Source organism: Lampris incognitus, chromosome 5 (genome assembly GCF_029633865.1).
Source record: "Lampris incognitus isolate fLamInc1 chromosome 5, fLamInc1.hap2, whole genome shotgun sequence".
Lineage (NCBI taxonomy): Eukaryota > Metazoa > Chordata > Actinopteri > Lampriformes > Lampridae > Lampris > Lampris incognitus.
The window spans coordinates 58974358-59262715 of record NC_079215.1 but is presented as its reverse complement, the minus strand read 5'-3'; the positions used below and the strand labels follow the sequence as shown (position 1 = coordinate 59262715).

The 288358-nt window shown below is 45.3% G+C and overlaps 1 protein-coding gene across 2 annotated transcripts; it reads left to right on the top strand.

Annotated features, from left to right (window-relative positions):
* The first annotated feature begins 67676 nt into the window (after positions 1-67676).
* LOC130112542 (myosin-9-like) lies at positions 67677-272198 on the top strand. Of its 2 annotated transcripts, XM_056279956.1 has the most exons (42): positions 67677-67862; positions 71619-71759; positions 72136-72292; positions 76588-76615; positions 76871-76964; positions 77423-77443; positions 78300-78392; positions 78521-78584; positions 78700-78798; positions 79163-79306; positions 106667-106762; positions 106998-107074; positions 109476-109670; positions 110729-110902; positions 112296-112469; positions 112738-112852; positions 113217-113407; positions 113530-113651; positions 113852-113921; positions 114202-114362; positions 114555-114663; positions 119136-119267; positions 122859-123065; positions 142440-142577; positions 152189-152312; positions 152416-152587; positions 155250-155462; positions 159225-159369; positions 159741-159947; positions 169744-169848; positions 170122-170274; positions 171553-171801; positions 182324-182536; positions 189389-189601; positions 190034-190195; positions 190361-190489; positions 237516-237604; positions 240609-240732; positions 254733-254941; positions 256278-256386; positions 256604-256776; positions 271720-272198. In XM_056279956.1, the coding sequence occupies exons 1-42, from the start codon at positions 67677-67679 to the stop codon at positions 271826-271828; spliced, it is 5886 nt and encodes a 1961-aa protein (XP_056135931.1). In that variant the 3' UTR covers positions 271829-272198. The 2 variants fall into 2 exon arrangements, with proteins under 2 accessions (XP_056135931.1, XP_056135932.1); XM_056279957.1 differs by lacking the exon at positions 77423-77443.
* Positions 272199-288358: the final 16160 nt, after the last annotated feature.

The following is a 288358-nucleotide window of genomic DNA, read 5'->3' as shown; positions in this document are numbered from 1 at the left end:
CTCTTTGGACTAACGTTAGCTTACTGATGCCTGCCTGACTGAGTTTGGTGAGCGTTTCAATATTTTCTGATGTATAACGTTACTCAGGAGCTCTGTTGACATAGCCTAGTCCTATATGATTTCAGGTAGCTAATCTATCACCAGCTAGAGATTTAATAAAGAATCCACGTGTCATCGACGCATACGTTGGCTATATTCCACACAGACAGGTGGAGAGACTTGCGTCTTGTGGAAAATTGTTAGCTAGGTAGCTAGCTAGTTAGTAGGGTAACGTTAGCTAACGTTAGCTTACACTGTATACACAGCAGACTAGGTTGTATAGCTAACGTTATCCCACAAAAAGAAACACGATGAATGTTAACTGTTGGCTGTCAAGTATCTGGAAAGAACCCAAAATCAGACGGGACAACCAGGTAAGGGAAGAAATCAAGTCTTTATTGAAGTGGCCGATCCCAGGGTAGAGCAGGAGTTGGCTCAGTGGCAGGTAGACTGGCAGGCAGAAGTCCATGAATGGCTACGTTCCAGCGAAGACTGGTCCACAGTGGAGGCTTTTTAAGAGTGAGGGCGATTGCTTTGATGGCCAGCTGGTGTGCCGGGGTGAAGGGGGGGTCAGCAGGTGTCAAGGGCGATTGCTTTGATGGCCAGCTGGTGTGAAGGGGGGGGGGTCAGCAGGTGTCAGCTGGTGTGCCAGGGTGAAGGAGGGGTCAGCAGGTGTCAAGGGAGAGAGGGCGATTGCTTTGATGTCAAGGGAGAGAGGGCGATTGCTTTGATGGCCAGCTAGTGTGCAGGGGTGAAGGGGGGGTCAGCAGGTGTCAAGGGAGAGGGGCTGAGACAGTATCCCCCCCTCCGAGGGGCGCCACCGGGCGACCTACCAGGCCCGTCAGGGTGCGTCCTGTGGAAGTCCCGGATGAGGTTCGCGTCCAGGACAAGGCGACGAGGGACCCAACACCTTTCCTCCGGGCCATATCCCTCCCAGTCAACGAGATACTGCAGGCCACGACCGCGGCGACGAGAGTCCAGGAGACGACGAACAGTGTAAGCAGGATGATCGTTGATCATACGATGAGGTGGGGGCGGGGGGCCGGAGGAACTAGAGGGCTGGTAGAGACAGGTTTGAGGCAGGACACATGGAAGGAAGGGTGAACCCGGAGAGTGCGGGGCAGCTTCAGACGGACCACAGAGGGGTTAATGATTTTGACAATGTAAAAGAGACCAATATACCTGGGGGACAGTTTTTTAGCGTCTGATTTCAAGGGTAGGTCCTTGGTAGAGAGCCATACCTGGTCACCGGGGGAGTAGTCCGGAGCAGGGGTGCGATGACGATCTGCCAAGCGCTGGTAACGGCCGGAGGCCCTGAGCAGTGCAGCATGGGCTCGCCGCCAGGTCCGACGGCACCGACGGACATGGGCCTGGACAGACGGAACCGGAATGTCTACCTCTTGAGAAGGAAAAAGGGGGGGCTGATAGCCGTAAAGGCATTGAAAAGGGGACAACCCAGTAGCAGACGATGGCAAAGTGTTATGGGCATATTCTACCCAGAGAAGTTGTGAGGACCAAAAGGATGGGTTGGCAGACACCTGACAGCGGAGAACAGTCTCCAATGCCTGGTTGGTCCTCTCGGCCTGGCCGTTGGTCTGAGGATGGAACCCCGATGACAGGCTGACGGTGGCACCAATGGCAGAGCAGAACGCCTTCCAGACAGCAGAAGTGAACTGGGGGCCACAGTCAGACACTATATCACGGGGAAGACCGTGGACCCGGAAAACCTCCCTGACCAGCAGATCCGCAGTCTCTCGGGCTGAAGGCAGTTTAGACAAGGGCAAAAAATGAACAAATTTACTGAAGCGATCAACAACAGTCAGTACAACGGTGTTACCGTCGGAGGCGGGCAGACCAGAGACGAAATCCAAGGACAGATGCGACCAGGGACGGTGTGGAACAGGCAGGGTGCGCAGCAGACCGGCACTGGCCCGAGTGGAGGGCTTATTCTGGGCACAAACAGGACAGGCAGAAACAAAAGACCCAGTATCCTCCATCATGGAAGGCCACCAGAACCGCCTACGGAGGAAGGCTAGGGTACGGGTTACTCCAGGATGGCAGGTAAGTTTGGAAGAGTGAGCCCACTGCAACACACTAGATTTAAGAGCATCTGGAACAAACAAGCACCCAGGGGGACTGTTACCTGGGTCAGGCTGAGTCTGTTGTGCTGCCATGACCTCCCTTTCAATGTTCCAGGTGACAGCTGCAGCCGCAACCACACAGGTAGAGGGAACGATGGTGTCCGGTTGGAGCTTGGGCTCAGACTCCTTCCCATGCACACGAGACAGAGCATCGGGCTTAGCATTCCCGGAGCCAGGTCTGTACGTCAAAGAAAAATTAAAACGACCAAAAAAGAGCGCCCACCTGGCTTGGCATGCGGTGAGTCGCTTTGCTGACTGGATGTATTCCAGGTTCTTATGGTCAGTCCACACTATAAAAGGAAGCTCATGTCGCCATTCCTCCAGTGCCAATTTCACCGCCAGGAGCTCACGATTCCCCACATCATAGTTCCTTTCAGCTGGGGAGAGACAGCGAGACAGGAAGGCACAGGGGTGTGTCTTGCCATCCTCCCCCTCCCTCGTGAGCCTGCTAGTTTTGACGGACGGTGAGGGCAGGAGGCGAGAAAGTGACCCGGATGACCACAATACAAGCAGCTGTTCTCGGTGAGGCGGTGTTGACGCTCCTCCGGGTTGAGCCGGAAGCAGCCGAGTTGCATCGGCTCCGAAGCTGGGGAAGACTCACGCCTCGGGCTTTCCCGGAGGACGTCAGCCCCAGTCGAGCGAGCTCGGCCCCCAGAGTTTGGAGGCGTGGCCCGTGGAAAGTTGTTGTGACCAGGAAAGCGGCGCGTCCTCTCTATCTTCCGCTCCCGGAGACGGTTGTCCACACGAATGGCCAGGGTAACCAATTCCTCCAACCTTCCAGGCTCGGGGTAGGAAACCAATTCGTCCTTTATGGATTCGCTTAGACCGTTGGAAAACCCGGCCTGGAGGGACTCGTTGTTCCATCCGCTCTCCGCTGATAGCGTACGGAACTCAACTGAGTAGTCAGCGACGCTGCGGGAACCCTGGCGGAGAGAGATCAGTCTTTTTGACGCATCCTTTCCCCGCACGGGATGATCAAAAACCTGGCGAAAAGCAGTGGTGAACTCAACGTAGGATGAGGAAGTGGAGGCCCGCATCTCCCACACTGCTGTAGCCAAATCCAGAGCGCTTCCCCGGAGAAGACCCATGATGTAAGCGACTTTGGCTCCATCCGTGGAATATGACTGGGGCTGCTGGTTAAACACAATCTCACACTGCATTAAAAAAGGGCGACAAAGTCCAAAATCTCCATCATACTTATCGGGCGGGGCAACCCATGGTTCCTTAGCCGAAGTTGATGGCGCTGAGGGTGGCGGAGTTGGAGGGGCGGGTCCCGGGCTAGCGGAGGCACTAAGTTGGGTCTGGATTCCGGTGATCTTTGAGCCGAGCTCACGGAGGGCGTCAGCCATCCCCTGTAGCACCTGGCTGTGCTGGCCGAGGACCGATTCCTGGTTGGCTACAGCCTGGCAGACCGTGGCCAGGTCTGTGGTGGAATGGTCTGCTGGGTCCATATTGGCTGGAACGTACTGTCACGTATCTGGAAAGAACCCAAAAGCAGACAGGACAACCAGGTAAGGGAAGAAATCAAGTCTTTATTGAAGTGGCCGATCCCAGGGTAGAGCAGGAGTTGGCTCAGTGGCAGGTAGACTGGCAGGCAGAAGTCCATGAATGGCTACGTTCCAGCGAAAGCTGGTCCACAGTGGAGGCTTTTTAAGGGTGAGGGCGATTGCTTTGATGGCCAGCTGGTGTGCTGGGCTGAAGGGGGGGGGGGGTCAGCAGGTGTCAAGGGCGATTGCTTTGATGGCCAGCTGGTGTGCCGGGGTGAAGGGGGGGGTCAGCAGGTGTCAGCTGGTGTGTCGGAGTGAAGGAGGGGTCAGCAGGTGTCAAGGGAGAGAGGGCGATTGCTTTGATGTCAAGGGAGAGAGGGCGATTGCTTTGATGGCCAGCTGGTGTGCCGGGGTGAAGGGGGGGTCAGCAGATGTCAAGGGAGAGGGGCTGTGACAGACTGAGGAACTGGTGCGGTGGGAGGCTGAGGTAACGTTAACGCTAGCTAGCTAATGTTAGCTAGCTTTTTGTGTTCTAATTTAGCTATGTGTATGTGTCGCAGGACAGGCTTATATCAAAGAACTGGGCTGTAACCGTCAATTTATGAGTGGCGCAAGCCTGGGGGCTCTAGTGCCTGGCTGTTCCAGATTCACGCTAAAGCGCAGGCGAGCGTAGCGAAATACATCGTGTAAGTTTACAATCACAGAATTATGTTGAGTAATGTTAGTCAGTGGAAGGGACGTAATGTTACTTATTAACCTACTGTATTGTAACTGTAAATACCGGATACCTTTTAATCTGAAATCCAACTATGTATGTAAGCCTAACGTTGTGTGTAAAACAATTTTCAATTTTACTCTGTGGGTTAGGGTAGCGTTAGGCGTATAGTCTAAGTTACTTATCTGAACTTGTGAAACACTCGTTTACACATCTGATTTAAAGTGGACAGATATCTGTATAACATGTAGCGTCAGATCCAAGTGTGAACAACCACCACTTATCAATTAAACTAGAAGTTAACCCTACTAACGTTAACATTGTTTTTCCAGAATGTGTGTGTTAGGAGAGACAGATGCTCTTCTTGTAAAACAAGTGGATGCAGGCATCAAATGCAGCTGGAATTGGTCGTGGCTTAAACTAGAAGGGAAAATAAGAGTGAAAGAACAAGAGCTCTCATTCCATCTGTCAGATGTCTTCCGGAAGATCAATAAACAAGGATTCGCACGGTGCATTCTCTGCCAAAAAGATATAAACTACACCCATACACATGTTGTTAGTATCCCTATCTTGTTTTGCCACGAATACCCTATATTAAAGCTGCGCTCTTGCGCATTTCATGTGAGAAGTTGTCAGTCTCGTTTCTTATATAGCATAATGTGAACATATACGTACATACTGTCTTGTAATTATGCTTGATTTTTCTCTCAAAGTGCACCAGATTGATGCATTTAAATATGAAATGTTTAAAATTTTCTTCCGGGGGATTGTGCCCCCGGACCCCCCTAGAGGGTCGTATCCTTCTCACTTTTTTCACCCCTGACCCGTTTTCATGCTTGCTTAATGAACCAGCTACAGATGTTAACTTCTAGGCACAATTTATCTGAAGAAGTATTAAAAACACTTAAAAGTCTCAGTGAAGAACTTCATAGAATGTATATGAGACTCACCAAGGGTGCCTTCATCAGGTCAAGGGCTAACTGGTTAGAAGAGGGGGGGGGATTCCAGTTACTTTTTTGGTTTAGAAAAAAGAAATGGGGAAAAGAAATAATATTGCATCTCTTAATGTAAATGGTATCATTAGCTCTGACCCCAATAATATTGCAAATTATATTACCTCCTTTTATAGCAAATTATATTTGAGTTTAATCAATCATAATGTGACATTTATGGAACATGTTAAAGAATTTACCCCCCCTGATTTCTGAAAAATTCAAAGAGAGCTGTGAAGGTGAGCTTTTAAGTTCAGAAATCACTGAAGCTGTACACTTAATGAAATTAAGGAAATCACCCGGAAATGATGGTCTCTCAGTTGAATTTTATCTTTGTTTTTGGGATTTAATTAAGGACAATTTATTACTCATGTTCAAAGAATGCATAGCTAGAAAGGAGATGACAACAGCCATGAAACAAGGTCTGATAACCCTAATTCCTAAAACAGATAAATGCTGGTAAATTAGAGTTTACCGCTTTAAGAGCAAGATCTGGGGTCGGACTCTGATTGGTTGGTAGGGAGGGGTGAATGAGGAAGTTGTTGTTGTTGTGTGGCGCGAACGGTATTAGGAGCTCCGCGCAAGTGAAAGGAAATATTACTAAGAACTGTGATATATTGGACCTATGTCAACGTTTTGTGCAGCTGTGAAGAAGGATTAAATGTGTTTCCAAAGAGAGAAGACGGTGTCCTCGCCATTTTCAGAAGAAGTGAACTATTGAACTGCGTTGGGTTGTACTCCGGAGTTTAGCTAGCTAGCACCAGGCAGTGACGGACAGTGCCAGCGAACTTCGGCCCTGGATCCAAAATAAATTCGGTTCCCCTGTATCTTCCGGCGAAGGTAGTCAGAAGACGGAGACAGGAAAAGTAACACTGGGGGCTCTTGTCCGGGATAAATTCGGTCTGCTTCGGTGAGTGAACTCTAAGGAAAATATATACTATTTCTGAAGAAGCAACTGTTATAAAGAAGACAGCTAATCACAAAATGGTGGCAGCCCGCGGGAGCAATGTGACTGAAAGTGAAAGTAATTATCAGGAGACTAACTCGAATCCATTCATGGATCATAATGGTCAGCAGACCAATCCTTTCATGCCAGACTATACACTACCAGTTTCAAGCACAAATCCATTTCTGACATGGGATGGGATGGTCAGGGACAGTGGAACTGACATGCAGGATAGTTATAGCCATATCTATCCAGAAGAAAATGAACTGGTGTCAGGGGGCCAACCCAATGCCTGGGTATATCCCCAAACTGTAGCTTTTGTGGCAACACCCAACAACAACCCGTTTGTGTCTGAACAGCCCGTGGGATATGCTGAAAGCACACCAATGCATCATAATCCATTTACTTAATGTCCTGAGCTCTCTCCCCAGCCATTCACCCCAGGGATGCCCGTTGGGAGTAACCGTCGTGTGAATGTGCAACCGACAGATTTTGACGCAACACCACCGTATGAACATGAGAAATCTCCACCTAGGTATGGCAGGTCCCGCATACGCCGCACAGGCGTGCGCCGTGACCCCTCCCCAGAAAGTGAGGATGACTTGGACAGACGTGAGCGCGTCCCCACACTGCGGCCTGGCCAATATGATGGTACCACCGCATGGAGAGAGTTCATGTACCGTTTTAAGAGCTGTGCTATAGCTAACCATTGGTCAGAAACCACCAAGGCTGTCCAGCTGAAATTCTGTCTAGTAGGTGCTGCTGGTGCTGTGATCCACTGGAATCCCCGGTCTGCTAGATGGGATTACAGCCATACTGTGGAGGAGCTGGAGGCCGTCTATGGTCCCACATCAGAGCATGCTGCTGCAGTGGGCATCGAGTTGAGGCAACGGGTCCGTAAACCAGGTGAGGCCCTACATGCTTTGAGAGATGACATATATGAAAAGGTATCAATCGTGTATGCTAACAGAACGGAGCAAGAACAAGATGCCATTGCGGTAGAAGTGTTCACAAATGCTATGGGGGACGCTGGCATTGTACAAAAGCTGTTAGAAGAGCGGCCCAGTACTCTGGCCCAGGCATATGACATTGCCCATCAGTATGCAACCACGAAAAGAGCAGCAGAGAATGTAACCCAGCTCACGCTAACAGGGGCCCGGAATATGACCGAGCGGAGGCCTAGAACAGCTACAGTGCATGAATATGAGGAGGAAGAGCTTAAGAGCAGAGTGGCCGTCATAGTCGCACCTGATGAGAGGCCTAAACCCTCCAATTCTTGTTCTCAGCCAAACAGACAAAAGGGTGGTCGTAAAAGTATCAACTGGGATGAAATCCGCTGCCATAATTGTTCCGGCATAGGGCATATGAAACGAAGCTGCCCCTCACCAAGACAGCCAAATATGGTTCAAACAGCCCTGGTGCCCCAGGCCACAAGGAACTTACACTCTTCCAATGTGTTGCATCTTAGAGCTCAGGGCCAAGAGATGAGCATTCATGTACTAATCCATAACCTTGAGGTGTTTGCTCTTTTAGATACTGGTGCAAGGAGAAATGTTCTTCCTGAGTGTCATTACAATGCTCTCGACCCAGAGATCCGACCCCCGCTCGAACCGTCGATCGTGCAGTCACTGCAGGGCATTGGACCGGAGAAAGTTCCAGTACTTGGTGAAGCCCACCTGCCCATCCAAGTTGCTAATCGAACAGTGAGCGTCAACTTCATTGTCGCTGATGTAGCTGACACAGAGGCCATCCTCGGTAGCCCATTCCTAGAGCAGGCACGTGCACGTTTGGATTTTGGCCAACGTAAGATTGTGCTGTTCGGCGAGCAGGTAGCCTACTTCGACCCCAACAATCAACCCAGGGTGCATATCGCGAGGATAGCCCGCACTACTGTTTTGGAGCCTGGACAGGAGTACATAGTACCAGGAAACGCACATTTCCGCAGACATGTACAGGGAAGCGTGATGATGAGTCCCACCAAAGGCTTCGTGGAGAAGCCCCACGTGCTGGTGGCACGGGCCCTGGTTGAGGCTGGATCCATGAAGCACATCCCCATCAGAATGTACAACCCTGGGAACACTGCTGTCACCATAAGGAAGGGGGCGGTGGCAGGACTCCTTCAATCGGCCGAGGCAGTACAAATCCCTACCACTGACATCGAGCACGATCCACCCACTATGGAGCTTCCCCAGGATACCTGACCATCTCCAAACCCTGTATGCTCAGAGTTCAAATGAGCTCAACGTTGAGGAGCGATGTCAGCTAGGTCAGCTGTTGCAGTGCTGTGGGGATGTTTTCTCCAGAGGACCCACCGACTTGGGCCGTACCAGTTTGGTCCAACATGACATCGAAACCTGGCCTGGCGCTCCAGTGAAACAACAGCCCCGACAAATGGCCACAGAAAAAAAAAAAGATGCTGACCAGCAGATACAGCAAGGCCTCGAGGCTGGTTCGCCCACGGCAGCTGGGCATCGCCCATTGTCATGGTCCGCAGAAAGGATGGGGCCTTCCGCCTTTGTGTGGATTATCGTGCTCTAAATGACCGCACTGTAAAGGATGCTTACCCGCTGCCGCAGATACAGGACACACTCGACACCCTGTCCGGAGTAAAGTGGTTCAGCACCTTGGATCTTGCCTCGGGCTATTGGCAAGTCAAACTGACTCCTAGAGCACGCAGGGCAGCCACCTTCTGCACCAGGAAGGGTGTTTTCGAATGGAATATGATGCCTTTCGGCCTATGCAACGCGCCGGCAACATTCCAGCGACTAATGGCCCGTGTCCTGGCAGGCATGCAATGGGAGACCTGCCTTGTGTATTTAGATGACATCATAGTCCTTGGCAGGGATGTCCCAGAGATGCTACAACGCCTTGGAGAAGTGTTTGACCAGCTGTGCCAGGCCAACCTGAAGCTGAAGCCTGCCAAGTGTTGCCTCTTCCAGTATCAAGTCGCCTACTTGGGGCACATCGTGTCTGAGAACGACGTTGCCACTGACCCACAAAAAGTCCTGAAAGTGCAGCAATGGCCAACTCCAACCTCTGTCACTGAGGTCCGTCAGTTTGTTGGACTAGCGTCCTACTATAGGCGGTTTGTTAGGGATTTTGCTACAGTGGTGGAGCCATTCCACACCCTAACTAAGAAACACGCCCGTTTTCACTGGTCGGAGCAGTGTGAGGAGGCGTTCAAGGAGCTGAAGCGGTTACTTACCAGTTCTCCCATCCTCAGTTACCCGCTGGATAGCAGTAACCTCATCCTAGATACTGATGCGAGCGATGCAGGGATTGGAGCTGTCCTCTTACAAGTGCAGCATGGCCAGGAGCAGGTGTTGGCCTATGGGAGTCGGAAGCTTTCTAAGACGGAGCAGAACTACTGTACTACCCGGCGGGAGCTTCTGGCAGTGTTGGAGTTCACTCGTCATTTTCGTAAATACCTGCTGGGTCGATGTTTCATTGTGCGCACCAATCACTGCAACCTCCGTTGGTTGACCAGGATGAGAGAACCCAAGGGGCAGTTAGCCAGGTGGCTCAAGAAGCTGGCTGAGTTCAACTTCCAGATAGTTCACCGCCCTGGTCGCCTCCATTGTAATGCTGACAGCATGTCTAGGAGGCCCTGTCGTGAGTCATGCTCTTGTAGGGTTCCTGACAGCCCTCAATCCAGGGGCATCAACCATCAGCAGGTGCAGTGGGATTTGGGCAACACCCAGGTGGTGCCAAGCCCAGTGGGGGTGGTGGAGTCACTCAAAGGAACCGCAGAGTCTCAGACAGAGAGGATCTGCCTTACAGACACTACTCCGAATGCTTTGTTCTCTGGCTGGACCCTCGAACTGCTGCGTGATGCACAAATAGCAGACTCAGACATTGGTCCCATCAGGAGGTGGTTGGAATCAGGTGGGGAGCGGCCTCGCTGGGCGGAGGTTTCACCACACAGCCCAGCCACGAAGACCTACTGGAGCCAGTGGAAACGACTATACTTAAGGGATGGCATCCTGGTGAGACGCTTCTACTTCAACTATGATGGCCTGTTCTACCCACAGATTGTGCTGCCCCGTGCATTTCAGTCAGACGTGCTGAAGCAGATTCACGATGGACCTGTTTGAGGCCATTTTGGGGTTGACCGCACCCTGACCCGCATCCAGAACCAGTACTAGTGGTACCAGATGAGAGAAGATGTTACTCTCTGGTGTCATACCTGTATAAGTTGTGCTGCAAAGGCCAGGCCAGCCAAAACAACTCAAGGCCCCATGGGAACTGTGAGGGTGGGGACACCTATGGAGCGGGTTGCCCTAGACGTCATGGGCCCACTAAATGAGACTGAATGCCACAACCGACACGTGTTAGTAGTGCAAGACTACTTTAGTAAGTGGGTGGAGGCATATCCCTTGCCAGATCAGCAGGCTGTGACACCACACTTCAAAAGATCTTGGCCACCACAGCAGAGCGTTGCCATTGGGACTGGGACCTCATGCTTCCCTATGCGGTCATGGCCTACAGAGTGACACAACACAGCTCGACTGGGTTCACTCCTAACATGATGCTGTGTGGAAAGGAAGTGACGGAACCCATTGACCTCATCGCCGGCCTGCCTCCAGACTCGGACAGTGCAGAGGACGCTCCGCAGTATGTCACTCAGCTTCGCCAGCGACTACCACTCTCTCATCAGATTGCTAGGGAGGCCCTCGGTCAAGCTGTCACACAGGCGAAGAAACAGTACGACAAGGCTATCTGCCGCACCGCATAGTCCAGAGTTGTGACCAAGTCACTGTTATGCAAGTCATAAGTAAGTCTCAAGTCTTAACCTTCGAGTCTCAAGTCAAGTCTCAAGTCACGAAGGGCAAGTCCCAAGTCACCGAGCTCAGGTCAAGTCAAGTCACAAGTCCCTAATTTCAGGTGTCAAGTCTCAAATGTAGGGTGTTTTATACCAATTTAACACATTTTTTTAAATTCAGGTAATATTAAATTGTTTCATTACAATAGTACATAAATAAACCACAGATAATGTTAGAAATAATTGTTATTTTATTGTGTTCAAATTTGGACAACAGTTGGATTTTGTTTTACATTTAAGAAATAATAAAAGGCACACTCTAAATCACAAATGAGCGCACAACTCTTAATAACAATACAAAACATATTGATCATTCCAATACACAATAAACAAACACTCTCTCTGCTTGTCTAGTTCGACCTACAATTCATTGCACTTGCAAAATATCAAGTTGGCTAGGACTTTATCGCCGCCTCCCTCCAAAGCCACTCCACCAAAACACTCAAACAAGCACTGCCTGACTAGCCTACTGCTGGAGGTAGATAGGTGGACAGGCAGGTAGGCCATCCAATCATTTTAATCTGACACCTTAAAATGATTGGATGGGTGTATAATGGTCCTGCGATTTCCACAGATTACTCTTTTTATTTTTTTAATTTAGTGTCAATCGCCTTTCCTACCTTTTAATTATTTGACTCCCTAGATTAGTGGAATCAGGTGTGCTGTTGGTGTAATTCAATAAATACATGGGCTGTGTGACGAAAGGCGCACCCTAATTATGTACGCTTATTAAGTACCGATGTACGTGACGATGTGTACTTAATAAGCGTACATTAAAATATATAGGGGTGCGTTTTTGGTCACAGCCATGGAGGTTTTAGAACCACTGGACTAGACACAAGGGAGTATTTCACAAAGCTGGCTAACTGAGTATGCTTGACATCTGCGCAAAGTAAACCCTGGAAACCTTTCAGATGTGGAACATGGATTGGAGTAAAAAGAGCTGTTCCGGGGTTCACTCTGCGCAGAAGTGAGGCTTACTTAGTTAGCCAGCTTTGTGAAATAACCTACTACGCCATGGCTCTAATCTAAGCCTATGCTTAGTAGGCTATGTTTCATATTGGGTGCAGTGCACTGTGTGTCATGCTCTGAGCATTATTTCAATTGCCATTGTGCCATACAAAAGGTGTTGTAATATAGGAAATTATAGGTATTAATTTTGGTCTCATGAAACAAGTAAATGTATTTATAAATGTTTATAATTCAATGGAGAAAAATCTTTCCAAAGACAGTATATAACTAGATTAATTTGAATCATGGAGATACTTTAATATTTTTTATTTATTTGTTTATTTGACAGGGACAATGCACAATACATATATTGCACCAGAATTAGCTATAAGCTAATTTGCATCTGTAGTCCCTCGGCAGGAGACGTCGGTAGCACATAATTCGGAGCATCAAGTCTAAATGCTCAATTAAAAACAGTGTAAACATAATCACGATTGAATACCACTAGTTAAGTGCCCGTTCGGAATGGGCTGATTTTCTCGAGAACCGAATTATAACACGCATATTTAAAACTATATCATATTATATTATAGTATGATACGTGAAACCATGCACTGAAACAGTGTTTGATTTATCAGGGGGCAACAGGGGGTATGCTAATTCATTCCGGTGACTACTACATCACCCAGGCCTCGTTTGCCCACTGGGCCAACATAATTGAATATTCGCTGTTAGGTGTTCTGAAACAGAACAGTACGTTCAATTGTATTGTTGAGATGAGATTGGGACGATGTTGGGGCGATACAGCCTGGCTGGCGTATTCCAAACGGGCAGATTGGGTCTGTGTGTGTGTCTGACCACTCACACGCTACTGTACCTGTAGCCTAGCTAGCTAGCTAGCAAACTTACCTCTCTTTGTGGCTTTTCAGATGACGCACAAAGTTTGACGTTGTTGAAATCCCATCTGATAATTTTGCTGCACATGTTTTACAAACAGCAGTCCTTTTCTTCCCAGCAACTTCGAAGTTCTTATAGCCGTAAATAATTATTTTTGGAATCGTTCCAGCAGCTGCACTTAGCATGATTGCAAATTCTCCGCGCTCATGTTGAGTAGAGCTGACGTTAGTTTTTGAGTAGCATGATGGTACCTCCAATTAGATTTGAGTATTTTTGTTTTCCCGCACATCTAAACGTTTGATTGGCCCTACGCGATGCGTGTGCGTAGGTAATTGTGTGCGCGCTGGAAATGAAGAATGATTACAAAATAAAATAAATTAAATATGAGAGAGGTGCATCCCGCATAAACATTGAGAAAAAACTCAAACAATTCTCTCGAGTCATTCAGTTAAAGTCCAAGTCCAAGTCATAGATGTCAAGTCTCAAGTAATTTTAATTTTGGCAAGTCAAGTCGCAAGTCATCAAATTTGTGACTCGAGTCCACAACTCTGCCGCATACAGCATAGGTGATGCTGTCTGGTATCTGGTTAAAGGGAAGCAAAAAGTTCAAAACAAAGTGAGAAAGCTCCTGCCTTCATATGATGGGCCATACTTCATTGTGGGACAACTGGATGACCTGGTGTATCGCATTCAGAAAGGGCCCAGGACAAAGGCAATGGTGGTACACCACGACAAGTTGAAACCCTTCAGGACCCGTACTCCGATGGATAGCAGCTGGGCCTTCAAACACGCACAAGTCTGGAACCCAGTTGAGGTCCCACCTCCCGACATGGACACTGACATCGTCGACTCTGACCCAGGGTTGTCCAGCCTGTTCTCTGATGCAGCGGGTGGAGAGCCTGACAGCCAGCCACTAACCGAGCTGGTCGTTGATGATCTTTCGAGTCCGGCCCCTCCTTCACCAGCTTCTCTCCACACGGATGTGCTCCCCCCTAGCAGTGGGGAAGTTCATGCCAGTGGGGGTAGTGCATTGCCGCGGAGTCAAGAAGGGACTGTTTCAAGTTGTGGGTTGAGACAAACACCTACGAGGCCTAACAGGAGTAAGAGCACTCCTAACAAATATGGAGAGTGGGTGGCTCATTGAACTGAATTGTTGACAGGAAGAAGAAAAAAAAGAAACAGAAAAAAAATCAGTGTTGCTTGCACGCACACAAGAAAAAAAATGCTTGCAATGACTTGTCATCATTTTGTTGTGCATGTTTGCACTGCTGTTCAGTTATTATTGACGTTCTATTTAGGAGGAAACGTAAACAGTTGAAGTATTAATACCTGGTGAAAAATGTTGTGAGTTGAAAGGTGAAACAGAAATGTTGGTCAGATATTTGCACATATAATTCCGGTTAGAATTGAGAAGTGTCTTATTTTTTGGGGTTTCTGTTGCATGCCAGGATAGTTGAGTTATATAGTATGCAATGGCCTGTTTGTGATCACATTAGGTGTGATCTGTTTCGTTGGTTGACTAACATGCCTCCCTTACAGAGTACCCAAAGAATCAGTACAGAGGAAGCAAATGCACTACCCACCACCACTAACAGACTTACACCCAAAGGGAGATGCACAGGGATGCAGAACGATTCCTATGGCCTAATGGACTGTTCAAATGGACTGTTACTCCATCTACCTCTCTGCATGGTGCCTTGGAAGAGACAAAAAGGGGAAACAAGGACAATTGAAGTGTATCTATATGGCTCTGTGATCTGTCTAAGAAATGTATGATAGATAACTGTATCTGTGTTGGAGTGGAATTAATGCCATCCATAGTGGGGGTAGTGCTGGTAAATAAGGGTTTACCGCTTTAAGAGCAAGATCTGGGGTCGGACTCTGATTGGTTGGTAGGGAGGGGTGAATGAGGAAGTTGTTGTTGTTGTTTGGCGCGAACAGTATTGGGAGCTCCACGCAAGTGAAAGGAAATATTATTACTAAGAACTGTGATATATTGGACCTATTTCAACATTTTGTGCAGCTGTGAAGAAGGATTAAATGTGTTTCCAAAGAGAGAAGACGGTGTCCTCGCCATTTTCAGACGAAGTGAACGATTGAACTGTGTTGGGTTGTACTCCGGAGTTTAGCTAGCTAGCACCAGGCAGTGACGGACAGCGCCAGCGAACTTCGTCCCTGGATCCGAAATAAATTCGGTTCCCCTGTATCTTCCGGCGAAGGTAGTCCGAAGACGGAGACCGGAAAAGTAACATAAAGATAATTTAGTAATTGAAAATTCGAGGCCCATTTCACTTTTAAACACCGACTATAAAATGTTATCGCAGGTTCATGCTAAACGTTTAAAAAAGAATCTAGAAGAGATAAGTGAAAACCAAAATGGTTTTATGGCCAAGCGTCACATTAGCTCTAACATCAGATTGGTATTAGACTTAATTAACTATTCGAACTACATAAATTCAAATGCATTATTTATATTCCTTCATTTTTATAAGGCATTTGATTCAATTGAACATTCTTTCATTATACAAGCCCTGCAAATTTTTGGTTTTGGAAGTAACTTTATCAATAATATTGTCATGTTCTATAAGGACATAAACAGCTCTGTCATTCTGTAGCCCAACGTTTCAAAAAGGTTTCCCATTTCAAGAGGTGTACGTCAAGGATGTCCTATTTCTCGTTTTTTGTTTTTGATTGTTGCTGAACTTTTGTCTTTAAATATTTCACATAGTCCAGATATACAAGGCTTAACTATTTTTGACAGAGAGATAAAAATTACACAGCTAGCTGATGACACTATTATTTCTTAAGGATAAATTGCAAATACAGAGTACATTACATGTAACTGGTGAATTTTCAGAAGCTTCAGGTCTTAAGCTCAATATAAACAAAAGTGAAATTGTATGTTTATATGAAACTGAAGAGACACTTGTGTTTAATGTCCCTGTTAAACAATGTGTAAAATACCTTGGTATTCACATTTCAAAGGATATGGCTCTCAGACAGCAGCTAAATTTTCTTCTTAAAATTAAGAAAACCAAGTCAATTCTTAATATGTGGCTTCAGAGAGATCTTTCCATTTTTGGAAGAGTGTTATTGACAAAGGCTGAAGAAGTATCGATATTGGTTTATCCTACCTTGTCACTATGTTAATGATGTGCTCTGCAAAGAAGTTAATAATTTATTCATCAAATTTGTATGGAAAAACAGACACCATTGCCTTAAAAAAATAAATACTCAGATTGGAGAGGGTTGAATGAAGATTGGAAATCTTAGATTTTGTCCATCTAAATCGCACCTTCAAGATCAAATGGCTTAATAAATGTCTGGAGCTCCCAGAATCATTATGGAATTTTATATCACACAATATATTTAAAAATTTAGGTGGCTTAAAGTTTCTAATGGAATGTAATTACGCTGTTTCTACATTGCCGATAAAACTCTCAAAGTTCTATCAGCAGGCTTTATTGTCTTGGAAATTATGTTCACAACTTTTCACCACATAAGGATATAATTTGGAACAATTGTAATATTACTGTTAACAAGAAATGTATATATAAAGATAACTGGATTGAAAGGGGTATAATCTTTGTTACAGATTTGTTTGATGATAAAGGCAATCTTTATAGTTATGAAAATTACCTATAAGCCAAATTTTTTCCAGTCAAATATAAAGAATTTACTTCTGTGATAAGGGCTATTCCCACAGGTATAATTGAATTAATGAACTGTCACTTAGGATATCAAAATGTTAATCTTCAAATACCTTGTTTAAAAGTTAATGGAATAAAATTAGCAGACATGAAATGTACCAACAAACATGAAAAGTGCTTTATGACTATGATAAGATTTCACCCAGAGGGAAACCTTTCTGGTGTAAGGCTTGGTTGTGCCCATTTCAATTCTGTATCCAAATAAAACTAGAAAAATGCTTTTCCACAGAAAAAGCGTGTGAATGCTGAGCTGCTGAAAGAAATCGCAAAAGCATTGCTGAAAATGGATAAATAGGAAAAGTCAGAAAGTCACTAGCCTACCGGAAATACCTGGAAACTGAAATGTGAAATGGCTGAATATTTTAAAAGTTTTAAAGGGATAAAAAACTGAACATTTTGCTATAATGTGCTAAATACATAAATAGTTTGATTGTTGAATGGTTTCTGTAGTTTAAAGTATGAAAAAGTGGAAGGGGTGCTACTAATAAAGAACTGCAAAGCAATAGTGTGAATGCCCAGCATTCACACTTATTAGGCTGGCAGTTGAGTTTCAAATTGATATGTGATGTCACAATAGGACTGAACATTCTAACAGGCAAAGTGTATGGCAGAATTGCTAAACTTTAGAGCTGAATTTTTCAAAAACTATAAAATATTTTTAAAATCTGAATATGATTCTGAAAGAGCTGAATGTCCTGAACTGTTTAAGCTTTAAATGGGGTTTCTAGCTCAAAAAATGAAGGAGATGCAGTTCAAAGGTGATGAGGGTTTCAAACCTTTCCCCATAGACTTCTATTGTTTTGAAAAAGTAGAAAAAGCTTAATATGTCTAAAAGTATAAAAGATTTAAAAAAAACGAAATGTGAGCCTTAACGGGCTTAAAGAGATGAACATTTTGATACCTGGATGGTTTCAGTGGCTAAAAGTATGAAGGAGTAAAAGAGGTGGAAAAGTTGCAAAAGTCCCCCATTGACTCCCATTCAAAAAATGGCTGAAAAAAGTTGAATATTTCAAAAGGTATGAAAAAACTGAAAGGGGAGCACTAATGTCCTTAATGAGTTGAACATTTTGATAGTTGAATGGTTTCAGTAGCTAAATGTATGAAGGAGCTACGAAGTGTCAAAAAATGGGTGGAATAAAAATAAATAAATACCTGCAAAGCAATAGTGTCTAATTAGAGAAATCCAATTTAAAATTTTACACAACATCTATCCATCTGACGCATAATTTCCAAATTTACTGACACAGAACTTAATTGTATCTTTTGTGGCGCTGAGCCAGAAACGGTTATGCATTTGTTTTGTCACTACCCCTCCTCATCTGTGTTTTGGAGAGAGACATAGAGAATTTTATACTTAACAAGACTGGACAGTCTATAATAATTATGCCTAAAGACGTTATTATTAAATTTGAATGTGACAATTAAAAAAAAGAAACGTCTGGTGCGGGCGGTCACGTGACTGAGAGGCTAGTAGTAAGCTTTCCCCACCGCTGTCTGCAGATTCTGCACTCGCGCTGAGGGGTTGCGTCTGTGAACTGTGCGCGCCCATTTATGTAGTGAGCAGGTTTTGATATGTAATGAGCGCGCATGCGCGAGTGTTGAGACTTGGAAGATATGCCTAGTAAAAGGTCGACATTATGCCTTGGTCTCCGGTCCATTCTTTACTAATATAAGTACAATAAAGTACAAGACATGGCGTCAGAAGTCGTTGTCCTCGCCTCTGAGATAAATACAATCACCCGACGCAAGTGACCGGAATGATCCGTGCAGTTTGACTACGTGAGAAAAGGAACTTTTGAATTGGCCGAGTGCACTAGCAGAGCTAACGCTAACGTGGAGCTGCGTTGATACAACGTTAGAGAGGAGCATTCGGAAGGTTAAACAGAATGGATTCTCTATTTTCAATAAGTCCGCCTGAAGCATTTGACTTTGGAGACTTTGGTAGTTGGCCTAATTGGATCCGACGTTTTGAAAGATTCTGCATAGCGGCAGCACTAAATGCAAAGAGTCAAGAGTATCAATTTACCTCGCTAGCTTACACTATGGGAGACATGGCGGATGACGTTGTGAACACGTTAGCACTGACGGGTGAGGACAAGAAAAAGTACGACAAAGTAAAGCAAGCGTGATCTACGAAAGAAAGAGCTAAATTCAACAAACGTAGCCAGGAGCCTGGTGAGATGGTTGAAGCGTTTATTACTGCTGTGCATGAACTGGCTGAGCATTGTAAGTATGGAATTCTCCAAGATGAGATGATCAGAGACCGCCTTGTCGTAGGTATCAGAGACCATGGACTTTCAGAGAAGTTACAGCTAGATTCTGAGTTGACTCTCGTGAAAGCTATCACAAAAATCCGCCAAAGTGAGGAAATTAAAAAGCAACAGCCTGCATTGAGACAGAGTAGCACAGATGGCACAGATGCAAACATGGATGCAGTTAGATTCAAGTTCAAACAGAAATACTCTCCACACGGAAAAAGTGGGTTTAAACCAAAAGAAAGAGTGCAAACTAGCGCAAATACTAAATATGGCAGATATGGGTAGGCACATGAAAATTGATTCAATGCATGTCCCGCGCGCACTGCTGAGTGCAAGAAATGTAAGAAAAGGGGGCATTTTGCCGCTGTTTGTAAAACGAAAATGAGAGTGGAAGAAATTAAGGAAAATGACTTGGATGAAAGCGTAGAGACATTGTTCCTGGGCACAGTGAATTGTACAAAATCCAACACATTCTGGCAGAAATCGGTTGCAGTGAATGGTCAGCAGATGACGTTCAAGTTGGACACGGGCGCTGCAGTGACAGCTATCCCGGCACATTTGTATTCACAAAAGCGACATGGAAAGCTGCTACTGACAACCAAAAGACTGTGTGGACCAAGTAACTCTCCCATAGAGGTGAAGGGACATTTTACTGCGGATATTTGTCACAATGGAATTGTAGCGAAGCAGCAGGTGTATGTTGTGCCAGAGTTAGTGACTCCTTTGCTTGGCTTACCAGCGATACAAGACCTCTGCCTGCTCAGCCCTGTGCAAGCTATCACAGCAGCTGAGGTAAGCTACAAAGAACAATTTCCCAGGGTTTTCACAGGCTTAGGTAAGCTAGAGGCAGAATACAAAATTAAATTAAAAGAAAATGCCACTCCCATTGCCCTCGCGGTGCCACGCCGTGTGCCATTGCCCTTAAGAGGAAAAATTCAAGAAGAGTTAAAAAGGATGGAGGAAATGGGCGTTATTTCTCCCATAGAGGAAGCTACAGAGTGGTGCTCAGGAATGGTCGTAGTACCAAAACCTAATGGAAAAATTAGAATATGTGTCGACCTAACCCGCCTGAACGAAAATGTGTGCAGGGAGCGACATATTCTTCCAGCTGTTGATGAGACGCTAGCTAAGCTAGCTGGAGCTAGGATTTTTTCCAAACTGAATGCCACTGCCGGTTTTTGGCAGGTGCCTTTGCACAAAGATTCAGCCCCACTCACCACCTTCATCACCCAATTTGGCCGTTATTGTTTTAATCGGCTTCCCTTTGGAATATCATCCGCGCCAGAACACTTTCAGAAGCGTTTAACGCAGATGCTTGACGGCCTAGAAGGAACTTTGTGTCATGCGGATGACATGCTGTTGTTCGGTGCCACGCCCAAAGAGCACGATGACATGGTGCATCAAGTGTTGCAAAGACTGCAGCAGCGGGGCTGCTGCCAACTCTGGACTACACACCAGAGTTGGCAGGGCAGTCAAGCCTGCTAAAAGACTGAATTTGTAGTTTAGTGTTGTGAGTATACACGGAGCAGAATAACCTCCATACCACAACAGAGAGGATCATGTAGTCTACCCTACCTCTCAGTTAGGTTATGTACTTGTCTTCATATGTTCATAGGTCCAAAAAAAAACGGAAAATGAGTTGTGAAATGTGTGTCTAGATATGAGATGTGAAATGTGAAGTTCATTTAATCAGTTTACATATGCTCACGTTTACAGAGATGTTTAAGGTGCCAGCTGTTCCCCTGCCTTGTTGGTAAAATCAGCATTAGGCTTTATTAACATATGATTTAATTTTTCTGTAAAGATCCTGAAAGTATCCGTTTAAAAGGGGGAGCTGTAGTGAGCAGGTTTTGATATGTAACGAGCGCGCATGCGCGAATGTTGAGCCTTGAAGATATGCCTAGTAAAAGGTCAAAGTTATGCCTTGGTCTCCGGTCCATGCTTTACTAATATAAGTACAATAAAGTACAAGACAGTTGCCTGTGCTGGCGAGTTGGAAGAGGCAGACAAACTAGCAGCGCATTCCAAAGCCGATTCGACCTGAACCGCTAGTTGTAGAGCTGCTGCCAGTGTCAGGTCATCGTTTTCTAGCAACAGTCTTTCCCTAATCGTGTCACAGTTCGTGTGCAGTATGAGGTGGTCTCTGATCATTTCGTCTTGTAACGCCCCAAATTTGCACGAGCTAGCCAAACCTGTTAGATCAGCCATGTAACTGTCACTAACTCACCTGACCGTTGGTGTCGCCGTCTGAATATGACTCGGCGGAGAAGAGCACTTTGTGGAGCGGCAAAATGATTTTTCAGTAAATCCGCAGCCTGTTCGTAGGTATTTGCGGTGCCGAGAGTCCCAAACACGCGTTGTCCCTCTGTTCCTAGACAGTGCAGCAGCAGTGCACGTTTCCTGTCGACCGATACTTCGTCCAAGCCGGCAGCTAGGATATAAGTTTCAAACGAGGATATCCAGCGGGGCCACGCCACCGGTGGCTCGCCCGGCATGGCTAGCAAGGGAGAGGGTGGTGGTAGAGAACAATCAGCCATCTCGTCGCCAATGTTATGTTGAAATAACAGACAAAATCGGAGCTGTCTTTGGAGCTGAACCTACTCCATTTAAATATACCGAACTGACCATCAAGCAAACAGATGATGTAAACACAACACTGAAATTATCGTTAAACAATGCACCGTCGTAACAGTGCCAGATATAACATTGATATGTGCTAAATGCTACTGCATCGCATCTTAGCACGTTTTTTTGTTTTGTTGTTTTTTTTAATTTTTGAACGCCTTCATCATATGAACAAAAAAACAGTCTGGTCATAACTAACAAATTAGCAAATGGTACAAATCAGACTGAGCTATTACAATTGTTTTAGTATTTCACAAAGCAATAAAAAATAAGGAAAAAATAAAGTGAGCACACTGGAAAGCACCGTTAAAAATCTTGCCAACAAAGTGGACGACTTGGAATGCAGAAGTCGGCGAAAGAATGTGAGAATGGTGGGCTTACCGGAGAAGGTAGAGGGTCAGGACGCAGCTGCATGAGGCCTTGGTAATCGAGCGGACTCATAGAATCGGTGGTCCACCAAACAACGACTCGCGCACGACACGTCCAAGGACATTTCTTATGAAGTTCTTAAACTTTAAGGACAAGGAGAGAGTTTTGAAGGCCACCAGAACCAAAGGAAAGGTCCTTTACAATAACAAATGTGATGGGTCCTTAGGTTAGTGAACTCACCGGACAACACAAAATTCTATTTTGGGGTTTTGATTCTGAATGCTGCCTCACTTCAATAGGAGGACAGCGGTCGATAGGAGAATAGAAGGATTCACTTATGCTGTTTGTAACATTCCAAGCCATACAGATATTCACAATGAATTGCATTAGTAATGGCTCTTTCGCTGAGTTACAACACTGTTCAACATTAACTGAAATATCAGTTAAGTTCAAAATAAAATCCCGATCGCATGAAAATAAAATACAAAAATGTACCCAAATGAAAAATATACAAATGAAATACAGTAGTGGGCTTTTGCAGCCACGTTTCAAGATGGCCTCCTCAACGTGGCTAGCCAAGAACAGCTACAGCAAAACTGGCTACCCCGATGCAGACTGCTATGCATCTCTGCCCACCATGCTTCACCCCGTCCTTGCTCTGACTGACACTGGGCGCCGCGCGTGTGACGTTATAACTCTGAGTCGAGCTTAATCTCTCAAAGGGGCAGTACAGAATTACATTTCACTGCAGGAAGAAAGATCGGTTCTTTACCACCCGGCTACACAAGCAAGTTCGTTTTCATCCGGACCTTTCCGCTGGTGTGCACAGGGTGCAGTGCGGCTACAATGAGGTGGGAAACAAGATGCGAGACAAGGGGATTTACAAGCACAGAATCATCTTTCCAGCCCGGCTCCTGGTGACACACGATGAGAGGTCTCACAGCTTCCAAACTCCGGCAGAAGTGGACATGTTTATCCAGTCTCTTTGAATGACCGAGGCAGACCTGACGAGGGAATGTTCCGTCAGGAAAGTGTAACGACAATAGCCCTACTAACTTTAGCTAAACTAGGCCTATAGCCAAGCCTAGGCTAGTCTATTTTATAGCCTATCGTTTCCACAAAAGCAAACATGATTATTCTTTTTATTGATCTTTCTTTGAAACAGGGCTGAGTTTCGTTTCCTTTTTCATTACCATGGCCAACATAAATATTCAACTTTACTACTGTGGACTGTGGACAGGGGGCCTAAACCGGATTAGAAGGAGAAATGGCCTACTGACGTTTGTGTCCAAGCACTGGACAGTTGAAATGTAATTAGGCTAGTTTATATAGGTGCATCCAGGCACTGGACAGAGTTGAAATTAGATTTGCTTAGGCTACTTGGGACATAAGCTACAACCCATCACGGATTTTATGTGGTCAATAGCCGCAGGATATATTTAATTTTTTTATCGATATTTTCTTCAGCCTTCAGCCTGCGTGGGTTCCAGATATGTGAATATTTGTTATGTGCTTAGGCTGTTCAACACAATATGTTGGCTACAGGTTACAAAAGTTGCATAGTTCATAATTACATAGGCTACTTACTGTGATGGGTCCTTAGGGTAATGAACTCACTGGACAACACAAAATTCTATTTTGGGGTTTTATTCTGAATGCTGCCTCACTTCAATAGGAGGACAGCAGTCGATAAGAGAATACAAAGAAACAGATCACGACTGCATGAAAATAAAATATACAAATGAAAATGTACCCAAATGAAATATATACAAATGAAATACAGTAGTGGGCTTCTGTAAATAAAACCACAATACAAAGTAAAACATTCAAGGTTCATTACATTAACATTAAACAACAGTAGCATTAAGGCCTTTATGTGAAATAAAGTGCATACCGCCACTCACTTGCAGCCACGTTTCAAGATGGCCTCTTCCGCGTGGCTGGCCAAGAACAGCTACAGCAAAACTGTCTACCTAGTCAAACATTCACAGTAGTTGATTCAACAACCTCACAGTAACAAAAGGAGAATACCGAATCGCTACAAAATAATACGCACAAAATACCGAAGTACGCACCGCGGGTAACGCACAGTTTTATAAGTACCAGTAAATGCAAATAATAAAATCCGAACACGCGGTTATGCATACTACACAATTCAGAACCATCCATGCCAAATAATACTCCATCTCACTCTAATAACTCGTAAATATACACTTTGAGATCTTAGGTACTGGATATGAACATTATTTCCATAAGCTGAATGTAAATTTTAAAATATTTACCCCGATGCAGACTGCTTGCTATGCATCTCTGTCCACCATGCTTCACCCTGTCCTCGCTCTGACTGACACTAGGCGTCCCGCTTGTGACGTTATAACCCTGCGTCGAGCTTAATCTCTTAAAGGGGCAGTACAGAATTTCATTTCACTGCAGGAAGAAAGATCGGTTCTTTACCACCCGGCTACACTCTCCCCTGCTGAATGTCAACGCCCTCGGTGACTTAGTCTGAGTTCCTCACTTCCTTAACTGCTTCCTGGAAGAATACCTTCCCAAGGCTTGAAATGAGCTGTGTTAACACCTCAGGACTAAGTGACATTGCGTTGCAAGTTGACCTAGGTTCATTAAATAGATTTGAGTGGATACCAGCAGTAGCTCTTTGGCTTCTTCTAGGAGCTGGGACAGGTACCCTAACCTCTGATTCGGGCCCTCTAGGATGTATTCCCACATCCACCATGTCTGGCACACCTTCTGGCTCAGGAGAGTTGAACTCCTTCTGAACAGGCACCAGAACCACTTCTGACTCATTCCCCACGGGGTTATTATTTACCACTTTTACACCTTCAGAAGGCAAGTCTGTGGGCTGTCTCAACTGGGGATAAGTTACCTGCTCAAGTACTACACCCTCTGGTTCAGCAAGCTCGGGATCAACTGGGTCAGAAACCAACTCCTTCACAGATTAAACACCAAGTAGGGAAGTTAGTCGTTTGTCTTCAGACAGAGGACCAGAATTAACACAACGGCGCAAATCAACACGATTAACTCTCTTAGTAGGACCACCCTCTACTGGCTCCACGGTGTACGTAGTCCCGTGTACCTCGATCACTTTATAAACAGAAGGGCCCCAAGAGTCCTGAATTTTGTTCCTCCCTAGAGGTCTGTAGCACAAATAAACCAACTGACCCACATCAATGGACGGACAGTACACTTTTTCATTCAGAGGAGAAATCCTCTCAGCTGCTTTGTGCTCAGTGTATTCTTTGGCTTTCTCATGTGCATCTCTCAAGCGCTCTTGATGCACAACTAACCAATCATGCCTTGAGTTTGCTACAGGCTCCTTACCGAGTAAAGCATCCACGGGAAGGTGAGGATTAACGCCAAACAGTAAATAGTATGGTGAGCACCCAGTGGTAGCATCTGGTGTGACGTTGTAAGCACAGATCAGTTCAGGTAGGTGTTTGGGCCAACGGCGCTTCTGGGCTGGGGTAAGTGTACGCAACAGATCATGAAGCGTTCGGTTAAAACGCTCACACTGTGCGTTTCCCTGAGGGTAATATGGTGTGGTATGCGTTTTCCTCACTCCATATAGTTTGCACAACTCCCCAACCACCTCGCTCTCAAAATTTCTGCCCTGGTCCGAGTGCAACCTTTCAGGTACTCCATATTTCAGAAACCACTCTTTAAGGAGAATCTTGGCAGTGGTATCTGCCTTTTGGTCTTTGGTGGGGAAGGCTTGTGTAAACTTAGTGAAAACGTCAGTAACCACCAAGACGTTCTCACGCCCGTCCGATGCTGGTTCAAGAACCGTAAAGTCTACTGCAACAACTTCCAATGGTCTAGAAGCCATGAACGACTAAACAGGGAGTCGTATCTTAGGCTGTGGCATCTTAAGTCATTATACACCTCTGACACTTCTTGATCCATATCTCAACGTCATTATACATTCTAACCCAGAAACACCTTTGTCTCAACAGGTTTATAGTGCGCTCTATGCCCTGATGACCCATATGATCATGGACACTCTCTAGCACTGGTTGTTTCAGACAGGAGTGCAAGAGCAACTGTTGACATTCACCTTGGTGAGGGACATTGACAACACGATACAATAACCCACTTATCTCTTGGATATACTTCCTCTGTTTTAAAAGTGCCTTAACTGGTTTAGACAGAGCAGACCTCTCATGGCCATTTGGCTCTCTCTCTCTATCCCAAAACTTCCTGAACTCACTGATTGTAGGGTCATTGGCTTGAAAGTTACAAAGTTCAACTTTTGTGTAACCAGGAAGAGTAGGCGTGTTTCCTTGAAATGTATTGGCCTCCCTAGCGACACCGGCTTCCATGACACGATCTGCCTTACATTACAACAATTGACACCGGCCGTCACTAATTCCAGGCCTAGAGCAGTTCCCTTGTGAACGAGGTTACAAATGGTCACACAGTTGTCAAACTCTTCATCCTCTAACTGATTAATAGGCTCCCCTGCTAACGGCTGTCGTGAGAGGGCATCGGCCGCTGCATTCAGTCGCCCTGGGCGATACCTCACTTCAAAATCAAAAACCGCCAACTGAGCTACCCATCTCTGCTCAATTGCTCCAAGCTTAGCCGTTTTTAGGTGGCACAACGGATTATTATCCGTGAAAGCTATAAACTTCGACCCCAGGAGACAGCCCCGAAAATTTCCCCTACAGCCCATTTGAGGGCAAGTAGTTCTAACTTCACGCTACTATAATTTCTGTCATTCCGTTAAGCATGGCGCAACCTCCTACTGGCATATGCTATGACCCTCTTATGTTCACCTTGCTGCTGGTAAAGGACCGCACCCAATCCCAAACTACTCGCATCTGTCTCCAAGATGAATGGAAGAGTAAAATCTGCGTAGCCTAGGATAGGAGCTGAAGTAATTTTCTCCTTAAGGGACTCAAAAGACAATTGACACTCAGCTGACCATAATGACTCAAATTCCCGGTTGTTTCTAGCAGGGCTACCATCGTGAAGACACTGATTGACCAGATCATGCAAAGGACCAGCAATCTTTGAGAACCCCTCCATGAACCTTCTGTAATAACTGCAGAAGCCCAGAAAGGATCTCAATTCTTTCACTGTACTGGGGACCTTCCAATTCCTTACAGCTTCAACTTTACGAGGGTCAGTACCAATTCCCTGTGCAGATATCTGATGACCTAGGGAACAGACCTCATCCTGCAGGAAATGACACTTTTCAAGTTTTACTTTGAGACCGGTCTCTTTCAACCTTCGCAGGACAACTTCAAGTCTCTGTAGATGTTCCTCATAAGTTGGTGAGTACACCAAAATATCATCTAGATATACTAACATAATCTGGAAAATCAAATCATTCATGGTCGCCTGCATACAGCGTTGGAAGGTGGATGGCCCATTACAAACACCAAAAGGCATGCATGTGTATTGGTAAATTCCAAATGGAGTCGTAAACGCAGTTTTGTGTCGGTCGCTCTCCCGTACTGCCACCTGGTGATACCCACTGGCTAAATCAATAGATGAGAAGTACTTAGCCCCCTGGAGCGCATCAAAGCTCTCATCTATTCTTGGCAATGGGAAAGCGTCACGGTTAGTCTTGGCATTTAGCCTTCTGTAGTCAACACATAGCCTGAGGCTGTTGTCAGATTTCCTGACTACAACAATAGGTGAGGCGTAAGCAGACGTGCTTTCTTCTATCACACCCTTCTGTAGTAGTTTAGTGATGTGCTCTCTAACCTCATTGTACTGAGTTGGGGGAATGCGTCTGTATGGCTGGGTCACCGGGATGTCATCTACTACGTTAATCTGGTGTTCAACTGTATCAGTGTAACCAAGGTCATCATCACTCATAGCAAAGATGTCTGAAAACCTCATCAGCAAATCACACAATGGTGCTTTCTGCTCAGGAGTACCACCTATGTCTAATTTATCCAGGATCTGCTGTGACCTGTCCTGAGTTGGCGGACCACTTTTCTCATCAACAGTGATACGTTCAATGCTAGCAGAGATCCGCTGAAACTTGACCTCACAAGCCTGGTTAGTATGGACACACTCTACCTCTGACAAAGAACCTAGCCGGGTTCTTGGTTGTAACCAGATATCTTCTGGTGAGAGATTCACCACCTGCACTGGGAAGGACTGGCCCTGTGACGACACAAGAGCAGGAACAACTATCATCCCATGAGGTAGCGGTGCGTTCATGGGTTCTAACAGCATGCTGCGGGCACCTTTCTCTGATCTAGGTGCTAACCCTTTTGCCATTATTGTAGCTACTGATGAGGCAGGTATGTGTACAGTGTCCTTTCCAGCTACTCTAGCGACGGTCATTTTGCCCATGATGGTAGCCCTTTGCATCTGCTGGAATGCCTCTCTCCAATCTGACTGTAACTCTCCACCTAAAGTAGTTTCCAACTCACCCTGTACTAGCTGCCGACATCGACTAATAATATTCATTCCTATGAGGCCTGGCATATTTGGAGAATTCGGAGGTCTCTTTATCACCAAAAAAACACATTCCGGGAGCATCACTCCCAGGGTTTCAACATCTAACTCCAGGTACCTTAGATATGGTATATCTAAACCATTAGCTGCCGTGATTTTAAGCCAACCGGAAGTAGAGAGCATATCCCCATCCTCCCGACACAGGTGTTCTCTAAAGAAACTTTCAGAAATAGTGCTCACTTGGCTTCCTGTATCTAATAAGCATGAGGCCACAACACCTCCGATCTTTAGTTGAACGACAGGGCATTTACCGACTGCGCGTTCAAGTAGTCTGGTGCGTGTAGGGTCATTGATTGAGCCTCTGGGCTGCCCCCGCATTGCCTGGCTCACGGCAACCGAGGGCTGGGGTTTCCCTGAATAGCAGGCGTTGTAGGATGATTCAGCAGGATGCGCTTTATGGCTCTGCACACACTTTCTAGCAATGTACCCCACCCCATTGCACTTAAAACAAATTGGCTGGCCATCTTCCGTAAACCTAGGCTGTGTTCTAGGTCTAACAGCTGGTTGCTCGGTTTTACATCTGTCACCAGTGAGTTCCTTCACAGCCTTGGTCAACTCACCTATGGCCTTTCCCTGCTCAGCCACTACTTGAAGCACATCTTCTAAAGTAACAGTGCGCCTGGTTGGAACATTAACAGCAGAGCACTGGGTATCAGCTACAGCTTCCGATGTTACATGTCTATTCTTGACTAGCTTTACCACACCAGTTTTTGGATCCTCCACTGACCAGTTAATAGCTTCATCTCTCACCTCGACGAGAGTTGACTGGGGCTTTTCTCTCACAAGTTTACGAAGTTCCCTTCTAAGACTTACGTCTCGAACACCTTCAATGAACTGATCTCTGATGACAACCTGTTCATTAGGAATTGCATTTGGTGAAAACTTCCTTATACAACTCAGTATCTGTGACAGAGCATGTGAGTAGGTACGAAGGTCTTCACCTTCAGCTTGCTTACGGCCATAGAATGTATGTAATAACTGGGCAGTACTTCGCTATTCTCTAAATGCTTCTCTCAAGTACGTGAATAAGTCTGCTGGTTGCCTGGGCTCAACCCCCATCCGAAACCTCACCTCTTCCAAGGCTGGCCCTCTTAAAAGAGATATTACATAGTCCAACTGTTCCGCTGGGGTTTGATTTCTAGCCCTTATCACCCTCTCTACCTCCTCCATGAACTCATCAACTTCTTTCCCATCTGTACTCACATCGCCACTAAATGGGTTAATGTGGCGTTCCCTGGGTACATACACATACGATCTAGTTGAATGACTACTCAGATCCGATATGGCTGCCATAGCCTCACTATGCTTCCTACCGAGGTCTTGTAGTTGCTGCTGAATCTCCTCCATCCTATCGTCAGCATCACCCTCTCCCATTACAGAAACAAAAATGTCATCACCATCAACAGACATTGTGAATGTTCACAGTAGGCACAGTTCAAACAGTTCAAAGAGTTCAGTCTTTTATCAGTGCGCTATTCGTGCAGGAGGAAGGATACACTGTGGTTCAGCTGGAAACAGTCTCTGGACGACAATAACTCAGCACGTGGTTGACACTGGATGCCGCTGGGCTTGTGACTCTCCAAACCTCCCCAAAATGCTGCTGTAGTGTGGTCCTCTGGTCCAGCAGACTGATCACCAACACTTCTCAACAGTCTATCCAATGAACCTCCACGAAGCCAGGTAAACTCTCTGCAGAACCTGTCTTCACCACTACTGTATTTCATTCAAAATAAAAATAAAACCAAACTCCTAACATTCAGACAACCCACTCCTGGTACCAAAATGTGATGGGTCCTTAGGGTAATGAACTCACCGGACAACACAAAATTCTACTTTGGGGTTTTATTCTGAATGCTGCCTCACTTCAATAGGAGGACAGCGGTCGATAGGAGAATACAAAGAAACAGATCACGACTGCATGAAAATAAAATATACAAATGAAAATGTACCCAAATGAAATATATACAAATGAAATACAGTAGTGGGCTTCTGTAAATAAAACCACAATACAAAGTAAAACATTCAAGGTTCATTACATTAACATTAAACAACAGTAGCATTAAGGCCTTTATGTGAAATAAAGGGCATACCGCCACTCACTTGCAGCCACGTTTCAAGATGGCCTCTTCCGCGTGGCCGGCCGAGAACAGCTGCAGCAAAACTGTCTACCTAGTCAAACATTCACAGTAGTTGATTCAACAACCTCACAGTAACAAAAGGAGAATACCGAAATAAAATACCGAATCGCTACAAAATAATATGCACGAAATACCGAAGTACGCACCGCGGGTAACGCACAGTTTTATAAGTACCAGTAAATGCAAATAATAAAATCCGAACACGCGGTTATGCATACTACACAATTCAGAACCATCCATGCCAAATAATACTCCATCTCACTCTAATAACTCGTAAATATACACTTTGAGATCTTAGGTACTGGATATGAACATTATTTCCATAAGCTGAATGTAAATTTTAAAATATTTACCCCGATGCAGACTACTTGCTATGCATCTCTGTCCACCATGCTTCACCCTGTCCTCGCTCTGACTGACACTAGGCGTCCCGCTTGTGACGTTATAACCCTGCGTCGAGCTTAATCTCTTAAAGGGGCAGTACAGAATTTCATTTCACTGCAGGAAGAAAGATCGGTTCTTTACCACCCGGCTACATTACGTTTAAGTGGTTAGTATTCGATAAAAAGAAAAGCTAGTTAAGAGCTAAAAGGAAAAGAATAACTAAAAGCTAGAGAGACCTGTTTCCGTAAGCGATAGTTATAGAGTGGTGTAACAGAGTTGAAAATGACCTTGTAATGAATGAAAGGTCACGGGTTTAACTTGACCTAATCACGGGTGTACGTGCAGTGCGTGTGACGTATACAGGAAGAGAAGCGCATGTTATGAAGGTTGTATGTCGGATGAACGCTAGTAAAAGCTACACAGTTAAGAACCTACGAAGTCGGCTCGTTCTTGAATTATTCTTATGTCAGTAAGACAAGGCGTCTACGGACATTACATGGTGTCAGAATAGTCTGTGTATCTGAACACGAGCGGTCATGCCGAAGTTTAATCCGCCGAGTGAATTCAAGTTTGACTGCCCCGTTGAATGGCCGGAGTGGAGACAACGGTTTTCGCGCTTCAGGCTCGCGACAAAGCTGGATAAAGACGACGGGGAGATTCAAGTGAGTTCGCTGATTTATGCAATGGGCAGCGAGGCTGAAAAGATATTCAGCTCGTTTGACTTCGCGGCGGAGGGTGATAAAGTGGACTATGATATCGTACTGAAAAAGTTCGACGGCTACTTTATTCCCCGCCGTAACATCATACATGAGAGGGCGTGCTTCTACCAACGTAGCCAGCAGCCAGGAGAGACACCGGAGATGTACATCCGGACATTGTATGAGTTGTCTGAACACTGTGAGTTTGGGGACAAGAGGGATGAACATATCAGAGATCGTCTGGTAGTGGGTATAAAAGATAAGGTGCTCTCCCGTCAGTTCCAGCTCACAGCGGATCTTACTCTGGTGAAAGTCATTGAACAAGTGCGCCAGGCGGAGGCAATAACAAAGCAGCTCAGCCTCCAAGCTAACCAACCAGAGGCCCTGCTGGCTAACGTCAATGTTGTCCGATGGCGGGACGAACGCCAAAACAAAAAGGGCGGACAGCGTCATGGTGGCGGCAGTCCGGCAACCAACAAAGTAGACGAATGCGGGAGGTGCGGCAAGACGCAGCACACCGATGAGCGGAAGTGTCCTGCAACGAACAGTAAGTGCAACAAGTGTCATAAAAAGGGACATTGGGAGCGTGTATGTCACTCTAAAGCGGTGAGAGAAGTCACTGAAGAGGTTAAACAGCTGTACTTTCTGGGAGAAGTTGGCAAAGAGAGCAGTCAGGAAGATTGGACTGTTAGTTTAACAATAAGTGATGTACCAATAACCTTTAAAATTGACACGGGGGCTGACGCTACTGTTATCAACCAAGGGACATTTAAAAAGCTGAAGCCAAACATAAAACTGGGACCTCCTGACACATGCTTCATAAGCCCAGGTGGAAACATCAGCTGCATAGGACAGTTTCAAGCCACAACCAAATACAAGGAGAAACAATACTCCTTTCCAGTGTATGTGATCAAGGGGAGAGGCAGCTGTCTGCTGAGTCGTCCAGAGGCAGTGGAGATGGGTCTAGTGAAGCGGATGAATGAGGTCAGTGGAGTTTTCGGTTCAAGTGGACTGCTGAAAACAGACCCAGTGAAAATAGCTCTGGTGGAGGGTGCCCAGCCATACGCGGTGCATACAGCCAGACGGATACCGCTGCCACTTGTACCACTGGTTAAGAAAGAACTGCAGCGCATGGAAAATGAGGGCATTATTGAAAAAGTGACTCAGCCCACAGAATGGTGCGCCGCTATGGTGCCGGTGCTGAAACCGAACAAGAAAGAGGTTCGCTGCTGCGCTGACCTCAGGAGGCTGAATCGAGCGGTGAAACGTGAGAAATACGTGCTGCCCACTATGGAGGAAATAATGCCAAGGCTCGCAGGGTCAAAGTTCTTCACAACGTTGGATGCAGCAAGTGGGTTTTACCAGATCCCCTTGCATGAAGACAGCAGGGGGCTCACCACTTTCATCACCCCATTTGGGAGGTATGCTTTCTGCCGCCTTCCATTTGGTATAACGAGTGCTCCAGAGATTTTCCAGAGAAAGATGGCGGAAACTCTGACCGGGCTAGAGGGCACAGAGGTGTACATGGATGACATCCTTATACATGGAGAGACTGAGGAAATCCATGACCGGCGCCTAGCAGAGGCGCTGGGGGTCATTGAAACAGCAGGTCTCAAACTGAACCAAGCAAAATGCAAGTTCAAACAGAAACAAGTCCGCTTCCTTGGTCATATCATCAACGAGGCAGGCATCAGACCTGACCCGGACAAAGTGGCCGGAATAGAGAACTTTCCTCAGCCCCAGAACGTGACGGAACTCAAGAGGTTCCTCGGGATGGTGAACTATTTGGCAAAATACGTCCCAGAGCTGTCCACTGTAGGTCAGCCGCTTTATGGACTGCTTAAAGCAACGACAGAGTGGCTGTGGGGACCTGCACAGAACACAGCATTCCAAGACCTTAAAGCAGCACTCGCCACCGCCCCGGTACTCACCTTTTACGACGTCACTAAGGCTACGGTGGTGTCAGCAGATGCCAGCAGCTACGGGCTGGGAGGCGTTCTGCTCCAGCAGCACGGGGAACACTGGAAGCCCGTGGCCTACTGCTCCCGACGGCTGAGTGACGCAGAGACAAGGTACGCACAGATCGAGAAAGAGTGCTTAGCCAGCGTCTGGGCATGTGAAAGGTTCGAGAAGTACTTGTTTGGGCTTGACAGTTTCAGACTTGTCACCGATCATAAACCACTAGTGCCTCTCATGAACAGCAAAGACTTGGATAATGTGCCCATTAGGTGCCAGAGACTGTTAATGAGGCTGATGCGTTTCAATGCAGTGGCTGAATACGCACCAGGCAAAACTTTAGCTGTGGCTGATGCACTCTCCAGAGGCCCAGAGCAGTGCTACGGAGATGGTGCTTCTCATGATGATGTTGCAGCGCACATTGATGCCATCGTGTGCCAGGTGCCTGCCACACCTCAAAGGATGCAGGAGATAAAACAGAGCACGGATGGGGATCTGCAGCTCCAGACAGTGTTGGGCTTCATCAGACACGGCTGGCCTGAGTATGTCGATAAAGTGCCGGAGACAGTCAGAGACTTTTATCAGGTGAGAGGGGAGTTATCTGCGGTAGATGGTTTAGTCATCAGAGGCAGTCGTATCGTCATTCCCACAGAGATGAGGGAGGTGATCTTAGACAGAATACACGACGGGCACCAGGGGATAGTTAAGTGCAGAGAGAGAGCTAGCCAGTCAGTGTGGTGGCCCAAAATGACAGAGCACATTACAACAAAGATACAGCAATGTCAATTCTGCAGAGAACACAAGAACACACAGAGAAAAGAGCCTTTAATGTCAAGTGAGATCCCATCCAGACCATGGCAGAAAGTTGGCATAGACCTGTGTGAGTACAAAAAGCAAAACTACTTGATAGTGTCTGACTATTATTCCAGGTTTTTGGAGATCCTAAATCTACCAACAACTACTAGCAGTCAGGTTGTAGCTAGGCTGAAGGCTACATTTGCACGTTTTGGTATCCCTGAAATTGTAGTTAGTGATAATGGGCCACAGCTAGTTTCAGAAGAGATGAGGAGGTTCAGTGAGGATTATGATTTCATCCATGTGACTTCAAGCCCACACTACCCCCAGAGTAATGGACAGGCAGAGAGGGCTGTTCAGATAGCCAAAAGCATATTAAGGCAGGAAGACCCTCTCCTCGCCCTGTTGACATACAGAGCTACACCCTCTTCTTCCACTGGAGCCAGTCCAGCGGAATTGCTCATGGGTAGGAGACTCAGAACCACCTTACCCACATTGCAGCATAACCTGAAACCGGCCTGGCCTAAAGAGGAACTGATCAAAACCGCTGACGCCGCAGCCAAATCGAGGCAGGCTTTCTACTACAACCGCAGGAACGGCGTGCGGACACTGCGCCCACTGAACTCGGGTGACGCAGTACTCACCAAACTTGATGGACAGAAAACATGGACAATGCCAGCAGTTGTTCACAGTCAGAGCTCCACTCCCAGATCCTACATAGTGGAGACAGCTCAAGGTGAACATTACAGAAGGAACAGGCGCCACCTGTTGGCCACACCTAAAACACTCACCTTTGTCAGCAGGGATCCTGACCATGTCACTCCAGGGGAGAGTGGAAACACGGATGAGTCCCGAGCAGCAGAAATGCCAACTTCCACACCATATGTTACTCGCTCTGGCAGGGTGAGCAAGCCAGCAATCCGGCTGGATTTGTGAGGCGTATGGACTTGTGTACTGTGGGAGATTTTTTATTTTTTGTGAAAAGGGGGGTGATATACAGGTTAAAATTGTTGGCAGTAAATGTTCAGAGAAATGTTTAGAAAATAATATTAGAGGGGGAGATGTAATGAATGAAAGGTCACGGGTTTAACTTGACCTAATCACGGGTGTACGTGCAGTGCGTGTGACGTATACAGGAAGAGAAGCGCATGTTATGAAGGTTGTATGTCGGATGAACGCTAGTAAAAGCTACACAGTTAAGAACCTACGAAGTCGGCTCGTTCTTGAATTATTCTTATGTCAGTAAGACAAGGCGTCTACGGACATTACAGACCTGACTCAGATAAAGTGAATTCTCCCAAAATTTGTATTTTAACATGTAATTTTAATCCAATGCTTTTTGATAGTTTGTGTAAACCCCAGATGTTGTACCGCATTCACTAAGGTTAAATATGAGGCTGCGCGACTGTTTGTCTATTTACTCTCACTTTGACACATTTTGGGCATTTGCGCGATCCGTTCCTGAGAGCTAGACCATATCCGCTGCAGACTTGTATGCAGTCGCGTTGCAGCAGAAATCTCATGGATTGTTGTTTTATTTGTGAATGCAGGCAATAAAAGCCACTGTTAGGAACCCCTGGTCTGAATCTCTATCACGAACATCTGCACAAGTGAGGGTCGTTACACTGGTGCCGTGACTTCTTCTGGATCATTTGGATCAGCTCCGCAAGCAGATCGCCGAAGGTACTGCGCTGTCTTCCTGGAATGTGCAGCGTGATTTTTCTGGTGATTCCGTATATGACCGCTAGGGGACACTCTAACACTGCATTTAAAATATATCCATGGTTTAGTGTTGTTTAGTGTTCAGTATTTTTCAGGTGGTGTGACAGAAATTTTCTGCATTTGTCATTTCTATTTTTATTATTATTTCTATTTCTAATTTTATGTTTCTAAAGGTATCATGGCTGAGGGAAATAACAGTCAGGTCAATGGGTTTAAAGCAGGGGTCGGGAACCTTTTTGACTGGGAGAGCCATAAAAGCCAAATATTTCTAAATATATTTCATTGAGAGCCATATAGTATTTTTAACGTATAATAAATTAAATATGTCTTACTTTTAATGCGACTTCTGGTGCTGCATGGTTTTGCTGATGGCCTTGTAGTCTGGTTCATACGTGGTGAGGTTGAGCTTCATGCAGGCGTTGAGGCTTCCATCAGTTAAACGTGAGCGTAGGTTGGTCTTAATGTTCCTCATATGCGAGAAAGACTGTTCACATGCATATGTAGAGCCAAACATGGTCAATACGGCAATACTCACACGCTGCATTGTGTGGTATGTCACAGGAAGCTCGTTCCAAGTTTTAAGAATCAGCTGGTCTTCAGGTTGAAGATTTTTAATTTCTGTCCACTTGTGTTCCCTCGCCAGCTCTGCTCGCTGTCGCGCAAGACTTTCCAACTCTCCATTAAGTGACTTGAACTTACTCATCCACATGTCTGATGCCTTCAGGTCAGCAACTTCCAGCTCAAAGTCTCCGATAGAGACCCCGGGGATGCATGTCAGGTCGATTTTGTCCACTGCACACTCATGTGGATGAGTGATGAACTTGAAAAGACCAGTGCGCGCACGAAATTCTCCAAAACGTGCTTTGAATGACTGCAGGAGATTGAACGTAAAGCCAGCTAGCTGCTGGAGATCCAGATGTTGAGTGGAGTCACTTGCTAAGCATGCATCTCTAAATTGTTGCAGTCTTTCAAAGTGCAGAAGACGACCTGTTTCAATGTCCCTGAGAAAGACTTCCAGCTTGCTTTCAAATGCAAACACTGCTTGTTGAAGGGATGAGATTGTATTTCCAATACCTTGCATTTTCACATTGAGCTGGTTCAGATGGCCAGTTATGTCCACGAGATAGTGAAACTGCAGGAGCCAGTGAGTGTTGTCTAGCTCAGGATGCTTGACGCCTTTCATTTCAAGAAAAGTCCGGATTTCACTCAGGCAAGCTGCAAAACGGCTGAGCACCTTCCCCCTTGACAACCAACGCACGTTGCTGTGTAAAAGCAGACCGGGATAATGATTCCCAACGTCTTCTAACAGAGCTTTAAACTGGCGATCATTTAAAGCTCGGGCAACAATAAAGTTGACCACTCGAATGACCAGCGACATCACCTCGCCAAGCTCCTGGCCACACGTCTGAGCGCAAAGCGCCTCCTGGTGCAGGATGCAATGAAAACTTAGGATGGCTCTCTTTTCATGTTCACGGAGAAGCGCTACAAATCCTTTGTTCTTCCCCAACATACAGGGTGCACCGTCAGTACAGACAGAAATAAGTTTATCCATCGGTAGTTTTTTTTCTTTAGCAAACTCCATGAAAGACATGAATAAATCCTCTCCTCTTGTTGTCCCTTTCATTGGCAAAACAGCCAAGCTTTCCTCACGCAGTGTGTCACCTGCAGCATACCTGGCAATGATACTGCACTGAGATAGATGGCTAACGTCTGTTGACTCATCTAACGCGAGAGAAAAGTATGTCCCGGCGTTTATGTCCTTAATTTGTGTTTCCTCGACTTGATTTGCCATCATGATGCTACGATCGTGCACAGTTCTTGCTGACAGGGGCATGTCTTTTATTCGTTTGATTATCTTGTCTTTATTTGGGAAGTCATCAAACAGTTCATTGGCCACATCAAGCATGAATGTTTTGGCATACTCGCCATCTGTGAATGACTTTCCATTCCTTACTATTGCCAAAGCCCCCGCAAAGCTAGCGGAATTCCCGTCCCCTTGCTTGGTCCACACACGTAGTTGCTGCTGACTCATCTGCACTCTCCGCTGTAGCTCCTCGCGTGCCCTTTTCCTGCTGTCCCCCGCTGGATATTTCGATGCAAATGAAGCATGGTGCGTATCGAAGTGCCGCTTTATATTTGACCGTTTCATCGATGCAATTTTATCATTGCATATTAGACATACCGCAGATCCTGCTCTCTCCACAAATGCAAATTCCTCTGTCCACGCAGCCTGGAATGCACGGTAATCACCGTCTTTTTTTCTTTTCGCCATCTTTTCCGTTACAAGGGTTGAAGCGGATAAACTAGTTGGCTATCTGATAAAATTGATTTCTTCACCTTTACAATGACCCGGACATGCTCGCGAGCCATTGGTTCCCGACCCGACTCACGGGTGACCCGTGACCCGTGAAATTTATCTTCAAAACTAATTTCTGTTTACTTTAAAATGACACAGTATTATTAAGAAATAAAACAAGTATTTTAAAATCAGTTCCAAACTGATTTTTTTGAAAAAAAATAATTTTCAACTCAAAATTGTCTGGGAGCCATATGCCGTCACCGGAAGAGCCATATATGGCTCGCGAGCCATAGGTTCCCGACCGCTGGTTTAAAGGCTTCTCCGTAAATAGGGGCGGGGTGCTCATTTTAATGGTCTGAATGCTAACACATTGTCTAGTGGGTATGGAAGTGAGAGTGCAGGTGGTCTTCAAGAACATGTTAGTGATGTTTGGGACAGGGGGCATAGTGTGAGCCCGGGCTGGTCTCCTAGTGAAAAGTTTTTGAGGGTGGATGCACAGACTTCTACTCCGGTGAATGATAGCATTGCCATGCAACACCTGACTGATATGGTAGGCCAACTGGGAGAGCAAATAGGTAACTCCATTGCAGCTAGACTTTTCTCTTCTGGACTTACTGATCGTACTAATACACATGATACACCTTTGACTGACAAACCAGCGACTGTTCTGACTTCAGGCCCTACACAACAAAACACAACACCAGTAGTAGTTCATGTCAAGACTGAACGTGAACCTGTGACTTTTAGGGGAAATAGTTCTGACAAGTACTCTGTTCAGGAATGGACAGCCATGACAAAAGCTCACCTTAGGAAACAGTCTTACACAACAGCTGAACAGGCAGATGAGATACAAGGAACGCTTTTAGGAAAGGCAAGAGACGTGGTCAAAGTAGCTCTGAGGAATGATGACACACTTGATGTGAAGCAGAACCCAGATCTCATGTATGACATTCTAAAGCGATATTTCAGTCAGTCTTCATCATCACTTCCGTTGCAAGATTTTTACACCACACTGCCCAATCCAAAAGAAAATCCAGTCGACTACTGGATCAGACTAAACAACGCAGCAGACACAGCTGATGCGGGACTGCACCGTCAGGGTAGGAGAATGGAGAACATAAGTGGAGAGGTGGCACAAATGTTTGCGAAGCACTGTCCTGATTCGCAGCTTTCCCCAATTTTGAAATGCAAGCCTGTCAGTGAGTGGACCTCTAAAGACATCCAGCTCAGGATAGATGAATATCAAAGGGAATGGGGTGTGTCTGCAACATCTTACAGTGTCCCACAGCTGAAAAGTCACCCTGCAGCTGTGTTCGACAATGATTCAAACACCTGCGCTCACTCTGATTCTCATCGGATGGACCCCCAGTCAACTTGTCCACCATGTTCTCATGCCACGTCTTTGTTTCAGACTCCCAGCTCATGCTCAGACTCTGCATGTGTCCAGCAGAACGTCCAGCGACCACAGCGCATCCCGCCGCCACAGCATGTCCAGCCGCAACTGCATGTCCAGCGCCCACAGCACGTCCCGCCGCCACAGAATGCTCAGCAGCCTGATGATGGAGTCCTTGGCCGCATGATGAGCATGCTTGAGAGAGTCTTGGCCAGGGTGGAGCCGCGCAATCCTGAGCGTAGTCAGAAATGCCCCAGCCCTTTCAGCTCACCACCATGTAGAGTTTGTGGAGATGTTAATCACTCCAACTTGTTTCACTGCAAATCTGACCATCTCTGTTTCAAGTGTCTGGCCCCTGGTCACTCAAGGCAGCACTGTCCAAACAATGGGCCCGCCCCAACTCAGCCCAGCTTCGGGAAACTAGCTGACCTGTATTCAGAGGGAGGCAATACCGGTCATAAAGAATCCTCCCACTCGCTAGACACTGATATTTTTGATTCAGCTTTTAATTTTGTCAATTTTTCTTAATTTCGGTCAACAAACATTGTGTATCAAAACACTCAGACTGTGGGTGGCAGTGACAGCTTATTTTACGTACCAGTGAAGGTGGGCAGCAAAGTGACTCTTGGGGGTATGCTAGATAGTGGCTCAGTGGCATGTACAGTCAGTGATACTGCTATGCGTAACCTGCTCTCTGTTGGGGCAGTGTGTGAAGCATAGAGATTCTCCACCGATGTGACTCTCATTGGTGTCGGAGGTCGACGAGTGCACCCGAAGTCAGCCTTTTACATTAACATGGAAGGTAATGACTGCAAAATGATTGTGCCGACAATTGTAGTTGAAGGACAACATGATGACCTAATTATTGGAACCAATGTGATCAAACACATACTGTGTGAGTCAAAAAAGCGTAGTACGTACCGGACAGCAGTTTCTGCACCGTCCTCTACCGACACTGAAACTGAACATTTTCTCTCCATGCTAGCTGGCTTGCATAGATGGGGCGCTGGTGAAATGCCTGACAAGATAGGCACAGTACGTTGCAACTCGGCCACTTGCCTTCAACCCGGCTGTGAATACCTTCTATGGGGAAAGTTGCCAAAACCTACACATGTGTCTCCTGGTAGTGTGGTGATGACAGAGCCTACATCAGCACGGTCTGCACCCAAAGGACTGATGGTCGCCAGAGTTGTCACACCCCTGTGGGCAGATGGATGGGTTCCCTTGAAAGTGATGAATGTCTCTGAAAAGCCTTTGTTTTTGAGACGTAACGCTAAGCTTGCTGACCTGGTGCCCTGTGTCGCTTTGGACGATTTAGACCTAGTTAGTGGTCATCAGAGCGCTTCCACCGTCCCTTCTACTCCTGTCTGTCCTGATGCAAGATGTTCTGGGGAGAATCTAGAGTCCATTGGCCTGAGTGAGCTGGACATCAGCCTGTGTGATGCGTCATTGGACTGTAAAGACAAGTTGTCCAAACTTATTGTTCGCTACCAGGATGTCTTCTCACGCAACCACCTTGACTGTGGCAAAGCAGAAGAGTTTGTCCACAGAATCCACTTGATTGACCAAAAGCCATTCAGACTTCCTTTCAGACGTGTGCCACCGAGCCAGTATCAAAAACTACGTCAGGTCTTAAGTGAAATGGAAGAAAAAGAGATCATTCGAAAGTCAACAAGCGAGTACGCCTCACCATTAGTCCTTATCTGGAAGAAGAATGGTGATTTGCATGTGTGTACTGACTTCAGGTGGCTGAACAAGAGGACTTTGAAGGACGCTCACCCTCTGCCACATCAAGCCGATTGCTTGGCAGCACTTGGTGGCAATTCACTGTTCAGCACAATGGACTTGACTTCAGGATTTTATAACATGCCCTTACATGAGGATGACAGGAAGTATTCAGCGTTCACTACACCTATGGGGCTTTACGAATACAACAGGCTGCCACAGGGGCTCTGTAACAGTCCAGGGAGTTTCATGAGAATGATGACTTCCATTTTTGGTGATCAAAATTATCTAAGTCTGTTATGCTATTTAGATGATAGTTTGATCTTTGCTCCCGATGAAAGTTCTGCCCTTGCACGTCTTGTAATGGTGTTCAAAAGACTCCGTGCCCACAACTTGAAATTGGCACCTAAGAAATGCTACTTTTTGAGGAAGTCTGTCAAATTCCTTGGCCATATTGTTGATGAGCATGGAGTTTCGACTGACCCAGGCAAACTTGAAAGCATAAGCAGTATGACTGTGACTGACTTGATGGAAGGGGATGGAGTGACACCATCTGAGAAACGTGTGCGATCTTTTCTTGGCATGCTAAATTTTTATCAGCACTTCATCCCAGGATACTCAGCCCTTGCGAAGCCCCTGTTCTCACTGCTGGCTGGTCAGAAACAGAAGAAAGGCCGAAAACCTAGGTGTGCTGTAGTGAGCCACAAACTAAAGTCAACCGACTGGACTACTGACCATGATAGGGCATTTGCTGAACTCAAACAGGCCCTCATAGATTCCGTTGTTTTGGCCCACCCAGACTTTAGTCAACCGTTTTTGCTGTCTACAGACGCCTCGTTGGATGGCCTTGGGGCCGTTTTATCTCAAGTGCGTGAAGGTGACTCAGTGGCTAGACCAATTGCATTTGCTAGCAAGTCCTTAACTCGGTCACAGAAGAACTATCCAGCCCATCGATTAGAGTTTCTTGCACTGAAGTGGTCAGTCTGTGACAAGTTTAGCCACTGGTTGAAAGGCCACGACTTTACTGTGTGGACTGACAATAATCCATTGACTCATATTATGACTAAACCTAAACTTGACTGTTGTGAGCAGCGATGGGTGTCAAAATTAGCCAGTTACAATTTTGACATCAAATATGTGCCAGGCCCAAGAAATATTGTTGCTGACGCTCTCAGCCGTGTCCCTTTTTGCAAAAGTGTCGGTCGCAGACTGGTCAGTGAACCACTTCATGACCTCGCCAGAGAAGCTGCTGTTTTGTCTGACACAGCTATTCAACAGACCTTCAGAAAGTCAACCAACCAGTCTGTAATGGCAGAGAAGCAAACACGTCTTGTAGCCACAAATACCCAGTCCCTTCCTATGTCAGCTCAGTCTTTATCCACACAAGAAGTCTCTGCTGTTATCCAGTCACACACTGAATGGGCTTCTGGAGCAAGGACGCGTGCGACAGCCCTTGTGCGTCACCTACCCCAGCTCATTCCTGACGGTTTGCCCAGCCTGTCTGCCTTTACTGCCGGAGATCTCCGTGATGCACAATCTAGAGATAGTACGTTGCCTCGCATTCGTTTTTTTGTGGAGAGGTCTCGGAGACCATCCAGACGGAAAAGAGCACAGGAGTCGAGTCAAGTCCTGAGGCTGCTGAAACACTGGGAAAAGGTTGTTCTGAGTGATAACGTCTTGTACAGAGTGTCACGTGATCAATTTTCAAAGACAAGACGCCATCAGTTTGTTGTTCCTGATTGTCTGAAGACTAAAGTCTTGAAAGGAGTGCATGACAGTGCAGGTCATCAAGGTCAGTCAAGAACCCTGAGCATTGCCAGACAGAGATTTTTTTGGCTGCACATGGACAGAGATGTGAGAGAATACGTTCGTCATTGTCAGCGTTGTATAGTGAGCAAAATGGCCGAGCCTGTAGGAAGAGCTCCTCTTGAAAGTATTGTCACCTCCAGACCACTGCAACTTGTATGCATTGATTTCTGGTCAGCTGAAGATTCGCACAACAAATCTGTGGATGTTTTAGTAATGACCGACCATTTTACCAGACTGGCTCAGGCCTTTGCCTGCAGGGATCAATCAGCCAAACAAGTAGCGAAAGTCCTCTGGGAGAAGTATTCCTGCGTCTATGGATTCTCTGAGAGGATCCACAGTGACCAGGGTCCAAGCTTTGAAAGCAAGTTGATCGCTGAACTTCTACAGCTTTCTGGTGTGTGAAAGTCCCATACTACTCCATACCACCCGATGGGAAATGGCAGCGTCGAACGTTTTAATCGAACGCTGGGCGATATGATCAGAGCTCTTCCCTCAGAATCAAAGCAAGACTGGCCCAGACGTTTACAAACTCTCACATTCATGTACAATTGCACTGCCCATGAGACAACAGGATATGCACCATTTTACCTGATGTTTGGAAGGGTGTCCCGTCTTCCAGTAGATATCCTGTTTGGAAACATCTTGACTGACCCTGATGTGACCAACTTTGGCAGATATGTCACGAAGCTGTCTGAGGACCATAAGGAAGCCATGCTAATTGCTCAAGAGCATGTGACAAAGGAACAGAACAGACAGGCAAGACTGTATAACAGGAAAGCGAAAGGACCGACAATTGAAATTGGAGACCGAGTGCTTGTGGCTAATAAGAAAGAGAGAGGAAAGAGAAAAGTTGCTCACCGATGGGAGTCTATTGTTTACACTGTGATTGAGCTGAATCCCCAAACGCACACATATAAGATAAAGGACACTGTCACAGGGCGTGAGCGGACTGTCCATCGTAATCTACTTATGCAGGTGAATTTTCTTCCTATTCAAGATATGCCACAGTCTTCTCAGCCTGGTCTCTCGATGTCCTCCATCCAGTCCTCCGTCTCTGTCCATTCCATGGCCTCAGGTCAAGCTACATCAGAGCACACTCAGACTTAAGTGTCCATTCAGCAGGATGAGACTCAATGTGGAGTTGATGATGTGCACAGTCTTGTGAGCGTCCCTGAACCTGAAAATTACTCAGATATCCTGCCTGCGTCTGAGGAGAGAACCAGAGAATGGGTCAGTCACCTGAACAACACCCCAAGTCAACAGTCTCCTGAAGGAGGTGCTAGGGAGCCTTCTGCTGACTTTACTAACGATGTGTTGACTGACAAGGTCCCAGACTCACACTCTGAACTCTCTCACGCCTCACTCACTGATGACACTGTTGATAGGGATGACACCTCGACTGTTAGTGGCCATCGCACAGTTTTGTCTACAGTTAGTTCTGACTCTGTAAGTGACGCTGCACATACTGTTGCACCCACTGAACTGCCTGAGTCTGCACCACACCGCACTACACGTCTGGGTCGTGTCGTTCGACCAGTTAACAGGCTCCTTTACACTATAGCTGGACAAGATGTCACTGGACGACTGCGGCAGAATGTTCAGACTGTATGCAGCGCTGTAGTTCAAGCTCTTAGGGCATGAGTCTCTTTGCTTTTTTCTTTTTTTGCAGATCTTTCTGATGTCTTTAGAAGTGCGGTACTAGGTGAACATTTATACCTACTTCTATGTGTATTGCTATGATGTCTGCTCTTCTGCTGGTCTCTGCCATGATTCCGGCTCCTTTGCTGGTCTGTGCTATGATACCTGCTCCTCTGCTTGTCCCTGCCATGCTGCCTGAAGTGCCACCGCTTCCTGATCTTCTGTCATATCTCTTACCCTTAACTGCACTCTTTTTGTTTGTTCTGCTGCTCTTTGCCTCAGTGTTTGCAATACTGGTACTACTACAACTGCCAGAGTTGGATGCCTGCACCCTTAATCACACATCCTTTGGTTAGTAAACCTCAATGTTAAGTGCTTTCCCTGGTTCTCAAAGTCCCCCAGAACTTGTTTCATGATTAGATTTTTTTTTTCAAAATTAAACAAGCTGTTTGGGGGGGACTTGATTTGAACATGAAACTATGTTATTGTTGGGCAAAAGAGAAGGAGAGTGGGAAGGCATGTCCACATTCAGCGGGAGAGGAGAAAGGGTAGGAGTGTGGAGGTGAATCAGAACTTGGAATGTTTGCACTATGACTGGTAAATGGAGAGAGCTGGCTAATATGATGGTTAGAAGGAAGGTAGATATACTGTGTGTAGGAGACCAGGTGGAAGAGGAATAAGGCCAGGAACATGGGATGTGCGTTCAAATTCTTCTACCATGGTGTGGATGGAAGGAGAAATGAGGTAGGGGTAATTCTGAAGGAAGAGTGTGTCAAGAGAGTGTTGAAGATGAAGAGAGTGTTGGGCAGAGTGATGATTATGAGGCTGTAAATAAAAAATGTGACGATGAATGTTATCAGCGCATATGTCCCACAAGTTGGTTGTGAGATGGAAGAGAAAAAAGAATTCTGATGTGTGTTGGATGAAGTGATGGAGAGTGTACCTAAGGAGGAGAGAGTGGTGACTGGAGTGGACTGTTGGTGAAGGGAACAGAGGTGATGAGGAGGTGATGGGTAGGTAAGGTGTCAAGGAGAAGAATGTGGAAGGACAGATGGTGGTGGATTTTGTGAAAAGGATGGAAATGGCTGTGGTGAATATACACTCACTGGCCACTTTATTAGGTACACCTTGCTAGTACCGGGTTGGACCCCCTTTTGCCTTCAGAACTGCCTTAATCCTTTGTGGCATAGATTCAACAAGGTACTGGAAACATTCCTCAGAGAGTTTGGTCCATATTGACATGATAGCATCACGCAGTTGCTGCAGATTTGTCGGCTGCACATCCATGATGCGAATCTCCCGGTCCACCACATCCCAAAGGTGCTCTATTGGATTGAGATCTGGTGACTGTGGAGGCCATTTGAGTACAGTGAACTCATTGTCATGTTCAAGAAACCAGTCTGAGATGATTCGAGCTTTATGACATGGCGCGTTATCCTGCTGGAAGTAGCCATCAGAAGATGGAAACACTGTGGTCATAAAGGGATGGACATGGTCAGCAACAATACGCAGGTAGGCTGTGGCGTTGACACGATGCTCAAGTTGGTACTAAGGGGCCCAAAGTGTGCCAAGAAAATATCCCCCACACCATTACACCACCACCAGCAGCCTGAACCGTTGATACAAGGCAGGATGGATCCATGCTTTCATGTTGTTGACGCCAAATTCTGACCCTACCATCCGAATGTCGCAGCAGAAATCGAGACTCATCAGACCAGGCAACGTTTTTCCAATCTTCTATTGTCCAATTTTGGTAAGCCTGTGCGAATTGTAGCCTCAGTTTCCTGTTCTTAGCTGACAGGAGTGGCACCCGGTGTGGTCTTCTGCTGCTGTAGCCCATCTGCCTCAAGGTTCGACGTGTTGTGCGTTCAGAGATGCTCTTCTGCACACCTCGGTTGTAATGAGTGGTTATTTGAGTTACTGTTGCCTTTCTATCAGCTGGAACCAGTCTGGCCATTCTCCTCTGACCTCTGGCATCAACAAGGGATTTTCGCCCACAGAACTGCCGCTCACTGGATATTTTCTCTTTTTCGGACCATTCTCTGTAAACCCTAGAGATGGTTGTGCGTGAAAATCCCAGTAGATCAGCAGTTTCTGAAATACTCAGACCAGCCCGTCTGGCACAGACAACCATGCCACGTTCAAAGTCACTTAAATCACCTTTCTTCCCCATTCTGATGCTCGGTTTGAACTGCAGCAGATCGTCTTGACCATGTATACATGCCTAAATGCATTGAGTTGCTGCCATGTGATTGGCTGATTAGAAATTTGCGTGAACGAGCAGTTGGACAGGTGTGCCTAATAAAGTGGCTGGTGAGTGTATGTTGCAAGAAGAGGGAGGAACACTGGGTGATGGATAAGATTGGAGGAAAGTGCACAGGTGGACCATACCTTATGCAAGGGGCATGATCTGAAAGGGATTGGAGACTGCAAGGTGATGACAGGGGAGAAGAAAGCTGGCAGCATCGGCTGGTTGTCTGTAGGATGACCTTGGAGATCAAGAAGAGAAAGACAGTGAAGGCAGAGCCACAGATCAAATGGTGGAAGTTGAAGGAGTAAGACTGTTGTGTGGAGTTCAGGGAGGCATTAAGGCAGGTACTGGGTGGTGGTGAAGAGTTGCTGAATGGCTGAGCAACTACTGCAGAAATAGTGAGGGAGACAGCTAGGAAGGTACTTGGGGTGTGTCATCTGGACAGAGGTAAGTATGCAAGGGGACTTGGGTGTAGCAAGAGGATGTACAGAAAAGTGTACAGAGGAACAGGTTAGCAAAGAAAGTGGATGGGAGTACAAGGAGATGCGGTGTAAAACGAATAGAGAGTTGGCGAAGGCAAAGGAAAAGGAATATGGTGAGTTTTATGAGAGATTGGACACTAAGGAAAGCGAAAAGGGTAGCCAGAAGGACACAGCTGGGAAGGATGTGTAACAGGTTAGGGTGATGGAGGATAGAGATGGAAATGTGCTGACAAGTGAGGAGAGTGTGTTGAGAAGGTTAAAGGTGTACTTTAAGGGGCTAATGAATATAGAAAATGAGAGGGAAGGTTGGATGATGTGGGGATAGTGAATCAGGAAGTGCAGTGAATTAGCAAGGAGGAAGTGAGGGCACCTATGATGAGGATGAAGAGTGGTAAGGCGGTTGGTCCAAATGACACATTTGTGGAGGCATGGAAGTGTTTAAGAGAGATGGCAGTGGAGTTTTTAACGGGATTGTTTAAGACAATCTTGGAAAGTGAGAGGATGCCTGAGGAGTGGAGAAGAAGCATACTGGTACCACTTTTCAAGAATAATGGTGATTTGGACAAATGGTGGGGGGGGGGGACTTGCAGTTTAGGACAGAGGAGGGAATGCAGTTTCCCCCTTATTTGGTGTTGGTTGTGTGGCGACCTGAGCTTGCGGGGGTCTGCGACCTGGCACTGTTCAGTTTGGTTCACATGTGGGATCCACCTGTGGACGCTGAGGATAGAGTTTATTTTGCATTAGGGTTTATTTCTGACTTTCTGCATTCCCTCATCATTTTGATCTTTTTTTTCTTGCTGTCTTTCATAATTTTTCTGTATATTTCTAATCTTTTTAATCTCTTCCTGTGCTGCCATTTTTACCATTAGATGAAAAACTCTCCAACCACATTTTCCGCCTCTATCAGTTTCCTTTACCAACCTTTGTCTTATTTGTTCTAATTGTCTCTTGCTGGACTGCCATTCTGGAGAAATCCAAGTTTGTACCGAAAAGGAAAATATGTCACCGCTTCTTCTCCGTACGCCTCATACATTTTATGTGCGCATCCTTCATACGACGGTATTTCATTGAACTTATTTGTACAGTTACCCATTTTGTCTCGATCCACACACCAGTCCTTTTCTTCTCTTAGGCCTTTCTCAGTTCCTGATTTATATGCCCTGCAAGATAACATGTTTTTTCAAATGCAGGAACATTTTTTCGACACAACTGCTATCTCACCATCTCTCGGCACTCTGTCATATGCTTTCTCTAATTCCACAATGACACCGTGTAACTCCTTCTCGCCTTCTCAAAATTCTCAAAGCAAAATGCATCTGTGGTGCTCTTTCATTGCATGAATGTTGCATATCTCGAATGAAGACCAGAGGCCAGTGTAGCGAGACCCAAAAGGACAGACAGACAACAGAGCACCGGGATAACCTGAAGGGCGATTTAATGCAGGGAAGGAAAACAACCAACACTGCCACAGGGGATAATAATAGGTGAGTCGCAGGTGTGCGTTGTTGAGATGATGTGCGCCTGGCTACCAAAGTCAGAATCCGTAGAGCGAGGGGTTGTCCGAGAAAGTCAGGGTCCGAGATCCAGGAAGTCAAGTCCGAATAGGAGGGGTCCAGGTAGAGAGACACGGAGGGAGATCGCTGGAGAGGTCCGGGGGAAAACCGTGAAGGTCGCTGGGGGCGAGGGAGACGCAGAAGGAGAGTCCTGGGAGGGAAAAAAGAGAGACACGAATATAGACACTGGGAATAAACGGAATAGCAAGAGGGCAAGGAGCACTGGAGGGCTTGTCAGAGCTTTACCGCAGGGTTCAGTACGTCGAAGCACGGAGAGACGTTCTGGGAGGCTTCTCGTAAAGGGCTGCCTGATTGCCATCATCTATCAGGCACACCTGCGGCAAAAATCTGGTGCAGCGCAGCGCTCATCTCTTCAGAGCGGGAGCCGAGCGCTCTGATGTTTCCGGCACGTCCGAGCTGGGGGAGTGGCTTGAACATGCCGGGGAGGCAGCTCGGGGCGGTGTAACCACAACAGGACCCCCCTTCCTACGGGAGACACCGGGCGACCGTCCGATGGCGTTGGGGTGGGCCTGATAGAACTCCTCCAGGAATGCGGGGTTGGCCAGGTAGGACCGGGGAACCCATCTGCGGTCCTTGGGCCCATAGCCAACCCAGTTTACCAGGTATTGGTACCCACTCCCCCGGCGGCATACGGCGAGCAGCCGGTCGACATCCCAGACCATGTCACCACTGTCGAGGACCCTGGCGGGTGGAGGAGCTTGGACAGAGTGAGACGGGGCTGGTGGCTACCGGTTTGAGGTGAGACATGGAACACGGGATGGATTTTGAGTGAGGTAGAAGATGGAGACGTACCGCCGAAGCGCTGACGATGCAGTTGATGATGTAGGGGCTGACATAGTGGGGAACCAGCTTCCGGTTGAGGGTAGGGAGGGGCAGGTCCTGGGCCAGGAGCCATACCCTCTGGCCAGACGCGCCGACACCAGTGGAGATGGGCCCTCGTGGACGGGACCGCCACCTCCAACTCCTGACTGGGGAACAGAGGGGGTTGATAACCAAGGGAACACTCATACGGGGACAAACCCGTAGCCGAACTCTCCATGGAGTTGAGCGAGTACTCCACCCAGGGCAGGTACTTGCTCCAGGAGGCGGGGTTGCTGGTGGTAACGCAACGCAAAGCCACCTCCAGGGCTTGATTGGCCCACTCTGCCTGCCCATTGGTCTGGGGGTGATACCCGGAGGACAGGCTGACCGTGGCCCCAATTCCCTTACAGAAGGCTTGCCATACCTTAGCAGTGAACTGGAGACCACGGTCAGAGAAAATGTGCAGGGGGATCCCATGGAGGCGGACGACATGGGAGACGAGAAGGCCCGCCGTCTCGGCTGCAGAGAGGAGTTTGGTGAGGGCGACAAAGTGGACGGCCTTGGAAAACCGGAAGAAAATGGTCAGAATAGTGTCATTGCCTTGGGACACGGGGAGGCCAATCACAAAATCCAAGGCAATGTGGGACCAAGATCGGCCGGGGACAGGAAGGGGGCGCAGGAGACCTGCTGGATGGCGATGTAGAGCCTTGCTGTGGGCGCAGGTGGTGCAGGCAGCCACAAACTCCCTGGTGTCTGCCTCCATGGTGGGCCACCAGAAGCGCCTGCGGATGAAGGCCACCATCCGGTGGGCACCGAGGTGGCAGGCAAAACGGCTGGAGTGGCCCCACTCCAGCACCTGGGGCCGGACAGAGGGAGGCACAAATAGGCGGTTCCGGGGTCCATTGCCTGGGCACTTCTCACCACCGATTTGATGGCCCAGGTGACGACACCCACCACCCGGGCCGGGGGAAGGATGGTGTCTGGGGCGTCTGCCCTGACATTCTTGGTTCCCGGGCGGTAGGTGAGGGTGAAGTCGAACCGGCCCTAGAAGAGCCTAGCGCGCCTGCCTGGGGTTGAGCCTCTTAGCCATCTGCACGTAGGTCAGGTTCTTGTGATTGGACCATACGATGAACGGCTGCCCTGCTCCCTCTAGCCAGTGTCTCCACGCCTCTAGGGTGGCGTGGACAGCCAGCAACTCCCTTTTGCCGATATCGTAGTTCCTCTCCACAGAACTGAAACGCCGGGAGAAGAAGGCGCATGGGTGGATCATCTGGTCCTCCTCCGACCGCCGGGAGAGGACGGCTCTGATGCCCGTGTCCGACGTGTCCACCTCCACGATGAACTGCCTGGACGGGCGAGCACTGGAGCCATTGTAAATAGTCTCTTCAGGGCCGAGAAGGCGGCCTCTGCCTCCGGGGTCCAGGCGAAGGGGCAGAGGGTGGAGGTGAGTGCAGTGAAGGGGGCGGCCACACGGCTGAACCCACTGATGAAGCGCCGGTAAAAATTAGCGAACCCAGGAAGTGCGGGAGTTGCCTCCTGTTGGTGGGCCGTGCCCACTCCTCCACTGCTCGGGTCTTCCTGGGGTCGGTGCGGACGAGCCCCTTCTTCACGATGTGGCCAAAGAACTCCACGGAGGCGGAGTGGAACACACTTCTCGGACTTCACGAACAGCCTGTTCTCCAGCAGCCGTTGGAGGACCAGGCGGACATGCTGGTGGTGTTCCTCCTCTGTCCTGGAGAACACAAGGATGTCATCCAGGTACACAACCACAAACGTGTTCAACATGTCGCGGAGCACATCGTTGACCAACGCCTGGAAGACGGCCGGGGCGTTGGTGAGGCCGAAGGGCATAACGAGGTACTCGAAATGCCCTAGGTGGGTGTTGAAGGCCGTCTTCCATTCATCTCCTTCCCGGATGTGCACCAGGTGGTACGCGCTGCGCACGTCCAGCTTGGTGAACACCGTGGCGGGAGTGAGTGGCTCGAATGTGGAACTCATAAGCGGGAGTGGATATTTATTTTTAACCGTGATGTCATTTAACTGACGATATCTATGCAAGGTTTCAGGCTGCCCTCCTTCTTTGCCACAAAAAAGAAGCCCGCTACCACCGTGGACGACGAGGGCCTTATGATTCCTGAGGCCAGGGACTCTGATATACGGAGAGGTTAAACAACCGACCAGTGGGAAGGGCGGCCCCGGGAAGGAGATCTATGGTGCAATCATAGGGACGGTGAGGGGGAAGTGAAAGTGCAATGTCCTTACTAAATACAGGCACTAAATCGTGATAAATGGGAGGAACACCAGTGAGATCCGTGGGAGGGGGCACAGGTCTGAGGCCGCTGGACGGAGAGTGGGCGGAGCAAAGGCAGTTGGCATGACACGCAACGCTGCAACCCAAAATCCGCCCAGTTGACGAAGAGATGTGGGGATCGTGCCGTTCCAATCATGGTCTTCTTAACACCAGGGGTGCGTAAAACCAAAAAACGCATAGTTTCTACATGATTACCTGAAAGAGTGAGAGTGACAGAAGCAGTGCTGTGCGTGATCCTACCGAGTGAACGACCATCTAGGGCTTGGGCTGTAAGGGGTGTGTCTAGGGGGACGAGTGAAATGCCGGCCTGCCGGGCCAGCGAGATGTCCATCAAACACTCGTCCACCCCTGAATCCAGGAGTGCACCAACAGAGAGTGAGTTGTTACCCCAGGTGAGAGTGATAGGAAACAGCTGGTTGTGCTCTTTCTTGCGCTGGGGCTGAGGAAGGGTCGTTAGGCTCACTAGGACACCCCTTGCTAGTGAGCGGGGTCTTTTTGGGCGAGTCGGGAAGGCCTTGATGTAGTGGCTCGACCTCCCTCAGTAGAAGCAGAGGTAGTCACGCATCTTCTGCTCCCTAACCTCTAGCGGGAGCCGTGACCAACCCAACTACATGGGCTCCTCCAAAAGACACCCAGGGTTGCAAGGGGAAGTGTGAGGGCGGAGAGAGCCCGCGGGACGCTGACCCGGTCCATTCGACCGGTGGGTCGAACGGACAGGGGTAGGTCTCTGGGAGGCCCCAGTGTGTGGGGCGCGTTCCTGGCGCCGCTCCCGCAGCCGTTCGTCCATCTGGAGGGCAAGGGTGACGAGCTCGTTGAGGTAGCAGGGCAGTCTCGAACGATGAGATCCTTGACGGAATCGCTGAGCCCCCTCCTGTACGCGCTCTTAAGCGCTCTGTCATTCCACCCACTGTTAGCTGCCAGTATCCTAATCTCCAGGGTGTAGTCTGCCACTGACCTAGCTCCCTTCTGGATAGAATAGAGGCGGCCAGCTGCGTCCTCCCCGTCCACTGGGTGGTTGAACACTAAACGAAATTCGCGGCGGAAGGCATCATAGTTGGTGGAGAGCGGTTCGTGATGGCCAACCGCCGCCGTTGCCCAACTGAGGGCTCTGCCAGTCAACAGGGATATCACCAGGGCTACCTTAGCCTCCCCTGTCCTATACCTGGCTGGCTGGTGTTTGAACAGGAGCTCACACTGACGGAGAAATCCTCTGCACTGCTCGAACTCCCCACCGAAGGCTTTAGGACAGGGGAGATTAGGCTCCACACGGGGATCATGATGCAGTTGACCGGCAGAAGGCTCAGAGGGACAGGGAGCTGGAGCTGGGCTGGGGCCAGGGCAGGATGATCGCTGATCTTGGACACTGCCACTGTCAGAGCAACGATCTGTGCAGAGAGTGAAGCAAGGGTGCTCGCCGAGGAACGCGAGTTAGCCTGGAGCCCACTGATTTCTCCAGTGATGTGGGAGAAGGCAGTGCTAAGCTCAGAATGGAGTTGGGTGAGTTGAGTGATGTGGTCCTTTACCACTGCCCCGAGAGATATAGGGTTCTGGGGCCTAGGGGCTATAGCTGCCTGAGCGACTGCCTGCCCCTTGGGTTTGCTTTGGCTCATTCTGGCTTCGACGTTCTGTTACGTATCTTGAATGAAGACCAGAGCCCAGTGTAGCGAAACCCAAATGGACAGACAGACAACAGAGCACCGGGATAACCCGAAGGGCGATTTAATGCAGGGAAGAAAAACAAACAACACTGACACAGGGGATAAGAACAGGTGAGTCGCAGGTGGGCGTTGTTGAGACGATGTACACCTGGCTACCAAAGTCCGAATCCGAAGAGCGAGGGGTTGTCCGAGGAAGTCCGGGTCCGAGATCCAGGAAGTCAAGTCCGAATAGGAGGGGTCCAGGTAGAGAGACACGGAGGAAGATTGCTGGAGAGGTCCGGGGGAAAACGTGAAGGTCGCTGGGGGTGAGGGAGACGCGGGGAGCCGTGGAAGTCGCGGAGGGAGAGTGCTGGGAGGGAAAAAAGAGAAACACGAATATAGACACTGGGAATAAACGGAATAGCAAGAGGGCAAGGAACGCTGGAGGGCTGTCAGAGCTTTACCGCAGGGTTCAGTTCGTCGAAGCATGGAGAGACGTTCTGGGAGGCTTCTTGTAGATGGCTGCCTGATTGCCGCAGGTGTGCCTGATAGATGATGGCAAATACCTGCGCTACCAGGTATTTGAGCGCTCAGATGTTTCCGGCACGTCCGAACTGGGGGAGTGGCTTGAACGTGCCGGGGAGGCAGCTCGGGGCAGTGTAACCACAACAATGAAACCATACTGCTGCTCGCTAATCATCACATCTCCTCTTAACCTAGCTTCTACTACTCTTTCCCATATCTTCATGTTGTGGCTGATTAACTTTACATCTCTGTAGTTGCTACAGTTCTGGATATCAACCTTATTCTTGAAAATTGGTACCAGTATACTTCTTCTCCACTCCTTAGGCATCCTCTCACTTTCCAAGATTGGATTAAACAATCTAGTTAAAAAAAATCCACTGCCATCACTCCTAAACATCTCCATGCCTCCACAGGTATGTCATCAGGACCAACTGCCTTTCCACTCTTCATCCTCTTCATAGCCGCCCTCACTTCCTCCTTGCTAATCCACCGCACTTCCTGATTCACCATCCCCACATCATCCAGTCTTCTCTCTCTCTCATTTTCTTCAATCATCAGCCCCTCAAAGTACTCTTTCCACCTTCTCAACACTCCCGTCACTTGTCAGCACATTTCCATCACTATCCTTCATTGCCGTAACCTGCTGCACATTCTTTCCAGCTCAGTCCCACTGTCTTGCCAGTTGGTACAAGTCCATTTCTTCTTCCTTAATGTCTAACGTTTTATACAACTCACTATATGCCCTTTCCCTTGCCACCTCTCCCTTTGCTCTACACTGCATCTCCTTCTACTCCTGTCTGCTTTCTTCATCTCTCTGACTATCCCACTTCTTTTGCCAACCTCTTCCTCTGTATACTTTGCTGTACTTCCTCATTCCACCACCAAGTATCCTTGTCTTCCTTCCTCTGTCCTGATGACACACCAAGTACCTTCCTAGCTGTGTCCCTTACCATTTCTGCAGTTGTTGCTCAGCCATCCGGCAACTCTTCTCTACTACCCAGTGCCTGTCTTAACTCCTCCCTGAACTTCACACAACAGTCTTCCTTCTTAAATTTCCACCATTTGATCCTTGGCTGTGCCTTCACTTTCTTCCTCTTCTTGGTCTCCAGTCATCCTACTGACCACCATCTGATGCTGCCTTTCTACATTCTCCCCTGTCACCACGTTGCAGTCTCCAATCCCTTTCAGGTCACACCTTCTACATAAGATATAGTCCACCTGTTTGAACTTTCCTTCACTCTTATACATCACCCTGTGTTCCTCCCTCTACTTGAAATATGTATTCGCCACAGCCATTTCCACCCTTTTCACAAAATCAATCACCATTTTTCCTTCCACATTTCTCTTCTTGACACTATACTTATCCACCACCTCCTCATCAACTCTGTTCCCTTCACCAATATGCCCATTGAAGTTTGCTCCAATCACCACTCTCGCCTCCTTGGGTACAATCTCCACCACTTCATCCAACTCACTCCAGAATTTTTTTCTCTTCCATCTCACACCCAACCTTCAGGGGATATGCACTGATAATTTTCATCAATACACCTTCGATTTCAAGCTTCATACTCATCACTCTGTCTGACACTCTCTTCACCTCCAGCACACTCTTGACATGCTCTTCCTTCAAAATTACCCCTACCCTATTTCTCCTCCCATTCGCACCATGGTATAATATTTTGAACCCACCTCTGATGCTCCTGGCCTTACTCCCCTTCCACCTGGTCTCTTGCACACGCAGTATACCTACCTTTCTTCTGTCCATCATATCAGCCAGCTCTCTCTCTTTACCAGTCATAGTGCCAACATTCAAAGTTCTGACCCTCACCTCCACAGTCCTACCCTTCCTCCTCTCCTGCTGCCTCTGGACATGCCTTGGAGAAGGAAAGGGTCCTTCTCCTTTGCCCAACTGTAGCATAGTTTCCACCGGCACCCTACTGGCCAACAGTTCTGGTGGCGATCATTGTTAACCCGGGCCTCAACTGATCCAGTATGTAAATCGGATTTATGATCCGCATATTTGATTTGGCAAACATTTAACCCCACAGTTTCAAGGGTGGGCTAAATAAGTTAAGCAGCTCCAAGCTAACCTTGGTAATGAGCTCAGTAATAATAATTTTAGTTGTTGAATTCTTGTTGAATTGATCAGAAAACTGGTCAATGCGGGTGCTGTATTGCTTCGTGTGTGTGTGTGGGGGGGGGGTCGTGTGTTTGTGTATGATCTCCCTCACTCTGTTGGCCTGCTCCTGCTCCAACACGCTGTGTCTGCATTTCTGTCAAGTCATGTTTGATGCAAGACAGAGAGGAGACAAGCGCAAGAGCAGAGCTCAGGAAAATGTCACGGTTAGAAAGGGAATTTTACACCAGACCACACTTAATGATAGACCACACCAGACCACACCCCCACTGCGCCGCCTCTATCCCTGTCTTTCCATATATGGTGGGAAATTCATAAAAAAAATCTCATTGGTGGATCTGAAAAAAGTGGACAAACCTCCTAGACAAAGCGTAAACAAAAGCCCTTTCATCTCAACCCATTTGAAGTAAGAATGAAGTATGTATGGTGAGTATTTTTTCTTCTGTCAGTGTACCCAAAGGACAAGTACTCTTTCCTACCATCACACACCTAAATTTGAGTAATCTCCTTTTTACACAAGTTATTCTACAGTATTTTCGTGTTCATGGTTAATTATTTTACATGTTGATACTGAGCTCACCCTGATACTTATCTGAATATTTTTTAGCTATTAAAACATTTACAGTTTGCAAAAGCCAGTGTATAAAGCAACAATATATATCCCCATAGCAAAATTCACGTTTATTTATCCTGTCCTATCTGCCTGGTCTTGCTCTAGGCTTTTCCACATTTCCCTTCTTGTTTCAGTAATGGCCGATCAATGTTTCCTTTCAGCCCTTCTGTCTAGAGTCTTACAGGTTTGGACAAGGCTCCAGATTCCTATAACCCCATATCTCCCTCGCTCTCTCTCTCTCGCCACCCCCCCCCCCCCATGACAAATATAGCAAACCTTTTGTTGGGTTTATCAAAGATATGAATAGTGGAAAATAAATTCAACCTCAGAGTGTTACATATACTCAATAAAACATCAAGCCCATAATCATGCACAATCACAGTGAGGGGAACAGTGTCACCTATCCAATCCACGGGGGCGGGGAATGTAGCTCACCTGTGACTGGTAAAGTTAGGAGCAGTCCATCCTCCTCGCCTCAGCTGGACCGCATGACAGAGTAGGTGTTGGAAAAGCACAGAGGGAGGTGAAGAAAAGAGGAAGACTGGAAAAAAAGATCTGGTTGCACTATTGTTGTCCCACAGGACTTATTGGTACAAAAGAAGAAAGGTGCACTGTGGCTACAGCTGAAATACAGGTATTTTCTATTTCTTTTCTAGCACGTGATGTGTTAATCTGACTCTTGATAAATAATCATTAGGAACAGTGGAAACAAAGGGCAGTGAGCTTAGATTCTACAAAAAACATGTGTGTATTTGTCGTTTCGTATTTTTGTAGGCCTAAATTGACATGTGGCACACCTTGTCAGGTGTTCATTCATCAGACGGCGAAGGGTAGTCCTTTAAATGTGTGCATAGCCACTTCATTAGTATTGTGGTGGTGGAGGAGGTGGGCATGCTGCCACCTAGATAGGTAGCTCACTAAGGAGAAGGTGGGTATACTCTCATATTTCAATGGCTTTTTGACTGATAGGTGATTATACTGTAAATGGACAGAAAAACTGCATATACCCTCCATTACAACACTGATCCACTTACTGTATCATCTCCAGCCACACAATGTTTTATGCACCTGAATAGGTTTAGGACCCCATTAAGTTAAAACTTCTGACAGCTGGGAAGCTTTATGACCAAAGCTTTAGTTTGACCTCATTTGGTGTAAAAAGGTATAAAAAAAGGGCATGTTTACAATATTTCACTCTGTTTTTACAGGATTTTTTTTTCAAATTTTAACCATTTGCAGGATTTTGAATGATTCAATCAAAGTGCTTTTGCTAATTTGATACCCCCAGACTGGTTTCAAGCCTATGATGTAGTCCACAGTACTGGCATCTTTTTGTTTGTCAGATGATACGCTTGAAATTTGACTCAGAATTACTGCATCCAAACTGCACACACCCTGTTATGTGCCTACCCTCAGGATATAAAATTGGCTTGCACCAATCTTCAGTTCGCTACTAGCAGACTCAGTGTTTTGGTTTTGGTTTTTAATTTTGGGAGATCAGATGTTCTGGTTACAAATAACCTTTCATGTTGCTTTAATCTCCAAAATATAACTGAATTAAATCTAGTTCTCCTAGTTTGACACTAGAAAGTAAACTGCACTTCATCATCTTCACTTATACAGACTTCCCCAAGGTGCAATCATGGTGAAAGCCTGAATAAAAAAACAACAAAAAAACTCTTCAGCCCCTCTGATTCATTTGCCATGGTCTGTTTTATACAGTCCATACAGGAATAAAAGACAGATGTCCTTCTCTCCCGTCAGGGTTTTAGCTAAATTTTTCGATTTTCTCTGTACATTTTACATCTTCACTGAGGATAATGCATGTCCATTGTTTACTCATTTACTGTTTCCCCCCACCGCAACTCACAGGCTAAACATTCACACAAATAACGCTTTGTAGGTTCCCCTCTAATGTAATTTTGATCACAGCCAATATTGCTAATACCCAGCACCTGTCCTTTTCAGTTGCTCAACCTGCCAAACCTCTATCACTGACCAAGCTGCAGATTCAATTCAATTCAATTCAATTTATTGTCATTAAAAACAATGTGCAGGCACATGTTGAAAAATAAAATGAGGGCTGTGGCTTCACCGAACAGTGCAAGACAGGCAAAGACAGACAAAGACAAACACAGCAAACACTATAAGATATGCACACATGAAGACTAAAAGCTAAAAATAAGTTAAAAAAAGAGCAAGAGTACAAAATATTTAAAAATATCTACAGAAATTCAGTGGGTGGCCAGGTTCAGGTGGGCAACAGCTTGTGGAAAGAAGCTGTTTTTGAGCCTGGTAGTGTGAGCTTTGAGGCTCCTGTAGCGCCTCCCAGAGTGCAGGGGGGAGAACAGTCCATGGTTGAGGTGGGTGGGATCTCTGCTGATACTCAGACCCCTTTGAAGGCAGCGTTTGTGATAAATGTCTTTTATGGCTGGGAGCTGGGTACCGGTGATATGCTGGGCTTCCTTGACGACCTGCTGCAGAGCTTTCTGGTCTTCTGAGGTGCAGTTGCCGTACCACACTGAGATGCAGCTGGTCAGAATGCTCTTTATGGCGCAGTGGTAGAAGTTGATGAGGATTTTGGGGGATAGACGGGTGCTCCTCAGCCTCCTCAGGAAATGCAGGCATTGTTGGGCCTTTTTCACAAGGGCCTGGGAGTTTAATGTCCAGGAAAGTTCCTCGCTGATGTGGACTCCAAGGAATTTAAAGCTGGAAACACGCTCCACTTCCACTCCATTGATGCAGGGTTTTGTAAAGGCCACGCACTCCATGTTTGTGTAAAAGCCTCAGAAGCCGAGGTAAAGCAGGGATTGACCGGCAACCAAGAATGAATGAGCAGCATGTGGGGAAAATGCACGGGAAAGGAAATGATGCCCCCAGGCAACACAGGAACAAGTTCAATTACTTGGCCCTATTGGCATGACTGGTATCTATCTAAAACATAATGCTACCTGACCTGGCTAGGTAAACTTAACGGAGTGAGAACAACTAGTCTGGTCAGTCAGTTGCTGGTTGAAATGATAACCGGTCTTCTCAGCCACCTCGACTTGATAGTTGGTGTGATTCAGCTGGAAGTCAATTTAGACAGGGATGTTTATTCTATCCTTTTTCTCCATGATTTTACTTGTTGGATTTGTGAATCATGCTGGACAAGAATTAATAAGGAATTGTTTATCCTTACGACTATAGTAGTAGAAGTAACATTCAACTGTGCTAGCTGTGCAACCTCCTGAGGAAGGTACAATGTCCACCGTGATGCCAGAAGTTATCTCGATAATAATAATAAAATAATCTGTAGAAGTTCAACCTCTCCTCCACGTTGCATGGACCGGGCAACGCAAGCCAGCAATATGAGCAGCCAAAGGTGCTCTGACAAAAAGAAAAGCCCTGAGGCTCTAAAGTACCGGGTTGGCATCCGGCGGGGGTTAGCCTGCCTCATGGGCAGGAGAGGCTCTTTAACCTCGGTCGGTAACTCTCCTAGAATAGGTATCTCGAAAAAATACTGATAGTTGAGCAACCTAAAATTCACTAAAACTTTTATTATGGAAATTCGTATTACCAGATATTCATATCGCATCGGTCATTGCGCAGGTTACCAAGGACCGCGATCTTAAGTGAGGAACCAGGCTGAGATCAAAAACTGTGCTACTGGAACAAACTCTACTCAAAATGCACCTGAGGATCATCACACTGAGGACATTCCTCAAAGAGGCCCTCATGTTGCACCATCGCAAAATCCCACTAAAGCCAGTAGACAGAAATGGTCTAGGGAAGAGTACAAAGAAGTCATGGAAGCCTTCTACACTGCTTCCTTCAACCCAAAAACATCAGTAATTCAAAGCACCTATGACATCTGGCATGCCAATAACCCCACAAACAGGCTAAATCTAGACGCCGACAAACTTGCAAATGTCCGCCATGTTATTGTCAATAAGAAAAGACTAACCAAAATGGAGCTGCAAGCCATCCAAGCAGGAGCAAAGCAGAGAGATGAGAATGTAAAACCTGATGAGAGGGATACAAACACAGATCCAGAGGAGCAAAATGAAGATAAGAATCACAAAAATGAGAGAACTGATAAGCCAGGTGACCAAAAACCACCGACCATAGATGAGAAAGTGAGCGCAATGAAAGAAAGCATCTTTTAGAAAATACGAAATAGCCAAAGAAACCCCAATAGGCCGGAGAGCACCAATTCCAAAGATAAAGTGATCAGCATTCAAAATCAGCCATAGAAACGGCAAACAAAGTCATCAACCAGATAAAAGACCAACTCCCAAAAGTGCTGTCCCTCACAGACATTAACCACCTTGTCTATGCAACTGCCTCTGCCATCACTGAATCACTGGACATCAAACAAAAGAGGAAGAACAGACCAAGAAAAAGGTAACCAACCAAAATGGAAAAAGAAAATTGAAAGTGAAATACGTAAAATTAGGGTAGACATGTCTACACTAAATGAGATTAAAAACGAGAAACCAGTCAAAGAAAAACGAAAAAGAGCACTAATCAGGAAACACAACATTAAACAGAAAGAGCAAATACTAACAGCCATTGAAAAATGAAACAACTACAAGCCAATGCCAGAGTGAAAAGGTTTGATAAGAGACAAAAGTTCTTCCACCAGAACAAAACTTACAAAGAAAACGCAAATTCTATAGAGAACTAGGGAAAAGGTCTGTTGAGGTCAAAGAACCCCCTAAAATTGATGAAGTAGAAAACTTCTGGAGCAACATCTGGGAAAAACAAAAGAATTACAAAAAAAAAACAAAAAACGCTGAATGGATCGGCCAAATAGAAACAGAGAACATCCAAACCAACCAACAAGAATGGCCACAAATAACCCTAGAAGAAACAAAAACAGCAATACAGAAGTCCAGTAACTGGAAAGCCCCTGGTAATGATGGGATAGCGAACTTCTGGATCAAGAACTTACCATCTTTACACCAAGATCTGACAAACACCTACAATGGATGCATCAGCAACCCAGAAACCTGCCCTGAATGGCTCACAACTGGTACCACCTACCTACTTTCCAAAACAGCAGACACCAAAAACCCTAAAAACTATCGTCTACAAGATCTTAACATCCATCATCACCGGGAGAGTTAACAAACACCTGGAAGAAAACAACCTACTTCCCATAGAACAAAAAGGGTGTCGAAAAGGGAGCTATGGCTGCAAAGACCAGCTTTTCATAAACAAGGCCATCATTAAGGAAGTAAAAATGAGGAAGAAAAATCTGACAACAGCCTGGATAAACTATAAGAGGGCGTTCGACTCTGTACCCCATGACTGGATACTAAAACGTCCTGACATCTACAAAATATCACCAATCCATATCCAGTTCCTAACAGCATATATGGACCAATGGAAAACAATCCTTGTTCTAAAATACACAGACGGGACGCTACATTCAAGGCAGATCAACATCAACAGCGGCATATTTCAAGGCGACTCTCTTTCTCCTCTCCTCTTTTGCATAGCTTTTACTCCACTATCCTCCCTCCTGAACAACACCAGCTATGGTTATACTACAGGTTCATGCGCTATTAACCATCTAGTCTACATGGATGACCTGAAAACCTTTACCAAGAACAAACTGGCCTTTTGACCATCGTAAAAGGCTTCAGTGACGACATCAAAATGGAGTTCAGACTAGACAAATGTGCCAAAGCTACATTCAAAAAAGGAAAACTTACCACCGCCGAAAACATCCAAAGTGACCTAGACACCACCATCCAAGACCTAGAACAAGAAGGCACATACAAATACCTGGGAGTGACTGAAAGAACATGCCAAAATGAAAGAAAAGATCAGAAAGGAGTACTACCGAAGAATACGAATGGTAACAAAATCCCAACTCAAGGCATCCAACTGAATGGAAGCCATCAACGGCCTGGCTTCACCAGTCGTAACTTACAGCTTCAACATTGTGGACTGGAAACTAGAAGAGATTAGGAAACTAGATAGAAAAACAGGAAAAATACTCACCTTAGAGAGGATGCACCACCCAAAATCAGATGTGAATAGATTGTACCTCCCCAGAAACGAGGGGGGCAGGGGTCTAATCCAACTGGAAACTGCCTACAAAACAACAACAATAGGCCTAGATACTTACCTTAACACAAAAAGCGAAGAGTCACGCCCAAGAACAAATGAAACAAAAATGGGAAGGGAAACAAATGCACGGGCAATACCCAAAAAGAGTAGATGAGAAAGATGTAGACCAACATATGACCAACCAATGACTCAAAACAGCTGGGCTGAAATTCGAAACAGAGGGCTTTATCATCGCTGCCCAAGACCAGGCCATTAAGACCAATTACTACCAGAGCAAATTCCTCAAAGATGGCACAGTCCCAGCATGCAGGATATGTGGTCAAATCCAGGAAACCATTGACCATATTGTAGCAGGGTGCTCTGATCTGGCCAAAACTGAATACCTACAAAGACACAACAAGGCCGCCACATACCTGCACTGGAATGTCTGCAAAGAATTCAACATCAACACAAAAGAAAAATGGTACGAGCACGAGTCCCAAACAGTAACAGAAAAAGACGACATCACAATCTTATGGGACATGCCAATACAGACAGATCGTGAGATAAAGGCCAACAGACCAGACATCGTCATCAAGAACAAAAAAGAAAAAAGCTGCCTACTCATCAACATGTCCATCCCGACTGAAAGGAACACCTCAGTAAAAGTAATTGAAAAACTGTCGAAATATAAAGACTTTGAAATCGAGATTGAACGAATGTAGGGAATAAAAACCACAACTATACCAGTAGTGATAGGAGCCCTGGGACTTGTAAAAAAAGGGATGGAGAAATACACCCAACGGATCCCGGGTAACATCAGAATACAAGAACTACAGAAGATTGCACTACTTGGAACAGCTCATATCCTAAGAAAAGCACTATCCATCAAATAGACTTCTACCTCATTCTAACCTTAGGCCCAAGGAATGGGCCCAGTTATTATGTTGTATTATAGCATGAAGTTAAAGGAAATTTGTATAATAACAATAATAATATTAAATCAATCTTATATAGCACTTTTCTAACACTCACAGTCGCATTACAATAAACAGCAGTGAAACAAGACAACAGATAAACATAATACAGACCTACAGGGGTGGATGGGAAGGGGGGGCTACGAGAGGGACAAATTTACATGTCGCAGGATTTGTATTTTATGGTTTGCCATTACCTAATCATAGTAATTTATCCCATTGTACAGATATTTTGATTTTGTGAAGGCACTGCTGTATCTTGTGATTTATTGCAATTGAAATATGACCAACACTTTCTTTAAGTGTGTGTGTACGCGCGCGCATGCACACTGTTCTTTGAGTGAGTACATAATGTGTTTAGAGAGAGCCATAGCTAAAACCTCATCCACTGAGTGCCTTTATCCCACGCTATAAAGTCTGTGTGTCGTGCTTTCTACCAGTCATTGTATCGACTTCCCTGTCTGAAAGGAGGATGATGGTCTTACATGTCATGCACACAAGTATCCACATCATATAAACGTTTCTCTCTCTTTTGAACTCAGCTTGGTGTCACATAAAAGTGGCAGATTGACAAATTTATGTCGTTTGTCCCTGTTAATAGTTTTGCAATAAAAGCTGAAATAATTCAGAAGGTTTCACACTTTGGAGATGAATCTAACACCAGCAGATTGCTTACAGAACTCCATAAAAGTTGACATTTTACAAGACGAGGTAAACTTGCCTCAAAGCAGGTGAAAGTGGAAAGGATAGGAAGAAGTTTTATATAATAGGTTCTGTTTTCCCCCCCCAAATAAGGTATGGAGGTTATGGAGGGTGTGGTCCAGGATGATACCACTTCTCTCTCTGCCCCAACATGCTCCAAACATTCCATCCTTCCTCTGGGTGTCCCATTCGGAAACAATGAAGCCCCTCGTCGGCCTCTGTTGGCTCCACCTGACCGCAAGTCAAATTGACGCTTTAATGTTTGAAACCCGTTTCACTGTCCATCTGCAGAGTGATTTTAGGGAGTTTTTCATTAGACATGGAGTTAATGTCAGAAATTGAGGCTTTGGAAAAGATTTGGGGAATTTGCAGAATTCCCTTCCTGAGAATGCAACATATAGCCGGCTTATTAAGGAGGAGGAGGGCCTATGGTGATGTGAAAGATGATTCTAGAGACCTGTGTTGTCTGATAGGGGTGTACCTCAGAAAGTGTCACAGAAATATAGAAATGTTTTGCTCAGAGTAAAAACAGGACGTTTTTAATAATGCTCCTGCAGTTAGTTGTTACCAAACAATTCCACTCCATTTGTAACTGCTCAAACGAACGCTTCCAGCTTGCTCTCCACTTGAGTTTTTAAATATTTTTTTAAATGATGAATAACAGAGGACAAGTTCTGGTGTAACTATTCAGTCAAATTGCCCCTATGCTGTGTATGGGATGCTGCCTTTGCACATCTCTAGTTCTGTTTGAAAAGAGAACATATTCTATTTCTATTCTATTTGTTTATCGTTTCACTGCCAAGTTGAAATGTTCCACAGAGACACTTCGAGTACACCTTTACACTTAAATTACTTAGTTATGGGGTGGGAAAAAAAGGAATGCAGCTTTTATGGATTTGTTTTAAGGTTTTGATGGATTGGAAGAGTTTCAGTGGAAGTTCCTCAGCTACCCTAGCTGGTATTTGTAGGTATTTATAAAGGCTAAACTGAACACGTACCAGTTTTGTAGTCTGCAGTAGCCTAAAGTGTCTTTTTGTTTTTTTTAGGGCAATCTCCTCTGAGAGATCTTAGTAGGTAAATGGCCTAAAAGACTTGATGCTGTTAAAAGGCAACTTGTAACCCCATCATGGATTTCTGTACGGTTTTTAAGGCCTTGTGTCAGGCCTACTGAATCCCTGTGACTTTCAGTGAGAACTTTTCTCCAGCAGAAAAGGGCTTATAAAGCTGTGTGTGTGTGTGTGTGTGTGTGTGTGTGTGTGTGTGTGTGTGTGTGTGTGTGTGTGTGTGTGTGTGTGTGTGTGAGTGTGTGTGTGTGTGTGTGTGTGTGTGTGTGCGCGTGTGTGTGTGTGTGTGTGTGTACACGTGTGTCTTATTTACTTATTCAGTTCTGTATGTGCATTTTTTTCTTCCCTGTTTTCTTTAAGAATTTGGGATGGGTGGGGGGTTGGAACAAGGTGTTGTTGTAATTCTCTGTTCTAACACACCAAAAAAAAAAAGGGAAAACGTTATGAAACACTGATCTGTTCTGTTTCCAATAACAAATTTAAAAAATGACGGTCGGTTTTTAAACTCAATATTATGTCAAGATAAATACCCAATTGATATATTAATGCATTGCATATGTTAGTATGTCTGTTAGGAAACGACTGACACCAAAATTAACATTTTAACAACTATTATACATTTTTTAAATAATTTAAACTTCAGAGCGACATGGTCGAACTTCAATAGCAAAATTAAAAAGGGAAAATATTGCCTGAAAACTGAAATAACACAGAGGGAGACCAAGTGCAGGCAGGGTGGAGTGGGTTTAGAAGAGTGTCATGAGTGATTTGCGACAGAAGGGTACCAGCAAGAGTTAAAGGGAAGGTTTACAACATGGTTGTGAAGCTAGCTTTGTTATATGGTTTGGAGACAGTGGCACTGACAAAAAGACAGGAGGCGGAGTGCGAGGTGGCAGAGTTGAAGATGCTAAGATTTTCATTGGGAGTGACGAAGAAGGACAGGATTAGGAACGAGTATATTAGAGGGACCGCTCAGGTTGGACTGTTTGGAGACAAAGCAAGAGAGACAAGATTGAGATGGCTTGGACTTGTGTGGAGGAGAGATGCTGGATATATTGGGAGAAGGATGCTGAATATGGAGCTGCCAGGGAAGAGAAAAAGAGGAAGGCCAAAGAGGAGGTTTATGGATGTGGTGAGGGAGGACATGCAGGTGGCTGGTGTGACAGAGGAAGATGCAGAGGACAGGAAGAAATGGAAACCGATGATCCGCTGTGGCGACCCCTAATGGGAGCGGCCGAAAGTAGTAGTAGTAGTAGCAGGAGTAGTAGTGGTTTTATAAATCCGATTATTTTTGAACATGTTGAACATGTGCAGTTTTCTTGTTTTGTGCATATACATGTTTTTAGTGTAGGTCCTCTGCAGAGTTTTATAAATAAGGCCCTGGTCTCTAAAATAAAGTTGCACAAGCCCTCATTTTATTAATCCCTCATTCTATCACTCAACAAGTAATGGTTACTGCTTAACAGCAACTCTCGAGGTTTCAGTGTAATATCTTATATTTTTGATCATTTGATTTGTCTTCACATTTTTTTTTTCTCCACTCTGTCAGAGCTACCATGACTGACGCAGACAAGTTCCTGTATGGGGAGGGCAGCACGATGAAAAACCCCCTTGCTCAGGCTGACTGGGCCACCAAGAAGCTGGTGTGGGTCCCCTCTGAAAAGCTGGGTTTTGAAGCAGGCTCCCTCAAGGAGGAATGTGGGGAGGAGTGTGTGGTGGAGCTGGTCGACTCCAGCAAGAAGGTGAAGAGTATATATTTTGTTGAGGGGTCGGAAAGGTGTGTTCATTTTTCCATCATTCATACATACACCGATCAGCCAAAACACTAAAACTATCTGCCTAATATTGTATAAGTCCCCCTCGTGCCACCAAAATAATTCTGATCCGTCGAGGCATGGACTCCAAAAGACCTCTGACGGTGTCCTCTGTTATTTGACACCAAGATGTTAGCAGCAGGTCCTTTAAGTTTGTAAGTTGTGTGGTTGGGCCTCCATGGATCAGACTTGTTATTCCAGCATATCCCACAGATGCTCAATCGGATTGAGATCTGGGGAATTTGGCAGCCAATGCAAAACCTTTCAACTCTTTCTCATGTTCCTTAAACCATTTCTGAACAATATTTGCAGTACGGCAGGGTACATTATCCAGCTGAAAGAAGCCACTACCTTTGCTATGAAAGGGTGTACCTGGTCTGCAATGATGTTCAGGTAGGTGGCCGCGTCAATGTAACATCCACATGAAAGCCAGGACACAAGGTTGCCCAGAGCATCACACTGCCTCACTAGCTTGTCTTCTTCCCATAGTGCATCCTGATGCCATATCTTCCCCAGGTAAAATATGCACATGCATCCGGCTGTCCACATGATGTAAAAGACAACATGATTCATCAGACCAGGCCACCTTCTTCCACTGCTCCATGGTCTATTCTGATGCTCACATGCCCATTGTAGGCACTTTCGGCGGTGGACAAGGGTCACTGTAGGCCCTCTGACTGGTCTCCGGCTATGCAGCAAGCTGCGATGCATTGTGTGTTCTGATACCTGTATTATAGCCAGCATTAACTTTTTCAGCAATTTGAGCTACAGTAGCTCTTCAATGGGATCAGACCAGATGGACTAGCCTTCTCTCCCCACGCACATCAATTATCTTTAGGTGCTCATGACCCTGTTGCCAGTTCACTGGTTGCCCTTCCTCGGACTAATGTTTAGTAGGTACTGACCACTGCATACCAGGAACGCCCCACAAGACCTGCTGTTTTGGAGATACTCTGACCCAGTTCTCTAGCCATCACAATTTGGCCCTTGTCAAAGTCACTCAGATGCTTATGCTTGCCCATTTTTCCTGCTTCCAACACATCAACTTCAGGAAATGACTATTCCCTTGCTGCCTAATATATCCCACCACTTGACAGGTGCCATTGTAATGACAATGCAATGTTATTCACTTACCTGTCAGTGGTTTTAATGTTTTGGCTGATTGATCGGTATGTGTGTGTGTGTGTGTGTGTGTGTGTTTAAATATATATATATATATATATATATATATATATATATATATATATATATATATATATATATATATATTCTGTCACAATTACAAATTACCTGATGAAAAATGTATTCAGTAACTTACTCTAGGTATCAAATATTAAAGTAATGTAATCTGGTTACTTTCAGTTTTGGATTACCTCAGTGCCAAATATGAAAAGAAGACAAAAGATATCAGTAACATGACTTTTACTTAAGTGCATTTTGTAAGACAACAAAACAATGTAACCTTTGAAAGCACAATGGGGACACCAAGCTTTTAAGCATCAAAACAGGTAGTCAAAAAGCAAACAGAAAATGCTGTTTTAGTTTAATGCATAGATTAAAGGCACCGCCGCACCCATCCTCCCTTTTAGACCTGCTACATAAACGAGTATCAACAGTGTTTTTTTAATCAACAAAACTATATGTGTTTTGTTGTTAATCAACAAAACTATACGTGTCCCACACAAACACACTATTTGTCCCACATTTGGTTTGTTGCTGATCGCCCTACATGCAAGCCAGAGTAAAAGAAGGTGCCACAGAGACAAATTTGGGCAGCCCATCAGTTGGGACACAGCCCTATCCCATTTTGGCTCCCACGACCCAGGCCATGATCCCCACCTCAATGGAAAATTTTGCTTTTTTTTTTTTAAATAAATAACTATTTCCCTGAATATATGGATGCAAAAATGTTTATTTAAAGAGAAATAAACAGTAGGCTAGAAAACTGCCTACATTAAGTAGACCTAGTCAGAGTAATGTCTCCAGAAAACAGACATGTAATCTACATAATGTTTAGTTAAGTGCTTTATTGGCGAACAAAAGCAACACACTAAATTCAGCAAACACAGCAAAGTACTGTTGTACAAATGTACTCTTTTTTATTTCTTAACAAAATTAGATTATTTGATTTAATAATAAATATACAATTTTAGGACTTAGGTACACCCGGGGAAGCTGCTCTGGTAAACCACAATTCCTGTATATTTTATTTTCTCTGGTTGTGAGAATATGGAACAAATCACACCCTGTATCGGTTCAGCAAGGAATGCATCATTTCCTTCTAAAACACAGGATGATTCTGTATTTTAAGGGACGGGTGGCAATATGAACAAGCATGAAACAGTCCAGACCCATGGCGCGTCTGCCAAGTGTGAAATTGATCAGATGAACAGTTGCCAAGAAAATCAAAGGAAAGACAGGGACTCCTTCCATTTTAGCTAGATTAGTGATATGAGGAATTTTTAAATGTATATAGTGAATATGTCAAAGACTAATGAGCACACATCCTACTTGGCATCCCTCTCCGGTCATCCATGAGTGAGTGAGTGACCACAGTTTACGACATATATATATACACTACCGTTCAAAAGTTTGGGATCACCCAAACAATTTCGTGTTTTCCATGAAAAGTCACACTTATTCACCACCATATGTTGTGAAATGAATAGAAAATAGAGTCAAGACATTGACAAGGTTAGAAATAATGATTTGTATTTGAAATAAGATTTTTTTTACATCAAACTTTGCTTTCGTCAAAGAATCCTCCATTTGCAGCAATTACAGCATTGCAGACCTTTGGCATTCTAGCTGTTAATTTGTTGAGGTAATCTGGAGAAATTGCACCCCACGCTTCCAGAAGCAGCTCCCACAAGTTGGATTGGTTGGATGGGCACTTCTTTGAGCAGATTGAGTTTCTGGAGCATCACATTTGTGGGGTCAATTAAACGCTCAAAATGGCCAGAAAAAGAGAACTTTCATCTGAAACTCGACAGTCTATTCTTGTTCTTAGAAATGAAGGCTATTCCATGCGAGAAATTGCTAAGAAATTGAAGATTTCCTACACCGGTGTGTACTACTCCCTTCAGAGGACAGCACAAACAGGCTCTAACAGGTACTATTTAATGAAGATGCCAGTTGGGGACCTGTGAGGCGTCTGTTTCTCAAACTAGAGACTCTAATGTACTTATCTTCTTGCTCAGTTGTGCAACGCGGCCTCCCACTTCTTTTTCTACTCTGGTTAGAGCCTGTTTGTGCTGTCCTCTGAAGGGACGGTAGTTTCACAACATATGGTGGTGAATAAGTGTGACTTTTCATGGAAAACACAAAATTGTTTGGGTGATCCCAAACTTTTGAACGGTAGTGTATATATATATATATATATATATATATATATATATATATATATATATATATATAGCCCACAGCGGCAGTTGATTTGCTCCATGAGGGAAAAAAATATTTTGTGTTATCTAAAAAATATTCTGTTTTTAAAAATTGTATCGATAACCTATTTTTTTCTGTAACTTTATTGGAAATACAGTTACATCATTTGGTATACTGATTAAGTCCTCAAGCCCCTGACCCATTAGTCCTTAAGCCTTAGGTCAGTCCAGTCACATTCCTGAAAGTCCTATTTGACTATTTTTCATTGCTATTTATTTATGTATTTGTGTACATCTCAAGGTGAGAGTGAACAAGGATGACATCCAGAAGATGAACCCGCCGAAGTTCAACAAGGTGGAGGACATGGCAGAGCTCACCTGCCTGAATGAGGCTTCTGTACTGCACAACCTCAAGGAGAGATATTATTCTGGACTCATATATGTGAGTTTCAAATTGGCACTATATTTCACCAGTTTCTAGTGTTGTACAGAAAAATTGGTTTTTTTCTAAATTCCAATACAGATACATTAAGAGGTACATTTTGGTCTACATGACATCTGATTTTCTCTCTTCATACATACACCCATCCAGAAACACACTAAATTGACAAATGCATGTATTTAATCACACCAACAGGTAAATGCATGTAGCTGTGTGTACAGCTCACCCCTTTTTCTCCTTTCATAGCCATTTGTGTACTTTTTTGTATATCTCTTTTTATTCTTATCTTTACAAATGCTTTAACACACTATGCCAATATTGTGTTAATGCTTGTAGCACTGACAATACTATTACAATATTCATATGTATACCCTAGACATACTCTGGCCTCTTCTGTGTGGTGATCAATCCATACAAGTACCTGCCCATCTACACAGATGACATAGTGGATATGTACAAGGGCAAGAAGAGGCATGAGATGCCCCCCCACATCTATGCCATCACAGACACGTCCTACAGGAGCATGATGCAGGGTAGGACACACACACACACACACACACACACACACACACACACACACACACACACACACACACACACACACACACACACACACACACACACACTTGCTTGCTGGTAGTCCATCGAGTCCGATGATCACATCCCTCCTCATTGACAGTTTGTTCTTTGATTACTGTAGAGTCCAATTCTTGATCCACAAGTTTTACTGCATGTAAGGCAGATGGTTAGATCTCTGTGGTAGATCTCCCGCCATTTGGAACGGTTGATGGCAGCTTGCTCCTGTCTCATGGGAATAATACAACACTTCTTCAGTGATGTTTTTAGCTGGTCTTTGTATCGCTTCTTCTGACCACTTGCGGACCTGGTAGCCTAGATGAAGCTGTCCATACAGGACTTGACGTGGCAGCCATTCTTGAGGCATCCTGATGACATGCACAAGCCAGTGCAGTTGGTGTTCAGCAACCGTGGCTTCTATGCTCTTGCAATTTGTTCTAGCAAGAATCTCAGCATGAGGGACATGGTCATGCCACATGATCCCCATGATTCACTGCAGACACCTTATGTGTAACCGCTCCACCAACCTTAGGTGGTGGCTGTATGTGACCCAGGCTTCACAGCTGTATAGGAGAGTTGTGATGTAGACAGCTTTGCAAACGGCAATTTTGGTGTGAAGGTGTCTGTTATGGAAGACCTTACGTCGGTGTTTGCCAAAGGCTACAGAGGCTTGTTTGATTCTATTATGAATTTCGTGATCAGTGTTGCAGCCCTCAGAAAGGATGCTGCCCAAGATAGTGGGTGGTAGGCTGGACCTCTATTGGCATAACACCTTAGTCTTGGTGGTGTTGACTGATAGACCCAGCCTGCTGTAGGTATTCACCACTGCAGCAAGGATAGTTTGCAGGTCTTCTGGTGTGTGTGCCACAAGACCACAGTCATCAGCATACTGCAGCTCAAGGGCCTGCACTGCAGACTTGATGGTTGCCTGGAACCTTCGGATGTTGAAGAGGTTTCTATCTAGCCTAAAGTCTATTGTGATTCCACTACTGTCTTCCGGATCTTTACGAAAAAGTTTCGTGGCACATAGGAGGTAAATATTGAAGAGTACCGGTGCCAGCACAAACCCTGCCTCACTCCAGTGCATACATTAAAGGGTGCTGATTCCTGCCATCCTATGGCCACCCGTGCCACCATTCCATCATAGAACTGTGATAGAATGTTCACAAATTTGCTTGGACAGCCAAACTTTCTCAGGATTTTCCAAAGTAGCTCTCGTTTCACAGTGTCAAAAGCTTTGGAGAGGTCGACAAAAATCATGAAAAGGTCCTAATGTTATTCACTATACTTTTCTTGTAGCTATCTTACTGTGAAAATCATATCCACAGTACTTCTGTTCTTCTTGAAACCGCACTGTGATTCTGGCAGCAGATGTTGTGTCAAGTACATCACCATCCTGCATAGTATGACCTTTGCTAGGACCTTGCCTGCAACAGCTAGTAGGGATATGCCATGACTGTTACTGCAGATGGACTGAAAAAAAACCCTGTTTTTGTACAGGGTGACAATTTTAGCATACCTTCATTGTTGAGGGACACTGTCCTGGTCCCAGACCTGCAGAATGTACTGATAGATCATTCTGATGCACAAGTTATCCGCCTTGTTTAGGAGCTCTGCTGAGATACCATCACTGCCAGGGGACTTATTGTTCTTGACGGAGTTGGTGGCTACAAGTACTTCTTGAAAAGTTGGTGAGTGGTCAGGGTCTGGGATGGGCAGAGGAATTGGCAGCTCTTCCAGGACGGATTGGTCGGTTAGTGAGTGCTGGTTAATTAGGGCTTGAAAATGTTCAGCCCACCTTGCCAGGATCCGCTATTGGGGTGTGATAGAACAGTTCATAGGGCCATATGTACTCTTTATGGAATTTTAGAAGTTGTGCATATCATTTCTAACAGCATATGATTGAATCTAGTGAGCTTTGTTCTTCCACCATGTATTTTGCCGAGTGTGCAAGGTTATTTGTACCTCCTTACGTGCTATTTGCCACTCCTGCCGAAAGTTGGTGGATTCAGGGCAGTTGAGAGTATAGCCCTGGTAATTAGATAATACACCTTATTATACACTCACCGGCCACTTCATTAGGCACACCTGTCCAACTGCTCGTTAACGCAAATTTCTAATCAGCCAATCACATGGCAGCAACTCAATGCATTTAGGCATGTAGACATGGTCAAGACGATCTGCTGCAGTTCAAACCGAGCATCAGAATGGGGAAGAAAGGCGATTTAAGTGACTTTGAACGTGGCATGGTTGTTGGTGCCAGACGGGCTGGTCTGAGTATTTCAGAAACTGCTGATCTACTGGGATTTTCACGCACAATCATCTCTAGGGTTTACAGAGAATGGTCCGAAAAAGAGAAAATATCCAGTGAGCGGCAGTTCTGTGGGCGAAAATGCCTTGTTGATGCCAGAGGTCAGAGGAGAATGGCCAGACTGGTTCGAGTTGATAGAAAGGCAACAGTAACTCAAATAACCACTCATTACAACCGAGGTATGCAGAAGAGCATCTCTGAACGCACAACACGTCGAACCTTGAGGCAGATGGGCTACAGCAGCAGAAGACCACACCCGGGTGCCACTCCTGTCAGCTAAGAACAGGAAACTGAGGCTACAATTCGCACAGGCTCACCAAAACTGGACAATAGAAGATTGGAAAAACGTTGCCTGGTCTGATGAGTCTCGATTTCTGCTGCGACATTCGGATGGTAGGGTCAGAATTTGGCGTCAACAACATGAAAGCATGGATCCATCCTGCCTTGTATCAACGGTTCAGGCTGGTGGTGGTGGTGTAATGGTGTGGGGGATATTTTCTTGGCACACTTTGGGCCCCTTAGTACCAATTGAGCATCGTGTCAACGCCACAGCCTACCTGAGTATTGTTGCTGACCATGTCCATCCCTTTATGACCACAGTGTTCCCATCTTCTGATGGCTACTTCCAGCAGGATAACGCGCCATGTCATAAAGCTCGAATCATCTCAGACTGGTTTCTTGAACATGACAATGAGTTCACTGTACTCAAATGGCCTCCACATTCAACAGATCTCAATCCAATAGTGCACCTTTGGGATGTGGTGGACCGGGAGATTCGCATCATGGATGTGCAGCCGACAAATCTGCAGCAACTGCGTGCTGCTATCATGTCAATATGGACCAAACTCTCTGAGGAATGTTGCCAGTACCTTGTTGAATCTATGCCACGAAGGATTAAGGCAGTTCTGAAGGCAAAAGGGGGTCCAACCCGGTACTAGCAAGGTGTACCTAATAAAGTGGCCAGTGAGTGTAAGTGCCCAGTAAAAATAATGCCACGAGTGAGAAAATGTTCTATCAAGGGAATAACATTGATGTAAGCCCTTGTACAAAAAGAAAAGAAAAAACCTGTACATTAACAACATTGTGTACAAGTTGCAAGTACCTCTGTTACTTTAAAATGACAATGTTGTTAAAGAAGAGATACCTCTAGTTTAACTAGTACCCAATAACCTGACAGAAGGAATTGCTGATTTGTTTACTGACAAGGTAAGCATGCTTCCCTTTGCCAGTTTTCACAAGGGGTCCATAAAAGAATTTAACGTCATTGTAGAACACCTGCACATGATGGACAGATGAATCCACTTGTGTTGCTTTGAGGAGAAAGCTGATTAAACTGACGGTAGCCAGATGGTATTGGATTTCCATTCTTAAATCTGGCAGAGCCAGGCAGTGCTTTCTACGTGGAGCCATTGCAGCTTTTAATTACTGGCTGAGATAACTGACCTCTAGTTATTTAAAGATACACTTGCTGTTATGCTATGGGAATTTGGTATTTGTATTGTGTAATTTGATTTTTTTTTTAATTTTACTTTCTGTTCGTTATGTGTCGTGTTTTTTTTTTTGTCTCTGCTGCACAAAAAAATGCCCCTGGGGATATTTAAGATCTACAAGTACTACTACTACTACTACTACTGCTGCTGCTGCTGCTGCTGCTGCTACTGCTACTACTGCTTTATAAGAAAACCTAGACTTAAATATTTCCATGCTCCTTTACTTCTCTTTCATTAGATTGGCAGTGCTTGCATTGCTTATATGAATAACGTGCCCATGGTACATTCTCATGTGTCCTGTGTAACTTTTTCAAAACTCTTCCTTAGTTAACAGATGGGAAACCAAATCGTTTGTTCCCAAATCACTGAACTGTTCCTCAGTTGCATTTTTTCAGAGAGGCTTTATTTGGCCTAATGTTACTCATTTCCTTTTGATTTTCCCGTTTAACAGATCGTGAGGATCAGTCCATCCTTTGCACGTAGGTCCCTTTTTTCTTGTTTCCTATAGTTTGATCTGTGACCTCATGTAGTTGTTTTTCTATATTTATCACAGACAGTGTTCACCATTTCTAGTGGCCATTTTGACTTCACCCACATCTATTTAACCTGCTTTCATCATATTGCAATCACTCACATATAGTGTCTTTCATATTTTTTTGTTTTAATGGCAGTAGTCTCAATTCAAACTCAAAACTTTAGAAACGTTTTCATCCTCCCTTATTTCGCTCTTTCAGAGGCGAGTCAGGAGCAGGCAAGACGGAGAACACAAAGAAAGTCATACAATATTTGGCTCATGTAGCTTCCTCCTTCAGGTCCAAGAAAGATCAGGTCAGTCAAGTTTCCCACTTTCCCATCTTTTTATCCTCCTCATATTCCCCACTTCTTCCTGTTCTCGCTGCTGTAATTTTCCACATGCAGCACATAGCATCCATGTTGAGTGTATTCACCTCCTTGTGATGTGTAGTTGTAAGACAGAAGCAGCTGTGTAGCAAATACCAAACATTCTCTTCAGGTCTGCACATGCCTGCATCACTGCTCTGCAATGACCAGAAAGTGAGGTGTGTGTGTGTGTGTGTGTGTGTGTGTGTGTGTGTGTGTGTGTGTGTGTGTGTGTGTGTGTGTGTGTGTGTGTGTGTGTGTGTGTGTGTGTGTGTGTGTGTGTGTTTGTGTTCATATTCACATTGAGCTGGCATGTATGAGCTAGAGATACCACGTGATGATGCCTGTGTACCTCAGTGGTGCCACATCTGATAAACTTGTGTTTTTGTGTCTCATCTGATTTGCAGGGTGGTGCAGTACTGTCACATGTGAGTTCATCTCTCTGACTCCTTATCACAGACTCATAATCTGCCTTACTAACAACAAAACATCTTCCCTTGTCTGGGTAATAAAGGAATTACACCGGGATTGTTTATAGAATGGGCCATGGTAATTACAATGGAGGATAAAATGTATGATTATGAATTGATGAGGAAGATTCCTCAGCAAATTAACTTTTGTTGTATGCCAAGTCAATTTAATAAAATCATTAGCTCTGTCCCTTTGTAAAGGTCACAGATGGTAATTTTACCCTTGTGGTAATGAACTGATTCGCAGAACACCCATGTTGACTCTGTCAAGTTTGCCTGATACACTGGGTTTCCTTTCTATCTGGTTTAAGACTGTACTTGCAAGTATTCCTCTCCACCCACAAGCTATTGTTGCTATCTCATCTGGTTGGCCTTGAATGACTCTAGTGCACTCTAGTTAATTTCCTTTTGAAATACCTGTTTGATTTTGCATACATCTGCATGGACAGGGAATGGTCTTGTTGGGTTTCATGCTGGACTGCACTCGCTGTGGCTGAGAAATATACGTATATCGGAAGGAGCACCATTTAACGTGTGTGTGTGTGTGTGTGTCTGTGTGCTCGCCTTGTTGGTTAAGGAAATGACATCTCCTGAGGTTGTTCTTTTCCAACCTGATTTTTTTTACCTAGTTTATTGGGTCTAGTCAGAACAGGTGTATATTCATCAGTGAATCTACAACTAAGCTATGCATGGTTTAAACTCATGCAAAACATCTGTGTTGCTGTTGTTCAAGGAAAAGGATGTCCTTAAGTTAAACTAATGATCAAATATAATTGGAATCATAAGCAAGTTCAACCACTAATGTTTGTGCCAGGGGGAACTGGAGAAACAGCTGCTGCAGGCTAACCCCATCCTGGAGGCCTTTGGCAATGCTAAGACTGTCAAGAACGACAACTCTTCAAGATTTGTAAGAACAGTTTTAAACCATTTTGCAGACCAAAAAAAAAAGAAAGAAAGAAAAGAAAATGTTAATGCTGCTTAACACTTACAAATAGTGCAATTTTCTAAGGTCATTTAAATATGTTTCTCTCATAGGGAAAATTCATAAGGATCAACTTTGATGTCAATGGATACATTGTGGGAGCAAACATTGAAACTTGTATCCTTTTCAAATTCAGCCATTTATTATTTAGCATATGGCATTGTCAGAGCATTTTACACGTGCAATTTTCTTGTTTTTTTGCTGTTGTCTAACTTGACGGGAGTACCGACAGATCTGCTGGAGAAATCTCGAGCCGTCAGACAAGCTAAAGAGGAGAGGGCCTTTCATATCTTCTACTACATGCTGACGGGTGCAGGAGACAAGATACGCTGTGAGCATTCAGTACACGACAACAAACATTAATCCCTGTTATATTCCATATTTGCATGAAGGTGGGCAGTGATTTTTTTTCATTAAGATATCAGTCAAGATTAGACATTTCATAAATTATCTTAAAAGTCCTTATGAAGACTTAGAAATATATCAGTAAAACTTTAGCTTCCTGTTTTCCAGTCATTTTGAGATATGAAATCAGATTTCACCCTTTGCTACTAAGAGCTGTTAATGTTTCATGCAAGCCAGGTAGTTGATTGTTCCTATGTGAATAAAAAGGTTGAAATAATAAAAAGAAAAAAATCCCGAGATGGTTTACTAATATGTATTTTTATTTGATAATATTCTCTCCCCCTCTCCAGCTGATTTATGTCTGGAGGACTATAGTAAGTACCGTTTCCTATCCAATGGGAACATGACCATCCCAGGCCAGCAGGACAAGGATTTGTTCACTGAGACCATGGATGCCTTCAAGATAATGAGCATTCCAGAAGAAGAAAGAACTGGTTCGTAGCTGTGTCTCGACTGGCAATTTTCTGTGGCTTATTCTTGGTCAATGTAAGAGAGAATTAAGCAACCACTTTGTGTCAAAATGTGATTTTGGCTTTGACCCCCCCCCCCTCCGGAATATGTCAGGACATGCCCAATCCAGATTTCACGAAACATGCCCAGTCGAGAGTGTTTGAACATGTTTTTGTTTTGACCAAATTTTAAATTTCTCTTTGGAGGCAATGACCTTTTTTTTCTTTAATAAATTTACTTCTAATTTTTCCCCCAATTTAGTGGCCAATCGATCCCTATTTTAGTTCAAACACCCACCCTCGTACTGTATGCATTCGCCAGCTTCATCTCTCCGGCCGGCAGTCTCGAATGGGACGCCTCGCCACTTTCGTGACAAGGTGAATCCAGGCCGAACCACTGCTTTTTCCGACACACACAGAGACGCATTCATGTGACGAATACAAGCCGACTCCGCCCCCCTCCCGAAGACAGCGCTGCCGATTACTGCTGCTTCATCGAACCCCGGTTCCCAGTGGGCAACTGTATCGACAAAAAAAGCGAATGCTTAGACCGCTACACCACCGCGGACCCTGAAACCAATGATCTTAATCGATTTTGTACAGAGGGAGCTTTTTTTTTTTTGAAAACGAGGAAAGCACAAGTCAGAGTAACCCCATACTTCTCAGTAAAAAAAAAATGGCTGACACTGAACATGATCTGCAATTGAAAACCCCACACTAATTTTAAGATTTTCACCAAACCAGGTTCTATGGAGATTTATGATGACAAAGCCTAATTCACTCTCTTTGAATGTAGAGACAAGTGTGTGAAGTTGGTTAAATTTTTCTGTTGGTTTGTTGAATTGGGATGGTGATTAGTCCCATAAATATCAGCGCAAGGGATTTAACATCAGATCCTGTGTATTAATTTTACTTTACATTGTGAATATGAATGTTGACATGCTACAATCTAATGTTGTTTGTGGTGGATTTCTAGAGACTTAAGTGCTGTAGCGGTTTGAGTAAGAGATGGGGTGACAGTCAGAGTGCAAATCTGACAAAAAATGTTTTTTGTTATGCACAAGTCAACAGTACCAAGGACCAATGTCTTACAGTACATGACCCCTTAAAAATCACTAATGCTGGGATCAGACTACACGATATTTTTGTCTTTCACGATGGTCAACTGTAATGTCCGTAGACGCCTTGTCTTACTGACATAAAAATAATTCAAGAATGAGCCGACTTCGTAGGTTCTTAACTGTGTAGCTTCTACTAGCGTTCATCCAACATACAACCTTCATAACATGCGCGTCTAACTTCCTGTATACGTCACACACACTGCACGTACACCCGTGAGTAGGTCAAGTTAAACACATGACAGGACCTTCAAAATAATAACGTCTTTCATTCATTATATCTCCCCCTCTAAGATGATTTTCTAACCTGTATATCACCCCCCTTTTCACAAAAAAAATTAAAAAAAATCCCCCACAGTACACAAGTCCATACGCCTCACAAATCCAGCCGGATTGCTGGCTTGCTCACCCTGCCAGAGCGAGTAACATATGGTGTGGAAGTTGGCATTTCTGCTGCTCGGGACTCATCCGTGTTTCCATTCTCCCCTGGAGTGACATGGTCAGGATCCCTGCTGACAAAGGTGAGTGTTTTGGGTGTGGCCAACAGGTGGCGCCTGTTCCTTCTGTAATGTTCACCTTGAGCTGTCTCTACTATGTAGGATCTGGGAGTGGAGCTCTGACTATCAACAACTGCTGGCATTGTCCATGTTTTCTGTCCATCAAGTTTGGTGAGTACTGTGTCACCCGAGTTCAGTGGGCGCAGTGTCCGCACGCCGTTCCTGCGGTTGTAGTAGAAAGCCTGCCTCGATTTGGCTGCGGCGTCAGCGGTTTTGATCAGTTCCTCTTTAGGCCAGGCCGGTTTCAGGTTATGCTGCAATGTGGGTAAGGTGGTTCTGATTCTCCTACCCATGAGCAATTCTGCTGGACTGGCTCCAGTGGAAGAAGAGGGTGTAGCTCTGTATGTCAACAGGGCGAGGAGAGGGTCTTCCCGTCTTAATATGCTTTTGGCTATCTGAACAGCCCTCTCTGCCTGTCCATTACTCTGGGGGTAGTGTGGGCTTGAAGTCACATGGATGAAATCATAATCCTCACTGAACCTCCTCATCTCTTCTGAAACTAGTTGTGGCCCATTATCGCTAACTACAATTTCAGGGATACCAAAACGTGCAAATGTAGCCTTCAGCCTAGCTACAACCTGACTGCTAGTAGTTGTTGGTAGATTTAGGATCTCCAAAAACCTGGAATAATAGTCAGACACTATCAAGTAGTTTTGCTTTTTGTACTCACACAGGTCTATGCCAACTTTCTGCCATGGTCTGGATGGGAGCTCAATTGACATTAAAGGCTCTTTTCTCTGTGTGTTCTTGTGTTCTCTGCAGAATTGACATTGCTGTATCTTTGTTGTAATGTGCTCCGTCAATTTGGGCCACCACACTGACTGGCTAGCTCGCTCTCTGCACTTAACTATCCCCTGGTGCCCGTCGTGTATTCTCTCTAAGATCACCTCTCTCATCTCTGTGGGAATGACGATACGACTGCCTCTGATGACTAAACCATCTACCTCAGATAACTCCCCTCTCACCTGATAAAAGTCTCTGACTGTCTCCGGCACTTTATCGACATACTCAGGCCAGCCGTGTCTGATGAAGCCCAACACTGTCTGGAGCTGCAGATCCCCATCCGTGCTCTGTTTTATCTCCTGCATCCTTTGAGGTGTGGCAGGCACCTGGCCCACGATGGCATCAATGTGTGCCGCAACATCATCATGAGAAGCACCATCTCCGTAGCGCTGCTCTGGGCCTCTGGAGAGTGCGTCAGCCACAGCTAACATTTTGCCTGGTGCGTATTCAGCCACTGCATTGAAACGCATCAGCCTCATTAACAGTCTCTGGCACCTAATGGGCACATTATCCAAGTCTTTGCTGTTCATGAGAGGCACTAGTGGTTTATGATCGGTGACAAGTCTGAAATTGTCAAGCCCAAACAAGTACTTCTCGAACATTTCACATGCCCAGACGCTGGCTAAGCACTCTTTCTCGATCTGTGCGTACCTTGTCTCTGCGTCACTCAGCCGTCGGGAGCAGTAGGCCACGGGCTTCCAGTGTTCCCCGTACTGCTGGAGCAGAACGCCTCCCAGCCCGTAGCTGCTGGCATCTGCTGACACCACCGTAGCCTTAGTGACGTCATAAAAGGTGAGTACCGGGGCGGTGGCGAGTGCTGCTTTAAGGTCTTGGAATGCTCTGTTCTGTGCAGGTCCCCACAGCCACTCTGTCGTTGCTTTAAGCAGTCCATAAAGCAGCTGACCTACAGTGGACAGCTCTGGGACGTATTTTGCCAAATAGTTCACCATCCCGAGGAACCTCTTGAGTTCCGTCACGTTCTGGGGCTGAGGAAAGTTCTCTATTCCGGCCACTTTGTCCGGGTCAGGTCTGATGCCTGCCTCGTCGATGACGTGACCAAGGAAGCGGGCTTGTTTCTGTTTGAACTTGCATTTCGCTTGGTTCAGTTTGAGACCTGCTGTTTCAATGACCCCCAGCGCCTCTGCTAGGCGCCGGTCATGGATTTCCTCAGTCTCTCCATGTATAAGGATGTCATCCATGTACACCTCTGTGCCCTCTAGCCCGGTCAGAGTTTCCGCCATCTTTCTCTGGAAAATCTCTGGAGCACTCGTTATACCAAATGGAAGGCGGCAGAAAGCATACCTCCCAAATGGGGTGATGAAAGTGGTGAGCCCCCTGCTGTCTTCATGCAAGGGGATCTGGTAAAACCCACTTGCTGCATCCAACGTTGTGAAGAACTTTGACCCTGCGAGCCTTGGCATTATTTCCTCCATAGTGGGCAGCACGTATTTCTCACGTTTCACCGCTCGATTCAGCCTCCTGAGGTCAGCGCAGCAGCGAACCTCTTTCTTGTTCGGTTTCAGCACCGGCACCATAGCGGCGCACCATTCTGTGGGCTGAGTCACTTTTTCAATAATGCCCTCATTTTCCATGCGCTGCAGTTCTTTCTTAACCAGTGGTACAAGTGGCAGCGGTATCCGTCTGGCTGTATGCACCGCGTATGGCTGGTGTAACGGGGGCAGTCCTATGCTGTTCTATGCTGGTCAGCCTGCTGCATGCCCGTCACTCTCATCATTAGCTCTGCGTTGTGTTCTGGTTGGGTGGGGCCCCAGGTGTTGTGGGGGGCCCTCAGTCTCTCATCATCATCATCATCATCATCATCATCATCATCATCATGATCAAGGAAGGAGGGGGGACACACAGGACTCTATTTGGCCCACCTTGCCATTTATTTTGGTTTCAAACCCTTCGACAAACGTCCAGTCCTCCAGCGGGAGCGGTGTTTCTTACGGACGTGGGGGTCGAAGTTCAACCACTGCCCGGACTTCACTCGTGTGCGTTAGAAGGAGAAACCGTCCACGGGACTCCGATGTAAGAAAGGATAAACAAGTATTTTATCCCACAGCTTGCAGTATCTTCTTACAGGGATACTCAAGGTTACGTTCTCCTCAACCAGCAAAACTGTCCTACGGTAAGAAACACGTGTGGCTCGGCTCGATTGCTGCTTGAGACTCCTCCCACAAAACAAAAATGGCCTCTCCCGCGTTCCCTCTGCCGTGTACCCACAAGACCTCTCTCTTAAAGCGACAGTACACGTATATGACGGTCGTTGTAAAACATACATAAAAGTAAATAACGACATAAAATAAAATGTAGTAAACACAAATAACAGCACACAGACAGGATTTGGTGATATTTCATACTCAAACAAAATAAAATAAAAACATTAATTTTAAACTGGTTACATTCAACCCTCCTGAAATTCACCAACATCCTGACAGCAGGATAAAAAGAGAAAGAGGAAAGGAAAAGCCCATCACTGACTACTGGCACAAGTGAAAAGAAGGACCTAGTCCTCCAGTCAACTTAGGAGCTACCTCGGTTACGAGGTCCAGAAAATAATGAGGTTGATCAAGTCTCAGAATTCCCTTAGATCAATGTGACGCCTGATACGCCACACCATGCACTTGGCCCAAAACAACCCTGTCTGATAGACACCTAATAACTCACATTAAACTAGTTTGAATGACTCCAACCTCCATCAAAGTTCAAACCCTCACACTCCGTAGAAATGGCATCTGAGCCATAGATTCTATTAACCTGTTCACTGACCTCACCACCCTCCCTGTGTGTGTCCTAACCCGACCATCGCTCTCTACTTGTGTGCATGAGACAGTGCGAGCTGCAACATCTGTATCGAGTGAGGGTGGTGCCCCTGTGTGCGAATCAGTGTGAGATATAACACCTACATCGAGTGAGTGTGATGCCTCTATGTGTGGTGCGTGTGTGTTGGGTGGAGACTGAGCAGTGGCCCCCACAGGACTGACTACCAGACTAGACGGAATGAACTCTTCCGCTTCTGCCCACTCAGATCTAGGCGAGTCTCCAAGTGATGAGACTGCTAGCCCCACTGCATCCCCTGAGACCGTCAGGACATCTGCACTGTCCTCCTCATCGGACTCTGCGCAGTCAAACAACTGACTGGTTGTACTGGACTCCTCACCCTGATCTAACTCAGGAAGGGGCAAGAAGTTGACCTCCAACAAACGGTTCCTGTGCACCACCCTGGTGTGCCCCTCTGCATCCTGAATCTTGTAGACGTGGATATTGGGGTTGACACCGACAACAGTGTAAACTCCGTTCTCCCATTTGTCAGACAACTTCTCTTCCCTCGCTCACTCTGGTTCGCAACCAAAACACGATCCCCGACAGACAGGACAGTGCCCTTGGCATGTCTGTTGTACTGTCACGCCTGATGCTGCTGCTCAGCCGTGGAGTGCTTCTGAGCGATCTCCATTGCACTCCTTAGACAGGAAGGCAGAGACTGAGCATAAGAGTCATAATCAACAACGTGAGGGTCATGCAAAACCTGCCTGAACATAACATCCACCGGCAGTCTTGGGACACGCCCATACATCAGGAAGAAAGGCGCGTAACCCGTGGTCTCGTGAACAGTGGCATTGTACGCGAGCGTGAGAGAATGGATCTGCTGAGGCCACTGTTGCTTCTGCTGAAGCAGAAGGGAACGGAGCATATTCCCCATCGTGCGATTAAACTGCTCTGTCCCGCCATTACCCATAGGATGGTAGGCCGTCGTGTGGGACTTCGCTACACCCGCCAACCTGAGAAGCTCTGCAATCAGGTTGCTCTCAAAGTTTGTGCCCTGGTCAGAATGTATTCTCTCCGGAAACCCGTAAACACAGAATACATGATCCCAGAGTTTCTTGGCGACCTGCTTCGCTGTCTGATTGGCGCAGGGGAACGCGTGAGCAAGCTTAGTGAAGTGGTCAGTAACCACTAGGACATCGACCGACCGCTGCTTACTGTCCTCAGCGGACCAGAAATCCATACACACAAGCTGCATCGGTGCGGAGGTTTTAATGCTCTCCAGGGGCGCGCAAGCAGCTGGCTCTGGGGTCTTCCCAAACACACATCTCCGACAGCATCTGACATATGCTCTGATATCCCTCTCCATGTCAGGCCAATAAAAACGCTGCCTTGCAAGAGAGAGAGTACGGTCCTGGCCCTGATGACCAGCGTGATCGTGGATGCCAGACAGTGCCTTGTCTTTCAGACTCAGAGGTAAAACATATTGAGACCTCCTCTGCTTGGACACTGGGTCCTTTGTCACCCTGTACAAGACACCATCATTGACTTCCAACTTCTCCCACTGTTTCAGCAGCCTGAGGACCTTCTGGTCAGCACTATGCCTCTCACGTCTCGATGGCCGCTTCCGAACAGTGACAAAGGGCAACACCTTGGAGATGCAGGGGTCCTGCTCCTGACTCAACCTGAGCTCCTCGGTGGATAACATTGGCAGTGTATCCTGACCACCCGACAGATGCTGAACGTGCTGGACCAAACTGAGTGCTGTGAATACTGATGCATCAGGCCAGTCACATTTGGCTTGACAAAAAGCCCTGACCTCAGCTGCATCACAAGCAAACCCAGATCGCGCACTACTCACTGTTTGGGACTGGCAACTGAGTCTGAAAACATCCTGCACAGAGTCCCCCTCAACCCCGTCGGCTTCCTGAACAAGGGCCGGGTAGGGCTCCCTAAGTAGCCTCTGACTGACGGGCTTGGAAAAAGGGTCACGACTCAAGGCATCCGCCACCACGTTTTTCTTCCCTGGCAGGTGTTTGAGATCGAAAGTGTAAGACGCCAACTTAGACACCCAGCGGATCTCACACGCGTCAAGCTTCGGCTTCGTTAGGAGATAAGTCAGCGGATTATTATCTGTCCAAACGGTGAAGCTTTGACCCTTCAGCCAGTGGCTGAACGTTTCACAAACACTCCACTTCAGCGCCATGAACTCCAGTCTATGAGCTGGATACTTCCGCTGTGAGGCACTGAGGGACTTGCTTGCAAAACCAACAGGTCTGGCCTTGGACTCTCTTCGGGGCACTTGAGACAGCACCGCGCCGAGTCCGTCCAAAGACGCATCGACCGACAAAATGAAAGGCACCTCAAAGTCTGGATGGGCAAGCACCACACACTCCAGTAACATCGTCTTCAACAGATCAAATGCTTCCCCACATTCCACCGTCCAGTCTGCGGAGGTAAGCTTACGGAAGCTGCCATGGGGCTTCTTATCCTTAGTTGACCTCCCCCTCCTCTTTTGTCCAGCTGTAAGGGCGAACAGGGGCTTAGCCACGGAGGACCAGTTCGGGAGGAAATGCTGGTAGTAAAATACCATACCAGGGAAAGATTTGATCCTACGAACAGAAGGCGTGCACCCATCACCTTCCATGAGATCCTGCACTGTCATGTTGGAGATGACCTCTACTTTGGAGGGATCGACAGACACACCTCCGCCATCAACCACGTGGCCCAAAAACCGCACCCGCTTCTGCAGCAGATGACACTTCTTCGGAGCCAGTTTCAAGTTGTTCTCCCTCAACCTCTGAAACACAGTGCGGAGCCTCGACAGAGCCTCAACCTCTGACGGCGCGAAGACAAGAAGATCATCAAGATAGCACACAGCTTCGTGAAGTTCAGATCCCCAAAGATCCCAATCATCATTCTCATGAAGGCTGCAGGGCTATTACAAAGGCCCTGTGGCATGCGATTGTATTCATGCAACCCAAGGGGAGTCGTGAAAGCAGTGTACTTCTTGTCATCTTCATGCATTGGGATGTTGAAGAAGCCAGAGGTGAGGTCCATCGTACTAAAGAGGCAGTTACCACCCAGCGCGGCAAGACAGTCCGACTGGTGTGGCAAGGGATGAGCGTCTTTCAAGGTCCGAGCATTCAGCCATCTGAAATCAGTGCAGATCCGAAGCCCGCCATCCTTCTTCCATACCATAACCAGCGGTGAAGCGTATGCGCTCGAGGACTTCCGGATAATCCCTTTCTCCTCCATATCAGTGAGAACCTGTCTCAACTTCTGATAGTGGGCTGGGGGAAACCCTCCTGTAGGGCAAGCGAAAGGGGCGCTCATCCACCAGATGGATGCGATGTGTGTATCCTGTGACCTCGCCACAGTCCAGAGAGTCCCTGGAGAAGATGTCATGGTACTCGGTGAGCAGCTGAGTGAGCTGGGACTTGCATGCCTCACTAACCTGACAGGAGCTGAGGTCAATGTCACTGAGTCCGAGCTCTGACAAACTCCTAGCCGGCTGGACAGGGGGGCAGGCACTATCTGTGGCGTTGGACTCATGCCTCCCTGCAACTGATCGCAGTCCCTGGAAAACATTAAAGTCCTCAATCGCCAAGCATGGAAACACATCAGCCAACTTGCAGTTCCTTTTCAGTGTGATGGCTTTGTCAGATGGATTGACAACAGTCATGGGTACCCACCTATCACCCCAGAGCGGTGTGACAAGTCGACCTACGAGGACACTGCGTGGCATGGCCTTGGAGTCTGTCGGCTCCACAACAACAGTGCTTCCAGCTGACATAGGCACCTTAGCAGGAAGTCTGCCCCAGACTAAGTGCTCGTGCCTCGGTAAGAGTGTCACGGCCTGGGTGAGCTTAACAGTACCTATCTTCTCAGGAACTGCACCACCCCTCCAGCGCTCTACATTCGTGAACATGGACAAGAACTGTTCAACGTCAGGACTAGACGGATGTTCCTGTCTGGACGCGATGTCCCAGTACTCAGTACCACTCTTGAGTACATGGGCCACATGTTTAATGACGTTTGTGCCAACTATCAGATCATCATGCTGACCGGGCACGACCAGAGTGGGTATGACAAAGGAAACACCATAAAGCTGCATGTTGAGGTCATAAAAACCATCAGGCCTAGTCTCCAGACCACCGCAGCCAATCAAGACAATGTTCTCTTCAGGCTGCTGCTTCTCAGGTAAAACACCCCCAGAGCGGAGCTTCTCTACTGCATTTTCACTGATACTGCATGACATAGAGCCAGTATCCAACATGCCATTAAGCTGCACACTCTGGTTGACAAGAACAGGAGCATAGAACAAGTCACTGAAAGCCTGAATCCTCTGTGTCGCCTGAATGACCATACGCGAACCCTGAGGTGCTTTGGCACACTTGTCTTCATACAAGTGAGCCAGGTCGGAGACATCAGTGAGGGATACATCTACATTACCCACACCATCCCTCTCTAGGTGTGGGTTTAGTAGTTTAACGGACGAGACTGACGACCAGCTCTTCCACCAGGCTGAGAACGGAGCTGGTTGGGCGGCTGAGGGTGAGGACAGTCCCTCTTCCAATGACCAGGAGACAAACAGTTTATACATCGGTTCTCCCGGCTGCAGTGGGAAAATGTGGAGTGATCCGGAGACTTACAAACCCTGCACAACCTCTGTGGTGCGTCTGGCACCCGCCCTGCGGCGTTAGCTGGCGGTTGAGTCAGCGTCGGTCTCCGGACTGCAGCGCTAACTGGAACCTGAGTCTGCATTGTGACCAAACGGTCTAGCAAGCTCACCAAACTCCTCATATAGTCATCACCGCCAGAGACAGGTGCGGGAGACGGTGCGGGAGACGGTGTAGGAGACCTTGCACAAAATGGTATAGGAGATGACGCATGAGCCGGGACGGGAGATGGCACCACCGGCACGGTCGTGTTCAAGTCGGGAGCCATGTCGACTACAGGGACATGAACCTGTGAATGGAACCTACGCTCTACCGCGCCTGCTTCACGTTGTCCACCTGCAGCAACACGGGACTTCCTCTCCAGCATGTGCTCATCAAGCCTCTCCTGGATCTCGCTAGCAGACCATTTCCCTGCGGACTTGAACTTAAAAACATTGGCAAGAGACTGATCTGGACAGTATTTGATAAACATCATGCTTACCTCGTGGCTTGGCTCTTCAATACTACGGCCCTGCCACTTCAAGCATTCGTCAGCCACCTCCACTGTTTTATTAAGCCTAATCCAATACTCCATAGCGTCCTCACCTGGCTTGGGCAGCGTACTGTAAAAGTCCGCAAGGGGCATGCTCGAGTATGTGAAGTCACTAAAGTGTTGCTTCAGTACATCAAAAATAATGTGGGGGTTCGCTATGTGGTCGACAGATGTGTTGCGCAGCTTTATCCTAACCACGTCCCCTGCTTTCCCCATAAGCTTAGCTAGAATCTCATGTGACTGCTCACTAACTGGAATGGCTCGCTTCCTCAAATACAAAGTCATAAGGCTCTCCCACTCATGAACTGTAAACTTATCAGAGCTATCGCCCCTGAAAATAGGAGGCTCCCTAGCGTCTGTCTGCATTACTACTCTAACACTAGGAGCTGTCTCCAAACGCTGTTCAGCAGACCTAGACCTGTCTGTGTGTGTTTCTACGCATTTGTGTGTCCTGCAGCTTAGCAGTGATTGACCCTCCTATCTTCTCTGCTAACCGAGTAATGAGCATGGCTAACTCACCCACTGGCTGCTCGCTGTTACCTAGCACAGCCCCTTCGCTGATACCTGGCCTGGCCCATTCTACGTAGCGTGTGGAGGTGAACTGAGGATTGCCAAATGTGGTCGGGTCTCTAGGTCCTGGTGCTCTGGTGTCTGGTTCCCCGCCCTCTAAGAGCTGCCCGAAACTCCTACCTACACCTAGCCGTAAACCCCCACCCACATCTAACTGGTACCCCCTCTCCATAGCACACTGGCGATCCAAAAGATCCTGATCAGCAATGTTACCCCCACCTACGTACGAACCACCCTCTGCCATGTTCCTACCTCTAACACTCAGATAAAATAAAAAATAAAATAAAAAAGTGAAAAGCTCAATTCATTTAAATAATTGAATCTAGAAATCACTAAGAGATTGAAACAATCACACACAATCAACAAATTCACCAATAGATTAATCACATATGCACATATCCAGTAGTTTAGATCAATAGATTATTCACACGAGTCCTTCAATCACATCAACATCAACCTTTTTTTCCTTTTTTTTTCCGTGTTTTTCTTCCTTCAGTATATACAAATGTCCTGTTCACAAGCCCAGTCCATGGTAACCACAGCTATGACTGTCCAGTGTCCACACAGCTCAACTCCAGTCGACTGTAACATGAGTGTACAGTCTATAGAAATACCTGAGGACGTCTGGGGCTTGATGACGACAGCAGCCTCCCGCGGCGAGCAACTGATGTCACTCTCAGGATCCAGGAGGGTCACGGCACCAATGTAACGGGGGCAGTCCTATGCTGTTCTATGCTGGTCAGCCTGCTGCATGCCCGTCACTCTCATCATTAGCTCTGCGTTGTGTTCTAGTTGGGTGGGGCCCCAGGTGTTGTGGGGGGCCCTCAGTCTCTCATCATCATCATCATCATGATCAAGGAAGGAGGGGGGACACACAGGACTCTATTTGGCCCACCTTGCCATTTATTTTGGTTTCAAACCCTTCGACAAACGTCCAGTCCTCCAGCGGGAGCGGTGTTTCTTACGGACGTGGGGGTCGAAGTTCAACCACTGCCCGGACTTCACTCGTGTGCGTTAGAAGGAGAAACCGTCCACGGGACTCCGATGTAAGAAAGGATAAACAAGCATTTTATCCCACAGCTTGCAGTATCTTCTTACAGGGATACTCAAGGTTACGTTCTCCTCAACCAGCAAAACTGTCCTACGGTAAGAAACACGTGTGGCTCGGCTCGATTGCTGCTTGAGACTCCTCCCACAAAACAAAAATGGCCTCTCCCGCGTTCCCTCTGCCGTGTACCCACAAGACCTCTCTCTTAAAGCGACAGTACACGTATATGACGGTCGTTGTAAAACATACATAAAAGTAAATAATGACATAAAATAAAATGTAGTAAACACAAATAACAGCACACAGACAGGATTTGGTGATATTTCATACTCAAACAAAATAAAATAAAAACATTAATTTTAACCTGGTTACATTGGGCATCCTCCACCAAAGCTATTTTCACTGGGTCTGTTTTCAGCAGTCCACTTGAACCGAAAACTCCACTGACTTCATCCATCCGCTACACTAGACCCATCTCCACTGCCTCTGGACGACTCAGCAGACAGCTGCCTCTCCCCTTGTTCACATAGACTGGAAAGGAGTATTGTTTCTCCTTGTATTTGGTTGTGGCCTGAAACTGTCCTATGCAGCTGATGTTTCCACCTGGGCTTATGAAGCATGTGTCAGGAGGTCCCAGTTTTATGTTTGGCTTCAGCTTTTTAAATGTCCCTTGGTTGATAACAGTAGCGTCAGCCCCCGTGTCAATTTTAAAGGTTATTGGTACATCAGTTATTGTTAAACTAACAGTCCAATCTTCCTGACTGCTCTCTTTGCCAACTTCTCCCAGAAAGTACAGCTGTTTAACCTCTTCAGTGACTTCTCTCACCGCTTTAGAGTGACATACACGCTCCCAATGTCCCTTTATATGACACTTGTTGCACTTACTGTTCATTGCAGGACACTTCCGCTCATCGGTGTGCTGCGTCTTGCCGCACCTCCCGCATTCATCTACTTTGTTGGTTGCAGGACTGCTGCCACCATGACGCTGTCCGCCCTTTTTCTTTTGGCGTCCGTCCCGCCGTCGGACAACATTGACGTTAGCCAGCTGGGCCTCTGGTTGGTTAGCTTGGAGGCTGAGCTGCTTTGTTATTGCCTCCGCCTGGCGCACTTGTTCAATGACTTTCACCAGAGTAAGGTCCGCTGTGAGCTGGAACTGATGGGAGAGCACTTTGTCTTTTATGCCCACTACCAGACGGTCTCTGATATGTTCATCCCTCTTGTCCCCAAACTCACAGTGTTCAGACAGCTCATACAATGTCCGGATGTACATCTCCGCTGTTTCTCCTGGCTGCTGGCTACGTTGATAGAAGCACGCCCTCTCATGTATGATGTTACGGCGGGGAATAAAGTAGTCGTCGAACTTTTTCAGTACGATATCATAGTCCACTTTATCACCCTCCGCCGCGAAGTCAAACGAGCTGAATATCTTTTCAGCCTCGCTTCCCATTGCATAAATCAGTGAACTCACTTGAATCTCCCCGTCGTCTTTATCCAGCTTTGTCGCGAGCCTGAAGCGCGAAAACCGTTGTTTCCACTCCGGCCATTCAACGGGGCAGTCAAACTTGAATTCACTCGGCGGATTAAACTTCGGCATGACCGCTCGTGTTCAGATACACAGACTATTCTGACACCATGTAATGTCCGTAGACGCCTTGTCTTACTGACATAAGAATAATTCAAGAATGAGCCGACTTCGTAGGTTCTTAACTGTGTAGCTTTTACTAGCGTTCATCCAACATACAACCTTCATAACATGCGCGTCTAACTTCCTGTATACGTCACACGCACTGCACGTACACCCGTGAGTAGGTCAAGTTAAACACATGACAGGACCTTCAAAATAATAACGTCTTTCATTCATTACAGTCAACCATGTCCGATTATTTAATCATACTGCTGTGGGAGTGCAGGAATGAGGAGACGGAGAGATAAAGTCAAGTCAATTCCATTTACTCGCCACACAAAACAACACCGATACAGCACAATCTCTCATGGCAACCTGCTAACCGCAAGGCTGCTGCAAACATGGCTCACCCCGGAAACCCCCTGCAGTGCGTAAGTCAGCACTCTAAATGTCCGTCTTAAAGGAGCAGCAGCCCCTGGTGAATCTACCCTCATCTGTGTATCACCACACAGGCCCTCCCAGAATTCCCCATCACGAAAAAATGCAACACAACAGTACTCAGTGAAAAACAAACAGCCAACAGGCAAACAGTCCTTAGTGAAACCGTCAACGTCTCGGGGGGCGGACCAGGCGGCCAAAATGGCTGTGCCGAATGGGTATCGGGGCGGGGGCAGGGGACAGAGCCGAAGCCCTGGCAGTGGCCGAGGCTGGGCCAGGGGCCTGAGAAGGGGGGCGTCCGCGCCGTGAGGGCAGGGCCAGTTCGACCGGCCCACCCAGGTCCAAATGGGCAGGCTTGAGACAGTCCACCGAGACCCGCTCCGGCTTGCCCCCCATGTCCACCACAAAGTTCTTAGGCCCGGCTTCCAGGACGCGGAAGGGCCCATCGTAGGGGGGCTGCAGGGTGATACGGTGGCTGTCGTGGTGGATGAAAACGTACCTGGCCGACAGCAGATCCTTGGGGACGTAGGACTGAGGGAGGCAGTGGTGAGATGTAGGGATCGGAGTGAAAGCGTTGGTACTGTCCCGGGCCACAGCCCGATGAGAAGCTGCTGACCAGGGGGCCACAGTGTCCGGTAGAAACTCACCCGGGACACGTAGCGGCTGGCCATAAACGAGCTCGGCAGACGAGGACTAGAGGTCTTCCTTGGGAGCAGAGCGAAGGCCGAGCATGACCCATGGGAGGCGATCAACCCAGTTGCTGTCCGTGATGCTGGCACGAAGAACAGCCTTAATAAACCGATGAAACCACTCACAAAGTCCGTTGCCCTGCGTGTTGTATGCTGTGGTGCGGTGGAGCTTCACCCCCAGCCCCTCCACGACTGCAGTCCAGAGCTCTGACGTGCGGGCCCCTGTCAGAGGTGAGGTCAGCCGGCGTGCCAAAACAGGCCACCCAGGACCGGATGAACGCCTGGGCTACCTCAGTAGACATGGTCGATGACAGGGGAACAGCTTCCGGCCACCTGGTGGTCCTGTCCACCATGGTGAGAAGGTGAGTGAACCCGTGGGAGAGGGGCAGGGGGCCTACCAGTGTTACGGCCTGCCCATCCCGCTCCTGCAGCCAATCAGCTCGTCAGGGCTGGGCTTAGTCGTCAGGGCTGGGCTTAAGTTTGCTGGTCTCCCGGAGCCCATTGCCAGTTCGTGCCATAACATCTTCGTTGAAGTGGTTACGCTTCCCTCCCTGTGTATTCTCTCCGAGTTTATCTCAACCCGTGGATTCTCTATTTTCTCTGCGGAGTTTTTTTCCCTGCCGCGTCCGCAATTTGGATTACCTGTGAGTTTTCCCGTATTTTCTGTTTGTTGGTGACTACCCGCAAAGCGACTCGCCGACTCTTTTCGTTGCCGTGCATGTTGTCCCGTTGGACCTTTGTATGACCTGTTAATAAAGTACGCCAGTTTCGGCGAACTCTATCTCTGCTTAGTGTCGTGCGCTTGGGGTCTTCCACAAACCCTAACAGTACGAAAGGGCCATGACGACCCCAGCAGGCACAGAGAGCGTACCGACCAGTCCGGTTCAAGCAGCTCTCATCGAACAGATCCGCCTGACCAAGTCCCACACCCAGCAGTTAGAGGCAGCCTCTGTCGCTGTGAGTGAGCTCCAGACTCGGGTCCAGCCCCTCCAGGCCTCTGTGGATAACCTAACAGGCCAACAAGAGAAATCTTGCGGCAGTTGCAGACCATCATGGTGGCTCTCGCCACCCAGCCGCCGGGCCAGCCTGCTCCTGGAGTCGTGGGTAACCTGCCCCCTGGGCCCGCTGCTCCAGTCAACCCGACAAGCCTGGCAAGTCGCCTGGTGGCTCCCGTGGGGGGGGGGGGTATTGTTACGGCCCGCCCATCTCTCGCCTGCAGCTGATCAGCTTGTCAGGGTTTGGCTTAGTCATCAGGGCTGGGCTTAAGTTTGCTGGTCTCCCGGAGCCCGTTGCCAGTTCGTGCCGTAACATCCTCGTTGAAGTGGTTACGCTTCCCTCCCTGTGTATTTTCTCCGAGTTTATCTCAACCCGTGGATTTGCTATTTTCTCCGCGGAGTTTTTTCCCCTGTGGAATCATCCTGCCGCGTCCGCAATTTGGATTACCTGTGAGTTTTCCCGTATTTTCTCTGTTTGTTGGTGACTACCCGCAAAGCGACTCGCCGGACTCTTTTCGTTGCCGTGCATGTTGTCTCGTTGGGCCTTTGTATGAACTGTTAATAAAGTACGCCAGTTTCGGTGAACTCTGTCTCTGCTTGGTGTCGTGTGTTTGGGGTCTTCCACAAACCCTAACAACCAGGTCCACATTCACATGGTCAAAACGCCTCTCGGGCACCAGGAATGGCGCCAAGGGGGTTTTGGTATGACGGTGTACTTTGGAACGCTGGCACGCCACGCAGTAGTCAGCTCAGGCCTTGACATCCTTCCTGAGGCCAGGCCAGACGAACTTGGCCCCCACCAGCTTAGTGGACGCCTTCACACCCAGGTGGGAAAGCCCATGGATAATGTCAAAAACACGGCGCCGTCAGCCGGTGGGCACCATGGGACGGGGCTGGCCCGTGGAAATGTCGCAGAGGAGTGTGGCGTTGGCGCTGTCAAACACCACATCCTCCAACTGCAGCCCCGTAGCAGCCGTATGATAGGCCTGGATGTCCGCGTCAGCAACTTGGTCTGCAGCCATGGCAGCGTAATCGAGTCCCAAGTGAACGGACCCTGCCACCGCCCGGGAGAGGCAGTCAGCGACCAAGTTGTCCTTGCCAGCCACGTGCCGGATGTCCGTGGTAAACTCCGAGATGGAAGAGTGCTGACGCTGTTGGCGCCCAGACCACGGCTTTGAGGTCTTGGTCATGGCAAAAGTCAGCGGCTTGTGGTCGATGAAGGCAGTGAAATGGCGGCCTTCCAACAGGAACCTGGCCCTGGCGTTTCCCTGGACTCTGAAGCTGCATGGCGGGCGACACTGTTTGGCCCTGGCACCGAACCTGTTGTGGTAAATAACACAACCCGCTATCACGCTGGCGGTGGGCAGCCACCACAGCCGCGGTGCCCGATGCGTCCTCCGGAGGCGGGGGCGAGGTCTGGGTGGGGAGCATCGCATGAACGAACTGCTGCCGGTTGGCAAGGAAAATCCTGTCCGCTTCCGCACCCAGAGCGCGGTAGTCTTTGGTGGAGGAGAGGGGGAGCTGGCTAACGCTGTGCGCACAGGCGTTGGGAGCTGCCGCAGAAAAATATGGGTGAACATTGAGAGGTCCGCCGAGCCCAAAACGGCCAACATCTTCTCCAGCAGCTCAGGTTTGCTATCACCGAGTCCGTTGAGTGACAACAGGCCCTCCGCCTTCTCCATCTCCGACAGCTCGAAGAGCTGTAAAAAGAATGCCTTGAGTGCGCCGTATTTTCCCACAGCCGGGGGGGCTTCCAGTAGCCCCATAGCTCAGGCCGTCGTCTGGGCATCCAACGCCGCCACCACATGGAAATACCACATGGAAATACCTCCCAGCTCGAACTGGGCTTAAATGTGCTGAAACCATGGCCGGGGACTGTGCTGCCAAAACTCGGGCAACTTCACCGTCGCTGCGGAGATGCTAGCGCTAACATGGACGATACCGTTAGCATCACTCGGAGCCGGAGCGGTGTCGTCATCGCTTTGGGTCGACATGTTCGTTGTCAACGTGCGGGGTCACCAATGTGAGAGTACAGGAATGAGGAGACGGAGAGATAAAGTCAAGTCAATTCCGTTTACTCGCCACACAAAACAACACCGATACAGCACAATCTCTCGTGGCAAACTGCTAACCACTAGGCTGCTGCAAACATTGCTCACCCCGGAAACCCTCTGCAGTGCGTACGTCATCACTCTAAATGTCCGTCTTAAAGGAGCAGCAGCCCCTGGTGAATCTACCCTCATCTGTGTATCACCACACTGCCATAAGAGTGTTGCCGTCTCTTGGCCGGGAGACTGGCAACACTACAAGTATGACCCGACCAATCAATTATATGCTGCCTTTAATGATCTTACGTGATTTCATAGGTCATCGGGGAGGAGGGTCAAGAAATTGTCAGTCATGGCTACAGAAACGCTATGTGTGATGTTGGCGGTCTTGTTTTCCGAAAAGAAAAAGAAAAGAAAGGCAAAATGATTTCTGGACGCTGTTGGGGAAGGATAACCTAGCATAGTGTAACGTGCATGGATAAGTAGACACATTGGTCCTTGACCAACGGGTCGGACCCTTTAGTCGATTGGTTAACGTTGTCGCTTGCGGAGCGGGAGACACGGGTTCGCGTCCCAGCTGTGGAGGTTTCCGGACTGCCCCCCGAATTCGCTACACTAGTTTAACCAGGGGTTAAAGTGGGATTTGGTAAGTGGGGGATCTCTGTATTAGAGAGGTGGGCAAACGTGCGGAAGTGATAGGTAGCTAGCTAACGTTAGGCTAGCTAACCACTGGTCCAGTAGTCCCGACGTTAGCATTGTTAGCTAATAATAGCTACCGGTAGCTAACGTTTGCTAGCTAGTTAGTTATTTGAATGAAAATATTGCATGGCCAGAGCTAAGGTTGGACAAACATAACTAGCTAGCTACCGGTAACGTTACCGGACGCTACCGATAGTTAGCTTGCCTAGCAGCATTCAAACAACTAGCCAGCAACGTCAGCAACTAGGTAGCAACGTTACCGAGTGGAAGATAGCTAGTTAGCTAGCTAGCTAACGTTACGTTCACTAACGTTAGTTGCTTGAATGAAAACCACAGCAGAGCTAGACAAAACTATTGGAAATACTATTGGAAATACGCTGAAGATACTCACTCTTTATGCCCCCCAATCCAAGATAATAGTGCAGGTTGCAGGTTGATGCTCTCTCCAGTCTTGTCTGCCTGGTGCGGTGAACTGACCCTGACCCGTGAGTGTGAAGCCAGTCTCTTTTGATGTCAAGTCTGGTGAAGCCACACAGCAGGCAGGTGCGGGTCACGTGAGGACGCGATATCATTCAAACTTTTAGAAAAAGTAAAGTAGTATAAAAATAGAGGAACGACTTTATTTGCGATTTATTTTGTAATGCTTGTGAATTGGCTGCATCATGTTTTTTGTTTTAAATTTTACTGTGACAAAAAGGTTGAAATTACTCCTGTCTACAAAGTGCCGGATCTCAGCTCCGGTTGACTTGGGGGAGGAGAGGAAGTGCCGGTGTCGGGATCCGGGTAGCTCCGGCCCACTTTAATCACTGAGTTTAACCAGCTATTCAACGTGTTGCTTTAGTCATCGTCCTCCCTCTGGGAAACATCTAAAAGACGGGTATATTGTTACCACTGCTCAACGAATCTTTCCTCGGTTTCGTTGTTCCACCTGACAATAGCAGCAACATCCTTCCTTCTTTTGCCATGTTTACATATGTGCGCCAGAAAGCACTCTGTCGTCCTATTGGTCAATGTAAAGGAATACGTCATAGGAGATGTCAGACTAGGCAGGAAAACAATGTGAAAAAAAAAGAAATTGTAAAAAAAAAAAGAATATGCAAAAAATGTGGCGTCTAGGTAGCATAACGGTCTATTCCGTTGCCTACCAACACGAGATCGCCGGGTCGAATCCCCGTATTACCTCCGGCTTGGTCGAGCGTCCATATAGACACAACTGGCCGTGTCTGCGGGTGGGAAGTCGGATGTGGGTATTTCTCCTGGTCGCTGCTAGGCCTCCTCTGCTCGGTCGGGGCGCCCCCGGATCGGCAGAGAGGGGAGAGCGGGGTAATTGGCCAGATACAATTGGGGAGAAAAAGGGGGGAAATTTGAAGAAAAAATACACAAAATATGAACATTTTGTAAGTTCAATTGTGTAAATAAAGTTTATTTAAAAAATACAAAAATTCTGACATGCAAGACTTTTAGTCGGGGTGTCGTGGGGTGTCCCAGACGCAACATCGCTGTTCTTTGACTATATCACACTAGACAGGGTAAAGACACCTGTTCTGCCTGCGCAAGTGTTTATTTTGATGTAATACCACTTTCAACCACTGGGTGTCTACATGCTATTGTTTTGATGTGATTTAACGCCACCGGCTCAAGAAGAAGAATGAAACAGGAAGTGTAGTTACAGTAAAGAAAGTAGAAAAAGCTGTTGCATGTCTCAATCTTCGCTCATCATTCTGTTTAACGCCATCAGAAAGCAATGACTGTAAGTCTAAATAATAGTGTACATCTTTGGTAACGTTTGTAGGTGTATATTGTGTAGTTTGAATATTTTATAGGGTAGTTTTGTTAGCTTAGGAAAAACGGGGTCTATTAGCTAAGCTGTATTGTGTGCTAGCTATTCATTTGGATGTGTTAGCTACATTATTGAGTTGCATTGTGTTAGCAATACCGGATATTACTATGATAGTTTTGCGTTAGCTACAGATATTAGGTAAATAGCTATATGTTAGCTGCAGAAATAGATGTTTTAGCTAGTTAGCCATAGAGATTTTATACAGTCTTACTGTAATTCAGGTTACTTTTGATAGGTAACGGTATATCTATACGCAGATATTTTACACCTATGTATATTTTTATATTTAGCGTAGGTGCTCAAAATTATATTTTATTTTCTTCGCTACAGTTTCACTCGTCGTCGTCGTCGTCGTCGTCGTCGTCGTCATTGTCATTTCACTATAGTTAATGGCAAGACGTCATTAAATTCCCCTGACTTCGAGTTTGGCTTGCTGTTCATCTTTGTTCCAACACTTCTGGGAAGTTTACAACATTGAGGGAGCAGTACAGTGAAAAGTCAAACCTCAGATGGCGAAACAGCCAAGCACAGAAGATTCCACTACGCATGCTGCAATGGAAAACCCAGAGAATGAAGAAGAATCCTTGCTGGAAGAAACAACACCACAGGAGATTAGGTCCAGTGTCTCTAAAACATCTTCCAAGTCATCAGTTAGTAGTGCAGCTGCCAGAGCGAGAGCCTCAGCCCAGACTGCATTTGCTAGAGCATCCTTTGCAAAACAGGAGCTACAGATTAAGAAAGAAAATGCAAGTTTGGACCTGGAAAGCGCCATGCTAGAAGCTACTTTAGAAGCTTTAGAGAGTGAAAAACAAGCTGCTGCAGCTGTCGCCGAGGCTGAAGCTTTAGAAGCTGCAGATGACAAGAGTAATACGACCAGCAGCCGCGGCGTATCACCAAATACGGTTAGAGAGAGAACAAGAGAGTATGTGCAGTATCAGTCTCTGTTCTACGCTGACCACGCTGTCTCCTCACATAGTGCTCCCCCCCACACAGCACAGGGACCACCTCCACCCAGACAGGCCTCTGAAGGACATTATCCCCAACGAAACAACACTGCTCTTCTCTCCACGTCCCATGGGCAGACACATAGAGACAGTCCAGTAGCCACACAACGCCCTATCTCCATGCTTAGGGCCAAACAACCGTCCATGTCACCTGATGCGAGGAACTTCTCACCAGCCAGGTACACGGCTACCCCTGCCTCTGACCATTCTACTGAGTCTAACACGCAACGTGCTTATGTAGCCCAGCCCCCAAACATGATGGACTTTGCCAAATATATGGCTCGTAGAGAGCTGGTCACTACAGGGCTTACTAAGTTTGACGACCAGCCAGAAAACTTCCGAGCATGGGCATCCTCGTTCCTCACTGCCACTCAAGGCCTAGACCTATCTGCCACCGAACAGCTAGCCCTATTAGTGAAATGGCTTGGCAAAGAATCATCTCAGCACACTAAAAGGATTCGAGCCGTCGATGTCTGCAGCCCTCCCGCTGCTCTTCACTTGATTTGGGTGAGACTAGAAGAGTGTTATGCCACCCCAGAGGTAATAGAGAGTGCTCTGTTCAGACGCCTAGACAGTTTCCCTTCTCTGTCACCCACAGAAAACACTAAGCTCAGAGAATTCGGAGACCTCCTCACCGAGCTGCAGTCAGCTAAAGCGGACGGTTACCTCCCTGGACTTACCTACCTCGACACTCCTCGGGGAATAAATCCCATCGTTGAAAAGTTGCCTACTTACCTTCAAGAGAGATGGATGACCGCTCGCTCACGATACAAAGAGGAGCATAGAGTGACTTTTCCCCCATTCTCGTTCTTCACTCAGTTTGTCTGCACTGAGGCTAGGAAGAGGAACGATCCAAGTTTCGTCCTACCAAGCAAGACCTGCAAGATCTACCGAAATGAAAGGCCCTTCTCAAAGCATGAGGGAGGAAAGACGCGAGTGACAGTAAACAAGACAGATGTGTCTGACACAAAAGAGACAGACAAGTCAGAGGGTGACCCTGCTAAGCACTGTCTTATCCATAACAAGCCCCACCCTCTCACAAAATGTAGAGCCTTCAAAACAAAGACAATGGCAGAACGAAAGGCATTTCTAAAGGAGCACAGAAGATGTTACAAGTGCTGCTCCCCTTCTCACATGGCCAAGGACTGCCAAGTGGAGCTGAAGTGTAACGAGTGTGAGAGTGAACGGCACTGCACAGCCTTACATCCAGACACTCATTCATCCTCCACGCCCGCCAATCCTACCACAGGAACTGCATCAGAAGATCAACGCACTGCTCCTCCTCCACATCACAGCGATGTCTCCGCTGAGGTGACTTCAGCATGTACACAGGTATGTGGCCCTGGACTCCCAGCTCGATCCTGCTCCAAGATCTGCCTCATGAGCGTGTATCCACGGGGGCAACGGGAACGCTCTGTCAAGATGTATGTGGTCCTTGACGACCAGAGCAACCATTCGCTGGCCAGATCGGAGTTCTTCAAACTGTTCGAGATCCAGAGCAGCCTGTCGCCTTACCTGATGAGGACCTGTGCTGGTGTCATGGAGATGACTGGAAGAAAAGCAGTTGGCTTCCAGATAGAAGCACTGGAAACTGGTGAGTGCTTTGACCTCCCTCCTCTCATTGAGTGCAATGAGATCATGCCTAACAGAACAGAGATCCCTACAAGAGAAGTTGCCCTTTCACACACTCACCTGAAGACCGTGGCTCCTCACCTCCCAAAGCTCGACCCATATGCTGAAATCTTACTTCTACTGGGGAGAGACATTATCAGAGTGCACAAAGTGAGAAAGCAGATTAACGGGCCGCACAATGCACCCTTCGCACAGTGCTTAGACCTAGGGTGGGTGATCGTGGGGGAAGTTTGCATCAACAATGCCCACAACCCGAATGTGAGCGTGTACAAGACTAATGTCCTGGAGAACGGGCGCCCATCCCTTCTCACTCCTTGCCCGAAACGTGTCAGCCTGAAAGAGAGAGCAAGCTACGGCGGGGAGTCCGGGCATAGTGTATCCACTCACGTGTCCAAACACGTCTCTTCTGACATGCCAGCTGAAGAAAAGCTGGGACTTACTGTGTTTCAGAGAACTGAAAGCGACAACAAGTGTGCCATGTCACTCGAGGATGAAGTGTTCCTCGAAATCATGCAGCGAGAGGTTCACCAAGACGAACAGAACAGCTGGGTTGCTCCCCTTCCGTTTCGGACACCCAGACCACCTCTTCCTAACAATCGAGAGCAAGCCCTCTCTTGCCTCACGTCCTTACGACGCACCCTGGACAAGAGGCCAGAAATGAAGGAACAGTTTGTTGCCTTTATGGAAAAGGTCTTCGAGAACAAACACGCCGAGGAAGCACCCCCACTCCAAGAGAAGGAGGAGCGCTGGTATCTGCCTATCTTCGGGGTCTACCACCCACACAAACCAGGCCAGATACGTGTGGTGTTTGACTCGAGTGCACAGTACTCTGGCATATCTCTGAACAATGTCCTGCTCTCTGGACCCGACCTGAACAATTCTCTTCTGGGAGTGCTGATCCGATCCCGGAAAGAACTGGTCGCAGTAGCAGCCGATATACAGCAGATGTTCTACTGCTTCCTAGTCAAAGAGGATCACAGGAACTTTCTAAGGTTTCTCTGGCACAAGGACAATGATCTGACCAAAGAGATAGCAGAGTATCGCATGCGAGTGCATGTGTTCAGGAATAGCCCTTCCCCAGCCATCGCAATCTACGGCCTTCGACAAGCCGCCAAAGAGGGCGAAGAACAGTATGGGTCCGACACATGCCGCTTCGTCGAGCGCCACTTTTATGTGGATGATGGACTCACCTCCCTCCCCTCTGAATCCGAGACCATCGACTTACTCAAACGCACTCAAGCGTCCCTCGCCAAGTCGAATCTGAAGCTACATAAAATTGCTTCAAACAGCGTCAAAGTGATGCAAACCTTCCCACCTGAGGACCTGGCCAAAGACTTAAAGGACCTTGGTCTGAAAGATGAAGAGCTCCCCACACAAAGGAGCCTTGGTTTGTGTTGGGATATCAACTCCGACACATTCACTTTCAAGGTCACAGTGAGTGACAAGCCCTTCACTCGTCGTGGCGTGCTCTCAACTGTTAACAGCCTCTTTGATCCCCTTGGTTTTGCAGCACCAGTGACAATTCAAGGAAGAGCGCTGCTGAGAAAACTGTCCACCGACGCAGAAGAATGGGACACCGAACTTCCTGAAGACAAGAGAGGAAGCTGGGAAACATGGAAAGGATCACTTCTAGATCCGAGCAGTCTCCATGTTCCACGAGCCTACACTCCACAGTCGTTCTCCAAGGCTACATACACAGAGTTGTGCCTTTTCTCAGATGCTTCAAACTGGGCCATAGGAGAAGTGGCTTACCTAAGAACTGTCTTTGAAGATGGAGAGTGCCACGTTGGCTTCGTCCTCGGAAAAGCCAAGCTGTCTCCTCGTCCCAAGCCCATGATCCCTCGCCTTGAACTGTGTGCAGCTGTGCTTGCGGTTGAAATGGCCGAACTGATTCTCCACAAGCTAGTTCTATTGCGACAGCAAAGTCGTCCTGGGATATATGTTCAACGAGTCCAAGCGCTTCTACGTATATGTGCATAATCGGGTTCAACATATACGTCAGACAACCTCTCCACAACAGCGGCATTATGTGCCTACAGACCAGAACCCAGCTGACTTAGCGACCAGGTCCGTCCCTGCCTCCAAGCTCGCCAGCACCATGTGGTTCAGCGGACCTGACTTCCTTCACAAGCCTCCTCGTCCTGTGGAACAAAAGTCATTCGAGCTTGTGGAACCTGACCTGGACGTGGATGTACGACCACAAGTCACCACCCTCGCCACTCACACGAAAGAAGGCCAACTTACCTCAGAACGGTTCCAACGTTTCTCCACCCGGGAGTCCCTTCTGGATGCTGTTGCCTACCTGATCCACCAAGCTCGTTCATTAAAGTCGAGCACCACAAACTCACCTCAAACATGCAAAGACATTTCTCAGACCTATATCTGAGGTCATCCTCCTCCTTCCAAAAGAGGATTGCTAAGAGGCTTTGATAAAAGACTTTAAGGTAGTGGCATTTAATAATGCCAGGCGGGGAGTGTTCTGCCTGCGCAGATTATTTTGATGTAATACCACTTTCAACCACTGGGTGGCTGCATGCTATTGTTTTGATGTGATTTAGCGCCACCGGCTCAAGAAGAAGAATGAAACAGGAAGTGTAGTTACAGTAAAGAAAGTAGAAAAAGTTGTTGCATGTCTCAATCTTCGCTCATCATTCTGTTTAACGCCATCAGAAAGCAATGACTGTAAGTCTAAATAATAGTGTACATCTTTGGTAACGTTTGTAGGTGTATATTGTGTAGTTTGAATATTTTATAGGGTAGTTTTGTTAGCTTAGGAAAAACGGGGTCTATTAGCTAAGCTGTATTGTGTGCTAGCTATTCATTTGGATGTGTTAGCTACATTATTGAGTTGCATTGTGTTAGCAATACTGGATATTACTATGATAGTTTTGCGTTAGCTACAGATATTAGGTAAATAGCTATATGTTAGCTGCAGAAATAGATGTTTTAGCTAGTTAGCCATAGAGATTTTATACAGTCTTACTGTAATTCAGGTTACTTTTGATAGATAACGGTATATCTATATGCAGATATTTTACACCTATTTATATTTTTATATTTAGCGTAGGTGCTCAAAATTATATTTTATTTTCTTCTCTACAGTTTCACTCGTCGTCGTCGTCATCGTCGTTTCACTATAGTTAATGGCAAGACGTCATTAAATTCCCCTGACTTCGAGTTTGGCTTGCTGTTCATCTTTGTTCCAACACTTCTGAGAAGTTTACAACATTGAGGGAGCAGTACAACACCCGTTTGTCGTTTCCTGACGTTCATAATCAGGCCTGACGCTGGAAATTAATCGGTGATGACAAAATAGTGTGAAAATCGGGCTGAATTTGTGTAGTCTGATCCCGGCATTACAGCACTGACCCTGGAGCTATATCTAACTGAAAATGTGGCGGGGGGGGGGGCGCAACATGACAATTGGAAAACATTCTTCACATTCCTCTTGAATTGTGAAATTCTAGTAAAGCAGACACTTCTTCTCCAAGAAAATCACACGTTCCTTTGACACCCAATTTATGATTTTATGCTTTTCTATGCAACCTATCTGACTGGCTGTATTTGATTTCCAGGCACTATCAGAGACCCAGCCATGAATTATTTGGTTCCTCTTTCCCGTTCTTACTTCTCTTTCCCTCTAAACCGAGTTTCATCTTGATGTATATAAGTTTTAATGGTATGACTTTCAAAAATGTCCCTGAATTATATGTTTGAACTTAAATTTTGTGTTAAAGATTGATGAGTCTAACACAATCAAATTCTGCTTTCTTGGGCCCAGTTATGAGTTGAAATCTGTGCTTTGAATCGTTCATGCTAATTCACTGCATTATACATCACCAAGTTCATGTTGCTCTAACCATCAGACATGATGTGTTAACTGAGTCCTGAATATCAAAGGTCAACGCCATAAATTACATTTTGACACAGCGGTATCTTATGCTCTCTAAAATATAAATTATGCATTTAATGTAAATAAAAACTTATTAAATCTCGACTCATAATGGGAGCAGCCGAAAGTAGTAGCAGTAGTAGTAGTGGTAGTAGTAGAAAAGCTTATTAAATTGGTACATTCTTATGTGGCTCATCTAATATAATTTCTAGGTGTAAAATGAAGCAATGAGTTCTGTCAGGTTAATTGCATGAAATCAAATAACCCACATTTGGCTTGTATTAACAGAGGGTTTTTGTGATAAATATAATTCCACCTCCCTTCATCTCCACAGATGAAATAAACTGGTTGTGTTTTTCCCCAAGTGACTATAAACTGAATGTTGTTTTTTTTGGGGGGTTTTTTTAAAAAAAATTTTTTTATGTCAGGTTTGTTGAAGGTGGTTTCAGCTGTGCTGCATCTTGGAAATATGAGCTTTAAGAAGGAGCGTCACTCAGACCAGGCCTCCATGCCTGATGATACTGGTACACACACACACACACACACACACACACACACACAAACACACACACACACACACACACACACACACACACACACACGGCCGTTTGTCTCTCTGATCATACCTGTCATATCCTCTGTCTCAGTGCCTTTATGAACATCTATATAAATAAAGTTATCATTATTTTGATTATCATTTCCATTCTTTATACACCCACTCACCCTCCAAACTGCCCCTCCTCATTTTGTTCCCTCAAGCTGCCCAGAAAGTGTGCCATCTGTTGGGAATGAATGTGACTGACTTCACACGGGCCATCCTGTCCCCTAGAATCAAGGTTAGTATGATAACATGAGTTGTATGGTAGCATGAGTTGTATGGTAGCACAAGTTGTATGGTAGCATGAGTTGTATGGTAGCATGAGTTGTACGATAGCACGGGTTGTATGGTAGCATGAGTTTTATGATAGCAAAGTTGTATGATAGCATGAGTTGTATGATAGCACAAGTTGTATGGTAGCACGAGTTGTATGTTAGCACGAGTTGTATGGTAGCATGAGTTGTATGATAGCACAAGTTGTACGATAGCACGGGTTGGATGGTAGCATGAGTTTTATGAGAGCACAAGTTGTATGGTAGCATGAGTTGTATGGTAGCATGTGTTGTACAATAGCACGGGTTGTATGGTAGCATGAGTTGTATGGTAGCACGAGTGTGACTGCTGTCACTCTGAAGTATTGGACTGTCTTCTAACAGCTGCTGATGTTCTTGATGTCTATTGATGCATACAGGGATGCTTTGTTTGTCTGAGATGAGGTGTTTTGTTCTGAAACTAAGGATCAGTTTTGGATTAGGATAACCTGCATAAATTCTGGGTAACAAATGAATAAATGACAGGAAACATTCTTACTTGATTGAGAGAGATCATCTCATCATACTTAAATGAGTTGAATGTGCATGTGGGAGAGTGGGGTGTGGAACAGCGTTCCTGAGTGTGTCTAATTGACTCAGGACAGATAAGTTGCGCGACGCACGAAACAAGCTTGTACTGCTATGTATCAAAAGTTTTTTTTTTCCTACATCTATATTGATATTCTGCTCCTCATTAATTGAGCACTTTTATCAACACCATTGACGGTTTCCGGAAAGAAAAAAAAAGATGTGTATATATATATATATATACACTACAGTCAACACCGCCCTGTGATGGCCTGGCGGCCTGTTCGTCCAGGGTGTCATATATATATGTGTGTGTGTGTGTGTGTGTGTATATATGTGTGTGTGTGTGTGTGTATATATATGTGTGTGTGTGTGTGTGTGTGTGTGTGTGTGTATATGTGTGTGTGTGTGTGTGTGTGTGTGTGTGTGTGTGTGTGTGTGTGTATATATAGTATACACACACACACACACATACATAAAACAGATCTTGGAAAAAACACACCCAAAAGTAAGTATAAGTGGAGTTCAGGGGGGTATGGGGCCTGTTGATTAGTAGGGGGGGGGGCATTGGTGTAAAGTGAGAACAGCAGTGGGAACAGGCCTTTGGTGGGTACCGGTATTGATGATCTGAGGGTCCAAGACATGCTTCCCCAATTTCACGCACCGACTCCTGTTGGTCAGGAAGTCAGTGATCTACCTGCAGGTGGAGTGGGGGCAGGGTAGAGTTTGTCCTGGATGAGAGCAGGGCTGATTATATTGAATGCAGAGCTGAAGTTCACAAACAGGATCCTGGCATAGGTACCAGGAGAGTTCAGGTGAAGGAGGATGAAGTGGAGAGCCATGTTGACTGTGTCGTCTGTTGACCTGTTGGCTCTATATGCAAACTGTAGTGCATCCAGGAGGTAGGTGGTGATGGACTTGAAGTGGGACACCACAAGGCATTCAACAGCCTTTATCACTACAGAGGTCAGAACAACAGGTCTGTAATGATTTAGGCCTGTGTTCCTTAGCTTTTTGGGGACAGGGATAATGATCGAGGCTTTGAGGCAGGGTGTCACCCTGCAGTCCTCCAGGGAGGTGTTAAAAATTTCTCTGAACACTGTAGACAGCTGGTCTGCATAGTGTTTAAGGGTTGAGAGGGAGACAGCATAGGGTCCAGCTGCCTTGCGGGGGTTCTGTCTTCTGAACAGCCTGTTAAAAGCCCTCTCCTGAATCAAGAGAGTAGGTGTGGAAGGGGGAGGGGAGTGCTCAGGCTAGGAGATGGGGGGGGGTGTTGGTAATGGATTATGGGGCCCTTGGAGGGGGAGGGGGTTGGATGGGTCTGCAGGGGCTGATGGCTGGGGTGTTGAGTGATACAGTCCAAGATGACCCTTTGTCTTTTGAATTGACAGTAGAAGTCATTCAGCTCATTAGCAAGGTTGGAGTCGTTCAGTCTGGAGGAAGGTTTGGGTTTGTAGTTGGTGATATTTTTCAGTTTCCAGACTAAGGCAGAATCATTGGCTGAGAAGTACTTCTCCATTTTCCCTGAATACTTATGTTTAGCCTCCTCCTCCACCTTACCAAATGTGTATTTTGCCCTTTCCTTGTCCCCACTCCTCAATGCCGCCTCCTTTTCCAAATGAAGCCGTCAGAGTTTGGCTGTGAACCAGCACTTGTCATTGTTCTAACACACCCTGGTTTGTGTTAGTATACAGCTGTATTCACAAAAGTTGATGTGCATTTGGGACAGGTCTAAATTTCATAAGTATGACACACATATTATTTTACAGTAATTAGTTCCTTTCATTTCATGTCATCCAGGTCGGCAGGGACTATGTGCAGAAAGCCCAGACACAGGAGCAAGCAGAGTTTGCTGTGGAGGCCCTGGCTAAAGCCTCCTATGAGAGGATGTTCCGTTGGCTGGTCATGAGGATCAACAAGGCCCTAGACAAGACTAAGAGACAGGGGGCATCCTTCATTGGCATCCTAGATATTGCCGGATTTGAGATCTTTGAGGTAATAAAAAAATGTGTGTGCAGGTATAGTATGTGATACAATATATGCCCGCCTTTGTAATGATTCAGATGTATAAAACTCCTGTAATTATAACTATATTAGATGTTGCTATAACAAGAAAATTTTGATAACTTCTGAACTATTTGCCCAGTGATCTAAAATTTGGTATGCTGTCTTTGTCAAGCATCCTAATGACCGCTGAAATAACAACGTAGCCATGTAATCAACAAGGCTGCCATCAGCCAGTCAAATTTCAGCTGCCAACACACAATTTTATATGACTGATCATTACAGAATTTGGTACACATGTGTAGGTATACTCCAGATGCCAGGCATTTGATCATAATTGGCCTGATGGTTGTGTTGTTACAATCAACTTTAAATTTTGGCAGCTAGCTGAAAAAATGTTTGGTCTTGAATCAAAATTTTGTACTTTGGTCATGCCAAATTATGTGCAAGAATACTCTAGATGCAAGCCTATGACATTGTCAGAGTCTGCAAATAAGGGTGTTTGTCCAAACTGCATAGACCCTCCTAGTAATTGTCAGTTGCGGCTATGTTTGAAGTTACAATCCTGAAGATTTACAAGTAAGCAAATGTCGTTACAATAGTGCTAGTAATGAGCACTATTGCAATTGTTCAGTTTTATGGTGATAGTCTGGCAGAGCTTCCCCAGAAAAAAATGATATAGGAGAAAGCATATCAGGAAAATAATTAAGTGGGGGCCAAGTAGCAGCAGTTTTGAGGATGTGAGGTTGTGACTAGCAAGCAGATATGCTAAAACCCGAGTTAAACCATTTATAACTAATTAATCTATTTGGTTTATGAGGATGGTGCTGACACAACACTATAGACTTCTTTCATTCTGAATAAATCTTTGGAATTTGGGTCTCTTCTCACTACTGATCATATCATGGTATCCATAGTTTTCAGTAAAGTTACACAAAGACGGATATCTTCAGGATTGTAACATGTAGACATGATAAATGTATAAATTCACTTTGACACACATGACATACTCCCTCATATAACACCTTTCCTTATATGTCCTCCTCTAGCTGAATTCCTTTGAACAGCTGTGTATCAACTACACCAATGAGAAGCTACAGCAGCTCTTCAACCACACCATGTTCATCCTGGAGCAAGAGGAGTACCAGAGGGAGGGCATTGAGTGGAGCTTCATTGACTTTGGCCTTGACTTACAACCCTGCATCGACCTCATCGAGAAGCCTGTGAGATATTTCTCGTTGTTTTACCCCGCACAAAATTTGTCTGCACTTGGTATTAACACAAGAATTGTATATGTAATCAATGTCTTGATACGGAACAATACCAACTGTGTGTTTTGCCTTTACACCTACTTTTTATTTGCATGCTCATCCGCATTGTGAGCTGCATGCATCTTTCGTTTCTTGCAGTTATGACAAGTGGGTGGGGACGTGCCAAGTTTTTCATTGTAAACAATGTTCAAACCAAGAATTAACTTCTTTTTTTTTTTGTTGCTGAAAAAGATGTCATTTTTAATTAAAATGGAAACAAGTTGTCTGCAAGTTGACCTCCAGTGGTTGTATTGCAGATCTAATCACATGCCAATTGCAATGACTGCTGTTTGCATTTAAACACTGCTTTAATATATTATTTTCTTTATCTAAATACAAATACAGAACAAACTTCTTGTACTCGTAGCCTGCTTATTCACCTTATACTGGAATGAGCTCAACAGCAGAGAATTTAATCTAATGGCAAATAATTGCTTTCATGTGATGTTTTTATTTCAAATGTTAAGTGAATTTTAGGGGAAATTTTTTTTTAAATGAGAAATTTTTCACATTTTTTTTTAATTTGATTCATTGGTCAATTCTAAAACAAAGCCACATAACACAAATGTGGTCATGAAGTAAAAGGGCAAGGATGAGACAACAAAGTCAGACTACTTTCCACAGTGGTCCTCTTAAGATGGTAAGAAGCTCTATTTGGCAAATAGGGCATAAAGTGGTAGAATAGCAGCATTAAAAATCAGAATAAAGAGTATTCAACCGCATAGACCCATACAAAAAACACAATAAAAATAACAAGCATGTTGGGTCAGCACTGAAGGAGTACACTCTCAATGACATGCTCTCCATTAACAAGGATTTTGCCTTTTTTTGCTTTTTTTTTGTTTTTGAAACAGTACCCAGTGGGAGTGGTTTTTACATTAAGAGGCAAACTGCTTCACTCTCACAATGTTGTTTGTTTATTTATATTCAGTAGAGAAGGATGGACAATTACTATTTTTGCCATTTAGGAAATTTGAACATTTATTTCATCATTCTTTATAGCATTTTTTTTCTAAATTTACATGTCGACTTTTGCACATCAGGTGAGTGTAAAACCTTTGTAATAGGGCTTTTTAGAAAATGTTCATTTCATTTAGCTTTTCTTTTTCTCAACGGTGAAATTCTCAAAAAGCGGCTGATGGAAACATGGCTACCGTTTAATTTCTAGCACAAAGTTGTTTTTCCGGTTGAGGTATGAATAGTTTATTGTTAACTGTGAACACAAAACCTAATTTAGTCCACTATAATTCCTTTGGAAACTTACTGATTGTCCTGGTATTTTGTCTCTCTTCCTCTTCCTCCTTAGACTGGCCCTCCAGGCATCCTAGCTCTGCTGGATGAGGAATGTTGGTTCCCCAAAGCCACCGACAAGAGTTTTGTTGAGAAAGTGGTTCAGGAGCAGGGCACCAATCCCAAGTTCCAAAAGCCCAAGAAACTTAAGGATGATGCAGATTTCTGCATTATACACTATGCTGGAAAGGTCATTGCTTGGACTTCGCAAAATCCTGTGAAATCTAGATTCTTTTTAAATTCTCTTGAATCAATCCTAAACATTTTCATAAAATTCAACCATTAGTTTTTATGCATAATATGAATGGTGTTAAAAAAAAAAAAGAAACTAAAATCAGGATTATGGCATAGAACTGTGGTACAGGTACATGCATGCTGAACAACCTTATCACTTAAAACACTTTTGACCCAACCTCAAATTTCTTTAAATGTATAAATACAGCTGTCCTCTGGTGCAGGTGGACTACAAGGCAGATGAGTGGCTGATGAAGAATATGGATCCTCTCAATGAGTCTGTGGCCATTTTGCTCAACCAGTCAACTGATAAGTTTGTCGCCGACCTATGGAGAGACAGTAAGCAGCATAACTGCATTTTTTCAAAATTCATACTGCCAACAATTCAGTTGGCATTTGAAGCATATTCTCTGAGATACTTGATAAATCTTTGGTAGGATAATGGTGTTCTGCAAATTTTTTACCTTCAAGTGTTTTTCCTCTGCAATTTAAAGCCTATTGAAATAAAAATGTTAGGACATATTGGGTAAACAAAGCTTATCATTAGCCATTGTTTGAAGTAGGATATGTTACACATTATGGTAATACTGTTTAGAAATCGATAACGTTTAGTTCATATCTGTTAGTGATGAGTAGCTTGAACTCATAATACCATGATAAAACTCATTATTTGGTCTTTTGCTCTTTCTCCATCTCCTCACAGTGAACCGTATAGTTGGCTTAGACAAGGTAGCAGGAATGTCAGACTCCATGCATGGTGCATTTAAAACCCGCAAGGGCATGTTCCGCACTGTGGGCCAGCTATACAAAGAGCAGCTAGGAAACCTCATGGCCACACTCAGGAATACAAACCCTAACTTTGTCCGCTGTATCATCCCTAACCATGAAAAGAAGGTAAAAAATAACCCATCTATTCACCATGATTACTTTCTTCTAGCTGAAGCTGTCACTGAAATTGATGCATGCTCGGTCTCCAAGTAACAAACTCTGGAATGGCACTATATCTCCTCCCTTAGGCTGGTAAGTTGGAGGCCCACCTGGTTCTGGACCAGCTAAGGTGTAATGGAGTTCTGGAGGGGATCAGAATCTGTAGACAGGGATTCCCCAATCGCATCCTCTTCCAGGAGTTCAGACAGAGGTGAAACATTTGTATGAAAACATTAATTTCCTTATTTCAGATGTCTTCTTTTCAACATACTATCTTGCACTCCTACTTCAAGAGCCAAGCCAGGACTGAACTATTAAACTCAGAAGCTATTTAAAGATGACAACAGTCTAATTCCACAAAATTAAATTGCGACTAGGGCCACTGAAGTCATTCAATTTCCTATCTCACAGGTATGAGATCCTTACCCCAAATGCCATTCCCAAAGGCTTTATGGATGGCAAGCAAGCCTGTGTGCTCATGGTAAGACTGACACATCAGCCTTGAAAGCAAAAAATCATTTCATTTCTCAATTTGTTTGCCTGTTGCCATTTCCATTTGTTTGAGTCTCTCTTTGCTCCTTGCTCATGTGCTGTTTTGTCCCCCCCCCCCCCCCCCGTTATTCTTCTATCATATAAGGATTGCCAATGTTGCATCTGGTCCAATCCTGATCTCATCCATCCTCACATTCCCCTGCTTCCAGAGAAACTGTTTGTCCACAGCTGAATTAAAGTGCAATAAACTCACTCTTTCTCCTTGTCAGATCAAAGCTCTGGAGCTCGACCCCAACCTGTACCGGATTGGTCAGAGTAAAGTGTTCTTCAGGGCAGGGGTTCTCGCTCACCTAGAAGAAGAGAGGGACATAAAGATAACTGATGTCATCATCAGCTTTCAGGCCTGGTGCAGGGGATATGTGGCCCGCAAGTACGAGGGATTCTGTATTTGCTTTGAAATATTGAAAACATTTCTCATACATGGAATTTTAAGATATATGCGTGGAAAAAACATGCCACCATATGCTATTTTAATGTAGCATCATCAGTGTCAAAAAATATTTAAATAAAGAAACTGAATAAGAATGTATATCTTTGACTTTCTTCCCCCCTCTCTTCCCAGAGCCTTTGTCAAAAGGCAGCAGCAACTAACAGCCATGAAGGTGATTCAGAGAAACTGTGCTGCCTATCTCAAATTGAGGAACTGGCAGTGGTGGAGGCTCTTTACAAAGGTATAGATGGTAGTGATTAAAAAAAGAAAACCCTTAATATGATTTGAAATTGCTTTTTGTATTGCAAGTATCTCTACTACTACTTACAGCTGCTCTCCTTATGGGTCGCCACAGCGGATCATCCGTTTTCCATCTCTTCCTGTCCTCTGCATCGTCCTGTCATGACAGCCACCTGCATGTCCTCCCTCACCACATCCATAAACTTCCTCTTTGGCCTTCATGTTTTCCTCTTCCCTGGCAGATCAATATTCAGCATCCTTCTCCCCATATACCCAACATCTCTCCCCCCACACAAGTCCAAGCCATCTCAATCTTGCTTTTCTTGCTTTGCCTCCAAACCATCCAACCTGAGGTGTCCCTCTATTATAATCATTCCTAATCCTGTCCTTCTTCGTCACTCCCAATGAAAATCTTAGCATCTTCAACTCTGCCACCTCCAGCTCCATCTCCTGTCTGTTCGTCAGTGCCACTGTCTCCAAACCATATAACATAGCTGGTCTCACAACCATCTTGTAAACCTTTCCTTTAACTCCTGCTGATACCTTTCTGTCACAAATCACTCCTGACACGTTTCTCCACCCACTTCATCCTGCCTGCACTCTCTTCTTCACCTCTTTTCCACACACCCCATTACTTTGAACAGTATTTAAACTCATACGCCTTTATCACCTCTACTCCTTGCATACTCACCATTCTGAATCAGAGTCAGAATCATGTTTCTTGGCCATGTACGTTTTGCACATGCATGGAATTTGACTGGTATCATGGCTCTCTGTGTACTTAACACAGAATAACAACACTACAACACAACAATCTTCAGATATATACACAAGGATTGACATTTACAGGCGAAATAAGAGGTTATAATGTGCAGTGGTGCAGAGAATATTATCAGAGATGCTGAAATAAATGTTAGCAGGTTAACTTACATACATGTCTGAGGTAGCTGGACATGACAGAGCATACCAGAGTATGTACAATGTACAGTACAGTTTACTATATACAAAATGGTTGGATTTATTTGACAGTGTTAAGCGTTCTTTTGAATAACAGCCTGCGGGAGGGGACTGTTTTTATATCTGGTTGTTTTGGGGTACAGCACTCTGTAGCACCTGTCAGAAGGGGGGAGTTGGGACAGGTTGTGACCAGCATGTGATAGGTCTGCAGTGATGTTGCCTGCCCGTTTCCTGTGTCTGAAGGTGTATAAGTCCTGAATGGAAGGAAGGTTGGCACCATTGATTTTCTCTGGAGACCTAACTGTCCATTGTAGTCTGCTCCTGTCCTATTTGGTGGCCAAACCAAACCAGACAGTGATGGGTGTGCAGAGGACAGACTGGATTATTGCAGTGTAGAACTGAATCAGCAGTTCTTGAGGCAGGTTGAATTTCTTCAGCTGGTGGAAAAAGTAATCCTTTGCTCTGCATTTTTGATGATTGTGTCTATGTTGGATACCCATCTTAGGTCCTGAGAGATTGTGGAACCCAGAAATCTGTAGGTTTTCACCGTAGACACTGTGCAGTTGAGTATGGGGTGGGGTGGGGGTGGTGAGGGGTCCTCCTGAAGTCAACTATCATCTCCACTGTTTTGACCATGTTCAGCTCCAGGTTGTTATGACTGCACCAGAGGGCCAGCTGTTCAACCTCCTGTCTATATGCAGACTCATCACCTTTCCAGATTAGGCCTATGATGGCTGTGTCATCCACAAACTTAAGTAGTTTAACAGGCAGGTCACCTGAGGTGCAGTTATTCATGCAGAGGGAGAAGAGTAGAGGGGACAGCACACTTCCCTGGGGGCACCAATGTTGATTGTCCGGGTGCTGGATATGATTTTCCGCAGCCTCACCAGCTGCCTCCTGTCTGTCAGGGAGTTTTAACATACTGGCAGACTGGGTCTGGTACAATGAGTGAGTTTGGAGTGAGTGATTGGAGGATATCTGGGATGATGGTGTTGAACACTGAGCTGAAGTCCACAAAAAGGACCCTTGTGTATGTCCCTGGAGAGTCAAGGTGTTCAAATATTGTTCACCATTGCAAACAAGAAAGGGCTCAGATCCAATCCTTGATGTAATCCCACCTCTACCTTGAACACATATGTCATACCAACCCTCAACACTGTCACACCACTCCTAAGTACTTCTCTGCCACTCCCAACTTCCTCATATAATACCACACGTCCTCTCTCAGCACTCTGTTATATACTTTCTCTAAATCAACAAATATACAATGTAACTCCTTCTGCCCTTCTCTACACTTCTCCATCAATATTCTTAAAGCAAACATCAAATCTGTAGTGTTCATTCGTGGCATGAAACCATACTGCTGCTTGCTAATCGTCACCTCTCCTCTTAACCTAGCTTCTATTACTCTTTCCCATATCTTCATGCTGTGGCTGATCAACTTTATACCTCTGTAGTTGGTACAGCTCTGTGCATCACCCTTATTCTTGAAAATCGGTACCAGTATGGTTCTTCTCCACTCAGACATCCTCTCACTTTCCAAGATTGTTAAACAATTCTACAGTACTACACTGTAGTTTTTAACTGCAGTGCGGTTAAAAACTACGCTGCCATCTCCCCTAAACACCTCCATCCTTCCACAGGTATGTCATCTGGACCAACTACTTTTCCACTCTTCATCCTCTTCATAGCTGCCCTCATTTCCTCATTGCTAATCCACCGCACTTCCTGATTCACTATCCCCACATCATCCAACCTTCTCTGTCTCATTTTCTTCATTCATCAGCCCCACAAAGTACTCCTTTCACCTTCTCAACACACTCTCCTTTCTTGTCAGCACATTTCCAACTCTATCCTTGGTCGCCCTAACCTTTTGCACATCCTTCCCAGTTCACTCACTCTTCTAGCAAATCAGTACAAGTTCTTTTCACCTGCGATAGTGTCCAACCTCTCATACAACTTGCAATGCACCTTTTTCTTTGCCTTTAACACCTCTCTCTTCACTTTACACCGCATCTCCTTGTACTCTTGTCTACTTTTGTCATCTCTCTGACCATCCCACTTATTCTTTGCCATCCTCTCTCTGTCAACCTCCCTCTCTGCTGTAATTCCTTATTCCACCACTAAGTCTACTTGTCTTCCTTCCTCTGTCCAGATGACACACCAAGTACCTACCACCCAGTGCTTGTTTTAACTCCTTCCTGAATGCCACACAGCAGTCTTCCTTCTTCAACTTCTGCCGTTTGAATCTTGGCCCAGCCATCATTCTCTTCCTCTTCTTGGTCTCCAAAGTCATCCTACAGACCACCATCCGATGATGCCTAGCTGCGTTCTTCCCTGTCACCACCTTGCAGTCTCCAATCCCTTTCAGATCGCGCCTCCTACATAAGATATAGTCCACCCATGTCCATCTTCCTCCACTCTTAAATGTCACCCTTTGTTCCTCCCTCTTCTTGAAATATGTATTCACCACAGCTATTTCCATCCTTTTCACACAATCCACCACCATCTGTCCTTCCACATTTCTCTCCTTGACACCATACCTACCCATCACCTCCTCATCACCTCTTTTCCCTTCACCAACATGCCCATTGAAGTCAGCTCCAATCACCGCTCTCTTCTCCCTGGGTACACTCTCCACCACGTCATCCAACTCACTCCAGAATTCTTCTTTCTCTTCCATCTCACATCCAACTTTCGGGGGATATGCGCTGATAGCATTCATCAATACACCTTAGATTTTCAGCTTCATACTCATCACTGTTCAACACTCTTTTCCTCCAACACGCTCTTGACATACACTTCCTTCAGAATTACCCCTGCCACATTTCTCCTCCCTTTCGCCCCATTGTAGCAGAGTTTGAGCCCATCTCTGATACTCCTGGTCTTACTCCCCTTCCACCTAGTCTCTTGCACACACAGTATCTTCCTTCTTGCCATCATATCAGCCAGCTCTTTCCCTTTACCAGTCATAGTGCCAACATTCAAAGTTCCGACTCTCACTTCCACACTCTTACGCCTCCTTCTATCTTGCTGCCTCTGGACATGCCTCCCTCCTCTCCTTCGCCCAACAGTAGCATAGTTTCCACCGGCACGCTGCTGGCCAACAGTACAAGTGGCGGTCTTTGGTAACCTGGACCTTGACCGATGAAGTATGGAAATCTGATTTATGATCCAACTATTTGATATGGCATAGTTTTTATGCTGGTTGCCCTTCCTGACGCAACCCTCCCAAATTATTCAGGATTTGGACAGGCACTAAGAATGCACTGGCTTGTGCGTCCTCAGTGGCTGGGTTTGTATTGTAATTGTAACAGATTTTTTTTTAAATAGTTCACAAGCTCAGAAGAAGACTTCTTGCATAAGTTTTTTTTTTTTTCAATTTCAGAGCAAATTTTAGGAAAATACATTTCGGCATAAACTTTCATCGTTATTGTTATTATGGCCTTGCGAGTATGCAGTTTAATCCCTCATTATGTCCCAATTTCTTTAATAATTAATGTTTCTTTTTTCCAGGTGAAACCCCTGCTACAGGTGAGCCGGCAGGAGGAGGAGATGCAGGCCAAGGATGAAGAGTTGATCAAGGTCAAGGAGAGATATTTGCAGGCCGAGCAGCAACTCCAGGAATTTGAGGCCAAGCAGCAGCAGGTAAAGGTGTCCCCATTGAAAAGGTCCCTTTAATAAACAGACAGTGAGACAGTTGAGCACATTATAGGAGGGTGTAAGATGAGGGCTGGGGCAGCATACGCTGAGAGGCATAACCAAGTGGCCGGGATAGTGTACAGGAAAATCTGTGCCAAATATGGACTGAAAGTTCCGAAGTCTAGATAGGAAACACCACCAAAGGTGGTTGAGAACAGCAGAGCTAAGGTCCTGTGGGTCTTCAAGTTCCAGACGGACATGCAGGTGCTGGCCAACCAACCAGACAATAGTGGTTGTTGACAAGGAGCAGAAGAAAGCAGTAGTGATAGATCTGGCAATCTTGGCTGACAGCAACATCAGAAATAAGGAGAAGGAAAAGATAAAGGAGTACCAAGGGCTGAATGAAGAACTGAAACAGATGGGGAAGGTGAAGTCCAAAGTGGTTTCTGTGACAATAGGAGCACCAGGGGCTGTGACCTCCAAACTAGGAGAGTGACTTAGTGTCTCCAGCAGGTTCAAGGAGTAACATCTGAGGTTTCTGTCAAGATGAGTCCTAGGAAAAGCTAAGATGCTGCGCAGAACCCTCAAACTCCCAGACCTCTGGTAAAGGACCCGTGCTTGAGGAAGATGCATACACCACCACCCCATGAGGGGGTGGGTTTATTTTTTTTTTTTCTTGTTTTTTTACATATTTTTTTTTCCATCCTTTGGATGAGATATCCAAAGGACGGAAAAGTTCACCATGCCCAGGAACTCCTGCAGGGACTTCACCGTGTTTGGGCATGGGAACCTGGCGATGGCGTCCACCTTGTTGGGGAGGGGGGTTGCTCCGTCCTTTGTAACCCAGTGCCCCAGGAAATCAATGGTAGGCAGGCCCAACTGGCACTTTGCCGGGTTGACGATGAATCCATGCTGGCTGAGGTCCTAACTCACTGTGGTCACTAAAGATCCCACGGGACTTATCACAAAGAGTAGGGGGCTCCCGGGTGTCCTGGCAAAATTCCCAACCTGGCTCTCCCCATCTGGCCACCTAATCATCCCCCCATGTAATTGACTCAATGATTCCTCCCTCTCCACCTCAGTCTGATATGGGATGAGCATTCTGGTGCAAAATAGCTGCTGTGCACCACCCAGGTGGGTGCTACACATAGGTGGTGATTGAATTGAGTTACCCCCTTCAAATGTGAAGCACTTTGGGTGTCTAGAAAAGCGCTATATAAATGTAATGATGGTGATGATCATGATTATTATTATTGTTATTATTATTATTATTATTATTAATGTTGCATGCAAAACTCAGAAGGGCATTGGAACCAACACCAGAGGGATTGGGCACCAGCTACTGATTGATAGAGCAGTCACCCAAGACTCTAAGAACAGACAGACTAACCCGAGCACTGCCTCAATTGCCTACAAGAAGGCCTATGACTCAATGCCCCACACGTGGATACTGGAGTTCTTGGCACTATACAAGACTACCAGGATACTGATAACCTTCCTCAAGAACTCAATGCAGCTGTGGAAAAAAACCAAGAGGCCAACTCAAAGGCCATCGCACAAGTGTGGCATATACAAAGGTGATGCACTGTCCAGGCTGCTGTTCTGCACAAACCTGAACCCCCTTAGTCAGATCATTGCAAAGAGTGGACATGAATACAAGTTTAGAAGCGGGGTAACCATCAATCTAAATGGATGAGCTCAAGCTGTATGCTAAGAATGAATGAGACATTGATTCACTGATTCACCACATCACCAGAATATATATCGATGACGTTGGGGTGTCATTTGGGATGGATAAGTGTGGCTGCATGGTGACAAAGAGAGTGAAGGTGATCAAGACTGATGTGATGGAACTACAATATAGACACACAGGACAGAGGGGGATTTTTATACATATACAAGGTTAGGAGGGTTACTTTATAAACATATTCCATTGCAATTACATGTTGCAAAATGTATTCAGTAATTTACTCTAAGTATCACAAAATTAAATTAGTTTTCTCTAGTTACTTTTAGTGTTGGATTACCTCAATGCCAAATATGTAAAAAAGACAAAAAAGAAGATATCAAAAACATGATTTTTATTTAAATCTGCTGTTCAGAAGATTTGTCCTCTCCCTCCTCTGGCAGTGAGAGTAAATAATTTTCTCCTTTCAGCGCTCTCCGAGGAAAAGCTACACTAATGGATATCATTGTCTGTGATTGCTGTAGATCACTTTCTTTTTTTACTTTAATCCTTCCTCTGAACGCTGAGTTTCATTTTTCCTCTGGAGCATCGGAAACGTAGCTTCAAAGCCCAGAAGCTTTCTGGCAGAAATCCCTGAAGGCAAGCCAATCAGAGGTATGCCAAACGCTGGGCAAGCCAATCAGAGGTATGCTGAATGCGTTCATCACACGGAAGTTCAGCTCTGGCAAAGCAATTATTGCCGGTTGATGTAAAATGCATTGCTGCCCATCACTTCTGGGAATGCAGCATAGGAATATCGTCCTTGACACCAGATTTAAAACTATGGTATACTGCAAAATAGAGATTTAACTGACGATGGTATGCTTCATCAGCATTGTGAGAGCTTGTATGGCATGGGGCTTGAATGACACGGACATTTATTTATATGTAAAAGTCCCACATTCTAGCTTTAAGTGCATTTTGGAAGAGACAAATGGTGACATCAAGCTTTTAAGCATCAAAACATGTAGCGACAATGCAAACAGACAATGCTGATTTAATTTAATACATAGATTAAAGGCACCTATACCCACCCTCTCTAATTTAGAGAGGGTGGGTACTGAGGCTTCCTCAGTTCGTGCCTTTCTGACTGGACCAAGCTAGTCTCGCTTGGTCTAGCTTGGTCTAGTCAGAAAGGCACGAACTGAGGAAGCCTCTTGGATGAGAGGCGAAACGTCTTCACGGATATATACCAAGTCCAGTTGCCCTTGATTAAACTCTTTTGGATGTTCCTCAATCCATTCCTGAACAATTGCAGTGTGGCAGGGTCATTGCCATCACAGAATATCGTACCCATGAAGGGTTGTACTTGGTCTGCAGCAATGTTTAGGTAGGTGATATGTGTCAAAGTAATATCCACATGAATACTGGGACCCAAGGTTTCCCAGCAGAACATTGCCCAGAGAATCACACTGCCTCGGCCGGCTTGCCTTCTTCCCATAGTGTAGTCTGGTGCCATCTCTTCCCCAGGTAAATGATACATATGCACACAGCTGTCCACATGATGTTAAAGGAAATAGGATTAATCAGACTGGGCCACCTTTTTCCAATGCTCCATGGTCAAGTTCTGATGCTCATGTGCCCGTTGTAGGTGCTTTCAGTGGTGGGCAGCATTGAACACTCTGATGATCTGCGGTTACGCAGCCCCTTACGCAGCACATTATTTAAGATATTCACTTCACCTGTCGGTGGTTTTATTGTTTTGGCTGACCAGTGTATATACTATATGTCATTATTACAGGTTCAATGTAAATCAATGGGAGACAACTCGCTAGCTTCCAGAGCTAGGGTCATATGATTCCAGCTAAACCACCTTACTTCTTATATGTTCTGATATCAGTCTCACCCTGAACTTCCTGCTTATCCCCAAGCTAAATGCTGAGAAATCAGCCCTCCAGGAGCAGCTTCAGGCAGAGACAGAGCTCTGTGCAGAGGCAGAGGAGATGAGAGCCCGTTTAGCCACCAGGAAGCAGGAGCTGGAGGAGATCCTCCATGATCTGGAGTCCAGGGTGGAGGAGGAGGAAGAGAGGGTCACCCAGCTGCAGAATGAGAGGAAGAAGATGCAACAGAACATAATGGTCAGTCAGTATTAATGGGGTTTGTTATGTGCAGCTTTTTTTTCCTGTTTATTAGTTTCAATAGGAAGTACAAATGGACGAAACAATTGACATACAATGTACAAACAGCATGTTGACAATGTAAATGAGGAAAAAATATAAATATGAAAAAGGGACAAAGATATATATAAACTTAGCACAATAAGTAAGGAAATTTGTGTTTGGTAGATTATTTCTTTGTTGTAACAATGCTTCTTGGCAGTAACTATTATATCAGGCACCTGATTGTCAGCACCTGGGTTACCAGAAGCTCAAAACAACAGTCAATAGCAACAGCAAAATAAGCTGTTCGGCATTGGCAGAGATTTGACAAATTTTTCATGGGCACAACCCACATACTCAGCTCTGCTGCTCATCCCACAAATGCATGTTCCTTACAAATGTGGCACCATTTAAAAGGGAAATAAACAGGCTTTCCAACTGTATTAAGATTTATTGCCAAGAAGCATTGTTACAACAAAGAAATAATCTACCAAACACAAATTTCTTTACTTTTTGTGCTAAGTATATATATATAGTGAGTCTATGCAGATTTTCTTGGCTCACTCTTTTCATATTGGTGTCATGTGTCTAGATGTCTCCCATCATGAGGGGCAATGAAAAATACAGATTACACTTCATTAGAAAACAGATTCTCAAATGTTTTTTCATCAGTACGGAGCCCGGGAGGTGACGTGGGAATAAAATTATTTTGGTAACACTTTAGTATGGGGAACATAGTCACCATTAGTTAGGTGCTTATTAGCATGCAAATTAGCAACATATTGGCTCTTACTTGGTCATTATTACGTACTCATTAATGCCTTATTCAGCATGGCGTTATTATACAACCAGTAAGCCATTAACTATGAGTTTTCCCTCTATAACCTCAGAATTATTGCTTATTAGTAGTACCATCTCAATATGCTTTGCTTAGTATGGACTTTATAAGGTGGTAGTACCACAAGAAGAGTTATTCTCCCTTACTAACACTTAATGAATATGGTCTGTTCTTACATAACAAAACACAAAACTACAAGTGTTAGTAGTGTTAAATTACTCTAAATTAAGTTTTTGTTACTTAGAATATGTTCCCCATACTAAAGTGACATCTTGATCATTACTAATTCACTAGTAATTACGTTTTTTTACTGTGACTATGTTCCCCATACTAAAGTGTTACCATTATTTTAACTCACACGCACGCAATATTAAGTCGCATGCTCAATTTCGTAAGTCGCACGCACGCGTTGAGTAAGTCGCAAACACGCTTTATTAAGTCGCGCGCACACTTTAGCGCACTCGCGCTTTAAGAAGTCACACGCCCTATACAGCATTTCTGTGCTCACTGCTTATAGCCCATGGCCGAACGATGGAGCTTCGCCGCAGAAAAAGGTAAGGCAAGGCGCACTATTAGCGTATTGTGACGTGGTCAAGTAATGGACTCCTCAGCCAACCGTTTCGTTAACCAGCAAGCTTTTAATGCCTGTAAGACAAGCCAGTGATAACACACATAGGTTTGTATTGGTCTCAGCTTCCCCCCTTTGAATGGCCACTGAACCGACCTTACCTATCTGCCTACTCTTTACACCCATGGTGGGAAATGGCATGGTGGGAAAAACAACTTTTCTAATAAAGTCCCCATTACCTTCCAAAACATCCCCACTATCTGTAACAAATATGCCCCCGTTTTTAACATGTTCAAGATCATACAATATCACACAAAACATTAACACTCTTCAGCTGCATTGTGGGTAATATGCAAATGAACCCCTCCCCACTCCCAGCAGGAACACTCCAATAGAATTCGCCACACTGCCCCCATCCTTGAAAGACCAACCCAAACCCAATTCCCATGTGGATGGGTCCATCCACCATGAAGGTTTCTTCTGCCGAGCACCCCTCCCATCCTGGGCTGCTCCTTGCAGCGGGCTGCTGATGGATGATGGGGGTAGCAATGTATCCGCTGGGTCCAGCCCCCACCCTTGACGTCACCGCTGTTTCCATTCCTGGCCAGGGAGGGCAGCTCTGTAAGCCCAGTGTCCCCGCCCCCTCCCTGGACACCGGTAGCCTGGTCTACAGAGGAAGAGGGGTCTGGCACCCCACCCCCCCCACCGCACTTTCAGTCCCGGCTTGGTCACTGTCCCAGCTGACGTAAGGTGCGAGGCAATTTTGGTGAAGGATGACTATCCGAGGGCAGCTGTGCAGCCTCACTCTGTAGGTAACCCCCGAGATCCTCTTCAGGATCAGGCAAGGCCCCTCCCAGCTGCTGTCCAGCTTTGGGGACCGTCCCTTCTTTCGCTGTGGGTTATACACCCATACGTTGTGCCCCTGCTGGTACTCTTTGCAGTGGCAACGTACATCATAGGCTCTCTTCTGCCTTTCCCCTGCAGGAGCCATGTTCTCTCGAGCCAGTTGATGAGTTGCCTCCATCCGGTCCTGTAGTGCGTCTACATAGTCCTGGCCTGGCGGCCCTTCTACTGGTGGGTTTGGCAGCTTGCCAAAGGCCAGATCCACAGGCATCCATAGCTCCCGACCAAACATTAGTGCAGCTGGGGTGCGCCTCGTAGACTCCTGAGTGGCAGACCGGTATGCCATGAGTACCAGGGGCAGATGGCGGTCCCAATCCCTTTGATGCCTCGCCGTGAGCATGGCCAGTTGTGTGACCAATTGAACCGATCAACCAGGCCATCACTTTGAGGTTGTAGGGGAGTGGTCCTGGTCTTCCGCACTCCAAGGCGACGACACACTTCCCCAAACACCTGGGATTCGAAATTGCGCCCCTGGTCACTATGCAACTCCTCTGGCACCCCAAACTGGGTAAACATCCCCTCAGTGAGGCAGTCTACCACTGTGGCTGTAGATTGGTCAGGGATGGCATAGGCCTCGGGCCACTTCGTGAAATAATCCATCACTGTGAGGATGTAGCGATTACCATCCTCTGTCACAGGGAATGGCCCAACCACGTCCTCTCCAATTCTTTCCATGGGCACCCCCACCCTGTATTGCTGAAGGGGGCGTGGGATTGCCCAGGCGGCCCCTTCTTTGCCTTGAAGGTGTTGCAGTTAAGGCAGAACCGCTCCACGTCTCGCCGGCACCTTCCCCAGTAGAATCTTTCCTGCAGCCGCCGCAGAGTCTTGGTAATTCCGAAGTGCACTCTAGTGGGGCCATGAATTGTGTGTAACACTTGCTGCTGTACTGCCCTGGGAACAACTAGTTGCCAGGTACTGCCTCCCCTCCTTGGCTCTTCCCACACCTGGTAGAGACACCCCTCATGAAGCATGAGTGAGTTCCACTGTCCCAGCAATGCCTTGGTGGTGGGTGAGTGGGGACCTGCCATCTCTCTACTTGTGGCCTCTTTATGTGCTAGCCAGCGTATCACGGGTCCCAGGTGGCTATCCCGATGTTGGAGTTCCCCTATCTTGGTTGGTGACATCTTCTCCAGCGGCGCACTTGGGACCACAAGTGCCCGCACTGTGACATGGCCTACCCCTTGCTGTTCTCGAGTCTCCAACTGGCTACAATGGCAGCAGGCCTGACCAGAACAGGGGCGTCTGGAGAGGGCATCGGCATTGTTGTGTTGGCTGCCTCTTCAGTGCTCCATGGTGAAGGTAAATCCCTGCAAGGCTTCGATCCATCTGGCTACCTGCCCTTCTGGTTCTTTGAAGCTAAGTAGCCAGCGGAGCAATGCATGGTCCATCCTCAATAGGAAGTAATTTCCATACAAGTAAGGCTTAAAATGTTTTACAGCCTGTATTACTGCCAGGCATTCTCTCCGAGTCACACAGTAATTCCTTTCTTCCTTTCTCAAGGCTCTGCTGTAATAGGCCACCACTCTTTCCCCTTCCCCACTGGGCTGCGACAGGACTGCTTCCACACCTACATCACTGGCGTCGGTGTCAAGTATGAATGGCCGCTGCATGTCTGGAAGGGCTAGCACTGGTGCTTGGGTCAAGGCTTTCCGGAGTATCTGAAAGGAACTCTCACAAGCTTCAGTCCACTGGAACCATCGTCCCTTCTCTGTGAGCTGGTGGAGCGAATGGGCTTTGTCTGCAAAGGCGTGCACGAACTGACGGTAGTACGATGCCAGTCCCAGAAAACTCCTCGCCTCCTTTCCTGAGGTGGGTGTTGGCCAATCCCTGACTGCAGTGACCTTGTCAGGGTCTGTGGACACACCTCCTGGCCCTAACACATGTCCAAGGAACCTTGTCTCCCGCTGCAATAGATTGCATTTTCTTGGATTCAGTCGCAGGTTGGCTGCCTCGATGCATTTGAGCACCAGTTGGAGGTTGGAGAGGGCTTCCGTAAACGTAGCTGCATGCACCAGAAGGTCATCCAAGTACACCACACAGGCAGAGCGACAGATGGGGCCAAGGAAATGCTCCATGAGGCGTTCAAATGTGGCCTGGCTATTACATAAGCCAAATGGCATGACTGAACTGCCAGAGTACTCGGCCAATGGTGAAGGCAGTCTTTGCACAGGATTCTGGGGCCATCTCCACCTGCCAGTACCCACTTCTTAGATCCAGGGAGCTGAGCCATTGGGAACCTGCCACACAGTCCAGGGCCTCGTCGATGCGGGGGAGTGGGTATGAGTCTTTCCAGGTCAGGTTGTTGAGTCACTGATAGTGCAAACAGAATCGGAGGGACCCATCCTTCTTGGTAACCAGCATGGCAGGGGATGCCCACGGGCTATCTGAGGGTTCAATGATGCCCGCAGCTGCCATCTCCTGGATCTTTGCCTCTGCCTCTTGAAACTTCATCAGAGGGAGATGGCGAGCTCTCTGGCAGACTGGGTCCGCATTACCAGTGTCAATGTGGTGCTGTACAAAATTGGTGCGGCCACACTCCAGATCACTCGAAGCGAAGAGGTGTGTCTGTGCTCTATCAGCAGGTTCCGTACCTGCTCCCACTCTTCTTGGCTCAACCCCTCTGTGCACTTTTGGGACAGTTCTTCCAGCGCAGAGGCCGTTTCTGGTGATGTACCTTCCCATGGCCCTGAAGCCAGGCACAAGATTTGCGGTCCACCTGCATTGCCCCCTGGATTGCCGTCTACGCTAATGGCATTCGGCACTTGGTTGCCCACCTCCAGCTGTGGGCCAGCCGCCAGTCCAAGGATACAGCCCTCTTGTATGTCTGCTTGCCAAAATTCTTGCTGTACTTCTGTTTCTCCTATCTTCAGAGTCAGTTTACTTCTCCCCTTCATTCTAGCACACTGGCCTGTAACTCTCTCCATCTTTACTTTCGTCGGGAGTAGAGAAGAAATTTTACATTTCCTCGGGACTCCACCCCACGAACACCACCCAGCGCATCTACCGCACTCAGGGGTGGGCACAGGTCTCCCCCTTCCTGAGGCCGCCCCTGAGTGCTCCCATCTGGAAGAGAGAGCAGACCTCTAATCTCCTCTTCGAGAGTAGTGATTTCCATAGGCCCTTCGGCCAACGTTTGCTGCCTAGAGAAGTCCATCCCACTTCTGACACCAATGTGACATGGTCAAGTAATGGACTCCTCAGCCAACCCTTTAGTTAACCAGCAAGCTTATAATGACTGTAAGACAAGCCAGTGATAACACACAGGTTTGAATTGGTCTCAGCTTCCCCCCTTTGAATGGCCACAGAACCGTACTTACCTATCTCCCTACTCTTTACACCCATGGTGGGAAATAGCATGGTGGGAAATACAACTTTTCTAATAACGTCCCATTACCTTCCACAACATCCCCGCTATCTGTAACAAATATGCCCTCGTTTTTAACATGTTCAAGATCATACAATATCTCACAAGACATTAACACTATTCAGCTGCATTGTGGGTAATATGCAAATGAACCCCTCCCCACTCCCAGCAGGAACACTCCAATAGAATTCGCCACACTGCCCCCATCCTTGAAAGACCAACCCAAACCCAATTCCCATGTGGATGGGTCCATCCACCATGAAGGTTTCTTCTGCCGAGCACCCCTCCCATTCTGGGCTGCTCCTTGCAGCGGGCAGCTGATGGATGATGGGGGTAGCAATGTATCCGCTGGGTCCAGCCCCCACCCTTGACGTCACCGCTGTTTCAATTCCTGGCCAGGGAGGGCAGCTCTGTAAGCCCAGTGTCCCCGCCCCCTCCCTGGACACCGGTAGCCTGGTCTACAGAGGAAGAGGGGTCTGGCACCCCACCTCCCCCCACCGCACTTTCAGTCCCGGCTTGGTCACTGTCCCAGCTGACGTAAGGTGCGAGGCAATCTTGGTGAAGGATGACTATCCGAGGGCAGCTGTGCAGCCTCACTCTGTAGGTAACCTCTGAGATCCTCTTCAGGATCAGGCAAGGCCCCTCCCAGTTGCTGTCCAGCTTTGGGGACCGTCCCTTCTTTCGCTGTGGGTTATACACCCATACGTTGTGCCCCTGCTGGTACTCTTTGCAGTGGCAACGTACATCATAGGCTCTCTTCTGCCTTTCCCCTGCAGGAGCCATATTCTCTCGAGCCAGTTGATGAGTTGCCTCCATCCGGTCCTGTAGTGCGTCTACATACTCCTGGCCTGGCGGCCCTTCTACTGGTGGGTTTGGCGGCTTACCAAAGGCCAGATCCACAGGCATCCATAGCTCCCGACCAAACATTAGTGCAGCTGGGGTGCGCCCCGTAGACTCCTGAGTGGCAGACCGGTATGCCATGAGTACCAGGGGCAGATGGCGGTCCCAATCCCTTTGATGCCTCGTCGTGAGCATGGCCAGTTGTGTGACCAATTGAACCGATCAACCAGGCCATCACTTTGAGGTTGTAGGGGAGTGGTCCTGGTCTTCCGCACCCCAAGGCGACGACACACTTCCCCAAACACCTGGGATTCGAAATTGCGCCCCTGGTCACTATGCAACTCCTCTGGCACCCCAAACCGGGTAAACATCCCCTCAGTGAGGCAGTCTACCACTGTGGCTGTAGATTGGTCAGGGATTGGACTTAATGAATATGGTCTGTTCTTACATAACAAAACACAAAACTACAAGTGTTAGTAGTGTTAAATTACTCTAAATTAAGTTTTTGTTACTTAGAATATGTTCCCCATACTAAAGTGACATCTTGATCATTACTAATTCACTAGTAATTACGTATTTTATTATGAATGTCTAGTTATTTAGCTATTATATTACGAAAAAGATATATATAATAATATATGATTATTATGTAATATATTGTAGCGAATTCAGGGGGGCAGTCCGGTAACTGCCACAGCCGGGACGCGAAGCCGTATCTCCCACACCACTGGCGACAACATTAACCAGTCGAGTAAAGGGTATGACCCGTTAGCCAAGGGCTACCGAGCCTATTCATCCGTGATCATTACATTGCCCCCTTCCTTTGGGATTTGCGTCCCTGCAAATCGCCAAAGCTAGGATGCGAACCTAGGGCTCCCACATCACAAGCGATATCGCTAACCGCTCAACTAAAGGGTCCGACCCGTTAGCCAAGGGCTACCGAGCCTATTCATCCGTGATCGTTACAATACATTCACATTATATATTCATAATATTATAATAATTATTATCTACTATATATATTTTAATAATTAAATAACATACTTTGGGAGTGCAGGAATGAGGAGACAGAGATCGAGTCGAGTCAATTCCGTTTACTCGCCACACAAAAGAACACTGATACTGTACAATCTCTTGTGGCAACCAGTTTACCACTAGGCTGATGCAAACATGGCTCCCCCCCGGAAACTCTAAGCAGTGCCTACGTCAGCACTCTGAATGTCTGCCTTAAAGGAGCAGCAGGCCCTGGTGAATTTACCCTGATTTGTGTATCACCACAATATAATATATGTAATATCTAATACGCTTAACTTCATGCACCTTACCCTTGTCAGGAGTTGAGCTGCGGTCTGAAGTGGAGCTTCCGCCAAGCGTGGATCGAATCAGAGCCAGCGAGCGGTGGTGCGTGCATGCGACTTACTTAGAGCGTGCGTGCGACTTACTTAAAGCGCGCCCGCGACATATTTAAAGCGCGGACACGACTTACTAAAGCGTGCATACAATTACTAAATTGAGTGTGTGACTTAATGCGTGCGTGCGAGTTAAAAAAAATACTCCCATTTCACCTCCCGGGCTCCCTACTTTAAGAATGACATTGTTAGCACGTGACGTGGTTGTGAGTATGGCTGCGTGAGGAGGAGCTGTGTCCCGCCCTGCAAATAATTAGCTTTGAAAACTAACAAAGAGCCAATTTTCTTTGGCTTATTGGGCAAAAAGTTAGCATTATAGTGCAACGATGCCAAACACTACGAGAAATTCCGCGAATCCCTCAAGAACTGACCCCACCGGGTTGAAGGCTAACTAAGCGGCTAACGCTACCCAAGCTAACCAGAGGGCATTGCCGCCTCGCAACACATCAAACACCGATGCACCCGTTGCTAGCTCCATCTCCGGTGAAGTGGTCAAAAAGTTTGCTAAACTCACTGCATTAATCTTGGAAAAGTCTTAACACCCACAACAAGAAGCTAGAGGCTATATGGGTGACAACAAGAGCTACAGGTAGAAAATTGGCTGAAATTACCAACGACATTTCTCAAGTCGAGAGCCGACTATGCTTCCTGGAGGATGCTAACAAAAGGCAGCAAGCTAACCCCACAGCCACAGAAGTTGAGGCCCTCCGACAAAAGCTGGACGACACTGAGAACTGGGAGCGAAGGAATAATTTACGTTTCATCGGATTTCCAGAGGGCAGCGAGGGAGGCGATGCCCTGTCATTCCTAGGCAAAATTTTGCCTGAGATTTTGAGCATCGACTTCCCAAGGAGACCGGAAATTGACAGAGCACAGAGGATTGGGGCATTACGCAAAAGCCCATTTCCTAATCAACCCTCGCCAGCGAGACCCATCATCTCCAGGTTCCTGAGATTCCAGGATCAGAACCGCATCGCAGAGGCTGCACGCAAGTTGGTAATGTTATCTTAAAGGAGCACCGCATCATGGTATTTGCCGACTACTCCCAGTTGGTTAATGAGAAGCGCATAAAGTCCAACAAGTGCAAGAAGATGCTCCATGAAAAACACATGAGATTTTCTCGCGACTATCCAGCAGTAAACACCGTGAGATCAGCACAGGGTTCTTGCCAATTTGATGACCATAAAAAGGCCCTGGCCTATATTCGCTCCCTTGGATAACCTGGGGTTCCTTTGCTTTGGGTTAACGGCGTTTTGTGCCTCACCGCTCCAGAATGTGGACACTGTTCATGGACGATGATTTTGCTTTTCATGACAGAGAAACCACGGGGAGGTCAGTAAAATCTTTATTGAACGACATAATAACGCTACTGATTCCCATTGTAATGTTAGATTTTGGAGGTGAAATAGTAAGTTTTATCTATACAAATTACAGTCATACAAATTACAACTCTATCCTTATCTGTACAAAGTATGTAAGTATACAAAGTAGTGTAATGTGCATGGATAAGTAGACACGTTGGTCCTTGACGACTAACGGGTCGGACCCTTTAGTCGACTGGTTAACTTTGTCGCTTGCGGAGTGGGAGACACGGGTTCGTGTCCCGGCTGTGGCGACGGTCTCCCAGACTGCCCCCCAAATTCGCTACAGTATTGTAACGTGCATGGATAAGAAGACACATTGGTGTACTGCACCACAAGGCGACATCACTAACCGCTCGACTAAAGGGTCAGACCCACCAGCCAGCGGCCAGCGTGTCTTCTTATCCATGCACGTTACAGTATGTTGGTTCCTACTATGGGCGTCTTGGGTTAACAGTTTCTTTTATTCATTTATATTTTTTTTAGTATAGCCAAGTTCGGTCTAGTGTGTAAATAATTGGTAAAGTTGAAAATGTCATGCTTGTGTCAGACAGAGAGGCGGATGTATTATTTGCGCTCCCGGATGCCGGACATGAGCACAGAGGCTGGCGGGGTGGGCAGGGCACTTTACCGCAGCTTCACGTTAGAGAATCACGGACCAAACTGACTGTAGTTCAGGCGGCTGGCTTTGCGGACGCATTTTCGTAGCTTTTATTATATGTATGTTTAGAGTCTCTTTGTTTTTTGTCTCTTATTTTTTTTGTGATGTCATGCATAAATAGGTCATTATGGAAGTTACAGAAAAACTTGTATAACACTTACTCTACATTATCTCAATCAGTAGTAAAGACGGTTTGAAGTTTATGAGCTGGAACGTCAGAGGCCTCCATAACAGAATTAAGAAGAAGAGGGTATTAACTTTCATTAAATCAAAGAAATGTGACATAGTGTTTATGCAGGAGACTCATTTACTAGCACAAGAATCCCAGAAGCTTTGTACTGACTGGGTGGGCTTTGTGGGGGCTGCTTGTGGCAGTAGCAAGCGCAGACGGGTAGCAACATTAATTGATAAGCAAATACAATTCAAATGCATAAGAAAGAGCGCAGATGAGGCGGGGGAATTCTTTTGATGCTTTGTGAGATCCAGGGTAATAGTATCATGCTAGCAAATGTGTGCCGTCCAAACATAGACGATCCTGCATTTTTTGAACTACTTGAGAAGAAACTAAACGATATGGGGGACTATCCAATTATCATGGGTGGGGATTTTAATGAAGTAATGGACCCAATACTAGATCGTAGCTCTCCAATAGACCGCACCTTCAGAGCGCATGCGGTGCTCAAATATATGTCCAAGGCATCTGGTTTGATAGATGTTTGGCAGCTACAAAACCCATCATCAAGGGATTATACATTCTTCTCTCTGCCCCGTAGCTCATTCTCTAGGCTAGATGTCTTTTTGGTATCTCAGTCGCTAATACCCGCAATAGTATCAAGCAACATTGGTAATATAATTCTTTCAGACCAAAGTCCAATATTTCTTCATGTAAAGTCCTTTAATATGTCAGTTAAATCAACTAGATGGAGATTAAACTCCAGCCTTTTATTAGATGAGACCTTTAAGGAATCACCTAGATCACAAATTAATCTTTACATAGAAACAAATTTACCAACAGCTCCATGGGCAGGAGTAGCATGGGAGGCTCTGAGAGCCTTTTTGAGAGGTCACATAATTCAACACTCTTCATATAAGAAGAAGCAAAATTATACAAAACTTAAGGAGCTTGAAAAACAGATCGGAACTGCAGAGTCAAACTTTAAAAAAAAAAAAAGCACGTCTCCAGAAAGTCTTGCTATGTTGATTAGACTGAAGTATGAATTTAATTCAATTATGACTCAGGGGGCAGAATTCTCTCTTTCAGGCCAGACAGAAATATTTTTAGGAGGGTGATAAGGCTGGTAGACTACTCGCCAGATGCATTAAACAGAAAGAAGCAATTAGCACTATTCCAGCCATTAGGAGGGAAGATGGGCATCTTCTGTCTGATCCCAAGGAGATAAATGTGTCTTTTAGAGATTTTTATGTAAAAATTTCCACCTCTGAGTCAGAGGTAGACAAAAATGACATTACTTCATTTCTGTCAACCCCCAATCTTCCATTGTTGTTAGAGGACCAGCTTGAACGTCTTGATTCACCCATTACTATTGAGGAGATAACTGACGTTATCAAACACCTACCCTCAAGTAAAGCACCAGGTTTAGGTGGCTACACGGCTGAGTTCTACAAGGCTTGCGCTGAGGAACTGGCACCATTACTCCTAGACACTTACAACGAAGCTCTAGAGAAGGGAAAACCTCACCCCTCTCTATCAGAGGCCATTATTACCCTTATTCCGAAAGAAGGGAAGGACCCTTTAGATTGTAAAAATTTCAGACCCATTAATTTGACCTCCTGTGACAGTAAGATACTATCTAAAATTTTAGCTAATCGGCTGGACAGGGTTATAACCTCTTTGATCCATCCTGACCAGGTTGGTTTCATACGCTCCCGCTCCACAGCAGACAACTTCAGGAGATTTGTAGATATTATGTGGGCTACTCAGGATAACACCTCCCCTATGGTTGCCATCTCGCTGGATGCCGAAAAGGCATTTGACAGGGTGGAGTGGCAATATCTGCTCTCCACGAGAATGTTTTGGTTTCAGCGAGAAGTTCATAGATTGGATTAGTCTCATTTACACCCATCCCAAGGCATCTGTGGTCACCAACGGCATAATCTCTCCCTCATTTGAACTCGGAAGAGGCACCAGGCTGGGGGACCCTCTCTCCCTTCTGCTATTCACCATTGCACTAGAACCATTAGCAGTGGCAATCCGTAAAGAGCCTACATTTCCAGGCATTCAGATTGGTGACAAATGTCATAAACTGATGTTGTATGCAGATTACATTCTTTTGTTTATGTCTGATCCTGAACGCTCTCTTTCCTCCCTATTTAAAATTATTGACAAGTAATCATCCATTTCACATTATAAAGTGAACTGGACAAAGTCTGAGGCTCTCCCTCTTATGCCATATTGCCCCAAAAATCTCCAATAAGGCACTTTTGCTTGGCCTAAGAAAGGCATCAATTACATTGGAATAACCCCCCCCCCCCCCACTGTCTGACTTGATTAAAATAAACTTTGACCCCCTATTGGACAAACTGCAGGCTGGTCTAGAGCGCTGGTCTCCATTTGATCTCTCTATGTGGGGCAAGGCAAACATACTTAAAATGAATTGTGCTCCAAAATTCAACTACCTACTGCAGGCTTTCCCGATCCGAATCCCACTACACTACTTAAAACAATTTGATCAACTTTGTAATACATTCCTATGGAACAATAAACTTCCAAGAATGAACCTGCGAAAACGGCAGAGGCCAGTGGACAGAGGAGGCCTTGTGGTGCCTAACCTGTTATTTTACCATTATGCTTTCACTCTCAGGCATATGGCACAGTGGTCCTTGCCCCCGGAGAGAACTCCCCCATGGCTCCATCATGAGAGCACCATTTGCACTTCTCTTACACCCATGAACTATATCACAGCCAAACTAGCCCCACAGTATCGGTCACATCATATTTTGTCCCATATTCAGTGGGTTTGGAAGAGAATAGCTCAGATCCTCAAATTTGATCCCTTTCTTCGTCGGTCCGCCAGGAACTGGCTAAATCCCAAGCTCTGCTTGGCCTAAGAAAGGCATCAATTACATTGGAATAACCCCCCCCCCCCCACTGTCTGACTTGATTAAAATAAACTTTGACCCCCTATTGGACAAACTGCAGGCTGGTCTAGAGCGCTGGTCTCCATTTGATCTCTCTATGTGGGGCAAGGCAAACATATACTTAAAATGAATTGTGCTGCAAAATTCAACTACCTACTGCAGGCTTTCCCAATCCGAATCCCACTACACTACTTAAAACAATTTGATCAACTTTGTAATACATTCCTATGGAACAATAAACACCCAAGAATGAACCTGCGAAAACGGCAGAGGCCAGTGGACAGAGGAGGCCTTGTGGTGCCTAACCTGTTATTTTACCATTATGCTTTCACTCTCAGGCATATGGCACAGTGGTCCTTGCCCCCGGAGAGAACTCCCCCATGGCTCCATCATGAGAGCACCATTTGCACTTCTCTTACACCCATGAACTATATCACAGCCAAACTAGCCCCACAGTATCGGTCACATCATATTTTGTCCCATATTCAGTGGGTTTGGAAGAGAATAGCTCAGATCCTCAAATTTGATCCCTTTCTTCGTCGGTCCGCCAGGAACTGGCTAAATCCCAAGCTCTGTATAGATAAATCACTCTTCCTCTGGAAGTCATGGTTTCAGAAAGGTATTACAGCCCTAGGCGACCTGTATCAGGAAGAAACTTTAAAATAATTTGAGGCACTTAGGCAGGAAGTCGACTTACCACCCACTGCATTTTGGAAGTATTTGCACTTAAGACACCAAATTACAAATTTTCGGCTCGCTTTTCAATAGCCCCATCTAGTGGTGACACGCTAGAGAGGGTCCTTAAGATCTTTGGAAGTGGTCACAAGGCTTCTGTCTACTACTCTATTATCCTTACAACCTCAGGTTCCAATATATTGACCCTAAAATTGAAATGGGAAACTGATTTAAAGGTTTCATTTTCAGAGGCACAATGGGGAAGAATACTTACAAATGGGAAAAAAATGTCAAGGGAACAAGGCTGATCCAATTCAAAATTATAAACAGAGTCTACTGGACGCCATCTAGGCTGCGTAGAGTGGGTTTGGTGGACAGCTCAGTGTTGGAAGTGTCTTGACAAAGATAGTACTTTAGTACACATGCTTTGGAGTTGCCCAAAAATACAGGAGTTCTGGTCTGCTATACATATCGATTTTTTAAAAATTACTGGCCTAGACATCCCTTTCTCTTCCAGTCTGTTTATTTTGGGGTTACCCCTCTGCATTAAGTGATTTTATTCCACTGCTTGCTGACTGGATCCGTGTGCCCTTATGTTAGGACGGAAACTCGTGGTCAAAGAATAGAAAGCCTCTTCTGCACCAGCGCCATCTTTGTGGCACACTTTTCTTGGTCAGCTGGCTGCCCTAGAACAGTTATCATATAGGCTGCTTGATCAGGTGGAGGAATATCACTTGAAATGGGGGCAGTACCATTCTTATATATTGAGTGTTTAATGGCGTTTCCAGCTCATAAAAATAACTAACATAAGCACAAAAAATGCAAATAACTGAGATACATTTGGTTAGAATACCTGTTGATAAGCAGTGCTGTAAAATTTTAAGCACTCCACGCATTACAGTCATGTTTTTTCTTTTGTTTGTTTTTTTTGGGGGGGGGGGGTTCCCTTTTTTTCTCTTTTTTTCTTTTCTTATTTCAGGATGTCAAGCCTATCTTTTATTTATTTTTCGTCTGGTTGAGTTTGTTTCGTTTTTATCACATTCTGATTTAATATCCCTGTCATTTGTAATTGAAATGCATATATACACTCACCGGCCACTTTATTAGGCACACCCGTCCAACTGCTCGTTAACGCAAATTTCTAATCAGCCAATCACATGGCAGCAACTCAATGCGTTTAGGCATGTAGACATGGTCAAGACGATCTGCTGCAGTTCAAACCGAGCATCAGAATGGGGAAGAAAGGTGATTTAAGTGACTTTGAACGTGGCATGGTTGTTGGTGCCAGACGGGCTGGTCTGAGTATTTCAGAAACTGCTGATCTACTGGGATTTTCACGCACAACCATCTCTAGGGTTTACAGAGAATGGTCCGAAAAAGAGAAAATATCCAGTGAGCGGCAGTTCTGTAGGCGAAAATGCCTTGTTGATGCCAGATGTCAGTGGAGAATGGCCAGACTGGTTCGAGCTGATAGAAAGGCAACAGTAACTCAAATAACCACTCATTACAACCGAGGTATGCAGAAGAACATCTCTGAACGCACAACACGTCGAACCTTGAGGCAGATGGGCTAAGAACAGGAAACTGAGGCTACAATTGGCACAGGCTCACCAAAATTGGACAATAGAAGATTGGAAAAACGTTGCCTGGTCTGATGAGTCTCGATTTCTGCTGCGACATTCAGATGGTAGGGTCAGAATTTGGCGTCAACAACATGAAAGCATGGATCCATCCTGCCTTGTATCAACGGTTCAGGCTGGTGGTGGTGGTGTAATGGTGTGGGGGATATTTTCTTGGCACACTTTGGGCCCCTTAGTACCAATTGAGCATCGTGTCAACGCCACAGCCTACCTGAGTATTGTTGCTGACCATGTCCATCCCTTTATGACCACAGTGTTCCCATCTTCTGATGGCTACTTCCAGCAGGATAACGCGCCATGTCATAAAGCTCGAATCATCTCAGACTGGTTTCTTGAACATGACAATGAGTTCACTGTACTCAAATGGCCTCCACAGTCACCAGATCTCAATCCAATAGAGCACCTTTGGGATGTGGTGGACCGGGAGATTGGCATCATGGATGTGCAGCCGACAAATCTGCAGCAACTGCGTGATGCTATCATGTCAATATGGACCAAACTCTCTGAGGAATGTTTCCAGTACCTTGTTGAATCTATGCCACGAAGGATTAAGGCAGTTCTAAAGGCAAAAGGGGGTCCAACCCGGTACTAGCAAGGTGTACCTAATAAAGTGGCCAGTGAGTGTATATATAGTTTATTGTGAAAAAAATAAACTATTAATCATAAAAAAGAATGACATTGTTAACTTATATTATGTGCTTCTGTACAACCTATGCATTGCCTTTGTGCACTACCTGTTGACACCTATGTCCTACTGGACGTGAACCTAGTTTATATATACAGTGCATCCGGAAAGTATTCACACCCCTTCACTTTCCCCACATTTTGTTATGTTACAGCCTTATTCCAAAATGGATTAAATTCCTTTTTTTCTCATCAATCTACATACAATACCTCATAATGACAAAGCGAAAAAGGTTTTGTAGACATTTTTACAAATTTATTAAAAATAAAAAACTGAAATATTGCATGTATATAAGTATTCCCACCCTTTACTCAGTACTTTGTTGAGGCACCCTTGGCAGCGATTACAGCCTCAAGTCTTCTTGGGTATGAAGCTACAAGCTTGGCACACCTATATTTGGGGTATTTCTCCCATTCTTCTCTGCAGATCCTCTCGAGCTCTGCAAGGTTAGATGGGGAGCGTCGCTGCACAGCTATTTTCAGGTCTTTCCAGTGATGTTGAATGTGGTTCAAGTCTGGCCTCTGGCTGGGCCACTCAAGGACATTGACATACTTGTCCCGAAGCCACTCCTTCGTTGTCTTGGCTATGTGCTTAGGGTTGTTGTCGTGTTGAAAGGTAAACCTTCACCCCAGTCTGAGGTCCTGAGCGCTCTGGAGCAGGTTTTCATCAAGGATCTCTGTACTTTGCTACATTCATCTTTCCCTTGATCCTGACTAGTCTCCAAGTTCCTGCCACTGAAAAACATCCCCACAGCATGATGCTGCCACCACCATGTTTCACTGTAGGGATGGTATTAGCAAGGTGATGAGAGGTGCCTGGTTTCCTGCAGACATGACGTTTGGCATTCAGGCCAAAGAGTTCAATCTTGGTTTCATCAGACCAGAGAATCTTGTTTCTCGTGGTCTGAGAGTCCTTTAGGTGCTTTCTGGCAAACTCCAAGTGGGCTGTCATTTGCCTTTTACTGAGCAGAGGCTTCCGTCTGGCCAGTATACCATAAAGGCCTGATTGGTGGAGTGCTGCAGAAATGGTTGTCTTTCTGGAAGGTTCTCCCATCTACACAGAGGAACACTGGAGCTCTGTTAGAGTGACCATCGGGTTCTTGGTCACCTCCCTGACCAAGGCCCTTTTCCCCCGATTGCTCAGTTTGGCTGGGCGGCCAGCTCTAGGAAGTGTCCTGGTGGACCCAAACTTCTTCCATTTACGAATGATGGAGACCACTGTGCTCTTCGAGACCTACAAAGTTGTAGAATTTTTTTTCTACCCTTCCCCAGATCTGTGCCTCGATACAATCCTGTCTCAGAGGTCCACAGACAGTTCCTTTGACTTCATGGCTTGGTTTCTGCTCTGACATGCACTGTCAACAGTGGGATCTTATATAGACAGGTGCGTGCCTTTCCAAATCATGTCCGATCATTTGAATTTACTACAGGTGGATTCCAATGAAGATATAGAAACATCTCAAGGATGATCAGTGGAAACAGGATGAACCTGAGCTCAATTTTGAGTGTCATGGCAAAGGGTGTGAATATTTATGTACATGCAATATTTCAGTTTTTTATTTTTAATAAATTTGCAAAAAATTCTACAAAACCTTTTTCACTTTGTCATTATGGGGTATTGTATGGAGATTGATGAGAAAAAAAAGGAATTTAATCCATTTTGGAATAAGGCTGTAACATAACAAAATATGGGGAAAGTGAAGGGGTGTGCATACTTTCCGGATGCACTGTATAGTGTTTTTTTTTCCTCAAACCGTCAATGGTGTTGAATGCTTGACTAATGAGGAGCGGAATATTAACACGGATACAGGAAAAAAAGATTTTAATGCATAGCAATACACGCACGAAACAGGCCTGGAAGACAAGAAGACACGTCTTTTATGAAACGCACTAAATTTACTTCTGACAGATATGAGAAATAAATAATTCCAGTAGAAAGAACACCAGCTGTACATGTGGGTGTTCGAGAGATTGGGTTCATAAACACAGCAGGTCGTCCATGCATCAGGCACACGCATGCACGCATGCACGCACACACACATGCAAACACACAAACTCTGACACATTCACATAAAGTCAGGCTGTTCACACTCTTGAAAAAGTACAGTATTACAATAATAATAATATATAACAGCCACTGCAAAAGTCCGCGTGTGTAAGGATTTACCTTGCATCGATCCTGCATAGGCTCTCATTAACGAGCAAGCTGAAATCACATTTATCTCCATCGCCATAACGCGCTCCAAAAGCTTTGGGCTCTTAACTTATCCACTGGATTCGAACATAGCACATCTTTTCATTCTCTGCACTTTATGAAATATTTCATCTTATTTCGGTGTTTTAAAGTAAAGGTGGAACGTTATGTCTTGCCTGGGTGATGTTGCATCATCTGCTGGTTGTGACTGGCGGTTCACAGGTTTCTAACACTTTCAGTTAGCCCACACATTTTCTCCAGGGAAGTTTGTTTTTTTGTTTTTTTTTATCTTGCGTAACCGAAGTATATAATCCGTTACCAGATGCCTCTTTATAACATACTTTATGTAATCTACAAAAAGGCTCACTTCTCCGATGGTCAGGAGGTTGACCCTCTTTGGTCGAGCAGATAACAAGGTCATCTTGTGGTACAGTATAGCTAGGATCGAATCCCGTAGCGAGCAGTAAAACCACTTGGTTACATTGGTGACACTGGCGGTATTCCGGGGGAGGGTGACTACTGTATCCTTTAGCAGCTGATGAGTGCGAGACGCATGAAACAGGCCTGTACTGCTATACATTAAAATCTTTTTTCCTGTATCAGTGTTGATATATATATACGTATATATATAAAATCCAGTGAGTCAAGTGAATTCTTTATGAGACAGTACAAGCCTGTTTCATGCCATAAGCAATCATCAGCTGTCAAGTATAGCAAAATATACCATAACAGCATCATAACATACACACACATGCTATGTTATATTATATAGCTGTCAACTGATTGACAGCTGATGATTGCTAAAAAAATAAATAAATAAACTCCTAAAAAACCAGATTGTTTTGAAAAAGGAAGATTAAAACTTGCTAAACTTTGCACAATCCCAGAACATATCCGTATGGTTTGCTGAGCAATGTTTTCACATATCACTCAGTCCACATGCCATGTGGAGCATTTGATTTCCTGTTTTGTCATGAATTCGGAGTGATCCAGACTTGGAAATCTGTCTCCTAATAAACTGAACTAGATTTCTTATTTTGTTAAAGGAAATTGTTTTATTAAGTTTGGTAAACCAAGTAATTGTTTTCAACATATGTAATCAGTTTTCCTCTTCCAGGACTTGGAACAGCAGCTGGATGAGGAGGAGGGAGCCAGACAAAAGCTTCAGCTGGAGAAGGTTACCTTGGATGCCAAACTTAAGAAGATGGAGGAGGATGTCATGGTGATAGATGATCAGAACAGCAAACTCATCAAGGTCTGGAGAAACAAATGTGTTTAAGTGTTAATGTAAGAATGGTGACCAATAACAAATTTTATATTTCCCTAAGGTATGCCTCATAATGAATGCCTCGTGTTTAGAAGTAGAAGTTGGCTTTGTCATTTATCATATGATAGTTAAAAAAAATTGTGCTAACAGTAATACATGACTAACAAACGGGCGGACTAGGAATGCAAAATGGCCCCGGACCTTTTGACAGACTGGCCCAGCAAACCTTCACCCCCACCCCCCCTGTGATTCACCACCACCCACACAAACCATGCCACACTTTATGTAAACAAGATTACTGAACCATATTAATAACAATAACTTTAGTAAAACAGATGTGAAATAGAACAAGGGGAACATGTTGCTCTTAGGAAGGGGCTGGCTAGAAGGAGCACATTTTGGCAAAATGGCACTAGCAGCAAGGTGGCAAGAATCTCTGGAACCATCTGACCAGTAAAAGAAATAATACAGGAAGAAATGTGTTGGTGAAAAGACTGGTGAATGGGCAAGTTATAGAATAACATTAAAATAAACATATTTCCTACTTCCTTACATTAGCAATTTCTGCAGCACCTCACTTCTCTCAGCAACGCTATCTATAACCAGGTCACTGTCCAGGGCCATTAAAACATCTCGCTCAGTAGCCATGAGCATCAAAGCCTCCAGGTGCTGTTGAGATAGAGTGCTCCTGAGCCTACTCTTGATGAATTCCAGAGTAGAGAAGCTCCGCTCACAAACTTACCTGAGTTACTGACAGGGTAAGTAGAAACTTGTAGGCCCAGGATGTGATATCCATTGGTCAATAGGTTGTACTGACTAAGAATACTGTGGCAACACACTGGACAGTCCTTGCAAGATGAGCAGGTCTCGTAGGTATCAGCATCTTTTAAGAGACAGAATGATTGGCAGACATCAGATTGCTATGCAAAGATTAAACAAACACTTTTTAAAGTGAAATGTATAAAATAGGGGATAAGTGGATTGACAGGATTTACAGTCCATTAGGTTAAGAGCATACTTCACCATTTCCATCTCTTCATTTTCTTCAGGTCCATGATCCTCCATAGTCCTGGCTGAATATTCTTCAAATCCCAATTATTTTAACCTAGTCCACTGTTCTACCAAACTCATGAGCTCACTCTGTAAATTGGCTGCCGTTGCTCTGCTATCAAATTTGATCAAACATTTGCTTAGTTCTTGAAGGGCTGTCTGTAGAAGGCCACTGGCACTAGGTGTTAGTTGACTGAAGTTTTTAAGGTCCAGAAGAGCCATGTCGGCATACAAAGTGACATTACTCAGAAATCACTAATGGATGCTATCTATAACTGTATCCAGAATTTGATTATGAATCCTGTATGCACACACTGCCCCAGTAACAATGTCATCTTGTGCCATCTCTCCAGCTATTGTTTTCTTCTTCGCTGCTTCACCATGCCACTCATTGCCTAAATGTGCATGTTATTTTTGATGACGTTGGCTGTAAAAGGGTCTATGAGTTCAACATTTCTAAAGTTTGCTGTAGCATATCGACCTTTTCTTTAATGTCCCATCCCATCCAGGCTGTGATTGGCCGGTTCACGAAAAGTGACATTGATGAGTGCTTGTTTCAACAAAAGGCACCCAATATAGCTAAATAGCCCGCTAGCCCAATCCAAACATTGCTTATCTTATCCATGTTGTCTTCTGTTTTACCGCTTTAGCTGCAAACATTGACTAACAGTTGAACTGGTTTGTTGAGCTCAGTGGACTGGTCTCTCTGCTCTCTGTTCCCAGTGCCTTCAGGCTCACTAGGCAGAAATAACTGATGGGAAATGGCACAAAATAAATAATTTGTTATTTTAAAACATTTGGCTGCATCAGCCTCAAGGGACTTGAACCTCTTCTCGCTCCGCTTTTCAGCACCACCTTTACATTTTTTCTCTTTTTGTTTGTCCATCTTTCTCCACTCCACTATTCACCCAAATGTCGCCACTTAACAGAGACGGGAAAAAGTTTAGGTCCAGGAAACGTTAGAATGGACCGGACCAAAAGCAATTGGCTGGGAGAGAGAGACTGGCAGATTTAATACCCAACCACTGTTGGCCAGCAGCCCACTCGCCTGGGCCAGTCAGACATACAATACTTGGTTGTTTTTATTTAAGTGGAGGCTGGGGTTATTTATATTTTGTGTTGCATCGACCCCAATTGTCAAGCAGCCCACCGGGAAAACTCCCAGTGCTCCAGACGGCCAGTCGGCCATTGCCAACAAACCCTCATTCAGCTCAATACAAGTTTAGCTATTTTTTAGTAACTTGTCACAGTAGCATGCTAGCTTGGAAACAGTCACAATGTAGAGGAACAAATCCTTAACCATTGTTATACTAGCAATCAAACTGTTTTCCCCACCTTAATTCAAACTCACTAATTACATTCATTCTGTAGGCAGTCCTTCCTTTGAGGTATAAAATAATGCAGTTTATGTATAACATTGTCAAAATGCATTATCTTATAATTAAAGAAGGTGTAATGGAAAACAATATTTGTCTAGTTTTCACACCAGTTAAATATTACCCATTTCACCATGTTTTATGTGATGAAATGGCTACATTTTAATGAGAAATTCAGAATTGCCCCTCGGGGTAATATCACACTAGGAACAATCAACACAGATTGTGTTAAAGGCAGGAAAGTCTTCCTCATCCCTCCCTCCCTCCCTCCCCCCTCTTCCAACTAGGCCACCTCCAGCTCCACCGTATCTCTTTTCGTCATTTCCACTGTCTCCATGCACCTTACTCTCACTACAAATCACGATTTCATCTGCAAACATTATAGTCCGCGAAGACTCCTGCCCGATCTCGTCCATCAAAATGTCCATCACTATTGCAAACAACAAAGGGCTCAGAGCCAATCCTTAATGTAATCCCACTTCCACTCTCAACCCATCTGTCATTCCAACTGCATACCTCACCACTGTCACACTGCCCTCATACGTATCTTACACCACTCCTACATACCTCTCTCCCATTCTTGACTTCCTCATACAATACCACACCTCATCTCTTTGCACCCTTTCATATGCTTTCTCTAAAGCGGCATGTTGGCACAGTGGTTAGCGCTGTCGCCTTACAAATAATGGTCTTGGGTTCAAACCCTGGGGTTGTCCAACCTTGGGGGTCATCCCAGGTCATCCTCTGTGTGAAGTTTGCATGTTTGCATCCAAAAGACATGCATGTTAGGGTTAGTATTCCTGTCTGTGCCCTTGACCGAGGCATGGCAAGATGAAATGGAGTTGGTCCCTGGGTGCTGCACAGCGGCTGCACACTGCTCCTAGCTACACAGCTAGGATGGGTTAAATGCAGTGTTATTTCCTTACAGGGATCAATAAAGTATCTCAAAATTAAAAAAACAACAACATCAAAATCCACAGATACAATGTAACTCCTTCTAACCTTCTATACTTCTCCATCGACATACTCAAAGCAAACATCATATCTATAGTGCTCTTTAGTGGCATGAAACTTACTTAGCTTCCACTGCTCTTTCCTATATCTTCATTCTGTGGCAGATCAACTTTATACCTCCATAGTTGCTACAGCTCTGCACATCATGCTTATTCTTGAAAACCAGTACCAGTATGCTTCTTCTCCACTCCTCAAGCATCCTCTCACTTTCCAAACTTGTGTCAAACCATCTAGTTAAAAAATCCACTGCTATTTCTCCTAAACACTTCCATGCCTCCACAGGTATGTCATATGGCCCAACCGCCTTTTCCCTTTTCATCCGCTTCATAGCTGCCCTTACTTCCTCCTTGCTATTCCACCGTACTACCTGTTTCACTATTCCCACATCGTCCAACCTTCGCTCTCTCTCTTTCATTTTCTTCATTCACCCCCAAAGTACTTCTTCTACTTTCTCCAGACAATCTCCTTGCTTGTCAGCACATTTTTTATATAAACTTTTCTAAAACAATGTTACAAGATGCTTCACAAAAAGAAAATAAATAAATAAAATCAGACAAGGTTAAAATAAGAGTAACACCAAATAAGTAAGAGTTAAAATAAAAACAGTATAAATAAAAACAAATACCAGACATTTGCAAAAGCTTTCATAAAACGGAAGAGTTTTAAGACGAAATTTAAAAGAAGCTAAAGACTTTGTTATTCTTAGTTCAACAGGAAGAGAGTTCCATAGTGTGGGGGCTCTAACAGCAAAAGCCTGATCACCTGTTGTAACAAACTGAGACCTGGGAATAACTAAAAGGATTCCAACTGCAGAGCTTAATGGTCAAGGGGGTATATACCAAGTCAATAAATCACAAATGTATGAAGGAGCAGGACCATTTAAAACATTACAAAGTGAGCAGTCAAATTTTAAACATCAATTTGAAATAGTATAACAGGGAGCCAGTGTAGGGAGGCAAGCACAGGAGTGATATGGCCATGCCTCCTTGTCCTGGTAATGAGCCAAGCAGCAGCATTTTGTACCAACTGCAGACGGTGGAGGGAGCCCTTGCTGATAGCAGAATAAAGTGCATTACAATAGTCAAGCCGAGAAAAGATAAAAGCATGTACAACTTTTTGCAGATCGGCAGTTGCTAAAAATGACCTAATTTTGGAGTTAGCTTGAGCTGGAAAAAGCATGACTGAATATGTTTGATTGGATTATCAAAATTGAGGTTAGCATTGAATAGTACCTCAAATTCCTAAAATGCCTGCTTAAGACAACTTGACAGACCAACAAGATTAGTAACAAAAGGGCTGATTGAATTTTCAAGACCGAACAGAATGATCTCAGACTTACCATCATTAAATTTGAGAATTTTTTTGACATCCAGGATTTAATGTCAGAGAGGGAAGTTGTGAAATTTGCTAGGGTGCTAAGATCTGTAGGTTTTAGTGACATGTATAACGGAGTGTCGTAGGCATAAAAATGGTAGAGCACATTGTGATTTGGAATGACATGGCCAAGGGGCAACATGTATATAGAAAAGAGAAGGGGGCCAAGAACTGAGCCTTGAGGGACACCACAACTTAACTGAGCCACCGAGGGGGTAGAGTTACCCAGAACAACAGAAAAAGTAATTTTGGCGACGTAAGAGCATAATAAGCTAAGAGCCGAGCCTGTGATGCCAAGCCAAGTCTCCAAGCGATGCAAGAGGATGTTGTGATAGACAGCACTTAAGTCTAAAAGAACTAAAATCAAGCAGTCACCTCTGTGTGCTCAGCAGTAGGTCATTAGTGACCATGACTAGAGCTGTCTCAATACTATGAAGTGCTCTAAAACCAGACTGGAAGCTATTATAAACACTATGAGTGTTCATAAAAGATATCAACTGAGAGGAAATTACTCTCTCCAGAACCTTAGAGAGAAAAGCCAATTTGGAGATTGGCCTGTAGTTACTTCGGGACAGGGGATCTAAATTCGGTTTCTCCAGCATTGGGTGAACAATGGCATGCTTAAAACCATCAGGAAAAGAACCAGAGGCCAGAGAATTATTAAGAATTTTCAGAATAACGGGGCTGATAATAGAAAATACCTCCTTAAACAGCTTAGTGGGAATGATATCTAGGATGCAAGAGGAGGAGTTCATATTGGAAATTTTACTCTCCAACACTGAAACTGTAATTGGTTGAAACTGGATTAAAGAGGCAGAATTAACATGAGGAGTGGAATGAATGCAAGAGTCTGGCTGGATTGGGGACCTAATCTTTTCCAACTTGTTTGTAAAATGAGTGAGAAATGTTTTGGACAATTCAACACCAGATTTAAAAAGGGAAATGGAGGGAACATTAATAACAGAATTAATTACCCTGAAGATAACTTTAAGATTGTGGTAATTCCTTGATATTAGTTCAGGGAAGTATGCTGATCTCACATCCTTAATTGCCTTCTGGTAAATTAACTTTTTCCCCCCCTCTATCATTGATCATCCTACCCTGCTGCACATCCTTCCCAGCTTGGTCCCTTTGTCTAACCTCAAGTCCTTTTCTCCTACCTTAGTGTCTAGCCTCTCATACAACTCACCATACACCACCTCTCCCTTCGCTTTATGTCACATCTCCTTGCATTCCTGTATACTTTCTTCATCTCCATGACTATCCCACTTCTTCTTTGCCAACCTCCTTCTCTGTGTACTTCACTGTACTTCCTCATTCCACCACCAAGTCTCATTGTCTTCCTTCCTCTGTCCAGATGACATACCAGGTACCTTCCTAGCTGTCTCCATCACTATTTTTGCAGTGGATGCCCAGCCATCCAGCAACTCTTCACTACCACCCAGTGCCTGTCTTAACTCCCCCCTGAACTCCACACACCAGTCTTCCTTCTTCAAATTCCACCATTTGATCCTTGGCTCTGCCTTCACTCTTTTCCTCTTCTTGATCTCCAACATCATCCTACAGACCACCATCTGATGATGCCTAACTATGTTCTTTCCTGCCCCCACCTTGCAGTCTCCAATCCCTTTCAGATCGTGCCCCCTACATAAGATATAGTCCATGTGTTCACTTTCCTCCACTCTTATATGTCACCCTGTGTTCCTCCCTCTTCTTGAAATATGTATTCAAAACAACCATTTCCATCCCTTTCACAAAATCTACCACCATCTGTCTTTCCACATCCTTCTGCTTGACAGCATACCTGCCCATCACCTCCCTATCACCTCTGTTCCTTTCACCAACATGCCCATTGAAGTCAGCTCCAATCACTATTCTCTCTTCCTTGGGTACACTTTCCACTTCATCCAACTCACTCCAGAATTATTTATCTTTCATCTCACACCCAACTTGCCGGGCATATGCGCTGATAACATTAATTTCCAGCTTCATACTCATCACTCTGTCTGACACTGTCTTCACCTTCTACACACTGTTGACATACACTTCCTTAAGAATTACCCCAACCCAATTTCTCCTCCCATTTGCACCATGGTAGAAGATTTGAACACACCTCTGATTCTCCTGGCCTTAATCTCCTTCCACCTGGTCTCGCTCACACAAACAGTATATCTACCTTCCTTCTCTTCATCATATCAGCCAGCTCTCACCTTTTACCAGTCATAGTGCCAACATTCAAAGTTCCAACTCTCACTGCCTCTGGAGATGCCTTCCCCCTCTCCTTCTACTTAGCCCAACTGTAGCATAGTTTCCACCAGCACTCTGCTGACAACAGTACCAGTGGTGGTTGTTGGTAACCCGGCCCTCGATCGATGTGGTATGGAAATCTGATTTATGATCTGCATATTCGATTTGTCAAAGGAATTAATGCTGGATGCCCTTCCTAATGCAGCCCCCCCCCCCATTTATCTGGGCTTGGGACCGGCACCAAGAATGCACTAGCTTGTGCATTCTCAGCGGCTGGGTTGGGGCCACTCCTGTTTATTATTTACCTCCTCCCTCTTGGGAACATCTTCCAGCACTGTGGTATCTATTTCCACTGCTATGCTGATGATACACAGCTTTATGTTTCCACTAAGCGCACTTCCACCCTCTCCTCCAGTATTGTCACTGCTTGTGTCCATGATATACAGATATGGATGACTAACGTGTATCTGAAATTCTACAGTTGTTAAACTCAGCTACTCCTCATTGGCACTAAATCTACACTCTCAAAAACTAATATTTGCTCACTCCCTCACTATTGTTAGAACCACCATACCTGTCTCTGCTCAGGCTAAGAGCCTTGGTGTTATCTTCAATAGTTCCTTTTCCAGTCATATAAAAAATGTCTTCCAGATTGCCTTTTTCCATCTCTGAAACATTTCCAGACTACACCCTGCTTTAACACATCACTCTACAGAAGCCTTAGTCAGTGCTTTGGTCACATCATGCACTGACTACTGCAATGTGATGCTGGCAGGCATCCCCATCAAACTTATTCACCGACTTCAACTCATCCTGATTTCTGCAGCACGGGAGGTTCACTGACAATGTCTTTCCCCTGCTGATTCAATTACTACACTGGCTTCATGTGTCACAGCTGATTATTTTCAAAATTTTATTATCAACATTCAAAGTTCTTCATAATCTATCCCCTGCTTATCTCACAGACCTCTTTCAGACTTACACTCAATCTCGCTCCCTGCGGTTTTCACCAGCAGGTCTATTGGCAGTACCAGCCATAAACCTCAGCACAATGGGTGCCAGGGCTTTCTCCTATGCTGCACCCAAACTCTGGAACTCCATTTCCTGTCACAGCCGTTTACTAGACTCCATTACAGAATTCAAAACTACTCTTAAAACCCACCTTTTTAAACTAGCCATACTGACATTAACAGCATCTTTTTTTTTAACTTTTGATGATGTATGCTCTATTGCTTATTTTGTGCTTTATTGTTAATTGTACTAATGTTTTTTACTGCTTTGTTTTATTGTATCTGATGTAAGATGACCTTGAGTGTTATGAAAGGCACTTATATAAAAAATTTTATTATTATCATTATTATTATATATCCACCAGTTCTTTTGGTTAACATGAATTTTTTGATACTATTGTCAACTCCATAGAACACTCTATGGAGTTGACAATAGTATCAAAAAAAGAACTGAGTAGTTCACATTCACAAATTGAAAATAATATGACCATACAGAATTGATGTTTATAAGTTGACTTCCCAATTAGGTCAGCAGTGGGAAGGTTATTTTGAGATTGTTGCATGACAGGTTTGACGATTTTCATATTTTGAATTGCATTTATAAATGTAGTACTACATGTAAAATGCAATACAAAACATGAAATTCATCTAATGCAAATTATTGCTTCTCAGTGTTGCATGTCTGAGTAGATTAGTTCACTAATTCATTTTCGTCACCCGTTTAGTCTTGTCTGGGGTCACAGGTGCTCCAGATTTCTCTAATAGTGAATTTCCTACGTGGAGAAACCATGGATTTTCTAGGTTTAAGTCCTGAATGTCTTTGAGATCTAGTAACGCTTCTGTATAATACAGGAGCATTACTACATGTTATTTATTTGAATACCATGCTGCTCTTCATTATGGTTATTGGACAGTTATTTGAACTTTACTGAAAATGCCTGACTCAATGGGATGTAGAAAAAAAAATGATTGTTCTGCATTACATTTCAAAATTTTGTCTTTTTACTCAAAATATATCATTCATTTTGAAATGCTGACTTTATTCTCAAAAAACATTGAAAAGTTTTTTTTTCTCATGCTGTAATTGCAGACTACTGTTACCTCCAGTATTTTAAGCTAACTAGCACACATGTAAAATCATGTCATCATAGTGGTCTGGGGGGGCATTCTGGGTTCCATATTCTTCCAGTTGCTCTATTGTAGACTACACCAAATTGGGCTATCTTAAGGAATTGTGTGTATGTATATTTATGTGTATGTGTGTCTGTTTGTCTAGCTCACTAAGATGGTATCACCTGCTTAGCACCTATATTAGGTTGTCAGTGTTGGGGAATGAGTATTTAAAAAAGTTAAGCAATGCTATTTGACCAACATTGTTGACGTACATGTAAATCAAAATACCATGGTGGAAGCCACAATTCTCAGACTATGCAAAAGTAATTGTCCATGTGATTTTAGCAACAAAAAAAAAATCCAACCATTTCTTCAACTCATTGCTTTACCCAACACTTTTTTCTGCCATACTCAGGAGAAGAAGCTGCTTGAGGAGAGGATCTTTGAGTTCACCTCCAATTTAACTGAGGAAGAAGAGAAATCAAAGAGCCTGCAGAAACTCAAAAATAAACATGAAGCCATGATCACAGATTTGGAGGGTAGGTCTGTTTAAATTGTGCTGTTTTTTTTTTCATTTTCTTTCTTTCCTATTTCTTTTACTTGCAGCCCATTGCAAAAATAACCCGTCCTGTTGTCAATCAGATCGTCTAAGAAAAGAGGAAAAGCAACGCCAGGAACTGGAGAAGAACCGTCGTAAACTGGAGGGAGACTCCACTGAGCTCCAAGACCAGATAGCAGACCTTCAGGCTCAGATCGCTGAGCTTCAAGCACAGCTAGCCAAGAAGGAAGAAGAGCTGCTCAAGGCCCTCTCCAGGTCAGAATTTTACAGATATTTTAGGAGGGTTTTTTTTAATTCAAAAAGGCACTTCTCCACACTTACTACATGTGACGAAAAGGCAAAAATATCCTTCGTCGTTTAAAGTGAGTACCCATGTTATTTTGTCCCTGATATGTATTTCATCTACGCACAAACTGAAATATAGCTAACAAACAGGATTCAGAGAAAAGTCGAACACGGGAGTGACGTTAAGGTATTTTATTGAGTCCTCATTTCTCTTTTCTTTTTTTCCTTTTCTCAAAGTACAGCACAAATTAATTCTCATTGCTTACAAATAGCCTAAATGCACATTACAAGAAGCTACATTTAGCTTGGCTTACCGTTTTTATCCTTAACAAATTAAATTATCACAAATAGCATTGTTAATCCAAACGTTTGAATTCCAAATTATTAATATGCACATTTGCACAAAACACAGAAAAGGTAACAAACTTACAAGCAAAGGCTCTCCAAGGCACAAATGTAAAGAAAAACGGAGCAGAGCTTTCTGTCTGATACACGGAGAAATTCTTGCAAACTGCCATCTTTTCCTGGTTGACCTCTAACCTATGAGTCACATGAACAGAACTGACCACTGAGAAAACACATTTAATCACCGATTTTTACAATAAACCACCACAAGGGGTGCTAAAGAAAATGAATTTGAAGGCCACAGAACATGTGCCATGAAACTCCCTAGTATTAATTAGATACTACTATATAACCAAATGAGATTATAGGGAATGTCCACAGGAAAAACTTCAAAAACAGTCTTTTGTTGACATAAGAAGAACCGTTTCTGAAACAGGTTTGAGGAACATCTTGGTTGTTCCATGTCTCGTGACCCTTAGCTCCACCTTTCTGACTCTTCCATCGCTGCAAGCAAATGCCTTGGTCACAAAAGCCATGGACCATTCATAGCACTGGCTTAAGCCACTTTAAGAAGGACCACATCACCCTCCTTCAGGTTTTGTCATTCCTCTTGCCATTTGCTTTGGCTCTGAAGCATTGCCAGATATTCACGCCTCCATCTGCTCCAGAAGGTGTTGGCAAGATGCTGTACCTGCCTCCATTGTTGTCGGTGGAGGTCAGATTCCTTGAAGTGGCCTGGAGGGGGGAGGAGAGTGCAGAGTCCTTTTGAGTGAGGAGCATGGCTGGTGTTAACAAGAAATGTGAGTCTGGGTCCATTAAGATAGGTGTAAGAGGTCTTGAATTGATGATTCCTGTGACTTCCGCCATCAGGGTAGACAGCACATCATGTGTCAAATGAGAGGGGCTGGTCTGCTGCAATATGGAATCTAGTATGCATCTGGAGATACCTATCATCTGCTCCCAGGCTCCTCCCATGTGAGATGCATGAGGCAGATTGAAGACCCGTGAACAGCCCTCTTCACTAAGGTACTTCCTCACTCTGGGTTCACGGGGATCAGTCAGCAGGATTTCCAGCTCTTTACAGGCTCCTATGAAATTGGTTCCGCAATCTGAGCGAATCTGCTTAGCAGGTCCTCGCAGAGCAAAAAATCTTCTCAAGGCATTTATAAAGGTGGATGAATCCATGCAGTCAATCAGCTTGATGTGTATGGCACAAGTGCTCATACAGGTGAAGAGAATGGCCAATCTCTTGCATTGTGCCTGTCCCCTTACATATGTCTTGCGACGACTGTCCAAGGGCCAAACACATCCTGCCCAATATACATGAATGGTGGTTCAGTGCTCAGGTGATTGATGGGTAAGTCTGCCATCTTCTGCTCAGTTAAATTCCCATGAAGTTTGTTGCATTTCACACACTTGTGAAGGATGCTGTGTATACACTTCCAAACACTAACAATCCAATGCGAACAGTGGCTTCAGTGAACACACGACCCTGATGCTTGACTCAATCGTGGTAGTGTTCCATAAGCAGTTTTGTGGCATGGCTGCAGCCTGGAACAATCACAGGGAATTTCTCTTTGAAGTCCAGAGCAGCATGCTTAAGCTGGCCTCCTGCTGAGAAGGCCTCCATTGTCAAGGTAAGGGTTCAGTTTTTTCAGAGCACTGTTCCTTGGAATTTCTTTTCCACTGGCAATGCAGGCAAGCTCTTCAATGTAAGCCTTTCTCTGCATACTCTTGGTTATGACTGCTTCTGCTTGCAACAGTCCTCCTTAACTTTTCAGAGTAGCACCTTTTTTTGCCACTCTGATCTCCTCTATGACTGTATTTCTGGCTTTGTTGTACTGGATCCTATCTTCACTTCTTTTGGCCATTTGGTCATCTTTTGGCCTGACAAAGCTGCCTGAGTTTTGCTGCGAACCAGGGCTTACTGTTGTTGAAGGTACAGAAGGTTTTGGTGGGCACACACATGTCAAATGACCATGAAAGTGTTCCAAATGGCTTATGCAGCACAGTCCAAGTCTTCTAAAGACATATGAAAGTCTATGAGAGCAAAAGTCCAAGATTTAAACCATTATTTATTGCAAATCATCCCTGACTCCCTCACTTTCAAAATAAATCTTGTGCAGGCACGTTCATGTTCGGAGATGTTTATTTTTAAAATTAGAATTTAAAATATTGCTTGTTCTGAGGAATTTTATCTCATCACTTAGTCTGATTTTAAAAGAATCTAGATGAACAGTATAGCTCCACTGTAAATTTCATCCCTTGACTTCTTGCTTGCTTTCAGGATGGAGGAGGAGGCTTCAGCCAAGAGCATGGCCCAGAAGAAGATCAGGGAGTTAGAGGCCCAGATCTCTGAGCTTCAGGAAGATCTGGAGCTGGAAAAACAGGCTCGCTCCAAGGCTGAAAAAAACCGCAGGGACCTGGGAGAGGAGTTAGAGGCCCTCAAAACAGAGCTGGAGGACACTCTGGACTCTACTGCTGCACAGCAGGAACTGAGGTATAATTGGTGTCGTGGGGAGATGCTCGTTTGAAAAAAAAAATTCTATTTTAGAATGCTGTGTTTTTCCAAAGGTATGTCTTTTTTTACATTTTCTTACATGCATTTTAGATAATTTACTGAGCAAGGGATATGACATAGGTGAGGGAGTGAACAAATTTTATGAAATATATAGTTTTTATTATACTGTCCAGCACAAAAACTTCCTGTTGGCATTTACACGGGATTGTTTTTATGAAAATGATCTAAACATGTAAAAAACCTTTTTGTATATGTACAAAATAAGGATAAAGGAACAATTTTCGCCGCACAGTGGCGCAGTGGTTAGCACGGTCACCTCACAGCAAGAAAGTCCTGGGTTTGAGCCCCAGGGTAGTCCAACCTTGGGAGATCATCCCAGCTCGTCTTCTGTGTGGGGTTTGCATGTTCTCCCCGTGTCTGCATGCGTTTCCTCCGGGGGCTCCAGTTTCCTCCCACAGTCCAAAGACATGTAAGTCAGGTGAATTGGCCGTACTAAATTGTTCCTAGAAATTAATGTGTGTGTGTGTGTGTGTGTGTGTGTGTGTGTGTGTGTGTGTGTGTGTGTGTGTGTGTGGGGCGGGCTCCTATGATGGCCTGGTGGCCTGTTTATGATGGCCTGGTGGCCTGCCCAGGGTGTCTCCCCGCCTGCCGCCCAATGACTGCTGGAATAGGCTCCAGCTTCCCCGCGACCCTGAAAGCAGGATAAGCGGTTAAGTTAATGGATGGATGGATGGATGGATGGATGGATGGATGGATGGATGGATGGATGGATGGATGGATTTTCCTATATCGTTTTCTTTGTATAATAGAATAAATAATGGAATAAGTGAAAAACTACTACTACCACTACTAATACGTTTGGCTGCTTCCGTTAGGGATCGCCACAGTGGATCATCCGTTTCCATCTCTTCCTGTCCTCTGCATCTTCCCTTGTCATGCCAGCCACCTGCATGTCCTCCCTCACCACATCCATACAACTCCTCTTTGACCTTCCTCTTTTCCTTTTGCCTGGTAGCTCCATCTTCAGCATCCCTCTCCCAATATATCCAGCATCTCTCCTCCACACATGTCCAAACCATCTGAAATCTTGCCTCTCTTGCATTATCTCCAAACCAGTCATTCTGAGCTATCCCTCTAATATACTTGTTCCTAATCCTGTCATTCTTTGTCACTCCCAACAAAAGTCTTAGTATCTTCAACTGTCTTCAACATTCAACATAGCTGGTCTCATCTTGTAAACCTTCCCTTTAACTCTTGCTGGTACCCTTCTGTCACAAATCACCCCTGACACAATACTCCACCCACTCCACCCTGCCTGCACTCTCTTCTTCAGCTCTCTTCTCCACTCCACACTACTTTTAACAGTTGAACCCAAGTATTTTAACTCATCCACCTTTGTCACTTCTACTCTTTGCATCCTCACCATTCTGCTGTCTTCCCTCTCAGTCATGTATATGTATTCCATTTTGATCCTACTGATTTTCGTTCCTCTTCTCTCTGGTGCATACCTCCACCTCTCCAGGTTCTCTTCAACCTGCTCCCTACTCTCACTTACAGAGCACAATGTCATCCATGAACATCATATTCCGAGAAGACTCCTGACTGATCTCTCTGTCGACTTGTGTGTGACCATTGCGAACAAGAAAGGGCTCAGAGCCAATTAATCCTACCTCCACCTTGAACTCATCCGTCATACCTACCACACACCTCACCATTGTCACACTGCCCTCATACATATCCTGAACCACTCTTACATACTTCTCTTCCACTCCAGACTTCCTCATACAATGCCTCACCTCCTCTCAACCCTGTCATATGCTTTCTCTAAATCCAAAAGGACACAATGTAACTCCTTCTGGCCTTCTCTAGTATACTTCTTCATCAACATTCTCAAAGCACACATTGCATCTGTAGTGCTCTTTCATGGCATGAAACCATACTGCTGCTCGCTAATCATCACCTCTCTTAACCTGGCTTCCACTACTCTTTCCTATATCCTCATGCTGTGGCTGATCAACTTTATCCATCTGTAGTCGCTACAGTTCTGCACATCACCCTTATTCTTGAAATACCAGTATACTTCTTCTCCACTCCTCAGGCATCCTCTTATATTCCAAGATTATGTTAAAAAATCTAGTTAGTACTTCACTGCCGTCTCTCCTAAACACCTCCATGCCTCCACAGGTCTCGCATAGAGACCAACCGCCTTTCCACGCTTTCTTCATTCTTCATGTCTTCTTTTTTCATTCATTCTTTATAGGGGCCCTCACTTCATCCTTACCAATCCCCTGCACATCCTGATTCACTATCTCCCCATTATTCAACCTTGTCTCTCTCTCATGTTCTTCACTCATAAGCCCCTCAAAGTGCTCCTTCTGCCTTCTCAATATAGTCTCCTCGCTTGTCAACGCATTTACATCGCTATGCTTCATCACACTAACCTACTGCACATCCTTCCCAGCTCGACCCCACTGTTTAGCTAGTCGATACAAGTCCCTTTCTCCTTCCTAAGTGTTCAACCTCTCATACAACTCACCATACACCTTCACCACCTCTCTCTTCACTTTATTCCGCATCTCCTTGTTTACTTTCTTCATCTCTCTGACTATCCCAGTTCTTTGCCAACCTCTTCTTCTGTAAGCTTTCCTGTACTTCCACATTCCACCACCAAGTCTACTTGTCTCCCTTCCTCTGTCCAGATGACATGCCAAGTACCTTCCTAGCTGTTTCCCTTCATTATTTCTGTAGTGGTTGCCCAGCCATCCAGCAGCTCTTCACTACCACCCAGTGTCTGTGTTAAATCCTCCCTGAACTCCACACAACTGCCTTCCTTCTTCAGCTTCCACCATTTAATCCTTGGCTCTGCCTTCACTCTTCTTCTTCTTGATCTCCAAAATCACCCTAAAGGCCACCATCCAATGCTGCCTAGCTATGTTCTCCCCTGTTACCACCTTGCAGTCTCCAATTCCTTTCAGACTGCGCCTCCTGCATAAGATATAGTCCACCTGTGTGCATCTTCCTCCACTCATTTGTGTCATCTTGTGTCCCTCTCTCAAAATATGAACTCATCACAGCCATTTCCATCCTTTTCACAAAATCCACCACCATCTGTCCTTCCACATTCCTCTCCTTGACACCATACCCAACATCTCCTCAGCAACTCGGTTTCCTTCAGCAACATGACCCTTGAAGTCTGCTCTAATCACTACTCTCTCCTCCTTGGGTACACTCTCCACCGCTTCATCCAACTCACTCCATAAATCTTCTTTCTCTTCCATCTCACACCCAACTTGCGGAGCATATGCGCTGATAACATTCATCATCAAACTTTCGATTTCCAGCTTCATACTCATCACTCTGTTCGACACTCTCTTCACCTCCAACACACTCTTGGCATCCTCTTCCTTCAGAATTACCTCCACCCCATTTCTCTTTCCAAGTAAGTGAAAAACTATTGGAGCTTATTCACTGGTTACCATAAACATATTGGGGACAGTTAACTGGCAAGAATAGCTCATATAAACAAAAGAATGCAACATAAAAACAACAGGAAGGTGTAAATTAGTTGATATTTCTGTTCTACTACAAACAGGAGTTTGTAAGTTCCCCCCAAGAAGGCAAACCCTAATATTTTAGCTGTACAAGAAATGTATTATGTTACCTCTTTGGTTATTTTGTGTTTGTTAAAAAAAAATCATTTTTGTTTTTCCACTTGCACTCACTCCCCTCATTCCCAATCAGGGGGAAGCGTGAGACTGAGGTTGCCCAGCTTAAAAAGACTCTGGAGGAGGAGGCCAAGATCCATGAGCAGCAGATGGCTGACATGAGACACAAACACAACCAGGGCTTTGAGGAGCTCAATGAACAGTTGGAGCAAACCAAGAGGGTAGAGAATATTATATGTTCCCATACAAATATGGGACTATATTATTATTGAAATTCATTATTCAATATTTTTTCAAGTGTCATTGTTTTCACACATCATTGTTTTCCTCCATAAAATTGAAGGCCAGTGACCATTTCATATTTTATCCTGTCTGAACATTTTATGCTATGTCTGAAGAGATGGTGACTGAATTTAATGTATCCCTATTTAGGAAATGCCAAAATTACTTTAAAGTTATGTGTACTATTTTTATTACTTGTCCATTAAATATGACTGAGATATTTCAGTTGTTAAATCAGTATAGAATTAGCTTTCAATGTGTAAATGACTAAAGTTCGTAAAGTAATCTGTTTTTTTTGTGGCCTCTAAAGAACAAGGCGTCTGTGGAGAAGGCCAAGCAGGCCCTGGAGAGTGAATGGAATGAGCTTCAGATTGAGATGAAGACATTGATCCAGGGCAAAGCAGAGTCTGAACATCGCAGAAAGAAGGCTGAGGCTCAGCTACAGGAGTTGCAGGTCAAACACAGTGAGAGTGAACGGCAGAGGCAGGAACTGGCTGACAAGATGACAAAGATACAGGTATGGGATGCTATTGTTGTAGTTGTGGTTATTTTTTCTTATTGTTTAACAAACAAACAAACAAAAATATATATATATAGACACACACACATATATATATATATATATATAGTATGTATAGTGTTTTTTTCCAAAACCGTCAGTGGTGTTGTAAGTGCTCAACTAATGAGGGGCGGAATATGAACACGGATACAGGAAAAAGTTTTAATGCATTGCATTACAGGCCTGTTTCGTCCGTTTTTTGCACTTAAGGATTTTTTTTTTGAGTGTGAAACGCATGAAACAGGCCTGTACTGCAATGCATTAAAACTTTTTTCCTGTATCCGTGTTGATATCTATCTATCTATCTATCTATCTATCTATCTATCTATCTATCTATCTATCTATCTATCTATATATACACTACCGTTCAAAAGTTTGGGATCACCCAAACAATTTCGTGTTTTCCATGAAAAGTCACACTTATTCACCACCATATGTTGTGAAATGAATAGAAAATAGAGTCAAGACATTGACAAGGTTAGAAATAATGATTTGTATTTGAAATAAGATTTTTTTTACATCAAACTTTGCTTTCGTCAAAGAATCCTCCATTTGCAGCAATTACAGCATTGCAGACCTTTGGCATTCTAGCTGTTAATTTGTTGAGGTAATCTGGAGAAATTGCACCCCACGCTTCCAGAAGCAGCTCCCACAAGTTGGATTGGTTGGATGGGCACTTCTTTGAGCAGATTGAGTTTCTGGAGCATCACATTTGTGGGGTCAATTAAACGCTCAAAATGGCCAGAAAAAGAGAACTTTCATCTGAAACTCGACAGTCTATTCTTGTTCTTAGAAATGAAGGCTATTCCATGCGAGAAATTGCTAAGAAATTGAAGATTTCCTACACCGGTGTGTACTACTCCCTTCAGAGGACAGCACAAACAGGCTCTAACAGGTACTATTTAATGAAGATGCCAGTTGGGGACCTGTGAGGCGTCTGTTTCTCAAACTAGAGACTCTAATGTACTTATCTTCTTGCTCAGTTGTGCAACGCGGCCTCCCACTTCTTTTTCTACTCTGGTTAGAGCCTGTTTGTGCTGTCCTCTGAAGGGAGTAGTACACACCGGTGTAGGAAATCGTCAATTTCTTAGCAATTTCTCGCATGGAATAGCCTTCATTTCTAAGAACAAGAATAGACTGTCGAGTTTCAGATGAAAGTTCTCTTTTTCTGGCCATTTTGAGCGTTTAATTGACCCCACAAATGTGATGCTCCAGAAACTCAATCTGCTCAAAGAAGTGCCCATCCAACCAATCCAACTTGTGGGAGCTGCTTCTGGAAGCGTGGGGTGCAATTTCTCCAGATTACCTCAACAAATTAACAGCTAGAATGCCAAAGGTCTGCAATGCTGTAATTGCTGCAAATGGAGGATTCTTTGACGAAAGCAAAGTTTGATGTAAAAAAAATCTTATTTCAAATACAAATCATTATTTCTAACCTTGTCAATGTCTTGACTCTATTTTCTATTCATTTCACAACATATGGTGGTGAATAAGTGTGACTTTTCATGGAAAACACAAAATTGTTTGGGTGATCCCAAACTTTTGAACGGTAGTGTATATATATATATATATATATAAATATGGAGAGCTGATGATTGCTTATAGCATGAAACAGGCTTGTACTGTCTCATAGAGAATTTACTTGGCTAACTGGATTGTTTTGTCCCTTGTTTGTTGGGCACTATCCCTACCATTGTGTTTCTTTTAACAAAGTTATATACAGATGTAGGAAAAATTTGTTGTAATACATAGCAGTAACAGCCTGTTTCCTGCATCACGCACTTGTCAGCTGGTAATGAGTGCGCAACGCGCACGAAACAAGCTTGTACTGTTATGTATTAAAAGTTTTTTTCCTAAATCTGTATTAATATATATATATATATACATACACACACACACACACACATACGTACATATACATATACAGATACATACATACATACATATATATATTAACACGGATATAGGAAAAAAGATTTTAATGCATAGCAGTACAGGCAAGTTTTGTGCATCTCGCACTCATCAGCTGCTAATGTTGTTTTCACAAAGAATCATACAGTTACATTGCCCAGTGTCACGTCCCTAGTTTCGGTTGGACAGCGACCAAACACAGATGGGGAAACAGTCAAATTATAACAACCAATGGGGTAGGTACTTATGATGCACAGCAACCAATGGAGGGGTAGAAAACATTACAACCAATGGGACTGGGGTTTGTTTTGAAAAGCATTTAAGGGCCAGGGCACTGGTGAAATGGTGTACATTAAAAATAAAACAAGGTAACTTATGGGAATTATATATTGGGGTGGTGTTGGGGCACAGTTGGGAGGACAGGTAGTTAAAAAAAACATGTTTAAAAAACCCATATTTAAAATAGCACATTTAAAAAAAAACGTTAAAAAAAGCTAATAAATACCATATGTGTATCATCTGATTGGTTGCTGTCCAACTGAAAATAGGGGCGTGACACTGGGCAACGTAACTGTATGATTCTTTGCGGAAAAAAACATTAGCAGCTGGTGAGTGCGAGACGCACAAACAGGTCTGTACTGCTATGCATTAAAGTCTTTTTTCCTGTATCCGTGTTGATATTCCGCTCCTCATTAGTTGAGCATTCAACACCACTGACGGTTTCAAAAAAAAACGCTATATATATATATATATATATATACACTTTCAGCTGCTCCCATTAGGGGTCACCACAACAGATCATTCATTTCCATGTCTTCCTGTCCTCTGCATCTTCCGCTGTCATCAGGAATCAATAACAATTTATTGTCATTTCTTTCATGTACTTGTGTACACAAGAGAAACAAAGTTCTGTTTCTCCTCCAGCCCACAGCAGTGTGACACAAAAGACAAAAACACATCCCAAATTTCCCAAAGACGACACCACCAAAAGCATAAAAAACAGAGAGAAAAAAAACACAAACATTTAACAACACAGTCCACTCAATGCAACTCAGTCCAAAAATTCCACTGTCCAAGGAACGAATGCCAGCCAGAATGACTGTCAGAACTGCTGGTCTGCATGGGCTTGAAGTTAGCTTAGCCTGCCTCACTCCCATATCCTGTCAGACCGCCCTCGGTGTTTCCTCCTTGGTCGCAGCTCCAGCAGGGCCATGGTCCCTGGGCCCACTGGACGCAGCAGACCAGGCTCCCCCAGCTGATCCAGCGCCAGCTCTCCGAGCCAGACACCTTCAACACACCTCCCGCACTACACACGATGACTCTAAAACATAGTCAATGCTAGGTGAGGCCGCTTCCAGATGGCCCTAGGTGTTATTGGAACTGCTGGTCTGCATGGGCTAGCAGTTAGCTTACCCTGCCCCACTTCCGCATCCTGTCAGACCACCCTTGGTGTTACATCTTTGGGTGCAGCTCCAGTCAGGGCTGTGGACCCTGGGCCAACAGGACGCATCAGACTGAGGTCTTCCAGCCGATCCAGTGCCAGCTCTCCCAGCCATCAAATTAAGACAAAACAAACTTAGACGCAGACGTGGACAAAGGCACTGCATGGACGGTATTGGGTGAGGTCGCCACAAATGTGAATTTGTGCTGCCATCTCCCCATACCAGTACTGGGTGAGGCCGCTGCAAACGTGAATTCGTGCTGCCATCTATGCCATGGCAGCCACCTGCAATACCTCCCTCATCCCCTCCTCTTTGGCCTTCCTCTTTTCCTCTTGCCTGGCCGCTCCATCTTCAGCATCTTTCTCCTAATATACCCAGCATCTCTCCTCCGCACATGTCCAAACCATCTCAATCTTGCCTTTCTTGCTTTGTCTCCAAACCGTCTAACCTGAGCTGTCCCTCTAATATACTAGTTCCTAATCCTGCCCTCCTTCGTCATCTTTAACTCTGCCACCTCGCACTCCACCTCCTGTCATTTTGTAATTGCCACCGTCTCCAAACCATACAACATAGCTGGTCTCACTACCATCTTGTAAACCTTTCCTTTAAATATTGCTGGTACCCTTTTATCACAAATCGCTCCTGACACTCTTCTCACCTACTCCAACCTGCCTGCACTCTCTTCTACACCTCTTTTCTGCACTCCCCATTACTTTGAACAGTTGATGCCAAGTATTTTAACTCATCCATTTGTCACCTCTACTTGCATCCTCACCATTCTGCTGTCCTCCCTCTTGTTCACGCATATGTATTTCGTCTTGCTCCTACTGACTTGCATTCCTCTTCTCTCTAGTGCATACCTCCACCTCTCCAGGCTCTCCTAAACCTGCTCCCTAGTCTCGCTAATCACAATGTCATCCGCAGACATCATAGTCCATGGACACTCCTGCCTAATCTCGTCCGTCAACCTGTCTATCACCATTACAAACATGAAAAGGCTCAGAGCCGATCCTTGATGAAATCCCACCTCCACCTTGAACCCATCCATCATTCCTACCTTACACCTCACCACTGTCACATTGCCCTCATACATATCCTGCACCACTCTTACATACTTCTCTGCCACTCGTGACTTCCTCATACAGTGCCACACCTCCTCTCTCAACACCCTGTCATATGCTTTCTCTATACATCTCCATCAACATAAAAACAATCATTGCATCTGTGGTGCTATTTCATTTCATGAAACCATACAGCTGTTCACTAATCATCACCTCTCCTCTTAACCTAGCTTTCAGTACTCTTTCCCATATCTTCAGGCTGTGGCTAATGAACTTTATACCTCTGTAGTTTCTACAGCTCTGCACATCACCTTTATTCTTGAAAACCGGTACTAGTATGCCTCTTCACACCTCAGGCATCCTCCCACTTCCCAAGTTTTTGTGAAACAATCTAGTTAAAAACTACACTGCCATCTCTTCTAAACACCTCCATGCCTCCACGGGTATGTCATGTGGCCCAACCGCCTTTCCACTATTCATCCTCTTCATAGCTGCCCTCACTTTCCTCCTAATCCACAGCACTTCCTGATTCACTCACTATCCCCACATTAGCCAACCTTCTCTCTCTCTCTCTCTCTCTCTCATCTTCTTTGTTAATCAGCCCATCGAAGTACTCCTTCCATCTTCTCAACACACTCTCCTTGCTTGTCAACACATTTACATCTCTATCCTTCATCACCCTAACCTGCTGCACATCCTTCCCAGTGTGGTCCGTCTGTCTAGCGAAGCGGTTACATGTCCTTTTCTCTTTTCTTAGTGTCCAACCTCTCATACAACCTGCCATACACATTTTCCTTTGCCTTTTCCACCACTCTCTTTGCCGTACACCGCATCTCCTTGTACTCCTGTCTGCTTTCTTCAACCTTCTGACTGTCCCACATCTTCTTCGCCAACCTCTTCCTCTGTATACTTTCCTGTACTTCCTCTTTCCACCACCGAGTTTCCTTGTCTTCCTTCTTCTGTCCAGATGACATGCCAAGTACCTTCCTAGCTGTCTCCCTCACTATTTCTGCAGTGGTCGCCCAACAATCCGGCAACTCTTCACTGCCCCAGTGCCTGTCTTAACTTCTCCCTGAACTCCACACAACTGTTTTCCCTTTTCAGTTTCCACCATTTGATCCTTGGCTCTGCATTCACTCTCTTCCTCTTCTTGATCTCCAAAGTCATCCTACAGACCACCATCCAATATGTTCTCCCCTATCACCACCTTGCAGTCTCCAATCCCTTTCAGATCGGGCCTCCTGCATAAGATATAGTCCACCTGTGTGCATTTTTATCCACTCTTATACATCATCCTCTGTCCCTCCCTCTTTTTGAAATATGTATTCACCACAGCCATTTCCATCCTTTTTGCAAAATCTACCACCATCTGTCCCTTCACATTCCTCTGCTTGACACCATACTTGCCATACTTGACACCATCAACTCCATTCCCTTCACCAACATGCCTATTGAAGTCCATTCTAATTACCACGCTCTCCTCCTTGGTTACACTCTCCACTACTTCATCCAACTCACTCCAAAATTATTCTTTCTCATCCATTTCACACCCAACTTTCAGGGTACATGCGCTGATAACATTAATCATCACACCTTTGATTTCCAGCTTCATTCTCATCACTTTGTCTGACACTCTGTTCACCTCCAACACACTGTTAACATACTCTTCCTTCAGAATTACCCCTACCCCATTTCTCCTCCCATCCACACCATGGTAAAAGAGTTTGAACCCACATCCAATACTCCTGGCTTCATCCTCCTTCCATCTGGTCTCTTGCACACAGTATATTTACCTTCCTTCTCTCCATCATGTTGGCCAGCTTTCTCCCTTCACCAGTCATGATGCCAACATTCAAAGTTCTGACTCCCATCTCCACACTCTTACCCTTTTCTCCTCTCCCGCTGCATCTGGACATGCCTTCCACCTCTCCTTCTCCTTCGCCCAATAGTAGCATAGTTTCCACCGGTACCCTGCTGGCCAACAGTACCGGTGGTGGTCATTTGTAACCCGGGCCTAAACCGAACCAGTATGGAAATCTGATTTATGATCCACATATTTGATTTGGCAAAGGTTTTATGCTAGATGCTGTTCTTGATGCAACCCTTCCCATTTCTCCAGGCTTGGGTACAGCACTAAGAATACACTGGCTTGTGTGTCCTCAGTAGCTGGGTTAATAATAATAATGATAATAAACATAATAAACGGTCACTGAGAACAATATTGTCACCATCCTGTGGGACATGCCCATCCACACTGACAGAGAAATAAAAGCCAACAAGCCTGACGTTATTATCAAGGACAGGAAGGATAAGAGGTGCATGCTCATCGACATGCCAATACCATCTGGAAAAAAAAAAACACAGTGAAAGTCACAGAGAAGCTGACCAAGTACAAAGACCTGGAGATTGAATTCAACAGGATGTAGAGTATGAGGACCGAAGCAACACCTGTGGTCATCAGAGCTCTAGGACTGATGAAGAAGGGAATGGAAAAGTTCACCAACCATATCCCAGGCAACATCAACATCCATGCAGTCCAGAAGATCGCCCTACTTGGAACAGCCCACATATTAGGATGAGTACTGTCAGTCAAGTGACATCTGCCCTATAGTGCCTCAGGTCAATAGTTTGGACCCAGCTCCACAGGATGTAAAACAGGAAACACAAAAGAAATAATAATAATAATTGTAATGCATTTCATTTATGGGCACCTTTCAGGGCACTCAAAAACACCTTGCAAAACTAAGTTACAAACGCACAGCACTGTATCAGTCATCATAATATCAAACAAAGCAGGGGTATACAATATTAAGTTAATACAAGAGATAGGTATAAAATCATCATCACTGCAAAACTCAATGTGGGTGTAACCATTGGAGTTAGGATCAGAGAATATGCCAATTTGAAAAGGTGTGGCTTAGATGGGATTTGAAGGTGGAAAGTGGATCAATGTTGTGAATGTCTTGTGGGAGAAAGTTCCAGAGGTGGGGGTAGTCAAGCGGGCAGATGGTGTAGTGAGTTGGATAGCAGAAGATCTGAGTTTATGGGTGGGTGTGTTGATATGAAGGCGTGAAGAAATATAGAAAGGTGCTGGGTTATTAAGGGCATTAAAGATGAAAAGCAGATCTTGAACTTGATATAGCCTTTAATAGGGAGCCAGTGAAGTTGCTGAAAAATAGGAGTGATATGATCTATGGAAGGAATTCTGGTAATGATATTAGCAGCTGAATTATGGACCAATTGAAGTTTATTAAGACACTTGAGAGGAAGACAAAAGAGAAGAGAATTGCAGTAGTCAATGTGGGATGTAATCAGGGTGTGAATGAGAATGGTGGTGCTGTTAAGTGTAAGCAACGGGTGAAGATGATTAATGTTGTGTAGGTGGAAGTATGCAGAGCAAGTAACATTGTTGGCGTGTGCTTCAAAAGATAATGTGCTGTCCAATGTGACAACCTAGACTCTTAAACTGAGGGTGAGGAGGAACTCTAGAGTTGTCTATAGTCAGTGAAAAAACTATCGGGTTTAGCCAGAGTAGATTTAGTACCTACGAGGAACTCCGCGGTTTTATCACTATTACGTTTGGGGAAGTTGTATGAGAACCAGTATTTAATTTGTGGTAAGCAGTCAGAAAGGGAAGTGGGCTGGCAGGTGGAACTAGGCTTAGTGGATAGATAGAGCTGGGTATCATCTGCTTAGCAGTGAAATATAATGCCAAATTTCCTGTGGCCAAGAGGTAAAGGGTAAATAATAATTACGAGGGGGCCCAAAACATAGCCCCAAGGAACACCAGTAGTAACAGGAAATTAAGTTTAAATATCCTGTGGACTGTGCAAGGACTATGATCTCAAATATTTAAGCTGGACAAACTGAGTGTGGCCAGAGAGATATGACCTAAACCAGGAAAGAGAGGGGCCAATGGAAGCTAATTTCTCTAGGAGATGTTATGTGAGATGGTGTCAAAGGTGGCACTCAGATCAAGAAGAACGAGTATTGTTAAGAGCCCAGAGTCAGCTGCCATCAACAGGTCATTAGTAATTTTCACCAAGGCTGTCTCTATACTGTGATAGGAGCTAAAACCAGACTGAAATTGTTCAAACTGATTGCTGTCAGTCAAGTGAGCATGTACCAGAAATGCAACTGTTCAACAACAACTGCAACTGTGGGGGAAAAAAATGGGGAACATAGAAGGGTGAATAAGGTGAACTGTATGTTGTATTGTTTGAAGAGGTCAATTGGTGGTGAATATTTTCAATTTTAGCATTAAAAAAGGTCATGAAGGTGTTACATTGAGCAGTTGAACACAGGTGAGGTGCAAGAGTGTCCGGTGGCTGTAAAATGTTGTTTTCCATGGAAAGCAGGGCTCTTGTGTTCCCCTTGCCTGATCTGATTAAATTTGCATAATAGGATGATTTTGCTGTGGAAAGAGACTCCTTATAATGAAGTATGTGGTTGTCATACATGTCTTTATAAACAAGGTGAGTTTTCACATAAAGGCATTCCAGGCAACAGCCTTTCGCTTTAAGCTGGCGTAATTCAGGTTTAAAACCAAAGGCCAGAGTGGGTGAAGAAAACAGACTGGGGTTTTAAAGGAGCAAGACCATTTAAAAGACTATAAAGTCCATTGTTGTAATGAGAGACCAGTTCGTCTGGGGTAGATAAATTGTCTTTGCTGGGGAAATTACCAATTCCACTAGAAAAAGCAGATAAACCAATATTCTTAATGTTATGGAATGAGATGGAATATAACAAATTTGTTTTGGATAATATTAAGTTAACACTGAAAGACACTTACTTGTGGTCTGAAATGGGCAAATCACATGCATTACAGTTAGGAGGAGTTACACCATGATTGGTGTACTACCTGCCCACCAGTAAGAACCATTTGGGGAGGGGGATCCCTCCATCTGGGGTGATTCAAGACAAGAAAAGCTGAATTCTTGATGCAACACTGTTTGACCAAATTGTGACATTGCCTCCTATGTTGCCTCCTCCCATCCATCAATCCATCCATCCATCCATTTGCCTTCCTCGCTGAATCAGTCCTGTATAAATCAGTTGTTTCATCAGCATCGTGGTTTTCATTTTAGACCAAAAAGTGGGTGAAAATGAATGCAAGCTGGGTGACCAACTACTTAGTTTTGACTAAAGCACATACCTATCAAGCACATGAATGTACTGCAAATGTTTGTTTGAGTTATGGTAACTTTACTTTAGAGGACAATGTTTGTGAGAGTCTTTAAAGATGGATGCACTTTCTACATAATGGAAGTAAGGATGGACCAGTTAGGTGGAAAAATTAAAATGGTTCTAATAATTTGGTTCTTTTTATCTAATTTTTAGTCCGAGCTGGACAATGTCAACAGCCTCCTTAGTGAGGCTGACAGTAAGAGCATCAAAGCCAACAAGGACTACTCCTCTGTCGAGTCTCAGCTACAGGATACACAGGTAAACACACACACACACACACACACACACACACAAATGGAATCATTTGTGCCTACACTTGCTCTACCATTCTCCTGTCTAGCACTCATTCATTCACACTCTTGTTTGTGCAATGAAAACAAAACAAGACACATTATTATTATTATTATTATTATTATAGCCCAACTTAGTTTAAAGACATTTAAGCCTACAAAGAGCATTATCATGCAGCTTAACTGTTCCAGTCATTAGATGCAGTCTAGTCTAGTCAGCATCTGCTATTCTTGATTCCAGGAGTTGCTCCAGGAGGAGACCCGTCAGAAGCTCTCCCTCTCCACCCGCCTGAGGCAGATGGAGGTTGAGCAGAACAACTTGAGGGAGATGCTGGAAGAAGAGGAGGAGAGCAAGAAGAATGTGGAGAAGCAGGTCTACACCCTGCAGTCTCAGGTGGGTTACCCTCTCTGCTTACACACCAAGGCACCAAGGTTCACTTGAACAAAGGCCTTGACTTTGCTGTAAAGTACGCTTGTGTTGCTATCCATCCATCCATCCATCCCAGTTTTCCTTTTTTATATAGAATCACTCCTTTGTAGTTGACTCAGCCCATTTTTTTCTTTCTTTATTCTTAACAGTAGAATGAACAAGGCCATCATTTTGATGGTTTTGGGTTTTCAAAGTTTAATAACTTTGGGGGGGGAGACACAGACCTGCCACTCCCTGAGTGCCCCTAAAATTGTAAATATTTGCATTAAAATTAATTTTAGATCAATTGCACAGAAAAAGTTATGATAAATTCTACCTAAAACTACCATGAGCCATCAAAAAGATGGCTCATAATTTGTGTCTCATCGTGTGCGTCATGTCACTATTTATGACGTGTGTTGGTTGCATCATGTCCTTTGTTGAAGTTCATTACTCTTTCCTTGAAACACACTAGCATTCTCCAGTGCAGAGAAATGGTCTAAACTTGATTTTTGATAGTTGCCAGCGTGTCTGGTTTCAGATGCCGTTCCAGACACACCATGGCTACCACCGAGGCATTGCAGTATTTACAGGCGTTGGACAGCAGCCATTTTAAATTGTTTGAAAAACAGTATAATAGTTGTTAAAATGTTAATTTTGGTGTCAGTCGTTTCCTAACAGACATACTAATATATACAATGCATTAGTATCTCAAGTGGGTATTTATCCTGACAGAATGTAGAGTTTAAAAACCAGCGGTCATTGTGATCGCCCATGGTCATTTTAGGCAGGACTGAAATCCCAGTCATCCTAGTGTTAAGGATTTAATGACTCACCATTCTGCCATCTTTTTCCTTTATTCTTCTTCTATATTTCTTGCTCAGCATGTAGAGGAAAAACTGTTTGCTTTTGTTTTTTATTTGACTGAAATACCAGCTCTTTTTGCCGTGAGTAGCAAGGTCTGATCTGAATATAGGTGAAGAATACAGTTTTTTGTTTATTTATTCCTATGAAAGCCAACATGTGATCTTAAATCTTCAGTATTCTCAGAAGCATAACATACATGTCACTAGCACTCAGGAAGTCAGCATTTCCCAGAAAAGACTCTTTTCAATATCCTCAACCTATCTTTTTTCTAAACATTTTTGCAAGCCAAGAAAAAAATCCTCATTGTGTTAGCCCTCATTGTGTCATGAGCTACATTCACTCAACCTACCTGCAATAATACACCCCCACCTCAAACCCTACACTTCTGTTCTTCAGCTGGCAGATATGAGGAAGAAAATGGAGCAGGAGGCCTCTTCCCTGGAGGGAGCAGAGGAGAGCCGTAAGCGTCTCCAGCGGGAGCTCGACAGTGTGACCCAGCAGCTAGAGGAGAAGACCTCAGCCTATGACAAACTGGACAAGACAAAAAACCGTCTGCAGCAGGAGCTGGATGACCTCATTGTGGACCAGGATCACCTTAGGCAGATTGTCTCCAACCTAGAGCGGAAGCAAAAGAAGTTTGACCAGGTACGATGCCGCTGAGCTTTTGTATCCCCTACAAGTGTTAAGTGGAAATGGGGTAGTGTTGGACAAAAATGAATGAACTAATACCTATGAACGATCTTTTTAGTGTTCAAGTTGTGCTGAGGCAACTCGACAATGTATTGAACTCTCATGAGTTGAACATATTTGGAGTAAAAATTAAACACTATCCCTGCCTACTTGCATGACTTTACTCGAAGATTAATCAAACTAAACATGAGCCCATGGTTCATTTGACATGATAAGCTTGCCTCGAAACATTGAAAGTAAAAAGCCAGAACTGCTGCCTTGCCTCTCTAGGAAATGTTTTACAAAGTGTGAAACTTAGGTATTATCGTAGGCCTGGTTGATAATATATGCATGTAAAAGCTTTTTCTTCAGCAAGTTTTATTGTTCTTATTAGGCTATTTTGTACTCATAGATGAAAATGTATCCATCCATCCATTATCCAAACTGCTTATCCTGCTCAGGGTCGCAGGGATGCTGGAGCCTATTCCAACAGTCATTGGGTGGCAGGCGGGGAGACACCCTGGACAGGCCGCCAGCCCATCACAGGGCAGACACACCGGCTGTACTTAATTGTCCCTAGGTGTAAAGTATTTATAAAGATGGTTATTTATATTTGACCAAAGGAAACAACCCTACAGATTTGAAATGGAGGATGCGATTAAAATTAAAATCAAAATACCTAATGGAAACATTTAAATTCTTGTAAATTTACATGTAAGGCACCATTTTGTGCGATAAAAGCATAAACTTTAATGGGTAACAATTTCTTGTTGATATATTGTAAAATAGATTATTCAGTAAGCACTCAGCGAGATGGTGTGCTCAACACGGATGCATAGGACTATGTACATAAATGCACGCAAAGTACACTAAGGTAAAGAGCAATCAATTGCTGGCCATTTGCAATGGTTTGCAAATTAACTTTGCTTTTGATTTTGCATGAAGTATTCAGAACTGCAAGAAATTCAAAAGGACCTGACTAAAAATGAATTTAATGAACGTGTTTCTTCATTTTTTTAGCTAAATTGATACAAGAGTGGGTAAAATACAATAACACTGCCAGAAGTTCTCAGAAAGTTGAATCAGTTCATCTGGACGCAACATTTACTGAGAGAAGCATTTCATCACTCATCTAAGTGACTTCTTCAGTCTCAACTGACTGCAGGTATCCCCACCTTTATAAACAATACAGTGTCATAACGACTGAAAACATCGGTTTCATATGCAAATTGATGTGACCGTTAACTAGAGTTACAATGGCCATATGTACCATTCACAGAGGATTTAGTCCATGGGCCAGACCATTTTTTGGTGCATCTCAAGGTGGCAAAACTTAATTGTGATTTTTGAAAAGGTACATGTCTGTAGATGATATTTTGGTATGATAGCCCTTCCTGAGTGGTAGCTGAGTCACAGTTATCAGCTCATGAAGTTAATAACCCCTAATCATAAATTCAGTTTTTCGACACTAGTGTATATCTGGTTAAAGCTCATGTAAGGACATTTGCCAATGTTTAATAATATAGTGTTTGATATCATTTTAAAGGGGACCTTTTATGCTTTCATTTAAGATCAATGCCGTATATGTCTGACAAACACAGAAGGCACGCGTCCTCTTTAGCCCATAAATGACACATTTTCCCACAATTTTCGCCTAAATTATATACTTTCTTTTAGCCCTGTGACATCAAGGGACATCAGCAGCACAAAACTCAACAACTGGAATACTCAAGGGGCTCTAAGGATTCAGGAAATGTATAATATACCCATACTTTTATTTGTGAGAGGTGATTGTGAGCCTTAAGTTAGTGGGAGGTGTTTAGACAAACTGGAAGGAAAGCTAAAACTACAACGAGATGCGGCTCCCCATTTACAATGCAGGAAAGCGTGCCAATCCTCCAGCTGTACATACAGTTGATGCTGATCATGCCGCTATCCTACAGGATGCAGCGGACAGATATCACATGTGGCTGATGGCTCGACAAGCCAACAAAGATGTTTGTAGCTGGACTGGGTTCAACATCCTCACCCACAGCAATACAAGTGTACAAGAAGATAGCATCGGCTATTTGCCCACAATCAACGCTCCTGCCACACAGCTATCAACAGTTAATGAGGTTCTTCACCAGTCGATAAGCATTATGAAGTCTCTGCAGCTCAACAACATTGTTGTTGTTTTTGACCAGGCATTCTACGCCAAAGCTGCTGAAATCACCTGGAAACACCCAGAACACTTCAAGAACATCATCCTTAGAATGGGGGTCTTTCATACCATCTGCATTTTCATGGCAACGATTGGAAAACGTTTTGCAGATGCTGGTCTAAGAGACCTTTGCATAGAGGCAGGAGTGATAGCTGATTGTTCAATCACAGGGGTTATTGATGGTCACAGGTATAACCGAGCAGTACGGCTCCACAAACTGCTCTATGAGGCTCTGTTGAAACTAGCATGGAAAGGTTTTCATCCCTGGTTAGAAGAGAATCATCCTGAAGATCTCATTCACTTGGCAGAAACTCTGCAAGCAATCGCGAACATGTGTGATGAAGTATCACAGCCCAGATTTGAGAACACCCTTAAGCAAGATTCACGTCAGCTTATTCTGACACATTTCAATGAGTTCCTCAACTACCTTCAAGAAGACAATGGCCCGCTCTCAGCCTTCTGGATGTCTTATGTGGACATGGTTGAGATTATGCTGAGTCTTATTCGAGCATCAAGAGAGGGAAAGTGGATGTTGCATCTTGCAGCAATCAGGGCCATCATTCCATGGTGCTTTGCCTATGATAAACTGAACTATGCCAGATATCTACCATTCTACTATGCTCAAATGTCTTGCCCGGAGGTTGATTATCCTGCTGTTCATGCACACTTTGTAGAGGGTGGTTTTTCTGTCCAGCTGGGAAGGAACAAACCCTTTGGAAAAATTCCAGTAGACCAGACAATTGAAGAGACTGTAAACAAGGATACTCAGACTGCAGGAGGGACCAAAGGTTTCAGCTGAAAAGCTGGAGCAGTGACCAGATACTATCTCACTTCAGAAAACAGAAGTCAGTATCTAAGGCAACTCAGGAACATGACAGGCAATGATCCTACAGAAAGTGTAAATCATCATGATCTACAGAACACAAGGATAGAGAAGGACCGGGCAGATGTTAATGCCTTTGTAGAACTTATGGAGAAAAGCTGGGTAAACCCTCTAGGTGCAGATCAATCTGATATAATCAGTCTTTCGACAAGAATCACTGTGTCATCCGACATAGCCCGTGATCTGCTGCAAGCTCACCAGACTGGAGAGGAAGCATATCAAAAGTTCAGAAGTGAGCGTTTGGAAAAAGGTTCACCAACAGCCAAGTTCCATGACACAATGAAAAAACAGAACCTGAAGACATTTGCAAGTGTCACTAAAAGTAGAGGAAAGCCGGCAAAAAACAAGGAAGTGGCCTTGAAAGCAGATAGAACTCTCTTTGGACATATGATCATGGTTTCACAAAGTAGAGATCTTCACATTAAAGATGTCCTGGCTCATCCTCTTGGTCCACTACCTTGGGCACTTTCAAATCCAGATGGCTCACTATGGAAAACTAACAAGGCTGCTCTTGCAAGAGAGTTGGAGAAATCAGGATCAGCAGTAGAAGAAATTGGAGAACATTCTGCATGCATCATTGATGGAATGAGCCTTGTTCAGAAAATGAAAGGTGATGGCAAAACCTTTGGAGAGATTGCTGGATCTGTGCTGAACCTAGTGCTGCATGAAGGAGGACACAGTAAGCGGATACATGTGGTGTTTGATGTATACAGGAAAACATTGATCAAGAATGCTGAGAGACGCAATCGTGGTTCAGCAAGTAGCACTCAATGGAAAAACATTGCCCCGGGACACAAGGTTGTGCAGTGGAGAAAACTCTTAAGTAATCCATACAGCAAAACAGCACTGATAACGTTCATCGTGGACCAGTGGAAGCAACCAGAGAACCTTCAAAGGCTTAAGGAGGACAAGCAGCTATTTGCAACCTGTGGAGAGACATGCTATTGTCTCGGCAAAACAGACTGGAATGTTGTTGAAGACCTGAAATCTTCCCATGAGGAGGCGGATACCCGCATGCTCTTACATGCAAATCATGCCAATAAGAATGGCTATCAAACCACAGTTATTGTGAGCGAGGATACAGATGTCATGATCCTTTGTCTTGGATACTGTAAGAAGATAAACTGCCCCCTGTATCTGAAGTGTGGCACACAGAATCGGACAAGGTACATCAACATCAGCAACCTTGCTCAGCTCCTTGGGGATGACCTATGTGATGCTCTTGTAGGTGTACATGCCTTCACAGGTTGTGATAGTGTAAGTGCATTTGCAGGACGTGGTAAACTTTGTGCTTTCAAACTGATCAAAGGAAACAGGACATTGCAAGAGTCCGTCAAAACCCTGGGAACATCCTGGGATGTATCAAACGAATTGTACAGCAATATGGAATAATTTGTCTGCAGGTTGTATGCGCCATCATCTAGCCTATGTGATGTCAATGATCTGCATTACTTGCTGTTCTGCAGCAAAAGGGGTGAAGTGGAGTCCAGTGTACTTCCTCCTTGCAAGGACTGTTTACAGATGCATATCCAGCATGCCAATTACCAGGCAGCAGTGTGGAGGCGCTGCCTGGAAGGACAACCAGACATACCAGGGCCAAAAGGACATGGATGGACAACTGATGACCAAGGTATACTCACAATAATTCACTACATACATGTTCATCATGCTATAATGCTAAAATAATATGTATAGGTAATTTCTCAACATTCAACTTCCTCGCTGAAATGGATTAGAAATATGTTCCACTTATTCTTACAGGTATGCTGATGTTAGAATGGATGCGAGGACCCCCAGCACCACTGGCTGTCCTGGAAATTATGGCCTGCAAGTGTGTACGGACCTGCAAGCTTCCTGACTGCTCCTGCCTTGCCCACAGACTGCAGTGCACAGAAATGTGCAAGCTACAAACCTGGACCAATCAGAGAGAGGAGGAGGAGGACATAGAGGTTGATGTGAAACTGGTCGACTATGATGATGATGATGAAGATGAGGTGTATTAAATGTATAGTTCTTATTTTTTTTCTTATTCTTTGAATCACGAATGGTGTCATTGAAAGGTGATAGCTATGACTAAGTTACTCCTTGGGAAGAATTATCCTATTGAAATACTATGTTGGTCCAAATAATGGAGGTGAATGGGCCTGAGCCAGTGACTTCTAATTTAAGGCTCAAAATCACCTCTCACAAAGAAAAAGTATGGGTATATTATACATTTTCTGAATCCTTGGAATCTCTTCTGTATTGCAGTTGTTGAGTTTTGTACCCCTGACGTCTCTTGATGCCACAGTGCTAAAAGAAAGAATATAGTTTAGGCGAAGATTGTGGGAAAATGTGTGTCATTTATGGTTTAAAGAGGTCACATGACCTCTGTGTTTGTCATACAAATACAACAATGGGCTTAAATGAAAGCCTAAAAGGTCCCCTTTAAAATGATATCAAACACTATATTATTAAATATTGGCAAATGTCCTTACATGAACTTTAACCAGATATACACTAGTGTCGCAAAACTGAATTTATGATTAGGGGTTATTAACTTCATGAGCTGATAACTGTGACTCAGCTACCACTTAGGAAGGGCTATCATACCAAAATATCATCTACAGACATGCATCTTTTCAAAGATCACAATAAAGTTTTGCTACCCTGAGATGGATGAAATAGTGAAATTTTTGCCTCTGGCCCATGGACTAATTGGGAAATACTTGCAATCACAGCATTGTAAGATGGGAGCAGATCTACTCTTAGCCCCCCCCCCCCCCCCCTCGGTTCAGGGATGATTGTTCCCTCTTCACACAGAGCTTCACATAGATGTCCTCTTTGACTTCCCGTTCAAACCAGCGTTCCTCCCTTTGAAGAATGTGCACATCGTCACCCTTGAAAGAGTGGCCATTGGCCTGTAGATGGGTGTAGACTGTGGAGTCCTCACCTGACGCTTTAGCTCTTCTGTGTTGTGCCATCCCCTTGGCCAGTGTCTGTTTGGTTTCCCTGATGTACAAGTCACAGCAATCCTCCTGGCGCTTAACAGCATACACTATATTGCTCTGTTTGTGCCAGAGGACTCGATGTTTGAGTGGACCATTTTCTGGCGCAGTGTGTTTTGGTGTTTGAAAGCAACTAAGAGGCTGTGTTTGGAAAATACACATCTCAACTGTTCTAAAACTCCCACCACATAAAGAAGCGCCACTGGTTTACGCTTAGGCAGCTGTTGTTCTTTCTCCTCTCTTCGATTGGCTATGGGTGTCTTCCTGGCTTTGACAAACATACAGTTAGGATAACCACACTTAACTAGGGCCTGGTCAATGTGGGATTTCTCCCCTTCCTCGGCTGCTGTGTCAGTGGGGACGTTGTCAGCTCAGTGGTACAGCATCCTGGTGACTTCTAGTTTGTGATCTAGTGAATGATACTTAAGATTTAATCCAGTCAAACCTTAAGTGTTGATCAGTTTCTGACTGCACAGTGATAATTCCGCTGGATGCAGTAGTTGAGACAGGAGGTATGAGGCAGACTATGTTTAGGGAATCTTTTCTAGCCCCTTCCCCACCTGTGGTGAGCAGAGCGGATCCTAAATAGGGCTGCTCAATTATGGGTGCAGCAGCCAAGAAGCCCTTCTGCCTGTGTGCCAGGTTGTGGCTAGGGGCTGCTAGACTTCACTGTTCTGCCCATGTCACCTCTTCCTGATTAACACAGTGATTTGACTGATGATGTTTATGGGTTGATCCTTGCAGTAGGTCACCTGTGCATGACAGCTTTTTACGTGGAGAGGCTGATGTACCTGCAGCCGCGACACAGTCCTTGGCAGGGGTTGGCCAGAGTCCAATGGCATAGAGAACCAATACTATTGGAGACCATCCTCTGTTGCAGCCTTCATCCGCCTTCACTGACATTTTGACATGAAGACATCTTCCACCTGTTCCACCACTGAGATCTTTGTTGACAGAACTGATGGGAATCTTCTTAATATTAACAGATTTAGAGCTAAAGGTAAAACCACGACCACTTTCATCAAAGAGCTGCAGTACGCTGATGACAATGCCTTAGTGTTGCCCATAGAAGAGGAACTACAGAGCATACTGGATGCCTTTTCAAAGGTATATGAGCAGCTTGGCCTGGCCATTAACATAAAAAGAATCTTATCCTCTACCAACCCCCACCCAACAAAAATATGCCTGCTCTGCCCCCATCTATCTCTGTAGACAGCACCAGATTTGAAAACGTGGAACTGTTCCCATATCTTGGTAGCTTTTTTTCCTCCAAAGCCAAAATTGACATTGAAATACACCATCGTCTCACTTATGCCAGCCGGGCCTTCTCAAGACTGAGTAAAAGGGTTTTTGAAAACTGCAACCTTCAGGCCTGAACAAAAAGTCTGGTGTACAAAGTGGTAGTGCTGACCCATACTGTATGGGTCAGAAACCTGGACCACATATAGTAGACACCTGAAGGCACTCGAGGCATACCAAACACAATACCTCAGGAAGATACTTAAGATCAGCTGGGAGGATAAATGCACCAACTTCAGCATCCTCAAGGAGGCCAACATGCCTACTATAACTGCCACCATCGCAAAACATTAGCTGAGATGCACTGGCCATGTCCTCTACATGTCTGACTCTTGCCTCCCAAAACAAGTCCTTTACTCTCAGCTCATGACAGGACAATGTGCCCCAGGAGGACAAAATAAGTGATATAAAGATAACATCATGGCCCACACCAAAAGGTTTGGCATCAACCTTAACACCTGGGAACAAGCAATGAAAAATAGAGAGGGCTGGAGACTGGCTGTCCGTGAGGATGCTGGGCGCTACAACCATGACCTCCAATGTGCTGCTGAAAACAAGCACAGACTCAGAAAGGAGTGAGTTACCAGAAAGGCCACATCCTCAACCACTTTTTCACACCCTTACCCACAATGCCCCAAAACATTCAGCTCCAGGACCGGCCTCTACACCCACAAGAACCTAGAAGCAGGACATGACCCTGAGTGACTGCCAATGATGTTGGTGACTGATCAGAATGTGTTGGTTTTACGATATATATCAACAATCAAATGTCACCAATCACAAATTGCAATTTCACAGTCTAAGAAGGCTAATCTGTCATTATTCACATCCTCCCTGGTGAACTTGATGTGGTCTTTCACAGAGTTAAGGTGGTCGTTGAAATGCGGTACATCCTGAGATTTAATTTTAACCCTGGTGTCGTCCACAAATGTGAACCAATGGCTAGGTGGTGTCCCTGGACAGAACACAGAGCCCTCTTTTCCATTTCACTGTATACAAGTTGGTCACTATAGGTGAAACTGTGAAACCCATAGCACACCCATGTGTTTGCCTGTAGTACTGCCCCCTGTATGTGCAAGGCTCAGCTTTTTCGGTTTTTACCGATTTTCACCGAAAAATGCCAGATTTTTTTTTGAAAGGAGCGGATGGGTTTAAACTGATTTTCACCCGGATTTTATGTTTCCACGGATCCAAAAGTTGTTCCTGTTCATGTGAGGTTATGTAAGAGTGTACTCTTGTGGCGAAACTCGGCATGCTGGATGGCTTTGAAAAATAAAAACCGAAAACACTGAGCCTTGTGTATGTGATGTACATGGACTAAAGACACAGCATAAGGAGCAGACACAATTGGTCAGTGTTAAAGGTGGTCCTATTGCTAAGGGTGGGGTCGTTTTGTAATTTCATATGGCTACCTTTTGCATGTATTCTTCAACCCTCTGTGAATAGTACACATTGCTGTTGCAATTTTAGTCAGTCGTCACGACAATTTGCATATGAAACCAATCGTTGTTCTCGGTCATTATGCCACTGTATTGTTTATGAGGGTGTGGGATACCTGCAGTCCATTGAGAATAAAGAGATCACTTAGATGAGTGATGAAACGTATCTCTCAATAAACGTTGCGTCCAGATGAACTGATTCAACTTTCTGTGATTTCCCTGCCTGGATTATTGAGCATGCATAAACACACTGCCAGAATTTTTTTTTCCTTAAATAAATGTATCATTTAAAATTGAATTTTATGCATACTGGGGTTCTCTTCATCTGATATTACATTTTGTAATATAAGTCTCTAAACGTTTTATATTAGATTTTGTAATATAAGATCTGAAACAATTTTGTGACAAATACACAAAAATAGAGGAAATCGGGAAGGGCCAAATACTTTTTCATGGCACTGTATTAGTTTTCCATTCATTTTCAGTCAGTGGTTTTGACCAATTTTATTTTGATATACGTAGATATGGCATTTCAGATATGTTGATAGATCAAATTTATGAGAATAAGCCCTACAGCCATAAATGATCCTGATCCCTATACTATCGCAGTCACATTTCTGTAACACATATCTTGTGGTGACTTTTAGCTTACAAATGCACAAATAAAAAGGAAGCAGAATCAGGGAACTCGGATCATTAATTTAACTTTGTTCATGTAAACTCGAATAATATGAATGGTAAATGCAATGCAGTGGGAGCAACAGCAGAGGAAGAATGCCATAGATTTTACCACTGTTAACAAAGTTAAAACCAATTTGCTTATGGTAATAAATTAAGGGAGCATTGTGAAGTAAAACAGTGAAGATATTTTTACATGATGGACAACATATTTTATATATAAATGAACTAAAATACAAGGAATACTTTTTTTGTTTTTGTTTTTTTTCCTGTTTGTTTGTTCTTGAAGCATTTGGTTCATGTTCCATTAAAGTGCTACAATTTTCTGCTAATGTTTAGTGCACTCCTCCATTAGCCAATAGTAACAGCCAACAGGCTATAGAAGAACACACGTGCAGGAGGGGTATGACGAGCCCAGGGTTTAAATGAGTGGTATTTGTAAAAAAAAAACCCAAAAAAAAAACCTAATTTTGTTTGTTTCATCTACTGTAAAAAAAAAAGGTACATTAGAAAGTATCTAAAAAGGTAAACAAAATTACAAAAAGTACATAAAAAGTACAAACCCATTAAAAAGACCCAAACTGCCAATTGCTAAAATGGAGGACTTAACAACACTTCCTTTTTCCCCACATCTTGTGTGATTTGTTTGTATGGGTTGTTTCAAAGACTGATTTCGTTTAAAAGACTGATTTAGTTAATTGTTTTTTCTTAGTAATTCAGTCATTTGGGTTTTCAGCATTTGACCAAAGACCACTCACAACTCAGTGGCTTTTTTTTTTATTGGTACAAATGATTCAAAGCTTGCCCCAGGATAACTGCACATCTTTGGAAAATGTAGAGTGAGAATCTGCTTACTTATATCTTTAGTAAATTTGAACAAGTCGCTACATGCCCTGAGGTTTAGCATGGTGACAATAACATAAAGACCATGTGATGTTAGCAAAGCCAAGAGTCCAATGAACTATTACAGTTAAGCTTATACAATACTCCTGATTTCTGCTTTTTGTAGATGCTGGCTGAGGAGAAATCCATTTCTACCCAGAATGCTGAGGAGCGCGACCGTGCTGAAGCTGAGGCCAGGGAGAAGGAAACTCGGGCTCTGACACTGACTCGTGAGCTGGAGACCATGATTGACCTCAAGGATGAGCTAGACCGGGCCAATAAGATGCTCAAGGCCGAGATGGAGGACTTGATGTCTTCTAAGGATGATGTTGGCAAGAGTGTAAGAGCAAAAATCTTTTGGAGCTGGCAATTGAGTATAGGGAAATCAAGTAAAAGGAGAAGCTCATAGGATGTATTAGGTCCAGTTTGGATCGAAAAGTGATCTTGATTATTTTTTTTATTTTTTTTAAACAATCCAAAAGGAAAAATGCCTATTTCATCCATTCAGCAAGTTATCAATGACATAATGTTGCTCTAACAAGAAATATATAAAAAAGAATAGCATTTGTACAGTCTCATATTTTTATATGAAGGTACTTTTCTTATACTTTCAGGATTTTTTAGGAGCCCAAGCATGTACTGCTTGAACCCTATCCTTCACCTTCTTTGTGTTCTTGTCTTCCCTGTCTTCTCCAACTTCATTCTTGTTCTCCGTCTTCTTCTTTGTCTTTGTCTTCTTTTTTATGGAGCACTAAATGTAACAAAAATATACATGTTTCAGGTGCACATATTAGATTATGATAAATATCAGAAATTGTCACATTTAAGCTAAAGCTCGTTAAATTTATAAGATTTATAACTTGTGTGAATTTACTTAAAATGATACTTAAGTGTTGAATTTAAGCATCATTACATTATGGCAAAATTGAGTAGTTACTAAATATCTGAACAATTTCTCAACATTTTATTAAATATATCAAAACGTTATATTTAACAAATATAGAAAATTTCCATCATTTAACAAGTGTGTGAAAAGTTTTTCCACATTTAGTTAATGTTTTAATTTTTTCAACATTTAACAAAACTTTTATATTTTTACGCTCCTTCTCCTTCAAAACCTCATACTATTACTCCTACTCCTACTTTTTGAACTATTTCTACTACTCCTCCAACTTCTACAACTCCTCCTACCACTCCAACTCCCTCTACCCCTACAACTCCTACTGTTTCTCCTACTACCACTCATACTCCTCCTTCTAGCCCTACAACTCCTACTATTGCTCCTACTTACACTGCTTGTACTACTCCTACTCCACCTCAAACTACTCCTATTCCTTTGAACATTCCCTATATTCCTACACTTTTCCTCAACTCCTAATATTACTCCTACTACTACTACTCATTCTGCAAGTACTACTCCCCCAGCTAATGCGCCTCATTCTACCACTCTGACTAATCTTTCAACTCCTACTATAACTGCTACTGCAAGTCCTCCTCCAAATACTCCTACTTTTTCTAACACTTCCAATTCTTACCATTACTTCTACTACTCCTTCTCCATTTACACCTACCACTACTTCTTCAACTTCTAATACTCCTTCTGTTACACCTAGCAACACCCTAGCAACCAACTAGAAACTACCTAGCCACACCCTAGCAACTCACCATTACAATATACCACCCAGAAACACGCTAGCAACCACTTAGCAACAACCTGGCCAGGAACTTCTTGGTAATTGATTACCAGGAACAACCTCATAACTACCTAGAACCTCCCCACAACCACCTTTTAAACCCTAACAACCACATAGGAACACCCTGGCGACCACCAAGCAAAACCCTGGCAACCACCAGGAACACCCTTGCAACCATATACTATATTAACAAGCTAGCAACCACCTAGCAACACCCCATCAGCCAGCTACAACACCCTAGCAATGTCCTAGCAACCACCTGGAACACCTTTGCTACCATTTGGCAAGAACCTAGCGAAACGTTGCAAGTACCAACTGCACTGTTTGTTTTAGAAGAACCACCTCAAACACTGTCAATGAGAAGTGTGTTTTATCATATTAACATCAGGGGTGGGATCTGGATTTTTGGCACTATAGGGAGAAATGTCTACTAGCCCAAACAAATTATTCCTATCCCTATATAGATAATGTAATATTAACATTCATCCTGACCGCACTCTAATAATAGATATGTAAAAAAAAGTCATAAGCTTGTGTACTGTTGTATATGTCATATTGTGTTATTACTAGATCAGTGTAAGTAATATAATGTTCAAGTTTAGATATAGCCACAGGCGGCAATTAGAGGTTTCAAGCCCAATTCAAAAGATTTGCTGTACAGAAATTTGACATTAATAGTCATCAAGTTGTAGTGAATGTGAAAACCCTCAACCTCTTTACAAAGTATCGTAACAACCCTTGTCAATCAATCAATCAAGTTGTAGTGAATGTGAAAACCCTCAACCTCTTTACCAAGTATCGTAACAACCTTTGTCAATCAATCAATCAAGTTGCATTCTATAGCACTTTTCTAGCTGCAACAGCCACTCAAAACACTTAACATTTCTGGTCAAATCAGAATTTCAGACACCTGTTATACAAAGAACAAAAGAACAAAAGCCGTTTTCTGTACAATCGCTACCTATTTTGGATGCGTAAGGCCACTGAAATGTGATTTACAACAAGTAACTTATTCACACGTGTATTACAAAAAGATTTGACATGGGCCATTTGAGACAACTGACGTTAAGCAGACCAGTGACAGACCTTAGTCGGTATGCAGATAATGGATGGTTGACAGCAGTGGAATGGTCACCAGAAACTACAAAGTTATTTTCCTGCTCCTAACATTACCATGTTCAGTATTACCACGTGGGAATGAATGAGAGCCTCTGAGTACCCTTACAAAAAATAGTATACTTGAAATGTATTTTATTACGTAAACTTAAGTAAACGTCAAGTATGCATAAGTAACCCTTGTGGAATAATAGCCATTTTTCTTAGTTTTTATTAGTTTAGTTTGATTGGCTGCATATCAAAATTGTTGCTTTATGACCAAAGTTGATTGGATCTTCCTGAAAATTCACATTAAGGGATACATATTTTTGCTGTTAGTGGTGCCCTCTAGCTTGAATCAGTGTAAAGCAATTTGAGAAACAGAAGAAGAAGAAGGAAAATAATAATTAAATCTGCAAGTAGCATTTTACGAGGTTATCCAAAGGAGTTGAATCAAGTGCAACTGGACTTGGTATATATCCGTGAAGATGTTTTGCCTCTCATCCAAGAGGCTTCCTCAGTTCGTGCCTTTCTGACTAGACCAAGCTAGTCTGACTAGCTTGGTCTTGATCTGCTGAACTGCTCGGAAGATGCTTGGAGATGGACCAGGTGCTCCGTACTGGTCACGAGAATGTCGTCCAGGTAAACAAACAGGAACGGCATATCCTGCAGCACAGAGTCCATGAGCCGCTGAAAGGTCTGCACAGCCCCTTTTAGCCCAAACGGCATCCTCAGGAACTCGAATAAGCTGAACGGCGTGATTACTGCCGTCTTTGGCACATCCTGCAGGTGGACCGGCACCTGGTGATATCCACGCACGAGGTCCACCTTGGAGAAGATGACCGCCCCCGCCAAGTGAGAAGAAGTCCTGGATGTGCGTGACGGGGTAGCGGTCTGGCGTCGTGGCATTGTTGAGGTGCCCAGGTGGTAATCACCACCTGGGCACCAGCCACCGTTAGCCTTCGCGACCATATGCAGGGGGAGGCCCACAGACTGTCGGAGCAACGCACGATTTCCAGGCGCTCCATGTTGGCATAGACTGGTGTCCAGTGGTAATAATGTAGTGTTCCACTCTGTGCTTGATGACTGCTGATGAGAAGATCAGCGAGCAGACTCTGAAACTCATCCCTGGTGGCGAGCATATTGGAAAGGTTGATGGGACCCGCCTCCCCCAGAATACATGGGTAGGAGCAGAAGGAGACGGTGTCAATCAAGTGGCGGTTTTTAACGTCCACGAACAATCCATAAGCATGCAGGAAATCCACGCCCAGGAGGGGAATGGACACCTTCGCCATCACAAAGTCCCAGCCCAACCGCTGACTGCCAAAACCCACCGTCACATACTCATGCCATAGGTGTGGATGGGGGTGCCGTTGGCAGCATCCATGGGGGGGGCGAATATGCCGTTCATCGCGTCCACTGCTGTCACAGGCAGGATGCTCTGCTGCGCCCCCGAATCAACTAGCAACCGCCGACTGGAGATGGTGTGCTGAATAAACAGCAGCCTTCCTTCCTGGCTGATGCTCAGGGCTACTACTGACCGCCGGCCCTGGCTTTTTCCACCCCACTGAAGCTGCATGGCATTCCTTTGCTTTGGCTCCAAACCTAGCATGGTAGAAACACAGTCCCCCTGAATCCTGCTGCAGATAAGAAACTGCTGCCGCGGCGATGCCTGCAGCCTCAACCGGAGGTGGTGGAAGAGTGTGGGCAGACAGCAGAGCGGCTGCACACTGCTGTCGACTGGCCAGAAAAATCCTGTCAGCCTCTGCGGCCAAGTCCCGAAGGTTGCTGGTGGTGGACAGCTTGGAGCTGGCCAAGGCAGCACAGATGTGTGAGAGGAGCTGACGGAGGAACAGCTGGCCGAAAAGGAAGGTGGGGTCGCACAAACCCAGCATAGTCAGCATCTTGTCCATTAATTCCGATGGCTTGCCATCTCCCAAGCTTTGCAGTGAAAACAACCAATCCGCCCGCTCCACCTCTGATAGTTCAAAAGTCTGCAGCAAGTGCCTCTTAATCGTGTCATACTTATCCACGGGTGGCAGGGCTTGCAGCAGGCCCAATATCCGTGACACTGTAAATGTTCCGAGTGCCGCCACGACATACTATTAGTACCTGGTCTCATCCACGGTGATGTTAGTAATAGCGAACGGGGCCTCGACGTGAACAAACAATGCTGCCACAACCGTCTCCCAGAAGTCGGGCAGTTTGAGCGAGACGGTGTTAGCCACTGCGCTGGTAGCTTCGTTTTCCAAGGCTCATGTTGGGGTCACCAATGTAGAGGATGACAGAAAGGAGACGAGACCACTTCTTTTGACCACACAGCCGTGGTGTCGTTTATTTCCTCAACAAAACTTAAAGTGCAGTTAACAATTATAAACTTCGGCCTGGTCGAAATACTCGCTCACAATCACCCAATTCTCATCAGCTCATATAGTTGTATCCTTTTCCTCATGTCTCTAGCTCCCTTTAAATTCAGTGAGCCGATTTTAAAATCATTCATTGCAAAAAAAAACCAGATAGCACATACAATCTGACAAAAAGAAATCCTTTAGCTTGATTCTTCTCCCTCTTCTTAAATCAGCTATTGCCTGACCAAAATGATCTCACAGAAATACATGAAATTACCATGACCTGTTAACACTCGCGTTACAAGGTGGCGGCACATAATGTGCCGGCACCACGGAACCTAAAAACACTGAATTGTGTGTGCTATAACTCATTTTGCTGTAATGAGGTTTGGGTTTTTAAGTGAACAAAAAATCGTAACTAAGACACTGTAATAAATTCAGTCAAATGACAATAAAATTAAAGTTAACTACAAAATATTATAAAAACCGCATTGCATGATGTTGAATCAGGGAATTCGTGTGTCCAGCACGACAAAGGATCCTAACTGACTTTCCATTGGCATGGTTTCCGTGGTGCCGGCACATAATTTGAACACATTACGTGACACCATCACGTAATGCGATTGTTAAGAGGCCGCGGTCATTTCATGTATTTCTGTAAGATCATGTTGTTCAGGCAAGAGCTGATTTAAGAAGAGGGAAAAGAATCAAGCTAAAGAATTTCTTTTTGTCCGATTGTATGTGCCCTGTGTGAGCTCAGGTTTTGCCTGACCTTGATCACTAGTTTCTTTAGATTTCCTGCTCGGTAAAAACCCCTTCTCCTTTTGTCTTCGTTTCTGATCTTACCAAGTTAAGAAAAGTCTGTTATGTTTCAGTCCCAGAACCCGAATGCACAACTCAGGAGGCAGGGAGCAAGTTGAAGCCCAGTGGGTGATTTAATGAATGAGAAAGAGTAGCGGAGATGAATGGAGATGAGCGGCGAATAGTGGCTTGTTTGAGCTGGCTTCCGGAATCCCAACACAGTCCTTAGGGCAGAAGGAGAAAATAATGAGGTTAGAGGTAATAGGCAAACAGTACAAAAGTAACTCCTTGAAACTTGAACGGGAACTTCAGACAAGAATAAATAAACTAGAAACATGAAACAAGTAATATGAACGTTAGAGATGAGGTTCGGTACCACGGAGGTTATGGCACGAACTCACGCTGTTAGAAGTGCAGACCAGGTTCTTATGGATGAGTTGATTGGAGATGGAAGACAGGTGGGGTGATTGGAGACTGGGACCAGGTGTGGGACGAGGACGAGCCTCGCTCGTTACCGCTGCCTGTTGTAGCGGGAGCACAGCTGTCTGGCAGCGCGCGCCTAAGTCCCGGGAATGTCAGGGCCCGGAGAGAGGGAACTCGTGGAGCGCCCTAGGAGAGGGCTGCGGTGGAGGCGGGGAAATGGAGTGGGCAGTAGAGACCGCCGTAACAAAGTCGCTTTATCTGGAAAGTAATTTTCCACTTTCATTCCTTTTGCATTCTTTGTTTTTGTTTTGTTTTGTTTTTGTTTTTTTAGGAACTGTTTTATTTTCTCAACCCCATAAGTTTGCTCACTCACACTGTATCAAAAAAATCTTCATCACTGGAGTCACACTCCACCATTTTTCCCCACAGTCTGTTTCTGTTTTCTTGTCACCTCCTTTGCCATTGAACCACTATTGTTGATTTCAGATTTACTTTTCTGACAAGTGACAGTCAGACTGCCCCCCTCATCTACCATATCTATATCTACACTTTCAGTCAGAAACTTCTCTGACAGCTGAGCTGATGATGAGATGAGCTGAGATGAGCTTAGTTCGAAACGAAAGTTGGAAAAACTCATACTGCCGATCAAACATTCGCTCTCCATGTTCTCGCTTCCACTCCCAGCATGCACTCTGAGAGAGAGAGAGATTTATCTTTTCTACCAAATAGATGATATAGGATGTCAAAATACTCTTTTTCAAAGCTATTATTAGAACTGCGCATCTCTAGCACCTGTCATTAACACCTCCTCTTGGCCCTCATTTTACGCAGGTCCATGAGCTGGAAAGGTCAAAACGTGGCATGGAGCAACAGTTGGAGGAGATGCAAGTCCAACTGGAGGAACTGGAGGATGAGCTGCAGGCTACAGAGGATGCCAAGTTGCGTCTGGAGGTCAACCTGCAGGCCATGAAGGCTCAGTTTGACAGAGATCTGCAGACCAGAGATGAACAGGGAGAGGAAAGGAGGAAACAGCTGGTCAAACAGGTACTCAAAAAGACATCTGAGTCCAAAGTTAACTTCGAGCAGATTCATGCAAAATGAAATTTACAAGGGTTGTTGGTGATTATACTACAATTACAAGACCTCTCCCAGTAAAACTGGCACACAGATTATACTTCACAAACATTTCAGAAAATGCCTACTGTTTACTGTTATTAAATGTTAGGCAATTGGTTTGTCTCAGCAGCTCATTAATCTAATGCAAATTACATGTTTTAGTGGGCAGAACACAGGCAGATGTTATTACTCACATTCACCCCCTATGGAGGCAGTTATTTAGGAAGCATGAGACACTTTTGATCTTGCAAATGGATTACCTACACTATGACCTCATAAAGCAGGCCCATGCAATGGAAAAAACACAGAAATGTGTTTTTTTTCTTTCTTACTCTCTCACTGTCATATTTTCTCTCTCAGGTGTATGAGATGGAGCTAGAGCTAGAAGATGAACGCAGGCAGCGCTCCCAGGCTCTGTCAACTAGGAAGAAGTTGGAACTAGACCTGGGAGAGCTGGAGAGCCAGATAGACTCAGCCAACAAGGGTCGTGATGAGGCCCTCAAACAGCTGAGGAAACTACAGGTGTGTGTGTGTGAAATTTCTCATCTGAGAAGAAACATTTCAAGTTGAACAATAGCTAGCTGGTCTTGAATACACAATGTGTGAATTTATTTTTGTTAAAAAAAAGCAAGTATCTTTAAAACAACTTTGTGTAACCACAGCCCTCATGTGTGCATCCCATTGTAGGCACAGATGAAGGAGCAGTTCAGAGAGCTGGATGAGTTGCGTGTATCCAGAGATGAGGCTCTTAATGAGGCCAAGGACAGTGAGAAGAAGATGAAAGGCATGGAGGCAGATGTCATACAGCTGCAGGAGGTATTGGAGGCCAACAGAAAAATGGCAACTAGAAATGTCTTATTACTGCCAACCAGGGTTACACTGTTCATCAGCTTATCTTGTCTTATCACTGTCAACCAGGGTCACACATCATCTTATCTTTTCTTATTACTGCCAGCCAGAGTCACACTGTTCATCATCTTATCCTGCATTTCAATGGCCACCAGCCTTTTTGTTTTTTGCTGAGGTTGTCGTCAAACAAATAGCAGACAGGTGGCCCTCTCTCCCTTAAACTTTCTGTGTGTGTGTGTGGGGGGGGGGTGAGGTCACATTCATAAATCCAAATTACATCCTTTTGTGCTCTCTAATGTCTAATGTCTCTAATCCTTCTTCATTCTTTCAGCTGCCACAGAATTCTAGAATATTGTGCCCCCCTGGCTGAACTACATTCCAAAACAACAATATTGTCAAAGAATATATGAAGTACTTTTTTTTTTGTTTTATGTTTTTTGATAGCTGTGACTTGACTAAGTAACACCACTGCCTTTCCTCAGAGCTCCCAAACCATTGTGGGTTTCATTGTGTTCACTACAAACAGCAGTTATGAGATACTATTTGTAAATATTGTTGAAACATCACTTGAAAAGAAGAGCACAAACACAACACAAAGAAACAATATTTGTGGTAAAAAAATATTTAATATATGTAAAATATACACACACATATATTTAAATGATATACCATTTCATTAATTCATTTGCAGTATTATGATGTATAATGAAATGACTACTGGCAGAACTGAGAGTGAATTCATGAAAATAAACTGGGTGCTGTGGTGACCGAATGTTGAGATCATATGTATTGAAGTCACCTATAGATCAATTAAAAACACTCATTTTTGGGCAATACATGTGAAAATAGCTGTTAGTCACTTAGGGCATGTTTTTACCCAAAACGATTTAGAAGCAAACTTATAAGATACAAAGTGTCGTCAGCATATTGGCTGACAAATGGTGAGAACGTGAACCTGTAATAGCATGTATCCCATCATTAATGCTTCTCCTGTGCAGTTAGATCCCAGTTCAGTTCAACTACATCATATAACAACTTTAAAACATTTTAAAAAGTGATTCAACAAAATCTCAAACATTGTATAGTGACAGTGAACAGTAAATATTATTAATGAGTAATTGCACTGATTAGTAGAAATGGAAGACAAACTGAGATGTCTTGCACAAATATGTAAACTTCAAAATGGTGAACAACTTTCAAGGCTGTTTTTGATGTATTAGTGGGAGATGAATTGTCAATCAATGAAAAGAAAATGTGGCATGATGTCTTGAGCCAGCCTGAAAAAAAACACGGCAAAACTACAAGTAAAAAAAAAAAAGAGTGTGACTTGGGAAGCCATATATGACTGATGCAATCAGGAACAATTTATTGTCATTTCTATCATGTAGTTACATACACAAAAGAAACAAAATTTCGTTTTGACCAGCTCACAGCAGTGCAACACAAAAACTATCACATCCAAAATTTCCAAAAACGACACCACCAAAAACCATATAAAAACATAGAACAAAGGAAAAAAATGAAAACACAGTTAACAACACAGTCCATTCAGTGCAACACAGTCCAAAAATTCCACTGTCCAGAGAACGAAAGCCAGCCAGGATGAGTGTCGGAACTGCCAGTCTGCATGGGCTAAGCAGTTAGCTTAGTCTGCCCTGCTTCTGTGTCCTGTCAGACCGCCTTTGGTGCTTCCTCTTCGGGCACAGCTCCAGGCAGGGCCATGGTCCTTGGGCCCCCTGGACGCAGCAAACCAAGCTCCCTCTGCCGATCCAATGCTAGCTAGCTCTCCCAGCCAGACACCTTCGACACACCTCCCTCGCACTCCACACGACGACATAAACACAGATCCAGACAAACACACTGCACAGTCGACGCTAGGTGAGGCTGCCAACAGACTGCCTCGGTGTTTCCTCTCAGGCATAGCTCTGAGCTGGGTCCCTGGGCCCACAGGACGCCACAGACCAAGCTGTCTCAGCTGATCCAACGCCAGGTCTCCCAGCCATTAAATGAAGAAAAAAAATCGAAGATCAAATAAACACTTCACACAATGACACAAACTTAGAAGCAAATGTAGGCTTGGACAAAGACACTGCATAGTCGGTACTGGGTGAAGCCGCTGCAAACATGAGTTCATGCCGCCTTCTTCCCACATGTACTCATATTATTCACATTACTCAATTTCACATTTAGCCAGTATTTTAGAAAACACAAATTGACGAAAGCATAATAAATGATACTGGCTGCAAAGCATGCATGTGGTCCTGGGGCATCCACTCTATGTTCTAAGAACGCTGCTTGCTTCTGCATAAAGGCACACTTACTGCACTTTAGCCAAAGACCCGCCTCCTGCAGTCGCGCCAGGACCTCGTTCAGGGTTGCCAAGTGCTCCCGATTGCTCCGTCCTCTCACCAAGATGTCATCAAGGTAAATGGCCACATTTTAATTCCTACCACCAGACTCTCCATCAGCCACTGAAAGATAGTTGGGCTGGAGGAAACACCTAAAGGAAGATGATTTACCTTCAACAACTCCTTATGTGTGTTTATAGTGACGTGTTGCTTAGATGTGTCATCCAGGGTCACTTGCTTAAGTCCAGTTTGCTTAACTTTTTACCCGCTGACATCTTTTCAAACAAATCCTCCAGTTTTGGTATTGGATACTGGTCAATTTTTGAGACTAGATTGACCATGAGCTAGTAGTCCTCATAGATACACAGTGAATTGTCAGGCTTAAGTACGGGCACAATGGGTGCTACCCATTCTGCAAATTTAACCAGCGCAATTATGCCCTGCTTTGTGAGCCTTTCCAACTCAGTCTCCACTTTCTTTCTCATGGCATATGTAATGGGCCTTGGCTTGTAGAACTTTGGGGTGACCCCATTTGTTCACATATATTTTAGCTGGTGGGCCCTTCCAGGTTCCGAATTCCTCTTTGAAAATCCCTTCATTTTGTTTTAGCACATCTTGCAAAGTCAGTTCTGATGGCTTTATGTTTTTGACATGAACCCTGTTCATCTCCAACTCCTTTAGTCCACCCCCTGCCCAACAGGTTTGGCCCTACACTTGGTACAACTACTACTGGAAACTGCTTGACTTTGTCTTTATATTTGACAGTGACGTTTGCAGCCCCCAGTGTCACTACTTTTTCACCTGTGTATGTTTTCAGAGTCATTGAGCAGTCTTGCAGCTCTTGTATGCCCCGTGCTACCCATAACTTTGCATACTAAGTCTTTGTCAGAATTGTCACAGTGCAGCCAGTATCCACTTCGAGCTCTACTATGCTACCATTTATGTTTAGCTGTGTGGGTTGAGGTGAGTTGAGGTGGTTCGTGTTGATTAGTATATCTGATATTCCTCCTGGGCGCCTTGCTTTGGAGGTTTTCCAGGCACGGCCAACTGGGAGGCGACCCCGGGGTAGACCCAGAACTCGCTGGAGGGATTACATGTCCAGTCTGGCCGGGAAATGCCTTGGGATCCCTCAGGAGGTCCTGGAGGGTGTTGCTGGAGAGAGGGACATCTGGAGTGCCCTACTTAGCTTGCTGCCATCGCAACCGACCCCGGAGAAGCGGCTGACGATGACATGACATGACATGAAATGAAATGACACGAGATGGGTAGTAATGGCGTTTATTTTTCGTAGTGCCTCCTTTAGGTTGTGCATAGTAGTGGCGACGGGTGCTAAAAAAAATTGGGGGGGGGGTCGCAATTTACCTTGGCGCAGCACAAATGAGAGCTGCTTTAATGTCCACACAGTCACAGACTTATTAAGAAGGGCAACGTAGCCATAGATTTTATCAGGGTTCGTAGACGGTGGGTGATTGACAGTCGAGACGAGGTGTTGTGGTGGGTGTGAACATGATTGACAGCCAAGATAATTGTCCAATTACATTAGATCAAAAAACATTAAAACAATACCAATTCGCTGCCAATAAAAGTGGGAGTGTCTGGGACGCACAGAACTATGCCCCATGGAAAATCTGAAGAAACCAATCAGACAGTAGCCTCAGGTCACCTGCTCGCCAAAAGTTTAAGGGCTTACATAAGGTATCATTTGGCCGGTGCCTCTCACCCAGAAAGTATAAGTATTCAGACAGAAATCAACCATATATGGTTGATTTCCAAATGGTGTATATACCATTTGTAACCAATATTTAATGGCTGCTGACAGGCGCTCACAGACTGAAAAACACTTTTATTTCAGAATTACTTGCATTATACAACTAAATTATATTTAACATGTTTAAGCAGATTTTCATCTCTTGATGTTTGAAGGGGGCGGCACCCCAGCTCCCTGTACAGGCCAGCCGCCACTGGTAAACACCTCATTATCACTGTAGTGATTCTCATGGGATTCACTTATGTGATTTGCAGACTTCTTTTTTCTTTCCTGACATAATTCTGCTTCCCTCCCCCCTTAAACTGCAGTTGTTCTACAGGAGGAGAGAACTTACACTTTTTCTTCACATGCCCCCTTTTTCCAAAATTATGGCACTTTTCATTTATAAAATGACAGTACCATGCTATGTGCTCACCCCCACATCTATAACACTTCCCTGTTGCCGCTTTGCCTTGCCATTTGCGTATTGCACTGCCAGCTGCGATGTATTCTTGGGTACTGCCGCGTCCAGCGTTTTTGTTTGCCCTTGCAGGTCACGCATATCCTTATTTGCCGTTTCAGTGGCTTGTGTGATTTTCCAGGATTTTTCAAACGTCATCTTGGGCTCAGCCAACCATATACATATCTGTGCAGCCAAAAACCTCTGCTGCATACGGTCATCCGATATAGACCCCTTTTCTGTTAGTAAACATAGTGACGTTTTTCTGTTGGCAGAGCTTAACTGGAGGCAAAACGTTCCCCTCAGAGACATTTAAGGGAAGCCGTTAGCTAGCTAGCTGCCGGCTGGCAAGTTTTATCAGCTTGTATATTTACGATGGACAAAGAAACGCGTATTTCTGAATATGTACAGTTGATTTCTCCCCGAGACCACGAGTCTTACTTGAAAAAGTTAACATTAACCAACGGGACCAGATTGGCCCATACACGCTCACTCAATGGATGGACGATTTGACAGGATTACCTACCGTGGAGTGGTCAGACATTTACACCTTGTATTCTGCCAGAACTTCTAACCCTCAGCCAAGATCCTGCTCTTCAACCACCAGTATTTTGCATCACGTGGAAAGCCAGAGTTTGGAAAAATGATTGAGTGTGTAATGTGCAAGCACTTTTTCCATTATGATTGTGCACAAGTGAAGAGGAGGCTACAGAACTGGCAATGCAGTCAGTGTAGATAGATACACCTGACCCACCTGCGTCAATCTAAATAGTTGGCCATATATGAAGATGTACTGTATATATGTTTTTATTTCAACAGGCAAACCATTGAGAACAATACCTTTTTATAGCCACTTGAGGAAAGGTGCCAAAAAAGTTAGACATTCAATGTGATGGCAGAGGTATTTGAAGATGTTAATATAACAGCTAAAGCCATTGTTATTCTTAAGTATATGACTCCTGTGTATTCTCTGGAATATAGTAACATTTCAAAGTAAGAACTGGCTATTTGCTATAAATAAAAATACCAGACACTGTAATTAGATTTTAGAAGTTTCTTTATTTGAGGATTCTTTCTTTCTATGTTTGTAAATTCTAATCACAATCACATTTCCTTTCTCAAAATGAGCAGAGTAGAAAAGCTGAGTTCATTGTTTTACACACACATTGTAGGCTATTTCATACATACTCTTCATTTCCTGGGCACTACAGATTGACAGAGATTGGTAAGATCACCACACACAATCACCATGTCATCCAAGAGGATAACTTGTGAAATAGGAATAACAGAATGCAAAATTTTGAAACTCTTCCATCTGCTTATAACTCTCTCTACGTATTCTCACACGAGACAGTTGTCTTGACGAATCTACTTCAGAAGCATGTAACTGACGCTTTCCTTTAGTGAAACTTGTTATACGCAAGGTTGCACCATATGCAGCAAGCTCATCCCTGATCAAAAATCCCGTCTGCTAAGACTTCATCTTTTGGTTCTAATAGGTGCAAAAACCTTGATTCAACTGTTATTTGCTTATCTGACACTCCCATCCCAGCCTGGGGACAGGATTGAAACTGCCCCTGCAGGTGTTATTCCCACCAGGTGCTTAAATGTGTTATTATGTTTGTAATAGGACCAGGTTTAAGCTCTAGCAGTCAAGTTAGTAGGTCTCGCCATGAAAATCTCTGTACAGTCAGTTATACACCAGCATCTCTTTAAATGTTGCCTGAAACTCTTTGGCATATTTTTAAGGACAGCACCCCTAGTCGGCCACTTGATAAGAGATTTCAATACATTTGCCATTACAGGCAACCAGGATCTTAGAATGGTTGATGTTGTGCCTTCTGAAACTTTGAACCTATATGCTATATCTCTGTTACTGAGCCCCAATCTCAGTTTCATAAGGACCACTAATAAATGATCTTCCAGCATGAGACTGTGGTGGGCAGTGATACAGAGAAATTGCAAAAAAAGTCAATGAGACGAGGATCCTTCAAAATAAGACTTTTATTGACGTATCAACAAAGTCGTCTGCACAGTGAATGAAAATCAGACAAAAGCCTCCCCGTCTTTATACCTTTATTATGTCTACGAAATCCATTGCGATGTGTTTGAATGGTCCCTCCGGAATAGAGATGTGTCCAATTGGGGTAGTTATACCCTTTCTAACATTGTTTTTTATGCAGATTTAGCATTGTCCTAGTACTGCATCTACCTGTGTTGTAGTTATGGTGACCAGAATCCCATTTGTGCTATTTATCTTAGTACATCCCCCCTTGCACAATGGTCAATACCATGCACATCCAAAATCACTAGGGAGAGTAGCTCAACTGTTGCAACCAGGAGACCTTCATATGCCCCGTGAGTCTTGGGAAGCCCCCCCTTTGTTGCCATAGCAACCGCTCCGCATCTGATGCCGCTGCTTGGATATCAGCAATATCCTTTTCTGTGATTTCTGCTGTTAATGCTAATTGTGCTGTGACTGATGAGGTTTCTAGCCTTTTTGGCGGCCTCGTCTGCAGCATTGTTTCCAACTGTTTCCTTAGATTTGTCTTTTTTGTGCGCTTTGCATTTTATAATTGCTATTTGTTTTGGCCGCATCGTCACCTCTATCAGTGCTATGACTTGCTCATGATGCTGTATGGGTGAACCATCAGTCTTCTTGACCCGACATGGAGATCGTTACCTTGATGAAGTTTTTTATGTAAGCTATGCCAGATATTGGGATTTTCTGTTTGTGTCCCCCCCCCCCCATTTCTTGGACTGTGCCTCCAACACCAAGTGTTTTTACTCATAGTCAGTATTTATCAATAATGAAATATGAGGAGTAGCATGGGGCACTTTGAACTGGATTTTGAGATACGGATTTGTTTCAATTTGTATAGCTGCACCTTGTTTCCCAATTATTATGGCTGCAGTGTTAATCTGCACATTAGGTGGTTTCTCTTTTATCCATTTGTCACTAAGCCTTTCATTGCTTTGTTCATGGAATTGCAGGGTGCAATGGTAGTCCAGAGAGGGGGCGACTGCCTGTGGTATCTGTGCCCTTTGGCACAGATACATTTGTTTACTCCTCCCTGCACTTCCTGCTGCATCTGTCCTAACCAAAATACAGTTGCTGTGCTGCCTAGCACTGACATCTACAAGGCTTTGTTGCTTATGTAAATTCCGTCTTATGTGCATGAGATTCTGCATCCTAACTTGCACAATGCATCTCTTCCTAACAGATTGACTGGAGTGCTATCTGATATTAATATAGGGATGTGTATTTCTTGATTATTCACAGCTAGGGATACAGGTTCTGTGGTGGGAATCAGCTGCACCTTACCCGAGGAATCCAACCGTCTTGACAAATTGTCCAGACCGGGGGAGATGAGAGGCATAGGATCGTGAGACACAGGCGTAGGCTGCCCCTGTATCTGTCATCATTGGTGTATTTTTGCCTTCAATTTGAACCTGCAGCATTGGTTCATTATCAGCTCCCCTTGAGATCATGGGCAGCTGATTTTCCCCCATTATATCCTCTGGGCATCCCTAGTACCCCTGGTTGGGGCCCTGCCAAACATTGACAGGTCCCGAGGGGGGTCTCATGTCCTGCTGTGGTGCTTGTGGCCATCGTTGTGTGGGGAATTCATTTCTCAGATGCCCAATATGTCCGCATCCCCAGCAGGCCCTCGGTCCATTGTTAGGTTTTCTTCCTGGCCTCCTTCCTCGGGATAGTCCTGGGTGTCCTCTACCCCACCACCCTTGGTATCCTTCTCTTGGATAAGGAGGTTGTTGATATATGACCATTGGATGATTTTGCAAGGCTTGTATCTATTTTTCTGCTCCCTCATGCAGGTCAGGGAGCTTGTTAATAAGACCACTCATGTCCATTAATGTCCATGGAGTGTACTGCATGACTCCCCCTTTTACCAATATAGGAGCCATAATGTCACTTTCCCCTCCTCCTTGGGAGAATGAAGACAACAGGCAGAGGGGTCCAGTCCCAACAGCCCAGTCTCCGCTCCACCCGCACTCCCCCCTCCCCTCCTCTTGGGTGAATGTAAATAAGCCGGTCAGGGTGCCAGCGGTGCAGCTGCTTTTCACCCTATAGGGAGTCCCTTTCTCTCCTCTGAACCTTATCTGCTTTAGTTGTTCTGCTATCTCCTCTAGTTCCCTCATAACATACTCCTGTTGCATTCGTAACTCCTCCTCCAGTTTTTTTATTTCCTGTCGGTAATACTCAATATCTAGGCAGCCTTCAGCTGCCTCACTGCTCTCATCTCTCTCCCCCTATTTTTTTCTGCTCTTCTCAAGTCCTCTCTTACTACTTGCTTGCATCTCTCTGCCTACTTACGGTATCTTTCTGTCTGCTTTCTCCTGACCAAAGGAATGGCTCCTCATAATTCCCTTCCTCAATGGCCTCTCCTTTAAATGTGAATTTCTTAGTTTGTGCCCCGGTTAACATCATCTGGGAACCGTATGGTGGTGGAGACACCTGATCTTCTTTTTTACCTTCTTTTTTTTTCTGTAATCCCCTGTATTTGTTACATAATTTTCCCCCTTGTTCTCTACATTTTTATTATTTCTAATTCTTCTTGTCTTTTCTGTTTTCTCTTCTGAGATTTTTCTTTTGTATCAGCATCTCCATTTCCTCACACATGCCTACATCAAGTGCCTTTCTCTGGCCACAGAGTGGCAGAGCCGCTTGTTCTTCGATGCTATCTCTTGTTTACATCTTTGATCTTATCCTGCAACAGCGGGTGTTGCGTCATCAGTATGCTTTCTGCTGTTGGAGGGGTTGCCATTGTCCCTTGTTTGGGGCTCTCACATCTCACTGTATCATCTCTGTTTTCTATCTTGAATAAAGCTCTTATTCGTTTCACTGTTACAGCAGGCACGCCTTCTTAATATGCAAATTCTGCCTTCAGATCTTAGTCAATTAACTGTTTGTGTTTCTACTGTAATTGTTACAACTAGATTTACCAATAATGTTCCAGTCACCCCTATTTGTGCTTCATAGCCAATTTCTGGTTGTTTTAGGTAAGAGAAGATTTCTCCGGTCAACGATAAATCTCCCATCACTGATCCACACCCTGCTGTTATTATTTTCTCTAATACACGTCCTGTCCTTATGGGGCTTCCACAAATAATTTAATAATGCACTCCACAGGAATTTTGGCCACTCTTGTTCAAATTGAGCTATCCCTCTTAATATAGTAAGATTCTGTAACAGTGAGCTCTTATTTTCATCACTTAGGATCCCACATCAGAATAAAACTGCTCTTTCCAGAAATGGCCTCTAAATCCTTTTGTTTTTATCAACAATTTTTTCTATTATTTCCTTCAATTAATCCCTCGGCTATCTGTTCTCCTGTAATGCTTTTTGTCTGTTTTACTCTTCCATCTTAACTTGCACTCTTCTCCATATTATTACACAGAACAAAATCACAAAGACTCCAAAATGTTTATACCCCTAATCTTGTCTGTTCGTTTATTTTTGTTTCCTCCTCACCTGTTATACTAGTGTGTTATCTATAAGGGGCCTAACTCATAGGTCCTACAGTTTTGTGGAGAGAAATTTAAAAAAATAATTATTTCAGGCGCCGGTTCCGTCCCGGAGTTTCTGTGGGTCACACAGACTTATCGGGCTGGCTCGGATAACCTTGTCGCCTTTCCCCTGTTTCTCTCCAGCCTTCAGAAGGGGCATCCACAGGCACTCTCCCCTATTGGGTGTCGTGGGTCACACGCCCCTCAGCGAGAGTCAACCTGGAATGCGGCCCGGCCCCTCCATTGGTTTTACAAGACTGTGGACCAGTTTCGGGCTCAACCAGGCCCAGGCTTTTATCTACAAGCTTATCCTTCAGGCTGGAGGATTTAGATACTGTATCCGGATGTACTATTACACCCTGATACTATACCATACCTGTCCCTGTTTCCCTAAACAGGCGCCTAACTCCCCAGAGCTAGGTCTTGGTGGACACTGTATCAAACGTTTCTTACTGTTCCTTGATACTGTACCGTGCCCTGAGACACTGTATTTTGCCAACAATACCGTATATCCCTATATACTGTTAAACAAAATACTGTACCGTGCCTCGTCCCTATCTTTTCCTAAGATAGACGCTTCACTTTCTACACGTGTTAACCCCCCATGCAGAAGGACCCTTGTCTCTTTAATTTGTTCGTTAAATTTGGTAAGCAGCTCTTACCAGCACAGATAACGGGTGTCTCAGCACTGATCTCCTCACAGAAATATTTATAATAAAGCAAAATATTGCTTACCTCTTAGTGGCCACTTTTCTGTGAGGAGTCCAGAGCCGGGGCCCACCCTGTGTCGAGGCAGCTTGCTTTATCCAATCCTGTTCGTGACACCAATTTTTCTCTGTGGTGTTCAGTGATACAGAGAAATTGCAAAAAAAAGTCAATGAGACGAGGATCCTTCAAAATAAGACTTTTATTGACGTATCAACAAAGTCTGAGTCAGGTCTGCAGAGTGACTGAAAATCAGACAAAAGCCTCCCTGTCTCTATACCATTTACAAATCTAGTGAACAATCTACTTGCGTCAATCAATGTCCTGCTGTTAACCATGGCCCTTGCTGATCAGGACATGTTGGCGGAGCAGGAGCCTCTCTATCGATGCAAGGATCAAGTTAGGATGTCTTCAGTCATCGCCCTTTGACAGTCTAATGGTTGTCTTGATATGCTACTACTGTTTTCTGCATAATAATGGTTACACTTACATGATGGACTGTCACTTATACTTTTGGGCATAAACAAGTTTATCTTCTACTAACGTTATGTCCTGGTGAGATGGCCTTGTGCTGCTTGTCACTCTAGTCACATGAAATGACAGATACCCACATGTGCCCTTACGTACTACCATAAGACCTACAGTACACTTCTGCACACTATTTTCTATTTTTGTCATTAACCAAATGAAAATGGCTGAAGTTAGCCCAGTGAGAACCCGAAAGTGTGCAGCATTGTTTCTGACCATTGAGAATGAGAAGCGTGATTTCTGAAGCTCCTCTTTCAATCCTGCATTCTCCTCTTTGAGTTTGTTAAAGTCTTGTCTCAAATTGCCATATTCGGTACTGAGTTGGTCATACTTTTGACTGAGACTGTTGTATGCTTCTTGTGGGACCATAGTCTCAGCTTCTTCTTCTTTTTCCTTTCCAGCCTTAGAAAATACAGGGCAAAACAGAGACAAAACGTAGACTATTAGTGAAGAAGCCTGCACACAGGAATTACATAGCATATGGTAGTATTCACAGCCACAGTTAGAAACCTCAATTTGACTTAGCTAATGTTACCAATCCAGTTTCTCCGCAGGCCTGCCACACTGTTGTCCATAGGAAAACACAGTGGGGATGAAGTCTGGGCTGTGTTTATCCAAAGAAGCCTCTCCTACAAAATAAGATGTAACTGAATCTTGCTATCAGTGTCAGCCTAATTACATTAAGTTACTGGTAGCTTAAGCTAACGTAAAGAGAGTTCACATTGGGAGAGAAATCACCCAACGTTATTCCTCCTAGTCCTCACTTTCTGATTAATGTTAGGTGGGCATGACAAACCTTTAGATACATATCCATACCTACAACAGACAAAAATCTAGTTTAACATTACCTTATTTACCTGATATGAGGTGTGCGCTACAAACACGTGCATTTTTGATGATCTCCTCAGTCCAATCCTTTCGTCTTATCGCGTTTAACCACAGTTGTCGCCAATCTTTTTGACTGGGAGTGGTAGCTGGTATGCGATAAAACTTGTACGCTTGCCTGAGGACGTGATTTGTATTTAACGTTACCGCTGCTGGTTTTGTTTTACCTCCAGCTGACGCCCTGACGTAATCATTACGTAGGCTCTAAAAGGGTCTATAGGTCTACTGCGAGGAGGTTACAAGACGAACTGACAACGGGCGCATGGGAGGCCTCCAAACTTAAGCCCAGCCCTGATGACTAAGCCCGGCCCTGACGAGCCGATTGGCTGCCGGCGCGGGGTGGGCGGGCCACGGCGCGGGGTGGGCGAGCCATAACAGTACCCCCCCTCCACGGGAGCCACCAGGCGACTTGCCCGGCTTGTCGGGATGGGAATGATGGAACTCAGTGAGCAGCCCAGGGTCCCGGATGAGCTGGCGGGAGACCCAGCTACGTTCCTCCGGACCGTAGCCCTCCCAGTCCACCAAATACTGGAACCCCCGTCCTCGGCGCCGGACGTCCAGCAGCCGGCGGACCTTCCACTGGGGGTGCCCATCCATGATCTCGGGGGGAGGCGGAGCTGGGGCCGGAGGCATCAGAGGACTGTGGGAGACAGGCTTAACCCGAGACACATGAAACACGGGATGGGTCTTCAAGGAAGCCAGAAGCTTAAGACTCACCGCCGCGGGGCTGAGAACCTTCCTGATCTCAAAGGGCCCGACAAACCGGGGGTTCAGCTTCTTCGCGGTGGAGTGAAGCGGGAGGTCCTTCGAGGACAGCCACACCCTTTGGCCTGATTGGTATGTAGGCGCTGGGGACCGGTGTCGGTTGGCTCCCCGACTGGCGCGCTCAGCTGCCCGGAGCAGAGCAGCTCTGGTCACCTCCCAGATGCGACGACACCTGTTCAGATGGGCCTGCACGGAGGGAACCGCCACTTCCGACTCCTGCGCAGCAAAGAGAGGCGGCTAGTAGCCCAGGGTCCCCCCAAAAGGTGAGAGGCCGGTGGCAGAGCTGACCAGGGAGTTGATGGCATACTCGACCCAGGGGAGAAACCGGCTCCAGGAGCTGGGCTTCTTGGCGGCCACACACCGGAGGGCAGACTCCACGCTCTGGTTCATCCTCTCTGTCTGTCCATTACTCTGTGGGTGATAGCCAGAGGAGAGACTAACGGAGGCACCCCACCCCTTACAAAAGGCCCGCCATACCTGAGAGACGAACTGGGGCCCTCGGTCCGAGACGACGTCCAGGGGAAGGCCGTGGAGACGGAACACGTGGCTCGTCAGGAGGTCCGCCGTCTCAGAAGCCGATGGGAGTCTGGGGAGGGCCACCAGGTGCACTCCCTTACTGAAGTGGTCCACCACTGTCAGGATCACAGTGTTACCCTGGGAGGGAGGCAGTCCGGAGACAAAATCCAACGCCACATGGGACCAGGGCTGGCTTGGAGTTGGGAGGGGCTGCTGCAGACAAGCGGGTGCCTGGTGAGAGGTCTTGCTGCGAGCACAGACGGAGCAGGCCCTTACGAAGTCCCTGACGTCGTTCCTCATGGTGGGCCACCAGAAACGCCGAGCCAGAAAGGTGAAGGTGCAGTGGACACCGGGGTGGCAAGCAAACTGACTGGCATGGCCCCACTGGAGAACCCGGGGCCGGACTGTGTCCGGGTCGAATAGGCGGCATGGAGGGACGTGGCTCGGGGCGGGATGGGAGCGCAATGCCTGCCTGACCACGGTCTCGATGCCCCAGGTAACCACGCCAACCACCCTGGCCTCAGGAAGAATGAGAGTCGGCTCCTCTGTAGCTGGCTCCCTCCTCGAGTGTTGTCGGGACAGGGAGTCTGCCTTCGTGTTGCGGGACCCAGGGTGATAAGTCAGCGTGAAGTCAAACCGACTGAGGAAGCTGGCCCACTGTGCCTGCCAACCATTGAGGCGCTTGGTTGCCCGGATGAACGTCAAGTTCTTATGATCCGTCTAGATGGTGAACGGCTGTTCCACCCCCTCCAGCCAATGGCGCCACTCCTCCAGAGCAGCCACCACTGCCAGCAGCTCCCGGTTCCCGACATCGTAGTTCTCCTCGGCGGGGAGGAACCGGCAAGAGAAGAAGGCACATGGGTGGACCTTCTGGTCAGACGCTGACCGCTGGGAGAGGACAGCCCCCAACCCGGTGTCCGAAGCGTCCACCTCTACGATGAACTGCCTCTTGGGGTCGGGGTGGAGCAGGACCAGGGCGCTGGTGAACCTCTCCTTGAGGGACTGGAACACAGAGCGGGCAGCCGGGGACCAGATGAACGGCTGGGAGGGGGAGGTCAGCCTGGTGACAGGTTCTGCCACGCGGCTGAAGTTCGCAAACCCGAGGAAGCTCTGTAATTCCTTCCGTGATGTGGGATCGGGCCAGTCCACCACAGCCTGGATCTTGCGGGGGTCAGCCCGGGTCTGTCCCCTATCAACAACGAAGCCCAGGTAGTCAACGGAAGGGGAATGGAACCAGCACTTCTCTGCCTTGACGAAGAGCCGGTTCCGGAGGAGACGTTCGAGTACCCGGCAGACGTGCTGGACATGTTCCTCGAGGGTCCTGGAGAAGATGAGGATGTCATCGAGGTAGACCACCACAAACTCGTCGAGCATGTCGCGGAGAATGTCATTCATGAGAGCCTGGAATACCGCCGGGGCATTGGTGAGGCCGAACGGCATGACCAGGTACTCATAATGACCCCGGGGCGTCTTAAAGGCTGTCTTCCACTCGTCTCCCTTCCGGATACGGACCAGATGATAGGCACACCGGAGGTCCAGCTTAGTGAAGACTGTAGCCTGGGTGAGGGGCTCAAGGGTGGAACTCATGAGAGGAAGGGAGTACTTGTTTTTGACGGTTATCTCATTGAGTTGGCGATAGTCAATGCAGGGTCGGAGGCCCCCGTCCTTCTTCTTCACGAAAAAGAATCCAGCTGCCACCTGGGAGGACGAGGGCCGAATGAGCCCCGCTGCCAAGGACTCGGAGATGTACTCGTCCATCGCAGCTTTCTCGGGGATGGTCAGACTGTACAGACGACTGCTGGGAAGGGGTGCCCCAGAGTGGAGGTCGATAGCACAGTCATAAGGCCGATGAGGAGCAAGAGATTGGGCCCGGGTCTTGCTGAAAACCTCACCTAACTCATGGTACTCAGGGGGAACAGAGGAGAGGTCGGGAGGCAGGGTACTAGGGGCACGTCGGGGGGATGGGGCGGGAGCAGCCTGGAGACATTGGGCATGACAGGAGGAGCTCCACTCCATGATGGTACCGGAGGCCCAGGCGATGTGTGGCTCATGCTGCACGAACCAGGGACACCCTAGGATCACAGGGACTAACGGGGACTGGATGATGTAGAACCGAAGTCTCTCCACATGGTTACCTGCTATGGTGAGAGAGACAGGGTGGGTGCGTTGGGTGACGCTGGCCAGGCAGCGCTCGTCCAGCGTGAAGGCCTCCATGGGCTTCTCCGGTGTCTCTAGCGGGATGTTAGCCTGGGCAGCAAACTCCGAGTCCAGGAAACACTCATCAGCCCCCAAGTCAAGGAATGTACCCACCGTGAGCCGCTGGTCAGCCCAGGCCAGGGTAACGCTAACTAGATGGTTCTGTGGGGCAGGACGGTGGGAACAGGAAAGTCGGCTCACTAGGATCTCCTGGGGCCCCAGTGAGCCTAGTCTTTTGGCCGAGTGGGGCAGCCGCCGATCAGATGTCCCTTCTGGCCAGAGTAGAGGCATTGACCCGCCTTGAACCGGGCCTCCCGTTCGGCCGGACTAAGGCGCGTGCACCCCAGCAGCATAGGTTCCTCCCCCGTCGCGGTCTGGGGCGCGGGGGGAGAAACGGCCACAGGGAAAGTGGGGCGAACAGGAGTAGGAATCCTGTTAGGAGTGCTGGATGACTGGGGAATGGACGGGGATCCACGCAGGGCTCGCTCGCGCCTCCTCTCCCGGAGGCGTCCGTCGATGCGGATGGCGAGCTTGATCAGGTCCTCGAGGGAGGTGGGTTCCTCCCGGGTGGCTAGCTGGTCCTTGACAGCCTCGCTGAGACCTCTCCGGAAGGTGACCCGAAGTGACCGGTCGTTCCAGCTGCTCTCAGCTGCGGCCAGCCTGAACTCCACCGAGTAGTCTATGACACTGCCACTGCCCTGCTGGATACTGCTCAGCCGAGCACCAGGGTCCTGGCCACCACCTGGATGGTGGAAAACCTTCCGTAGTTCCGCCTCAAAGGCCTCGTAGGTGAGGCAGAAACTGGCCTTCATGGACCAGGAACCAGTGGCCCACTGAGCTGCTCGGCCTGTGAGCAGGTTGGTCACGTAAGTGACCCGGGCAGCATCAGACGTGAACCTGCTGGGTTGGTGCAGGAAGACCAGCTCACACTGCATGATGAACGTGGCACAGGTCTCAAAGTCGCCATCAAACGGTCATGGGCTGGAGAGGCAGGGCTCCCGGGGAACTGGGTTGAGCCCCACAGGGTTAACCAGGGCCGCGGGCCCAGGGGGCGGGTTACCCACGACTCCAGGGGCAGGCTGGCCCGGCGGCTGGATGGTGAGAGCCGCCGTGATGGTTTGCAACTGCCGCAGGATCTCTGCTTGTTGGCTCGCCAATGCCGCCTGCTGCCTCGTTAGGTTACCCACACAGGCCTGGAGGGGCGGGACCCGAGTCTGAAGATCTCTCACTGCGGCGGAGGCCGCCTCTAGCTGCTGGGTGTGGGAGTTAGTCAGTTGGATCTGTCTGATGAGAGCCGCTCGAAGCGGGCTGGCCGGTATGCTCTCTGTGTCGGCTGGGGTCGTCATGGTCAGTTCGTACTGTTAGGGTTTGTGGAAGACCCCAAGCGCACGACACCAGACAGAGATGGGGTTAGCTGAAAATTGGCGTACTTTGTTCCTTACGCGTACAAATAGTCAAACATCGGAAGGCAATGAGCGACAAGGAAAAACGGAAAGTCCAAGGGGAAAAAACTCGCGGATAATCCAAACGGGAACACGGCAGGATACTTCCACGGGGAAACTTTGCAAGGGAAAAACATGAACCAAGGGCTGGAGTGAGTTCGGAGAGAAAAGGACCGTGAGGGGAAAGTAGCCGCTACGACGAGGAGGTTACAAGAGGAACTAACAACGGGCGCGTGGGAAGCCACCAAACTAAAGCCCAGCCGTGATGACTATGCCCGGCCCTGACGAGCCGATTGGCTGCCGGCGCGGGGTGGGCGGGCCATAACATATAGCACAGTATCCTATCACGGAGCATCTCTTTCAATTGGCTCTGTGACATGATCGCTAGATCAGTAGCCAACAGGTGTGACATTTTCCTGTAGGCCTACAATCAGCCAGTATGAGTGGCACCTGCATACTGGTTGGCCTGTGATTTGGTGCACCTGTGCTGGGGACTATTTGACCGGGTGCTTTGCAGAGATACCTCGTCGAGTCTTGGAAAAGCTTAGCGTCGGTCTGCGAATGCCCGTGCCTCCTGAACCCTCGTCTGTCTCCTGAACCCTCGTCTGCCTCCTCTGTGTGAGAGTGTTTCCTGTATCTAGTATTTTGTTAATTCGTGTTTGTATTGTTGCCTGCCTGTTTGCAGTGGTTTTGGTTATTTTGTGTTTTCCAAAACACTGGAGATGGAGTGGATGCTTGCCTTCAGCAACTGCAGCTCGGTGTGCTCTTCACCCAGAGCCGCACCCCGAGCGGCAACGGCAACGCGCAACTGCTGTAACTGCTGGGTTTATGCCATGTCTGGTTGAGTCTTGCTGTAACGCCACGTGTTTGGACCCAATTGCAGAGACGAGGCAGTTGGTAACGCATGATATATTAAAACTATATATCCATTTTTGCATTTAGACTACTGCAATGTTTGGATAAAAGTTGAGCTTGGAAAAAAAAGAAAAAAAAACAAAGGGTTGGTTCAGGCTTAAAATGCCAGGGCAGATTTTTTTCCATTCTGGCCCTGCTCACATGACCCCCCCCCCTTGCTTCTTTTCATTTCTCGAGGCTATATATCTTTGAAAAAAAAAAGGCTTTTAATGTGGCCAGTTGGCAAATTTGCAAGGACATTGCGGTTCAAAACTATTTATTACACATTCTTTGTAAATCTTTAATATTGCTGACAGTCAGTCAAACATGGCTTGAATAGAGCAAAATCTTTTTTTTTATGTTAAAAAGTTTCTAGGGGTATGTTGAAATCTGTAACATAATGGGCTCAAGAGGAAAGGGCGGGATATATATCCAACCAGATTTGGTCGTCACGAATCAGTACACTGAGGTTTTTTTTTTACATCCATTTGGCCAATTCCAGCCTTCTCACACTTTTCTCACATGTCGTAAAAATCAATCTCCCTGTCACCCTTTTTCGGGTGGTATGTTTTCCTCAAGCTTAGGTCCTCTACCAGAGGCCTGGGAGTTTGAGGGTTCTGCGCAGTATCTTAGTTGTTGCCAGGACTGCACTCTTCTGGACAGACCTCAGATGTTGTTCCTTGAATCAACTGGAGCCACTCTCCCAGGTTGGGTGTTACAACCCTCAGTGCTCCTATTACCCCTGATCTAGTTCTTGCTTCAGCCCTTGGTGCTTCTCATGCTCTTTTTTTTTTCCTGGTGTTGCCATCACTCAGGATTGCTACATCGATCACTACTGCTGTCTTCTGTTCCTAGTCGTTCACTACAATGTCTGGTTGGTTAGACAACACCTGTCAGTCTGGAACTTGATCTTACCTTTGCAATTCTCAACCACCTTTGGCAGTGTCTCCCATTTGGATTAAGGGATTTCCAGTCTGTTTTCAGTGCATACAGTTAGGTCCATAAGTATTTGGACAGTTACACAATATTTGTAATTTTGCCCCTGTACACCACCACAGTGGATTTGACATGAAGTATTTGAGATGTGACTGAAGAGTAGACTTTCAGCTTTAATTTAAGGGGTTGTATAAAAATATGGCATTAACTGTTCAGGAATTACAGCCATGGATACTCAGGGTCACCCCATTTTCAGAGGCTCAAAAGTCACTGGACAAACATAACTATGATTATAACAATTATATTTAATGTTTGGAGGAAAATCCTTTGCAGTCAGTGTCTGATGTCTGGAACCCATTGACATCTTCAAATTCTGAGTTTCCTCCTTTGAAATGCTCTGCCAAGACTTAGCGGCAGCTGCTTTTAGGCTAGCAGCAAGTCCTCAAAAAGGGCTTTAGTTTTCGAGATACCCCTACCCGAGATAGAACAAAACACAACCCTGTTTTTTCATATCCCATATGTGTCCCATTAATGAAACGGATGGTTGTGGAACTTTATTTTTGTGGGAAATAAGTTTTTTGGACTATTCTTTGGACCTACCCTAATATCTGAAAAAGAGCCAAATCAGGGCAGTCCGGATAGGGGTGAGGTGACAAAAAAGCCCATAATTTCATAATGCTCACTCAGAATTTCCTCAGATTTGCTGTGGTATGAAGTAGGTATCTGCCCAACATAACCAGAGAGTAATTTTTTTATTTATACATAAATAAATACTGATATAAGCTCATATAAACATCGCTTTAACTTAGGCGGAAATTGCATTTTTGTGGATAGGACAAGAGCACTCCTTAACCTTTCTCTTATTCATTGGGAAAACATAGATTCCCATGGGATATACTGTTACTGGTTGGCCTAGCGTGCTATTGAACTAAAACCAAATGGTTGTGTGGGTATATATTTGTTTTTTATTGCAAACAAGGTGAATTAAGACCTACTACTTCTCTGGAAACAAAACAAATTAGATGATTACAAAATGCTCATATTTGGAGAGGGAAAGGCCAGGTGCTGTAGGCTACACCAAACAGTCAGAATGTGAGCAACCCAATAAAGCTTAACTAAATTACAAACATAAAGATCTAAGGTGTAGGTAGAATAACTTTTATTGAAATAATCCATTTAAATCAGAACCAAGAACATACCATACAAAAATAGAACAGATAAAATAAAGTGTGTGTGTGTGTGAATGAGTTTGGAGCAAATGCTACTTCTCCAGCCTGATGCGGCCCCTAAAGTATCGCCCCAGTGCCTCAGTCCGGCGGCCCCTAGCTCATATTCTCCATGTACTAGGCTGACGTCCCCTCCCCTCGTGCCCGGGTGGCCTTCTTCCCCTCACTCCTTGCTTGTTCTCCTTTTGAAGCTTCCATGTTTCCGTGTCTTTGCCCAGTCCTTTTTGCTCCATGCATTTTGTGATTCCCAGCTTTCTCCAGTATTTTAGTCCCTCTGGTTCCTCTGTGCTTCTGTTCCTTGTTCCGCAATGCTCCAGTCTTCCTGTGTGTGTAAGTCTGGTTTGTCTTATTGACAAGTCTTTGTTTGTTTCCCTTTGTTTGTTGGTTGTCCATTTGTCCTCTCCCCTAGTTCAGTATTCCCCATTGTGTTAGTTTGCTCCTTCATTGGTGTTCGGTACATTCGATTTCCTCCCCCCTGGATACTAGAAGCCTTTTGGTTCATTGTTTTGTTCTTTGTATTCTCCCCACGCCATCTTGTGTATGATTGTTCAGTTGAGTTAGTTTCTTATGTTCCCCTTGTCTCTCTGTGTGTGTCTTTGTGACTCCTTGTTACAAACCCAAGTTTCATGACTGGGTGAAGTGCGCTTTAGATATTGAATTGTCAAATAACAGGTTCTTCAGACATATTGGGGATACATTTTGACATTCTGCACAGCAAGTACAGAACTCTGTGCAGGGAAGGCCAACAGAGAGGCACTGGCACTTTCCAGTCTGTCCACAATTTGCATCAGTGCAATATAAGTGTGTAATGTCTCTAACCTCTGTCGGTGCCGGGGGTTTCTTAAAGAGGACGGGTTTAAGGGCTCCATCACTGACAGTCCATCCTCTGCCGATTGGACCCCATAGGAAAGGTTTGGGGAAGTTGACTGTGGCACCATATTGTGGTCTGGAACATCGCTCTCTGTACATGTTGTTCGAATGCATCCTCTGTTGGTGGGAGATTTCCAGAGGCTGCATCTGTTGTCGACGCAATGATGTAGCGAAGTTCATCCAGGTTAGTGCACATTCTTCCGTTTTCTTTTTTCTTTTTCCCATACAGGAGAAGCACATACTCTCTTGCTATTGGCAAAGACTCCAAGCATCCAGAGAGTCAAAAATGAGCCATGTCTTTGAGCTCACTGAGATGTGTCTTGAGTTTGTTGAATGCTGTTGTCTTGCCTATTCTATACAAACTGCATGTTGTGTCACAGCCAGTGAGCGCATGACATGCTGGAAGACAGCTGGACATGCCTTTCCCGAGTTTGTCTGCTATGGTGTTGATGGGGACATACCTCTCTCTCATTCCATGCCCTGCATGCATGTAGACTTGAGATGATCCAAACACGCCTTTGCTTGCATGATACACCAGCAGTACTTCTACATCTGTGTCATCACACCTCACAATGATGGAAGAATATGAATTGGCAAGATGTATGGGCATGTAAGATCATTCTCGTATCGGCCTCCTCCTGATCACTGTAAAGTGATGTGAGAGTGCTGACTCCGGCTCTGCTTATGCTCCTCACCTCCTCTCCTTTCTCAAATCCACCTGCCAGGATGATGGAGCCATCTGATTGGATCCTCTGTGGGCCTGTAGAGATGATGTAACTGCTCACAAAGATACACAGTGCCGTCTTGTTTCCACTGCTCCTCAGGTACCTTCTGTAGTTCGGAACATTTGCGTTACCTGTGATCACATGTGTGGGCCCATCAGTTGCTCCTCTCCTTTGTCTCTCCAGGATCTTTATTGACTCTGGGTTGTCATATCTGTCAAAGACTATGACAACACATTTTATCTCTTGCTTCTTTAGAAGAGACAAGATCTTCTTGAGGATGCATTCAGCAAGGTCACTAAAAGTCAGGAAAGCTGAATCAGGAAGACTTTGGAGCAGAGCCATGCCATCAATGATATAGGCCGATTTGCTGTGATCTCAGGCAGCTCTTGCATCACCTCCACTACAGACTCTATTTTCTTTGCTAGGTCAGCTTTTGTGGTTTTCCTCATCTCTCCATCATCATAGAAGAGAGAGAGGGTGGAACGACAGCCAACTCGTGAGACATTACATTTTCCAATGACACGTCTCTTTGTGTTGATACGGCCAGGAGTCTCCTGAAGAGCACATATGAATCCATTTGAAGCTTCGTAGATTTACTGGTTGCAATGCATGTTTTCATATCCGTGAATGTTGCCAATTTGTGTCTTTACTCTGGGTTCCAGAATTTTGTTGGTTTTTCACCCTTTAGTCGTTCCTCTATGAAGGCTGTATTTACCTTTTCTCCATATTCCAGAAAGCTTGAGAGATCTTTTGTCACTTTTTGTGATGCTACTTGTCCACTTGCAATGTTGATTAGCTCATCGGGAATTTTCTCCAAATCAAAAGAGTTCTGCCTGTCTTGTACAAACGCCATTATCTGTGCTATTTCCTCTTATCCCTCTCCATGCTCTTTGTGGGATTTTGGTGTACTTGTATGTGTGTCTCCATCGCAAAGCTCTATCATTGCACTGCGGTACTCACTGGTGACATGTCTTGTGATGAGCCATCTTTTCAGAGCTCCTTTTCGTAGGGTGAAGCCGACAATGCCTACTTGACTCTTTCCTTCTCTGTTGATAGTTTGTTCAAGTGCTTGATCAGTGGCCACACAGTTGAAGTTTTTGTTGTCTGAGCACCGCACAACAAACCCTCCCTCTCTCAGGAATCTATAGGATTCTGGTTGGCTTTTTTCGAGAGCTTTCATCTCAGCTATGTACACTGGCATGTACTCTGCATAGTTCATCCTGCCAGCAGCCCGGAACCATGGTATTGCTTCAGACATGCAGTTGAGATGAAGTTCAAAGTTAGCCTCACGCTCTGAACGCAGCATTCTAAGTAAGGTTGGTTGTGCTGGAGTAATTTGCTCTGCATGACTTGTGGTATGACACTTTCACTTTGAAGGAGAGTAGGTCACTTGAGTGGAGAGAGAGTCTCTTGTGAACCTCGTCATTTCGTTCCTAGGCAATATTCAATATTGTTTTTAGTCCTTCCAATTTGGGGTTCTTAATATATGGATTTTTTTTATCATCTCGCAGAGGCATAGCTTTTCATTTAGTGCCAGTGTTTAGCTTGTTGACTGTGCTGGCTCTGTTGGTTCCATAAGTGCACAGCTGGACTCAGACACAGCTGGTGAATACGGAAAACACAGTTAACATATTTGCCACACAGACACGTACACACACACGTACACGTACACACACTGTCAAGAGTTAGCTTTGTGCATAACTGCCATTAGCACTGTGCAGTGGTATGCTAGCTAGCTAAAGGAATAGTAAGGTGGCTAAGCTAGCTAAAATAATAATAATTCTTTCAACACAAAACATTTTATACTCAATTTAAGAATATATAAAAATAAATTAGACATTTGTGTTACCTGATCTGTCATTAGACTGGTGGTGATGGTTTCTTCTTTCTTTTTTTATTTCTGCCACATAACATTGACAATCCTCTGGCAGTTGGAATTTTAACAAACAAGGGAAAAAACAAGGAAGCACACCAAAGAGCAATCAATCCATGTTTGAGAGTATGAATGGAATGTGGTGCTGTATTTTGTTCATTACCCTGTTGACTTCAGAGGGTGATATGGATTGCATATCCCAAATTAACACTATACAATGAATATATCTCTTTCAGGAAGGGATAGCTTATGGTAAATGAAAAAGATATTGACTTCCAAATCTTTTTGATTTTGTTCAAATTAAAAGGTTTTGTGTTATTCACCATGAACAATAATTTACTTATGCTTTCCGCCTATTCATCACTTTGTTTAGAGGTCAACAGTACATAATTAAAACAAATTATCAACATAAATTCAGGTAATCCATGTGCACAAGATACCTGACTACTCTCACACAGAACTATAGGTGGATCAGAACTTCCTTTGGAAAACTAGACTGCGCATTGTAACCCTTGCACCCCCAGAAAGATCTTTATTGGCTATATGGGGTGCATCACTTCTTCAGTTGATTTCACTAATTTCCCACAAAATTAAGTTCCACAACAGTGCATTTCTTGAATGGGAGACCCTGAAGATAAAAAGAAAACATTGTTGTGTTTTGTCCTAACTTGGGTAGGGGTACAGTACATCAAAGTCTGAGGGCCCCTCCTGCTAGACTAACAATTCCGCCTACACTAAAGTCATGTTTGCAGGACAATATTCTAGTATTTCTTTAGAAAAATTACATTTTAACTCTTTGGTGTTGTTGGACAGTTACTTGGGTCAAACCACAGCAAATTTGAGTGAGCATTATGAAATTATGGGCTTTTTTAGTCACCTCACCCCTATCCGGACTGGCCTAATTTGGCTCTTTTTCAGATATTAGGGTAGGTCTAAAGAATAGCCCAAAAAACTTATTTCCCACAAAAATAAAGTTCCACAACCATCCATTTCATTGATGGGACACATATGGGATATGAAAAAACATGGTTGTGTTTTGTTCTAACTCGGGTAGGGGTACCTCAAAATCTGAGGGCCCCTCCTGCTAAACTATTTCAGTTGCTGGTTGTTTGTAGGTCTTTTGGCCATTAGTTTGATCTTCAGCATGTGAAAAGCATGCGCAATTGGGTTGAGGTCAGGTGACTGACTTGGTCACTGATGACTATTCCACTTTTCTGCCTTGAGTCTTGGGTTGCTTTCTCAGCTTGTTTCCTGTCATTATCCATCGGCAGTGTAAAGCGCCGTCCTCTGTTTTGTGAAATTTGACTAAATCTGAGGAAATGGTGTATCCTTATAAACATCACAATCCATCCTGTTACTTCTGTCAGTAGTCACATCATCAATAAACACCAATGACCAAGTTCCATTGGCAACCATACTTGCCCATTTCATAACACTACGTCCACCATGAGTTGTTTCCTTTTGTTCTCCACACTTTTCCTCTTCCCATCCTTCTGGTACAAGTTAATCATTGCTTCTGTCCAAAGAACCTTGTTCCAGAACTGGGTGGGTTTTTAGATGTTTTTAAACAGTCTAATCTGGCCACCTTGTTCTTAAGTGACACCACTGGTTTTCACCTTGTTGTAAATCCTCTTTATTTTCATGCAGGTGTCTCTTGATTGTAGACTTGGACAATGATACCCCTACCTCTCAAAAGTGTTTTTGACTTCACTAGATGTTGTGAATGTGTTTGTCTTCACTAGGGAAAGAATTCTGCGATCATCCACTGTAGCTGTGTTCTTCCAAGCCTTTTGGTGTTGCTGAACTTGCCGGTGCATTCTTTCTTTTTAAGAATGTACCAAAATGTTGATTTGGCCACTCCTGAAATGTTTACTATCCATCTGATAGATTTGCTTTGCTTTTTCAGCCTATGATGGCCTCCGTCACTTGTATTGACACCTCTATGGACTTCATGTTGAGAGTTCTGATGAACAGCTCCCAAATGTGATTACTTGGAATGAACTCCAGACCTTTTATCTGCTTAATTTTTCATGGAATAACGATGGAAAAGTTCTTACTTGCCCATGAAACCACTTGTTAGTCAAGTGTCCAATTAATTTTGATCCTCTGAAAATGGGGTGACCATATATAAAACTGGCTGTAATTCCTTAACAGTTAATGCAATATTTTTGTCCAACCCCTTAAAGCTGAAAGTCCACACTTCAATCACATATTGGTTACTTCATTTCATAACCACTGTGGTGGTATACAGGGGTAAAATTACAAATATTGTCATCGTCCAAATACTTATGGACCTAACTGTATATCCTGTACACTATCCCAGGCACTTGGTTATGCCTTTCAGTGTACACTTTCACAGCAAGCATTTTACAGCCTAATACTAAGTGCTGGACTGTCTCAGGGGCATCTTTGCACAGCTTGCATCTTGGGTCTTGTCTGTTCTTGTTTCATGTCTGTTGTGGTAGACCCCAGCCTCGACCGATATATATACACTACCGTTCAAAAGTTTGGGATCACCCAAACAATTTCGTGTTTTCCATGAAAAGTCACACTTATTCACCACCATATGTTGTGAAATGAATAGAAAATAGAGTCAAGACATTGACAAGGTTAGAAATAATGATTTGTATTTGAAATAAGATTTTTTTTACATCAAACTTTGCTTTCGTCAAAGAATCCTCCATTTGCAGCAATTACAGCATTGCAGACCTTTGGCATTCTAGCTGTTAATTTGTTGAGGTAATCTGGAGAAATTGCACCCCACGCTTCCAGAAGCAGCTCCCACAAGTTGGATTGGTTGGATGGGCACTTCTTTGAGCAGATTGAGTTTCTGGAGCATCACATTTGTGGGGTCAATTAAACGCTCAAAATGGCCAGAAAAAGAGAACTTTCATCTGAAACTCGACAGTCTATTCTTGTTCTTAGAAATGAAGGCTATTCCATGCGAGAAATTGCTAAGAAATTGAAGATTTCCTACACCGGTGTGTACTACTCCCTTCAGAGGACAACACAAACAGGCTCTAACAGGTACTATTTAATGAAGATGCCAGTTGGGGACCTGTGAGGCGTCTGTTTCTCAAACTAGAGACTCTAATGTACTTATCTTCTTGCTCAGTTGTGCAACGCGGCCTCCCACTTCTTTTTCTACTCTGGTTAGAGCCTGTTTGTGCTGTCCTCTGAAGGGAGTAGTACACACCGGTGTAGGAAATCGTCAATTTCTTAGCAATTTCTCGCATGGAATAGCCTTCATTTCTAAGAACAAGAATAGACTGTCGAGTTTCAGATGAAAGTTCTCTTTTTCTGGCCATTTTGAGCGTTTAATTGACCCCACAAATGTGATGCTCCAGAAACTCAATCTGCTCAAAGAAGTGCCCATCCAACCAATCCAACTTGTGGGAGCTGCTTCTGGAAGCGTGGGGTGCAATTTCTCCAGATTACCTCAACAAATTAACAGCTAGAATGCCAAAGGTCTGCAATGCTGTAATTGCTGCAAATGGAGGATTCTTTGACGAAAGCAAAGTTTGATGTAAAAAAAATCTTATTTCAAATACAAATCATTATTTCTAACCTTGTCAATGTCTTGACTCTATTTTCTATTCATTTCACAACATATGGTGGTGAATAAGTGTGACTTTTCATGGAAAACACGAAATTGTTTGGGTGATCCCAAACTTTTGAACGGTAGTGTATATATATACACACACATATGTATGTGTATATATATATATATATACACATATGTATGTATATATAGATATGTATTATAGCTCAAAGTTGTTAAATGGCAGAACAAGCTTGTTTCATGCTCAATGCACTCAACTGCCTACATGGTTACAGTAAACGTCCTTATTTATACCGGTTGCCTACGTTCTATGGGCGGTGTTTAATTTCAGGGTAGGGGGATGGGCCAATCTACGGCTGGAACATCGTGTAGTGCCGCATTATGTAATAACGCCACATTTCATAATAACTTGCCGCATTTTGTAATAAAATTCTTGAACGCAATATGTAATAAAGTTTGCCGCATTTTGTAATAAGTTGTTACTTATTGCACCGGTTATTACAAAATGCGGATGTTCCAATTTTTTATGAAGAAAATGTAATAATTTGGTGCGTTATGTAATAAACCACCAAAATTTATGTCTTGATTTGAAAAAAACATAACGTCAGAACAACATTGATTTTAAGCATTCTAGCATGACTCAACTAAGAATTAATTTTACAAACTAGTAAGATGTTTCATTAGTCAAAACTTATTCAAATATAACTGTTTATTATAATCATAGAGAATGTGTTTGAATGTTCAGAGACAAAAACTGCACTAAATGCGTGTTACAGACACACACATTATCAGTGCACTGAAATGTCAGGAGACATACACACATCTGCATTATGTTAAACAAATATGCGATTAGAAAGCAGACAAAAGATAAAAACAAATATGAAACAGAAAAAATAATGCAGTTTAATAAATTTAATAAACCATCAAAATTATTGTCCTTCATCTGCATTCATAATATGTATAACAATTAGGAAAAATTAAAATTCTCTAACTGGACTAGCATTATACATTATTTTTTGGTTTGGTTCACAACATAGTGGTGATAGCATGTGTGCGTGTACTAAAGTCAGCCACCAGGGGGAGATCCAAACACTTTGGCTTCAGTTTTGCCATACCCTCTGACCACTTAAGATGGAAAATATTTGAAAGGCAACACGATGAAAGGTATGAACAAATATCAGATTTCAGATTCAGAGAATCTCTCAGAAATGTATGTTGATTGATTTGCAACTAATATGAAATGCTAACAGATTAAAGCCCAAACTTTTAAGTTAGTAACCATGATCTGATTAGCAATGATAAGCTAAACTAGCAGATGCTAGATTGGTTTTAGAAAGTTTCTGAAATGACAGATTAATTTCGGGGACCAATAACAGCAATTCAGATTCAGAGAATCTCTCAGAAATGTATGTTGATTGATTTGCAACTAATATGAAATGCTAACAGATTAAAGCCCAGACTTTTAAGTTAGTAACCATGATCTGATTAGCAATGATAAGCTGAACTAGCAGATGCTAGATTGGTTTTAGAAAGTTTCTGAAATGACAGATTAATTTCGGGGACCAATAACAGCAAACTACTGTAAGTTACCGCTATAACATAATACAACAACGTGATATATTCAATTAAACAAAATATTTTTTGACAGCTCTACAGTTCAGCATAATTGTGGCCTGTACCCTTTGGGTTGTCTGCATGGGATATGGACAACAACAATCAATGACTAAAGATGTCTATGAAGTCATTGTGAAGAAACTAAAGGGAGAGTTCAATGTTCCTGTCAATGCACATACAAGAGTGCAACAAAGTGCTCTGGTGAGGCTGTGGAGAAATAGGAATCTCTACTCTCTGAGCGAGGATGGAGAGACCTTGCTATGTGCCGGGAAGCCAGTAGCTATGAAGTCTGCAGTTGGTGGTATTGTAAAAAAAGGTCTGGATGACACAAAGGGATCAGGTGCGAGGAAGCTGAATAAGTGACTAAATGAGCAACACTCTGGCATTAGTGAAAGAAAGGTTCAAAAAACACTGGACTGCTCCAGACGCTACCAACTCCACAAGGCTAGATTTGGAAATAAACCCATTCCGAGGCCCATCAGGGCCAAAGAAGTACAGGATCGGCATCAGATTGACCTCCTTGATATGGGACAGTGGAAGATCAAGCGTGGCCATTTCACATATCGATACATCCTCACTGTGATTGATGTCTTTAGTCGATACACATGGCTTAAACCATTAAAAAGTAAAGACAGCTCAGAGATTGCAAGACATCTTTATGATATCTACACTGAACATGACCCACCTCAAGTTTTGCAGCATGATCAAGGCAGAGAGTTTAAAGAAGCTGTGCGAAGGCTGATGGAATCAATGCAAGTGATAATAATTGAGAGTTCACCGTACCATCCCCAAAGCCAAGGAAAGGTAGAGAGGACCCACAGAGTGCTGAGGAAAAAGATCATGTATGACCTTGTGAATTGTCAGAGGAAAGGGGTTAACTGGGTTAAACATTTGCCGTCATATTCCCGAGTGCTAAATGAAGACCCAAAGGAAGTTTTAAGTTGGATGTCTCCATTTCAAGTATATTATGGGAGAAAAAGTAACACGGTGATGCAGCCCCTGGCAGGTTCTCCATCCAGTGTCATTGGTGAACAATCCACGAAGGATCCACAAAGTAATTTACCCTCCCTGAAACAGCGGCTCAGATTTGAGGAAAAACGAAGAAGACAAAGACAAATGGCAAAGAAAGCCACTGAGCATTGCAGTAAACGGATGATCCGGCATGCATCTAAACAAAATCCTCCATCTGTTTATCATGTCAGTGAAGCTGTTTTGGTGAGAGTGAAAGATGGTGCCCATCGAGTTTCAAAACGGTATTGCGTGTTGCCTGGTAGGATCATGAAACGTAACATAAAGCTTTCAAAATACAAAGTTCAGTTCAAGATTCCTGGTGATGCTAAAGTGCAAGAAAAATGGTTCTTTGTTTCTGATGTGACCAGTACAACACGGCAACGAGAAAAAAAGCGCTCTAAATCTTCGAAGTCAGTTCTAACTTTGCATCCACTTTTGATGACATACACACATGAAGACAGACTGAGGGACTATAACTCCTTAGATGTGAGTGTACGGTTTGACCCAGCACCCGATGGAAATTGCCAGTTTAGTGCCATAGCTGATCAGCTTGCTTCATTAGGAATATTCAGATCAGCAGCAACCCTAAGGGATGAAATAGTTCAAGATCTCAGGTCTAATCCATTTACCGTAAATGGAACACCTTTGTCTCACTATGTTGATGGAAATGACTTGGATGTATACTTGGATAGCATGTCACAATTTGGGACCTATGGAGATCACATCACACTACAAAGGGCAGCTGAGATTTTCAATGTCCAATTTCTCATTATCTCCACACTGGGAACTGATGCCTCTTCTATTATATCTCAGTCTAACACATACTCAGAAAGCTTGCCATTGCTGGTCCTTGGACATATTGCAGAGGAGCATGGAGCACATTATCTCAGTCTGGAGGGGTCAGTGTCTTCATTCATTGAGAATATTGTGGAAGCTGAGAGGGAAAGGACATGTCAAAGATATGAGAATGGATCAAACCAAGAAGATGATGAACCAGATGTTCTCCATGATGATGCCCTGAATGAATGCCATGATGCTACGTTTGTTGAAAACCATCACCATTTCACGGATGAACCAGATGACTGTGCTCTGGATGAACACCATCATGATCCCCTGGATATACCCCATGATGATGGAAATTGTGACATGCCCAACCTGCCGACAGAATTGCTGGCATATGTTATTCAGTTGACACTACATGCTGACATGTCAATGCTCGGTGTATTCAACAGGGTTTCTAACTTTTTCAAGACCTTGCATCACGATTTCTTCCTCAAATCTACATCAGGGAATCTTTAGCTGAAAGCCTTCAGTTGGAACATGACAGTGACAGCGTCATTAGTATTATGAAGCTATATAAATCAGCTGGACGTGGGAGTGGTCTCTCAGCGAGATTAAAGGAGCTATTTGGAAAAAATAGCAAGTGGATGAGGGCCTGGGTCTTGTTGAGGCACACAAGCTGTGGACATTTCAAAATCAAGGACATTTTTTGGAAAACATAGTATGGGAAGGAAGGAAGGAAGGAGAGATATGATGTAAATAGTGAATGAATAAAGGAAAGAATGATAGGAGGAACTTCCAAATGTGACAGATCACATTTAACCTTGAACAGTATGTGTCTGTTGTACCTAGTTCAATAATTTTCTGACTGTTTATCTTTAATCTTACTAAGTGATGGTTGTTTTAAGAGAAGTTTATGTTGGAGGAAAAGGTATTTCTACTGTTGCTACTAGAGAAGATGTTTTTTTTCAAGTCATAAGTACATTTCTTGTATATTGGAAATATTGCAAATCTTTTTGTTAATCGGCAAGTGTGGATAGCCTTCTTTTTTATTTTAATAACATGATTAGAAATATCTCATTTTGATTTGAAAGATTGTTTAGGCTGTTTTTAGTCAGTTTATACTATTGTTAACCACTATAGAAAAGGACATCTATGTTGCATTAACACCAATGGAACTGGAATAAAGTTTTTTCTTTTCCATATTTGTTTCTGTCTTTTGTCTGCTTTCTATCACGTATATATGCATAACATAATGCAGATGTGTGTATGACTCCTGAATTTTCAGTGCACTGATAATGTTTGTGTCTGTAACACGCATTTAGTGCAGTTTTTGTCTCTGAACATTCAAACACATTCTCTATTATTATAATAAAGTTATATTTGAATAAGTTTTGACTAATGAAACATCTTACTAGAAAATTTAATTCTTAGTTGAGTCATGCTAGAATGCTTAAAATCAATGTTCTGACGTTATGTTTTTTTCAAATCAAGACAAATTTTGGTGGTTTATTACATAATGCACCAAATTATTACATTTTCTTCATAAAAAAGTGTAACATCTGCATTTTGTAATAACCGGTGCAATATGTAACAACTTATTACAAAATGCGGCAAACTTTATTACATATTGCGTTCAAGAATTTTATTACGAAATGTGGCGTTATTACATAATGCGGCACTACACATCGGTACATTTGAACTGGGTAGGGGGATGAGCCAAGCTACGGTTAGAACAAACCAACACCGATTCAATCTTTATTATTAAAAAAAGAGCCACAAGGATAGTAAACAAAGCCAACTGCAGAGAACAAACAAACCAACTCTTTATCAAACTAAAAACACTAAAATTCAAACATCTGGTGGACTTTAAAACTGCTCAAATCATGTACAAGGTGTTAAATCAAAGTTACCCAACAGTATCTAGGGGTTGTTCCAGTTGAGGGAAAGTAATTATGACCTGAGTATGTACATTTAAACAAAACCCAGTAAGGACCAATGCAAAATATCATTGTGTCACAACCAAAGGTGTCAGGATATGGAATAATTGCAGTGTTGAAATGAAAACATGTGAATAAATAATCAAATTTAAAAGACTCTTTAAAAATACTTTGAACAGATATGGGATGGATGAGGGGCCATCTTGTGTGAGTTGAGTTGTTGTGATGTTGCTCTGCACTTGTGTTGAATGAAGGATCTTTGTACGGTTTACTAGATAGACGTCATGGTCGCTGGTGGTAGATTGAGTTTTCATTTAAATCACACAGTTCACTGTTGAAATACTAAAATAGAAAAAGGGGGTAGGACTAGAAGATTTTTTTTTTTTACTTCTGCCTACTCTTTTTTTGAACAGCCGAGATTTAAAACAAATGTTTGATGATGATATTGCTTGCTTGTTTTGTTTTCTTTTATTATACATTTTAAACTTTTTTTTAACGTTCGAAATGAACAAAACAAAACATTGATGCATTTGAACTGTCCAGTGGGGACAGAGTAGGGTACATTTAAACAAAAATATGGTAGATGGATAAAATCAATGGCATAAAGACTGAGTATGGATACATGAACAAAATATAACTTGCACAATTAAGTGGGCATATACGTATATATATATATATATATGTATATATATATACATATATATATATACACACACACTCACTGGCCACTTTATTAGGTACACCTTGCTAGTACCGGGTTGGACCCCCTTTTGCCTTCAGAACTGCCTTAATCCTTCGTGGCATAGATTCAACAAGGTACTGGAAACATTCCTCAGAGAGTTTGGTCCATATTGACATGATAGCATCACGCAGTTGCTGCAGATTTGTCGGCTGCACATCCATGATGCCAATCTCCCGGTCCACCACATCCCAAAGGTGCTCTATTGGATTGAGATCTGGTGACTGTGGAGGCCATTTGAGTACAGTGAACTCATTGTCATGTTCAAGAAACCAGTCTGAGATGATTCGAGCTTTATGACATGGCGCGTTATCCTGCTGGAAGTAGCCATCAGAAGATGGGAACACTGTGGTCATAAAGGGATGGACATGGTCAGCAACAATACTCAGGTAGGCTGTGGCGTTGACACGATGCTCAATTGGTACTAAAGGGCCCAAAGTGTGCCAAGAAAATATCCCCCACACCATTACACCACCACCACCAGCCTGAACCGTTGATACAAGGCAGGATGGATCCATGCTTTCATGTTGTTGACGCCAAATTCTGACCCTACCATCCGAATGTCGCAGCAGAAATCGAGACTCATCAGACCAGGCAACGTTTTTCCAATCTTCTATTGTCCAATTTTGGTGAGCCTGTGCGAATTGTAGCCTCGGTTTCCTGTTCTTAGCTGACAGGAGTGGCACCCGGTGTGGTCTTCTGCTGCTGTAGCCCATCTGCCTCAAGGTTCGACGTGTTGTGCGTTCAGAGATGCTCTTCTGCATACCTCGGTTGTAATGAGTGGTTATTTGAGTTACTGTTGCCTTTCTATCAGCTCGAACCAGTCTGGCCATTCTCCTCTGACCTCTGGCATCAACAAGGCATTTTCGCCCACAGAACTGCCGCTCACTGGATATTTTCTCTTTTTCGGACCATTCTCTGTAAACCCTAGAGATGGTTGTGCGTGAAAATCCCAGCAGATCAGCAGTTTCTGAAATACTCAGACCAGCCCGTCTGGAACCAACAACCATGCCACGTTCAAAGTCACTTAAATCACCTTTCTTCCCCATTCTGATGCTCGGTTTGAACTGCAGCACATCGTCTTGACCATGTCTACATGCCTAAATGCATTGAGTTGCTGCCATGTGATTGGCTGATTAGAAATTTGCGTTAACGAGCAGTTGGACGGGTGTGCCTAATAAAGTGGCCGGTGAGTGTATATATAAAGAAAAAAACACAAAGAAAAGGTTATACACACATATCAACAGTTCAGTTTGGGTTCAGTTACACTTAGTTACAAATTAGATGTTTTCTTACAGCTGCTGGCCAGTTCGTTCCTGCTGTTTAGATTTGCCAAGTGGAGTTTGCAAATAAAGTATTTTTCCATGAGGCACAAGGTGCTTTTTTTTTGGTGTTCGTAGAATATGCTCTACTCTTGGCAAGTACCTTCGGCGATATGGTATAGTCAATTCCTTTGTCCGCCAAGGACCAAATGTGGCGGCTTAGGGCTGTTGCATTCCTTAAGTGGTTATTTCTCAAGCTAAACACCGCACATAGAACATAGGCAACCGGTATAAATAAGGACGTTTACTGTAACCATGTAGGCAGCTGATGAGTGCATTGGGCACAAAAAAAGCTTGTTCTGCCATTTAACAACTTTGAGCTATAAAAAATATATCTTTGCTCCTGAATTGTTGAGCTCTTTTTTCTACATCCAAGGTTTCATTGCAACAGCCTGTGGAGATATATATATATATATATATACTGTGCATCCGGAAAGTATTCACACCCCTTCACTTTCCTCACATTTTATGTTACAGCCTTATTCCAAAATGGATTAAATTCCTTTTTTCCTCATCAATCTACACACAATACCCCATAATGACGAAGTGAAAAAGGTTTTGTAGAAATTTTTGCAAATTTATTAAAAATAAAAAACCGAAATATTACATGTACATAAGTCTTCACACCCTTTGCTATGACACTCAAAATTGAGCTCAGGTCCTTCCTGTTTCCACTGATCTTCCTTGAGATGTTTCTACATCTTGATTGGAGTCCACCTGTAGTAAATTCGATTGATTGGACATGATTTGGAAAGGCACACACCTGTCTATACAAGGTCCCACTGTTGACAGTGCATGTCAGAGCAGAAACCAAGCCATGAAGTCAAAGGAATTGTCTGTGGACCTCCGAGACAGGATTGTATCGAGGCACAGATCTGGGGAAGGGTACAGAAAAATTTCTACAGCTTTGGAGGTCCCGAAGAGCACAGTGGTCTCCATCATTCGTAAGTGGAAGAAGTTTGGATCCACCAGGACACTTCCTAGAGCTGGCCGCCCAGCCAAACTGAGCAATCGGGGGAGAAGGGCCTTGGTCAGGGAGGTGACCAAGAACCCGATGGTCATTCTAAAAGAGTTCCAGCGTTCCTCTGTGGAGATGGGAGAACCTTCCAGAAGGACAACCATCTCTGCAGCACTCCACCAATCAGGCCTTTATGGTAGAGTGACCAGACGGAAGCCTCTGCTCAGTAAAAGGCACATGACAGCCCGCTTGGAGTTTGCCAGAAAGCACCTAAAGGACTCTCAGACCATGAGAAACAAGATTCTCTGGTCTGATGAAACCAAGATTGAACTCTTTGACCTGAATGCCAAACGTCATGTCTGGAGGAAACCAGGCACCTCTCATCACCTTGCTAATACCATCCCTACAGTGAAGCATGGTGGTGGTAGCATCATGCTGTGGGGATGTTTTTCAGCGGCAGGAACTGGGAGACTAGTCAGGATCGAGGGAAATATGAATGGAGCAAAGTACAGAGAGATTCTTGATGAAAACCTGCTCCAGAGCACTCAGGACCTCAGGCTGGGGTGAAGGTTTACCTTTCAACACGACAACAACCCTAAGCACACAGCCAAGACAATGAAGGAGTGGCTTCGGGACAAGTCTGTGAATGTCCTTGAGTGGCCCAGCCAGAGCCCAGACTTGAACCCCATTGAACATCTCTGGAAGGACCTGAAAATAGCTGTGCAGCGACGCTCCCCATCTAACCTTAGAGAGCTCGAGAGGATCTGCAGAGAAGAATGGGAGAAATACCCCAAATATAGGTGTGCCAAGCTTGTAGCTTCATACCCAAGAAGACTTGAGGCTGTAATCGCTGCCAAGGGTGACTCAACCAAGTACTGAGTAAAGGGTGTGAATACTTATGTACATGCAATATTTCAGTTTTTTATTTTTAATAAATTTACAAAAAATTCTACAAAACCTTTTTCGCTTTGTCGTTATGGGGTATTGTATGTAGATTGATGAGAAAAAAATGAATTTTATCCATTTTGGAATAAGGCTGTAACATAACAAAATGTGGGGAAAGTTAAGGGGTGTGGGAGTGCAGGAATGAGGAGACGGAGAGATCGAGTCAAGTCAATTGACTTTTCGCAAAGTACTGCCCCAGAACGGTGCTTGTCCAATCCTACCTTAGCAGCGGTCCGTCAAGCTTTCAAACACACAACAAAATGCTGAAATGGTGTGCCTATGGGATCTGCAAATCGGATACGAGATATCTGAAAAGTTTGGAGGGGGTGTCATTTTCTTTCCCTGCCTGAAACCCAGAACGCAAGAAGCGCAATGTCGGCAATAGATTTCGCAGTATAGCAGACCCCATGGCCAGCTTAATCCATCCAAAATCAACAAAAATACCTGTCTGCTCCAAGCTAAGCTTGCTACTAGCTATTATTGATAGCTAATACAGCTAACGTATTATTACTGTTACTTTTACCCACACAATGCACTGATTTCTTCCTTCATGTTTTGGTGTTTTCCGGCTACTTCATGGATAGTTCTGAAATGCTTGACGGGCATAGCAACAGTAACTAAGGGGGGTGGGACTTTGCGAAAGGTCAATTCCGTTTACTCGCCACAGAAAACAACACCGATACAGCACAATCTCTCGTGGCAACCTGCTAACCGCTAGGCTGCTGCAAACATGGCTCCCCCCGGAAACCCTAGGCAGTGCCTACATCAGCACTCTGAATGTCCGCCTTAAAGGAGCAGCAGCCCCTGGTGAATCTACCCTCATTTGTGTATCACCACACAGGCCCCCCAGAATTCCCCATCACGAAAAAATGCATCTCGGGGGACGGACCAGGCGGCCAAAACGGCTGCGCTGAATGGGTATGGGGGCAGGGGCAGAGGACAGAGCCGGAGCCCTGGCAGGGGCTGAGGCTGGACCAGGGGCCTGAGAAGGGGAACGTCCACGCCGTGAGGGCAGGGCCAGTTCGACTGGCCCACCCAGGTCCAAATGGGCAGGCTTGAGACGGTCCACCGAGACCCGCTCCGGCTTGCCCCCCATGTCCACCACAAAGTACTTAGGCCCCGCTTCCAGGACACGGAAGGGCCCATCGTAGGGGGGTTGTAGGGGGGTATGGTGGCTGTCGTGGCAGATGAAGACGTACCTGGCTGACAGCAGATCCTTGGGGACGTAGGACTGAGGGAGGCAGTGGTGAGATGTAGGGATCGGAGCGAACGCGTTGGCGCTGTCCCGGCTCACAGCCCGAGGAGAAGCTGCAGACCAGGGGGCCACAGCTTCCGGGAGAAACTCATCCGGGACACGCAGCGGCTGGCCGTAAACCAGCTCGGCAGACGAGGACTGGAGGTCTTCCTTGGGGGCAGAGCGAAGGCCGAGCATGACCCACAGGAGACGATCGACCCAGTTGCTTTCCGTGAGGCTGGCATGAAGAGCAGCCTTCATAGACCGATGAAACCGCTGACAAAGTCCGTTTCCCTGCGGGTTGTACGCTGTGGTGCGGTGGAGCTTCATCCCCAGCCCTTCCGCGACTGCAGTCCAGAGCTCCGACATGAACTGCGGACCCCTGTCAGAGGTGAGGTCAGCCGGCGTGCCAAAACGGGCCACCCAGCACCCGATGAACGCCCGGGCCACCTCAGTAGACATGGTCGATGACAGGGGAACAGCTTCCGGCCACCTGGTGGTCCTGTCCACCATGGTGAGAAAGTGAGTGAACCCGTGGGAGGGAGGCAGGGGGCCCACCAGGTCCACGTTCACATGGTCAAAACGCCTCTCGGGCACCAGGAATGGCGCCAAGTGGGCTTTGGTATGACGGTGTACTTTGGAACACTGGCACGCCACCCAGGAATCAACCCAGGCCTTGACGTCCTTCCTGAGGCCGGGCCAGACTAACTTGGCCCCCACCAGCTTAGTGGATGCCTTCACACTCGGGTGGGAAAGGCCATGGATAACGTCAAAAACACGGTGCCGCCAGCCGGTGGGCACCATGGGGCAGGGCTGGCCCGTGGAAACGTCGCAGAGGAGCGTGGCGTTGGCGCTGTGAAACATCACATCCTCCAACCGCAACCTCATCGCGGCTGTCCGATAGGACTGGATGTCCGCGTCAGCGGCTTGGTCTGCAGCCATGGCAGCGTAATCGAGTCCCAAGTGAACGGACCCTGCCACCGCCCAGGAGAGGCAGTCAGCGACCAAGTTGTCCTTGCCAGCCACGTGCCGGATGTCCGTGGTAAACTCCGAGATGGCAGAGAGCTGACGCTGTTGGCGCCCAGACCACGGCTCGGAGGTCTTGGCCATGGCACAGGTCAGCGGCTTGTAGTCGACGAAGGCAGTGAAACGGCAGCCTTCCAACAGGAACCTGAAGTGTCGGGAGGCGAGGAAGAGAACCAGGAGCTCCCGGTCAAAGGTGCTGTACTTCCACTCGTTGTCCTTAAGCTGTTTGCTAAAGAAGGCAAGGGGCTGCCAGGCGCTGCCCACCCACTGCTCGCACACCACCCCGACCGCATAGTCAGAGGCGTCGGTCGTGAGGGCAATCGGGGCAGTGGGGAACGGGTGCGCCAGCAAAGCGGCATTGGCCAGCGCAGCCTTGGCGTCGTCGAAAGCTACATCCATCCTCGCCCTTGGCTTCCTTGCCCCGCAGGGCCTTGTACAAGGGCCGCATGCGGTGAGCTGCGTGGGGAATAAACCTATTATAAAAGTTCACCATGCCCAAGAACTCCTGCAGGGACTTCACAGTGCGGGGGCGTGGAAAACTGGCGACGGCGTCCACTTTGGTAGGAAGCGGAACGGCTCCTTGCAGTGAGATGCGGTGACCAAGGAAGTCGATGGACGACAGGCCAAACTGGAACTTGGCTGGGTTGACTATGAGTCCTTGTGCACTGAGCCGCTCGAACAACTGCCGGAGCTGCGTCGGGTGCTCCTCCGTGGATGCGCTGGTCACGAGAATTTCATCCAAGTAAACAAACAAGAAGGGCATATCCCGTAGCACAGAGTCCATCAGCCGCTGGAACGTCTGTGCTGCCCCCTTGAGACTGAAGGGCATCCGCAGGAACTCGAAGAGTCCAAATGGCGTGATGACCGCTGTCTTGGGCACGTCCCGAGGGTGGACCGGTACCTGGTGGTAGCCCCGCACCAAATCTACTTTAGAAACGATGGTGGCCCTCGCCAGGTGGGCGGAGAAGTCCTGTATGTGCGGGACGGGGTACCGGTCAGGGGTTGTGGCGTTGTTTAGGCGACGAAAATCGCCGCAGGGGCGCCAACCGCCGTCAGCCTTTGCAACCATGTGCAGGGGGGAGGCCCACGGGCTGTCCGAGCAGTGCACAATGCCGCGGCGTTCCATGGTGGCAAAGTCCTCCCTTGCGATCGCGAGATTAACAGAGTCGAGGCGCCGAGCACGTGAGTAGACCGGGGGGCCGTCGGTGACAATATGGTGCTCCACGCCATGCTTGGCCACCGCTGACAAGAACTCCGTTTACTCACCACACAAAACAACACCGATACAGCACAATCTCTCGTGGCAACCTGCTAACCGCTAGGTTGCTGCATACATGGCTGCCCCCGGAAACCCTAAGCAGTGCCTACGTCAGCACTCCGTGGAAGTCAGTGCTTCGTCGGTGCCGTGAGTTTCAGAGGAACATTTGTCATTTGGACTCTCTCTAGCACTAGCTTAGTACCGTACTGGATTAGCCTATAGTACTAACGTTAGTCTATTTCAGTGTTACTCTTTACGCGGCTCGTGAGACTTTGTTTTGCGCCTCATATAGATCCACTGATAACAATAACATAGCATTGTGTCCTGTTTTAGCACATTGAAATGAATTATCCAGCAGATGGCAGCATACTGAAGATACGTCAAAGAACGTAGGCTACGTAACAGCGTGGAATCATGGGTAGTCGTATAGCCTATGTTTGTAGCTTTGTATTTGCAAAATGTTTTGCAAGTTTAGCACATAAGGTTATATCAAATATTGTCTCGACCTCCACCCCTCTCAAAATGGACAGATTTATTATTAGAAAAATGATTCTTTATTAGCTCATCGCGACGGAGTTGGAAACGGGCCTGAGGGGCCGCTCTGATGGCCGAGCGGAATAAACCGCCGTTCTTGCAACCCGCTCGTCATGTGGCTGGTAAGTTCGTATCCCAGACTCACCGTAACCGGTCACGGCCAGGGCGTCCACGCGGTAAGGCATTCATTAGGCCACCCTTACCCGAGGGATAGTGGGTGTAGATCGTTGTAGTGTTCGGGAACTCGTCGTTCTCCAGCGACTCCTCTGGCCCATCCAGGCGCCTGCAGCGAAGCAACCGAAAGCGTAATGCAATGCTTGCGAGGCTTCAGCGTGTAAAATAGCGAGATCAGCCGACACGAGTTTGAAGGAAACTGTTGTTACGACTATCTCCTTCCTGTGGAAACGTTAGCCAGGGGAGTTATTCGACAAGAGTTCCGGCCGTATGCCATTGGGTTAATCGGGTGGGATAAGGGGAAAAACTAGAAATACATTTATATAAAAAAAAAGAAACAGGCCTGAGGAGAAAGAGCAACGTGAGGAAAGAACGGGGGAAAATGCAGATCAGTTTGGCCGAGAAGCCACGGATGCTGCACCAGCAAAGCAAAAGGTGCAGTCAATTCAGGACGAACACTGAAAATTTCAGGATACATGGACTGATGAGTTTTTCTTTGTATATTACGAATCCACTCCATTCTGCCTAATTAGCCAGAACACTAGTGCCAATTGTAAACGGTTTAACCTTGAACACTTTAGTGCTTTTGACACCAAATACAACATGGTGTACCCACCAGGCAGCAACCTGAGGACTAATAAAATTAAACAGTTGACACAGACTCTGAATGAGCAGCAAAAAATCATGGCGAGATCAGAAGTCGACCAAGGCCACTTACAAGATCGCTTGGATTTTAGCTAGGCATACCTAGCCAATATATACATGTTTTTGAACTTCTTTTTTATGTTGATAATGCTTATGTATAATTGCATATGTACATGCATACATTAGATGGGTTCCACTCCCAGCCTTACAAACTCACAAACAAGTATTATATATTTTAATAATGCAATGTAATTATTGAGAATAAAAAGATGTAAGAATGGAAAGCATCGTACTATATTTTTTAAACGTACACAAAGATGGTAAATATCTTGAGAGTGATGAATTAAAAAACACCCGAGTTATATGTGCAACCTCTGTGGCTCTTTGAGGAATGGTCTTACTCATAAGTGGCTCTCCTGAGTACCACTGGATTTGTTAGTGAAGCTAGCTGGCTCCCTGGTCTTAGTGGCTCGTTAGTTCTCAATACTGGGACTGCGGGCGTTCGGATGAACTGTTGGATGCTGAGAAGAGGACTCGGAAGACAGTCGTGTTTTTTTTAAGTTTTGTGACAGAAGATTGCTTGCCTGAGTGAAAGTTATTTCAAAAGCAGTGTGAACATTGAACGCGTCACATTGCTGTTGGCGCCATCTAACTTATACAGTGAGTCACGTAGACTACACGCACGTCACGTGGTTTGCCCTGCCGTACAGTCGTCTCTCCAGCGGCTCGTTTCTTGTGCCCAGGATTCATCAGACTGGTATGGTATTTGTGTCAATTTCGTTATTACTCATTATTAGACTGTGTTTAAAAAAAAAACGAACTGAACTGTTTATGTTTGAACATTCATTGGTTTTGATACTCAACATTTAGAGTTTCTCATTTGAAGTTGTGTTGATATTGTGTATACAAAGAAAGTCAAACTCAGTTTTTTTGCATTTTATTTTTTGCTATTGTCATCCTATAGTATTACATTCAATTAATACTAAACTATTGTTGCCTATTGATTCATCTTTACTGTGTTTGGAGTTTAGTGCTTATTACAATACTTACCTGAGGGTTTATAAGTATTTTGGAGTTGTGTACTTACCTTGGAGTAGGGGCGTCTCAGCTGTCCTGTTAGTTCTGGGGAGGGAGGGTTATGCTGAGTTGGACCCATAGCACAGCATACACTCTACACGTCAGGGGCCGCCGTGTCAAATATCTTAGCGTGAAGCCCACCTCACAATATCTTACGGGGTGTAAAGTACTAACCACTCTGTTCAGCAGGATAGGCATCCACATACTTACCCACGTAGGTACTGAGACTAATTGCATTGGGAATGGGGACCCGGATCCCTTCATTAACCTAATCATTCAAGGTAAATAAGTACTCTTACTACCCCTACAAGGCGTGGCTTATTATGCCCGCTACATATTTGGCGTCACGAACAGGATAGGATTATTTTGCTTAAGTTTTAGTAGAACACAAGTTAGTAACACCGGTCCCAGGCCAGAGCTGAAAAATTTCTGAAGAACTGGACGAACTAAGAATGCAGTTTAAAGAGATGCAGTGGAGGCTAGAAGAGCAGTCCAGAGCATTGCAACAGGCCAGATCGGAGCAAAGAGAAGCCCTTGCTTTGGCAAAAGCTGTTATCGACCGACAGGCTGCTGCTCCAAACACCCCTGCCACCATCTATATCCCTAGAGATCGCAAGCTGCAAGACTTCAGCGGGTAATCTGGAAAGCATGATGAATTTAACATTGAAGAATGGGTTACTCCATGGAGTCTGCATTCCGAGTCATGAAGGTACCTGAAGAGGATCGTATGGAACTCGTCAAACAGCACTTAAAAGATGAGGCAATAGCAAGTTCATGCTTTCATGCTTAAAGAAAAGAGAGAGATGTCAACGAGATCTTTGAAGTGCTCCGGAAGACTTAGGTGATAAAGTCCCCATTGGCACAAGGCTAAAGGAATTCTATGACAGAAAACAAACGTCAGGAGAAACGGTACACTCCTATGCATATGACCTACAAGAAAAGCTGAACCGAATCCAGCACAGAGAGCCCAGCCATGTCCCTGATGCTGACATGGTATTAAAGGAACAGTTGGTTTTGGGGTTAAGAGACGACTTCCTAAGACGCGAGATGAAGAGGAAGTTTAAAGAGGACCAGACCCTGACTTTTGCCCAGCTGATGCAGGCTGCTATCTCCTGGTCTGAGGAGGAGGAAGTGCAAGCACCAAGCGAGCCGAGAAACAGTACTCGTAGCAGAGGGGCCATACATGCCACAGCGGCAGCAGATGACACTTCGTTCGCTCTTACGCTAGAGATGCTCCATGACGCTTTACAGAAGATTTCTGCTCGCCAGGAAGAACTCTTTAAAGCAGTACACAGCAGTGAGGAAGTCAAGGCTCAGCAGAACGATCCTAAGAAACCACCTCAAAAGGACAGCGAGGGAAGGTATATCTGTTAGACCTGTGGAAAGCCAGGTCATATAAGCTGACGTTGTCCACAGACCAGAGGAACAGGGAGAAGAGTGGTTACCCCCAGGCGGACCCCAGGGGCAGATGAGGCTGCACACCAAGGCCCTACAGGGGGTGTGCAGAAGAACCCTGGTCCATCCGTGATTGGGAGTCAGACAGCCGAGTGGGTCACCGATGAGGTAGCTGAAACCCTCAAAGAAAGCGCCTTCGGAGATTGTCTTACCATTGAAGTGTAGATAGCTGGTGTGAACACAAATTGTCTTCTAGATACGGGATCAGAAGTGACTACCATTACCAAATCCCACTTCAGAAAGCACTTTGGAGAGAGAACACTGTCATCAGCCAACCGGGTCAAGCTCACTGCAGCGAATGGGTTAGACATTCGTGTCCTAGGATGCTTGGAAACGGACATAGATTGTATGGGGAAGACACTGCGCTGGACGTGAGTCTTTGTGCTAACCGACACCAACCCAGATGTGCAAGAGATGGAGCTTCCTGGCATCGTTGGCATGAATGTCATAAGTGAGCTTCAGACCCTGCTTACGACTGGAGAAGGGGTGAAGAGGATGTACAGATACCACCAACACCTAAAATGAAGTGCCAACTGCTAGTGGAGGCTACATCAGAAGTAAGTCTCCCAAAGGGGCTCCTGGTTGCTAATGTTCTTGCAAAAGCAGCAGGTGGCAAGGTTCCAGTTAGGGTGTTGAACTCAAGCGAGCAAGCCATAAAACTAATGCCAAGGGCTAGGGTAGCAACTGTATACAAACCTCAGGAGGTTCGTCCGAAAGAATTAGTAGAGTTTGAGGAAGATGACGGAGTGCTCCATGTCAGGGAGTTGACACAAAACAAGATCCAGACCATAGATGGCAGCACGGAGCAGCTACCTGTTCCCTTACAAGTGAACTTTGAGGGGCTCACAAAATCTCAGGTTCAAGAGCTCAATAAACTGTTGGCGAGGCACAGGGGTGTGTTCTCAAGGAGCGACAATGACTACGGCCACACTGCTACAGTGACACACAACATTCCGACTGCAGAGGCTCCACCAATCAAACAAAGACACCGAAGAGTCACACCACAGGTTTTCCAAGAATTCAAACGGCATGTGCAGGATCTTGTTGGCCAGGGCGTCGCCTGCTGTGATAGTTATCAAGAAAGACAACAAGTGTCCGCTTTTGCTGCGACTACAGGGGACTGAACCAGGTGACATGCAAGGATGCATATCCGCTACCACATGTGGAGGAGTCCCTGGATGCCTTAGGCAATGCACAGCTTTTCTCAACGTTGGATTTAACGGCAGGGTATTTTCAAGTGGCTGTTAGTGAGAAGGACCAGGAGAAGACAGCTGTCACTACCCCCTTCAGGTTGTACGGGGTGGACCAGGATGCCTTTCGGGCTCTGTAATGCCCCGGCTACTTTTCAGCGCCTTATGGGGGCGGTGTTCGGCAGTCTCTCCTTTGATATATTGCTAATCTACCTTGACGATATTATCGTGTTCTCCCAGGATTTCGACAATCACTGTGAGAGGTTGGAGCGCGTATTCAGCAGGCTGAAGCAGCATGGTCTAAAGTTAAAACCGAGCAATTACTTCCACCTGAAGCCTGAAGTCAAGTTCTTAGGCCACGTGATTTCCTCAAAATTCAGGTTGACGAAGAAAAGGTTCAGGCTTTGAACACCTGACCTGCCCCAAAAAGTGAACAAGAAGTGAGACAAGTCCTTGGATTCATGAGTTACTACAGGCGTTTTGTACCAAGGTTTGCTCACTTAGCAAAACCCCTGCATGCACTGGTCGGCAAAGCAGTTAAGGGGAATAAAGTGAAAGCTACCGAACCATTCACTATATATATATGTGTGTGTGTGTGTGTGTGTGTGTGTGTATGTATGTATATGTGTGTGTGTGTGTGTGTGTGTGTGTGTGTATATATATATATATATATATATGTAGCCCTTGGTTCTGCAGGCCGGCTCCCTAGCGCTGTATTTTTGCCTCCTCCCTGGCTCCCTCTGCGTTGTGTTATTTGATTGGAGTGGTTGGAGTCAGGTGAAAACGGACAGGAGTCTGCGTTCTTTGGTCCGAGCAGTGCAGAATTTATTTTCTCTTGGCTGTCTTTCATCATCTTTAACATGTCAAAAACGTTGTGACTAATTTCAAACTTATTTTTAAATTAGCAGTAGGCCTGGTGCCACACAGAACGAGCAGCTAGCTAGCATTTACGGGTTAGCTCCCGATCAGCCTAGCTAGCATTTACAGGTTAGCTCCTGATATGTCCACCTTGAGCAGTAGAAATGAATTGGCCACCAGCTGTAGACACCGAAAAAATATCTGCTTTGCAATTACAACTAAATCAGTGACTTTATTATCTCCCACCCCCTCCATTAGATTATACACATGTGACATTAGATCTTATATTTTTTTATTTGAACTGTCTGCCCTTCCAACTGTGCCCCAGCACCACATATGATAAACATACGTAAAGTACCCCATTTAATGTTATCTTGTTATATATTAAATGTATGCTTTTTCAACAGTGCCCTTTCCCTTTAAATCCTTGCTTTTTCAAAACAAGCCCCAACCCCTGCCCCACTGGTTGTAATATTTTCTATCCCCCCATTGGTTGCTGTGCATCGTAACTACCTACCCCATTGGTTTTAATTTTTCACATTTTCTATACTCTGATTAGTTGCTGTCCACTGTAACTAGGGGCGTGATGCGGGGCAACGTAATATTTATTGACTGTTTTTTTTTTGTATATTCACATTGGCAGCTGATGAATACGTGACACAAAACAAGCTTATACTGAAATGTATGAAAGTTTTTTTCCTATCTATTTTGATGTGTGCGTGCACACACACACACACACACACACACACATAAACACGCATATGCCCCATCTCATTATACTGCAAAGAGGGCTATCGCACATGGAGAGATGAGTGCTAACATGTCTTCAGTAGTTTTGAATAGGCTAACACATGGTAGTAGACAAAAATAAATGTTTCCGCATAAACCTTCATTACTTTATCCCACAAGTGTCACGATATATAATGATAGCACCAAAGAAGTGCAGCTCAATGTGTCACCACTGAACCAAACTTGCACCATGTAAATTTAAAGTTTTAACATGCTCATTTCACCTGCTTCCCTTAGGACGTTGCATCTGCTGAGAGAAGTAAGAGACAAGCCCAGATTGAGAAGGATGAGCTCCAGGAAGAGATTAACAGCTTAAACACCAAGAAGTATGGACCACAATATAGAGTTCAAACTCATTCAATAGTTAATGTGCATCTATGACAGTGTATGATAAAATGCCTCATTTATCCCCTTGAGAAAATGGCTTAGCAATGCAACAGATTTTGGCTGAATAAATGCATGAAAAAGTCAAGCTACACACAATACTTTGCCTATGTTTTGAGTAGTGTCTATCTAGGGAAATTTGCCTATTTTTAACCTCAGCTCCATGTACAAGGGTTGACATCTCTGTAACGTACACAATACTTTTCAATGTTGTCTGCATCACCGTAACCTGCTATAGTAGCCTGGCTTACTTCCAACACATCGAGATCAGTGGAGTATCAGTTCTATTGGCAGGAGAAAGATGATTTGGTAATTCCTTCATCAAAATTATTTGCATTGAAGCGGTTATGGTTTCAAAAGACTGGACAGACCAGTAGCAATTACTGGACATGCAAATTATTAGTGGCAAATAGCGTCGTAGTTCTGACCATAAACAATGCTGATGGTGGCGATAATCCAGCAGTGGCGATCTGGCAGCGTTATACCCCTGAGCTGCCAGGCAGCGTCTGCGAAACCAAGAAGTCTTTGAGTTCAAGGGGAATTATGGTTGCAAAGCTGAAACTTATTTGCCACTCATAATCGACATTCTTCTGCCAATAGAACTGACCTTCTCCACTGACATCAAAGGTGTCAGAAGTAAGCCAGGTTGTTATAGCGGGCTATTGTGATGCAGACAGCATTGACAAGTATTGCGTACGTTATAGTGATGTCAACCTCAAGATTAATAAATTGACCGGAGGTTGAAAATCAGCAAAATTTCTCTTTAAGAAGTATCAAATATTAATGAAAGGAACCACAAAACTCTAAGCGAATCTCAGTGAGTGAACTAAGGATATCCCAACACTAGCATTAAACATTAAATGTTAGCAGAATAAAGTCACTAAATTAAAGTTTGAATCTAACACCTAGAGGAATCCAATACTATGAGTGACATTACAGAAATGGAGGTGTTAATTGTGTCTCTCTTTCACATACTGAGGAATAGCAGTAATTTATTCAAAGACTTTGTCAATTAATGTAGGAGCAGTGAATGAAAGTGACAGATCAACACCTGTGCATAATTTTCATTTTTTTGGGATTGGTATCGACAGTGGGAAAAAATAATGGTACTGGCAAACCCTTGAAATTAAGCTGCTCCTCTTCTTCTTTATTTATTTTGGAAAATTGGTCAGTTAGGATCAGATTCATTACTGATATGATGAGTTTAACATTTTACGCCACTGCACTGCAGATTGGTCATATTTTCTTAAATGTTAGGTGTCTAAATGCTGATAGACTGAGGGTGCCCAAAAACATCTTTTGGGTCAAACCTCTGAAGGATTCCTTTAAGAATTTAGCTCTTCCTACTTTTGAGTGTGTTTGCAAACAGTCTCAAGGGGATACTGTGAATTTTTCATGTAAACAATGGGGGAGAGAAAAATGTTTTAAACATATTCTTTTGACTGTATAAACGCTGTAATTTGGGCAGCATGGTGGCCCAGTGGTTAGCGCTGTCGCCTCACAGCAAGAAGGTCCTGTGTTTGAACCTCGGGGCTTGGGGGTCATCCCAGGTTGTTCTCTGTGTGGAGTTTGCATGTTCTCCCCATCCCAGATAGCATCCAGATGTGGGCCACTTCAGGCAGTGATGCGGCACTGATGGCCTTCTTCTGGCCCTGACAAAATGGATGTGAGCCTGAAGTGGCCCACATGTATAACAGCAAATATGGCCCAAATATGCCAAATCAAATGTGGGCCTTTTTTGGCAAAGATGCAGTGCTGTCGACAACATGTAATCTGGATTTGACCCCGAAGTGGCCCATGTGGTAAATGGTGAATATGGCCCAAATATTACAAAACAAATGTGGGCCACCTTTGGCAAATATGTGGCATTGCTATGGCTTGGTTCTGGCCCAGATCTGGCAAACAGGAGCAGCCCGCCCAAGTCCCATCATTCCTTGTGGTATGTGGGCCAGATGAAAGTGTTGGGTGTAATAGGCCACTCTGATGGTCGAGCGGAATAAACCGCCGTTCTTGCAATCCACTCGTCATGTGGCTGGGAGGTTCGTATCCCAGACTCGCCGTAACCGGTCACGGGGTAAGGCATTCATTAGGCCACCCTTACCCAAGGGATAGTGGGTATAGATTGGTGTAGTGTTCAGGGACTCGTCGTTCTCCAGCGACCCCTCTGGCCAATCCCGGCGCCTGCAGCGAAGCAACCGAAAGCATTCTCCCTACGTCTCCTTCGCAGCCTGAAGGTAATGCAATCCATGCGAGGCTTCAGCATGTAAAATAGTGAGAGCAGCCAACACAAGTTTGAAGGAAGCTGGTATTACGACTATCACCTTCCTGTGGAAACGTGAGCCAGGGGAGTTCTTCGACAAGAGTTCCGGCCATATGCCATTGGGTTAATTGGGTGGGATAAGGGGAAAAACTAGAAAAAAAAATTTTTTAAAAAGAAAGAAAGTGTCGGGTGTGGGATGGGTCCGAGCCACAGCAATTTTGCTATCTGGGGTGTCTGCTTGGGTTTTCTCCAGGTGCTCCAGTTTCCCCCACCATCGAAAAGACATGCATGTTAGGGTTAATACTCCTGTCTGTGCCCCTGAATGAGGCATGGCAAAAAGAACTGGAGTTGGTCCCCAGGTGCTGCACGGTGGCTGCCCACTGCTCCTAGCTACACAGCTAGGATAGGTTAAATGCAGAAAAGAATTTCTCTTTGTGGCTCAATAGAGTATATCAAAATAAATAAATGTATCCCAGCAACTGTTAAAACACTTGAAGATGAAGCTAATCACAGAGATGACAATACACTCCCTTTTTCTTTCTTCTGGATAGAAAAAAAAGCTCTCCTTTAAGATCTCATAAAACATTTGTAGAAACTATATCTTGAAAGCATAGATGGTACGTAAAATCACAAGACTTTAAACAGTTTATGAACACTCATTACTTCCTTGTCTACACTCTTTCCAGTTCTGTGATGGCTGATGACAAGAGGAGGCTGGAAGCGCGAATTGCCCAGCTGGAGGAGGACCTTGATGAGGAGCAGACAAGCACAGAGATCATCAACGACCGTCTAAAGAGAACTACCCTACAGGTAAGGATATATTTGAGCTGTCTTCAATGTAGCATTTAATGTCCCACTTTTTAATGGAGGCATTTCCAGTCAAACGTAATGTATCAATCTGCTTAATTTTTGGCATACACTTCCCAGGAGTCATTTTCTGCCAGAGGAGTGGATGGGTGGAACACAGCGCTTGCTCCACCCATACTCTCTGGTGGACAAGGGCGCAGGAGTAATTTTTATATTGGGGTAGAACTAGATCCTGCCCCAAATTTTGAAAAGATTTTGAAAAGTGTTTGAAAATTATTTTCGGTGTCTTCGATTGTTTTTGGAATGGTCTCTTCTACTAACTGTTACATCTACCAACTACAAGAGCAAAAAAATTGGATGTCAGAACAGAGCGGGTCAAATAATAGTGAAGGAACTGTGAGATATGTGCCTCATGTGTCTCACCTGGGACGTTAACTTGGTGTGTAATTTACTGGTGAAAGTACATCTATGCTATAACTGGGCTACATTTGGTTGAAAAGTTGGTCTTTTAGACATTATATAAGATACTGTTAATTCAGCCCCATAATAATGTTCAATGGGATAGCAGCACTGTTAACAAGGGAAAGAAGTGTATCTGACTTATAGGATCTGCTCTGTTGTGTATAGCGTTATTGACACGTCAGCCTATGGTATAGCTATACATGGCAACACTTTAAATGGGCTATTTTGCTCACCTGGATATCCATGTGCAAATCATACTTCAGACATAAATCCTACTTGTTCATCACGTCTTGTTTTTAGATAATCCAAACGAAAAAATTCCATATGGGCTTGATTAAAAGATGACCCCTTTTCATAAACCTCTTTTTCTGGAAAAGCTTCATTGAAAATCAAAACTTTTTCTCAAAGAAAATAGCCCCATTTTACATATTGAATGAAGTTGCACTTTAATTTCTAATAAATCGTTATTTATTAGAGGTCTGTGAGAAAGGGCCTGGCATGCATCCAGAGTTGCCTCCACTGACCACAGTTCCCAGTCTCTTCTGTTTGTTTCTGGCCCACCTGACCGTTTGGAAAAACTCCTGCCTAGGACTCGCGCTCCGTGTGTAGATGAGGTCCATGTTTAGACGTGTGTCCTTTTTCAGGTATCAGCAAAAACATATCCTTCTATAGTCAGGCCAATACATGATTGCAGCAAACAAAGGCTATTTTCTTCAAAAATAGCCTTTGTTTACAACAGCTACTGAACTGCTACACCCAATGTGACTCTTGTCCTATATTAGGTTTTTACAGCCAGCTAAACTCTCCATTGCATCATATCCTCCAAGGAACAGACCAATGTTGTATATGGACAGGATTTAATAACAAGGAAGTGTGAAACTGAAAATAAATATACAGAAAAGCATACATCAGTATACAATACAAAATGGCTTACTCAATCTAGAGTTACAGTTGGGATAACTAATCCTCTATTTTTCAGGAAACAAAGGTAAGTATAAAACTAACATTTTTCTTTGCAGGAATAAAATGTAAGTTGTAACTAATCGGGGATTGCATTGAACACTGTATTTACGCTAGCATCAAAAGTATAGCCTGAGTGCCATCATTAAAATGGGCTGTCATACATGTTACCAAAATTATATAAACTGTAGCAAATATGTAAAAAATACTTCAAAATAACGATTCTAGCAATGATGGATAATAGCTTTACTTACAGATATTGCCACTCAAAGGGGTAGAAACTAGGTGATGGCTAATGATGGAGCATGAATATTGCTGCACTGAAGACACACCATTTTCTTTGTTGTCACAGGAAAAGCAAGTAGCTGAAACTGCAGTACTTAACTATGCCACTAGAAGGCAAAAGACTCAAGATAATGGAACTATGCCCCGAGTGGCAGGGAGACTCTAAAAATAAAGAAAACCGTTCCATTACACTCCCCCCGTCTGGCATTATTTAAAATGCCACAATAAACATTTACATAATCTAATCTTCTGGATACAAGAGAAGAATACACTCTGAGATGGGTCTGGAGAAAGTCTTATGATGGGTAAGCTTGACCTCCACTTTCCTGACTACTCTATCTTTGCTTGGGAGAGCCTTCACAATGACACCCATTGGCTATTCATTTCTTCTTATTTGCTTATCCTTCAGAAGAACAATGTCCCCTTCCTTCAGGTTTGGCCTGTTTAGCTGTCACTTTTGACGTCTCTGAAGTGTGTTGGGATACTCTTTCTGCCATCAAGCCCAGAAGGTGTCAGCAAGAACTTGAACCCTCTTCCATTGATGCTTACACATGTCACACTTGATGAAGTCTCTAGGGGGAGGGAAGGCTACACCGAACTTCTGGGTGAGGAGAGCTGCAGGGGTCAGGATCAGATGTGCTTCTGGGTCAGAGGAGACAGGCACTAGAGGTCTTGCATTTTCAGAACCTCATGAGTCAGCCTAGAGTGTCCAGCTTGTAAGAGCATTGAGTCGAGGATGTGCCACGCAATACCTATCATGCACTCCCACGTGCAATCCATGTGTGATGAGTGGGGTGGGTTGTCCAGCTTGTAGGAGCATTGAGTCGAGGATGTGCCACGCAATACCTATCATGCACTCCCACGTGCCACCCATGTGTGATGAGTGGGGTGGGTTGAACACCCAAGAACATCTCTGGTCGAGTAGGTAGTCTTCCACACTCGTCTTACCAGGACTTGGAGGATCCAGCTTCAGTTCCCTGGACTCGCCGACAAAGTTTGTCCCACAGTCAGACCGCAGCTGCTTAGTAGGACCTCTGATCGCGAAGAATCTGCGAAGTGCATTGATGAAGCTAGAGGAGCTCATGGTTTCAATCACCTCGATATGAACAGCTCTAGTGGACATGCACATAAACAGAACCACCCATCTCTTACTGTTTGCTTTTCCACCTTTCATATGGCGTGCAATGACCTCCCTTGGTCCGAATACATCAAGCCCAACATAAGAAAATGGAGGATCAATCTGTAAGTGCTCAGCAGGTATGTCTGCCATGATTTGCTGCTCCCTTCTGCCTCGTAGCTTCCTGCATGCAAGTCAAGCATCTGTGGATGATGCTGCTGATAGCTCTCTTTGCTCCTACTACCCGTAAACCACTTGCTCTTACAGCTCCCTCAGTTATGTAGGTGTATTTCCTGAGGCTTTACGGCTGCATGATGGTGACAGATGAGCAGTGTAGTGATGTGATGCTTCCCTGGGATTAAAAGAGGGTTGACTTCATGTCTCAGAAACTTTGACTCTGTAAGGTGTCCTCCTACCCGTAGTAGGCCATTGTCATTAATGATTTGGTGAAGCTTGCGGAGGGAAGTGTTAGATGGTAAGTCTCATTTTGTCATGATGCATTTGATTTCTTTTGCATATGCTTCACGTTGGACACATCTGATGACTGTGTGTTCTGCTTGGGTCAAGTCTTCATCTGTGAGACTTGTCTTACAGAGGTGCCAGCCTGCACAATTGATGTTATCTTTGTACTTGATGAAGCTGCAAGAAATGTGATGAAGGTGGGCTACAGCTTTGATCAGGGTGGTCCACTGTGAGAAGCGCTCAAAGCGTGCTGAACCCAAATGACTTGTAGACACTGTATTGACAAGCACTGTCACCTTAGAGCGAATTTCAACATCTAACTGGCTCAATGAGTTCAAATGGATCTTCTTCAGGGGTGTTACTCTCAGGCTGCAGAAGGAATGCTGGACCATACAGCCATGTGGTACTGGCAAGGTTCCCTGCTGCAACAGACCGAGAGCCATGATCAGTGGGGTTGTGCTCCGTTGAAACGTACCTCCATTGGTCTGGTAGAGAAAATTGCTTAATTCTCTGTACACGATTATTGACATACATATACATATAATCTCCTAACATCACTTTGCTGTCAGTGTAGAATGTAGTTCTGTCTACCTTCATGTAGAGTTCTTCTGTGAGGAGCTCTGACAATTTCACAGCAAGCACAGTGACGCAGAGCTCTAGTCTGGGAATGGTGCCAGCTTGGTCTTACCCAGAATGAAGGCGACTTCACTATGGTCATCTTGATGTGTGACTTTCAGGTAAGCCACTGCAGGTATAGCCTTGACTGAGGCATCTGAAAATACACAAAGCTCAGTAGCCTTGGCTTGTGAGATGGAGAAGGATACATAAGTGCGAGGAACATGCGGCACCTGAAGATCCTGTAACGAATCTTGCCATCTTCTCCAGTCATACATGTCCTGGGGCAGGGGGCTATCCCACTCAAGGTCACTGTTGGAAAGCTCTCTGAGAGGGAGCCTTCCTTTGATAGTCACAGGAGCAAGCAAGCCTAGAGGATCGAACAGACTGTTGACTGTTGATAGCACCCCACAGCGAGTGAAGGGCTTCTGGCTCTGAGGAAAGTGGAAAGTGAACATATCAGACATCATTTTCCAACTCACTCCCAAGCTGCGCTGGACAGGAAGCTCGTCTGCAGAGAGATTCAGGTCTTTGATTTCCTTGGCCCTCTCTTCTGGGGGGAAAGCATTCACCACTTCCACTCTGTTGGAGGCAATCTTATGAAGACGCAGATTGGAGAGTGCAAGCACGTTTTGAGCTCTCTGTAGGACATCGATGGCCTTAGCTTCAGTTGGAAAGGACTTCAGTGCGTCGTTGATATAGAAGTCCCGTTCTATGAATTGTCGTGCCTCACTACTGTATTCATCTTCCACCTCCCTTGCTGCCATTCTTAGCCCGAAGATTGCCACTGCTGGGAAGGGACTATTGCCGAAGACATGGGCTTTCATACGGTAGTCTACCATACCTTTGCTGAGGTCGTTGTCCTGATACCAGCGAAAGCGAAGAAAATCTCTGTGATCTTCCTGAACAACAAAACAGTAGAACATCTGCTCTACGTCTGCTGTGACAGCAACAGGTTCCTTTCAGAAGTGAAGAAGCACACCCAAACGGTGTTGTTTGAGGTCTGGCCCAGAAAGCAGCACGTTGTTAAGAGACATTCCATTATATGTGCACTCGAGTCAAACACCGAACGAATTTTACCAGGCTCCTGTGGGTGGTAGACACCGAAAGTGGGAAAATACCATCTCTCATTATCTTTGTCACAAGGTGGTGCCAGCTCTGCATGATTGTTATCGAGCATTTTCTGCATGAACTTGACAAAGTGTGCTCTCATGTCTTCCTTATTGTCCAGCTGGCATCGAAGAGACATAAGCCGCTTGTAGGCATAGGGTCTGTTGTCTGGGAGTAGACGTCTGGGGTGCGAAACGGTAATGGGGCGACCCAGTGGTTAATTTCATCTTTGAAGACTCATTCCATCTTCTTCAGAAAGAGCATGTCTTCGACAGATGGCGCAAGCTGGTTGTCGGTATCAGTGCAGCAAAAGACAGTCTCTCCTAAACTCTCTTCAGTGGGTCTTGAGTATGGGCTTGGAGCTTGAAGTTGATGGGGAGTGGCTTTCGAGTAACTCAGACTGAAGTTCTCCTTCACATTGATGCAACTATCACAGGGGGTGAGAAGGCTTGGGCGTCCATTACCTAACACATGCGTTTTTACAGCACTCACTTTAGTTGGCTTGTGAACACTGCAGAGGCACACATTGCCTATGATAACCCAGCCCAGGTCGAGCTTCTGTACATATGGGTCATTGTCTCTGCCACTGAGCTGCTTTCTCGTCTTGTGAGCTCTCAGAAAGTTCCGTCCAATGAGCAGGAGGATGTCTACGTCTAAGTCGAGGGGCAGTATCTCAGCAGCTGTTGACCTCAGATGGCGGTGGTGTAGTGTGACTTCAGGAGTGGGTATTTATTCCCTGTTGTTAGGGATAGCATTACACTCAATGAGCATAAGGAGAGGAAAACTCATTTTCCCACCTACTGACTCTATTGTGTAGCGGCAAGCTGTTCTACCCGACCTTTCTACTACGCCAGCGCAGGTCTTCAGGATGTATGATTCAACTGTGCTTTGAATATCAAACATGTCAAAAAAACTCAGCCCTTGCAAGGGACAGATTACTTTGGTCGTCCACAATTGCGTACATCTTCTTGCTGCTGTGTCGCTGACCTTCAGGGAAGACATGCACAAGGCAAATCTTCGAGCAGGATTTTCCTGTGAATCCATTTCCACATACCTTTGTACACATTGCTGTAAAATCCAGCTTTGATGAGCTTGCTTCCTCCCCGCCATGCTCTTTAGGGGAAGAGAGGGACTCGGTTGTCTGTGGTGCTGGGCCAGGTTGAAGAGCTGCCAAGTGCCTCTCACTCTCGCACTCCACACACCTGATGGCAACATTACAGTCCTTTGCCTGGTGACTGGTGGATGCAAGGCAACGGTAGCAGACGTTGCTGTCTTTGATTAACTTCTTTCTGTCTTCAAGCAGGATCATCCTGAAACCCCAGCATATTTTCAGTGGGTGCGGCTTGTGATGTATAGGACAGTGTCTGCTTATATTTTCAACTACCCTTTCTACTTTTGTGATTATCTCTGTCTGTCTTGTGCACTGTAACTGATGGCTTTCTGTAGAAGCTGTTGTAAAGCTTGGGTCATTCCTTGCTCTGGCCTCTTTCTGCACAAACTCAGAAAAGACAAGAGAAAAGTGGGGAGGCCACTCTGTGCTCTTCTTTAAATCTTGACCCAACTGTTGTCCACTTTTCTTGGAGGTGAAAGGGTAGCTTCTCCACAGTTGGACAACTCCCCTGGCTATGTCGATGTAACTTAAACCAGGTAAATATCCATCTAACTTTGCAGCTGACAGTTCTAAGGGCAAGTCTGATAGCTCGCGGAGCTTGTGAGGTTCTTTGCTGGAGAGCTTTGGGTTGGCTCTATTCTAGAGAACAAGGCTCTATTGCCTCTGTTGAGCCATCGCATTCTTCGAGTGTTGTCCAGATCATACCCAGACCAACAGATGGATGACCTATGTTGACTGGTTTGACCCTTCTAGCATGTTCTGAAGATTCTGGGCCCAGCCACTTGATGAGCAGGTTTACTTCTTCACTGGCAGTAAGACCAAGGTCTGCAATGGTACTCTGAAAGGCAGCCTTCCAGCTGAGATAATTCTCTGGCTTGTCATCAAACTTAAGGCTCATTTATGCTCCCTTTACGTACGTAAATAGATACGTCCATTTCAAATGTTCTAAACGTCACTGCCCACATACTTACCATCCGTGTTTTATGTTGGCATGGTTGTTAAGCAATACATCCACTCGAGGGCATTCTTCTCCCTGATTTTACCTATGAGAGAAATTGATGACGAACGTCATTTCCAATACAATCGCACAGCCTTTCCTGAAAAAGTTCCGCCATTTCTTCGTTGTCTTTGTTGTGTGTTGCTGGCTAGTCTCACGTGAGCTATTAACTACACTGTGCAACACTGCCCCCACGATTTCCTGTGGTATTTCCGGTGATACTGCTCCGTTTGTACAGATCCGCAAGCTCCCAGAAAACGTGCAGAAATACGCACAAAATGAACGCAGAGTACGGACAGAAGGCTTCGTCCATATTCGTATACGTATTTCACGTTGAGCATAAATGAGCTCTTAGTCAGTCCTCCAGTTACTAGCTGGCTCTTTGCTAGGAACCTGGCGAGGTCATTGGTGATGTTGTCAGTAGGCGCAAGGTTTGGGTTATACCACCACTGTGCTTGTGGCTCACTGTAGGAAAGACATCGTTGAAGTGTCTCTCTTTGCAGCGCCGGTTTACTGCCCTCTGGTGGTAGTGAGTGGTATTGATTTGGATCATGTCTTAAGTAAGATGTGAACTCTGATGAAGGTTTCACTTGTTTTTGCTGAGGGGTGACGTCATCATGCTGAGTGGACATGTCTTTCTGTCTTTGAGTGAGCTCAGTGTCGTTGCTTGAGTGTGTAGAGGAGCTCAAGCAGGAGTCGTGACAACTTTCTCTTTCAGCTACACACCGTGCACCATTTATTCCTTCCACCATTACAACAACAACAAAAATCCGCGCAGCGGAAGTGTATCACGGTAAACCCGAACCGAGAAAACAGCAGCGGTAAACCAACGTTCCTACTAGCTCAATAAGGGGAATTATGTATCCCCATAACCACTACACGTCCCCCCAGAATTTGCCTTAATACAAAAAGGCAGTGTGGCGAGGGGGGCAGATCTCTGTGCCCCAATGGCTCCGCTGAACAGGAGCTGAGGGCTGGTTAACCGCAGGCAAAGCAGCAGAGTCCTCACAGCTGGACCGGGGAAAGGGAGGGGCTGGGGAAGCAGGGGGCGGCTCGCCGGGGCAGGGCCGGGGGGCGACCCCGCCGTGGGGGCAGGGCAAGACCAACAGGGCGGTCTAAGTCCAGGTGAGCAGGCTTGAGGCGGTCCACAGAAACTCGCTCCAGCCTGCTGCCAACCTCCACCACAAAGTGCTTATCTCCAGTGTCCCGTACCCGAAATGGGCCATCGTAGGGTGGCTGCAGGGGACCGCGGTGTGCGTCGTGACAGATGAAAACATATTCCGCCGACCGCAGCTCCATGGGGCCATAGGACTGAGAGCCGCCATGCTGAGAAGTGGGGACCGGTGCAAAAGCCCTGGCTTCCTCCTGCAGCGCAGTCCGTTGGCAGCTGGCGGACCAGGGAGCTGTGGTGGTGGGAGGGAAATCCCCCGGAACCCAAAGTGGCTGTCCGTAGACCAGTTCGGCGGATGAGGACTGGAGGTCTTCCTTGAGGGCCGTCCTGAGCCCAAGCATGACCCAAGGCAGTTTGTCGACCCAGCGGTCGTCCTTGAGGGTAGCCCGCAATGCGGCCTTCATCGAGCGATGGAACCTCTCGACCAATCCATTCGCTTGAGGGTGATACGCTGCGGTGGAGCCTCACCCCTAAAACTGCGGCGATATCCTCCCAGAGCGCTGACGTGAGGAGAGGTCAGGTCAGATGGGGTGCCAAAGCGGGCGACCCAGGTTCCGATGAATGCTCGGGCAACCTCAGGCACTGTCGTGGATGAAAGCGGGACCGCCTCTGGCCATCGCGTGGTCCTGTCGACCATGGTGAGGAGGTATGTGAAACCACGGGAGGGGGGTAGGGGGCCTACCAGGTCCACATTCACGTGGTCGAACCTCCTCTCAGGTACCGTGAAAGGTATCAGGGGTGCTTGGACGTGCCGGAGTACTTTGGAGCGTTGGCACTCCACACAGGTGTCAGCCCAGTCCCTCACATCCTTTTTGAGTCCATGCCAGACAAACTTTGCCGCCACCAACCTCTGTGAAGGCTTTCTGCCAGGGTGAGACAGCCCATGGACTGCGTCGAAGACCCGCCACCTCCAAGCAGTCAGAACGACGGGTCGGGGCTGACCCATAGAGACGTCACACAGGAGTGTGGCGCCGGCGTCGTCAAAAGCCACATCCTCCAACTGCAGCCCTTTGACGGCGGTCCTGCATGCCTGCACTCCTGGGTCGGTGGCCTGGTCAGCCGCCATCTGGCTGTAGTTGAGTCCCAAATGGGCGGCACCAGCGATGGCCCAACATGCCTCACGTCGGTGGTAAACTCTGAGATGTAGGCCAACTGTCGCTGCTGGCGGGCTGACCACGACTCTGCCACCTTGGCCATCGCGAACACCAGCAGTTTGTGATCGACGAAAGCCGTGAACTGACGGTCCTCCAGTAGGAAACGAAAGTGCCTAACAGCGAGGAAAAGGCCAAGCAGCTCACGATCAAAGGTGCTGTATTTGCGCTCTCTCAGGTTCAACTGCCGGCTGAAGAAGGCAAGCGGCTGCCACGCTCCACTCACCCACTGCTCGTAAACCATGCCGACAGCATAGTCCGAAGCATCCGTCGTGATGGCGATGGGCGCTCCAGACACAGGGTGTGCGAGCATCGCCGCGTCAGCCAGGGCAGCCTTCACATCCTTAAAAGCCTTGTCCCTCTCTGCAGACCAGTCCACGGCGTGTTTGGGGGCTGTGCCCTTCAGAGCCTCATATAGGGGGCGGAGGAGATCGGCAGCCCGGGGGATGAACCGGTGGTAGAAGGACACCGTGCCAATGAACTCCCGGAGGGACTGGGCCGTGTGTGGGCGTGGAAAGTCCGCAACGGCTTCCACCTTAGATGGAAGGGAGGCCGCCCCGTCCTTGGTGACCCGGTGGCCCAGGAAGTCGATGGTGCTCAGACCAAACTGGCATTTGGCTGGGTTAACTATCAACCCGTGCAGGCTGAGCCTCTCGAAAAGGGCTCTGAGGTGGGACAAGTGCTCGGACATGGAGACGCTAGCGACCAGGATGTCATCCAGGTACACAAAGAGGAAAGGCAGGTCTCGCAACACTGAGTCCATGAGGCGTTGGAAGGACTGCGCGGCGTTCTTGAGCCCAAACGGCATGCGCAGGAACTGGTCTTTTAGACATTATATAAGATACTGTTAATTCAGCCCCATAATAATGTTCAATGAACTCATTCCTAATCCTGTCCTTCTTCGACACTCCCAATGAAAATCTTAGCATCTTCAGCTCTGCCACCTCCAGCTACACCTCCTGTCTTTTCGTCAGTGCCAGTCTCCAAACCATATAACATAGCTGGTCTCACAACCATCTTGTAAACCTTCCCTTTAACTCTTGCTGGTACCCTTCTGTCGCAAGTCACTCCTGACACTCTTCTCCACCCTGCCTGCACTCTCTTCACCTCACTTCTGCACTGCTTGCTGCTTTGGACAGTTGACCCCCAGTTATTTAAACTCATATGCCTTCGTCACCTCTACTACTTGCATCCTCACCATTCCGCTGCCCTCCCTCTCATTCACACATATGTATTCCGTCTTGATCCTACTGACTTTCATTCCTCTTCTCTCTGGTGAATACCTCCACGTCTGCAGTCTCTCCTCAACCTGCACCCTACTCTCGCTGCAGATCACAGTGTCATCTGCAAACATCATAGTCTATGGAGACTCGTGCCTGATCTTGTCCATCACCACTGCAAACAAGAAAAGGCTCAGGGCCAATCCTTGGTGTAATCTCACCTCCAACTTGAACCCATCTGTCATTCCAACCGTACACCTCACCACTGTCACACTTCCCTCATACATATCCTGCGCGACTCCTACATACTTCTCTGCAACTCCAAACTTCCTCATACAATACCACACCACCTCTCTCAGCACCCTGTCGTATGCTTTCTCTAAATCCACAAAGACACAGAGTAACTCCTTCTGGCCTTCTCTATACTTCTCAATCAACATTCTCAATGCAAACACTGCATCTGTAGTGCTCTTTCATGGCATGAAACCATACTGCGGCTCGCTAATCGTCACTTCTCCTAGAACGACCACTAGAATGACCAAAGGCTGTCATTTTGACAGTTTTGGATTTTCATAGTTTAATAACTTTGTGGGGGACAAAAGATACAGACCTGCCACTCCCTGTTTGGTACTAAAATTGTATATATTTGCATTAAAATTAGTTTTAGATCAATTGCACAAAAAAAGTTATGATAAGATCTACTTAAAATGACCATGGGCCATCAAAAAGACGGCTTGTAATTTGCGCGTGATCGTGCGCGTCATGTCATTTATGATGTGTGTTGGTCACATCATTTCCTTCGCGATGTCCTAGAAACACACTAGTGTTCTCCAGTGGAGAGAGAGAGTCTAAACTTGATTTTGATTATTGCCAACATATCTGGCTACAGACGCTGTTTCAGATGCACCATGACTACCACCGAGGCATTGCAGTATTTACAATACACGCTCAATGAACAGACCATGAAACCAGTATCTAGCATAGTGTTGATTGTGAGCTTTTTATTGACAACGACCGGTGTAAAAGAGACTGTCGGCACTATTGATGCGCTGAGTGTTCTGCAAAACAACTTTAGGGGACTCAGGCAAATTAAGTTGGACAGCAGTGATTTTAAATTGTTTGGAAAATAGTATTAAAGTTGTTAAAATGTTCATTTTGGTGTCAGTCATTAATTAACAGACATGCTAACATATGCAATGTGTTAATATCTCAGTCCCATCTTGACAATGGTCATTGTTTCAATTATTATTTTCAGTTCTATTTTTACATTTCCCTTTTTATAGGCCTTGTTACATTTGTTACATTAGCAATATGTGGTTTCTGTTTTGTTTTTCAGGTAATATTTTCACTTTTTCAATGTTGCTTTTCAAGTTTGACCATGTCTCTCTGAAGTTTAGATTGTTTAAAAATAGTATTATAGTTGTTAAAACGTAAATTGTGTTGTTGCAATGCATTAATATCCCAGTTGGGCATTTATCTTTACAGAATAGGGTCTAAAAACCGGCAGGCATTTTGACCTCCCATGGTCATTTTCGGTAGGGGGTAAATCCCGGTTGTTAACCAGCTTCTATTACTCTTCCCCATATCTTCATACTGTGGCTGATCAACTTTATTCCTCTGTAGTTGCTACAGTTCTGCACATCGCCCTTAGTCTTGAAAATTGGTACCAGTATACTTCTTCTCCACTCCTCGGGCATCCTCTCACTTTCCAAGATTGTGTTAAACAATCTAGTTAAAAACTCCACTGCCATCTCTCCTAAATATTGCCATGTCTCTACAGGTATGTCATCTGGACCAACTGCTTTTCCACTCATCCTCTTTATAGCTGCCTTCACTTCCTCCTTGCTAAGCCACCACACTTCCTGATTCACTATCCCCACATCATCCAACCTTCTCTCTCTCTTATTTTTGCAATTACTCAGTCCCTAAAAGTACTCCTTCCACCTTCTCAACATACTCTCCTCACTTGTCAGCACATTTCCATCTTTATCCTTGATCACCTACCTGCTCCACATCCTTCCCAGCTCGGTCCCTCTGTCAAGCCAATCAGTACAAGTCCTTTTATACTTCCTTAGTGTCTAACCTCTCATACAACTCACCATACACCTTTTCTTTTGCCTTTGCCACCTCTCTCTTCACTTTACGCTACATCTCCTTGTACTCCTGTCTACTTTCTTCATCTCTCTGACTATCCCACTTCTTCTTTGCCACCGGTGGCAGCAACAGTGGAAGGTAGGTCAGCCACCACAGCAGCCGGGGTAGCCGTTGCAGCAGGACTAGTCCCAGCTGAAGCAGGGACCAGTACAATGTGGGAAGAGGCAACATCAGCCACGAGAACATCATTGGCCATGTGAGCCATGCCATCAGGCGGGAACGTGGCAAAATGATGTAAGAGGTTCATGGGCGGAGATGAGGTAGCTCAGGGTCTTTCCATCTTGCCACGTCTGACAACCAACTCTGACCAGGTAGCGTGTGAGCTCAGAATGGAGCAAGAGGAGGGCCGGAAACAAGATGAAAAGTCAGAGAAGATGGACTTAGAGAAGGCTGAATTCATGACTCATAGCGTTTTGGACAGTCAATAAAATCGGATAAAAGAGTCATTATTTTGCAGTTCATCTGAGAGCCATAGGATCAGCCTTGAGGTTAGTAATGTCATTTTTTGCTTTTAGGCAGTCCTCACAAGGTGTAGTAATATTAAACCGGTTGATAGATGATCACGGAAAATAAAGTTAGCTCCGATTAACCGTTAGCTCTGTCAGCTGAAGGTTGAGTCCTCATGGATTTCACCAGGAGTGCAGGGAATGTCGTGACAATTTTCCTGCAAACATCTGGTTACCTAAAGGTAAAGGTCAAGGTTCAAGCCATGACCTTCAAAAGGTTAAATTTATATTAAATTGTACTGTCCCCTCACAGGTGAATATGTATGATGGAAAATTAATGACTTTCAAGGTGTAACACACTTAATAAACATAAAGATAAAGTCTTACAAGTCTCCAGTCTGGGACTGATTTTTTTTTCTTCATTTAAACAGTGGTCCTGTGATGTGAAGACAATGGTAATGCTTAATGGCCCTACCCCCAGTTTAGTAACTGTCGTTCTAGAACAATGGTTCTCGGGGATCCCTAGTACTCTTGGTTTTCCATTCTGCCAGTCAGTTAATTTCATTCACCTTGTTTGACCGTTAAGTCAAGGAGGTTTTAGACCTGGAACAAGAGATGAATGTAATTAACTCCCTGGCAGAATAGAAAACCAGCATTAATGGTGATACCACAGGACTGGATTGAGAACCAGTGTTCTCAAGTAATGCCTCTCACCTCTCCATCTGTATGTCTTTAAATTCAGATTGAGCAGCTTACGACAGAGATGTCTGCAGAGCGCAGTAATTCTCAACGACTGGAGGGGGCACGTTCCCAACTGGACCGCCAAAACAAGGAGCTGAAGCTGAAGCTACAGGAGCTTGAAGGAACTGTCAAATCCAAATATAAAGCCTCCATTGCAGCCTTGGAGGCCAAGATAGCTCAGCTGGAAGAGCAGCTTGACATAGAGTCAAAGTGAGTACCAAAGGTACTACAGCTGTAGTATCTGCTGACTGATAAGTCAGGAAAGTCAAGTTGACAAGCATGAAGAAAGATTCAAAGGAAAGCAGTTTTGGTTTTTTTACACTTTAAAGAGTCAAGTCAGTCATTACAATGTGTTTGTGCATAGTGACCACTAGATTCCTTTTGTACCCATACCCAGAAAAATCACCTGTCTTAATGACTACAAACCTGTTTCTTTGAGCTCAGTAGAGAGCATCCTCTCTGGAAGCATTCTGGTGTGGTTTGGCAAGCTAACTGAACAGGACCACTAACAACTGAGATGGATAGTAAAAACGCCTGCAAAGATCATAAGAACAGCACTGCCACAGCTTCAGGACAGTTACACCACCCGTTAGACATGGTCTATTTTCACTCCTGAGAGCATTAGAGCTTGGACCAGCCAGCTCAAAGACAGTTTTTACCCCCAGGCAATTAGAATAATAAACAGTAGGTGCCTTCAATAACTTTCATTGGTTTTGAACCCCGGGGTTTTCCAACCTTGGGGGTCATCCCAGGTCGTCCTCTGTGTGGAGTTTGCGTCATCTCACCATGTCTGCGTGGGTTTCCTTCACGTGCTCTGATTTCCTCCCACAGTCCAAAGGTCAGGTGAATCGACAATACTGAAATTGTCCCTAGGTGTGAAAGTGTCAGCCCTGTGATGGTCTGGCGGCCTGTCCAGGGTTTTAAGGGCTGAAGAGCCAGGGCATATGCATTTCATTGCATTGGAAAGTACATGGTACTTTTATATATATATATGAGTCAATACATTTAACTTTAACTTGAAATGTTGTTCAGTGTCATAGGTTGAGGGTTTTATTTTGACAGAAAGTTAGTGTTATGGTTTAGGGAAAAGGTTTAATTTTGAGATTTTTATTTTTGGTCTCAGGTATGAGGCCAGGAGGATAAAAGTGATTATCCTTCTCAATTTGTCAGGAACAGCAAAACTATCAATATGGAAAGCAAGGAAAAACAGGATTCAGGGTCCCCAGTCAATGGATCCTCTCCATGTGATGGCAGGACCACACAGGATTGAATTTGAGTTTTATAAACTAATGGAGGATCTGGATACTTCAGTCTTTGTTTAATTTGTGCATTGCTTGTTATTGTTTTGCTCGTGAAGTCTCATTCATCTTTTGAATCTTTATTTGTTCATTTATTGTATACTTTTTTTTCTTTCATTGTGAATCACTTTGTGACTGTCTAAAGGTGCCATATAAGTAAACTACTTATTTACTTACTTTTTTCGAATTTGGGGGGCTTTTGTACTTTGAAAAACTCCTACGTTGCACTTTCTTGTTCTACTTTTTAGGGAGCGTCAGCAGGCCTCCAGACTGGCCAGGCGGACGGAGAAGAGGCTGAAGGAAGTGATGCTGCAGGTGGATGATGAGAGGCGCAACACAGAGCAATACAAAGACCAGGTAGACCTCACCATTCATCCTCCCATTTGATTTAAAACAAAAATAGACCAAGGCTTGTGGGCAGCCCTTAAGTTCTTTTTTTCAGATTGGTAGAATTTAGCGGTGAGAAAAAGATGATGGAATAATATTTTCTAGATTTGTATCATTGATATTTGCTGTATTGTTGGTGCATCCATGAAAAAAGAAAAACATTGAAAATTGTGAAATGTGTCTGCAGGCAGATAAGATGAACTACCGCATGCGCCAGCTGAAGCGTCAGTTGGAAGAGGCTGAGGAGGAAGTGACCCGAACTAATGCCTACCGCAGGAAGCTGCAGAGAGAGCTGGATGATGCTACGGAGTCAGCAGATGCCATGAACCGTGAAGTCAGCAGTCTGAAGGGCAAGCTCAGGTAGAGTCCTCTGATATGACCTACAATAAAGTCTTAAAACACTTTTGGTACACATCCAGAGTGCCCTCCTTTGGGTAAATACAGTTTTACTATGAAAAAGCCCAGTTAACTGATGAAAGACTTAAGGCAGTGTGTCTATACACTGTGTAATGCCACTCCTGTTTTGTGCCATTATTATACACAAACAGATAGAACATCAAGGTAAAAGTAATTTCTATCAGAAATAGAATCTTGCCTGTTTTGTGTAATAGGTATTTTGAGCTCAAATCCATTTTACTCAAACCTATATTGTACTTCTTACATTGTAACCCCTTCAACTTTTTAGGGATCCAAGCACTGGGTACTTGGATCCCTATTCTTTTTGCTTGAAAAACAAATGGCACTATTTCACCCATAAGGGGTGGTAAAGCAGACTTTGTAGCGGACTGGGCACAATTCACCATAATTGGTAGACACGAGCTCTTTAAGAAAGGGTTTCCGGGTTGAGAGGGCGGAGCGAGGACTCGGATGGTTGGAGCAGTGCCATGTTGTTTAGATGGTGATTTTGTATGGAAGAATAAATGATACACGTATTCGTGTAGTCAATGAGAGAAATTGTGCGTCTCTACTTTCCTGCAATTTCCACACTGGTGACCCCGATGTCCTCGTCGTCAGCACCTCCAAAGCGGAACACCTGTCCCACCTCCGGACTCTTTCAAGCAGCTCAGCCAGCACGGGCGGATCATCAATCCAGCCAAATGCCAGTTGGGGCTGACAACCATCAACTTCCTCAGACACTGAGTCACCAAGGACGGGGCGGTACCCCGCCCATCAAAGGTGGACGCCATCCTGAACTTACCGCGACCGCTCACAGTCAAGTCCATACAGGAGTAGCTCGGCATGGTGAACTTTTACCACTGCTTTATCACCCAAGCTTGTTCAACTCATGCGACCCCTGTATGAGGCCCTGAAAGGCATGGCCACCAAACACACTGTGGACTGGTTTGCAGAGAGGGGCAAGGCATTTGTGGACACTAAGGCTGCTCTGGCTGATGCAACAATGCTGGCGCACCTGTCACCCAAGGCTCTGATTGCTATTACTACAGACGCTTTGGACTATGCAGTCGGGGTGGTGCACGAGCAGTGGGTGAGCAGCGGTTGGCAGCCGCTCGCTTTCTTCAGCCGACAGATACACCACAGTGAACGGAAGTATAGCACCTTCAATTGGGAGCTCCTCGCTCTCTACCTCGCCGTTCGACATTTCCATTCCCTGCTGGACGCTTGCCACTTCACAGCATTTGTGGACCACAAACCACTGGCCTTTGCCATAGCCAAGGTGGCTGAGCCGCAGCCCACCCGCCAGCAACGACAGCTCTCCTACATCTCGGAATTCACCACACATGTACAGCATGTTGCTGGCAAAATCAACCTGCCATTGTGGGGGCCATCCACTTGGGTCTTGACTATGCCCACATGACAGCTGACCAGGCCGCCAACCCAGATGTGCAGGCTTTCAGGACGGCTGTCCCAGGGCTGCAGTTAGGGGACGTGGCTTGCAAAGACGTCTGTGCGACGTCTACACGGATCGGCCCCAGCCCGTCATTCCCACTGGCTGGAGGCGGCATGTTTTCGACGCTGTCCATGGTCTGTCCCACCCAGGCGAAAAGCCATGTCAAAGACTAGTGGCAGCAAAGTTCATCTGGCATGGGCTCAAAAAAGATGTGAGAGACTGGGCTGACACCTGCGTGGAGTGTCAGCACTCTAAAGTGCACCGCCGCCCCCCAGCACAGTTCCTAGTGCCCGAAAGGAGGGGTCAACCACGTAAACGTGGACATAGTGGGCCCCCTGCCCCCCTCCCACGGTTTTACTCACCTCCTTACCATGGTGGACAAGACCACTCGATGGCCAGAAGCCGTCCCACTGTCATCAATGACGTCCACCGACGTAACCCAGGTGTCCATCAGGACCTGGGTCGCCTGGTTCGGTACCCCATCTGACCTCTCCTTGGAGAGCATAGGGGTGAAGCTCCACCACACCACCACGTACCACCTGCAGGCCAATGGGTTGTGCGAGCGGTTTTCATCGCTCTATGAAGGCCGCTCTTCGGGCCAGCCTCAAGGATAGCAGCTGAGTTGACAGGCTCCCGTGGATCATGCTGCACCTCAGGACTGCCCCTAAGGAGGACCTCCAGTCCTCGTCCGCTGAACTGGTTTACAGACAGCCACTGTGGTGCTAGAGACGAAATCCCCTGAGACCCATCTCAGGGGATTTCGTCTCCAACATCACAGCTCCCTGGTCTGCAGCCCATCAACGGACCATGCTCCTGGATAACACCAGAGCTTTTGCACCGGTCCCCACTTCGCAACACAGCCTCCCACACTCTCACATCCCCACAAGTCTGCAGTCGGCGGACTATGTTTTCATTCTCCACAACACCCACCGTGGACCCCTGCAGCCTCACTACGGCGGGCCGTTCCGTGTCCTGGAGACCGGAAAGAAGCACTTTGTCGTGGAAGTCAGCAGCAAGCCAGAGCGCATTTCAGTAGATCAGCTCAATTGGACCGACCTGTTGGGCATGCCCAGCCCCCATGTCGGGGCACCCTCCTACCCTACCCCCACCCCCCCAACAAGGCCCCTAAGGTTCCTCCACCACCCGCCCTACCCTCATGCCGCTGCAGGGTCTTTAAGGCCCCTCCAGTAGGCACCCCTGCCTCCGCACCTATTTGGCAAAGCTGTTGCAGCCGGGCCATCCTCCCCCCTCCACGTTGACTTTTTTTTATCATGTTGAATTCTGGGGAACGTATGTAGCGGACTGGGCACAATTCACCATAATTGGTAGACACGGGCCCTTTAAGAAAGGGTTTCTGGGTTTAGAGGGCGGAGCAAGGACTAGGATGGCTGGAGCAGCGCCATGTTTTTTAGGTGGTGATTTTGTACAGAAGAATAAATGACATGTGTGTTCATGTAGTCAATGAGAGAAATTGTCCATCTCTACTTTCCTGCAATTTCCGTACCTACTGAAATTCGAAAGGCAATTACTTGATCACTACAAATCATAGAAACAAAACAAAGTCCTGATGGTGCATCCATCAGTTTAGGACACGGCATGTCTGGCGAAACAAATTGTCTGCAGTTTTGAAAATTAGTCAAACTTTTTTTTTCTATTTCTTCAGTCTTCACCAAATTTGGCTCACGGCCTCATTGGACCATCACGGAATAAGTAATCCATTTTTTATTTATATTTGACTCCATTTTGGTTTACTGGACTTTCAAATCCTGTTGGTGAGGCCCATTGTTACAATTGTTACCATAACTCCGCAAGACTTTGTGCAGTCTTAACTGAAGTTGGTAAATATGTGCAGAACAAAACTCTGAGATACTGTGCAACATTTGGTGGTAATTTCACCTATAATTTATGCTCTAAAAATATCACACCTTCAAATCCCTGTAGACATCTATTATATTTGTGTTCCAGTCATAGTATAGATTACAAACTCCAACCAAATTTCAAAATGCTAACTTAAAAACTTTTTTTTCTGCATTCCTTGGTTCATTCCACATCTATTTATGAGGGCCACATCCATTTCCATTTCCTCAATGGTCTACCTTTTTCAAATTATCAAAAAAAATCACTTCTATAAATTTGGCCCAATCCTCACCAAAGATAAAATTTTGATTTTTGACATATACGGTTTTTCTATAATTGGCTGTCAAAGTTTGTAACTGAGGGAAATTACACAAACAGATCCATGGCTAATGCAGGTTGCTATCTCATCCAAATTTGTCACATTTGCACAATTATATAGCACTCTGAGCTACCATGCAGAATGGGGTGGTATTTTCCAATAGGTGGCGCTATAGCAACACAATTACTTTAAATTACATCCATCTTAGTCATATGTCAGTCAGTCTACGCAGTAAAAACTCCATTCCAATTTCAAAATGCTCAGTATTGCTTAAAGATCAATCCAAGATTCAATCAATAGCCTCACCGTGATGATGTGCTGAAATGCAATGAATTATGTGAAGCCCCATTCACTTCAACTATAACTATCTCATTACTCTGATTTTTTTTCAGTTCTTTTGTTTTTGTTTTTTGTAACACCCGTCCCACGTAGCTATATAATTTTCACTGTATAACTGGGGTTTGTAGTACGATGGGCGGGGCCCTGGGTACTTTTAACAAATGGCTGCCGTGCTAACCTGTGCACAATAAATGAAATTCCTAAGCTAACCCTTTTTCTTTTATACAAAAATAAATTTTAATTGGCGATGGTGCCTCCACTTAGCAGGAATATAGATATGCTACTTTTGTTTAATCCTACTAAGAATTATGTTTTAAAGTATTTGTTCCCTAATGAACAATTTCTTTAATCACTATTTACACTTCTAACCCAAAATACACCTTCATGAAATGTAAACATGACACACACACAATACTTTAAATGCAAATTATGAATTTAGTAAATGTAAAAACAAATATCTAAATCATCAATAATAAAAATAACAATTATTCAAAGGACAAGATACCTCACATCACTTAACTGTATTGACCTTTTGATAATGGGCTTTCTAATTAAATTCCATTTGACTTTAAACACTTTTCTTATTTCGTTACCTATATACCTCCTGTCCAAAGGGCCCACACACACCCTCAATGCTGCCAAAAAAAACAAAAGTAATGTCTCTTTTTTCAAAATAAAACGTTGCAGGCCTGAGTCGATGCTTGGGAGCGGTGACCAAAAATAAATGGCCGTTTCACTTGACTATGTCAAGCAGCAAAATAAAATAGCAGGGGCATTGGTTATTGTTACTCACAGGCCATGAGTTGGAACTAGGGTGATGGCTGACAAATGAAGCGAGTCAAAGGCGATGAAAACCACGAGTGAAACACAGGCGGGAAATCGTCAACATGTCCGGATGAAGGGAAAAGCTGAGTGGAAGACATCTACTTGTCTTTAAGGTCCAAGGAGTACTTTCTGATCCTCTCGGTCTAATGAGTGTACATGACTTTTTTTTTTCTCAGTCACTGTACTCGTCATGAAACTCATTACTTTTCATACTGAGTTCAGTTAAGCTTTAGCGGGTTGCTATCATCAATATATGCTAACACACAGTAACATGAGCTGCTACTACAGCAAACACAGGATAATCGGGACTAGCATGACAATTCTTTACTCAGATATAGCAACGTTACAGAGGGATACAAAACACATATACTGAGATATTTACCTTCGGCAGATTGTACACGTCCTTTACACATTGGAAAACTCTGCATTCACCGGGTAAAGTACATTACGCTCCGCCCTCTCTCTTGGTGTTTTCAGTACGTCCTTCACATAGATGTCTGCTTGTCGTCTGACTAACCCCCTGAATCGGACCTACGGCTTCAACTTGAGTTTTCCGCCCCTCCGCCATTCTGATTGGCTTTTAAGTTGGCAACAACCAATGCAATTAACAAAATATCATGACAGACAACCAAATACTGCCAAAAGTTAGTTTGTGAACTGTCCACGTTTTTCCCTTGATTTGTATAGCCAAACAAACTATTTAAGTTTCAATCAACTTTATTGACACTACAATGAACGTAACACAATGACATTTATCAGCCTATATTGCTTTTATTTTCTTTTTTTTATTCACATGAACTGTTTAAACATTCATCTTAACTGATTTTAATGAAATACTTTTTAAACTTTAAGTCATATATATTTGTCTGAAATGTCAGATTTTTAGACGGGGCTACATTTTGATTTTGTTTGTTTTTTTAGACAGTGACAGTGAATAGGCATGCAGCAAATGACGAGAGAGAGAGGGGTATTACATGCAACAAAGGTTACCAGCTGGAATTGAGCTGGTGATGGTTGCGACGATGTGGTATACGCTTGTAAGCATTCGACCATGGGGGCATCCCCTATTACACTTTTATTTTAAAAGTTTCAGGAATGGATCATACTTGCACACATGGTCCACATCACGTTTATACATAATTGCTCACAAGGTGTTTGGACCCCAATAAGGCTGCTTGCAGCTATATTTAGGGGTCCAAGCATTATTTTTTCTTTGTTCAGATTTTTATTTTATTTTTCATTTTTATTTTTACTATTATCATCATTATAAATGATGCCCTAAAATTATATGTACATCAGAAACTATAACAGCTACAGGCCAGAAACTTGGCAGATTTGCTCAGTAACTCATCTGCAAAAAACAATAAATTCGTTTTTCCCTGGATTTCTTGGTTGAAGTCTCGTCTCCCTCCATGAGCCAAGCCAAATTCTGATGACATTTTCCGCAATTTTGAATTTTTCGCAAAACTGTTGTTTGCTACTCCCCCTACAATTTTTTTCCAATGCTCACCAAAGCGTGCGTCGAGCGACCACCTCTCCTCACTCAAATCCACTATTAATGTGCTCAAGGCACATTAAGAGTGGATTCACTGACAGACAAATGTCAGTGAATGAAATCACTGACAGACAAATGTGAAGATTTGGAGGGGAGGTCGAAGAGAAACAACCTTCGATTGGTGGGAATCCCCGAAGGTTCGGAGGGATCGCGTCCAACGGAATTCACTGGCCGGCTATTGAAAGACTTAAGAAGCCTGGATGAGGAGCCTCTACCCTCTACTCAACAGAGCTCATCGCACCCTACGGGTTAAGGGGGGGGGGCACCTTGTCCATTTATCATCAGGGTCAATTTCTTCCACGTCCGGAAAGAAACTTTACGTCGAGCCAACGAAATCGCCCGGGACTCCCCCTGCTCTTTCATGGCAAGAGGTTCTTCATTTTCCCTGATTAAACCGTCGCTGTTTCATATAAAAGAGTTGCATTTGGAGGCGTGAAATGCGAACTGCGTGCCTGCCCTGGTGTTAAGTTTGGGTTGATGTTTCCTGCAATTCTGACAATCACTTTGCCGAACGGTACCACACATACGTTTGAAGACCCGGCCATCGCCTCGACCTTCATAAACAGTACCCTTAAAAAAGCGGTTTCTCCGACAGCCCTTGTATAAGGGGAACGGCAAGTTCACAATTTGTGTCCACTGTTTAACATAGTTCATGTAAATACTGCACTATTTTAACAGTGTTATAATTTACTATTATTTTGTCACTCGACCCCAGAAGAGGTATGACTTCAGGTGTGTGTTAATGTGTATCAGTGTTAGTGGGGTATGCGCGTGTCTGGTTTGGGAGGACGCATCAGCAGGGGTGGGAGGGGGCGGGTATGTTTACAGTCTCTTTTGTGTGATGTTTGTATTGCTGTGTCTATAGCCTGGTCACCGCATTTTAAAATCTTTCTCAGGGCATCTTTTACAATGTTACTATTCATTTCACACCCAGCAACAGTTTATGAACCAACCTAAGGTTTCACAGCAGTTTGGAGCAGTGGTAAAATTTTCCAGTTGGAACTGTAAAGGCTTAAACCAGCCAATTAAACGCAGTAAAGTTCTTGGGCATCTTCAACATCTGGGAGTCCATATTGCTTTCCTTCAGGAAACCCACCTTAAATTATCAGATCATACCAGGTTGCGGAGGAGGTGGGTCGGATAAGTGTATCACTCATCATTTCAAAGCAAATCTAGAGGTGTGGCAATTTTAATTCATAAGTCAATTAATTTTATTTGCTCAGATGTCTCTTCTGAACCAAATGGTAGATTTGTGTTTGTAACACAGAATCACCTGTTAGATTCGGTGATTCTGTTTAATGTCTATGGCCCTAACTGGGACAATAGTTTCTTTTTTAGATCAGTGTTCTCCTCAATACCCGACCTGTCCACACATCATCTTATTTTAGGTGGGGATTTCAATTGCTGGCTTAATCCATCTGGATCGCTCATCAACCAAAAACGCAGTACCTTCAAGCTCAGCTAAAACCATTCAATCTTTTACCAAAGAATGCTCGCTCAGATCCCTGAGCTTTTTTTAATCCATCTGGTAGGACGTACTCATTTTTTCTCACGTTCATCATACCTTTACGCGTATTGATTACTTTTTACTTGACAATCGGCTCATCCCACCAGTATTGTCCTGTTCATATAATGCTATTGTTTTATCAGATCATGCTCCAGTTCTAATGGAATTAGAAATTAGCGGATGTGATAACACCCGACCACCCTGGCATTTGAATATTTCTTTATTTTCAAATGAAGATTTTGTCGCTTTTATTTCCCGGCAAATTGACTTTAGAGAGATATTGAAGGCTTATCTAAGGGGAGAAATTATTTCGTACTGTACTCATGAGACCAAAATCAGACGGAGACTGGCAAATTTAACCAAACAGATTGCATAGGTCGATGACATAATTGTTGCTCCACCGCCAGATTTATATAAATAATGCCTTTTATTGCAAGCAGAATTTGATGCTCTACCACCCACACTGAAGAATTATTGTTCAAATCCAGACGTACTTACTGCGAATATGGAGATAAAGCACATAAACTATTAGCCCATCAATTAAAACAAGCATCAATTCAAACTCCAACAAGCATAACCACGGATCCCAAACAAATTAATGAGCAAACAGTTTTATACTTCTCTTTATTCTACTGAGCAATCCAATGATCCATCTGCTCGTCAGTTTTTTCGATTCGCTTGATATTCATCAGTGACTTAGCTGTGAGACTGGACAAGCCTATAAAGAAGCTTGAAAAGGCTGCTCACACTCTGCAGGCAGGTAAATGCCCAGGTCCTGATGGCTACCTAATTGAATTTTATAGGAAGTTTTTCCGATAAATTAGCACCAATTCTTATTCACATGTATAATGAATCCTTCCACACTCTTAAATTGACGCATACACATACTCAGGCCTCAATGTCTCTAATCTTAAAAAAGAACAAAGACCCTCTCTTATGTGGGGCGTTACTGTCCAATAAATTTACTGTCAGTTGATTTGAAACTTCTCTCCAAATTATTAGTGATGCGTTTAGAATCTGTATTACCATCTATTATTTCCCCAGACCAGACTGGTTTTATTCAAAACAGAGTCCTTTTTCAATATTATAGACGCTTTCCCAATGTATGTAACCCCTCTACTTCATCAATGCCAGAGGCTGTGATCTCACTTGATGCAGAGAAGACCTTTGACCGGATTGAGTGGGGCTATCTCTTCAGTACTCTGGCTTGGGTAAAACTTTTATTAATTGGGTGAAATTGCTATATACCTCACCCACAGCCTCAGTCAGAACTAACAACACCCACTCTGACTACCTTCCTCTTTTGTGCTCTACTTGTCAAGGCTGCAATTTGAGCCCATTACTATTTGCGATTGCAGTTGAACCATTGGCCATTGCTCTTAGATCAAACCCTCTTATAACTGGTGTTACTGGATTTGGTGTCAAACAGAAAACCTCCCTTCTATGCAGATGATTTACTTTTATATGTATCTAATATTGCTGTGTCTATTCCAGCTGCGCTTGAAATTTTTAGTTCATTCGGTAGAATATCAGGTTATAAACTTAACTTTGATAAAAGCGAGCTGTTCCCCTCTGAATGTAGAAGCTTGTAACTTTCCCTTGCACACTTTGCCTTTTAAGATTGCGCCATTCCACTTCACATACCTTGGTATTCATTTCACAGATAAATTTGAGAACTTATTTTAAATCGAATTTTTCTCCTTTATTGAGCAAACTGCATAAAGACGTTGAACGCTGGTCATTATTGCCATTGTCTCTAGCTGCATGGGTTAGGGTTGATTCAGTAAAGATGATCTCTCTACCAAAATTATCATACCTTTTTCAGTGTTTACGTATTGTTCTTACACAATCATATTTTCGCAAAATTGACAGCTTGGTGTCAGAGTTAAATCTGGAACAAACAAAAAACGTCCCTAGGCTTGGTAGAACTTTATTACAAAGGCCAAAATCTTTGGGAGGCTTGGCTTTGCCAAATTTTAGATTATTACGGTATTGGACTCAGTATGAGTACTCCCCTTCATCACCTGCATGGTTGGATTTAGAAACCTCTTCTTCTAGTTCTGCCTCATTGACAGCTCTTGCATATGCACCTTTAAGCTGCTCTTCTTCTACTCTAAAAATTGTATTGTTAAATCATCATTTAGATCTGGAACCAGTTTAGACGACATTTTGGTTTCCGTTCTATTTCTTAAACAACTAGCAGCAGAAAGCAAAAAGCTATTGTAGTTAATGCTACTTAATAAGTCACAAAAGAAATACTATGTTACATGCAGAAAGATTTAATTTGACTGTTGGTTGTGCAAAAGTAATACATAACTTACATAATCACTCCCACTTGCTGTCGCAGTCCCAAGGATAAATAATTGGCACAGCATCAGACTTCAACTCTTTCTTTCTTGTGAAAACAGTGACTTTGGCGTTAGGTTATGGAAACACTCCTCAATGAAATGAGCACTGCAGATTCGAAGTCCCCCCTGACACGATCGCTGGCCAGAGGGTCGGCAGCCAACGGGTGTGGCATCTCCCTGTCGGCCAGTGTCAGTGGCACCTGCCCTTGATTGGCCTGTGATTAGGTGCACCTGTGCTGGGGACCATTTGACCGGATGCTTTGCAAACAGACGCTGTCGAGTCTTGGAAAAGCTTAGCGACGGTCTGCGGATGCCCGTGTCTCCTGAATCCTCGTCTACCTCCTCTGTGTGAGCGAGTGTGTGGTGTGTTTAGTATTTTACGTTAATTCGTGTTTGCATTTACGCCCCAGTCGTATTCCAGGCGCTCATCAATGATGTCCTGCGGGACATGCTGGGCATCCGCGATTTCCAGCGCCGTGGCCCAGGCCGGGCCAGGGGTACGTCAGGTGCCGTCCTTGGGAGGGGGGTACTGACACGATCGCTGTCCAGAGGGTCGGCAGCCAACGGGTGTAGCATCTCCCTGTCGGCCAGTGTGAGTGGCACCTGCCCTTGATTGGCCTGTGATTAGGTGCACCTGTGCTGGGGACCATTTGACTGGGTGCTTTGCAAACAGACGCTGTCGAGTCTTGGAAAAGCTTAGCGTCGGTCTGCGGATGCCCGTGTCTCCTGGACCCTCGTCTGCCTCCTCTGTGTTTCGTGTGTTTAGTATTTTATGTTAATTCGTGTTTGCATTTTTGCCTGCCCTGTTTGGCAGTGGTTTTTTTGTTATTGTATGTTTTCCGGAGGCAAGTAAAGCGCCTTAGTATTTAACTGCCTCGTCTCTGCAATTGGGTCCAAACACACGGCGTTACACCCCCAGGTTTGCAGGCATGTGATGTCTGTAAATAAATGCCAACCATTTCACAGGGATTTTTTTTTCGATATTGGAAGGAAGCCCCCGGTTCCAGACTACATCCAAAAACTGCAAACTACAATGTTTGCTGCAAAACTTCCACCATGTTAATGAAACTCGCGCTCTGTACTGACGAGCCTCCTCTGGGCAGGAGGTTTCAGGTTTCTTTGCCCGCCCAAAATTTTCATTTTAGACAACGAATGGCTTTTGGATTTGTGATGTACAAACTTGGCTTGCTGAGGGTACTTTTCAGGGTATTCAGATTTTAGAGAAGCTCCTCCAGTAAGAGGAATGTGAAAACCCTGCTCTATAGTGACAAACTTTGTACCTTAACTATATACTGGCCGATACAAGTCAGTATAGTTAAGGCCAGACACGTTAGGGGACAAAAAAAACTTTTTTTTTTAATGGAGTGGTACTTTGCAAGCCAAGTCCTTTGGGGGTTGGGGCGGGGGCCGTGCCTATAGTCCCCGAAAAAAAAGGGTCCCATATTCCCCGTTTTCCCCTAAAAAGGTCCTATAATCCCCGTTGCAATAGAGACACCGGGGAACATAGAACCCTCTTTTGGAAAAAGGGTCCTATATTCCCCGCGGTTTCCAGGGGAACATAGGACCTTTTTCCAAATAAAGGGTCCTATGTTCCCCGCTATTGCCAATCGAGGAACAAACCGGGGAACTTAGAACCCTTTTTGCAAATTAATTCCTTAACGGGTCCAAAACAATAAAAACTGGGGTCATGGCTGAGATGTAGGCTACGACAATCTATTCCTCCGCTGATTAAATTAGGCCGTATTACCATTGTTGGCTGTTGTATATCGCAGGCCACCTTGAGTGCGTATCCAAATTCGGCCTATAGAGGAGGCTGTAATTTGCTTTATTGTTATTTCTTACCAATATTTACTGCAGTAGGCCTAGTTAGTTGGCTCTCCGGCTCAGCATGGACAGTCGGCAATCAACGCAAGTTTGTCTTGCTGTAGGCCCGCCTACCAGTATAACCTAGCCATTTCCACCTTCGCTCAAAGTTCAATTTGCACAGCACTGGACACTTCAGCCACTTTGCAGTTTGTTTTCCATATTAAATCACTTGGAAGACTTTCTTTCAAAAAGACTTTAATGATGAACTTTTTAGGCAGAGAACTTAGACCAGGACTTGGGAATTTAGGACCAGCACAAAGTATCCATCAACGGGGGCCGCCTACCTTACACAATAGGCTAATTGCCTAATAATAATAATAATATGTGCTTCTCAAAAAACTAAAGGCTTGTGGAGGTGCTAAACCAAAAACATGAATCAAAGACGAACATCAAAGGATGTAAGGTAACACTCACCAAATGCTAAAAAAATAACAGAGGCAGTCCTCTATTTCACCATTTTATTGTTTGGCATCAGTCATTAAGGTTTCTGAAGAAGACCACCCGGCCAAGTTATTGACTGATGCCAAACAATGAAATGGTAAAATAGAGAAGTGTCTTTTTTTTTTTTCATTTGATGAGTGCTACCTTACATCCTTTGATGTTCTTTAATAATAATAATAATAGCCTAATTATAAAAGAGGCCTGATAACAATTACAGGCATAATACTATCAATAGTAATAGGCTAGCTGATAATAGGCTATTAATAACAAAATGCTTCTAGTAAAAGCTTGGTTGAAAAACGGTTGGTCTATGGCAGAAGCCCCCCAGAAAAGGCATGGTCTAAAACACAAATCTCCAAGGCCTAACTTAGCCTAACGTTAAGGCTTTTTTCTTCAAAAAAGCAAATTGAGTAGTCCTAGTCCATTAGGCTACTCAACAAAGAGGGGCTAAAACTCTGGATTTGACATTGCCGACGCTGCAGGACCCTTTGCGCATTATAGATCCTTCTGATTGGGACTGTTGGCTCCCTCGCAACTTCTGCAATCACCCCCTGTCGGAATTCTGCACGGTGCACCATTTCTCCGTCAGGGGGATGCACGTGTTCCCCAACATCGTGCACAATAATGTTAGCATCCACGTCCTCCACTTCAAATCTATTTGTGATCAGTGGCACTCTACAGTTCCACCTCCAGCACCTCCATCTAATGGTGTCTTGATTGGTGCGGTGCTTCTGATATCTGAAGTTCTCATGTACCAACACTTTGCCCCCTCGATCACCATCCATAACTATCGCCATTGTTTGTCTTCTTGTAGGCTAGTAAGCACATGACAGTGAGTCCACGAGTTATCGCCGATAACAACCGATTGTTGCAAATTGTTGCAAGTTGGCGGGCGGTTTAGACATTGAATTTTGATCATGTGGTTTAGAACGCCAGGAAACTTGCGTGCAGATGACCACACATCCACGACAAGTTTTAAATATTTCCAAACTCGAAATAATGTGTGCATTTGGCTATTTATAAATTATTTTTCGAGCAATGTGTTTTGTGATTCAGCTTTAGCGTTGTTGATTAGCCTTTCATTCATATTTGTCAAAAAGGCGTATTCATTAGCATCTTAGAATCTTACGAGACCAGGCAGATGCTATATTAGCCTACTTTATAATTATTAATATTTCAATTATCCAATTTTTAGCATTTCTAATATAAGGCTATATTGTTATTATTATCATCATTATTATTATGTTGCTTAAAGGGCCTTACTGAGCAGATGGTTTCTATCTAATATCTGTCAGATGCTTTTCCCAATAAGCTAGTGTGGTTATGATGGGAACGACGGCTTTCTAGGGAACATAGAAGAAGTGGGTCGGAATTGGCCTATTGTCGATATCAGCCAGCTTTTGCAGGAGTCTATCCCTGGTACAATGCGCTAGAACTCTGGGAGCTGAGGACGGAACACAACACCTATCCTCAGCTCCCAGCACTTGTCGCACAATGTGCTACTCATACGCTGAGTTGGCGGCACCCGGGATCGAACTCACGACCTTGCGATCCATAGGCGAGAGCTCTACCGACTGAGCTATGCCCGGGTACAAATGCCCAAGGAACATAGGCTTACTATATTAGATTCAGACACAGACGAGCCAGCTCACCTCCTCGGCGAGGCGCATTTTCCTCGATAAGTGACACATTTCACGCATAAATATCAGAGAACTACCGGGGTGGGTTATGCGCCCAAATATAGGCTATAGCCTAATAAGTTGAAATTTGTTTAGTGTCGAAAGTTTCCACATAATTTAGCCAACCTGGACTTTGTGAATTCGTTTTTGTGATATAAAAATAGAAATCGTATGATTCATTGTCTTCTTAATAATCTGCCCTAAATAATGCATTATTGAAAATTCACTTTTGCGCCAAACCTGCTGACCGGGGAACATAGGACCCTTTTGGGGAAAAGTGGGGAATATAGGGCCCTCTGTATACAAAAAGGTCCGATATTCCCCGGTCTCATACAAAGCGGGGAACATAGGACCCGGGGACTATAGGAAGGACCCCGTTGGGGCGTCAAATGACAACTAATCCAGCTGGTCTGCCTCCTTTTGTATTTAAATGCAAAAAATTTTACTTGAATATTTATACTAAACGTTGGGAAATCATCCATTTTCCGAACCACTTATCCTACTCTCCGGGTCGCGGCGATGCTGGAGCCTATCCCAGCAGTCATTGGGTGGCAGGCGAGGAGACACCCTAGACAGGCCACCAAACTATCACACAGGGCCCACACACACACATTCATAACTAGGGACAATTTAGTCCCTAGGTCCCTTTGGGAAAACAATTATTACATATACCCCTTTTTTAAACCACTAACTGTGTGATTTTATGTTATTTCTTTAGACGTGGGGATGTGCCTTTCAACATGAGACGTGTCCTTAATCGCTCTGGCCTGGACAGTGATGAGGACGTGGATGTACAGAGTGAGGCACCCACTCCCACACAGGAATGAGTGGAAAAGTGCAAAGGAGGAAACCGTTACATACACTAGAAATGGCTTTTAGTAGATCTTTATTAAAACGATTAAGCATTAGTCATCCAAGCAGTGCAAGATCTTTATTAAAAGGATTTGACCTTTTGTTCCCTCATTGTTACTTAACTGTCATGCATGATAAATGAAAAGTATTTTTTCTTATTTCTATCATGATGAGGCAATTCAGAGATTTAACTGATTCTCAAAGATAAGCCATTGTCATTTTTCACTCTTTGGTTAATTTACCAGTCACTTTGCCATTGTGTTTTTTGACATAAAATATGTGGTTTAGATGTCACTGATAGCATCCATGTAAAATGGGTTATTTTCCCATTGTGCCTTTCAGTCATAAACTACACAGTCATGGGTGAGAGCATAAGTACAAGATTTACTTAGTTTTGCTGCTTAACATGGTGTGTTTCAAAATGTCCATCATTGTATTCATTTGTATTTTTCTTTTAAGAGAATAAAGTTTTCTCAGTGGCCCAAAACCTTTATTTTTGGTGATAACTTTTGATTTCATAATCATTGTACATTTTCCCGAACTATACACAGAAGAAAGGTCGTCTATACACACATTTTATTTGAACCCCACGTTGGCCGCACTTTATTTTATGGTACACTAATAAGATGTGAAAAGCCGTACTTTGTATCAAAATAAACAAACACAAAATGTAGAATTATGCTGTATTGAACCAAATTATGCTCTAATTAGAAACCAATCACATCTGGTTGCTGCTTCACACATCCTTCATACCCTGGATGTTCTCCAGAGTCCTGTGGGGTTTGTACTCCAATACCAGTTAGGACATCAGACCACTTAATGCCTTGTCACTATCCAACCCCAGTAACATTAGCTTATGGAAGCTGCCAAGGACATCGCATCTTTATTTGCTACTGTTTTACCCTTAGACTTTTTTCTAATTGTTGTTCCATATTACAACAGCTGTAGAAGCCCTGATTCAGTTTATACGGTACTGAATCAGGGTTCCTACAGCTTAAGGCAAGTTAGATTTAAGACCCTTTCATGCAACCCAGAACGAAATTTAAGACCAATTTTACAATAACCAAAAATGAAGAAAAAGAAACAATTACTCACATGGGACAATTTTAGGTACAATTAATCAAAAATTGTTAACTGTAAAATAAAACATGACTTGTTTCATACTTCAAACGTTGAAAAAATACTTTCTAGAGTGGAACACCTGGAAAACAAATAACAGAAAGCCACATAAAAATCATGAATCATCAAGAAAAAGACAATTGGCTGAGAACTATAGGATAGCTATTCTACTGCATTCATCAAGTATTTTTGCTTTTAGTGAAACGTCACATCATAGGACGACATCCTTGCAACAAACTAAGCTTTTGTTCGTTGCCATTTAACTTGGTTACTCCGATTATGGCACGGATTTGCAGGTTTTTATAATTCTGCCATTGATCTCGTGACAGCCTTTCCCTCAACTTGTGTGGCGAGCTGATCGGCATCATTCTGTAGAATGTTTGTGCAAGAAATGCTTTAATCTTGGCACAATGGGGGAAAAAAAGAAAATCCGTCGTATATAAATGTATACGACGGACTTTCTATACGTCTGGAATGTATACGTTTCAGCCATGCCACGAAATGTATACGAGGCATGGTGTAGTTTAGGTGTACAAAGCGTTACTTTGTTCACTCTTGCCTTTTGTTCAAAGGCGCAGATCAAACGTGAAAACCATCCAACGATGTCCTCAACGAAGTTCTCACCGAGCAAAGTTTTTGACTTTGTGTAATGGCTTGACTTACTTGTGACAAAAAACAATAAACCTACAAGCCATGAGGACGCTGAAACCGGCTAGAACTTACTAATTGACGCGTCCGTGTTGAAGTAGGCCACTTATCAGATCAATGACTGAATTTCCACAAGGTCCGTTGCAATAATACTCCACAATTATTTATTTACACCACAAAAATATCCGATGCACAAGTGCATGAAAGATACAAAGCAAACGGCACTGCCTTGACAAGTGCACAACGAACGACAAGACAGTCAAAAACTTGTTTGCCCGCGCCGGTAACAAACACACCTGCATGTCATCAAGGACCATACACATACAAGGCATTTCCGCTCTGACAGGTAGAGCACCCTACTGGGCAATAAAGGGAACTGCCATAAAGAACCCAGTTTCATACAGAGGCATATTGCATAACAATAAAGAAATGCAAGCAAAACGGCTCTAACACACCTTGTACCCCTTTCGCATCAGTAGCCTGCATGAATACCTCAATCATTTGTCTCAGCTTTTTAGCGTTGTTTAGTTTCTCTGATCTTTCATTTTCCAACCTTTCACATAAAACCTTATAGGTAGTTTTAATTTCCCTTTTCCCCATTGTGACAACACTGTCCGCAGCCGCCTCGGCCCCCAAGGGTTTGTCAACATTACTGTCATCAAAACCGTCCATGTTGACAATCCGCAATAATTTCATGCGCGCTGTTATGCTCGCGCACCAGAACCCGACCCGTGTGGCGAAACCCAAGGCAGACAGACACAGGATGACTTCAAAATCCAAAAAAGTGTTAGTGGGATGTGTGAATAAACTGTGTGGTGTCCCGTGGTTTGCGTGTATAACTTATGTGTGAGTGTTTTTAGCCTATGTGTGGTGCGGTATGTAAAATGACCAGGAGGTGTTGAAATAATGTGCGTGCACCTACCTGGCAAGAAAGTCCAGTCCGTGATCCAAGAGGGGTTGTCCGAGGAAGTCGAGTCCGAAAGGAGGGGTCCAGGTAGAGGGACAAGGGGGGAGATCGCAGGAGAGGTCCGGGGAAAAACGTAAGGTCGCTGGGGACGAGGGAGACGCGGGGAGCCGTGGAAGTCGCGGAGGGAGAGTCGCAGGGTTCAGTACGTCGAAGCACGGAGTGGTGTTCTGGGAGACTTCTTGTAGAGGGCTGCCTGATTGGCACAGGTGTGCCTGATGGATGATGGCAAACACCTGGTGCAGTGCAGCTCTCGTCACCTCAGAGCGCGAGCCGAGCGCTCGGATGTTTCCGGCACGTCCGAGCTGGGGGAGTGGCTTGAACGTGCCGGGGAAGCAACTTGGGGCGGTGTAACCACAACAGGACCCCCCCTCCTCCTCCTACGGGAGACACCGGGCGACCGTCCGATGGCGTTGGGGTGGGCCCGATAGAACTCCTCCAGGAGTGCGGGGTTGGCCAGGTAGGACCGGGGAACCCAGCCGCGGTCCTCTGGCTCATAGCCAACCCAGTCCACCAGGTAATGGTACCCACGCCCCCGGCGGCGTACGGCGAGCAGCCGGTCGACATCCAACACCATGTCACCACCGTCGAGGACCCTGGGGGGTGGAGGAGCTTGGACAGGGGGAGACAGGGGGCTGGAGGCTACCGGTTTGAGGCGCGAGACATGGAAGACGGGATGGATCTTGAGTGAGGTGGGGAGATGGAGACGCACCGCCGATGGGTTGACGATGCGGTCGATGTTGTAGGGACCGACGTAGCGGGGAGCCAGCTTCCGGTTGAGGGTAGGGAGAGGCAGCTCCCGGACCAGGAGCCATATCCTCTGGCCAGGTCGATAAGCTGGGGCCGGCACTCTCCGCCGGTTGGCGCTGCGCCGGGCCGCTCTGTAGCTCGACACATAGCGGCCCGGGCAGTCTTCCAAAAGCGCCGACGTCGGTGGAGATGGGCCCGCCACCCCCAACTCCTGATGGGGGAACACTCGAAGGGGGACAAACCGGTAGCCGAACTCTCCATAGAGTTGAGCGAGTACTCCACCCAGGGCAGGTACTTGCTCCAGGAGGCGGGGTTGCTGGTGGTAAGGCAACGCAAAGCCGCCTCCAGGGCTTGATTGGCCCGCTATGCCTGCCCATTGGTCTGGGGGTGATACCCGGAGGAGAGGCTGACCGTGGCCCCAATCTCCTTACAGAAGGCCTGCCACACCTTAGAAGTGAACTGGGACCACGGTCAGAGGCAATGTCCAGGGGAATCCCATGGGGTCAGACGTCGTGGGAGAAGAGAAGGTCCGCCGTCTCGGCTGCACAGGGGAGTTTGGTGAGCTCGAACTACCCACCGAAGGCCTTGGGGCAGGGAAGGTTAGGCTCGCACCGGGGATCCAGTGGGGGTTGTGACTCGGAGGAGGGGGAACGTCGGGACCAGGAACGGGGAAACCGGAGGCCGAGCTGGGGGCAGAGACCGGGGACAGAGCAGGGTGGTCGCTCATCCTGGAGACCGCTGTTGAGAGTGCAGCGATCTGCGCGGAAAGGGCGTCTAACGCGCTCGTCGCGGCCTGGGAGCCGGACTGAAGATCGATGATCTCTCCGGTGACATGGGTGAAGGCAGTAGTGCGCTCTGAGTGGAGAGAGGCAAGTTGGCAGCTGTGACTTCTTACTACTGCCTCTAGGGGGACGGGGCTCTGGGGCGACACAGGGACCTTCTGCTCCTTGGGTTTGCCTGGGTCCATAATGGCTCCGACCTTCTGTTATGCTCGCGCACCAGAACCCGACCCATGTGGCGAAACCCAAGGCAGACAGACACCGGATGACGTCAAAATCCAAAAAGGTGGTTTTATTGTGGGAGGGGAATGTATGGTGCGAAAAACGTTCTGTTAGTGGGATGTGTGAATGAACTATGTGTGGTGTCCCGTGGTTTGCGTGTATAATAACTATGTGAGTGTTTTTAGCCTATGTGGGGTGCGGTATGTAAATGACCAGGAGGTGTTGAAATAATGTGCGTGCACCTACCTGGCAAAAATGTCTAGTCCGCGATCCAAGAGCAGTTGTCCGAGGAAGTCCGGGTCCGAGATCCGGGAAGTCGAGTCCGAAAGGAGGTGTCCAGGTCTCAGAGTGACAAGGGGGGAGATCGCAGGAGAGGTCAGGGGAAAAACGTGAAGGTCGCTGGGGACGAGGGAGCCGTGGCAGTCGCGGAGGGAGAGTCGCAGGGTTCAGTACGTCGAAGCACGGAGCGGTGTTCTGGGAGACTTCTTGTAGAGGGCTGCCTGATTGCCACAGGTGTGCCTAATGGGTGATGGCAAACACCTGGTGCAGTGCAGCTCTCGTCTCCTCAGAGCGCGAGCCGAGCGCTCGGATGTTTCCGGCACGTCCGAGTTGGGGGATTGGCTTGAACGTGCCGGGGAGGCAGCTCGGGGCGGTGTAACCACAACACGCGCAAGTTGGTTCAATACAAAGTTAACGATAGGCTCGAACGCCCAGTCGTTCAGCTACCAATGCTTTGGAATGTACGCTCGCAAACGCAAAGTTGTGCGCACACAATTAAATGACCATTAATGGATAGCTACCACATACCTCGGCTCAAGGCCTACTGAAGAAGTTGGAAGCTGGCGTTGGGTACCGTAGCAGCTCCGGTGCGCTGATCTGACGGTCGGCGTTTTCCGTGCGTCCGCGTTTATATCTACACATGAAAGCGGTGCACAAACAAATCCTACGCCGTCCTCAATAGATCAGATCAAAGGCGCAGCTCAAGCGTGAAAACTATCCAACGATGTCGAGGTTCTCACCGAGCAAAGTTTTTGACTTCTTTGTGTAAATGGCTTGAATTACTTACATGTGGAGTCTGAAACCGGCTAGAACTTACTAATTGACGCGTCCGTGTTGAAGTAGACCACTTGTCAGATCAATGACTGAATTTCCACATGGTCCGTTGCAATAATACTCCACAATCATGTATTTACACCACAAAAATATCCTGTGCGCAATTGCATGAAAGATATAAAGCAAACAGCACTGCCTTGACAAGTGCACAACGAACGACAAGACGTGGCAGTCAAAAACGTGTTTGCCCTCACCGGTAACAAAACACACTTGCATGTCATCACGACCATACACATTATATAGACAGGCAAGGCATTTCAGCTCTGACAGGTAGAGCTACCTACAGGGCAATAAAGGGAACGTGCAATAAAAACCCAGTTTATACAGTGGCATATTGCACAACAAAGAAATAAATGCAAGCAAAATAAATGAAATATGGCACTAAACAAGCAAATTGGCTCCAACACACCTTGTAACCCCTTTCACATCAGTAGCCTGCATAATAAATACCTCTGTGGTGGACACGTATTGGGGACAGAATTCAACCCAGGAACTAAGGGTTAAGTCATGGTTGCCCTGGCAGGTTAACGCAGGGTTAAGTTATGGTTGTCCAGCCAGTTTTCTGATTATTCTTGCCACCTCCGCTCAGTCGAGCTGTGGTTTGGTTGTCTCTCTGATTTACCGTGGATTAAAGAAAGTTGCCTACACGGCTAAAGTGTGAACCTACGGTCTTCTCCGTTCCTTCGGCTCTACACTGGTGACCCCGACGTCGGTTTTCGGATAAGTTTTCTGAAACCACACACATTATGGCTACGAACGCCGTTGCAATTAAACTGCCGGAGTTTTGGGAGTCTTCCGCGGCTACATGGTTCGCGCAGGCTGAGGCACAGTTCGCGCTCAGAGACATAACAGCAGACGAGACCAGGTACTACTACGTATTGGCAGCGCTGGGGTGCGCTACGGCTTCCAGGATAAGCGGTTTCATAACCAACCCACCGGCCGATGGTAAATACGCCGCACTTAAACATCTCCTCCTTGAAACTTTTGAACTGTCAACAACGGAGAGAGCACGTCGCCTCTTCGCAATTCAGGGCTTGGGAGATGGCAAACCATCGGAGCTAATGAGCAGGATGTTAAACCTACTGGGTCAAGAAAAGCCATGTTTCCTGTTTATGGAGCTGTTTCTGCGCAACATGCCGCCCCACGTCCAGACTGCGCTCGCTAACTCCACCATCACTGATCCCCGTGAGCTGGCAAAGGAGGCTGACCGATTCTTCGTCGCTACACAACGTTCCTCCCATGCCGGGGTGCTGGCTCCTACCTTCACTGGCCCCCCGCCGACATCGCGGGCGTGGCCCGACGGTGGCGCCACAGCATCAGACCGCTACAAGCCCTCTGGACTCTGTATGTACCACGCTCGATTTGGTGCGAAAGCTAAACGGTGCCGTTCCCCCTGCAACTACAGGCCGACGGGAAACGAGAGGGCCAACACTCAGTAGTGGCCATGAGTGTTGGCGATACGAGCAGGCTACTCTTCATCCTCGACACCATCTCCGGTCGGCGATTTCTTTGTGACACGGGCGCACAGAGAAGCGTGCTCCCTGCTACTGACGTCGACATCATGGGCGGGGAGCGGGGCCCCCAGTTGGCGACGGCTGACGGCAGCCCTATCCACACCTACGGCGTGCGGTCTGTAGAACTGTGTTTTGGTGGACAACGTTTCACGTGGGAGTTCGTCATGGCCAATGTAACGCTTCCCCTCCTCGGAGCTGATTTTTTGTGCGCTTACGGTTTGCTAGTGGACATTCAGAACAGCCGTCTGGTCGATGCCTTAACCTTCTCCTCCTTCGCATGTACGCGGAGGGAAGCGGCCTATGCAGGTCTAGCCAACTCTCTCTCAGAGGCAGACAAGTTCACCCGCCTCCTCGCTGAGTTCCCTGACCTCACCCAGCCTACCTTCTCTGCACCCACCGCTAAGCATGGGGTGGAGCATCACATTGCTACGAAGGGGCCCCCGGTCTACGCCAGAGCCAGGCGTCTCGACCCCGCCAAACTCGCCATTGCCAAGTCTGAGTTCGAGCACCTGGAACGCATGGGGATCATCCGCCGCTCTGACAGCCCGTGGGCGTCCCCACTCCACATCGTCGCTAAGCCTGATGGAGGTTGGCGCCCATGCGGGGACTACCGCCGACTAAATGACGCCACCACGCCCGACCGCTATCCTGTCCCGCATATCCAGGACTTTTCTGCAAACCTGTCTGGCAAATGCGTCTTCTCAAAAGTCGACCTGGTCCGTGGTTATCATCAAGTTCCCGTGCACCCCTCAGACATCCCCAAGACAGCGGTGACTACCCCATTCGGCCTATTTGAATTCCTACGAATGCCATTTGGACTCAAAAACGCGGCCCAGTCCTTTCAGCGGCTGATGGATTCAGTGCTCCGTGGCCTTCCTTTCCTCTTCGTCTATTTGGACGACATACTCATCGCCAGCGCCTCCAAGGAAGAACACCTGTCCCATCTTCATGCCCTCTTCACACGCCTCAGCCAGCATGGGCTGATCGTCAACCCGGCGAAGTGCCGGTTCGGGCTGACAGCCATTGATTTCCTCGGGCATCGCATCACTGGGGACGGGGCAGTCCCCCTGCCCTCAAAGGTGGAAGCGGTGGCGGCCTTTCCGCGCCCCCAAACAGCTCGTGCGCTCAGGGAGTTCATCGGGATGGTGACATTCTACCACCGCTTCATTCCCCGAGCCGCCTTTATCATCCGGCCACTGTACGAGGCGCTGAAAGGCATGTCCCCCAACCAGGCGGTCGACTGGACAGCAGAGCGGGACCGTGCGTTCACCGAGACTAAAGCTGCGCTCTCCCAGGCTACCCTGCTAGCGCATCCTTCACCTACAGCGCCTATTTCCATAACCACGGATGCATCGGACTATGCTGTTGGTGCGGTTCACGAACAGTGGGTGGGGGGGGCTTGGCAGCCTTTGGCCTTTTTCAGTCGCCAGCTTACACCCCGAGAGCGCAAGTATAGTACTTTTGACAGGGAACTCCTCGGTCTCTGGCTCGCTGTCCGGCATTTCCGTTTCCTGCTAGAGGGCCGCGAGTTTACTGCGTACGTGGACCACAAGCCCCTCACGTTTGCCATGTCCAAGACGGCCGAGCCATGGTCCGCTCGCCAGCAGCGACAACTCTCCTACATTTCGGAATTCACTACCGACATCCAGCACGTCGCTGGTAAGTCTAACCAGGTAGCTGACTGCCTCTCTAGGGCAGTGATTGGAGCGGTCCACCTAGGCCTTGACTATGCACAGATGGCCGTTGACCAGGCCACGGACCCGAGCATCCTCCGTCTCCGGGCCTCCGACACGGGGCTCCGCCTGCAGGACGTTCCTTTCAGCGACACAGGTGCCACCCTCCTGTGTGACGTCTCCACAGGACAGCCCAGGCCCATCGTCCCGCACAGCTGGAGACGCCCCGTATTTGAAGCTGTGCACGGCCTCTCTCATCCAGGCGGTAAGCCATCCGTGCGCCTGACCTCTGCTAAGTTTGTGTGGGAGGGACTTAAGAGAGACGTGAAAGCGTGGGCCGACTCGTGTGTTGCCTGTCAGCGGGCTAAGATACACCGCCACATTAAGGCGCCCCTGGAACGCTTCGCAGTGCCGGAGAGACGATTTGACCATGTCCACGTCGACCTGGTTGGTCCCCTACCCCCCTCCCATGGGTTCACCTACCTCTTCACTGTGGTGGACAGGACTACGCGCTGGCCTGAAGCTGTTCCCCTGGCATCCACGACGTCTGCTGATGTGGCCCGGGCTTTTATTGGGTCGTGGGTCTCACGTTTCGGTACGCCTTCCGACCTTTCATCTGACCGCGGGCCACAGTTTACCTCAGAGCTATGGAATGCTGTGGGTGAGGCTCTGGGTGTCAAGCTTCATCGCACTACCGCCTACCACCCTCAGGCGAACGGCCTATGTGAGCGCTTCCACCGGTCCATGAAGGCTGCGCTTCGGGCTACTCTCAAGGACTGCAACTGGGTCGACAAGCTCCCATGGGTCATGCTGGGCCTGCGGACCGCCCCGAAGGAAGACCTACAAGCCTCCTCTGCGGAGCTGGTGTACGGCACGCCGCTGCGAGTCCCAGGCGATTTCATGCCCAATGCAACGCGTCCCTGGTCAGCTGTGGACCAACGAGCCTCCTTGCTGGACGGGGTCAGAGCTTTCACACCCGTCCCTACCGCCCAACACGGCGCGCCGGTGTCCCAGGTGCCCCCAGGTCTGCAGTCAGCGGACTACGTGTTCATCCGTCACGACGCACACCGCCCCCCTCTGCAACCCCCTTATGACGGCCCCTTCCGCGTCCTGGAACGGGGAACTAAGCACCTGGTGGTGGATTTTGGGGGCACGGCCGAGCATGTTTCAGTGGACCGAGTTAAACCCGCACACCTGGACTTGACGCAGCCGTTGGAGTTAGCCCAACCTCCTCGTCGCGGTCGTCCCCCGGCTCCGCCTCCTCCCCCCGTGGAGGCCCGAGCTGCCTCTTCTGCTCCTCAGGCCGACCTCCACAGGCCCGCGTCAATGCCTCCCAGAGACACTCCGGCCCCTGTTATCCGGAGCCGCCGCGGACGGCCTGTTGTCCCCCCGCGCCTGCCTGACTTCGATTACTAGGGCGAATTCTGGGGGGGCTCATGTGGTGGACACGTATTGGGGACAGAATTCAACCCAGGAACTAAGGGTTAAGTCATGGTTGCCCTGGCAGGTTAACGCAGGGTTAAGTTATGGTTGTCCAGCCAGTTTTCTGATTATTCTTGCCACCTCCGCTCAGTCGAGCTGTGGTTTGGTTGTCTCTCTGATTTACCGTGGATTAAAGAAAGTTGCCTACACGGCTAAAGTGTGAACCTACGGTCTTCTCCGTTCCTTCGGCTCTACACCTCAATCATTTGTTTCTGCTTTTTAGTTTTCTTTGGTCTCTCTGATCTTTCATTTTCCCACTTTACCAGCCTTTCACATAAAACCTTATAGGTCGGTTTAATGTCCCTTTTTCCCATTGTGACAATACTGTCCGCAGCCGCCTCGGCCCTCAAGGGTTTGTCAACATTACTGTCATCAGAACCGTCCATGTTGACAATCCGCAATAATTTCATGCGCGCTGTTATGCTCGCGCAGCAGAACCCGACCCGTTTGGCGAAACGCAAGGCAGACAGACACAGGATGACTTCAAAATCCAAAAGGGTGTTAGTCGGATGTGTGAATCAACTATGTGTGGTGTCCCGTGGTTTGCGTGTATAATAACTATGTGAGTGTTTTAGCCTATGTGGGGTGCGGTATGTAAATGACCAGGAGGTGTTGAAATAATGTGCGTGCACCTACCTGGCAAGAATGTCTAGTCCGGGATCCAAGAGGAGTTGTCCGAGGAAATCCGGGTCCGAGATCCGGGAAGTCGAGTCCGAAAGGAGGTGTCCAGGTCTCAGAGTGACAAGGGGGGAGATCGCAGGAGAGGTCCGGGGAAAAACGTGAAGGTCGCTGGGGACGAGGGAGCCGTGGCAGTCGCGGAGGGAAAGTCGCAGGGTTCAGTACGTCGAAGCACGGAGCGGTGTTCTGGGAGACTTCTTGTAGAGGGCTGCCTGATTGCCACAGGTGTGCCTAATGGGTGATGGCAAACACCTGGTGCAGTGCAGCTCTCGTCTCCTCAGAGCGCGAGCCGAGCGCTCGGATGTTTCCGGCACGTCCGAGCTGGGGGATTGGCTTGAACGTGCCGGGGAGGCAGCTCGGGGCGGTGTAACCGCAACACGCGCAAGTTGGTTCAATACAAAGTTAACGATAGGCTCGAACGCCCAGTCGTTCAGCTACCAATGCTTTGGAATGTACGCTCGCAAACGCAAAGTTGTGCGCACACAATTAAATGACCATTAATGGATAGCTACCACATACCTCGGCTCAAGGCCTACTGAAGAAGTTGGAAGCTGGCATTGGGTACCGTAGCAGCTCCGGTGCGCTGATCTGACGGTCGGCGTTTTCAGTGCGTCCGCGTTTATATCTACACATGAAAGCGATGCACAAACAAATCCTACGCCGTCCTCAATAGATCAGATGAAAGGCGAAGATCAAGCGTGAAAACCATCCAACGATGTCGAGGTTCTCACCGAGCAAAGTTTTTGACTTCTTTGTGTAATGGAATATTTTTGATAACCTCCACTACTCGCTGTATACAATTCTCTTGGCTGAAGACAGAACTAAGGGATGAGGGTAGGTCATTTACCCATTCACCCATGACTACAAGAGGGGATAAAGACAGAAAACTATCAAACTATTTTAATTAGCTTCCTGGATACCTGAAGAAGAATTTTCGTTCAGTTTAGTTCACCCCTACTGATCAACACTGTGTTTAAGAGATATTACTTTATGTCCAGTCAGACTGTACAGAGGCAATGGATAGAAATACAGGCAGTGTTCTTTATTTATGCAGTGCATCACTGTACAGGTGAGCATGATATGGAGTTGATTTTTTTTTTTTATGTCAACACGTGCAAAAAAGGAGTTTGAGCTGAGGGTTGTTTGGAGGAGTTGGTGCTGGTTTGCGAGTGACTAGCAAATAATCTTACAGTTTTGAATCCTCCTCACACACCTCTTGAATTACGAGTGTTTACTCACAAATCTCATTGTCCATAGCCGTATCAGGAGGCCCAGTTTGAGGATCAATGATGCATACTGGAGAAGATAGTGGTGCTTGGGTTTTAGATGATCCAGAAGGAAACACTTCTTTCCTTGTTTCCAGATAGTCAACCACAACAATGTTGAGGTAAGCTGCCTTAGCATTGGTGATCTTGGGTGCACACACTAGTTCCACAAGTTCTTTCAAAGTGATCACGAGTTGCCACATGGGTCATGAGGATCAACTTTGTCACCAATAATGAATGGCAGGAGTCTACTAAAGAAGACACCAGTTCTCAGCTGCTTGGCCACCTACTGTATTGGCCTTTTAATTCACCTGACAGGGAGATGAGGTGGAATCTGAGTCCTTGTAGGCAAATTGTGTGATTCTCCTGTTCAACTGAGACTATGTGAGCCAATGCTTGACTTTTATGAAGTAGCGCAGGTAAATGGCTAAGTCATAGGCTACAACTCCCTCAAACAAGTGATGCCCAATGCATGGAGGAAGGCCTGGCTGACATACATGGAAATATTTCAGTGTTTAAGAATGGGGTCTCTTTGTACCTTACAATACCTACAGAAGGACTTGGACGTGCTGAAATTATATGTGTAATAATCTATGAGAAATCTGTCAAATAAAGGTATTGTTCTGCAGAACTTTTAGCATTGTCAGTTTATTAGAAGTTTGTGAAGCGCTCCGGATTGTCAGACCTGGTATGCTCACATGTGATGCCCATAGATGATGCTATGTGAAATAAGCTTCTACCCTTGAAAGAAAATGACACACAGGACCCCAAACGCAAGTGATGTGTTGCACATGATTGAGAGTCTGACTTATTATCAAATTCTACACAGAGCGTCAGGAATCATAAGGAAGTATATGGAAGATGTTCATTATGACCGCCAGTATTATGCAAGCAGTGATGACCTCTTTTTTTCACAATGCTCTGACTATAGTGCCCAGTGCTTTATATGTTTTCATAAATTGGTGTGTGGATGAAAAAATCATACAAAGCTGCTCAGACCCGCGAAGAAACAGAGGGACAAAGAGAAAAAGGCCCTCTCACAAGTTGGCTCATGACAAGACTGCAGAGTAATTGTGGCTGCAATGAAGCAAGTGTGTGATGTGACTGCACTGCTTCATGAAATTCATCATGAGCATGGAACGGGATGAGAAAGATGTGGGGGGAAAAAATCATGGAGATTGTTGAAGGAAGGATAAACCCATTTGACTTGGACACCGTGCCTGACGTGCTGGTAAATATCGCAACCGGACAGTTGGCATCTGATCGAGTTTCCAGAGAGTTGTCAAACTTCATTGAAGATGAAAAGATTCAGAGCATGACATTCATTGAACAACGGTTGGTCAAAGAAAAAAAAATTCTGGGCTCCAGAGAACAGAAAGTGTTCAACCACCTTTGGTGATAATGAAAAAGCCATTAACATCTAAATGGTGAGGAAGACAGGGTTGTTGACCATACAAGAGTCCGCTGTTGCCTGAACTATACAGCACCACAAGAGGAAGCTGACACCAGAATGGTGCTGCATGCAATCCACCTCTCTGACAAATATCAAACCATCATAGTGAAAAGGGATGATACAGATGTACTCGTGTTACTCATTTACTATGTGTCCGTCGACAACTCCATGGAATAGCTTCCATATATTCATGCAAGCTGGTCACGGTGATAGAAAACGATTCATTCCAGTATCTGAAATTCAAAGAAATAAGGAACAGCTCTGTGTGGGAGTCTGCCAGCATGCCGCGCTGACTTGATGTGGTTACCACAAGCAGCCTGTTTAAAATAGGCAGAACGATAGCGCTAAACAAACTGGAGAAGAACATAAATGAGCTTCAATGTCTGAGAACCTTTGGCCAAAGTGAATCTCTTCCAGAGGCTTTACTTATTGAACGGGGGTATGCTCTCCATCTCTATGGCCAGACAAAAAGGCTAAGAGCAAGGCATGCACCAAGTCTTGATGAGCTCCGTTGCATCATTGCTTCGACTACAGACACGCCAGTCTCGCATCTACTGCCAACCGAAGATGCTTTTGAGCAGCATGTGCCAAACTGCTACATGGACCCACAGCCATGTCTCCAAACCCGTTCTGTGGAGTCCAGTTGGAAAAGTTTGGCTACTAAAAGATGACACAACACTGCAGTAAACGATGTGAAATAATAAAGCTGGGATTCGTTTTTATTGTTTAAAATCCATTTTCTCGACCAGAACATGCGTTTTAAAAAAAAAAAAAAAAAGTCCCTCTGCGAGCCTCATTTTCTGTAAGAAAATGCGTTTAAAAGGAGGGATTTCACCAGAAAACCTAAAATTACTTATTGTACTTGTCTGAAAACGCACATTACCTTGAAATAGAAAGTTTCTCACCATATTCAATGTGTTATTTCACAATTTCTAATCATTGTTTCTCTTTGCGAGAAAATGCGTTTAAAGCAATAAAAACGACCCCTTCCTAATCTTCTTATTTCATAATTTCCAATCATTTTACAATTTCTAGATATTCCTTATCATCTAATTCCCGAAGCATGAGATGATTAGAAATGATTGGAAACTGTGAAATATCAAATTAACACTATTCACTGCTTAAGACTGTTATAGTCACTGCTTTTCACTGCTATAGACCAAACTACAAAATAATTTTCCGAAATTGTGAAAAAACACATGGGTGAAAAACCTATTTTGAGGCTCTGAGTGTTTGCAGACATGTACAACAGGTATTTTTACAACTATAACGTTTTTAATGAAATCATGTTTCTCTTGAGGAGAAACTGCGTTTAAAGCATAAAAACGATTCACTTGTTTTTGGAATTTGACCAAGCTATAAATTGTAAACAACGATCAGAACTGGTGAAATTACACATTGAATTGTTATAGATCCTTTTTTTTTTTTTTTGGTTTGTTTGTGATGAAATTGTGCTTTTCTTGTCGAGAAAATGCGTTTAACGCAATAATAACGATTCACTGTGACGGGTCTGTGAATGGCTCTGTTAGCGACGGGCGAGTGAAAACACGTAACTCTTGATGTGTTGCAGACTTGTTGAAATAGATTCTTGTTTTTTTTGTTGGTTTTTTTTGATGAAATTGTGCTTTTCTTGGAGAGAAAATGCGTTTAACACAATAAAACGATTTGGTGCTTTACGCATATGGCCTAGCTTACCAAATGTACATAATGTGAAATAATAAAGCCGGGAGTCATTATTATTGTTTAAAACACATTTTCTCAACCAGAATATGCCTTAATTGGATAGCTACCACATACCTCGGCTCAAGGCCTACTGAAGAAGTTGGAAGCTGGCGTTGGGTACCGTTGCAGCTCCAGTGCGCTGATCTGACGGTCGGCGTTTTCAGTGCGTCCGCGTTATATCCACAGAATTTTCGTTCAGTTTAGTTCACCCCTACTGATTAACACTGTGTTTAAGAGATATTACTTTATGTCCAGTCAGACTGTACAGAGGCAATGGATAGAAATACAGGCAGTGTTCTTTATTCATGCAGTGCAATATCCTCAGCTGCTTGTTTGACTTCATAGAGTCCATACTCCGAGAAATACAATGAAGTGTGTGGTGTAACCAGAAAGCACACCTTTTTGTCATCTTTAGCTCAATCTGACCAAGCTTGATAGACTCATCAGACACACGTTTTAGGTAGAGAAAAGATTCTTCTTTGTAAAGGGTGACTTAAAGTCAAGCTCAGTTCTGGAAACTGAGCTTGATGCACACTGCATCACTGTACAGGTGAGCATGATATGGAGTTGATTTTTTTTTATGTCAACACGTGCAAAAAAGGAGTTTGAGCTGAGGGTTGTTTGGAGGAGTTGGTGCTGGTTTGCGAGTGACTAGCAAATAATCTTACAGTTTTGAATCCTCCTCACACACCTCTTGAATTACGAGTGTTTACTCACAAATCTCATTGTCCATAGCCGTATCAGGAGGCCCAGTTTGAGGATCAATGATGCATACTGGAGAAGATAGTGGTGCTTGGGTTTTAGATGATCCAGAAGGAAACACTTCTTTCCTTGTTTCCAGATAGTCAACCACAACAATGTTGAGGTAAGCTGCCTTAGCATTGGTGATCTTGGGTGCACACACTAGTTCCACAAGTTCTTTCAAAGTGATCACGAGTTGCCACATGGGTTATGAGGATCAACTTTGTCACCAATAATGAATGGCAGGAGTCTACTAAAGAAGACACCAGTTCTCAGCTGCTTGGCCACCTACTGTATTGGCCTTTTAATTCACCTGACAGGGAGATGAGGTGGAATCTGAGTCCTTGTAGGCAAATTGTGTGATTCTCCTGTTCAACTGAGA

Excerpts from the sequence above, each read along its gene's own strand:
- LOC130112542 (XM_056279956.1), top strand. The coding sequence starts at position 67,677 with ATGACTGACGCAGACAAGTTCCTGTATGGGGAGGGCAGCACGATGAAA. Across the intron at positions 67,863-71,618 it reads TGGTCGACTCCAGCAAGAAG|GTGAGAGTGAACAAGGATGA; the intron begins GTGAAGAGTATA and ends GTACATCTCAAG. Across the intron at positions 114,363-114,554 it reads AGGGGATATGTGGCCCGCAA|AGCCTTTGTCAAAAGGCAGC; the intron begins GTACGAGGGATT and ends CTCTCTTCCCAG.